This window comes from Micropterus salmoides, unplaced genomic scaffold (genome assembly GCF_014851395.1).
Source record: "Micropterus salmoides isolate LMB-PRFRI ecotype aquatic unplaced genomic scaffold, ASM1485139v1 Ms_hic_scaffold_22, whole genome shotgun sequence".
NCBI lineage: Eukaryota > Metazoa > Chordata > Actinopteri > Centrarchiformes > Centrarchidae > Micropterus > Micropterus salmoides.
This window is the reverse complement of record NW_024041373.1, coordinates 12,499,863-12,732,453: the sequence shown is the minus strand read 5'-3', so window position 1 is coordinate 12,732,453 and position 232,591 is coordinate 12,499,863. Positions and strand designations below refer to the sequence as shown.

The 232,591-nt window shown below is 40.3% G+C and overlaps 7 protein-coding genes across 15 annotated transcripts; 5 read left to right on the top strand and 2 right to left on the bottom strand.

The window, feature by feature from the left end:
* Positions 1–7,437: 7,437 nt before the first annotated feature.
* On the top strand, positions 7,438–106,559 carry LOC119917672 (collagen alpha-1(XIX) chain). The gene is made up of 54 exons (XM_038738094.1): positions 7,438–7,523; positions 10,238–10,359; positions 11,060–11,134; positions 11,224–11,323; positions 17,393–17,516; positions 17,646–17,921; positions 18,444–18,524; positions 19,088–19,207; positions 20,182–20,235; positions 25,731–25,775; positions 28,475–28,519; positions 37,600–37,653; positions 39,456–39,491; positions 42,493–42,522; positions 42,634–42,660; positions 43,199–43,252; positions 59,432–59,476; positions 60,877–60,912; positions 64,571–64,633; positions 64,708–64,752; positions 66,654–66,686; positions 70,094–70,132; positions 70,258–70,302; positions 71,048–71,083; positions 74,054–74,098; positions 74,958–75,002; positions 75,485–75,547; positions 76,721–76,801; positions 78,416–78,457; positions 79,420–79,497; positions 79,877–79,912; positions 80,102–80,155; positions 80,388–80,441; positions 81,212–81,253; positions 82,948–83,052; positions 83,222–83,275; positions 83,703–83,756; positions 84,865–84,918; positions 85,073–85,126; positions 86,051–86,095; positions 87,976–88,026; positions 88,176–88,220; positions 89,223–89,249; positions 90,430–90,483; positions 91,304–91,348; positions 91,678–91,722; positions 91,820–91,882; positions 92,318–92,353; positions 93,929–93,973; positions 94,481–94,624; positions 95,588–95,654; positions 95,763–95,900; positions 99,267–99,344; positions 103,138–106,559. Exons 2-54 carry the CDS (start codon positions 10,272–10,274, stop codon positions 103,236–103,238), a joined length of 3,396 nt encoding a protein of 1,131 aa, XP_038594022.1. The 5' UTR covers positions 7,438–7,523; positions 10,238–10,271; the 3' UTR covers positions 103,239–106,559.
* Positions 106,560–107,327: 768 nt separating this feature from the next.
* Positions 107,328–126,347, bottom strand: col9a1b (collagen, type IX, alpha 1b). Of its 2 annotated transcripts, XM_038737518.1 has the most exons (39): positions 126,017–126,347; positions 124,127–124,156; positions 123,934–124,007; positions 123,094–123,180; positions 122,605–122,737; positions 121,879–122,275; positions 120,640–120,723; positions 119,994–120,014; positions 119,533–119,595; positions 119,400–119,435; positions 119,234–119,296; positions 118,148–118,201; positions 117,738–117,773; positions 117,580–117,603; positions 117,425–117,478; positions 116,527–116,580; positions 116,283–116,315; positions 116,141–116,197; positions 115,980–116,033; positions 114,453–114,506; positions 114,284–114,337; positions 114,065–114,118; positions 113,924–113,977; positions 113,763–113,816; positions 113,622–113,675; positions 113,445–113,498; positions 112,784–112,828; positions 112,626–112,679; positions 112,485–112,538; positions 112,329–112,382; positions 111,563–111,634; positions 111,317–111,352; positions 111,165–111,209; positions 111,013–111,045; positions 110,743–110,889; positions 109,664–109,718; positions 108,579–108,767; positions 108,408–108,485; positions 107,328–108,163 (listed from the first exon to the last, which is right to left on the bottom strand). In XM_038737518.1, exons 2-39 carry the CDS (start codon positions 124,141–124,143, stop codon positions 107,967–107,969), a joined length of 2,778 nt encoding a protein of 925 aa, XP_038593446.1. In that variant the 5' UTR covers positions 124,144–124,156; positions 126,017–126,347; the 3' UTR covers positions 107,328–107,966. The 2 variants fall into 2 exon arrangements, with proteins under 2 accessions (XP_038593446.1, XP_038593447.1); XM_038737519.1 differs by lacking the exons at positions 119,994–120,014; positions 120,640–120,723; positions 121,879–122,275; ... (3 more) ...; positions 124,127–124,156; positions 126,017–126,347 and adding an exon at positions 120,057–120,320 and having other exon boundaries at positions 107,967–108,163.
* On the top strand, positions 125,572–145,473 carry fam135a (family with sequence similarity 135 member A). Its single transcript, XM_038737517.1, has 21 exons — positions 125,572–125,851; positions 127,980–128,109; positions 129,047–129,126; positions 129,750–129,889; positions 130,570–130,640; positions 130,751–130,924; positions 131,268–131,394; positions 134,708–134,861; positions 135,370–135,447; positions 135,858–135,907; positions 137,000–137,158; positions 137,332–137,405; positions 137,556–137,710; positions 137,957–139,907; positions 140,029–140,189; positions 140,338–140,429; positions 143,059–143,156; positions 143,253–143,404; positions 143,565–143,675; positions 143,770–143,883; positions 144,338–145,473. The coding sequence occupies exons 2-21, from the start codon at positions 128,033–128,035 to the stop codon at positions 144,541–144,543; spliced, it is 4,224 nt and encodes a 1,407-aa protein (XP_038593445.1). The 5' UTR covers positions 125,572–125,851; positions 127,980–128,032; the 3' UTR covers positions 144,544–145,473.
* Positions 145,474–146,875: 1,402 nt separating this feature from the next.
* zgc:172136 (uncharacterized protein LOC566376 homolog) lies at positions 146,876–157,663 on the top strand. Of its 3 annotated transcripts, none has more exons than XM_038737520.1 (14): positions 146,876–147,033; positions 149,960–150,154; positions 150,325–150,415; positions 151,536–151,615; positions 151,814–151,890; positions 152,013–152,202; positions 152,338–152,493; positions 153,018–153,083; positions 153,558–153,626; positions 153,723–153,897; positions 155,271–155,555; positions 155,836–155,967; positions 156,115–156,185; positions 156,290–157,663. In XM_038737520.1, exons 2-14 carry the CDS (start codon positions 150,077–150,079, stop codon positions 156,578–156,580), a joined length of 1,761 nt encoding a protein of 586 aa, XP_038593448.1. In that variant the 5' UTR covers positions 146,876–147,033; positions 149,960–150,076; the 3' UTR covers positions 156,581–157,663. The 3 variants fall into 3 exon arrangements, with proteins under 3 accessions (XP_038593448.1, XP_038593451.1, XP_038593449.1); XM_038737521.1 differs by lacking the exon at positions 146,876–147,033 and adding an exon at positions 147,523–147,714; XM_038737523.1 differs by lacking the exon at positions 156,115–156,185 and having other exon boundaries at positions 156,290–156,442.
* A 132-nt stretch (positions 157,664–157,795) lies between these two features.
* tarbp1 (TAR (HIV-1) RNA binding protein 1) lies at positions 157,796–170,860 on the top strand. 3 transcript variants are annotated; one of them, XM_038737515.1, is made up of 29 exons: positions 157,796–158,837; positions 158,928–159,022; positions 159,103–159,193; positions 159,587–159,741; positions 159,828–159,880; positions 159,988–160,085; positions 160,183–160,318; positions 160,407–160,503; positions 161,524–161,613; positions 161,731–161,878; positions 161,962–162,228; positions 162,704–162,801; positions 162,915–163,073; positions 163,173–163,402; positions 163,510–163,744; positions 163,925–164,113; positions 164,210–164,409; positions 164,489–164,560; positions 164,681–164,801; positions 165,408–165,518; positions 165,604–165,753; positions 165,837–165,923; positions 166,014–166,219; positions 166,312–166,393; positions 166,493–166,664; positions 166,742–166,927; positions 167,551–167,675; positions 168,208–168,344; positions 170,148–170,860. In XM_038737515.1, exons 1-29 carry the CDS (start codon positions 157,913–157,915, stop codon positions 170,326–170,328), a joined length of 4,896 nt encoding a protein of 1,631 aa, XP_038593443.1. In that variant the 5' UTR covers positions 157,796–157,912; the 3' UTR covers positions 170,329–170,860. The 3 variants fall into 3 exon arrangements, with proteins under 3 accessions (XP_038593443.1, XP_038593444.1, XP_038593442.1); XM_038737516.1 differs by having other exon boundaries at positions 158,925–159,022; positions 159,103–159,172; XM_038737514.1 differs by having other exon boundaries at positions 158,925–159,022.
* A 15-nt stretch (positions 170,861–170,875) lies between these two features.
* Positions 170,876–174,541, top strand: LOC119917281 (5-hydroxytryptamine receptor 1A-alpha). Its single transcript, XM_038737524.1, has 3 exons — positions 170,876–171,257; positions 172,395–172,555; positions 172,714–174,541. Exons 1-3 carry the CDS (start codon positions 171,107–171,109, stop codon positions 173,986–173,988), a joined length of 1,587 nt encoding a protein of 528 aa, XP_038593452.1. The 5' UTR covers positions 170,876–171,106; the 3' UTR covers positions 173,989–174,541.
* On the bottom strand, positions 174,458–227,091 carry slc35f3b (solute carrier family 35 member F3b). 4 transcript variants are annotated; one of them, XM_038737525.1, is made up of 8 exons: positions 226,851–227,089; positions 224,102–224,316; positions 187,148–187,490; positions 181,549–181,768; positions 178,019–178,144; positions 177,328–177,520; positions 177,134–177,223; positions 174,458–176,812 (listed from the first exon to the last, which is right to left on the bottom strand). In XM_038737525.1, exons 1-8 carry the CDS (start codon positions 226,907–226,909, stop codon positions 176,583–176,585), a joined length of 1,476 nt encoding a protein of 491 aa, XP_038593453.1. In that variant the 5' UTR covers positions 226,910–227,089; the 3' UTR covers positions 174,458–176,582. The 4 variants fall into 4 exon arrangements, with proteins under 4 accessions (XP_038593453.1, XP_038593455.1, XP_038593454.1 ...); XM_038737527.1 differs by lacking the exon at positions 226,851–227,089 and adding an exon at positions 225,236–225,518; XM_038737526.1 differs by lacking the exon at positions 224,102–224,316 and having other exon boundaries at positions 226,851–227,091.
* Positions 227,092–232,591: the final 5,500 nt, after the last annotated feature.

The window sequence follows — 232,591 nt, the reverse complement described above, 5'->3', positions numbered from 1 at the left end:
AGAAGAATAAATTTCATAAAATGGAAATAGTTGTACAAACAGTACAAGTTTCTGAAATCTGTACTTCAGCACAGTACCTTACATTCCACCACTGGTGATGTGTGACGTGGTGATGTGGGGTCAGTTTCTGAATATATATATATATATATATATATATATATATATATATATATATATATATATATATATATATATATATAATTTAGAATTTAGCATGACTAAAGCTGCACTGTAACCTCAACTAAATCATATTAGTAATGCTCAGTGGCATCAGCTTACTTTAACCTTGGTAAGAACATCAACTTTGGGTGTGTATCATTTGCATGTTAGGAAGTTGGCCATCTTAGGAAAATTTATGTAAAATATCATGTAAACATCACTTGAGAACAGGTTGCAGAAGAACACCCACAATGCAATGTACTGAAAAGCAAAGGCAGGGTTTTTTTGTACAGACAACAGATTAAAATGCACAAATTCATGAACAAATTCACTGCAGAATATTGTTTATACAAATGCTGTGGGTGAAATTAACTGTATAATGATAACAGAAAACAACAATGTCTTCCAAGGCCAAATATTGTACTTTTGATTGAAGTTCTGTATAGAGCTGCAATGACTTGTCAATTAATTGATAGAAAATGAATCAAAAACTGTCATGATAATCAATTAATTGTGCAAGTCAGTGTTCAAGCATGAAATGTGAGAATTTGCTGCCTTTTCTCATCTTACATTAATAGTTAATTGAATGTCTTTGGGGTTTGGACTGTTGGTCAGATTAAACAAGAAACTTGATGACATCCCTTTGGGCCGTGAATTGTGATGGACATTTTTCACAATGTATTCATTAAGGTTATCTTATGTTAGAACAATTAATCAATCACTCGAGAAAATAATCGCCAACTTAAATGATGTCCTGAGTCCACTGCTGTAATAAGGATGTCAGAAAAGTAAAAAAAATCTAATTAACGGAAGGTCGTAATAGAGATGTAGTGTTTCCATTATAGACTATAGATATGATTTCTGAAGTATATTATAAGACATATGAAGTGCATTAAGTTGTTTTTTCTTTTACCTTAATTTGACTTGGTAATTTTTTGATTTAAAACTTTAATTGAAATTATCATGCCCACTGCCTGCACTTGTGCCTTATGTTCTAAATTAGTTCCAAACCACTGAATGAGCAAGCTGATATCAAAGAGAACCACTTTCACACAGCTATCCCAATGAGGTTGCAACTGACTGATTTTCTTTCATTAGCTTTCAATAGATGGGTCAATTATATGATCATATTTCAAGAATACCCCACAGAACTGTAGCTGCAGGCCAAACTGACATGTTACAGTATCTTTTGAATTCTTTTTCTCTCTTTTTTTTTTGGTCTACATACTGGAAGCTTTCATGCCCAGGTGAGCTCTCAGAAATGATGAATGAGACTCCTTAATGGCTTTTGTGATTTTTATGAGCACATGAAAGGTACACATCAATGGTTATGTCTGCATACAGATTAGCAACACACAGTATGCTGCCTTTGTCTAGTGCTTTGCCATATGTCAATTTAGTAAATGATCCTGTAAAATGGGCAGGTGTTTTGCCTCTAAGCCCCTTCAACGGTGGTGACTTGAATGATGAAGAATCAGAATACACCTATTAGCCTGTTTGTATTCAGGGGAAATACAAACAAGCAAAACAATTGTGTTTGCTGAGGTTACTTACCAGTACAAATACAATACTACACACATGCAGAAACTGGATGTGTGCTGGATTTGTTATATATGATCATTGTGAGATACAGGGCACTTATACTGCATTAAGAAGAACAAAGTTATTCAACAGTAAATTGTTGTTTTGTGTTGTTTAGTTTAAAGAACATATTTCCTCTCATTATGTATGTGAGTGGGAGCACTTGACATGATTATTGGTGTTTATCATTGTTTATTAATTGCTCCGCACATTTTAAATTCACGATTCAAATGAATAATAAAACACCATAAGCACCACAATGAAAGATAAATTCACATCCTGGAGGCATTCAACAGCAAATAAGATATTTAGTTTGTCACAATATGGTTTTAGATCCGTTTGCAATTTAACGATCAAATGCTAATGTTGTGATCAACAGATTCATCAAAGTGCAGGAAAGTGATATTGGTCACAGTGCACTGAAACCTTATGCTTTGTTTGCAGCTTCTGCTTGGCACGTTATCTTGAACACTTATCAGTGTTGTAAGTGAATTGATCGCATTATTTGTTTGTACAAATTCTGAAAACTAATCATAAACAGATTACACAAGACACACTGATACTCGGGGAGTTGAAAGTGTACTTTATCCTACAGCTACTGTATCAACGAGAAGTATATATATATATTTTTTTATCCTATGTTCAGGTCATGAATACTATCACTGAGAGCAGTTCCAGGCAGATCAATATACTGTAAATGTGTCCCATATATCAAATCATTACCATCACAAGATCTTAAAAGCAGCTCAGAATAACACCACAATGCAGCCCAGCAGCATTCTGTTAAGCTTCTGTCTGCTCACAGTGGTAAGCATATAAAAGAAAAATACAATATAAAAAGACACTTTATCCATGGCAAGAGGCTATTAAACATATAGTGAGAGGATGCAGATAAAACAAGACAGATGGGCAAATGTAAAGGACCACATAGTGTGTACTGGATTATCTCACCTACATACAGTATAGCATGCTGTATTTATTTTCCACACAAGAATCTGACTAAGAATATCTACTGCATTGACTTTATTGTTGGAAAAACAGAGTCAAAGAGGCACCCAAAACAAAAAATCATGCAGAAAGGAGGTTATTTACTAATTCTGGTTCAGTATTGGCTATTTATGTATGTTATTCATGCTAACAGCCACTAGGGGTTAGACAAGCTAAGCATGAATAAGTGAGTGAATTTGTGAGTGGATCAATTTCAATGAAGAGATTTGGGCCCCCAAAAAATAGATTTTTGTCCTGGAGATAGGATTTATACCATAAATCGAGGGAATGCGAAAGTAGGGTTCATAGGTAAGCATAATTTTTTGCTGACGGCCTTAATTTGCTTGCTGAATATGCTTCCCTGTATGAAGGGTGAAGGCTATTTGATGGAAAACTCTGTTTTTGGAAAAATGATTGCTCCTAAATCCTCTGCAATTGTTTGACCTCACGTAACTATTGATGTTGTATTTTTTTATGGGAGATGAATTTTATAAAAATATTTAGCTAGCTATATTGTAACATTAAATTGAGTGGCATAAAGTCAGGAGAAAATGTTTGAAAATGGCATCACAATTCCCTTTAGTTAAGGTTACAGTCAGAGTTATCAGTTAACTAGTGTACACTAAGTCATAGCATGTTGCTAACTTAGCTAGTAGTCAAGGCCAGACCCATGTAACGTTAGAGCACCTCTTAACATGGCTCTGGTCAAGGCTATCAGAGTGAGTCACATGAATGTTTAGACAAAAGCATTCACTGGAGGAATGCAACAGGTTTTCTGTTTAGAGATGATAGTACAGAACTTGTTTTTAAACTTTCGCAACAGACACAATTCTCCTCATTCCCGTTGGATAGGGGAATCCTCAAATGTCTTCAAAACATTGGTGTCAGAGGGTAAATGGGGTAAAACAATAACTGACTCAAATGGTATGACCAATGCAAAACTCTCAAATATAGAACAATAAAGGCACAAACTGCAGTTAACCCTAGGTTTATAAAACATGTAATGCTTTAAGTGCAAAGACTTTAAATGACAGGGGTAAAAAATTCCATAAAGGGCAATTTCTGGCATTATGTCTTGGAATATTTTTCACGTCGGGAAGACGCCAAACATGTAAATTTAATGTCTTGGGGTCAGAATCAGCATGACCTTCTGTTGCCTGCCACATCCCTTGTCTCCCTTGTTATCTGACTTTTCACTGAAGTGTGAACTGTCTATTAAAGCTGAAATGTCATGAAAATAGTATTTGAAAGGGCAATTCCACAGAAACGGTAGAAGAGTCCGGAGGCATACATCTTTCCTGAGAGAAGATTTCAGGAAATCTGCAATTAAAAGGTGAATTAATTAATTTCCTCAAACATCTGGTTTAGTTTATATTTCTGTGTTCCAGCATCTAAGAAACAGGAACCTCATATCCTTACATGTAAATGTTGGATATGTTGCTTGCATTATTTGCAAACATGTATTTCTTTAGGGTTAGGATTATGATTAATCAAACGTTTGTGTTGTAAAATGTAAAAGAACAATGACAGATGAGTGTCCAGTATTAGAGGTCAAAGAGATGACCTACATTTCTTACTTATTCCAACAAGTATTTTTTTTCAGGTGAATAAAATTTAAATTGAGTTCACAGCATGAAAAAAAAATCTTCAGCAATGTGTCTTTTCAAAACAATGTCCCGGTTACTACTCTGGATGATCCACACGCCTCACTGAACAATTTTCTCACTAAAACTGCCAAAGAAATACTCTGAAAATATTTGACAGCTTGTGATTTATTGAGGATTTTAAGATTAATACAAAGGGAGCACCAACCCTAAATTCAAGCTAACAAATGAAAGAACTTCACTCTTTTTCAAACAGGTTTGGCTCACAACACCCACGCACTGTCTTTACCCAGAGAGCAGCAACCAAGCAACAGCATGGCTTTTTACAAAACTGTGAGTAGAGCACTATGTTCCAAACGAAAATAATGAAGCAAGTTGTGACTGGTGGTTTGTAATGTCTAGTCATGCCAATAATTGGTAGGCTAAACATTTACATCAAAGTATGTGACGGACCACCGTCACTACGGTTGAGTATGCGCTGTGACTGCCATACCAATAAGCCTGGCTCTTTGGCGTTGCGGTCAAGTTGCATGTTTGGTACCCTGTAGACCTGGGTTCTAATCTAATCTGTGAAATTGTCAGAGGCGTACCCAGTGTGTGATGCGTACAAGGGACCCCCAGTGTGTGTGTGAGGGACCCCAGAGATGGGTGAAGCACTAGTGGGTGGGGGCACCCTGAGATGGGAGAAGTACAATTGGCGGGAGTTGTGACGGACGCCTGTATGCGTGAAGTGCAATGGGGCAACTACAGTTGAGTATGCGCTGTGACTGCCCTACCAACAAGCTGGGCTCTTTGGTGTTGTATATAGACCCGGGTTCTAATCCAGGTGGGGTTACTGCTCTTGCCTTTCACATCAGTACAATTTAATTTCCCGATTGTTTTTGTATGAATGACTTGTATAACTAGTTTCAACAAATATTTCTCAAAGTACAATATCCAGGGTATTTTGGAGCTTCCGGTCTACTATTGGGACTTTGGAGTTAGATGTGCTTCGAACATTTACCTTGATGCAGCAACTGGTGGGTTGCTTTTCACGTGTTTTGCGCTGACACACTATGTGTTTAGTGACAGCAAAGAGACATAAGTTTATGTGATGTATTAACTGTAATAGTAGAAGTAGAAGTTATAGTTACTGTAGAAATCAAGTTTGACCACTTGATTAAAACTCAATTGTGAACTTTTTAAAAGGCATATGTGAAGTTGCTGTTAAATGCACGAAGCAGCATGCTGGGCCATCAAGGCACCATACCATTTTCATAAGTTTAACCACTCTTGCCCTAACCCTAAAGGTCAGTTATCCCAAATCACACAAAAACAACACATTTTTTGAGCCATTCAGGATAGTTTCTTTTTAATTTCCCAGGGTCTGGCATTATCCACCGCTTTTTTGTATGTTTGTTTCCCAAATTTTTTGTATAGAAGAAATTGTTCCACTGTTGTGTTGTGTTTTAGATTAGATTAGATTCCCTCCCTGCATGTCAGGTTAAAGAAATACTTTATTCAATGTAAAATAACCTGATTGCAGATGGAGAGGGTCCTTTTTGTTTTATGGTGATCCATTGTTCGTCATATAAGGCACTCCTGAACTGCTAGTAAAATGAGAACCAATACTGAGGACATGAATCCACCAGACCTAGAACACTGGGGCTGATACATGTTATGAGATGAGTTATGAGTTATAGATGCATCAGCTAGTGAGAATTAATGTCACAATGGTAACATTGCAGCTGAAAAGACAGTTAATTTGCCTAAAACTGATGTTTATATTCAATTAAAATACTTCCATAACAACCACTTTCAGGGAAAGTGTATTTTTAATGAAAATTATGGAATTCCAGTAACAGTAAAATCCAGTAATGATGGCAATTTTCTTATGTTAACAGTGAGAAAGCCATGCAATTAATCAGCTGCCAACAATTAAAGCAATTCTGTCCGCACTTAGAACAAAAACAAAGACTTACAACAAGACTGATAAATAATGCAACCTCTCAAAAGTAAAAATGCTTATGCTTGTACAATGTTCAACAAAGAAATATAGCCATCTGCTTCATTTAAAATTTCAGTTGTTCTTTAAACCATTTTCTCTTTGTTTCTTTCATCAAACTACTGAAAAGTATGTCTGTGTGTGTGTCCCTGTGGTGTAGGAGGGTGCCTTGAAATCATCTGTCTAAACAGTTTTGTGTGTGGAGCCTCGACACCTGTTTCTGTGGACCGGGTGTGTTGAACTGTTGGTGTGCTGTTTCAACCAAAAAACTTTGGTTGAAACAGCACACCAAAAAACCAAAAACACCTTCAATTCTAAAAGTAATTCTACAATATGGATTTGACATATCCATATATAGAAACTGACTATAGCTCATGTCCAGTTTGCCTATAGAAACATGAGCAGACTCCTCAGTGGATTTTGAATCATGGAGGAAGTAACGGGCTATATAGTAGACCACTAAGACTCAGCACAATGCTTACAAAGAGTATAGTAATTGTTAAAATTGTTGCCCTCCATATAGCAGTATTGCCACATGGCATGTTCATCTTCTAAAATAGTATGGAGTATGTTGCTGTAACACTAGGCCTGCCTTTATAGCTGTCATTTTATTATGTCAGGTCATCAATAGCCTGTTCTGCTGCTTAACCATAGGTATTGATGTGATGAATAGACAGGTAAGCTTGTATTTTTGTCTGACTTGTATTAAGATGAATTATGTGTGTGTGTACAGTAAAACGTTTTGGATTGTTCCGATATTTACTTTAAGCCTGACTTAGTTCTTACTGCCAACAACAGACACACACACACATAAACCACCTTGAAGGCAAGCAAATATTAGGCCTTCTATTCAGAAAATGTGATACCATGATAATTCATCAAACAGTGTTTAATTCCCGCACCTGGGTCAGTTAAATAGGCGAGTTTGTTTGTAGCCCCGTTGGGCATTTATTTCCCCTGATTTGAAAGCTTTCAGTGGGTTCCTCTTGTTTGGCGAAGTCTCTGTCAGTGCATTTCAGTAATAATGACAGAGTGGGAGGGCCACTCGTTGCAACTAATAAGGACCGCGATCTAGCAGGCGATCCCACTGTGACTTTTATTTCCAAGTCCTGGAATCCGGAATCAGACTGATCGTAATCACACATGGATTATGCTTGTTTCGCTGTTTTTTATTTGTTTTTGCCTTAGAGGAAACTTTCTCAACAACTGTAAGTACTTATAGCCCAAATTAATTTCACAGTAAATTAAAAAAAAATCGGCTTAATGTAAATATCAGCGTGTAAACATTTTTAAAATCCCCCGATAACGGACACCTTTTACATCTGTTATCGCTCGGTATTTAATTGTTTTATTTTTCCTGTCTGTTGGTTCGGGACACATGCCTTATGAACAGGTTATTCCTGATTTATGAACGCTCTGCAGCCGTAAACATGTACCGTATTGCATCACTTGATAACAGCAAAGTGCGAAATGTGCCGGACTCTGGAAGAATATCAGCCTCTTCATCCCGTAATTATTAAAAAATAAAAACCACTCAGCCAATCAGCGGTCGCGCAGAGAAACACGCTTCTTTGAATATTGCAAAGTGCTACAGTGAAGTTATTGCCGTTGCCCGAAAGTGGATTACTGAATGATGGAGAGACAAGATAGAGTAACTTCACTGTGCAAGGTTTATCGTTGTGCTTTCTCTCTCAAACTGCGAGATATGTATGATAATAGCCTGCAAAAATTAACTCACTGTGTCCACTTAGGATTGAAATCCATGCAGGTTTACAGCAGATGGTGCAGCAGCGTTGCTGTACACCAAACTACAACGTGTGGTCTTAAAGTAGTGCTGAACTCCTACAGATTCGTCAGTAGACTAATAAGAATCAGCCACGAAAAGGTGTAGAATAATTGTGAATGCACGGTTCGGCATTAGAGCTGCAGTGTATTGTATGCATGTGCAGAAATGACTGGAATAACATTACGCCTTCACACCGACAAGGAATGTGATATCTCTGTAGTGCTACTTGTCTACGGCCCATGCGTGGTTGTAGTTGTAAGTGGCACGGTCACTTTATCTCCAAGCGCCATGATAGCCTACTGTAGGCCCGCATGCAAAACTTTATGATCCAGTGGGAGAAGGCACAAGTGCTTGTAGCACGGGTGGGAATTAATCAGTGGGGCAAAATTCATTTGGATAAAACAGCGCTGGTTAAAGAAGTGGAGTATCATGAAAAATACAATTGGTCACACTTTGTGTGAGTGTGCATATAAATTAACTTAATGTGTTGCGGCTGTATTACGGTCTGTGGAGGTCAAGTTCATTACTCAGCGCTGTCTTCCGTCGTTTCTCCCAAGTGGAATTCGATAAATGTGGACCAGGAAGGAAGGATTATAGTCTTTGTATGGGATTACATCTGTGTTGTTACAAAACTATAGGCCTATTACAGGTAAAGGCATGTTAGTCAATATGAGTTATGATTTGCCACTTCACTTTCTGTGGAGATTTAACCTGTTGTTTTCAGAGAATAATCACTTATGGATTTTACATTAATTTATTCAGTGTCACACCTGGATAATGTGAACATGTCTTTTGAAAATCCTTTGGGGGGGGGGGGGGGTGAAATGATCATCACTATTCTAGCAGTGCACCTATTCTGTAGGGAGAGTAATCCAGAACTTACCAATGGTGTTTTGTTTGAGTAGGACTACTGCGCTCAAACAAATCGTACTTTGCTGACTTTTATTTTGGAACATTGGCCTACTCTTACCATGCTGCTCTAAAAAATGATTGCCTTCTTTGCAATGTCATGATAGTAATGCAGACAATTTGGTTTGGCAGCATGGTCAAATGGCTGAAGAGACCTACAGTACTTGTAACTGGAGGTTTCCAGGTTTGATCCTTACACAATATGTCCTTGACCAAGACGCTGCTGACAGTTTACAGATCAAAACACAACAGAGTGTTAATAGAGTACCACAGAAACAAAGATCAAGGCTTTGGCATTATGACTAAAACCAGACAAAACAATTCATGAGGTGCCAACAACCTTCTCATACAATTACTCTCCCCATGTGACACATACTGTAAACTTAATTTGGAATATAAATAAAGAGAGTAGACTAACACCCAGCGATAGGATATTAAAAGGACATTATGCATGAAGTTGCAGATAAGGTAAAATAATGATAAAAACATCATCAAACATAGTATCTCCCCATGTTGTGTTCCAAACGAATGAAGTGCATTGGCACAATTCCACTGCTAATTTGTGTTGATGACATATAGACCTAATGTATTACAAACTGTCTATGTAGAACAAGAGGCAGCTTGACTCGCTAGTTAGTAACCAAAACTTTAATATAAACATATCTTAGAGTATGGTGATTTAGCTGCAGTATAGACATCTCCATTAATCAGTGTGTGGCAGGTGTTCATGAAAACTCATGAATAAAGGACTCAGACGTGCATTCCAGGTTGAGTGACTTTACATAAATACACAGTCTTTAGGGACACGCGAATGGGCGTATGAGTGGGGCTGTAAAATAGGAGAATCAGATGTGATTCACAGTTAGAATTTTATTTTACAATACTACAACTTGAACACTGAAATATGATTTCAGCTAGAGATGAAGGAGGGAAAGCTTGTAAGTTTCCTTAGCAATCTCATGGACACCAGATTGTTTCCATGCTAGATGAATAAATACAACTAAGTCAAAGTTGGTGTTGCACCCAGCTGAATAATAAAAATCAGTTGAGCCACATTGTTTGCTTGTGTCTGCTGTTAAGTTCTGTCTATTAGTTCTGCCTTGCATGAGGAAAAATATTTAATTAGGATTAGAGTAAGGCATGTGTTTCATTCATTATTTCATTTTTGCCAAAAACAAAGATTGAAGTGAACTGAATTGTAAATTTAACCATTCTGTTTGCATCAAGGTCTTCAAGTGGGCTGCTTTCTAGTATCATAGCCATGATTTGCCTGTTAAGATGGACTGCTTTCCTTTGGACTGTAAATACCATTCCTTGCACTTTTGGAATGGCAGTGAGTGAACGAACAGGTATGTGTGTTTGTTGTCCAGTGACATATGTCTTCAAACAGCTGAGTGTCATTATAAAAAACAAGAGCTTGTGGTTATGGTCTTTCTGTTGTCAAGTTTATCTATAAAATGAAGGATCTCTCATTAATGTTGAGGTAAAGAACAGACAAACAGACTGGTGATGATTCTTTTATGATTAAAAGGCTCTTATCTTTAGATAATAATGTATTAAAACTTTAAATTACATCCCAAATCAATAAGTAGAGGATAATATATACAGGTGTTAAGCTAAGCAGAACTAAATCACCCTTTTCTAATGCCATTATTTGGGGAATCCACTTTATATGTTTGAAAAAGACTGCGTGTGTGACAGTTTTGAACCAAAACTGTAGACTTGTAAAAATATCACAGGCACTATCAGTATTCATAAAGTCTGTCTTCATTTCATTTCCAGTAAAGTAGATATGGGCTTGCCACTAAATTACATCTACCTTAAACTAAAGTTTTAAAGATTAATGGAAAAACTGTGAATTGATTTTGTGCTCTGATGTTGATTTCTCCCAAAGAAGTTTTGTTTTTAAAACAAAGGAAATGTACTCTGGAAATTAATTCATGATTCAATCTATCATTTGCTCTTTTGTAGTACTAGTCAAAACTGGTCCACTGGTGATCATCCGTAGCATCCCCAGCACAACCAACTTTTTTTGTGGCTTTCTTCCAGATGGCTCATGTCCCCCTCTGAGCGTGGAGGAATACAGGTTTTCTGATATTTTAGAACGTCCCCTGGAAATCACAGGTATGTGCTTGCTGTGAATATAACTGCTTTGTGAATAAGTCAGCATTGGCTTGTTTCAATCTAGTGACACATTGTAATTCCGTTCACAGGATTTGATCTTACGGAAAGGTTTCTTCTCCGGAAGGGAACAGTCACAGAAGACCTGCCGTCATTTCGTTTAGGAAGCAGTCCACTCATTAAACCAACAAAGTGAGTAGCATGCTCATGTGTGTTAGCATGCATCATTTGAGTTTGGTGTACTCTGGTGACATTTGAGGATAACTCAGACAGACAGCGTGCATGTTAGTCATGACCCAGGAAAAAATCTCAGCATATGCTGCTTCATTTCTACCACTCTCGTGCTCTTGCTGTGGAACTGTAGCACAATGTAAGCATGCTATGAGATGCAGTCACTCATGTGTGGCCAAGGCTATGACCAATATGAAACTGCAGTTTTCATTTGGATTAACACCTATGCTATTACTATTTGGCTCCCTCATGTACAGGTTCTGTTTATTTCTTATAACTCAAATACTTCAAGACCACACTACTGTAAAAATAGCTCAAATGTTGCTGCTATTATAGATCTCTGTTGTGCAAATCATGATGGAATTTAAGCGTCTTCTCCTTCAGATACGTTGATATTCTAAGGGAAAAAAAGAACATTGTAGCCATAACCGGATTTCATGAAAGGGTTGACTTGAGGCAACCCAGATATACCCTGCTCAGAGCAATAGTTTCATTTGCCTTGGCTAATAAGGGCACGCTGTGAGGTGAGCTGTTAGACAGGGAATAATTTGAACAGAATTAATATATATGGCATTTATTCTAGAAATCTCCTAAGGGCAAAAAGTAGGACATAAAGGAATGAAAAAAACAGTCTGAGCATGTATAATAAGACAGGAATATTAAAATAACTACATAAATGACACACTAAGGTTCCATTTACTGAAGACCTTTATTCCCCTGGTCAACTGGTGGGACCGCTCTGTGACTTCACCTTGATGCTGATATGATGATATAGTAGGGATTTGAAATTGATTTAATATTTATAAAGGCCTACTGCACTTTTACATGTAGCACCATCAGCTGTATCAAGAAAGACCAGCAGCACACATGAACCTGTGGTGGTTGCCAAATGTGGCTTTACAGTGATGTTTTGAATTTTGAAAAATGTATTTTGAGATGTTTATTGTTTTGTGTCCTCAAGTTGTAACAGTAAAAGAGAACACTTTGTCATTCCATCGCGAGGGGGTGGATATTTTTAGCATTTTTACATGACGTGCAACTGTAAACATTTACTGCCACTCACCCTCTGGCTAGGTGAAAGAATCTTTGAGCCAGGTGATTTGTGATCTCCTTCCCTGTTCAGTCTGCCAGCTGAAAATACATTTACTTCAGCCCTTCCCTCAGTCTGGGCCCATGGTGCAAGAAGATGCTGGTTCTCAATGACACTGCTGACAGTGTCATTGGTTATAGTGGCCAGACTGCGATCCCTCTCATATCCAATTATCTAAGTACTTTGACAGGTGATACTGCATGTCAGCTGAGAAAGGAAAGCTAGGGCAATTGCACGAAGCAGGAGGCCCCTCTGCCCCTGCCACAGCCACTAAAACGTTGCTCACTTTACCAGCAGGATATTCAGCAATAGATGCTCGACTCTTGAGATCTGGCTAATGTTAAGACTACCAGCTCCTTGGCACAGCACACATTATGGTGCATATATTGGAGCTAACATACTCAAGGAACATTTGTGTGAGGTGACAAATTGCCCTACAAAGTTCAACACATATTCATAACATGCTTCTATAATGTATTAAAGCACCATGTTGCTGTCTGTCTGTAGAAACATGGACTTGCCCTCTTTACATCTTATATGAACTGTCTCATATTCACATCTGAGTCATATAATATGTTGTTTATATAATGTGCTATATTTATATTTATAATTAAAATTTGTCGTCCCAATACATATTACACATTTCCTCATATATTTAGGCAAAAAACGTACAGGCTTTGTGGTGTTTGCAATACAATACAGTTCTGCATTTTTTTGTTGTATGTTTAACGGGAGCAGCTTTTGTCCCCTATTTGCAGGCTGAGGGTGTTTGATCTCAACAGAGACCTACTGTTGTCTTTTCTTCACTTTAGTATTGTGCAGAGTGTGGGTGAAGCTGTCTTGGGAGCATTTCCCTGGTTGCCAGAGGGTTTCCAGTTTCTGGATGCCTTTTGGGTTTGTTGAAACCGGTGCATAACCGTACCCACTACTAGCATCTGTTTGAGGACTAAGGTTGAGACTAGTTGGGTAGTAAGCAGAATTAGTTAGATAGGGCTGGGGATCATGCACATCTTTCAATACACGTTTGAGCATTTGTTTCTTAGGGCTATAACCTTCTAATGTGGCTGAAATTGTAAAAATCTCTCCTTTTGTCTAGTCTTGATAATGTGTAGAACTTGTTTTGGTAAGTGAGGTACTAGAATGTTAGTAGTGAGGAAGTTTTTACCGTAATTGTGTCTGCAAATTGGCAGCTTGGTGTAGCAGCTTTGGTATTGCTGTAGCTCATGCCTTGTTTAGATTTTGTTTGAGTGAGCATTGTTTTGTCTTTGAATCTGCACCGTGGGACGAGTTTGTTGGTTAGTGAGTATTTGTTTTAGAGGAACCTTCGAGTATGCTACTTTGGTTATCTCTAATATGGTAATTCCAGTTTTGTGTTTATTTGGTTGCTGGGATTTTGTCAAGGCACAGCATTGTGACTTTGTCTAGCTGCAGAGTTAGACACTTAAGATGAGCTTTGGCATCCATTCTGCGCTTAACTTTTTGGTGTGTACTTTGGGTCAGGGGTTGAAACTCATTCCTGCTGATTATACTCCTCACTGTTCTATACCCCTTGCTGTCCTATATTCCTGCAAAAACCAGATCTAAGGTTGCTTGGTGGGCCAAGTAGGGTGTGAAACCCCTCCCACTGTCTTGAAGGCCGTGTTGATATTGCTGATTTCTAGTATCTATTTGTTAAATCTCTTGCATGGCCTCGCTCTTTGTCACATAATCTTATTTGCAATAAGGCAGCAAGCAGCCTTATTTGACTATAGTTTTATGTTGACTGACATTCCAATCCTTATTTTGCAAAACAAAACCTACCCAAGTATGAAGACAGAATGCACACAAGTCTACAGATTCAGAATTTGTTGTGCTTTTTGTTATTGTAATTATTATTAATGTAAATTTTCTGTAACGTTCACTTTCATTAAAGCAACTAGAAACAAGTAAAATGGGATACACAAAGCAATGCTGATGTTATGTGTAGATGCTTAAGATACAGTGTATTTGGAATGTAGACATAAAGGAGCCATTGAGACTCAAATGAGCAGGGTTTGTATTTGTTTATCAATCCATGGCTTCAGTGGTTTGTGACTGTCGTGTCAGCTAATTAATCATCTGTGCTCACTGCAATCAATACTTTATAGCTGACTCACTCTTTCTTAAGTCATAAGCATCTAAACTATTTCTGGAAAATGCAGTTTATAAATGCTTGGCTATAGATATATACATATTTTCTGTTTAGAAATACATTTTGTAAAGATATATGTTGACGTCAGTGGCCTTTTAGCTTATGGCCTCACACATGCAGACAGTGTGAAATGCTTTAACTTACCTGTACTTACTTACTTACAAATACGCATCCATAGAGTGTGACTTGTGTCATGGGGCTTGTATGAAGCAGTAAGGAAAATTAACCAAATGCACAACACACATTACCAGTCAGACAGGAACAGTTCAGTCATTTTAATGGTAAGTGATTTGACAGTGATTTCCTACCATTGAACAATTTCACACTCTGTTTAAAGAATTTTTGTTGATTGAAATTGAAAATCTGTTGCTAGTGCCCTTTTGCTGTTGCAGTGTTATCTTGAATTAGGTACGGGTGCCAAGGAACCCTTATATGTTACTGGAATGATGATAACATGGCAATCGTACACATCCCAGCTACACACATGTACACTTGGTTGTATAAGCTCTTCTTGATCAGTGGCAGTCTTCTATCATGCTGGCAAGCACACCCCTTCCACATTTAAACAGGAAAGGGGACTCAAGCTGAGAGGAAGTTACAGTCTTTGCTAGCATGAATGATGCATTTAGCGTATAAACCAACATGGCTGAGCCCACTTTGAGCTGCTGGAGGACTGGGTGTCAGTGAAAGGGATGTGAGCCAACTAGGCCAACATCGGAGGTTTGATTGTTTCAGCTAGAGCAATCTGATTCCTCTGACTAATTTAAAAGAATCCTCCTGGATAAGATTTCTTACAAGCAAGGACACTAAAGCCGCTTCCGGGAGATTCTCTACCAGACCGGTAGTGTTGCTGTGACATTCTGTCAAACCATTGTCTCTGATTATACAAGGAGCAGTGTCAGCCAAGCAATATGCATGGTCAAAGAGATTTTCCAAGAGTGGTGATAGTTTCCAGAAAACACATGGCCGTTCCTTGTAAAAATGGAATTAGTTTTGATTATAACTCTTGTGGCAGCCAGGGTGTTGCTCTGTGAACCTTTGTGCTTCTCCTGATAATGGATGTAGTCATTGAATGTAATCCATTAGGCAGTTACATTTTTTCCAAAACATATTTGCCAATGCAATGTAGTTATATATATAAATGGAACTTGCACAACACAGGGTTGGCAGAATCACATTCAGTATACTGTAAAAGTTGTTTTGGCATTGAAGCATGGGAGCAGGGGAAATGAATGCAGATCCTTTTCATTCTCTCATTATCACTTACATGCAGAGGAGCGTTTTTCCAAAGAAGCACGCCAACCAACACTGAGCTCCGAGTTTAGCCATTTAGCTACAGATGGCAGTCAACACAAGGTCAAGAACTTTAACCCTCTGGGCCCTCAGAGATCAAGTGTGCCGCACTGTAGGCAGACTGTGTTTTGAAATAAGAGCAGACGTAGTTGGAGACTTTGCGAAGATGGGTGTGAACTCCAGGGCAGAACACAGAAAACAGCCCTGCAGTGAATTGTGCAGAATATCTTAAACCTGCTTAAATGTCTAGTGTAGTACATTCTCTTTTGTTGCACACATTATTCCCTGGCTCTTATTACAATGTGTAATACATGTGGGACAAGGAGTTACTGTATGCACAGCATGGCAAGATTCTGTGTTGAATTAATTTTTTAAAACCTCATTTTTATAAATTGCCCTGCCACTTTTCATATTGATTTGCAACTGAAAAAGTCCTTTAGCCCTTGGGCAACAAATAACCTCCCCAGTCCTTGCCCTCTCAAAGAAGCATTTGATTTTTCAGGAGCTTTAGCTTGGTGTATTTATCATGTTAGTCATGTACCATTTACACAGAAATCTCAAAGAATTTAAGGGACACAATAGAAGAGGGTATGAAGCTCTGAGAGAATAGGAGATGATATATTGGACTGAAAACTAATTTCCAACCTGTCTGAAGAAACTCTCTCTCTCCCTCCCCCAGGCTGTGCTCTGCCTTTTCAATGACCTTATCATTGCATTATTATTATTTTTGCTGATCTTGATTTATTATGTTTATGCTCCTCCACTTTTGAGCGTTAATCTGAATCTGGAGTTAGGGCTAGGGTTAGAGTAGTTTGAAGGGTACAATGTTTGGTTGTTCTTTTTACGCAATGTATAAAATTAAGAAGGGAGTGGGGGTGTGGGCTGAGAGATGAGTTACTGAATAAGCTATATTTCATATGAGAGTGGGTGTGATTTGAAATATGATATTCTTTTCCCTATATATATTCTCTATTTCTCTGCATATTTTGCTTCTGCTGGAGCACATTTTCGGCTGTGAACACGGAATTGTTATTATGATTTTACAGAGCAGCTGAGGTCGTACGCATAAACCTATAGATGCATGGCACTAGGCATCTACAACCCTATAACTTTAGCACATGGTATCTCGGTGAGGTAAAAGATTGGCTTCTGTGACTTTGGATCAATTTCTGTATGTTTTCATTATCTGAATGTCAGGGAAGCCAGTATAAAATCCATCAAGCTAAATGGAATCAAGTTGGTCAGGTTTATTTATGTCTCTGCAGCGGGATATTGAAATGTTTTATTGATCATTGAAGTTGATTGGCTGGTTCATTGTTCAGCCAGTGAAAGATTTTAAAGGGTTTACATTCACTGTTGAGACACACTTGACATTGTTATCTTTCATTTTTGATGTTTTAATTTAGATAAAGATTAGTTTCGATTTGATGTTTATATTCTCTGTGAATCTGACTGTGTCATACGATGTTTTCTTTAGATTGGTATTTCCAAATGGTCTTTCGAGTGAATACTCCCTTGTCACCATCTTCCGGGTAAGAAGAACAACAAAAAGAGACCGCTGGTATCTTTGGCAGATATTTGACCAGTCGGGAGGCAGTCAGGTGGGCCTCACTGTATGTTTTAACGTCACATATCAATTTCAGTACATACAAATATGGTAGAATATGACGGGATAGATGTTTTTCCTTTGTGACAAGAACCCCATTTTTAAACACTTCTTTGCTCCTCAGGTATCTGTTGTGGTTGATGGTGGCAAGAAGGTGGTGGAGTTTTCTTTCCAGGGCCTGCTGAAGAACACTCTCCGCTACACGTTTAAGAGCCGTGACCTACATGCCCTCTTCGATCGCCAGTGGCACAAGCTGAGCATTTCTGTACAGAGCAACATAGCCTCCATTTACCTCGACTGCAAGCTAATAGAAAAGAGGCTGACCGATGAGAAGGACAACTTTGACCCAAGTGGACGCACTCTCATCACGACGAGAGTAGAGGATGGGCGGCCTGTAGATGTATGTCCCAAGCAAAATTTGTAGCTAAATCTAAACTGTGTCATTTAAGGATTTACCAATTTTGGAGTGGTAGTTTTGTTATTTGTCACCAGTTTTGATTAATAGCGTACTATCTTCAAATCATTTTGTGTAAATCCTCTATTGGGTCATATGTGTCAGAGATTGCCCAAAGTGCTAAAAAAACATTAGGCCAGCCATGCCAGTTGGTCAATCAATGTTTCTGAGTAGGACTTGGCTTAAGTAGCATTAACAGCTGACTCTTTAGTCAAAGTCATTTGGAAAGATATAAGTCAGTAAATATGAAAAAATGCTAGGGTTTTGCCCCATAGCAGCTGCAATTTATTTAGAAGTTGAAGCTTAGGTTTAGATTAATTTTAGGTTTAGAAGTGATGTTTTTGAACTGTTCAAGCTTCAACTTCAAGCTAGAACAGCTGACAGTTGAACAGATTTTACTGTCAAGTGCAGAGCAAATAAAACTGTATGATGCTGGAATGATCTCATAATAAAAGCTCTTTTCCGCAGATTGAACTGAAACAAATTCTAATCTACTGTGACCCTTATATGGCTGAAATGGAAAATTGCTGTGAGCTACTGGAGCCAAAGGTAAAGTGTTATGTTTCATCAACTAACACCCACTGTTTATTTTACATAAAATGACAACGTGCAATGAGAATTTATGATATTTCCGTCCTTTATCATATATAGTTCATTTCACAACTAAAGATATAATATTCAAATTTCAGAGATAGAAAACTGTACTAATGTACATTCATTTTAACCTATGCAGTGTGATCAGAAACCGAAAGAAACTTAATAACAGAGATCTTCTATCACCATAGAATCATTAAGAGCTTATGTTACATTGATTCCAAATGGAGAGATGACTTTTGACCCCTTAACATTACATGTCTACATAATGCATGCTGTCATGTCAGGGTACAGTTACTCTTAGGGAATTGTCACAACCTTATGGACTAATCACTGTTTGTCTGCTTTGTACTAATAGTTAAACTGCGCACTATGCATTTTATAGTTCCTATTTGTAGCATGACGTAAATATATGCCACCTAAAACTCAGGTTAGCTTGGGTTAAGTGTGCAGTGGATTTTTGATGTAGTGAACCTGACAAAGTAAGTCTAAATGGTGAAATTTCTGTATCGATCCAGTGTGAAGCCAAGAAGACATTTAATGGGACTTCCCCTCCCCTGGTTACAGCCCAGCTCCCCCAGATGCTGTCTCAGCCGCCCTTACAGTCAACTGACAGATGTCACTGTCCCACTGAAAAGGTACAATCAATTCCACCCAACAAGGGCCTCTAAATGAGTAAGTGTAATGCCTATTGTAACTGAACCAGCTCTGATTTACACTACATGTCCTCAATCCTTTATAGGCACTAAACAGCCACTTAAACGACATTTATACCAAAAGGTATTTTCTTTGGATGCCAACCACGGGCAGTACAGCCATAATCTATTAGTAAACACAGGTATAATTCTCACAAACTGTTTAAACATGGTACATCTGCACACTGCTATAAATTTGTGAAAATGCAAAAGGATTCTTTCAACTGCAAATATTAGATTTGATGTCAGATTAAAATGCAAATTGAGACCTGAAAGCTTCAGTGGAGCAGATGGTACAGCTGCAAGGTGATGTCCAATTCCACACCCTGCCTTTTATGATTTTTTAATTTTGTCAAACAGTCAAATCAACATTTTAGGGTGCTAGATTGAAACACAATGACATTGCAATTTTTAAAAAATCAATATCATTAACTGATACCAAAAAAACTTTTAGTATATTAGTATATGCAGCATCCATAGAGTAACAGCTTATACTCTGTAACAATGTGTACCATTGGCATATCAGTATGGTAACAGTAACTAATAGATGAGTTTTCTTTAAAAATGCCCTCAGACTTCACAAAATGACATTTCCTTCCAATTAGTTAGTGGGTGTAGAGTTTTATTTTCTTTATTTTAAAACCTTTATTAGCACCTGCATCTATCTATCTCTCTTTTGGCAATACGAGGGCACAGTCTTTTAATTAAACAAACACAGACCAAGACAGTGGCTCACACACACCTGCTTCTTTGTAGAGACTTAAGAATCAAAAGTCAGGATCACAATCAAGTGTCATATGTTCAGGATTTATGTTGATGGCATACGTGATTGATAAAGCATGATTCAGTAGCAATAGTAACATTTTCTTTTATTACAAGAAGTCTTTCAGTCCTACTAATGTATACTTTGTGCACAGGGAGATGCTGGTCTGCCAGGTATAGATGGACAAAAAGGGGATAAAGGAGCCAAGGTATGGACTATATTTTTATGATGTTGATATATGCACTTTTGTGCAAGGGTTAAGTAAATGGTAGAGATGCAATATTTTCACTGCAGTCTAGACATAACTAGGTTGGAAGCATCACTGACAAGTCACGGTAAGTCATACATAATGCAGAAAGATTTAATCATAGAGAGTGTTATCACAGGGCCACCGTGCTTTGTCCCTTGTTGTTAAATAACCATACTTTTGTTCTGAAATGATATTCTCAACTGCTGCCTTGGGCTTTCTCTGTGGCAAGTACAACTGGTTTTCCAGGGAAGTTGCAAGGTCTAAATGTCAAGACAGAGAGCAAGTCCCTATAAGACAAATGTATTCTTGTGTCATACACTGATTGTCGGAGGAAGAGGAGTACATCTCTCTCTTAGCAAGCAAATGTCTATGCTGTCTGACAAAGTTTCATGTTCAGCAGTCAAGGTCCTTCACAGAGACGATACCATACAATTACCTTCGCGTGGTAAATTTTCTCCCAAATCTCCCAAGGTGTATGAATTGGGAAATCATACTTCTTCTCCAATCACTCGAGAAAAAAAAATGTTGTTCAGAAAGGGAAGAATACTTTCTCCATGACAGCTCAATGGACAGGTGAAACTGTAAATTGTAAATGCCCTGTCACTGAAAATTGTGACTGTGGTGTTGTTTGGAGGAAAACAGAAAAATATAAACGAACTACCAAATACCCAGACAAAAAACAGTGTTATTCCCCCCTAGACAAATCACATTGTTTGGAGTGTAAAATCCCCTTTTAGATGTTGTGCAAGGTTAAAAAAAAGGACCAAAGGAGAATGTGTCCAGCAATGAATGGAATGCATCGGGATGAACAGGTGGTGGTACTCTATGCCTGATAAGACCAGATGGCTTTTGGGGTCAGTGTCCTAATTACCATGATGTGGCTGTGGGATTAAGATATGCAGGATGACTGTTAGACTTTTCTTCCTGGAAAACCACTAATTCCTGGAAAGCGACACACATGGGTGTAAAATCATTAAACCTGTAGAGCCCAGTGCTGAAATTTGGAAGTGGGGTATTTTTTGTCCTGTCTACACAGTGAATTGTTCTTACTGTGACATTGTTTATTCTATAAACAGCACCAGCTGCTGGTGCTGTTTATAGAATAAAGCTTAACACTGACATAACATTTTAGGCCGTTTTTCTGTCTTCAAGGTGTAAAATAAATCATAAATGATAGAGATTTCAAAATTGTTAAAGAAGGAATTCATGTTTTGCGTTGTGCTGCCATTATTCCAGGCAATTATTTACAATGTCAAAATATACACAGTACATACATTTGTAGCTTTAAAGCTCTATAGTTTTAATTTCTAGTGTTTGTCTAGTTGTTGTTATTTTTATGATTCTATATGGTGTGACAACTATGCACTCTTTAAAACAGTCATAGATGTTTGTAGATGTGCTATGTGGGAATCCATTTTCTTCAATATTATATTCCAAACAATGTGTGTATAGCAACATATTGTACTAATCAGGTTTGTAAATGTTTAGTAATTGGCCTCTAATGACTCTTAATTGACATAGCAGAGTTGAGCTCTCAAGCTGTATGTGCACTTTGAGTGTGTTGGTGGTGCTGCTGATTAATTACTTGTTGCTAATTGATATGACTACAGTGGGTAAGAATGCATCAGGCAATTTTACATATAAAAAAAAAATTGCTTGTATAGCAGGCACCTTGACATGTTCTTTGGAAATGTATTCCCTAAATTAGTTTTTAACTGACGCCTGAGAGCAAATCCAAATATGTATCTTTTATCTGCAAAGATCACCTGTGTACAGCAAAAGCATGTTAAGAGTGTACTGAGTAAAAGCTTACTGAGCTGTTATGTCACAATACTCAACAACAATTTACACATGATTTTCAGCAGCACAGGCCATTATTTCTGCTGGCCATGTCTTGTGCCATGAGTCAGTGGCTCATACTGTTAACACCCGAAATCTAATTTCAGGTCTTCAACGAATCAATACTTGGCACCATTTGTTTACTTACTGAACAACAGAATTTATAACAAATCCTATTATAGGCTTGAAGACTAAATCAATAAAGTTAAGGAAAAACTTGATCAGGGACTACACATGCAATACTAAGCCCTCTAGTCTCATGGTGGTAAACTGGCAAAATATAGCTGAAAACACCAAGACATTCTTCTAACCCGTTTTTACTGAGAAACAAAACATAACCTTTATTATTGTGTTTGTCTGATGACATTCCACTGTGGATTAATAGTATGTTACCTCAGTGGTAAAGTGAAACTTAACTGAAGTATAGTAACTCAAGTATAATGCCATGTTTATATTAATGTTTAATTCTGATGAAGGCTCATGATAGTAGTAGCTTATATCCAAGGTTCAAGGTTCAACTTTATTATCATGTGGATAAGAATACAATGAAATGCTTGAGCTCTTGCTTACCCTGCCTTAATTATGCACCATATACATACACAATAACATTAAATACTTACAGTGTGAAGTGCACAATATGCAATAAAATACACAACAACAACAATATGGCAACCCACACAGCTTTATTTTTAATTAGCCTCAATGTTTATGTCTATTAGCACCAATTTTACTGATATCACCAAATTAATCTACACTACTACTGGCAAACATTTGATGCAATGCAATATAAATATTTTGCTCTTTGATTTTTGAATCATTTAGTATATAGCATATTTAAGTTAAGCTATTTCAAACATTTTTTTTGTCTGAATCACACGCCCCCTAGTGTATTTATAGCACCACAATTATGAATTCTATTCTTGACATCTATTTTACTGTAAAGACAATGTGATCATGGTGTTCATTTCTGACCTACTTCCCCCCATTTGTTCCTCCCACCTCTGGTCTTGGGAGGTTCATCTTCTTCATTTCAACCTCCTTTTCGTCCTAATCCCCTTGTTCATCTATTCATCTTCTTATACGTGCATAGTGTAATGAATTGTTGCACTATGAGAGGAGAAGACATTCTGAGTGTGGAAAAACACCACATGTAATCTAAGGTTAAATCGTGGCTTAACAAATCTTGGGCAGGGAGGCATTTGTTTAAATGGTGAATGAAATCAATACTTTTTACAGGCACAGCAGCTCCAGTGCCACTCCAGCAATTAGTACACTGACAGTGGTGCTTTGAGATAATTTAATTGACCTGATTTAGAGTTATAGAGTTGTAGAATTAGTCCACACAAGCCATAGTTGTTGTGTTTGACAGACTCAGTTGCAAAGGTTTTCTGACACACTTTACTTTGCCAAAAAATAACTTGAAACAAATCCTCTTGGTTTTACAGGTTAAGAAGTTATGGTATTGTATATTTGATTCAGTAGTGCAGGCATAGTTGCATATGAAGTCAACGCAGTATACAGTATGCCATTCACTGACATTAGTTAAAATATCAGTCAAGTAAGCAACTAGAATATAATCATCATTCTGAGCAAGAGCAGCAGATACTTGAAAACAACATAATGTCACTGATCGTCAAGTGAAAATGTTTCTCCCGTTTTGTGGGCAAATGTTCATGTACCACCACCACTGTGAGAAAAAAACCCGTAAAAGTAGTTTATTTTGAGCCATCTGTGCTGTAGATCAGAAACGTCATGCTTGGACACAGTCGCGTGCAGTTATTGCTTTTCTCTTATTCGCTCTGACTTTGTTGGACATGAATCTGTCTGGTAAATTATGGTATCAGTGCATGTCTGTTAAAGCATATTTAATACATATTGATCGCTACATTTCAAAGGGAGTTCTAGTGACCATTAAACAGGGATACACTCTTTTAGATTTACATTATAATACATTAAAAGGGGGTTAACAACTTCATAGCAAATACTGTTAATAAGGTAAGCTCATGAGCCTTTCAATTACCAACATGAGAATCTCAAGCTGTAAAAGATCGGAGAGTATACTTATTAACAATTTAGCTTGACTTTGTAGAGATTAATCAAAGACATCTGGGCAATTTAGAGCATTTAAAACACCCATAATAAGAACTGCAGGCCAATCATTGTGACCTACACAGAGGGTTCCTTGGGAAAGTGTGTGTGGATTACTTTAGCTGTGTTACTCCAACAGAAAGTACTATCCCGCATTACAGTCAGAGTTTGATGGAGGATTCTAATGCACTGCAAAGGGATTAAACTGCTATGATTAATCCAGAATCCCACAGGAAATTAAACAGATAAGGATTGGGTTATAAGAATGCAGCTTACTTGAAAGGAAATCCATTTTCTATGGCCTTGCATATAAACCCTGGTATTACTAGATTTACTGCTCATGCATGTACATGCAAAAGAAAAAAACACAGGCATAATGGTGAAATTAAAACTTCTTCCCCTTTTACAATATCCTTAATTTGTTTTGCCCCATTTACAACTCTCCTGCCCTTATGGCTTGTGTTTTCAATTAGTACCCACTAATTCAATTTATACCCATTGTACCGCCAAAGTGAATAATTCCAGGAATCTTATTCAAGACAGTTTATTATTGCACTGACACTGAATTTTGATATACTGTCAAAACCTTGCACTGTTCCTATTATATTCATCACACTTAAAATGCTATTAGCGTTTCTAAAAAGAGTTTTGTGTCAGCAATTGGACAGAAAATGTAAATGAATGAATGTGGGAATATGTACATTCCCACAGGCATTTTTAAGCAGGTTTATCTGTCCTTAACGAAAGACATCAGCAGTTGTGAATTTCTATTGTCTCACGCAAATGGAATCATCGTCTAATTGCTGAGTCCATGGAAAGTATCACACCTAGCTTAATATCTAGTCAGTTTACTTCACTGAAGAACTGTATTTCTTAGGATCAAATGAAAGGTAGAGTGAGCATGCTGTCTAGAATAATGGGCAGAATAATGAGTTCATAACCCATGCTATAGAGATAGCGTCTTAGTTATTAAGTTTGACCACAATTTCATGTTCCTCCTAAACAAGCTTATTGAGTTCTAACAAACAGGGCTTGAAATGAAGATGTGACCGTGAATGGACATCGTGTTTAATTAGATTCTTAGCTTGCAGCAAGTTCTGTGTTTGCTTAATTTGTTTAATACCTATCTACTTCCATCTTCTCTGTCTTAGCAATATTGGGGACAATTAGTTCCCTTTCCTTTCCTTTTCTTTCCCATTGTGTCTTGTCCTATACTGTCCTGTAATGTTATATCCCTAAAACAATTAAGCTTTTCTTCCTTTGTTACGCCGCTCTGTCCTCTTTCTTAAAATGATACAATTATTAAAATAACACAATGAACCTTAACAAGGTTCAGATTTGTGCTTTCCAGTTGTTTGGAAATATTATCCTGGTCTGCAGCTGCTGAGCCACTGTGTCAGCAAGAACTTGTAGAACAGCTGTAGGAGCAAGATCGCTGACGAAATGACAAGCCTTCATAAAGCTATTCACTAATCTGTGAACGAGAGACCTTTCACTAACTGTTCTGTGTGTTGGTTTTGTCACAGGGCGACACAGGGGAGGCCGGGCTTCCAGGAAACCCAGGACATAATGTAAGCCATTCACCACTGAAACAACTTAGAAATATAACCATCAAGTTGCTTTGCACTTAAAGCTGTGATTGACATGAACTCAAACTTCCTCAAACTTTTTACCACGTGGATTTCTAATCCATTGAAAAGCAGGTGGCATGTTTTGTTTAGTGATTTATGGAATCTGTCACTGCCCCTCTCTGAGATGATTTTCTAACATCATTGGATTGAATCACTGGCTTGCTTTGTGTTGACCCCATCACAGCAACACAGAAAACAAAGCAATCTCAAAATCAAATTAAACCAGCAAGTGGGTGCCTGGTTGGCGCAGAGTGAATGGTGCTGCTACAGAGATGCATGTTCAGTCCCAAGCAGTGGCGTGACTGGTTCAGTCAGGCGTCCCATTGGACACAGTTAGCAGTATTCATTGGTGGTAAGCCAGTAAGGGGTCGTGTCCTTGTCTCTGTACCTGCAACCTCTATTCGATGGTCGGGCTGTCTGTGCAGAGAGGGATGGGATCTGACTGTGAACCTCAGCGTCTCAGTTATGCCTTCTCAGTGAAGCTCCTCACTGTTGGGTGTTAAAAACAAATAGCTTGCATAACTTTATGTGTATTTGAGGTAACAGTCTACACCCTCCCCAGGCCAATAGTGGAGGTCAGGAGTGACAGGCATTGCTGTGGAGAACAGAAAGTTTAAGACTGGCGAAGTGCATGTTCTGTAATTCACTGTTGCTCCTGAAGAGCTAAGAAAACTGCCAGTTTTTGCATGCTCTCATTAAAATTATATTTTACTGGGATCCCTATTTTGATGCTTTTTTATTGCATTATATGATTTTGTCATCAGAAAACTTTTTGACCCTCATATGCCTGTGTTAATCTCATTCAGTGAGGAAGGGTGTGTCAAGCCAGGAGCCACCACTTACTGTAATGCTTCTACGTTGGGTGTTGTTTCCATGTCTTGCAGTGAGATGTCCTTTAGTATTTTAATATGTTAGAAAGAAAAGGTGTGCGATCGTGATTTTATTCTCAGATAAAATACATAGCCACTAGATATTTCATTGCATTCTAGTGATCAATTGTACTGTATGTCGTTGTGGAAGCAGTTTATGCATCAGCAGTAAATAGGATCATTCCTGGATGTGATAGACGGCTTAATCCTGGACCTATATCCATTGGAGATGTTAAGCTCACTGTGGGGTGACATATTTGCCAATGAATCTTGATACATGGAATATGGATTAACGCTTAATGGCACAGCTCTCTCCACTTGTACTTTCTGAGATGAGGTACAGGAGACAGCTAAAGCTGTTTTGTTACACAACAGTGCACAGGAAAACATCAAGACTAGTACCACTAGTATTGTTATTGATACTAATGCACAATACCATGCACAGTATTTTAGACCTAAGCTCAATTCCTCGTCAATGAAGTTTTTTTTTTACTGTTCCAGAAAATGTTTTATGAAATCTGACACAATTTAGTTTGTTTATAAATGTGTGTTTGTTATAGTATTACACTTGTTTTTTTTTGTTTTTGTTTTTGTTTTGTTTTTACAGATGTACTGTATGGGCACGTGTTCTGTACAGATGGTACAAGGCACTTTTGGCTTAAATCGTGCCCTTGGACAAAACCTAATACACACATTTTCAGGCTCCTTTGGTAGCATTATTACGAAAGCAACAATTTCACGCAGCTGTCGATATCATGAGAGTAATGATATGGTTGCCCTTGGACACTATAACATGGCAGTTTGCTTGAGCTTTACGGGCCAGCTGAGGTCATGAAACTGTATAGGTTACACTCTAATAACAGAACCAACAAGTTCCAAGACATCTCACACATTTCTGGCGGCTGGAGTGGAAAGTCGGGGTTGGGTAGCATGAGCAGAATCACTGATCGGGAAGGTATTTGTGGAAATAAGCCACTAAGATGTTACATTTGTGGAAATAAGCATATTCCCCAACAACATATGTATAATCTTACACATGATATAGACTTTGCTGGAGCTGAAATGATGCAGTGAGCTCACCAAGCAAACACTATTGCTGGGAATTTGGTGTCTTGGACCCAAATGTGTTTTTGGTTTTTGTATCGGTGTCACTGTGATGCAAGTGTGTAGTTCCTCGCTAAGTTCATTTTGAAGGAGCTGTGAGTGAATTTGAGTTTGGGATTTAACGTTATTGCACCAGTAAAGATAGAAAAAAAATAGGTTCTGGAAACTCTAACCCCCTTAAGAACACTGTTACTTACATAGATAACTATATTTAGAAATTATTTGTTTTTTGTGCCCCATCACCCTGGCACATGTGTGGTATAATGTCGCCCTGGTGTTATGCGATTGTTTGTCTTGTGCACAAGTGTAGACATATTCTTCTAACCACAATAACTCAAGAAAAATGCATGATATCTATATCATACCAACACCACACAGTCCAACTTTACAGTGGTGTGATAAGATTGTGTAGTCCCTTGGTGCTTAAATTTGCATGCTGATGAGGATAAATGGTTTTCTTAAAACTACTCCAAATGCCTGGATGAATGTATTCTTTAGCTTATGTCATTAATATCTGATCATCTATGAAACACTAAAAACAAGTGTTGGTGGTATTAAGAACTGTACCAAATTGTTTAGACCTACTGGGTGTAAAAGTGGGGGGAAAAGTATGAACTTTTCGAGGGTCTTTTCTTCGCCTTTTAACTTTCAATCTTGTCATTGCAGGGGGAACTTGGATCAGAAGGGCAAAAGGGAATCGATGGAGAGAAGGTAAGTACTACTATCTCCAGCAGACATATATTCCATACATAGCACATCAGCCAGATCTAGTTTCGTCAGGGAATCAATTCTTATAGGCTTTTCATTTTCTGTGTGGTGCCCTGGGGGTAGAGGCGAAGCACATTTTTCCGTGTGGCTGTTTTCAGGTGCCTGTCATATCTGAAGTAGATCTAAGTGTGTTCTAGGCCGCAATGTCCTTCTGCAGTGAAATTAATTGATATGTATGCTACTATGGGCTTGGAATACTAATGGACTAAACTAATTTTTCAAATTACTGTAAGCCCCTTCTGTGTCAGTTCAGGTTAAACTTTATTGCATGCTCTTAAATCTGGCTGCAGTGATGAAACTAATGTATGTAATGTAAACCACAACATGAGGTGCTAGCAAATGGTTTCTTTCTTTAGCTTAATACAAATGCATTACAAATGAATGAATCTATTATTCTTGGATATTACTGAAGTTGTTTTAGGCACAATCTTATTGGTGCACATTCCTTTAAAGTGTTAGTTAAATAAAAATATGTTTTATGTTGTTGTATGTTACAGCATTTGTTTGCCCACAATGGTACAATCTCAGTAGATGGTAGCTGCTGCAGATGGTCAGTTTAAAGTGGCTTAATAAAGGGAATTCTTTTCATCACCATCACCCCCTAGAGTAGACAAACAGCTGCCGCAGAAATCAGCCTCCCTGCAGGCTGAGGACTTTCACTCTGCCCTAACAGAGAAACCAGGAAAGAAAACTAGGGGTAAAAAGTACCGCAAAACCGAAAGAGTATTGAGCCTACAATAGAAGCAGAAGTACCTGGTACTCAAAAATGAGTAGGAACTAAAAATGTACTAAAAGTAGTTTGTTAACACAAAAAAATCTAAAATCTTTCAGTAGTTTGAAAAGTTGTCAGGATACAGTAAAACAAATTAGTATCTCCTTTGTTGAGCATTATCTCATTGATAAAAGGAACTAAACCTTTAAATTATAATGTTCATACTGCTGTTTTCTGCAAAGCTCAAATCACTTACTTGATGCTTTCAACTGGGATTATATCTATGCAATTTTCAGCTGCTTTACAGTGACAAAAGGTCAGGAAAATACTTACCATGGCTGAATTTAAAAAGAGATAAAACACAATATTTGCAGAATTTGAAGTAGTGATACTATCTATGTATGCATGTTGCAACAAAAAGAATCCTTTTTTAAAAGATCCTTATGTTGTGTTAATGGTGCAGCTGCTAGTGATATTAGGAGAAAAGGCAGCCTACTGTTATTGTAGAAGAGCAAAAGGAGGCTGGTCAACTAGGAAGGATCAGCTCAGAGAGGATTGATTCTGTACTTACATGCCGTCACTCTGTCCTCAACCCCCCTCAGTATTTCCCTTTATTACCCTAAGAAGGTTAGCGTGGAGAACTTAATTTTGCTGTAATCCAAGTAAAATACAGGTCGAAGTAAAAAAGATTTAAAAAAAAACAGAATTTGCAAGTTATAAACTCAAGCATTAGTCTTCCCACAACCAGCATGGTTAACTTTGTTCCGAGGTAAGCCACTCTTGGCAGCTAGAAAAGCCAGTTGACGTCACATGCACATTTGCATATGAATCACGTGGTCAAGTTTATTTACACAAAAATTTGATGGAGAACAAGACCACCTGCTGTACAAATCAAAATTAGCCACATGTTTGTATAAATAGAGAAAATATATTTGTCAGCATATATATTTAGGGCGGTCAGCATAACATTGTGTTCCTGGTCATGAGAAGTTTCCAGGTTTATCGCTTTTGGAATATAGCAGGGTGTCTGAAAGGTGTAGTGAGTTGCTAAATTGGCAGCAGTGGACCAAAAGTCTGCTGAGAGGCCATCCTGCGCCCCTCTGCTCTCTCTCTGTGTGGGAGGCATCGTTAGTGGCGCTCAGTCAGAAACCAGAAACGACTTTCTCATTCTTTTGTCAGTATTCAGCTAGCGATTAGAAATATGGAAACATTTTCACCATTATCCTGCAACCGATCGAAGATATTCTTTCATCCATACATTAATTGATTTATGTGCAGTTAATGGAACCCTCCAACAATTTTAAGAATTACACTTTTAAACCCACAGTCAGACCAATATCAATTTCACATATATGTTTTCATGGAAGACTAGCAGGATCTGTGTGCATCCCATACGGGTGGTTGGGCTTTCTTTGGTCACACACACATGGCTCACCATGCGTACCCTCCAGGGATTTATTATACTGTGCCCTACTTCCTTGAGTGATTTGAAACAAAAAAAAGTTGAGAAATGGGGACTACATTTTTGAAGCATTGCTTCTAGCTGGCTTGTTTGCCCAGCATTGCATTCACCCATTATGGATAATAATGGGTGGCTCTGAGACGTGTTTAGCATAGATTAGCATAAAAACAGCCTAAGTGTAGCTAAATCAAAAGTGAAAGATATTCTTCAAACCGGCTCTATCATGTTTGCTAACATTACAAGGGTGAGGGGAGGGGAACTACAAAGTAGGGTGATATTCTCCTTTCATTTACAAGTAGTCATGTGATCCACTCTTAATATAAAAATATTTACTGGAGCTGCCTTAAAGTGAAGAGATTAAACCGAATGTGTAATTTCTACCCGTAGTGGCTAGAACATTCATTTATCACATTGATACACTACATTACATCTTCCTTGTATGCACCCTTCTGGAAATTCTGTGAAAACCAAGAAAATCTTAAGATCTAACACAGTCTCTCTACCCATGTCATTACGGCATAAATCAAGCTGTGATGGGATGTTCATCATTAATCTTGTCCACAGTTGTGTTTTTTTCTGTGATTTATTTGATCTCTTGACTGAACCCCTTGTGTTTGATTTAGATTTATATGAAGGCAGGACACTGGAAAAAAAGATATGATGTAACATGGCCCCATGTCTCATCAGTGAGCCTCAAGCAGTATAAATCAATGGGTTAAAACCAGTGTCCCCAGTGCCTCCTTAAGTGAGTGGATAAAGTTGAGCCTCTTTCACTAACCTCACCTCATCTACAGTTATTCTAAGAGACCTCAACTGCAGATGTGTTAAGTCTGTAATGTAGATATCACAAAGACCTTTTGGCTATTGCATGGTCTGAAAATCTGTGAGAGCTGCACATAGCCTACTGTGTATGTGTGTGTGTGTGTGTGTGTGTGTGTGTGTATGCTGATTTTGCTTTAATATTGAGGAAAAATCTCAGCGAGTGAATTAATTATCACGCATCAAAACATATACTTCAACTTTACTTCCCTAATAAATTGTGGTTGTACTGCTCCAGCATAGAAGAAGTTACTATCTTTGATTGTAAACAAATTAAAAAACTTTTACATTGCACGAATAAACTTCATTAGTGATTTCAGTTAACCTATCTTCTGTGACTACAGCTCTATTACCTGACCTGTCCCTTTACTGCAATTAGCTCATATTCCATTTTTAAAACTAGTTTGTTATTTAAGGCCTGAGTAGACACCTGAGAAGCTAGAATTCCATGTATGAGCATGTGATCTAGGATCATTTTGCAGATACACGTCCTATGGAACCGAAGGAGTGACCACCGTGTTATCCAAGTTACATTTGTGGATACATGGTGTTCAGTTAAAGACTGAAGTGTCAGAAAAAGGTGTCAAGCAACACTGATGGAAAGTGATCTCCCCTGCAGTAGAAGATCTCTGTCAGTGTACTCTGATGTCCTCACACGATAGCCCTTTGTTTAGTTTGCCTCAGTTAACTATATTTATTCATAGAGTGTAATAGACATATGAATAAGCTATCTTTTCTGACAGTGATTGTAATTAGTCTTATACCTCACCGTATGTGGTGGCGTATCGCTGAGCAAATGGAAAGTCACAAAAGGCATTTCCTGCTGTAACCTCCCTGGCATTTGTAGGCCGGCACTCAAGATATCTATGTTACTTAGAGATCCTGTTCCACAGAACTTTAAAGGCCTGTCATTCAGTATTACAACATTTCCCCACCAGAATGTTCTGAATACTTAATACATCTACAATTTTAATTTAGCCTCTCCTCAATAGGCCAAACCCAGTTTGTGACTGTGCACAGTAACTAAAACTTGCAATCAGTCTACCTCTTGTCAGACAAGGGCACTGACCTGCAGCTGCTCTGGTTGGTAAAAGGTATAAGTAAACTTAATTAGATTGCCTCCGTTCATCCCTGCTTCTCTGGCTCTGTTTATTTGCTTGCTTTAGTTGTCTTGCGCTGGGGAGTTGCCAGATTGTCTTATGGCCCCACCGCTACAGGAGTGACGAGACACAGTGGTGTGTGTAATTAGCAGGCAAGTGTACACAGCTCCCCACAGTGTTCTGACCTCGTGCTGCAGGAACGACAACCACACAGTCAGCACCAGCCTATTCCCAGCCCCTTCTCCCTCCTTCATCCTTCCCTGTAAGTGCAACAAAGCCCTCAGCTTGCAACAAAAGCTAACAATATATCCAGCCCCTCTAGTCTACATCTCCCTCCATGTCACTGGGCACCTGAATTGGGCCTGTGGGCTCACGACTGAGTCCATTAGGCCGAAGGGCAGCATCTTAACAAGGCTATGGTGTGGAAAGTAGAATAATAAAAAAAGAAAAAAGTTCACTTTTGCCCTTAAGGGGTCACTATATGTTTTCTACTGAGCGATGGGATCTTTTTGACAATTATCAATATACATCATAATTTAATATTTACTTGTTGGTCAGTTAAGACTATTTAAAACCCTGTAGTTTAGATAAACATCTCAGTTATTGCTTTGCTAAAATCTACATGTAGCCATGTAGGTTTCAATGAATCCTTTCTTTTTATCCAAGATTATTTTATCCTTTGGCATATAAAAAGTATTGCCTAGTGTATTTCTTTTTGTTTTTTGACAGAACAGAAATGGGTTCCCAGGAATTCTTTGCAACTATTGCATGTGCGGATACATGGATGCTAGTCTCAATGCATTGTATGTAGTCTTTCATAGGTAAGTAGTATGACATTGTTTTCAGCGGCATAGTGGCATTTCACACTATTATGCTTTTCCCTTTCTACTCTTATTTCTACTGCAACTGACATTTAGTTTTGCAATGTTTTTAACTGATATTATAACACTAACACTTAATTTCACTTGAACAACATTAGAATGAATGTTGTAAAAGTCTCTGTGGGTGGAGGCTTGGAAAAGGGAGTGAAACAGGCTGAGAGAGTGTTCTGGCACAACTTTACACAGTGACAAGTGTATAAAATCGGCAGGTAACAGCTGACTGCACAATTCAGTTGTTTGTTTTTTTTTCTGCAGCAGTGACAACAAGTAAGTTTTAACAAAAAGAAACTAGATTTTTGCCCACAGCTTTGGGACAAACCTTGCCATAGATCAGTTTGATTAAATACAGCATTTGTTTATTATCTTACATTTCTGCTCATCTGAAAGGGAAAGTTGAATAAACTGAAACTCTTTTCAGTTATTTGAGGACAAATAATTGCAAGTTGATTAAAACAGCATAGTAGTAAAACAGTAATTGTTTCCCCATATACATAAATATAAAGAACATATTCAAACACCAACTCTAAATTAATTCAGAAAGCTTTGTGTACAGTAATGGCTGTAGGAAAATGAGACAATTAAAGCTAAAACTGGTTAATTGTATATTTTCATTTTGTGTGGGCCTGACATGCCTTAATTCAAAATTTGCAAGACTGCCAAGAACCTCAGCCAAAACCAGTAAGGGCTCAGTTTTTGCACTGGTTGTTATTATGTACATTACTACAGACAAGTCCAGATGCAGTTCCACAGTTCCTGTCACTTAATACTGCAGTCCTGAATTATCTGAATAGTCGCCACAGCCAAGTTTTTTTTTTTTTTTATCAAAAAAACCTTTTTGGAATACTTTTTCTCAGCCAAAGTATTTTTTGTCACTACTACTTACTAAATTAACAACCACAAGCACACATGGGAAAGTGAGTCAGTTGAGAGAGTGCAAACTTGATAAATTCCAAATCTTTTATCTAAAACTGCTTTGTTGACAGCTGTAATTAAAATATTTACCAGCAGAAAAATTTTTTAGCCACAACAGTTGCAAAGCTTAGCTGGAGTGTAAAACAAGGTGCAAAATGCACAATATATGGTGAGAGAGTGACTTTTTGATTGACTGAGCTTCTGACTGACCTGAATTTGGTTTCTGATATGAACATGCGCCATGGGAAAAATAACTCCCCACCTTGCACAATTCCAGTTGCATTATTCAGTTTGAATAATAGCAGTTCCCTGTCAACTCTTCTGTAAACATATTGTCTTGTGTCTGTAGTCTGCAGGAGAGGATGCTGGGGTATGGTTCATTTTGCAAAGTGATGTAAAACATTACCTTAAATATTTATGACTTATAACAAAACCCTATATAGTAATAGTAATATTTAGTAATTCTCATTTATATATGACAGTCCTAGACAGAACATGTTGTTTTAGGATTTAAAACCAGTGTTTAGCTTTTTGCAGCACACTTAAGTTCAGGTAATTTATTAAAATCATAACCTCCTGTGTCTCTAGCCCCATTTTAGATAAATTACAAACATATGAATTCAAATAACACAAGGTACAAGCTATAAGGTTGTTTCGTTGTCATGATACAGCACACCTTTGTAGTCCCTTCAAGGTAACAGATAATTAAATCTTTATTAAAATATGGTAACTAAATTAATTAAAATAAAACAATAGTCTATATACTGTTAATGGGTGGTATTATGTGGTGGTGACGGTGCAATGGGTGAGACTATGCCTTTGGTGTGAGAGATCTAGGTTCAGTCCCCCACTGTGACCCATCCACCATTGTGTCCCTGAGCAAGACACTTAACCCCTAGTTGCTCCAGAGGCGTGCGACCTCTGACATGTATAGCAATTGTAAGTTGCTTTAGATTAAAGTGTTAGCTAAATAAATAAATGTAATGTTATTTATATACAAAGGCTATATACAGACACGTGGACACACAGAACCTTCTGCAGTGCATTTTTTGAATTTGCGTCTGGGGTGTATGTAAACAGCAGCAACAAGATGATAATATGGTTTCATCTTCACACCGAAGTCTGACATTTAGGAAACAGATTCCATCGTCACTGTGTTGGAGCACCAAGCATCATCATGTAAGTTACACATTTTGGCTGAGTTTTGTGCTGACAGCTCGGAACACGGTCCGCCCGCCCGCCGAGTGCTTGATCCAGGGTTGTTGATGGGGCAGATCTCTGTAAAGATGTGGGCACGAGTCATGATAGTCTCTGATCTCCGTTGATTGGCCAACCTGTGTCCCATTTTGTCCAGACTGGACCTTTAGTAGCTGCTTAAAGTCAAAGCTGGACCAACATGGCACCTATCCCGGCTCTCGTTCTTCTCCTCTGAGCAATCACCACACCCGCCGTGGTGCCTGGTTCGCTTGATCTGGCTGGTGGATCGTGGTCCAGTCCTCTTTAATCCAAAAACCCTGTCTTCCTTTTCAGCAGCCTGTCATAAGTAATATGTGTTTCGGCAATAAAGCCGGAAAAAAACAGATGAAAAACAAAGTGTAGTGTAGCGAAGTTTGAAGGAGCTACCGGCTGCTGCATCTACATGTGCTGCCTGTTGCCACAGCAACAACACAATATTAATGGAGTGAAACAAATTAGAAAGCATGTCATAAAATATGCAACTATATATATTATATTTAAATATACTGTGTTTTCATATAAGGTTCTCATGACTTTGTATTAGAGGGCTGCAAAGTGATGTGTGATTAAATTCAGAGTTAAACGATTTTTTCAGTGTGACATTAGTGTGCTGTAATGTGGGTTTAGAAATTTGTTTAAATTTGCCCTTAACTCACAAACACAAAGCTGTGAATGGAAGCAAATGTCAGCATAGTGGTCTAAAAAAACACATAATGACTGTGAAGGATCCCAACAAGAAGACCTGTTTATATTACAATGAGACAAAATGTCCTCATTACGTAAATGGTGCCAAATTTCTTACAAGATTAATCAAATACACTTCCGTAATCGACAGAACCTGAAGTTGTTTACGTCCTCGAGGAGCCTTGTACTCTGATGCTCCCTCGTTTCTGCCACAGCTGTGGTAATAGCTGCTTCTGGATCCCCTTGTGTCACATTGCCCCAGTAAAGTGGTTAGGCTGTCGATTTAAATAAAGAATTGGGCCCTCACGTAGAGCTATGAGACAGTGTGCGTGGGCTGAGGGGCCACATAAAGTGATATAATCTGATAAAATCATGTCACTGTAAGTGCAACTTATAGACAAGCTACATTAGCTGGCGTTACCATAGGGGAAATTATTTACCACCAGTATATACTCTGTTTTCTGAATGGTAGTGTTAAGTATGAGGCTTGCAGGGAATATGCAATGAATTAGTCACGTCTCTGGTGGAGCCAGACTTAATGTGATAAAGGTAGGTAATCATCTTCTGCAGATATATAATTCACTATTAATAGCCTTTCTAACTCTAAATTTAACCATGACAAATTATTGTATTTCTGAGTCATTTTACAGACCGTTCACACTCCCCATCTTTCCTGTTCCCCCTCCCTAACCTATTTCAAAGAGTTGCTGCTACTGGCCCAAATGTGTCACACCTAACAAGGCTTGCTGCAAATTTAGCCTGTCAATATGTGTCAAGCCTCATTCATCAGCTATCACTCTTTATCTCGGCTGTCCTTCTTCTTTCACATTTCACCACTGTGCTCGACTTTGCCCCGAGCTTACGTAGTTCAATCCCACCCCTAGGTCTTCGGCTTCAAGGTGTAAAAGCAATGACAGTCAGTCCTTGCTAAATCTAAGTGCACCGAGGGAAAACAGAGAAGGGGTTTGGGGGTAGACACTGTGTATCCAGCTGATTGTAAATCTCTCAGCCACATTTTGGTACGTGCTGTGTCTAATGATTGACATTATCTGCACTTTCTCTCATTGACTGGTTGTGACAGGCATGAGAAGCTCACACCTGCATGAGATACTTGTCGACTGAGTGTCAACATACTGACATACAGTAACACATGTTTTAATCTGTCTTTATCACTGAAAAGAAATATACTGCAATATATCGTATATTTCTGTTCTCAGGGTCTGAAAGGAGACCCAGGGCCAGTTGGTCCAGTTGGTCCCAAAGGAAACAAAGTGAGTGAGTCTGCCATACATACTGGCCTGGACAAAATTATCATTGCAATTGTTTTCTTTTTTTTTCTATTTTAAATGAAAATAGATACTTCAGGGAATCTGCTTGACTTTCATGAGCTGTAATCCCAGTCTCAATAATGTGTTTGCCCATCTGTTTGAAGTGCTGTTGTGATTGCTACTCCAAACATGGCCAGCTAAAGAATACTGTTATTGCTATCATAACTTAGAAAGACCTTATTGATGGTCATATAGAGTAGCTTTTATCCTGGCTGAGAGAAAATGTTCCACTCTTGATATTTGCAGAATATTTGTATATTCATAGGGATAGCTGTTTGTAATGGACATACCCAACAAAATCCTCTTATCATGCCCTCTCTAAACAGTTTTTTTTATGGGACTAAAGCCTACAGTGAAAATGTGCATTGCATACTATTGCCTTCTCGTTTGGGGACTCTTGACTTAGAATGTATTTGACATTTCATTTGGTCTCAAATATTAGCAATCCAGCAGTTATGCAGTTATGTCTTGTACACTAGGCTCTGACTGATTTCATAAGCCTAGGATTTAAGTGCTGCAGAGGAGTTTGGTGCAAAACCTTGTTCTTATCTGCATCCCCTTTTATAGTCTGTTCACTGACATCACTGACATGAATTAGATTAACTCTTGTTGCAATGCAGAAAATATTGGTCTTTTTAAAGTTTTCTTTTCTTTTCATCCCACAGTGGGATTATTTTCCATGTATGAGATGAAATGTTTTTCCTGTAATTAGTTGCCATATCTCCCGCTCTTTTATTTTTCCTCCCGTATAGGGGCTTTTTTTTGTTGTTGTTGTCTTTTGGAAGAACTCACCACATAATTGTAGGTGCAATGCTCTGTCTGCCAGCCTTGAAGTTATAATGAGGTCTGTGTGTTTCCGTGAAGACAACAGAGAATCACAGTGTATTTTATCCTATTTTCCGGATGGGAGGGTGGGGGTGGAGAAAACGTTTGTTTGTATTGAAACTGACAGAGGGAGGCAGATTTGGAAGCATAAAGTAATGAGTCCCCTGAATATCCCATAGCAGGCATATTTTAGCTGTGACATTCATTTAGACAACAAAATGGATATGAACTACATGCACCTTTTTTCCCTCTTTCATCCACATCTGATAAAAGGGTTTTCCAGTTGTAAAGTCCACTGATTCTCAACTGTAAAGTACTGTTGAGATTGGGGGAGGGAAGGGCTAGAGACCTGCAGAAATATTGGACAGTGAGACATGAGTTTTATCTGAAAAGACAAAAAACAAGAGAGGACGTAAAAAGCATGTGAGATCATTGCTTACATTGGGTTAGGCTGGCGTCAAAAGACATCTACTTCTTTCCTTATATGACTTTTCATGACTGCCTGTATGTCACAGTCACCAAACAATGTTATCATACCTGTCCATTGTTAATACTGCAAAGCTTTTACATGATATAGTACGGCTGTGTTTATTTTAAGGCCTGTCATAGCACCAGCCCACCTGCCAGTTGTCTGACAGTGTGAAAGTCATCAGACAGGCTTAATTTAAAGACATACTGTAAATACTATTTAACAGCATTCTATAGTGCATATGTTAAAATATTACTTCTATGCATAATAAATCTTTTTTTTTTACCTGACCTTCAGTTTTTATCACAAACATGATGTCTGGCCTTTAGACTAGATGTTTAAAAGTCAAAAATACTGTATACTGTATTGATTTAGCCTTGGCCATTTCCAGTTAGAGATGTTATTGACTGTAGTTTTAGAAGTTTTCACTAATTATTATCTTCCTTCACAGGGCAATGTGGGACTGCCTGGAGCTGCAGGGCTGCCTGTAAGTTAATTTACATCATCACTATGCTAGCTGGATATGTAAGGACATTTAAAAGAGCCAGAAATGTGCTCACACTTGTGTGAACTGAAATGGCTGGTCTGAGCATTATAAATATCACAGCCTTTTGGCTGACCAGGCGCTGCACACAGTGTTGAAGCATCTAACCCAAAGAGATGGAAAGTGAGGCACTCAGGTGAGCAGTCTCTGTGTCACATTACCATCGTCTGGGAATGGGTCAAACAAGGAGCAGATTGACGGGGCTCAGTGGGCATCCTCACATGGGCCAAAAAGGACAGGGATGAGCAGCCAGGCAGAGAAGAATGGAGCTCCAAGTCTCGCGGTGGGGATGGATGTTGACAGGTAGTCGCTGGCTGTATCCTACATGGGTGAGCCAAGCACTTATCGGTTTGGTGGCTGTCCCTAAAGACTTTTTATTTACTGACACCCGGGAAGAACTACACCACGCTTTATTTATTTTGATCTTATAATTGGACTGCTGGTACTAGTGGGGGTTTTTTCCGGGGTCCTGGAAAATCCAGAGGACAGACAACATAACCCAGGAATGTACTGGTTCCAGTGCACACATGCAAACTGAAGGTACATTATGTTAGCAGACAGCAGATATATGTACTTGCAGATTCTTGCATAGTCACCTATCAACACATAGAGTCAATGTGTGAGCACAGATGCAAACACGCATAATCTCAACGCATTGTAGCCGGAGAGTTGACGGCTACTGGATATTAAAGGCATACTGCGGGTGGTTAGCTAATTATGTACACATCATGAGGGGATCAGCCTGCCAGTTTTAATCAGCACTGGAGTGATACAAAAACTGTGTCCCGCTGCTTCTGGCTTGTCCCTTTTATGTCACCAAAGTGCCTACGATACCCACGGAACACTGCCGCCTTCCATTAGCTATTCTCTGATGTTAATTTTACATTTATAAAGACAAGCAAAATAACAATCTTTCCCTGACTAGCAAACCCGGTTTTACCAAACTACTTCACATCATGCCAGTAAATTGGTTGGCAGAAGATGTTGGGAGGAAGTTATTAAAGTAGTGTCGACTTGTCGGGAGTGGATTTGCATTGTATTGTTTTGTACTCAAGGTCAAAACTCTGTGCTCACACGCCAACGAAACATGTGCAGTTGTACATGAATTATTTATTTATTAGCAAAATCACTGCAGGGAGACTGAGGCATGTTTTATTTAGGGTGTCACAGGTCAGAGCTGTCAGTCTTCTTTATAGATATAGCTGCAGATATATTACGGTTGTCAGCCTCCTTGTTAAATAGTTTTTTTTTCTTTTGTTGTTTGTTCTTCGCATCAGGCTTCTTATTACAGTTTTTCTCAGTTGCTTTAGTACATTTCTCAGATCTGAAGTTCTCAAAACTGCGTGTTCATCCCCCACATCATCTCGTCACTTGTGCACATCATAAAAGCAATTTCTCATTGTTTTGAACAAATTGCAAATGCTTTGACACATTGATGCAAATGATTATGTACAATTGTCTGCTGTTTCCTACATTATCGATTGGTTATGTCATGCTGATCACAATGCATTATACCAGTTCTCTGTTGAACAGTCTTAACCCCCAAAACATCTAGGCAATAGTTCGTTGCTTATGTCACTACATGCAAAATGGCTGAACAAGTTGTCAAAATCAAAGTTAAATAAAGTCACACTTTATTGTCATTCTTCGCATTCAAGTATACAGCTGAACAAAATGTTCTTTGGTACAGACTATGGTGCATAGACAAAATAAGAGTAGACAACAACAAATCACAACATACAATAACAGTTGCAACACAGCCCTCAGACCATTCACCCGATACACAGAATACCATACGCTGTGAACAGTAACAATACACAGTGAGCAGTTAATAGTGCAGTCTATATAATATACAACAGTAGATGTAATTTATATACTTATATGTGTTTGTGCGATTATATAGAGAGAGAGAGGGAGAGAGAGAGACAGAGAGAGATTGTCTATATCTGTCAATCATATTTTTGATACATGTCTATAATTGATGAAGATATCCACATCAACCTAAGGAGTGTTTCACATGTTTACATTTATAATTTTATCATTTCTTCAGTTGTGCAATGCCGTGCTGTAAAACAGTCCTTCCTTTTTCTTTTCTGTATCACAATGACATGGTCCGTCAACAAATTATAGTACGGACAGTAAAAATTTAACTGTGAATCCTGTCCAGTCTCTTGCAATGTATAACATATAATAAAGTGAGATGACATATTGACATATTGTCATCAAAACCTTAGCCATAGTTTACATTAGAAAACTCTTACAGAGTACACTGTTATATTGATAACATGGCTAAACATTTTGACTATCTTGTTCGTAAACAATGACACAAGGACTTGTCATTTTGATGGCACTGACATTTTCAATGACATGTACTTTTGAGAGATTTTGCTTTTGAGAGACCGATGATTTTGAGCAAGTTATGGGCTTTTGCAGGTAATCTGCTGTGTTGCGCTGTTTGTTCGATATTTTTGGAGAAATGCATTTACTGTTTTGCAAATGTTAGGGATGATTTGAGAAATGTACCAAAGTGAGTGAGAAAAACTGTAATGTGGAAGACATATGTCGTGAGTGAATGTCCATTTCTGCAGCTGTTCCAAGAAAAGTCAACAGTGTTTGACTTTTGGATGCCAATTGAAAGAGGACACCAATTATTTGGCTTGTATTTGAAAACTGAGATGATGTATGTGGCCTTGTGTCCATTCTGTGGCCTGGTGGTTAGACGCCTGCATATATACGTCTGCCCTTTCCTGACAGTGGCCAGCAGGGTTACTGGGGAGTTGTAATACTCATGCCCTAACTCTTCTCTTCGGGTCAGGATAACTACCTCATTGCCAATTGTGTCGCTTGCCCATAACTGGCAAACATGTATCGTTATGTCATATATGAATCATGTGATTTGTGTTTTCATATTGACAGACTGTTTTTGTTTTTGTTTATTTCCTAGGCTGACAAAGAATGTCTCAAAGGAGATCAGGTACTTGTATTAATTTAATATTGTTTTCTCTGAAAATATCTCAGCATTCTGTATTCTTTAGTTTGTGCTTTTGTTTTCTTGTAAACATAAATCTTTATTTGCCACATTCAGGGCCCTCGCGGTGACAAAGGAGACAAGGTAACAAATAAATCATCACATTTAAGTAGAGTTTTTCTTGTTGGATAAAGTGCACATATATACTCAGGCAATCAAGCACAACTACTAGGATCAACAAGCGATTATTGAAGACCCATAAGCATATCCTTGCACAAGAACTTCAAAACAAAATCATGACACAGCATATTACTTGATTAACTTGCTAATAGTTCCTTACGGAGATTCTGTGTAGAATAAAGGGATGAATCTCTGATCAACCGAGGCTGCAAATTGCCTATTAGGGGGTTGTGGAGGCGTCACCTAGAAACTGTTCATGATTAAGAATGGAAACTATAGCTGAACGTGCTCACTTCTATCTATTCAAGCAATTTTAACCAAGCTAATGCTGTCTTTGCTATCACTGCAAATAAGCCCGCTAGTTATCCACTGGTTCCATGAGAACATGTGGCACAAACATCTGTCTGCATCAGTCTTTACAAGAAGCAAGCCATAATCTCTCCCTGCAATGCCAAACGAATGTAGCACCCAATTCACTATATGATACATGTCCTTTCCCCAGGGAATGGCTGGGGTGCCAGGTCAGCCAGGGGAACCAGGCAAAGAGGGCAAAAGGGTGAGTAAACAGAAGCAGTACACCAGTTGTGTGGCCTGGCTAGTGGGTGTATTGACTGAGAGGACCTGGTCTGGGGAAAGGCCAAACAGCAGCTGAGTGGCTGTTGTTGTTTTTTTGGGGTAGGCGAAGACGATCTGTTGCAAAGGGACTGCGCCGGGCCTGCAAAGAGAGAAGGGGAGGCGTGGGCTTGTTGTATGACAATTAATGAATGGGCTTCATGGTCAAGGGGTCACACACACTCACAGTATGACTGGCAGCACACATGGTTAAGTCTCACTGGGTGAATGTGGTGGACTGTATTCAGTTTCCTAAGAGGCCAGCTTGATTTAGGATTTAGACAATGTCCATGACTGGATCAAGTGAAACATTACACCACATTTATTTATTTGCCACCTCTGATTGTAATAACTGTGGTTAGGAATACATGTGTCAGTAATGTAATGTCTAAATCAGAAGTATGCGTTTATAGTACTGCAACATTGTTAATTCAGGACAACTGCTTTTCAAAGCTTTGTAAAATAAAAACTCACCGTTTTTGTGGGAACAAATGCCATTATTCAGAGGTTAAGTACTTTCAATCCATGTGTGGTGTTCTGGCATTAGCTGAAGATTGCCACACAGCAAGAATGTTATTGTTCCTTGACATCACAGCTGAACGGCAGTCTTCAAGGACAGGTGGAGAGAGTGTCCTTTTTAATTGTCTTGGTGTGAATACCTTTGCCTGTGACACCGTGATCAAAAATAGGCTGTTCTGACGACTTGAGTATGCCTGTTTGTCAGACAGAGAATGGTCATAAAACAGCAGGAAAACATTTGGCTCCTCTGCAGCAAAATATAAAATATATAGCAGGTTGAGCTGTAGAGCACCCATAAGTAGGTCAGGCAAATGTTCTTTTCAGATTAAGCAAGAGCCAAGATGATGCACAATACTCCTGACATCTGGACACAAGTATCTCAAGAATTCCACCGTTCTGTGTGTGAATACATTCAAACTCAAAACTTGTTCCAATAACATTAACAATTTATGACCTATCATCGGTTGTATTTCTCAATGGATCATTTCCCACAATGCATGAAGTAACCGACTCTATTTTCAGCTAAAGTATTCGCGGTCAACAAAAGTGAGCTCAGAGGCTGGTGCAGATGCTTTTTTGATGCTGTTGTCTCTCTACCTCATTAGTTAGGTGTTATTTTATACCTAACCCGACTTAAAGAGGGACGGCGTGTCAGAGAAATCAATTATGCTGTGCACCTTTCTTCTGGAATACAGTTTGATGATGGATCTTTCAATCATAATTGGTTTTGAGGAAATAGAAAGTCACTCTGCGTTTGATGTTGTGGGTTCTTGGTTTCCTATATACCCGTAATATTTCTTGCAGTTGTCATTTCTTTGAAGATTTTGTAGGTAAAACCGCCATAGGGCTTTGAACTGGTCATTTCAGACTGTCTGCTGTTGTTGTTGCTGAAGACACAGTTCTGATCTATTAATACTCTGTCTTTGATGACTGGCTGACTGTTAATGTGCTAAGGTTTCTGCTTATTCTTAGCTCGAGGAGTCACATGTTTCCTCGAGGCTGTTGACCAACCTGTGTTTCTGCAGTTTGACAGCCTATTTTAAGAAGGTGGACATGTATCATTATCAGGGGCTCGCTAGTGGCCAGCTGATACAGCTAGAGACTCTCACCCAATTAGCAACTCTTGTCCATGCTTGCAACTTACTGGTTTCACTAAAAGCCATGGCTGCTTTACAAATGATGTAGAACATCTTGACATAGACTGACCACTCTACAACCTTCATACGATAGCCGGAAGTGGAAAGCTTTCATAAGGCCTTAGATTCAAGCCAGGCCATCCTTCACACTGTCTACTTCAATTTATTCTTGAGGAAAAGATGACCACTCTAAGCTATTTAGATTTACTTCAAGGAGATGTGAAGGGCATTGTAGTGGGGAGAGGAATGATGCCATTTGCTCTGATCCTTCTCTGAAGCTTAAAGCAACATATGCAAGAGATGATATCAAGGGCAGTCACCAACCTCTCCTGTGACCCCATGTCTAACATTCACAGAATCTTGATTTTATGTTATTAACTTGATGGATGGCTAGTTCTAGTTTGTCAGGGTAGAGGTAAGGGGGCTAGGAATTTATGACAATGTATTGCCCCCACATTACACATTGCCATTAATAGTAATGTGAATGGCTTGGTTTTATCTATTATGGATGGCATTGACACAGAATGGCAGGCAAAGAGTAGGACTTTGGGATTCAGTGGCATGGTACAGCACATTAAAAAAAAAAGATTGGGAGCACCAGTAAAAAGGATGTGTCCCTCTCGCTGTGGTGTGCTAAAATTTTCATCAGGCGCTGCAATAATGCGCTAAGCCTTGAGTTGTCATTGTAGACCGGCCCTGTCCCACACAGGTCGAGGAGGCAAAAGACATGCAGGCTGAAGGGAACAACCTTGGAATTGTTGTAGTCATTTGTAAGCCAGGAGTTAGGTGTGCTCATACAGCATGCAGTGTCTGCCTGACACCCATCTACAAGTATGAGGGACTATATAATAAAGTTGTGTGCATACAAACGTGATGTGGAATTTGGAGGCAGAAAGCGTCGCAAAAGTACCAAATGACATCATTTTGCATGCTTCAAATAATACTGAAAACCTACACACTGCTTACTTAATGCCAAAATATACAGAAACACAGCGGCAAGCTTGGTTTATTAATGTCATGCCGAGTCTTCCCAGCATTCTCTGTTTTGGTAGGTGGCTAAGGGCTGTGAGTGGGTTCAGTGCAGACATAGGTTCATCTCTTCTATAGTAGTAGGCTTCTGTGGATTAATAAATAATCACCTTAAGAAATCCCCCATTACAAGGTGGGTCTTGGAGTTTTAATCCACCACATTAAGCTTTATTAGCTGTATAAATGTACCTGTATAGAAAAATAAGTCCTTGCTAAATATAAGTCACTGACAAATGTCATGTTGATTACCTTACTTTTCTATGGAAGCTGTGTGATGTTGTCATACATAATGGACTGGCATTTGTTCCAATTAAATGCATTTGGGCCATTTTAAAATCATTATAAATAGATAGATTTTCTCTACACATAGATTGATAAATGATGCACTATTTTCTTTGATACATTTTGCAGAATGCAAATAATGCAAATGCAAAGCATTTGAAATCCCCTTTAATCAGTTGAGGACCTCTACTGTGTCAGGGACTCCTTGAGTCCCGCTTGGGAAAATGTACATCTGACAGATGTGCTGCACAGTGTTTGTTCTTATTACATGTAGCTGTACTAGTGCAGAGATGATGAAATTCCAGCAAGCCCTAGAGGAAGCAGAACAGTGCAACTGCTCTGTCTACGGATGTGTTCTCTTCAAATGAATTATGCAGTGTAGATCCTCTTACTGATTTATTCTTTTATTTATTTAAATCTAGTTAGTTGGTTGTTTTATTTAGTTATTTTGCTTAGAAAAGCAAGTAGTTGGCACAGTTGGCAAGTTATATGGATTGGTAGCTGGTCAGATGCATCTGCAGAAGTAAGCATGCAGGTGTCTTTTATTGTGCATGAGGTGAAGAGAGCTTTGTAATCTTTGATGCTACAAAGAATTTACCATCAGGTAAGATGTGACATTCTCAATTGACTCCCTTCAGGTTGTCTCTAGTGTCTCTCTCAGCTGGGGATGTGGGTGGATGACATGATGCCACATGAGATGCCTGCCTCATATGTCATGGAGATAAGAGAGGACAAAAGTTGCAATGAAGGTGAAAAGGCCTGGAGACCGTTGATAGCCAGGTCACACAAGATGACCTAGTGGATGGAAAAAGACATTAAACGAGAGACTTTTAATCTTGTAGGAATCATTTTCTCAACATAAAACCACAGATAAAAGAATCCACCCAGACTATTGATGGCTATTGGAGAAACATTACAGACTGGAGCTCTAAGATATGGCAGGACTTTGATTTTATTAATAGGTTATTCCTTCTACACTGAATCAGCTTCCCCTCTCAGCCTAATACAGTAGACCCATTGTGTTCACTATTTACAGTGTCTGACAAATCAAGAATTATCTATCTATTTATCTTAGACAAGCAGCAGCATGAAGCCTTATATATGTGTACTTTTCATACAATTATATATGAGTAAAGTTATGAGACTTCTCAGACATATGATCCTTATGCCGGAAGTTGAAGGAAAACAAGGAACAACATTGGTGTAAATGTGTTATGTTCTCTTGTTGGTTGTGGATGGGAAGACAGTTTCTCAGTAAATTCCCCTCCAGTTACATGGGAGAGATTTTATTTAAGTTGTGATTGCGTATCTCAAAACTTCAACTACTGTCACACTCGTCAGCTGTCAGCACTTCGGATCATGTGATTGCACAGTCCCGGATCAATGCATGTCAGTAATTGTACCACAGACACACTTTCAGTTTTCACTTGTGTCAAAACTTTTAAACAATGTAACTAACGTCTACAACAGCTGCCTGGGCACTTTAAAGTGGCATGGATATAATCTGTCAAAACAGTAGAAAAGATCATCTGTCTTGTCTGTGTTTGGCAACTGGACTGGTCCACATTTCCAAAGAAGAGGGAGGTAATTGCTGTCTTTTGGGAGTGATAGTGGTGTTTACATTTTCCATTCAAGCCCTGTGCTGAATGACTGAGACAGCTGTCTATAAGTCCCGACAAAAGGAACAGACATATTTTCTCCATATTTCCCTTCTTCACCCTCATGCTAACATATGCCTCAAAGGTTGTCTTTCCACCGAATGCTAAACTAGAGGTCAAATGTTTTCTCCCAGACCAGGGAACAACTATACAATCTTGCACTTATGTTATTTTCTCTTTTACCAAAGTGTTGGTCGTTTTCTCCCAGCACAAGACACATGATGCTTGTGCTTGACTGGACCATGTGTAAATATGAAAGTATGTGTGTGTGCAATTTTTCCATGGAGCAAGGAATCGTTTTAACAGGGCACCAATATCTTACTGCGACTCTCTATTGGATGGCATAAGGCAGGTACAACGAGGTCAAAACATTAGTGTCAGATTAGATACAATAACATTCATCTACTTTAAAACTAAATCTATGTATCCTCGTCGCATACTTAATAGCTTTTGTCATTTAACCTAATTTGGTTTGAAAAAGTAATGCCGCTCTCTGAAAGCCCAATGCATGCTGTAACTGGAATTTAGATGCCTCTCCTCTACAGGGCCGAGCAAATGTTGTTTTGAGATAATTGGGCCACCACAGTATATATAATATTCATATTATATCTGATGGACTTGGCTCAGGTTCATTTGGATCAGTCTGTGTGTCTGCAGAGACCAAAGCAGGCAGTGACAGTGATAGGGAAGGAGTTATGGTTCGGTTTGTGGTGACTGGAACATTTGGCAGCGGTTTCCTGCTCCATAGGTGGAGGCAGACATGAACAGCGATGCAACTGTAACAGACTGTTGACCTCTACCAGAGCACCTGCAGGGCGAGATTATTAAGTAACGAGTCCCTGGTGAGAATACCAGCCTTCCTGCCAGAAGTTCTCCATGGGAGGCTGCCGCTGATTTGGGTGATAGAGTAAATGCATGAAATTACAGCAGCTATTTGATTGAAGCCATGCCTTTTGTTGTCCAGTTCTGTACAAAGCTATAGTAAAGATTCACATTTTTTGTTGGCTTTGTGTGATGTTTTGCTGTTTTTTGAACGGCCTTGAGTCGGTTTTGATCTGGTATGCCACTGATCTGTTTAATATGCTTTGATATCTTACTGTAATATATTCACATTTACAGTGAAGATAAAGAAATTATAAATCATGGCTAAAGGCAAATGTTCTGTTAATTTAACTGAGACTACTTTTTCCAACAGGAATGGATCATCTTGACACATTTTGCACATCTTCAGTCATTTTGTGGTACATTTAAAAAAAATATTTAAGAATAATTACAAACTGGAGTAAAATCCAGCATATCTCATATGTAGACTTTCATATTTATGCCTGTTAAACTTATTTATCATATGCTACTACATATCCACACATAGCACATACAAAAGAGCTGCAATAGTATATTTAACCATTGCGACACAGTTGGTGATCATATTTATGGTCTGTGTTTAAATACAGTAGTGTGATGTACATATGTAGTTACAGTTTTGGCCCGACCTGTCGAAGCTCAATGGCAGAGTAACATGGAGAGAAGAATTTACAGGTCAGCAGGGCTCGCAGCTGAAATTTTATGGCAAGATTTACACCCAGTGCGATTTTACAAGCAAGGGGAGGATTCGTTAACCCTTTGTTGAACAAAATGGAACACGTCATTCCTCTCTCTCGCTGTCCAAATTCATACTGAGGAAATCCAGAGAGCCACTCTTTGACACCTGTATTACACCAGGAGGTAGCCCGTTTGCCCAGTGCACCAGGCAATTAATCTTGTCAATGTCAAGTGCATTGGGAGGGAGGATGAAACAAAGATTTGACCTGATTGGCTGTGAAAAGGTCTCACATTAGGGCCCAGTTGGGAAAGAGGAAGGGGACAAGGGAAGCATTTGGCACATGCAAGGACAGATGCACAGAGCTTTGATTTATCTGTCTGACTCGCGTCTTTCCCAGAGAGCCTCAGTATGGCTACATCCATGGGTGTCCAGAATAAACACACATTAATTGGCCAATTAATTACAGGGACGAATACAGGGGGCAAGACTTTGAGAGGGCCGCTTTGATTGCACATTGTTCACTGGCTTTTATATTTTGAGTGTGTATGTATACGTGTAAAAAGCCGATGTTCAACAAGGGGTAATGTAGGTCAACACATCCTCTGAGCATTAGATAGGTTTGCTATAGTTGGCCAGAGCATGGCCTTCATTCACACATCTACAACCTCGCGACTTTCTGAGGAGACAGAGCTCTACCACACAGCAGGGACACTGCAAGCATTAGACGTGTCCCTGCTGCACCGGTGTCAGAATTCATCAGGGCCCGGCATCCCCGTGGCCTGTGTCCAATACCTCTCCAACATTTTTAAATGTTGTTTCAATGTCTGCCAGGTCATAGCAACCGTAATGGAGTGTCAGGTGTCAGATAGGGTCAGCTGAACTGCATTCACTCGACTCATTGAGTTATATCAGTGCACAGGAGGTGACTGGCCCCGGTGACTGTTCCAGGTATCGTGGTCCATGTCATGGGCTTCAGTCATCCAAACAACAGGATTTGTCTGGCTCCAAACAGTCTAGTAATATACAAAGACAGTCTCCTGGCATTTTAGGTCTCTTAAAGGAAGAGACAGAGAGTTTGAGAAATCCTGAGAATGTAAATGCTGGATGCTTGGATTGAAGCATGCACAGAGTAAGGTCTATCTGTGTCTGGAGTTACCTCGGCCAAGGGGAGGGAGGAAGACACAGAGTGCAGGAGGAGGGAGACTGGACGGGGAGGAGATGTATCCCTGAACACTGCAGAACACAAAAGCATGGTAGTGGGAGGCTGCATCACTTACAGCACACCGTTACAGCCTGCCAACCATATTCTGATTCTTCACACTCTCATCCTGCCCGCAACCAATTTAGATACATTCATCTGTGTCCACTTTAATGGCATGCCAGGGAGCAGCGCATTTACAGTGGTCTGATATTATACAGATGGTAGTGTGTGGGACCTTAGTGTAATCTGTTATGTGTGGTGAGTGATATGAAGCATAAGACTCACCGAGGGCTGCAGTACCCGGAGTGAGCGCCCTGTGGATCTTTGCACAGTGGATTCTCTCTGACCTCAAATATTTGATTTGTAAAATGAACCAGGGGTTTATTCAAAGTAGATTTTCAGCCTCTCCTATTCACTTGTTGGATAATGCATTAATGAAACACTCTGTATCTGTAAACATAGGACGGGAGCAATCTGCTCCGGATGAAAAATATGGCCAAAAGTCCAGATGAGACTATGAAATTTCTAAGAGCCAAGACTAATAACAGCATGCATTAGGAGATGAGAACATTCAAGAGGCAATACCGGCCCAGTGAGGAGCCAATGCAGTAGGCACCGAGCTTGCAAGGAAACACTGCACAGACATTCAGCTGATAGGTGGGAATTGAGCTCGGAGTTTTATATAGATTTATCATCTTCACCACATAAAAATGCAAATTCAGATAATATCATCAGCCCTCTCTCTTCTCCTTAAGAGTTGTTAAAGTCAATGAGCTCTTAAAGCTCATCGCTGAAGACGTGGTAGAGACGTGGCTGTTGTAAAAAAGCTGTTCTGAGGCTCCCTTGAGACTGCCTTAGCTTAGTTTCCATAGACATCCACTGTCTGCATTTCCTGTGTTTGCCTTTGGCTCTAGTGTTTGCATGCTGTGGGAGCAGCATGCAAAGTGAGATTTCAAAGTTTGCTGAAATAGCCCTGTAATGGTGATTTTAAGAAATGATATGTTCTATGACTAGGTACCCTTGTAATGCCACCTGTGTCCCTTTGTATTGTGTGGCAGTTGAAAAGAGGCATACTGCTGTATGAAAATTATTGTCACTCTCTCTCACTCTCGTACAGCTTCTTGCTCTCATCTATTTCCTTCTTCTCTCATCGTTGCAAGCCCTCTACAGAAAAATCTCCTTTACGGTATTCAGTGCCTAATTGCCAGACTGCCTAATTAGGGATGTTACCCAACACACATCATACATTCATGCATTGAGGACATCTATCCTGTCTCATAGAGAGCTTACAGTCGCCTCATTGCTCTGGCCCCTGCCATGTACAAAATTTGTGATGAAGCTAGTTTGCCATCTAGTGGCACATGTACAAATCAACATTTAGTCACATGGGATCTATGATTGAGACTCTGTGAGGAAAGCCTTCATGGAAAGCTTTAGCCACAAGACTATAGGTGCAATCTTGGCCAGCTGAGCTGTGTCTTAAGTCGGCTGCAGTGTCAGCCATCTCTTTATACGTCCCTGAATATTTAGATGGCTGGGAGTTAAAGAGAGCATTGTGTGCCAGTCAGAATGGTGAAAAATGCTAAGCTGCATTTGAGCCCCTGCCAGGCAGCTGTCGGCTTTGCCGTTCTCTTCCTGCCCCGGCCGCTCCTCTTAACCCTCAGTAAACAACTGGAACAAATCCTATTTTATTGAGGCTTTTACCAAGTGCAAGGGATCTCTGCAAGCACCAGTGCCCAGGCATTTTCTGAGCTTGTGCAGTGTCCTAAGATGGCATCCAGCGAGGGCAGTCAGAAGTAGGGAATTTGCACTGTCTGTCTCTAATTGGATCCTTAATCAGTAGCAGGTGAGGCCGCATCTCTGCAGTGTGTTTTGTGGCATTTCAAGCAAGCAGTATAATTGATGTTTACCTCAGAAGCGTTGATAGCTAATTTGACACAGTGAAAATTGGTTTGGTGAGAATTCTGTCAACTGCAGCACGAGGAGCTGCATAGTTGTTTTGAATTCACTGAATATTTGTCCCCTTCTCCCACTGATACTCAGCTGATATTGTGAAGCTAACGCCCAGAAGCAGCTGGGCTGATATAAGAAAATAATATTAATCTAGATGAAGCTGAGAATGTGCCAATTGGCTAGTTCTTCTTCTTATAAAGTAGAGAATCACAATGAACAAGTATCCTATAGATTTTTCTGGACTTTTCTGCTCTCTATTTGGAAAAAACAACATTGGAGTGTATGTAATGTTCAATTAATTCTCGACGTATTACATAATAATTGAGACACATACTGTAGGAGCTAAACATGGTATTTTAGAGACCTTTTGTGTATGCTTTATGTAGTTTTTTTCCTAGTATTGCTGATATCATGGTTGGTATGGTTTTTAAGGGACAAACTAGAAAATATTTGCAAGGGAAAAGGATGACATTTCAGAATTAATTACAGAATTAATTAGATTTTGCTGGCGGTGTGAGTAATTGTGTGTATCTGAATCTGGATGTAACTCTCAGTTTGACCGAAGAAATGAGAGGGTTCGGTGCATCTGGTTGTCTCAGTCCTTTTTTCCATGTTTGCCAGGCCAGGAGCAGACAAGCATCTTCACCTGGGAATAAATATTGTGACATTGGTCTTTTACTTCGGCCTGTGTGTGTGCATGCAGCCAGTGCACATTTGTTGGTCTGTGTTTGTGTCTTTTTTGGGGGGTGTGAATACAGAAATTCACACTCCCGGATGTCCATGTGTATGTGTATTTTATGCCAGTCCATTTCCAGATCGTCCTTTCAATGCTGGCGTGGAAAGATGGCTTTTTTGTCTTTGGCCCCTTACTGTACTGCTATAGTATACCTTACACACAGACAACAATCACAGAAACTCCATACTACTTACTCTTTGTTCTATGTGAATTGTTAAACAACATGAGGATATTGTGATGGTTTATCATCATTTTGTACACATTTGTTTACCAAGCAAATGCAGCTGCTGCTCATAGGCCACATAGTCAGTTCCAGTTAAATGGAGTACAGCAGTTAGACAAAAGGCTCAGGTGGCCTGAGTACATGTCCCCAGAGGGGACAGCTCAGGCAGAAAGAGTGGGAGTGGCATGTGAGTTTTTCAATCAAGAAAAGGTCATCACTTCCATGAGCTACATAACACTGTCGCAGACCAACTTGGATTGGTATAATGTCAGATAGTTTTCCCTTCAAGACATTAAACTTCTGTGTCACACATGAGACAGGAAGAGGAAGGAAAAGAAGCATAGTAAAGATTTCTGGTGATTAGTCGGTTATAAGCCTGCTAAAGTTGGTATCAGGGGCCTAACCAGGTTACAGTTGGCTAAAAGTGAAGGTTTGGATGAAAAAGTGATTATGTATGTAATTGTTACTTAGTGGATAAAAGAAGGTGTCAAGGCCAAACCCTCACTAAAATGGGCATATTGCGGTTCCGGCAAATACATAACAGTTCAAATTTGGATGTCAAAGTGAAAACAGAATGGATTTATAATGTAGTAGAGAATGAATGTCATTAGAAAAAAAAGGAAGGTCACTTCAGTGCTCCAGTGGCCTTGATCGTTTTTACATAGAGAGGCAAATGAGCAAAAATCAAAGATGCAATATTGTGTTTGAAATACAAGAACACTTCACATTGTTAAAATGAGTTTAAATTGATTTACCTGCCAATAGCTATCCATGCATATAAAAAGGATAAAACTGCTGGTCATTTTGTCCCTCTGTGTTGTCAGGTTTGAGTTGGGTCCTGTGGTGTTCATTTCAGAAGGTTCCTCCAGCTTATCTACTGACCCCTCTTGACAGGGGCATTTTTCAGGTGGATTATGTAGCTTTCTGATGGTATATCTGCTTTATTGCTCAAAATGCATCACGTTCTGGTCTCTCCATTTTATGCCGCAGTGTTATCCCAGCATGGGTAGTCGGACATGGAATGTCTCAGAGAACATGTTGACATTTGGGATAAGGATTATGGAGTCATCATAAAGAGTGCCTCTGCTGTGTGTCACTGTCGCTGTTGACTTTGCTCTCAGATCGGGGGCTTGTGTGGCAGGACTGAGCCAGGCCCTGTGTCTGTGCTTTACTTTTACACTTTACAACTCATGGCAGAGTTGACGCCAGTCGAGGCTGGGATCTATGTGGATTAAGTCAGAAGTTCAAAATACGCTGAGTCTACTGAGGACTCCTCCTTACCCCAGCTCAAACATGCACTCACTCTATCTTTACCACTGCCATTATTAAATTAGTTGTTAATGGAATGCTTTTCACACATCTGTTACATGGTTTGCAGGTTTTTTAGAGTTAAACAGATAAATAGTACATGTGAATATGTGTTTGGTCTTGCCAGCCCATCTTTCATTTACTCGAGAAGCTAGTTCATCTTTCACTCCGACTCTCTCCTTTCCTCCGCTCCACAATCCCTTCATCTTTCTCCACTTCCTTCCCTCCGTCTCGTCCCTCAATTCCTTCATTGCCTTCCTCTATCTCTCCCTCCCTCTAATCTACTGCAATGACCTGAAGGAAGGCTTCACACTGCAGCGCTCAAATAATAATCAAGCACTAGGATGTTGTCAAATTTATAGGATAGTGAGCGTTGCATAGCAACAGAGATTGCCGGGGTGATCCAACAGGCGCTGGAAGTTGGGTAAGGGAGAAACAGGGCGAGTGACAGGAGAAGGAAGGAGGGATGGCAAGAAAAACAGGAGACAGGAGAGGGATGAGATGAGTTATTATTCAAGTTATAATTATCATCATGTTGACATATTTCACTATGGCATTTTGGCATACATATGTGGTGGTGTCAGGTTTAAAAGTGACTTGAACATAGCAGAGCAAAATAGCCATGTAACTGATGTTTCAAGTCCAGTTGCAGGCTGCTCGTTGCTCTTGCTAAAATCTTCATACATCAAGGAAAACATTTGTTTTGTTTTGTCGTCCCTCATTTCTCTGATGTTTCACATTATCTCACATTTCTTTTCTTTCTTTCTTTGGTTTTGAAATCCTTAGCTTCGGTTTCCTGTTCATCCTTGTTGCCTAGAGACTGCTTTGGACTGCATGTCACCTCTGACACTTATCTTTCTTCTGGTGTTGTGTCTACCTCCTTCACCAGAAAAGCAAAAAAAAAAGCTTTGTATTAAGTCTAGAATTCTTGGAATTTGCTTGGAATCTGGGATATGAACAGCAACATAATTCTTAAACTAGAAAACAATCATCATCATCATCATTTGTACACCTGTACTGTTGATAGTAACAACATACTGATGTTTTTTAGCATCACCTGTTTCTTCACTGCTCTCTGAGGTGAAATTAAAAATGATTTTTTTTTAGCATTTTCAGTTAATACAATGTTTTGTGTTGGTGTGGTGTCAGAGACTGACTTCTTACCTGAAGGACATTTATTATTTCAGTAATGTAAATGTGCTTATTATTGCTTATTATTAATGACTGCAGTTGTTTCGCTTAAATACTCTATATTCATCAGGAAAGGCTGATGCAACATGAACACAAATCATAATTAACTAATGTAAAAGCTGAATACATCAAATTATGTTTTTTGTCTTTGCAGAAAAAAAGTAGATATTGTCTTTGTGAACACTCTCCACATACAAATGGAAATACATCAATTGGTATCAAAGTTAGTCTTTTAGCTTGTTGCCAAAAGCATTTATTGTTCTCTGCAATGACAACACACCAACAAACAGTTTTTAAAGTAACTGAAGAAAAACTGCTCTAACATGCCTGAACATGAATTAATTGACCTCATTTCAAGTATCACTTTTGCAAAAGTCTAGCAGGTCCACACATTTAGAATTGATCAAATCATTGACATGCCATTAACACAGAATTCAACTAAGAACCCTGAATTTAATCATCTGAAACACTTCACATGCTTGAGCTAACTGTTGCTGTCGTATTTGGGTGCTCATGGGCACTACGGTGGTTGCTGGCATCTTGATTATCTCAGTATTCCACAGCCAGTGTGTCCCTTCAGAGGCAGTTACCTTGTTGTGTCACCAGCAGGTGTTTCAGTTTGGAGAGTCAACTGAGTGCAAATGGCAGCTGTGCCATCGTAGCTGGGCAGCTAATTATTTCTTGTCACTGTGCACAGATTTGTTGGGGATGGCGTGTTAAGTGTCAGTCTAACCCTAAGGTCAACTGGTATAGTCTTTTTAATGGATTGCTTTATTGTGGAAATGATTGTCTAGGCTGTTGGTGTTTCTAAATATATTGAATGAATATGTTATCAAAGAAGAGAAACTCAACATAGACAACCCCAACTCCCAAAAAGTTTATCTACACTCACCTTACTCAGCTACACATAGTTAATACTGAGTGGTGTCTTTACCCGGCTTATGTCAATGAGGGTGGACAAAATATTACACACCTCTCAGTATATGTAATATTGTTTTGCAGCACCACAAACTACAGCCTCAAAATGACCATAAAGTTCATTCAATACTTCTCTACATCAGATTCCAATAAAACTGAACATTGTATTTATCATAAATGTAGGATTTATAGCAGGGCCATTGTGTTACAATTCATTAGTTCTAGGTAGGTTTACCTGATAAACTGGAAAGTCAGTATTAACCCAGTGTGACTACTGTATAAGCAATAAAGGCAGTAATCCACAATATGTTAGTATTTTGTTGTGAGCAGAATGCAATACAGAAGTATATTTTTTGAAATGTAGGAAATGTTTCCAAAAAAGGAGTCCTAAGCAAAATCAGACCATCACCTACCACAACTTGTAGGGTACTGTGCCAGTGAGCTTTAATAATAAGGAGTTAACCCCAGATGCTTATTTGGTTGTTCTGACTTAATTTGTTTAAAACTCAGATCTAGAGAGCCACTACTTATTTTGATGATAATATGCAAATACATGGACATAAAATTAGTATCCACTTTGGTGTTAAAAGAGTTTTAAGGGCAGATGTGCGGAAATAACATTGACAACTGCATAATTCACTACCTGCTTGGAATAATAGCATATGAAATATTCATTAGCTAAATTACTTATCTATGTAATCTGCTTTTGTTGTCGAGTTCAGGGGAGAAAGGGCAGCAGCTGGGGCTAGGACTAGAACAAACAGCCTGATCTTTTTGCAAGCGTAGCAATGATTCAGTGTCAGCCTATTCATTATCAGTGAAAGAGGAAAAATAACACCATTCACAGTCACCAAAACGCTGTTTGTGAGAAATAGACCTTTTACACAAAAGCGATGTGTTTTGAATCTAAATATAGCACCCTGGATCCTGGCACGAGCACTCGCTGAATACTTTGGCTGCCACTCTGACTGCTCTTCTTTTCTTTTTTTTTACAAAGGTAACCAAAAACAATTATATTTCAAAGAGGTTAATCCAATGCAGTATAATGTCACACATCAACACAAGTCAACATCTTCCGGATCTTCTCGACGTAGCACTCATTCATGCGCACAGTAAAGCATGTTGCCTCGGAGCTACATTAGCACATAATCAAAAGACGCTGGCCAGGGCTTTGTTGGTACATCAAACAGCATGAACAGAGGAAAGCGCGCAATTCCCAACGCTTGACACGCACTTGTTGCACTGTATCATTGTTAAGGTTAATATTTACTGTGCTACACCTTGGCTTCTCCTGTTTTCATAATCCTGTAATCTGTGGACGACAAACAGAGAAACACAAGCAGCATATGAGCATGAGCGCACATGCAAACAGATGATTAAAAGCAATAGCTCTTGGTGAAGTTCCTTCCTTTGTCTTTGTTGCAGGCAAACGTACATGTCAAAATTGACCCAGTTAATCAAAGTCTGCGTACATGGAGTCGGGGGCGTTGCTTTGTGATCCTCTACTTTTCTTTCAGCAGCCAGAGATCCTTCCCTCTCCTCAGATCCACACCACTGCTAACTCGGTGAAGTGTTTTTGTGTCACCCAAACTGACACATACAGTAGGAGGGAAATACAGTGTTGTGATGTCGCAATTGTGTCAGATGATGAAACCCTATTAGAAAGAGGTAATCATATTTAGCCATTATACAGATATCTGCTTTGTCTAATACTAATGCTGAAAATTACACTGTTGTACAGTGAATTCGTAGTGGCCAGAGCATTACCATCTCCTAATGGAGTTGATTTTACATCTGTCTTGTGTGTGTGAAAGCCAGCTAATTGCAGGCACTCCTTACAACACAGAGCCAGTGATGCTCTGCCAGTTTATAGGACGGCTGTATGGATATCCACAGAGCTTTATCCTCTTTTCGCACGAGGACATAAACCCCCTTGATGTAAATTATACCAACTTTGGTTTGGTTCAGATAGCATTACATCTCATTAAGATGTCAGCTTTTCAAGACTCGCAAGACTTGCAAGCGCTAAGGCATTTTGCAATTGCAACACAAAAAAAAAACTCAGCCTTGAAACAAGCACAATGTTTCAAAATGATCGCTTCCTTCTGACCTCGTTTTGCAGTGCTGGACAGCACTGGCTGGATTGGCCTGTTTGCTGCTGTATCTGCTCCTTGGGTTGATTGATGCACCGAGGGACTCACACAGCTGCAAAGGAGACAGTAAACCATAGGAGGGAACAAAGACTAGTGGGCCACACGGGGTGCAGCAATTAAGCTGTTTTCTTGTTGTTAATTAAAAGCAAATTAGAGACTGCGACAGGAGTTGCTGTCTAGCCTTAATTGCTGGCAGCATGTATGCCCAGTCACACCTGTTGTTGCATCTTCACTCACACATCTTAATGTTTTGGGTTTTTTTGGTTCCTGCTTTAGGGACGGAGAGGAAAGGCAGGGGAGCCTGGACCCAGAGGCCTGCCTGTAAGTGACAGAGACACACACAAACACACGCATATTTGTATTTTTATTTTTGATTCAAGGCAAAGAGATGGAATGCTTCAAAATCTGCAGTACAACTATATAAAAACAACTTTGTGCATCTATCTCACCATAATGAATAATAACTTAATGTACATGTCTGCACTGACTTTATTTGAGCTCCCCTGAGACTATGAATGTCTTTTTTATTTGACACCTGGCTAAAATTGGACAAAAGAAAAAAAAATGGACCCTGTATTGATCTCTTAAGATCGTCTCCCATTCTCCCAAACTGCTGCAAGCAGGCTATATTATTAGCACAAAACCACAAGGGGTATATTAAGGTAGCACTTAAGAATGCTTGTATTGATGAGTACGACAAGTCTGCCTGTAAGGCCCGTTGACTCCTTGAATTATGGTCTTTTCCTCAGGCGTCCAAACCCAATCCCAGACACTGTTTGTGTGTTTGTGTAGTGACCCACACACTAAAGGGCACAAACACCATGATGCGTTAAAGGAGACAGCTTGTCAGACTCTTAACTGCTCTGATGTCAGGACAAACAGGAGTGTTTAGGCATCATGTAGCTCCAGTGCTTTGGGTGTCCAATTATTTTCATGCACTGTTGCCCTGATTACACCCTTGATCAGTACATAGGGTTTGTCTTATTTTATTTCATCCAGATATCCAGAAAGATTCCGTCGTACTTCTGTCACCGTTATGCTCAATAGGTTCAATTATCTTTAGTATAATTGAGCTACTCACTGTTAAACCTCTCCCACGTGATTTTAAGAATCCCCTGCCTCCTTAATAACTCCTAAAGTTGTAGGACACAAAATTGTAAGGACAAAAGAAAGACAGGATGGAAGGTATGACATTTGTAAATGGCAGTGTCCTGATGATACCCTTCACATGTGCCAGCTTTGCCTCCATCCCCTGGTATTGGCATTTATGAGTCACCTGTTTTGCTGAGATGGATCTCAGGGGCAAAATCATCTATTCAAAACACACCAGGGCATCACTCTCTTGTCCACTGGCAGCAGGACAGGGCTCGCAGTTGAGGTGGCAGCGGTTATTTTTCAAAGTCAAATTAGCATTGTGCGACAACAGGGGGAGTGAAAGGCACACAACAAAGACACACTCAAAGATAATCTATAGACTGCTGGGGGCCAGCCACGTCTTTATGAGAACTTGCATTAGTGCAAAGGTTAGGAAATATAATACAACAGGTCTTTGCCGTAAATATAAATATTTTTCAAGTAAACCTACTGGTTTAAAAAAGGATTAGGAAAGGCTTAAAAAGTGATGCTGAAAAATAAATAACACACAAACAGGAGTGTTTATACAGTTGCCTTTTTGTCCCCCTCTCTGTGTGAAAAGACTATCTCATTGCTTGTAATTGCAGGGTCCCCCAGGAACCTCCCAAGGAGCAAGTGTCAAGGTATCACTCAAAACATTATTCATCACAAAACAAAGTACTGACATATGGCATTTAAAGTAGATTTGAGCTGTCTCCCTGTTTGATAAACCGAACCTGCACTTCCAACAAGGGTGAATTGTCGAGATGACTGAGCAGTGTTCATTGTAGCAGTCATCCAAATAGGTGAGGAGTTTAATCATCTGCACTGTGTTGTCTGTATGAAGATGTACCTTGAGTAACTATTTGTCCACAAGAGGCCAGCTTAGACAAGACACGTGTGTGACCAGACCAATGTCTGTGACTGACATTTTTGCGTTTCTAGTCAGGAGCAGATCTCCCTCATCGGTAAAAATGGCATCTTTCAGTCAATAGAAGCCTATCTACTGTGCAAGTTAAATAGCTGTTCCTGCCCTGCACCTCCTGCAGCGCAGCACAGCGTGACGCAGTGCTCACACTCCAGACAGACAGATGGCCATTATGTACAGTGCTTTTGCAAAAAGGGTCTGCAATCATTTTCATGAAGCCCAGGGGTGCTGTAGCTCACCAGAGGCACATGAGATATGCGGTGTAAAAAACTCTCCAACATGGACCTCTACCAGGCCCCCCCACTGTCTCTGTTGCTACCTGCTTCCTTCACAAACCCAACATCCCACCCTCGGCCCCCACCAACCACCCACCAAGCCTCCAGCGGCCCACTTGTGATCCTGCCGAGAGTGAAAGCTATTGTGTAGTGGACAACCTCTTGACCGCAGCTGTTCATTTGATGTATAGGTGCATCGTTTGCTCGGGTGTCAGCTCAGGCCCCAGAATTCCTCCTGCTCCCTCTGCCCAGAGGAAGGAGAAGTGTCATCTGACCAACCTTGAAAAAGAAAGTTGTCTGTATGAGGACACACTTATCATACCTCAAAACAGATGGAATTGCAGTAGGTATACCTTAGGTGGAGGCACAATGGATGGTGGTTTTATTTGGATGAAAAGTGTAGCATTATCATGTCCTAGTAAGGCAAGCTTAAGAACAAAATGACACACAAACAGAGGTTACCTTGATCACGTTTTCATGAGTTTTCTGTAATTGGCTGCAGAGTTGCAGCTTTATGATCTCACTTGAATTGGTCTCAAATCATAAAATGAAGCTGTAAAACTCAAACCATCACTTGGCAAAAAGATAAAATAGCTCTGAGATTGTTGGTTCAGCATAATTTCTGCAATTGCTGCATCACTTTCAGGTCTTTTGTTAAGTAAATGGCCAAAGGGTTTGAACAGTGTGAAGAAAAAGACACATAAAGGTAATAGTTATTGTATAACACTGTGTGTTGAAGTTTACAAGTATTTGAAAAAGTAAACCTTTAGGCTCCCTGTAACTTACGACATTAAAGTGGATTCAAAATGATGAAAGGTAGAGTAACACCTCCAGGTGACAAAGCCTGCAGGAGACCAAAGCCAGCCACTTAAGATTAGATTAAACGTTGCATTTGATTAAAGAACATGATTAAAGAAACATTGTTTCAGTGCTCTAATGCTTACATTAAATGTGCATGCCAGCCATGCCCTTGCCATAAATCAGTCATGCCCTTGCATTACAGATACATCTTTGCTTTGCCTTTTATAAATTCATGCTTACTGTGGATGACAAGAAAACTCTCTTGTCCCAGAGAATCAGTTCACTTTTGAGTCTGCAAAATGACACGAGCATTGTCACACATTTAATGTCATTTACACAATCCGACATGATGATGAAAAGTGAGAGAAGCTAAACCGTCACACCTCAGAGAGGAACGGAAAGGAACAATTTCCATGAGCAGAAATAATTGAGCAGCATCAGGGATTTTCCCTACTTCTCAGTGGCCGTCCTTGTGCATTTTTTAGCTTGGACAAAACAGACGCAAGTTAGACTAAACTGCAGCTTGTGGAACATCTGTGTGAGAGGAGCCCCCTCTCACTCACTCAGCAGAGTGTGAATGTTTAAAAGTGAAAAAAAAAGGTCTGCGCAGTGCATAATGTGCCGGGAAGACGGCGTTCTCATGAATCACATCTCCATAACTGTATCTCCCACTGACAGTCTCAAACAGGCTCTGACAGAACACTGCAGATATTGATGGTGAGACGGAGAGGGATGGAGACAGGCTTAATTGCAGTTTGATGACTCGAGGCGCCTCAAAGTCAACATCCCCCACAGACTATCACAGGTGGACCAGTTCCCTGTCCTACACGCTCTGGGCTTTCTCGTTGTGTAAATACAGTGATAATCTGGATAAATACTGTCCGTGCAGCAGTTAATCTCATTTGAAAGGTTTATTAACTTGTTACACACCCCTCTGCCAATAAATTGACTTTGAATGATCTCCCATAGAGATCTAACAATGATAAAGACAGAAATATTTTGCCATTAGTCAATGCCAGAATACAGTGCGTGACATCTTGGGCTAACACTAACTTTCCATCAAACGTGATTTACATTACATGTCAGTCATAACTCAAACTGCAAACTGCCTCAACAATGGGTGACTATTTTCTGTGTACAGTATAGGATTTGGTTCACAGTTACTGTGAGGCAAATACAGTTCAGATACTGTATCGTAAGTGGGCTTTGGCTGATGATGAAGCACGAAAACAACAATGTAGCTGGTGTAGATTAAAGTAGATTAAAGCTGTACAGAATTGAATTAGTACTCAAAGTCAATTTTGCCACTAGTCCGTCCTCTCTGCCTAAAATATTAATAGGACAATGCAACCGTTCATACATGGCATCAGTTGACTGACTTAATGACAGCTCATAATTTGGATGAGGAAACAGTGACTGTATCTCATTAAAAGATCGGTATCACAGAGGCTGCCGTTAGCGAGTTGATGGGACGGGGGAGGGGCCCAAAACTGAATGATAATTATTGTCTGTTAGAGTCCAGGCACCGCTGAGAAGTGTGAAAATAAGCTGCAACCTTTCTCTGATGTCTCTCTGTCTTCTCAGATTGCTAAACAGATGCTCCATAATGTCTCAGCACAGATTACCTGAAGCCTTATGTACAAAACAACAAAAATCTTTGATGAACAACCCATTTTTGTGTGGGTGTGTGTCTCTGTGTGTTACTGTTTGGAAAAGAAAAAAATATATCACAACAGGGAGCTTTATTAAGCATGTCAGGAGATGTGACATGGTTTTCTCCTATTCCAGATGCATTTGGTTAATTATTTACCACATTTCTACTATGTAGCTAAAATCTTAGCTGGTAAAAAGAAAGTGGGAAATGACTCCCCGGCGTATATATATATCATAAATCCTTTTAACTATCCATTCACTGTGTGTCTTGACCACAGTGCAAGTACATTTGTTTTACAGTCATGTTTACTTCTTTACCTCTCCATAGAACTGACAGGAAGAAATCCTATTAAAAATACTCTGACGATCACCAGTAGTCATAAAGTGCCATCTATTGGCAGACAGGGGAATGATTGGAAACATGCTGCAATGCAACACGAGCATGACTTTTTCAGTATCCTGTTAGACTTAAAACACCATGCTTGTATGTAATTATACAAATAAAAATTCTGATGAGAGACAGTATTGTGTGTTTTTTTCTGATTACATATTCACAACAACTAACTTTCACCTTCTGAGCTTTCTGTTATTTTGCCCTGTCTTTGCTGTCAGTCACTGTCGATGATCTACTCTGTTCACATGCAGGGGGAGATGGTTGAGTCTGGAGTCCCAGTGGAAAAAGGGGAGAAAGGAGAAAGAGGAGACCCCGTATGTATTTTCCTGCAGTGACATTTACAATGCTATTGTGTTACAGAGTCATTAACCAAGGCCTCCTCCCACAGGGTCAGCCAGGTTCAGAGGGGACCAGCGGGATGAAAGGACAAAAAGTAAGTCACATCAATGTCAAGTGTCATTCATGATGATTCCCTCTGTGCTCCGTGAGCCTGTGTGTGTGTGTGTGTGTGTGTGTGTGTGTGTGTGTGTGTGTGGGGGGGGGGGGGGGGTGTGTGTGTGGGTGGGTGGATATGAGCTGTGGAAAGCAGAGAGAAAGAGAGGTGGTGGAGGTAAGATAGTTCAAGCAATATAATCGGTATGATTTCCCAGAATTCAAAGGCTAAACCTTTTGAGTCAGTTATCTTCTTCAAGTGTGTTTACCCTCCAAGGGTCTTTGAAATCATATTACATCAAATAATGAATCTGCAGGTGATTATTTCTTGGTTTTTACAGTTGCTACTGTTTGTATCCTTTGCTCCTCTAAGCATGCTTTTAATCATTGTCTTGCTGATGACAGTTTCTGGCTGCGTGAGAGTGTGTTTTCACCTTTTTGTGGCTGTAGACAAATTACAAGTACATATAATTTTATAATTTCTGTGAATTTTATTCATTTGCCACCATATTTGGTTCACAACAAATAGGTAAATGCTGTCTGAATTCTTGTAGGCATTGCCTATTTGGCATAAATTGGCAACATTCTTGTATGCACGCTGCAGTTTCAACCAAATTCAGATGAAAGGTGCATATATCATCTCCGAGCAACCCTTATGAAATTTAATGGGATTTCACAGCAAGGTAATACATTCAAATGGCCTCAACATATAATTATGCATTATTCACAAATCATCCAAAGATAGAAAAAGTCTCTTAAAAGCTAGTGAGACTGCATTTGGGCACAGTTGTGCTTCGAGCTGAATGGTTATGTCTGGGATCATTCATATGTTTAACATGGTAAACATTATACCAGATGATGATGAAAAGCAATCGCATCGTCAAAGTGTTTACTATTCATCCTGAGGGACAAATGAACGTATGACCCAAATTACATGGCAATCCATCCAGTAGTTGTTGGGACATTTCACTAAAATGTCAACCACGTGGTGCCGCTAGAGGAAAAGTCAGGTGATCACCAATTCAGTAGGATTCATTCTCTGGGAACCATGACTGTATAAAATCCCATGGCAATGCTTTAAACTATTTTCATCTAAACCAAACTGAGGGACTGACCGACATTGCCATCACTAGAGCATGGCTAAAAACCTTTACCTGATGATGGCAAGTTAGCCAAACATGTTTAAATAAATAAGACAAGGATATTGGAGATGAATTGTGCGACTTGTTTAATTAAGCCCATATGTTCCCAGGATTTAGGTATTCTCTAAAAATCAGCACGATTGTTTTCCATCATGTGTGTTTTGATCCAGATCCAACTGGGGATGAAAAACGCCCTAAACCTTTTCTGTTATTAAAATGACAAATTTAGAGAATTGTGTATGCTTGGCAAGGTACCCCATGAGTGCTCCGAGGGCTTTTTAGTTTTTTTTTGTTGTTGTTTATAGGGCTGTATAAAGATGTTGTGCTGGGTTTCCTTGTTTTATTAAAATCAAGTTATAGCTTGTAAATTACACACATTAAAAAGCGGTATACAAGGTGTATATATATATGTAAGCCATAAGTATGGCAACATTCTATGTGATGCACTTGAAATGCACACCACTGCAGAATGTTTTTAACAAGAATGCTTTAATGTTTTCTTTGCACTCCTCTCATGGCTCTTCTCACATTACTTGAGTTAGACTGAATTTTCTCTGGTTATGTTATTGCCTCCTTTATTGTTGCTCGAAAACCTATTGATGTAGCTGTTTGAGGTCACCTTGCTTTCAGAAATAGTTTCTCTTGTGCATTTTTATCCTTTGTCTTTGTTTCTTTTTTTCTAGTTTTCCCTTTTTTTGTCGCTGTACATTCTGTCTATCAGTCTGTACTGATTGGTATTTTGTTTCTGTTGTATTTTCAGGGTGACGTCGGCCCTCCTGGTCCCCCTGGTCCTGTAAGTACAATACAGTGATGAAAGCCCACCTTACACAATATCATTCATTGCCAATTATTATGAGATTTGATCAGTATTTTATCTAAAGGGACCACACCATGTTGGATGAGTAACAACAAATGATTATAATATCGGTGCTTTGTTCACTGCGGCCAACCTGAAAAAAAGAAAATGTCAGTGTTTTGTGCATCAGTATGCTGTTCACATCCTACTATGAAAAAATTTGGAACCATGGAGAAACAGGCAAAAGCAGTGTTTCCTTTTGCTGTCACACCACCAACATGGTGGCATGTCATCTTGTAACCAGTATCCATTCTTTGACAACCTTGCAGATGTGTTCATATAGTTTCATTACAAAGTCGATCAGAGTTGATAAAGGGCATGAAACATAGGCAGTTGAAATGCGTTGTGTTGGATTTATCCGAGAAAGAGCTTCCTCGTTTTTTCCAGGAAATGAACTGTATTTGGCAGCAAGCTCCCAATGAGTCATTTTTGAGTATTGTACACAGAAGAGAATTATGCTCAAAATAGCTTGCACTGGCATTGGAAGCTGTGAACTGTGTATCTAGTATCAAATTAACACATTTGCCATCACCCACTGGCGCCGTAATTGTTTGATTGGAACAAAAAACAACTTGCAAATTAATAGAGGCCATGCACCACATGACGTGTTTATAATGTTCATAATTGTAAATTAAGGAAACATTTTGTCGGAAGACACTAGTGCTGCCTTCAGTGGAGAAGCAGATTAAAAAAACGAGAAACCCTGATGTCATGGTGGTTGTCTGATGTACGCTGAAGGTGACACGGAGTAGGTGGCGCTGGGATGATAGAATGTATTGCTTAGAGTCAAAAACACACTGTGACAAATCAGTTAAAGATCTGCGAGGGGGCAGTACTGACTACAAAGACATGCAGCATCTATGAGATCCCTATTTGAAAAAAAAAGAGAAATTAAACTATATAAAGTGTGAAAGGAAAACATGTTGGAGCCCACTTGTCACAGTGTGAAGGGGGGTTGACATTTAGATGACTCCTAATGGGTTTTGTTCTAAAGATCTGTTGCCTATTGAGCCTCTGAAGGCTTCACACATGAACTTGGTGACAAACTTTGATGGCTTTCATTCTCATTCTCATTCACATTGCTTGTTAGCAGGTGATTCATATGGAAATTAGACAACTTAATTATATAGCGAACAAATATCACTCCCTTTCCACTGGTTTCACTGGTTTGTGTCTAACCAACAAAAAGCCAACTCCCTTAATAAGAATAGATATCAGCGTAGGCGGTTTTAATGGCTGTTCAAAACACTGAAGTCTTGCATTGCAATTCTTTTTGAATAGGTGTCTCCTTTGTCTATATTTCATTTCAACTTCGGGCAGAAGATAAAGAAATGTTCTGTCAAAACTGAAATACTCAGTTGTGTTCATTGTTGTGTAGTGAGGTGTGGGCCACCCAGAATATAGGATATGTATACTATAGCACACAGCATAGGGGAAAGCATTAGTCATTTGATAAATGAGGCTGTTTGAATATTTAGTACCAGTCTCTGTCCGTGCTCTCTGCTTTCCCATGGCAGATAATTTTGGCAGTTAAGCATTGATTTCCCTTACACAGCAGAAGCAAGGGTTCAGATCATTACCCTCCCTTCATAAACCTTCTTGTGCCTCTGTTTATTAGTGACAGGGGGGAGCAGTGGGCTTACAGGCATGCACGGCCATCACTTCCCCCACTGCCCTTAAAGTGGCAAAACAGTCTGAGACGGTCCTGCTTTTATTGCTGCCAGTACTGCTTTAACTTTACAATCTATTAAACTGAATATGTTATTCCAAGGTATGTTGTGGGAGAAGGTTCTATGCAGTAATTCTCTCCTCTAGAGAAAAATTCATTCAGAAATTTCTGATCCGGTCACAGACTGACTGCTTCTGTGGCAGCTGCTCTGGTGAGTGACTGCAGGTTGAAGGTTGACTGATTATGCAGGCACTGCACTGGGACAGTAGGGAATTCAGTACCTTACCGAAGGTTACTTTGACTATTGTTACTGAAGGAGGGGAGAGCAATTAATGTCAAGTTTATTTTGTACTGTATAGCCCTTAATCACAGTAACATGCTCAAAGGGCGCACAGGCACACATTAGTCAGGAAACAAGGACACCTATACAGGCGGACAAAGAAAAACAAACACACTTAAATGGGGGGAAAAAACAAGGGAAGAAACCAGTGGCACTGATCTCAATACAAGCCACTTTCCTGCCAAATAATCCATTCCTTCTAATATACCCAAATCGTCCCCCACCTGGAGATGGCTTTCAGATCCAAGATTGCTTCTATGGTCTTTTGCTTCTTTCATTGTTATGTAAACCACCCAAGAATGATCTGGTTATAACTGCATACAGCGGTGAAACATGTGGTTAACACAGTACAAAGGGCCTGAGGACATTCAGATGTAATGAGAATCTGATGATTATAGATAGATAATTAGCATTGCTCCCTAGATTGCTTTACTCAGTTCTTAATCCACTGGGCCTTTAAAATTGGCCTCACTTTTACTGTAAATCTTTTGTGCCGTTTACATCAACATTTTATTGTGCGTCTCATGTCCAGATTGTATCTCAATGTGCGAACCTGCTATATGTCTCAAGTGTCGGCCATGAAATGTTCCACCCCTCTCTTTATTTTTGAAGTGGTGAAAAAAGCCATTAGGCAACTGGAATGCTGAACACAAGTTTCTGTAAATTTGTGGATTAAAAAAGCATTTGCATTTACACTTGTGCGCAGTGTGGTCACTTGTGTCAATAGTATAGCCATTGAATAATTCCATGTGCCCTGGGTGTATTTCCCCCTGTGTTTTTTTTTTTGGTCAAGATTGTATTCTGATCCGCAATCATGTATATTAATTCCAGGTCTAAATCAAGTCTTTGATTTTATGTGTAACATACACAGGGAATGATATGAGGATCAAGTAGCTTTGTAGAAACACTGCAAAGAATAATCTGATGATGCTTTAATTTAATGGGATTTAATTTGGAAATTTCTTCTCTTCAGTTGTAGTAGTTCCGGGAATCAGTCCACCTTAACTGGTTGGTCTTGACCTTTCCACTTACATTTCTTTTCATTTAGTTGTAGAAGGCTCTGCCCAGCCGCTCTGTCACCTCACTTCTAAGCTTTACTTAAGAAATATAGAAACATTAAATCTAGATAGTGATTTATTTTTTCCACTTATACTGAGGATCAGATTGCTATCAAGAGATTCATGTTGGGCACACATTTGTGGATCAAGAAGTTGTTACTTCTATATTCCCGTTCTAAACAATCAGCTCAGGAGAATTTTTTAAGATTCTTACTTGCAGTAATTGCAAGATCAGTAGAGAGTTCAGAGAACACTGTGTCTTTTTCATTACTTCTAGGTGATGACAGCTCACGGATTAAGACAGCTCTCTGGAACTGTAAGCAACTGTTTATATCATAAAATCTGAAATGTTTAGTTATGATATGTTATTTTCTGTGGTTCCGCTTCAAATTGTACACTTCAGTCTGATTTTATAGTAGTCTGTTTTCTCTTGTGTTTGAGGATGAAATGAAGGAGAGGACCCTAAAGGCAGAAAAGGGAGATCAGGTAACTATTTCCCTCGTTATGATTTCTCAGTAAAGACAATTTAACCATAGGAAACTCAGTATTTGTTTTCAAACATCGCAGCCAACACTTGACACCACAGCGTGAAAAATGTTTCCATTTCTTATGTAACATCAACAAAAACCGAGTTGACATTTGGTTCGCAAAGAACAATTGAACATCACCTGCTGTTCAGAGCTGGAAGTTGTCTGCAGAGGTGGCGCACAGAATAAATTGTTGTACAATTATTGTTTGGACCTCAAAACAGCAGCTGCATCTACTTGAGGCAAGCAGATTACAAAGGCCACTGATGCAGCTAAATCAAGAATCAAAAGCAGCTAAATGAAAAAGAGAAACACATTATATACGTAGAGATATAAGAATCTACTGAGGATGAACTACTGAATAATGGCAATCGTCAAAGTCAAACACTCGGCATAAAATTATGACACGTGTAAGTGGTATGAAGGCATGAGCAAAAATGTTATATATGGTATCTCAGGTGTAGACTTTATTTGAAAAAGTTGCTTCTTTGATTATGTTCACATTTTGAGAACAAAGGAGTAAACTTGGTGAAGGAAATACTCCATATTCTTAACCTTCACACAGTGTGAAAGCTAACTTCATGAGGGTCCTTGAGGACATTTTTAAAAAAAACCTTACTGCTGTCAGCAAGAGGAATGACTTACTTGACTATTCTTTATGCACGTTTTGAGAAATGGTTGTCTATCTCCTTTACTCTCTACAGGGGGAGAGAGGAGCTCAAGGACCGCAAGGCTTCAAGGTAACTTGTTGAAGACCTAGCACTGGCACTAAAACTTGAGCATTGCTGCCAACAAAATAAAACTCCAAAGTCCCTTATGTCCACTGAGTCCCACTCTGTAAAGCTCTCCACTGTGACTCTCAAATGACCGGTCACAACGGGTCGTGCTGTATAGAGTATACATATTGTGGATCAAAGCCATTTTTATTGTAGCAAAAGTTCTTTCTTTGACATGCAGTAAGTCCTGACAGTGGCCCTACAACATGCCATATCCATTTTGGTGTTCCTGAGCTGACACACCAGAGTAATTTCTCTTCCAGTTACGACTGAAGTTGACCTTCACTCCTTTCTGGTGTCAACTTTAATGCCTCTCCTACGAACCGTCTTTGAGACATTAATGTGTGCAGCAGTTCTACTGTATCTCGAATTCAAAAAGAAAGCGATCACAGTTACAGCGATCAATCGCTTATGTGGATCACAAAGCTTGGGGCAGAATCATTCATATACAAATGCTGTTTAAATAATTTGCTTACAGTGTTTGCAAGTTGTAATATGCATAGGCTTTCTTTTAACTTATTTATATGAGGTTTTGGGACTGCTACAGTGTTTAACGACCGTCCCTGCCTACTCTCCTAGCATAAGTTCACTGTTTGTGAGTGTGTGGGTGCTTGGTGTGCAAACTCGCACACCCATGTGATATTTTTCTCTACTATACTCACATCACCGTGGCTCAGTGAGTTGTGTTGCCCTCCCATTCCTGCTCTGCTGGCGTTTTGGGACTTTTACAGTGCTTAATTATCATCCCCGCTCTCTCTTGCAGCAGGTATGTTACTAGAGTGGAGTGTAATGCTTTCAACCAGACCATTCAGACAGGCCTTGGAGCATGAGAGGGCAATGCTTAAATTTGTATATATAACAAAGCTGTCTGCTTCATTGCTTTATATTCATGTATGAAAATGTCAATTAGACAGTAATCTGCGTGAGAAATAAAGAGAAGAAAAAAATAACACAATTTTTGATACGGGGTACTAAGTGTTATTTCCTAAATACTTATTCCTCAAAAGTATGGAAAATGCCTATTATTCCCCACAAATATTGCATTTTTGACCAGTACAGTGATATTTTGAATTTAAAACTGAGAAATGTGTGAATTTGTGTCTTCATTCACATAAAATCTGAAAAAATAACCTATGAATTCAAATGAGCATGTATTTATTCTAAAGTAATACCAAAATGACTACAAAAGATTTAGAAATGTGTAGTTTTTCAAGATTAATGATTGTACAGTAAATCACACTAAGCTCACTAGCAGGGACGTCACAAGGATTGAAAGACAGTGGGGGCTTAGCCACCAGGGTATGTGTAAGTTGCGCTTGCAAAACCTTTTGCTACTGTATTTGAACTACACTTATGTCAACAACCAGTCATGAAGCCAAGATGTTAAGAAGTAAAAAGCAACAGACATATTCTCTTCTTCCATTTCCTCTCTATTGAACAAAAGTTACTGTAATGTTAACTTTTAAGTCACATCAAAGCTGCGTGGGGGGAATTTACTGTGCTTCTGCTGAGGTCTTCTGTAGGCTGTGACTTAAATGCTATCCATCTGCTCATGCACATGTGTGATAAAGTAATAGCATATCTAAGTCCTTTCTTTATTAGTTGCAGGTTTAAAGAATGCTATTTAATAACACTAATTACTGTTACTGCACTGTAGATTGATTCAATCAGTGTGATTTTGCTCAATAGTTTAGCTTGCATACAAGCATACAATAAATACTTTCTCATGTACGCTCTTGATAAGGATCCCATTTCAATTGGCTACTGTCTGAATTTAATAAGGCAGAAGTATTTATGATTGCTTTTATTTTATTATATTATGTATATCTGTGGGTACACACTTATGTAAAGCCTAGCCTACATTTAGGCAACATTGACATATTTATTTAATTTATTAAGTTGGTCAGAATCAAATATAATATATATATATATATAAGCAAATATAATAAATATCATAAAATAATTTAGTTTAATTGCCTAGATCTGCCAACTAAAGCCTATTGTTAGAAGAAAAAAAACACCACACATTTCTTTAGACCTGTAGACCACTACTGACCTCAGAATCAACTGCCCTGCCAATCTCCTGCTTCTCTCTCCCTCTCCTAAAATATCTTAAGATATCCATCTGGTCAATGAACTGAAGGATAAACCGGTACAATTGCATTAACAGGGACACTATGACACACTGTTTTCACTGAAAACAACATTCTGTGGGGACTGATATTGTTTAGAAATCCTATCATAGAGATATTAGAGGCGTTCACACTAGCTAGACTAGAGTTTTCCATAGCCAACAAAAATATCTAAATTTAAGCAAGTAACAATCATTAACAACAACTTACAATTCACTCACTACATTGAATCAATCTTCCTTCACCATTCATCTGTGTGTGTCAGTGAGAGTGTGTAGTCAGGGTTATGTTGCTTGGCAGAGCAGCGATTAACTGCAGCCTCACTCAAGGTCCTATTGCCCACACAGTAGGGATTAAAGTTGTGAAGCAGAGGAAACAACCAGAATGATTATTTTAAATACAAAATATATTTGTATTATTCTATCATTTATCAGTATTCTTGCTTGTCATTTTTGTACTGTAAAAAAAAAGTATTAAAAGTAGTTTTTAGTATAAATACATGTTAATTTGGATTCATATGTTGTGTTTTTCTTACTTTACATGAACGAAAAGACAAAAATTTGTCAATTATTTCATTGGAAATAGGTTCATTTCAAAACAACAGGAACAAAAAATAAATAAATACACGGTGTAATAACCACTTATAGTGATCAATTTGACCCTGACAGACATACTATAACCGGTTTCCACTGTATAGGCTTTCTCTCATGTGACATAAACAAGTTAAAAGTCTGATGTTTTTCTCTTCCATGTTCCTGCCTCCCCTATACATCTTACTCACCCTTTTTGGTGCTTGTACCAGGGAAACATAGGGCCTCCTGGACTAAAGGGAGATCAAGGACCAGAGGTGAGTCTTTACTGTACTCATCTCATGTCTGCTGTGCCCCTCAGAGCAGGTGAAACGAGAGGCATACAAACCAGCTGAATATAAACAACAGTGAGACGACGGCCACTCAAGTTCCCTGAAATTTTTATCTTTTAGGAGTTGGATCTCATTAACAGTACCTTAGATGGATTGATGTTACTTGTAGAACTTGATCATAACAGCTGGTTCAGGCCCATATTAACTAACATACTGAAAGGTGAACATCTCATTTATCGTTTCTTCAGCTGGTTTTGGTGAGAGCTCTGTTTTTAATGGTAGTGATTATGATATTACCAGGAGAGCAGATTATTTGTTAGTGGAATATGGATAAAATTGCATATTAACATTAATGCTTAGGTTATATATGTTTTGTAAATGTAATCACTGTTTACACACTCATTTAAATGCTGAATTCCAATCATGAAACGTGATAGTTGCCAGGAGACTGATGCATGTACACTCTTTCTCAATTGTCATTCAACATAAGCTCAGTTTCGATGGTAATATGTGAAGCGCTCACATCATCAGTGTATACCAAGATCATAAACAACATAACCAATGAGTACGTTTTTATTTGAGATAACATGTGCGTGCAAAGCTACAGCTCAGTCATGACGATATCCTCAGCGTACAGTGCAGTAATTGTCATGAGACTAACCATGGTTTATTAAAAAGGCAGCAGGGGCAGCACTTCAACAACACAGCTATTTGAAATACTCTCGAAAGTCGATGTCTCGAGTGTAACTGGCTGGGCTATAACATTTGAAAGCCCAGACAATTTTGTCACCAGACAAAGGGAGAAAATAGCCCAAAGTAATGGTTTTCCTTTGTGTTTTGCCAGGGGAAGCCAGGCCTGCCTGGACTCCCAGGACTCCCGGGCGAGCCAGTAAGTATATTGGCACAAGACATAGCACTTCATGTCAAGCCTCCTTTCTCTCATTGCCTTCTCTATCACCTTGCCATTTCCTCTACTCTCTAACTCAGTCTGCCAAAATGAAAGAGAGAGATAAGAGAACTGATAAACGTCACCAGGCCGAGGTGGAGAGGAAGTTGGGAGAAAAGTCCAGAATTTTTACACAGACGATCAGTAATCAAATTTAAGAATTAATTAGTGGAAAGAGGCAAATCTGAGCGCGTTATGCCAGGAACGGAGGCAGAGGCCCAATCTGTTCTCCACACCTGCTTCAGTAATGAGCATCTGTCTTTACTCAAAAGCAGGGAGGGAAAAGAGGCATTTCATAAATCCTGGCTAAGGGAAATTATGTTGGAACACGGCAGCCCGCTGAAGCAGTGAGGAGGAGGAGATAAATGTGTGTGAGAAGATGAAGGCCTGGTGATAGATGTGTCTCTTTTCACCACTATTTACAGTGCTCGCCAGGGGAGCCAGGGGAGCAAGGGGTGCCTGGGAGAGATGGCCTGAAAGGGGAAAAGGTAGGTAAACTTCAAATTAAGTTATCACCTCAAAGAAAAATATGAAGCTATGATGTTTTATCACGGATTGAACATGCTAGACAACTTGTGAAGACACCTTTCAGATTATTTGCCCTGCATGCCATCCTCAATCATGTTGTAACTTTGTGTTCTCGCCTTTGATGCCTCTGACTACTCTGTTATTTGTACACAGTTTTTTTTTCTTGCAGTAGGACTTGTTCCAAATACTGTGCTGAAAGTGGAAAAGCGCACAGTTGACATGCATATTTGATGCGGTCTGTCACTTGTCAAAATAAACGAAGCAGTTCCCCACCCACTGGAGTCACTCTGTTTCACTCCGGGGCAAGAGAAATAAACCTAAAGTGCTGAAGATTCCTACATCCATTCACATTTATAATCCTCTTTTGTCATCTTTGCTATACTGATGCAAGTTCTGGTTGTATAATCATGTGGTAGTGTATGAATAAATACATGGAATAAACAAAGCTCACTAAGACAGCTAAGATGCTCACAGTGTCAGATGATATTTACCATGTGCAACATCTTAGTTTAGCTTGATAGCATGCAAACATTTGCTAATTCTTTCTAAAGACAAAGTACAGCTGAGGCTGATGGAAACTAAAGTTTAAAAGTACTAAAGTGTTAATCAAATTGAAATTATGACCTTATGATGCAGCAAGAGGAAAAGTGAGGGGATCATCCAGGTCTGTAGGAATCATCCTCAAAGGACCATACATCTTTGTACAAAATTTGTGGCAATACACCTTATAGATTTTGATATTTGTGGTGCACCAACCAACACTGCAAAAAGACAACAGCCCTAAGGCCGTAAAATTGCACCGCAGAAGTTGATTTTATCCATGACTGGATAAAAATATATTTGAGGCAGTGAAAAGAAAGTGGACACTGCTGTTTCTGCCCTGTGGACAGTGATGTCCAACCTTAAAACCCGATGGTTTTGTGAGGGCCCATGCAGGGCCAAAAGCTGTCCCCTCTAACAAACAATGTTAATGTTTATACCCATTGATGTACCTGCTTTACCCTCCAGCCTTGTCCTTGTTCACCTCCCTGTGTGTAATACAGCATATCCTTTGCATTGCTGAGATAACACAGCCACTCTGACATTTTGTCTATGGAGAAACTTCTGAAAGCTGTTTGTCTTTCTGTCTGAAGGGGGACTCTGGTGGAGTGATGGGGCCACAGGGACCTCCAGGTCCCAAGGGTGAGCCTGGAGAGCCTGGAGGTGGATATATGGTGGGTACCATATTGAGTTTCAGCAGTCACTTTCAACTGACCTTGATGGCTTCAGACCTCGAGTCACAGGACACAGAAGATGGCAGTGTAGAAAACAAGAACATTCAACAGAAGTTCAGAAAGCAGAAATTCTGCAAATAGCTGGAACAGCAACAGATGAGTTAAAGGAAACTAGCTCCTCCAGCTGTGTAGCTGCCATGACATTATGGAGATGCAATGCCATTAGGTAATCCACCATTGGATAACCCCAGCTTGGGTAATCACCTATCCTCCCATTTTGGAGCTTATAGCTGTTGAAGCACTCTCTTTAATGGACGTGGCTTTGCATATAGAAATGTTCATTATAGCTTCACCAAAAAGGGGTTGCATGTGCAGCCAAGGCCTCAGTCCTGGTTGACAGAACTTGGGCTCCTCAGTCACCAGCAAGTGCTCTATAAGGCTTTAAACAATCATGTTTGTGTGTGTGAACTGAACATTAAGCCCAACAGCAGACCTACTCATCAAGCAAGGGGTGCTGTGTTCGGTTGAGCAGAGTAATAAGGGAAAGATTGCATTCAGGCAGAAGTATTTAAACCTATTTAATGTTCTCTAGCACTGTGAAAATTGGAGCAGGATTGGAAAAGAGGGCTATATAAGTGTGTGTGCGTGTAAATGTCAAGGGGAGCTGTTTACAGCAGGCCAATGACCTCTTATTGTTGTTACATAGTTCAAAAGTCAAACAAAGAGAGCTCTATCTATCGTAGAGGACATCCTTCTGCATCGATCCTGATAGTCTTTTACGAACGTCATTTCCATCTGCAGCTGTTGGAGGAAAATTCATTCTCAACATTTTATGGTCTTTATTAGGTAAGACAAAGAAAAGGGAAAAAAGCCATAAACAGAATTGTAAATGGTCTCTGCATCTTTAATGAGTCAGCCTGCTCAAGTCTTGAATGTCACTTTATTGATTTTACCTTTAAATGAATAATGAGCAATTTACTGTTTGTTTCTTTTGGCTTTTATTATTTGCATATATTAGCCATCTCTCTCTAAAGTACTGAAATAAAGGTTTTGTTTCAATAGAGTGCTAACGCATAATGTTTAATGGAACTTTCTGAAAATGCTGTCTTGGGATAATATTATTTGTCCCCAAAAAGTTCTGTGCTTCCCAGACCTTTTCTCTGTTTTATGTTTGAGTGAATTGGTACATTTCTCCCTAAAACTGTAGAATTGCTGTGTAAGTTCAAATCCAACTACCGCACAGCTAATTTACATTGTGCAATGTAGGACTTGTAACACTAATACATGCTGACCACAGAAATCAATGTCTCATCTGAACTGTACAGTAAATAATGCTCACAGTAGCCTCGATTCCAATCAAGATTTTTCTCTGTGGTATGGCATTATCAGTTTGCCTCTATACATGGAAACTATTAAAAGTGTTGTAAACAGTATTGAACATGAGCTCATAATGCAGCTCTGTGTTCAGACTGCTGTTTGTACTGTGGAGTGTAGCTCGCACACATCCAGTAGTTAAATTCTGGCACTAGAACAACTTTTTTGGGCTGCACCTCAGTGAACTGCTGATGAATGTGCGGTGAATCCTTATCCTGATGTCTTCTTCTTGTTTTGTAGGGCGATGGTTTGTCTCTAACCAGAGGGTCTCGTGGGCCCAAGGTAGGAAGCACTGCTGTGGTGGAGCATCTATACTGCTCACTATGTGAACTTCTGCAGATAGATCAGGAATGTTCATGGTAACTGTGCATGTTTTACCATAATAATTTCATGTTCAAGTTCAGTATAGGTTAGTGGTTCCCAGTTTTTTTTTGGCCAACTGTCAGACCGAACTCAAGCACTCCTTCATCAACACCAGTCACCTGTCATGCTCCAAATGTGTTCCTTTGAAATGATTTTAAACTAATAAAAGTGTGTATTGTTAGACTACAATAATACTTTCATACAATAGACTGTCTGACTGTCTTTTGTGGTTGAAGCTAAATGTTTCAAACATTTATCCATTACTTTAGCTATCTTCTTGATCTACAAATTCATTCCTTTAAGCATCTATTCCAACCATTTGTCTGTTACTTTTAGACCTATCTGCTGACTTGCTGGCTACTTTTCACACACCCTTAATAGCAACACACACTGCAGTGTTTAGGTTGGCAGCTGACTCAGTATAAGGACTTTTGTTTTAACCTGTTGTTTTTGCCTGTTTGTAGTGAATGTTTTAACTAATTACTATTTCAAATTAGTTGAGCTTTAATTAAATTCTCTGCAATCTTTAAACATACCCCCTTGCAACTGCAGAGGAACCGATGGTTGAGAATCACTCGAGTAGGCGATACCATTCATATAGGTAAAATATGCTCACATACTGTATTTACTTCATTTTAAACTGAGATTTCAAGGTTTTGGAGTTTGGCAGCAGGTTTAGACAATAATGCACTAAAGATGCCCCAGTTATCAAAGGAACATAATGTTTTTTTTTAGCCTTGAAACTACTGAAGGCAAAATACAAAACGGAAAATGAGTTCCGGCAGAGTCTGAATACTTAATGATCATGCAGTGCAGCGGCTCTCCATGACGTCTGGATTCACTATCACTGAAACCCCACTGCTCTCTTTGATTTTTGTCAGGGTGAGCGAGGTGTCCCAGGATTGCCAGGAGATCATGGTGAAAAAGGAGAACCTGGCGAGAGTGTCATCGGCCCGGTTGTGAGTGCGATGTTGTATTGATTTGTCTCTGTCTCCCACATTAATATTTTAGTTCAAACTATGATACCTTCAGATTCCTGTCTGTAGGCATTGAAATATCCTCTTTGAATATCAAGATCAGCATTCATTAAATACACTGTCCGATGAAAATGCTAGTCATAACTGTGAGGTGCTGGCGTATTGCGCTCTGCCTTCGTCATATATGCTCTGCACCAAACCTCACAGATTAGATTGTGAGTGAGTCTGCTTTCATTTTTGAAATACAGGATTGTTGGAGACAGAGAATCAATAGAGCGAATGCTGTCTAACACAATTCCTTTATGGGATAGTGGGTGCTAGAGGGCTGACGGTGTTAACACGATGTGTGATGTGTTCTTAGGGCCCCATGGGACCCCCAGGAAAGCCGGGAATTGAGGTCGGTGGAAAATGTACTAAATCCACAACACACAAACAGCATGTTCACCTTTACTTTCTAATTTTCAGCTCAACGCTGCTATGGCCCAGCACTCTTTTGTGCAATACAAATAATACTTGTCGGTGTTTGTTAGTTGTTAGCTGGTTGTTTAAAGCAAGAATCTTCAAATCATGTGTCTGGGCGTTTCAGGGCCCTCGTGGACCCTCAGGTTTATCTGGCCCTCCTGGAGCTCCAGGAAGGGAGGTGAGTGAGATCAGTCTGCCCTTCGACTCTTATACACTCCCTCACAGATCTGCAGATAAAAGATGACTAATAAGAAGCATAAAAGAATGTCAGCTACTGTAGATGAACAAGTATCACAGCTCCTGGACACTAATCCCCACCAACTGAGATAAGGGTGAAAGCAGAGTCTTGCATGTCTGTTTAATATCATAGCCAGGAGGATTGTTAACTGCTTTCTTTGTCTCAATTAAAGGGCTCCCCTGGTAGACCAGGCCCCCCGGGCCCTGCTGGACCCCCAGGTGAACCAGTAAGTAAGGAAATCTGTTGTCTGTCTGTGATTTCTGCAGTTCAGCAACATTGCTGCATCACTGCTTGAACTACTGAGCTCACCTTAAATTCAAAGTCACTATTAAAAGAGTAAAGCTCCAATTTTGGGATCATTAGCAGCTAGCCCTGCTGTTCACTAAACAACATCACTTTCAGGAAAATGTTATAGTTTATGACAAATTGGCAGCACCCTGTTGTCAAAACATGCTTTCACATCTTTCTTGTCTATTCATGTGTTTCAAGTAAGCAATATTTACTGTTGTTCTGAAAGCTGTAGTGTGGTAGGAGTGCTGCTGTTGCATCAAAGCCTTGTACATTTGTAACTTATTTATATTCATGTGTTGTAAAGACACAGGAAGCACATTTATTGTCTATTTGATGTTTTAAAAAATATACATAGGCTGCAATTCAACATGTTTTCCTCAACTCGACAGAACAACAATATTTTGAAGATGTGAGGACTCTGTCTTTCAGCAACAAAGTTATTAAACTGTTTCCTCAAGCATTGCAGATAAAAACTAGAAATGAAACACTGAAAAAGAAGTTTGTTAAAACGTTTGGGGTGAAATCACATTCCTTAAAGACTTATAAGATGGTCTCATAAATTGATGTTTCGAGCAATTTACAAGATACAGTTGCACCAACTAAAAGAACAGTAGAATATTTCCACAACATGAAAGATTTGTTCACTCTGAAATGAAGACTGTGGCAATGTGTCATGGATTTCTTTCTTGTTTTGTTTTTTGTCAGACTGCTCTGCCAATTGTTGGAGACATGGGCGCTTTACTTAAGGTATTGTATCTTCATAGTTAACGATTGAGCTTTTCACAAACAGTAATATGCAAAGTGGCACGTTAGTATTTAAAAATGATCGATATTTGTTAATTTAAGTGCCCTTCTGCTAATTTTTGGATGCTATCAGTTTACAGCGATAGTAAAAGCCTGGGAGAAAGATCTGTAGAAAAGACAAATCATCTCACATGAGGCTCCAGGCGTACACAGTCACCGCAGGTGCATAGTCAAACTGTATGACAACATGTTTAATTAGTGAAGATAATAGCATATAGAGATGTCACACCAGTGCAATGTAAATATTCAGTGTAAAAAAACAATTACACACATAAAAAATAAACATTGAATTCCTCTGCAGATATGTAAACATACTGTAGATAGTTTTGAAAATATCATTGCAATGTGGCAGTTTTCTTCCCACAGCACGAAGACTCACATTAGTTTATTTCACAGCTAAAGCCTTTTAACAAAAAGCTTTGACAACAGGTCTCACTTCTCTTGCTTCTGAAATGATTGAAATATTTTATAAATCTGTTCCCTAAAACCACCAGCCATGCAGCGTGGTCTTTATTTTCTTACTTTGAAACTGTGTTCCAACATGTTTGTCATACATAAAAGGTTATTGTCCCTATTCTATCCATCATTTGGCACAAACAGCATCCAAGGTACTTTTTAACTTTTCTGACCAAATGCCAAATTTGGACCCGGACTGTGAGGCCAAACGCAATGTGAAACACTATTCAGCCTGCAGCCTTTATTATCTGAGATTATAGAGTAAAAAGGGAGATCAAGTACTTCTTTTGTGGCTGTTACCTTTCATAATGGGCATTTTCCATCAAAATCCACACAAATAACAGATTCTTTTTTTCTTTTGATGGAAGCAGAGTAGTCACCTTCCTTAATTATAATACCTGCAGGGCAGCACTTAGCTAAATAATGTGTTTTAAGGTTTAATACTTAATGCACGTCAACTCTGACAATAAATAAAATACCTTCACCTCACCAATCATTAATAGATAAAGACAGTTGCCAGCAGTCTTATGATTTTCTTTCACCTTTTCCTTCAGTGTCAACTTATTGTATCCATTAAGTGCTCTGTTAGATTCTGCTACTGTTTGCAGCCTTCATCGGAGTTGTTTAGTAGCTACTTACTTACTTATATTTAACACCTGGGTGACACCTACAAAAAAGGTCTACACACAGTTTTGTTTCATTCATAAGCTCAATAATAACATGCTCTTATATTGTTTTATTGCTAACATTTCCCGGAAGATAATTAGATGACTAGGATGTCCAGGTTATTTTCCATATTGTATTTCAGACTCAGCTTCTGATTTAATGCCGCTTTTTAATGGTGCTCTATTCTCCCTCCAACTGTTCTTACCTATTTCCTGGAAGGTGCAGTGCCTATATCTAGACTGGATCAGGGACAATGATATTTAAGATTCTCACCTAAATGTCAAAGTCAATAAGTTTGACAAAGTTCACCACTCACCTAGTTGTGGGACACTCTTGGTGGGTTCGCATTATTTCTGCTCTGCAGACATTTAGAGAACACTTTGTGTCAGGTGGGGTCTTGTCCTCCACCCAGGGGATGTGACATAATAAAGGGTGAATATGCAGTGCTCCAGCTCAGCTTGATGAAATCTTGTCTGTGCCACCACTTTTGCTTCCTGCCTTGCCTGCGCTGGCAGAATGCCTGCAGTGTGTGCCAGACGAGAGTCCCAGGGCTTCCTGGGCAGAAGGGAGAGAAGGGGTCCCCTGGAACGCACGGAGTAGAAGGCATGGTGGGAGAAAAGGTACAAGTGACTCATCAACATGGCAGGCAATTTGGAACAGACATTGTAAACATGTGTATCTGACCATGATACTTTGCACTACATGAAACTTGTTAAATCTCCTCCAGTTGTTGCTTATTAAATGTGTGTGCTTACAACCATGTTAAGAGTGTACTTGTATCCTAAACAGGGGGATCCTGGTGTAAGAGGTCCTATGGGTAACCCTGGGAAAGAAGGCCCAAAGGTAGGCATGGGAATATTAGTTGTAAATATCCTCAGTACATAATAAAACACATCTTTAATGTAATGCGTGTGGATCTAAATAAACGATTCAGCTTCTATGATAGTGTTTATTGAAATGTATGTTTAATCTAGTATATAGAGATTAGCATTGACAAACACTTTTCATAAATTGTCTTTTGGATTATCTCTGGAAGCCTCACCAGCTGTTCTACACCTCACATTATTCTGTACACCCGTATGCGCTCACTGCAGAATATGTTGCTATGGATACAGTGTTGTACCACAGCGATACAGGCAAGGCATTTTCAAGGCATGTGCTGTAAGAGGGGAAGAGACATTTTGAAGTTTACACCCATCAGCCTTGAGTTTTAGGCCTTTGGTGAAAAGCATTCACTCTTCTTTCCCTCCTTGGTTTTGCCTCCCTGCAGGGTGTAAAAGGAGAGAGAGGGTTCCAAGGCCCTACAGGGGAAAAAGGTGATGAGGTGAGTGAAAAAAGTTCAATCTTAACAAATGAATCCAGCAGTTATCTTACCATCCAGAAGCCACTGTGACATTGAGAGGCAGGTTTTTCAAAGGAATGTAAATATATTGTAATGTCTGCCTCATTTTACAGCCTGTCTGCTCTGAAAGTCAGTTTTCAAAAGAAGCAATCAAAAGCTAGCACAGTGCTGCGTGTGCACTATGCCCTATCATTCACACTCAGAGGACCTACTTTATAGAACCTGTATGCCCTGCATGCGTGTGTGTGCTAATTAAAAAACAAGGCACTCTTTAGAGGAGCTGAGAAGCATTTCATAGGTCAACTTTCAGCATTGAAGTGCAATGGAAGGAGATTTTCACTAACAGGCACACTTGTTTCTAGACAGTCCAGGCTCAATTATAACATGGTTTTAGCCATGTTGAGTTTTTTTGTGATAAAACAAATCAATGAAAGAAACACATGCTTTGTGATCTGTAAAATATACAACAAAGAGTACAGAAAGACCTAACCACTTAATAAAGATGCCACATGTAGACATGCCCCACAGACATTTTTAAGGGTGTTACGAAGATAAGAAAATATCAACACAGTCACTGCAGTGAATAGAAGAGTTTTCTAATTCATCCTCTAGAGTAGTCGGAATTGGATTCCTGGAAAGCCATTACAGGAATCAAGAAAACAGGTTTGATCAGACATGGACAAATAAATTACACCTTACTCCTTGGGTTTAAAGTATTTGCTCAGGTGATGTGGGCATCTGGCCCTGTAGAATTACTGCCTGTTCACTACACTATATCCATCACTGCCATAGATGGACATATTGCATATAGAGTGACTGTAATTAAAGATGTTTTACTTTGCATACACGAGACGTCTGTAAAATTGCGAGCTGCTTGGTGTTCACATTGAAGTAGATCTTACCTTTCAAATACAACATCCACATCTAGATAATGATTGAGCTCTCCTACAGCTGTATTTTTTCTTATGTGTAATGTTTCTGAATGACTTAAAGGGGTATACTGTAAGTCCAGGGAAATATGGATGTAATTTTTTTTTTTTTTAAAGCAAGAAATTGTTCAACAAATGATGATCCACTATGTCTCCTCCAGGGGCCTCCAGGAGTATCAGGACTTCCTGGTGTTACTGGTCGTACAGGGGCCAAAGTAAGAAGCCTTTACCTCATGTGGTCTGCTATAATACAGAATCTCATTCATTATTTCATAACAAGGTCTTTTTAATCACGACTTGCGCAAGGCTTCTTTCGCAGGGTCAATGCTTAAACCAAATTTCATTGTAAGGATGCTGTTCTACTTGTAGGGGCCTATGGGTAGACCCGGGCCAATAGGCCAAGTGGGAGGAAAAGGAGAAAAGGTAACGTGTTTTACCATTTATTTATGTATGTGGTGTATGTGTCTTCATAGGTTTTATATACAGTATACAGTGTATGACTATGATATGTTTAGTAGAATACCATGGCTCAGAGCCTATGATAAATAAATGGTCTTGACTAAGAGTATATAAATAACCTTTCTGTAAATTCTTTCCCCATAAAAGCAGATTTATCATACATTTTGCTAGGTTATTACCAAGCATAGACACAGGAATAGAGGGTTTGGACCCAAATACGGAACACTTAGGCAGACTAGGTACCGTTCTAAGTGTTTCATTCAAGTGATCTTGGTTTGATCAGATGAGGCAGGCAGACCAAGATATTAACAAATCCAAAAAAAGATACAAACAGAAATCCAAGGAGCATGAAATCCATAAGTAAATCCAAAACATAACAGAATAATCCGGGAACAGACAAAGACACACGACAACATAAGGAAACGAATTGACAAGGAACAAAGAAAACACACAGACTAATACAGAGACAGAGAGGGCAGGGTGATTAGACACAGGTAGAAATGCTTGACAGACAGAAAGCAACGCTAGACAATGACATCAGCAGCAGATAATGTCAAAATAAAACAGGAAGCCTGGAACAAATGAATGACAAGACAAAACAAAATGTAATCAAGGTCAAAGAACAAGAAACACAAAGACAGTAAGTGATTAACAAACTAAGACAGGAAATACAAAAACCAAAAACCCCAAAACCGTGCCCCAAGAGACTCCAGCTCCTGTAATAAAGATTATAAAGTTAGAAGTGTAGCAAACCAGATCTTTTCAAGGAATCTTAAAGTGGCAAATGAGGTTCCATACCATTGGATTACATTAGCCTGTGGTTGATAAACATTTCCATTTGACTGACATCTGACATGTTTGAGAATTCCTCTGGTTTGTGTTTGGCAGGGGAATGAAGGAGCGCCAGGCAGACCAGGACTTCCGGGGCCTCCGGTAAGTTCCTCCCGCCTCAGCAAGAGCCAGATAGTGGTAACAAGTCTCAAAACCTCCGATAGGGTAATGGTTCACAGCGCACTATGTGCCAGATTTACTAAAGGTTTGCATGAGTGAAAACATGTGCAAACTTGATATCACCAGCGAATTAACACGTAAGCTGAAGGACGTCTTTCAAAAGTGCAAGATAGCACCTAGCACCAAGCCTAAACGCAATTTCATGTGAGTGCAACGGCATCTGTATTTAATACGTTTGAGAGGAAGGTGCAAACCGGAAAGTGTTGCGCAGAGATGGCTGCTGTTATTGTTGCCAGAAGGAGAAAGAAAACATAGAGAAATTAACAATATTAGATAATATTATTGTATATCCAATGTATTGAAATACAATTGTTTTATTTTATATATTCAATGAACTATATGAATTGAATAGTTTTTTTGTATTTTCCTTGAAGCTTTGGCAATGATGTATTAACACTGATGCCAATAAAGCTAATTTCGTTTCAACCTGACTTCTTTTCTCCGTGAGCTGGAAGAATTTAGAAAATTGCGTGGCGCTGCGGAGAAGCCCGAGCTGCAGTAGTGCATGGTTTATGTGTAAAATTCATCCAACCAGAGGGAACGATCACCAACTGTTCACAGCGAGTCGGTCGTAATAGCGACACAACCCATTGTAGTGTATCGGAGAGGGAATGGGGCATACAGGGCCAAGGACAGGAGATCGTGGAGCAACCGGGCGCGCTGCGGACTGTCGGTAATTGTTCCTTCTGGCTGGATGAAGCACGATCTGCTTAGTTGATCACCCATAACAGGTACTAAAATTGCATGTGCAATATTTTAGAATACACACGCAATTTAGTACTCTTTATTCGGGATGTTAGTAAATCGGGCCAAAGTATGCTTAAAAACATTTTATCATTTTGTTACACAAACCGACGTTCTTCATTCTGTTAATAAAATCTCAAGGTTACAGACTTATAGCTATCTATTCAACACACTTTTTTTCCTCTTGCTTTTATCAGCAAAGAATTTATTTTCCCATGATGAAGTGAAGGTTAGAGCCAAACCTTTGCCTTGGCAGCACTTTCCCACAGAAATGACCATCAGTACACTTATATTCTGCCCAGTCTAATAGTATTTAGGGTAACAAGAAAAACGTAACTGACAAACATGTACAAATGTGATGAAATTGTGGCGACCTGCTCACTGACGTTGAATCATGTTCCCTCCCTTTAAAAGGCCAGTGAGTAAGCACTTCCAAAGGCAAATCTATAATTCATCAACCATCCCCTTGAACCTGCCGTGCCCCCCCCCCCCCCCCCCCCCCCCCCCCCCCCCCCCACACACACACCCTGGTCTCATAAACTGCAGTCTGGGAGGACAGGGGATGGCTCAGTGGCCTGAAAAGGGCACAGGCATCCGCTTGCTTCTAAATGAGAACCTTGACTCCTTCTACATTTACAATAGCTGCCCTCTACCAATCTATCATGGGAAAAACATTCTTTTATGATCTAATACTACCCAAGAAGTGTAGATTACCTAGTTCTCATACCCAAATCTCTTTTAATCAGTGTGCTCTTTTGTATTTCTTAGATACTCTCGTTTTTTGAATTAACGCTGGCTCAAGGATTATTAAGTCTACTGTTCTCTGTTTTTCCTGTTCTTTTCACTTCTCACTCTCTCGCACGCTCTTCTCCTCTCTTTGTGTAATCACCAAATGAGCTATTGATCTCTCTCATGTAGCTTTTAAGGGCTTAACAGTGTATAACTGCTCCAGACCTACTGTACAGTTTTCTGTAAAGACTCTTGGTGCCTGAAACTCACAGAACAGTGAGGATAGTCTCTGAGAGGAGATGTCTAAATTGCTGCTGATTGTGTTTTAGGGCGTGCCCAGTGCGGAGGGCAATGGGATGAGCAGTCTGTACAAGCTGCAGGTAAAGGACTTTAACTCAAATAATGTCAGTGTGATCCATTGAACGCATGGTATCTGACATATTGGCAGAAAAGTTTCTGTGCTTGTGGTTAAAATGTGTTTGACCCATATTGTAAAATATACTCATAATATGAAAAAATGTCTTTTCAGAGTGGTGGAGCTATTTTAGGACCCCCTGGAGCTCCTGGTGCCCCGGTAAGCATAATCACTGGTATGCCTGAAGCAAATCCTTTATTGTGTACTTTGAAGAAACACTAGCACACAAGCATGTTGATATTGTAAGAGCCGCAGAACCTGGGAGAGCTGAATAACAAAAAACCTGAGTAGCCTGAGTAGTGTTATCTCGGCGTCTGAGGAACTATCACAGTCAATCATGTTCACTGAGAGCTGGTGGTTGGTGACGGCCAAGAGGCTTCCTGACTCTCAAACAGGTGTCTCTGACCTGCCCCAGGACACACCACATCATTGATATGCAAAATGGACTTCACTTCAGTTGCTCTGCACAGTTCCAAGCCGAAGTGACCCGATTTTGCTTATCAGCTTCCCCCTGCTCCTCCTTATCAGACAGTTTGTAATCGTGCCCAGTCCTGGGAGACATTCACTCACAGCCCTTGCAGGGATCCATCCACCACAACCAAACGTTAAAGGTGGCGACATAAAATAGACACTCCAATATCCCCAGTGCACAATACACATGAACCACAGCTTAAATCTTGAGGATGCTTTTGCCTATACTGCATCCATCACAGCCCTACAGCTCCACTGGAGCAATCAATAAGAGAGCCTCTTCATCTGTGTTAAGGGGCCCTATTTATCAATTACTCCTTGTTTTATTAATGTGGAAAAATGCTGAAATGCTTGAAGTGAAACCTGCATGGTCAGTGTTATTAAAAGCATGTGTGATAACCAGACTGGATTATGTGATCCTGATCACTGATTAATCTTGCTTGAGAAAGACCACAGGTACATATAACACAATGGGAGCATGATTTACAGACAGAAATTGCAAGAAAAGAGAGGCAATAATGAATACTATTAATTTTAATGACAATAACATACAGTAGCCACATGTCATTTCAGACTATATTTATGATTTGTATGGTAGTAGTTGTCACATTTATGGGAGTAATCTGTCCTCTCTCTCTCTCTCTCTCTCTCTCTCTCTCTCTCTCTCTCTGTCTCTCTCTGTCTCTCAAGGGTCCCAAAGGAGATGAAGGACCTGCAGTGAGTTGAGGCTTTTCCTTCTGGAATGTATTTTAATGAAATATTTGTCTATTTTCTGTTGCTGTAGCCCCCAGAAATGGAGAAGTCAGAGTTGCCAGTTCCTTTCTATCATTGTCTCTGTGGTTCTCTACAACATAAGTCAATACACCCTCAAGCCTGATCACTTAACCACTCTCAGTAGAAGTCCAACATACAGCAAAAAAATGATCACGTCTCCTGCAGATATGAAACCTTTGCTCCATATTGTCTTGCCAGTGGGAAACTATGAACACTCTCTGCACTTAAAATCCCAACCACCACCACCATACTGACGACTGAACACAATCCACACAGACATGGAAACAATTCGGTGCTTCTGCCATCAACTTGAATTCTTTATTCTCACGGGGCCAATTGCATTTTTTATTGTTTTGTTGCACAGTGATTTTTCACCAGGATGTTAATTTGACATTTTAATAAATTGTGTGAGCGGCTCCGGTGCTGTGGTGGAATTGCCCCAATCCGTCTCACAGCTGATCTTCTGGCTGGCCCACCCTCCCCTTAGCCGCACTCGCTTATTCATGACAATCTACATGTGTGACAATTACCTGCACTATCCGTCTATGTCAGCACCGGTTGCCCCTCTATTCTGTGTAATGGCATTTCTCCGTGGCAGCTTGAAGAAGATGAGGTAGATAGAGGCCATCACTTGTTCGCCGCACTGGGAATGGGCCTCAATTTTTAGTGCAGAAAGCAAGTCTGATTGTGATTGTCAAATGGGGCTCTTTTCTATCCCATCTATAGACTACTAGGTGTGACAGCGTGTGTCATAGATCATATAATATACGCCGGCTGAAGTATTGTCCTCTTAGGATTATCTCCATATTGACACATGAACGGTTGTATTAATAATATCTGAGTGAGAATATCAAGAGAGAGATGGAAATGTGCAAAATCATGGCTCCTGCAGAATTTAATTTACTTGCCTTCATACAGCTTTGATCTATATTTGCTTGTTTATGCATACTGACAGCCTTATAATGATATCTTTTACCTTTCGGTAGCTCATCACCAAGCTCACCCTCCTACTGAGGGAGACAAAAATAGCATCATTCTTGGTTGCAAAAAGGGGGAACTAACAACCCTTAGTGTATATTAGTAGTGTCTTGACCTCAGCAGGTGGTGTGTTTTTCTGTCATAGGGGGAACCAGGGGCCATGGGATTACCCGGGAATGATGGGCTACCTGGTGCAAAGGTAAGCAACGGCATCAGCCTAACCTGATTAGGTTACAGTTAGGGAAAGTGCTTTCTCTGTAATTCATTCGTATTACAGAACATTTAGTCAGTTTATTTCTGAAATGGAATATTAGGCTAAAAAACTTTACTTTTTTTAAATGCTTGCCAGAGTGAAAGTGAAACACATAATTTGTTCCTGTTGAAGTTATGAGTCAACCTAAGGGAAAATAATAATGTTTAGGAGAATTCAGTCACTAGGGAGTTTTTTCTTTTCTTTTTTTTTTTTTTTGAAATCGACTGAAGGAATTTCAGGTTGAAATCTCTGAACTGGATGTACAGCAATACCACAGCAATTTAGAGCCAAAGCGTTTATGTAATAGTCATCCACCTGCATAATGAAATGCTACTATTGGATGCATTTTCCTTACTGGAATAAAACAAGCCCTGTGTGCAACTTTTCACAACTTCCTACATCTGAATTCGCATTGACAGTGTGTATGTGTGTGTGAGTGAGTATGTGTTGAGGGGTGGAACGTTTCAGTTTCTGTGACATCCAGAGTCATTTATCCTTTTAGGTATGACATATGCAAAGCGTTTGCTTATGAAATATGAAGAAGACTTAAGTTCATAAGAAGGCTGTTTATCATAACTCCCTATTCAGTAGAAACTTAGAGTGTTTTTAAGTGAATGTTGCATTTGTCCAAGAGCATTCATTATACCCAAGTTTAGGCAGTTTCTGACATCAGTATCTATGTGTCTACATGACATGGCAGTGATTTATGTGTGTTCTTTGCAATGTGTATGTCATCTATCTGACATGTCTACAACGTTTCCTTCAGGGTGATATTGGTTTGACTGGTCCACCTGGGATGACAGGTCCTGCAGTAAGTGAGATTCTTATTTTTTAATTAATTTACGCTGACATGTACTCCTCCTTGATCATTCATTTGTGTTGTTTAAGTCTTGGCAACAAGTTGATGATGTTTCAAAAAGTATGCAGAGTAGCACCTATCAAAACAGAAGTCCCATAACACAATACAGCTTTGATTAAGAACTTGGATATAAACCTACGGTCTGTTCAGTGGATTTTCTGTGCAGTTATAGTAGGCTGGTTGGTATAGCTAAATGGGAGGTTGCAGAGGTGCTGTAGATAAGACAACATTGAGGACCTGTCAAACACGGCCTGTTCTCTTCCTGTGTTTGTGATTGACAGGGGAAGCCCGGCACTCGTGGAGAGCCAGGGATCCCAGGAGAGCCGGTGAGCCGCAGCCTCTAACTCTCTTTGAGCTGTCAATCCGTGTGTCATACCTTTGTCACCGACGACTGACACATCGGCTGTCTCTGTTCTCTGACAGGGTGAGAGGGGGCCGCTCGGAGAGACAGGATTCCCAGGGCCCGAGGGACCCCATGGTGTTGCTGTAAGGATGCTACATGAATTCTGTTGCTCTTCCCTATAATCACTGCTAGGTGTTGCCAAAGAACTTTTCATTGATGCAAAAAGGAAATAGGGCTTTGAATCCCACACTGCTCCTTTACATCAGCAGGTTTATCCATGGTTGTTTTACCAAAAAAAAGAACATGATTCAAGTACAATATGGATCAAATATGTATGTTAGCGATCACTTGTCCTGTAGATGATTACATTCCTCTATGTAATTACCATCAGAGATGGTTTCTGTAATTTTCCCTGTAAGCACACAATGGAACAGTGTTCGCAGAGCAATCAGGATCATTATCCCTTGGTTGAGATATCTCATTAACTGTGGAGATTACTAGGAGTGCAACAGTGCTGATCCAATCGAAGGTGGGAGCTTATACAAAATGTCTTTGTTTGTGCTGCACTCCTTGAGCAGGGGAGACCTGGAAAAGATGGAACTCCTGGATACAAGGTGAGTTGTGCGAACACATTGCAAATCCCCTTATAGAAAGTGCTTTACATCAGCTGAGCCACAGAAAGATGGCACAGCAGATTTTTATCCCCCCCCCTCAAGCTACCGCATCCTGAGTGCATTAAACCTATTTGCATATTTGAGATTTTAACGATAAAAACTGAATGGAATCCTGCAGATTTAAGGCTTTGTTGACTTTTAGTCTTTTTACCCTAATTATACAGTTAATGCTTTCAGGCAATGATGAAGTGTTTGTAATAGAGGGCAGTAGACACTTAGATTAAATATGTATTTTCCTCCCTGATGAATCTGGCTAAAATTGAAACAAATACTGCAGCAATGTCTGCTTTTAGGTGGCTGATCAAATATATTATACACTATTTACTACATAATCACACTGAATGGGTTCTCAGCATGCAGAACATATCTGCTATTAATAGCCATTCCTAACACATCACACGGTCTAATACCAACCTGGTTTGACTATGTGTATGTATGTGTTAATGTTTGCTCTCTGATTTACAAGATTTGCGTCACCTAACACCTCAGTGACAGCCTCAACATTTTATTGTTTTCTTTTTCTTTTCTGATATTAGTTAATATTCCTCTACCAAAATCTCAGCATTGCATAGAGTCCTTCTACAGTTTTATCCTTGTGCTTTTCTGCCACGGTGCCTGACTTTTTGATGGGGCAACAGTGCCATCTAGCAGGTGCCTTTGCTCCTCTAGTCAGACTCTTTGCACACTGCTTTGAGGTTTAATGTAATGCTCAGGGAAGCACATTTCAGTGGGCAAGATGATAGATTTAAGCCTCCCATCAGGCATTGGGGAATACAGAGTACTGCAGATTAAAGCAGGCAGGGGAGAACAGCATCACAAAGAGATGCCCGTTTTAAAACCACATCATGCCAGATTGTCTTTTGCATGGCTCCTGTAATCCAGGAGGAAATTGATACAAAGATGCTCCCAGAGGTATTGCTGTGAGCATGGTAAAGGGAAGCAATGAGGAGTGACAGGGAGAGGGATTGGAAGACACAAGATGTTGTGACATGAAGCCAGAGACAGGTATTTTCTCTACCAGCTCCACAGTACAGTAGAGACAGCTGATGGGAAAGCAGGCATTTCTCATATGAAACAGGAGTGATGCAGAGAAGCCGTGACATTGCAGAAGGTGAAACACTATACAGGGATATATTATACAAGCAATGCACCTGAGCTGAGTAAGAAGCAATCAATGCACAGTCATCTGAAAAGTGAGAAAATTTCTCAAAGTCAAGTAATTCAGGATGCTCACAGCTTTTTTTTCTTCAGGCAACAGAACAGAAACATCTGCAAATATTAGAGTACATATGAGCAATATGTCAATATGGCGGCTTAAATAATAGAAATCTCTGCTTCACATGTACAGATTAAATAAGTATTGCTTGTGCCCCTCAATGTTGCTGAACATCATACTTTGTGTGTAGTGGGTGAAATACTCCAGGGTCAGTATAATTTCTTTTTCCAATTATTCAGATGTTTATTACGATGACAACAAAGCCTTAAAATATATTTCTCTGCTCCCCCCCCACCAAGGGAGCGACAGGTAGACCAGGGGACAGAGGATCCAAAGGAGAACGTGTAAGTAGCGTCATTCCTGTGTTCCTAAAAAGAAGCTGTTTTCATGGCTGAGACTATGATGCACAAAAAAAGGTTTTGATGAATAGTAATGAAAGTCTTCACTTCAGCACAAATATGACTAATCCCCACAAGCACATAAGCACTAGATAAAGGAATTTAACGCTCAGTGCAGTTTTCCTATTGTATTTGCAAGGCAAAATTAAAGAGCTCTGTCACAGTTCCGCTGTAATCTATTGCAAATAGAGGATGCAAAATGGGGCTTTTAGCTTTACAGTTGGCAACAGAACCTCAGGACAGGTGACTGACTGGACACATTAGGAGAAATAGGTCAGTGTGCATGGCATGTTAAGGGATACAGTCAGGCCTGGAAATAGTGATAGTGACTGTAGTGCAGCTTGTGCCAGCCAGGAAATGTAACTTATACTGTAGAACACAACCAGATACTGTTTGATACAGTTTGGTCTTCATCATATAGAGCTGAAATATGTTTGGGCTTCTTTACTGCAGGGTGATCCTGGGATTCCTGGAGAAAGAGGCGTTCAAGGCGAGAGGGGTCGCATAGGAGATCCTGGCCCTATTGGACCAATCGGACCAACGGGGCTAAGGGGCGATCCTGGCCCTCCAGGACAGTTGGGGAGTGCAAACTTCTTGGTAAGTTGTAAATTTTCAGAAACAAACAAAGACTGCTCTCCCAGATTATTAAAACCTTAATCAGCCTACCTCCTTCCTGAGCTTGTGTAACTAGTTCAGTTCCCTGTATAGAAAAATGGTGCAGCTACAGATTTCTGCATCAAACATCAAACAAGGCTGTGCAAGGGAGGTTGCTGTTCTCTTTTTTTCCGCTTCCCACTCCTCATCTAGGCGCAACAGAAGGTCAGAGAGGGAGAGAGATGGAGACAGAGAGAAAGACAGAGATATGTGGGTGTGCCTGAAGCTCTGCAGAGCAGTGAAAACACCTCCGTGTGTCACAGGCATTTTACACATACTGTACGCAGTCACAGCAGTTATGTAATATCCAATAGCAGAGATGAAAAACTGTTTTGAATGCAGTGATTCAAGGTCCAAGGATACTCTTGTTTGCCATTGTTACTGTTGCAGCTGCAACTGACATGAATTGTCTTCTTTTAGCCCATGTTATAGTCCTTTGAGTAGCAAAGAATATGTTGTGATATATTTGCTTTGATAACACTTACATACATTTAGACATAAACAGAGCTGCACAGAGAATCGGACATAAAGTAACATCAAGAAGTCTCTTTATAGAGTTATAATATCTAATTTAATATTCTCCGACTGAATCCATTTTATTTCTAGCTGGATTTTAGACACATATGTTATATTATGATGCAAGGTGGAATGTTACTGAATAGTTACCTAACAAACAAATGTGAATTGTAGCTGCAGTCCCTCCTCTAAGCCATTGTTGTCAGCACAGGTGTTTACACAAGCTGTGTCAGGCATCCTTTTTTTAATTCATGCTGTGATAACTACTGTATCTACTCTGCTAGCAGTTCACTTTGAGAGATGACTTACTGTCTCTTAATTGCATTTTATTTGTTATTGTTGATAAAAATGTTTCAGTGAAGTTTGTATTCTTTGCCATCGCACAAACAGGGGGATCCCAGCTTCATGGCTGAACTCAAAATGTTGGTCAGAAATGAAGTCTTGAGGGTCTTTGAAGGTACCAACTGCTCCATGTTTTTTTTTTTTTTTTTACATGTTTTGTCATTATCTTTATTCTGTTTTTCTTCATGCTGAATATGAATTTTTCATTTGTCTAACCTCGCAGAGAGACTGTTGAGCGCCGCCATGCCACAGAAGACGCCTGCAGGAATCTTAGCTTCACAATTCCAGGGGCCTCCAGGACCTCCTGGCAATGACGGTTTACCAGGCCCGCCAGGAGAGCCCGGACCTCCTGGTTCCCCAGGTAGGAGCTGCGGCTGCCAGACTGAACTGCTGGATGTTGACACCACCTCAGAAAAATAACCACTTCTGCCAAAACATTTATTAGAAATAACACTCTTAACCTTTTATTGCTCAACTATTAGTGAAACTCAATTAACCCTTTGCTGTCTGGTGTAATTGTAATCTATGTATGTAGCCTCACCAATATGTACTCCTCATTGTTGTTTAACACATACCAATTAGTCTAACTACCATATGCTGTCCACACATGTATATTTAAAAGAGGCAGCATTTACTACTGTATACACAAAACTGCAGGTTGGCATGGACAATGCAGAGAGAACGGCAACAGCCTGCAATTAAAGATGTCTTTCTGTATGGATGAAACACTAGAGACTGGGGTGGGGGCACCAATGCAGGTTGACACGTGTATTTTGTAGGGATTCATGGGTATTTCTCTCTTGCTTAGACCCATATATCAATGCAGACTGAGGGGCGGGAAGCAGAGGAAAGGCCAGGAGTGTGGTGCACAGCGGCTCTCTGGGAAATATGAAGACAAACAGAAGAATTGGCTGTGAATAAGAGAAAGTATTATCAATGTGGACAGGAAAGAGCCCCAGTATTGATACCTCACTCCCGAAAAGAAAGCCTCTAAAGTGCAAAAGGAGCATAGTCAGGAAAGAGGGTGGACGTTCTTTATCAAACTGATATAACTTCCTGACTGCTCATATAACACTAATGGTTTGCTGGTCAGGCTTTATACCTCAAGCTTAGATTTGTATTGTGTCCGCGGCAAAACTATGGTAACTTTTGAAGAGGATGAGTGTGTCACAGTGTCGGTGCAGATCAAAGCACCGCTGCATTGGCCTTTCCCTTTGAGCTTTGTATCTACCTCACATTATTCAAGACCATTTACACTTTAACCCACCGCTATAATATAAAATGCTGCTTTCATTTATGAATAATGTAGTTCAAGTAGGCAACTACTCGACTATAAATATTTGTACTGTGCTAATGCCATTTGCATTACACATGTCTTGGATTGTTTTTAGCTTGTTTTATTTTTCTATGCTTCAAACGAGTGTTTTATAGGTGATTCTTAATGCAGCTTTGCAATAAATATTTATTGAAAATAAAGAGGAAAGTTATTTCCCTTGATAAATCAACAATTCAACAACTTCTTAATGTTTTCTTTGTTGACTTGTGCCTCCACTCAGCTGGGGAGAGAGTTTGGGGTAATATTTCCTCATTATTTCTCGTCATCCTCTGCTGGAGACTGTGCTCCTCTGGAATATCCAATTTGACTTCTTCTACAATATGCCAAAATGAATTGTTTATGGAGAAAAATAACCCCTCTGTTGAATTCACAGTCTTTTTTCCCCTCATGGTTTGATTTGACATGGGTGAAAGCTGTTAGTGAATACCCACAAGGACATATGCTGAAAAGCATAATTTCTTTTCTTTTTATTTCCCCCCCTCTTTTGTTGTAATTGAGTGCTCATTTATCATTCTATTCATCTTTAACTTTTGAGATCGTAATGAAAATACTCACTGATGTAAGTCTTTATGTTTAAGTGTATATTTCATCAACTCTACATTTTGTTGTCATAACATTTATTTTTGATTTTGTATTTCAGTGCATTCTGTATATTTATTAATAGTGACAGAAACAAAGTGTGTTTTATTATTTCAGGCTGTAAACTCTGTTTCAGAGCTGCTCTGCTTTGTGCTGTACAATATGGAAATATCAGTAAATATCCCACAGTAATTGGTCTTTGATTGAGCAGCTGCTCAAAGAAAGGTGGTTCTTTTTATTTTCTTTTGTAAGGCATAGCACAAATAAATAGATGTTCATGTTGATATTGTTTACAACAGGTGCAGGGCTGCAATCCTATCAATCAAACATGAAAAAGCACTCTGTGGCAATATTATTTTCTATTAACGTATCTGGTCCATTAGTGGCCTTAGAAACAATTTGTTTTCAGCCAAGTACAGATGCATTATGGCATCTTCGATTTATTGCACCAATCCAGCGTGCCACCCAAGCTTATTGCCCTGTGTGCTATTCAGTATTTTTTTTGCTTAAGGTACAGTGCTCTTTTCTCCATGGAACGTCTCCTCCCTGAATGAATGCCCCAGGCTCTGTGAGTGTTGAAAGAAGTCTCATTATTGCGGCAATGTGTGGATAGCCCCTCTCTCTTTGAGACTCCGTTTTGGAGCATTCATAAGCCTTTTTTCTAAGATTTTCTCTGACATGTAAGCGTTGGAGCGTTTCCCCTTTGGGCAAGGCGGTGCAATGCTTGATTCTCCTGTCAATGTTTCTGATGCACTCCATGCAACCACTGGTCCTGAGACTCCATTACTTTAAGTGCCTCGTGGGGAAGAAATGTTCGCAGCCCCTCAAATTCTTACTTGGTATGCTGCTGTTTTGAACTGTAAAGACTTAGCGGCTTTGCATGGGGTGAGAAGGCATTTGAATAATATGTTTGTGTGCATATTGTTGGAAGCAACACGTTTCTTGGCCTGACTTGAAGATTAATGCAAATGCTTTGATTCTGTTTTACTCATCAGCCTTCTTTTTGACAGACTAAGCATGTCCTTGTGTTCATCCCTGCTTGTTTTTTTCCATCTTAGAGGAAATCATGCAGCAGCCAATCACCATCATAGAAAAGGTCCATGTAAAAACGTAATATTAACATAAAATAATGTAGTTTTTGTTCCTGTGGCTAAAAAGAGTTTTTATACACTAACTGTTATGATCATGTTTATGTTCACCAAATGAAGTGAGTCTAGTTGTTATGAATAGAAATGGTTTTCTGCATCTGCTGCACCTGTTTGTTTCCCATTGAATGAGTCCACCTTTGATTAGGCATATCTTTTCACCCTCTGGGTGCCTTTAGTGACCCACATATCTGACCTCTGATTGTAAAAAGCCTCTTTCCTCTCTTTTGAAATCTTCAAAGACATGCGCTTGTGCCCCTGTTGTTGACAGAAAGCTGTACAAGCACACAATGCCTTCTTCTTCGAACACTAACACACAGATGGCTTGTTTGAGTTCTATTTTGATGAGATGTCAGTATGTCTTTCATTATTCAGTGGCTTGGGATTGAAACTGGAAATCCAAAGTAGACTGTTTCTACATCAACTACCAAAGCTGCTTAAAGACATGACTTGATGCCTGACATTGCTGTTGTGTCGGTGACATTTATATCATCGAGAACCTGATCTTTATGAGTCTCTGGACAGATATAATGGTTGCAAAAAGTGTACACTCGTGTTATGGCATTTGTACTAATCTCACTAACTGTACAACACACTCCATGAATACACAGTTCTACTTCATTTTTGCTGTATTTGTAGTCAGCCAAAGCGTTGTGTCTGTCCTCAGGATACAGGGGTCAGAAAGGAGAACGAGGCCAGCTTGGTCTGGGGTTACCAGGAGATCCAGGAGTTATGGGGCCACCAGGTGAGTCATAGTTTGGACACACTATGTGATGAATCTATGTGTATTGAAGGATGTGGTCAAACGGACGCTTGAGCTAATGGTTGAGCAAACAAAGGAAAGGAAAGAGTGAGACTGTGGAAGTCAGAAACATTTCTTTAACTTCACACTTGAAGCTGCACTTTCAATATTTTTATATTATAACAATGGATCAAATGACTTAAGCAGACACTATTTTGATACTGATCCTGTAACAAAAAAATGGTAATTCGTTGTGATGAACCCACAGAGACTTATCAGTACCCTCAGTTCCCCTCAGCTCTATGGAGCATTTTACGCTCATTGTTTTGTTTTTATGGGCTGCAGCGTTACTGTTTTGGTTTACTCTCAACACTTTTATCAACATTGTTTACAGTCACAGCAGATGGCCATTTTGCTAGCGTAAAAGATTGTGATTAACCCATTATAAGCTACCTGCCCAGCACCAAACTGCAGACAGATTTACCAACTAGCAGGTGCACATGGTGGAGCCTTATACTGCTAAAAAGACAGATATTTCCCTCAGGAGTTGGTGGAGACCAAAACAGAGCTAAACAGAGAGTGAATATTGGACATACATTCATCTGGTGGAAACAGAACTCCAAATGAATGCCAGTGTTGCTTCATTTCTGTTATAATATGTCAATGTTGTGTTTATAGCTTCTTGCACTCTCCCCGCACCCCCACGGTGACAAAAACAAAGAAATGACTGCTGTTTTTAATCTTACTTCTACCACTCAATAACCACCAGCCATAGACCAGTAAAACTTTGGGAGGTACAGTATTTGTGCCTATATATAAGAGCACTTCTGGCGGTTGAGCCATTCATGCTTCAATTATACCACATTTGTCATGGAATGACCAGGCACTGCATTGACAGCCCTGCTTCCTCCACATCCACCGCTATTTGTCAGCTTTTCTTACCTGTCCACTGAAAGGAATTCTATTTCAGCCTTCATTTAATATCCTAGCATGTTGGAGATAAATACAGCTCCCAGATGGCATTGTGTTTTTTTAAAACTCATGTGCCACTGTGACATGAGTGGGACCCCAATAGAAGACAAAATGCAGCAGTGACGTCCGTTCTGTCAAATACGGACACAGCTTGACCTGAACTAAAGTTGAGCACAACCCAAGATGTCAGCTTGTCCCCTGCTCCTGTGAACTATTAAATGACTCCCTATACTCTGATGGAGCAATGAGAAGTGGGATTACCTCACTGACGTAAAGGCTGTGACAGTAGGAGTCTATCACTGAACCTAAAGTCACTCATCCTTTCTATGTATGTGCATAATGCATGTCTTGGGCAAAGGGAACTTGGCTGTAGCTCCTCTTGAGAGGACAAATCGCGGCTGTTGAAAGACATCATCTCTAGAGGGGCCACAGTGATAGGAAGCACAGCTGCTGGGGTTTGACCTCAGATGTATTCACATATTGGAAAAAGTTGGAAAGTACTTGAACAAACTGCTACAGTATGAATGTGCTGAGCCACTGGGCTGGTTTTCCCTGAGCACTTACTGTAGATTTAGAAGTCTCTGCACAACGGAACATATCTGTCACTAGGCCATCGTAATGAGGGACAACTTGTATCGCTTGAATTCCACAAAGATCAGATTCCCCCCTGGATCACCCACAGGTTCATGGAGACTGGGACATACAAGACACATACAGGAGGTTCACATAACTCAGTCTTATCAGCTTTGCAATCAGGGAGCAAAAGCCACAACGTCAGTGTTGTTGATTCTCAGGGGGTAATACAACTTTGGAGAAAAGACTGGGAACATCTCAGTGATGAAAACTACTAATAGTTTTAAGTAACTTATGACGAGAGTGACCACAATGTCCATTTGACATCTTCACACTCAAGTCTTTGATACACCTGATGTTGGTGTCGCTAAGTCATGCCAGCCTGCAGTGCATTAGTTCTGTACTGGAGCTTCTTAACAGGGTTGAGCTAACAACTGGAAGTAGCCACCAAAACTTGCAGCCTGAACACACAGATTTAACAAATTGGGAGTGCACTTTTGACGACGAGTGTTATTTGGTGCACCTTTGCTCTGGTATTGACAGCACAAAGCACCAAAGCACTGTGGACAGTTTGTGTGTGAGCAGTTAAGCAGGAGATGGATGTGGCAATGATGAAAAGGGCAAGTTGTGTTTTCAGAGGGAGGAAAAGGACAAGGCAGTACCTGTGATTCCTTTTGTGTGAAGTATAGAGCAGGCAGAGCTCACTGGAGCTGACTGATGTAATGAGCACTCCTGTCGCTGGACTGCAGTGGAGGGTTCTTTTCATAGACTTACAATGATACATTAGAATGAAGTGTTACCACTGGTTCTTGTGTTTGTTTGTTGTATGGACAGCACATCAGATAAAGGGAGGCAATGTTCACTGCTTTGCCACTTCAGCAAGCTGTTGCTAAGTAACATGAGATACTAATATCTCATCTGCTATGATGACCTCACCATATTAGAGAAGGGAGCTATGTACTAAATATGGAGTGGATATAGGTACTATGGAAATGACAAATGTATGCAAAATCACATAATCATTGGTTATTCGTTCACTGCAATAAATGTGTTCCAGTGTTATGTTATACATTCTTCTTTATGATATTTTGTTGTAATTGCGGTTCTCTTTCAAATTATTAATCTAAAGATTAACATACAACATTTTGTAAAGTGATCAAACTAAATAAGGGTGAAAAGTAACCATTATTTTCATTATTGATTAATCGGATGGTTTTGTTTTTATTGCTATAATTTATGAAATGTCAAAAAAAAGTGAAAAAAAGCACATTAAAGTCCTCAGTGCCCAGGGTGACATCTGACCAACAGTCCAAGACTGGACTTACCGGGCTTTCAAGACTCAAAGATTTAATCAATTTAAATAAAGTCAATATAAAACACAGAAAAGGAGTAAATCTTCATATTTGAAGATTTAGTCGTTCAGATTAGTCGAAATAGTTAAACTCTAAACTGTACATTCTTATCATCACAGATGATACAATTCCACCTGAAAGTTTATGAACAATGACACTGAATTATTGCCCAACCATATAGGAGAATTCAGTCACTTGTGCTTTTTGAAATACTGACAATTCATGTCCTATAGAAATTATATCCTCACCGATACTGGATGTTTGAGGCTGATAGTGGGATATATGGGAATTTATGAAAGCCGATAAAGATGTATTGGGTAGGTTTTTTTTTAAACCTAAATGCATAACATAAATACGCTTCTTTATACGGATCCTTTAATTTACATTTTGATTGGAGCATTTTATGGCGCAAAAATGAACTTATCATAGCTGAAAAACTATGTTATAGTGACAGCTTTTTAAATTACCTCACATCTGATTTGGCATTTCTGTACTGCAGTTATTTTGTTACTTATCGGTCGAGATAAACACTGATATCTGCAATGAGCTAATATAGGCTGATATAGCAACCTGATTTATCAGTCTAGCTCTAGTAGAAATAGCTGTGGTGGATATAAAGTAAACTGTAACTGTAACCCGTATAATCCCACACAGTCACATTTTTTTCCGTTACCATCATTTCCAAGAAAATAGTCCTGCATGCAGCTTTTCACAAACTCCTTTTCTAACTCTGTACAGCCGGTCTGTATGGACAGTGTATGACTGAGTGTGTTTATGTGAGGGAATGTGTGGCTCTGCCAAACCACAGCTTTGAGTTTTATCACTAATGAAAAGCTCTACTGAACAATGATAAAGTACAGCCCGGTGCAGGAAATAATAATGTCCAATTCTGTGTCAAGGCCCTCCTGGGATCACTTCTCCGGGCCCTCCTGGCTCTCCGGGGCCCCGTGGACCTCCTGGGACATGTGACCCCAGTGACTGCCTCCTTCCATCCCTATGAGCCCAGCAGAGCAGCTCAGGCTGGTTCGAGGAGGACAGGCGTCCGGCTCAGTGCTGCATCCACAGAGCAGGAGAAGAACGGCCTCTCTGTGTCTGACAGCTCCCTCAGCTCTGGTTAATCGGACAGACTCACAACTGACCTCTTTTGTTCACTTTACAATAACGTTTAGATGCAGTCAGGATTTTGTTTTTTGTTTTTGTTTTTTTCCCGTCGGCTTTCTTTTGTTTGTTTTCACATCCCCTACTGTGATGTAATGCATTCCTTGTCAACTCTCATTACGTCTTTCAAGACCATGAAATGACTTGTTTAAATGCAGTCCTGTCTGAAAACATGATCTTAATTATTTGTTTGCCTCCTTAATGGGCATGGCTATTCACTCTTCTGTTCTTATTCAGATAAGCCAATGTGCTGGCAGAAGGTACATCTCCTGTGAGTGTGTGTGTGTGTGTGTGTGTGTGTGAGAGAGAGAGAGAGAGAGAGAGAGAGAGAGAGAAAGAGATTAGCTGAATGAATATACTTGTTTTATATGTAGGTGTGAAACAAGACAAAAGAAACTCCTTATGCAACCAAAGTGCAGCAGATGTGTTTGATATATGGAAATTATTTATTTTTAAGCGTGTTCTTCAAGAATATATTTAAAAGATGGTACTAAATAATAATTATAGTAAATGTAGCACGGATTTTCTGTAATATTATTGCGATGTTGGATTAATTTCTGGATTACTGAGAGATTTGTTATGAATTTATCGCTCATGACATATTGCATTGTGCATGATAATAATTTTGTTAAAAGGAATCTGCGGTATAATCATTGACAAAGATGCCTTCCCATTTTCTGTAGGTTTTGTGTCTGTACTGAGCTTTGCCATATCTTTTTTGATTTTTTTGTCTAAAACACATCCATCAAGAGCAGATTTTTTTTTTTCCACATGACAAGAATGTACTTTGAATGTTGTTTATGTTTAACGAGTGTGACTCACATTCACCTACTTACTGTTGGTTTATTCTGTAAATAAGTTGGACGAGTGGGCTTGTAATGGGACCTGACAATATAATTACATAAGCAAGTTGCCATTGCAATGACACATCAAGGTTCTCACTTTTGTTATCAATCATACATCGCTGCAAATATTTAAGATCTTTGTGTGTGTATGTGTCTGAGAAGATGATTATTAACATTTAATTGTTTACAAAGTGTTGTGTATGATGATTCCTCTGGTTTGTTGTATGTATATTTTTGATTTCGAGCCACACAAAGGAAATCGGACTACTACACTACAACGTCAGATGTTTTATATTGGTAAAACATGTACTCATACATGTACTTGAACTTCTTGTTGTTTGTTTTAATAGCATCATGGTCTACATCCTGTTTTTCTTTCATTGCTGACCAGCGCTGTGTGTTGCTATGTATCGTTGCGTTTTGGGGTGTCTCATGACTGGAGTTTTGATTTTTTTAAATTTGTTATGACGGGTTTCAGAGTCATTGTTATGTTTTAATCTCAGAAGGTTTTGAGTCAGCTTTATTTAAACAAGCTGTCTGATATTATCATATCATATTATCATATGTGAAAGGATGAAAATCTTACGTACCATCACCCTTTGCAGACAAAAGTTCCCAGCATTGAAACTTTGGATTGAAATGAATGCCCTGTTTGAAGATTTTTAAAAGGAAATGTAAAAATTGTTCATCCAAAAATGTACCTAAACTTTATAATCACTCTAAACAAGTACCTTTTTATATAGCAGAAAAACACAATTGGCGTGTAGTTTATATCACTTCCCTCCTCCTCATCATCATTTTGAGCGCTGTTTAATGAGAGTTTGACTCAAAGGCTTTAATTTTACTTTCAAGTGTCCTGCTGTGATTAATGTTTGAAAAGTTCTGTGGGCGTATCTGAAATTCTGTGACATTAGGAACCCGGCCCTATCTGTATTTCATTCTTTAAGATCTGTTTGACACTTTTTTAAAAGCTCATGCTTCTCATACACATGTGAATTATAACTCACATCTCACTTTGAAGCTGCAGAACTTTTTTACAGATATTTTTTCTCAGTGTGCAGGCTTGGTTTTATCTCTGTTAAGTTTTTATCAGTGTGAGTGGGTCTAATTTTAGATGGGTAATGGATCAGATGTGTGCAACTGACTTCATTTGTGAGTTTAAAGAGCCCCCTGCTGGACATGGATTTATTTTCTCATTGCTTGTAATGTGAATGGAAAACAATCTTTCTTTGGGTTATAGGCTACATAAAACCCCCTCCTTCTATTGGCTTCTGTCCTTTCATCACACTAATTTTCATATTCGGTTTAATGGGTTCCCCTTGGAGACAGTAATGCCAACCTTGACCAAATTAAAATGAGACGGCATCTGCAAACTAATATGATCCAAACTTTTTGTTGCACTGATGGGGGCAACTCTCTGCGCATATTGAATTTAGCTTAAATTGATATCAATGTGCACCGGTTTGTGACTTCAATTTAGCTAAACAGTATGATAACTAGGGAGGACACAAAATGGCTGCTGATGTCACAGCCCACTTCACTAGCAATTTGGTGCTGGCCATGTTACATGGCTCCAAGTTAAAATCCATTTATTCTAAGTGAAATTGTCAGATGAAAGCAAGCTGAAAGGATGGAGGTGTTATAGGTTGACACATCCTTCAAAATGAAATGCTGTTATACATCTAAAACAATAACATCAATTTTATACATTCACATATTTCATTATTGTTTGCTATTTTTTTCTTTTTACAGTAAAGTAAGTTGATCCTGTTGCCACATATAATCTAATCTTGTAAATAAGCTTGTAATAAGAGGGAATATGGATCAGCCCCTCAGCATGGTCCCTCGGATTAAAAATGTCTGCCTGCTGCTCTCACTGTAACTCCTCTCTGCTCCTTTATAAGCTCATGTTGTGCTGAGTGACTTTAATGTGTGTGTTTTTAAAGTCTTTGATTCATTGAATATCTACCTCAGTCTTGGTTTACCACACATCTACATGATTAGCTATTTTGGAAAGAAAAATATCACAACACTAACTGGTGCCTTAAAAAAAAAATGCTTAAAGAAAATAAGCAATTGAGACCTCATGTGTAAAAGAAAACCGATATTACAGTCCTGGAGGTTGACATCAGTATTAGTCAGTTTCCCGGACTCTCGATAAAGAACATGATGTCCCTGTTGTGGAGGTTGATCCAGTGTGAATGTGGTTACCAGGTATCAGAGGTTAAACTTTACTCTTTTCTTTGCACCATCTTTGATTCACACTGATTGTTGGCATCTGCCTTACACGTGTGCAATAAATGTTATTCAGTGCTTTATTTCTTGTGTTCTTGTGTTGTATTTTTGAGCACTAACACAGCCTGGATTAAACTTTATTGTACTTAAATTATTGTTCCACATGAGATTATGTTTTGAAAATTAAGTTTGTGTCCTGTAAGACATTGTATTACATGTTTCTTTGTCTAACCAAATATATATAAAATATATATGACTTATCCTTAACCTATATATTTTATTTGAGTTTCGAAGTTTATTCCTGACCTTGGAGACTGCTTTTGACAAAACAATCTCACCTCAAGGTCCATTCAGTAGCTGTCTTGGATCTTTCAATCACATCACATGATCTTCATCAGTTTGCTCAGCTGTCATGAAAATGTCGATCAGATAGAAAAGTATGTTTAGAAAAGATGAATATTTGACATTTCTATAATGAGTGAGGAAACTCCATACTAAATGGACCTTTAGGTTAGACTGTTTTGTTAACTGTGATATAATTGATTTTACACAGTATTTGGAAAAACAATTGAGGACTTGTCATTTTGCATTTGTTACAAAATATTATATAATCACAGAATGATACCAGTGTACAGAATAAATTAAATAAAACACTGCATGTGTTGTTTTCTTTTTGTAACATCAATGAGGGTCTCCCTCATCCCTAAAATATATTTTCATATATGCACGACTGCACTCTGTTGTCATTCTGTACAATGAGAAAAGAAATGTCACATCACGTTGTTTTGTAGGAAATATAATTAACCACAATTCAAACATTTTTTTTTACAGATTTACAACATAAACTGAAGTCAGTGTGACTTGATGACAATTTCATCCTCTCTCCTTTTTATTTTGAACTGCGGGGCTCAAAAGTCGGTCGGACATAAAGAAATGTATATAAAAAGCGTCGGTTTCAGCAGGTTTATCTTTGGTACATTAGCATATACAGAAATAACTGAAAAGGGCACTTACACTAAACAAAGTCCTGATCCCAGTTTGCTTAAGGGGGATTATTTGATCTGTTATGTGAGAATGTGGAGGAGCTTTTATTCAAGAAAACTGTGTAAATCAAGAAAAGAAAGAGGAAAATGCAGGCAGAGGTACAAGGAGAGTGGGATAAACAAACATTACTGCTCATTTCATAACGTCTCAGAAATGTGAGCACGCTTATCTGAAAATATCAAAATATCTCTCAGGTAGAAAAACACACCAGAACCAGACAGATTTTTGCAGGACATAAAAATTTGTGTGTGCTGGTTTTTTCTTTTTACAGCTTGAAGAGGCTGGCTCCTTCTGATGGACTTGGCACAAAACATGTTCACAAGACTAGAGGTTAATGGATCGAAGGCGCCACATCAACCACAGCCCCCTCTGGAAGACAGTGTGAAAAATGTTGTGTGCTCAGAGGAGCTAATCCAACAGTCATTCTGTCTCTGCCAGAGTGGCTCTTAGTTCCCTGCGGGTCCCTTCACATCCAGAGACTGGTGGGCGGCCCCTGCCTGGAGGTTGCAGGCTGACGGGTCACAGTAACCATTAGGACCAGCTGCTCCGGGAGGTCCAGGTACACCGGGCTGTCCAGGAACGCCAGGTGGTCCCCTCTGTCCATCCCGACCATCCTGACCGTAGCCAGGTTTGCCTGGCTCACCTGTGATCACAAAATTAATTTTAGGATTCTTGTTGCTAAATTTAAATGATCACATGTTTTCGTGTCTATCTTAATACAACAGGCACATGCCTTTATATAGACTGGAAGTGTTTTTGATTGTAATGATTACAGCGACAGAAAACTGTTTGAATGTACATATGAGAATGTAGATATTGTTTTGAGACCGACTTCTACCTACCATTTAAGACAGAAGAGCAGATTTAAAAATTTTAAATTGACTCACCAGGAAGTCCGGGAGCTCCTGGCTGACCTTTAGGTCCTCGCACAGTGGGCCCTCTGGAACCTCTGTCTCCCATTTCACCTGTAACACAAAGACAAACATATTATTGTTTTATTTCAGAATTGATTCTCTCACATCACTCTAAAGGGCCACACTTGTCACTACTTTCATTACCTTTGGGTCCTTTCACTCCTAACATTCCTGGTGGCCCTTTGAGTCCTGGAAGGCCTCTTGGTCCAGCCTGCCCAGGGAAGCCATTGTCTCCTGGACTCCCAGGAGGCCCTGGAGGTCCAGGTTTTCCAGGCAAGCCAGCTACACCAGACTCTGGCCTCCTTAAACTAGCAGCTAACTGGGCCAGCTGTTCTGTTGGGGCACAAAAGGAAGACAATAATGAACCTGATGCAAACTGGCACCACGATGAGATAACATGTTTCAGTTGAAGCTGGCAATTATCAAGGGAACTTCAAGACATAACACTTTTTGATAAATCATGAGGTAGCACAAGAAGGCTAATTTCTGAAAGCCCAAAGCAGCACTGACAGAGGAGATGGTACAACAGCTCTTGTACTTGAGTTCAGAGTGAAGAAGAGTGAGGTGAAACTGTGGTCAAGATATCCCTCGAGCTTCTCCTGTTTTCCAACCTTTTTCCATAGAACCTCAGTAAATTGAGCAGAAAGGAGATAATACTCTTTATATCTAGCAATCAGCGACAGAAAATGTATGTACATCGTGCAAACGGAACTAATATTAATCTCCTGTGGCTCCTTGCTGCATGGTATTTTGCACTTAAAATTCCAGTTTCCTGGCTCCTGATGAAAATTCATGCAGCCGTTGCTTGACTGCTCTTTTTTATTTTTTGAGATTTCCTTTCCAGGCAGACTCTTTGCTTGGAGCAGTGGAGTGCAGGTCTGCTGGAGGTGAAATTAATTTTTCAGCACATCGGGTATAAAAAAATCATGAGTGTAGGAGATGAGTTGTGGAGACATAAGAGAAACAGAATGAAGAGAACAGAGGTTGCGACGCTCAGAGAAGAAATATTTCATCCATCAAATAAACAAAGACTGAAGCTTATTTCATGTTTTGGTTATGAGCCCTTCCCTTTCTGAACTTCAGAGGACTCAGAAACCGCCTAGATCAATGAGACAACGGTGGGGCAGCTCCATGTGTGGTTGTGTAATGAGGCAGCCTGCGAAAGATTAAAGTCATAAAATGAGGCACAAGGGAATGATAAATGGGGTCAAAGGCCCACCAGTTCTTACCTTGCATGACTCGCATGCAAACTTGCTTGATGTGCTGATCACTTGGCTCTTTACCCTGGAAGGAAAAATGGTGACTTAATAGATTTCATGACAGCGTCAACACCACACTACTGTTATCAAGTGAAAACAGCACTTCTCCTGTTCTACTGACTTGCTTTCACAACAACTGAAAGATTCCTTTATCCTCTTTTGGGTGTTCTTGGGTTTCTAAAACCTGTTTAAAAAACTCAAAGTGCATTGTGGTGAAGCTAAAAATGAGCCTTCCTTTCTCCTCTCCTGGAAAGTTGACATTTTGGAGGTGCAAGGGTTTCCCCCTTCAACAACAAGGGCACTGAAGTTCAATTGGGATTTTACCAATCTCAATAAGGAAAATGTTGTTTTTGCTCCCCTCCTCTGCAGGGATGTCAATTCCTGATTCACTGAAGACTGAGGTGGGTGCTAACATTTTAAATTCTCATTGAAACAACATTTTCAGAGCATCTTGCTGCTGGGGTGAAAAGTATAATACTGGGTGTTAAAATTATAACAAGGACATCAGAATAACAAAGATAAAAGTTTGGAGGGAGAATCATTCTGCCCAGAGGGACTCATTAATGACTACCTAAGTTTTAAATAAAACTAGTAAAAATATGTTCTGTAGACTTTAAGGAAGGAATGCTTCCAAAAGCCCTCTGTATGTTGTTGAGAGTTGACCCTAACTAGTAGGAAGCATGGTGAAAGTAAGTATTAGATGACAGTGTGGTTGATTAGGAGTGGACCTGCACAGGACACAGACGAGGTTTTATTAAAAATATTAAACAAATGAGATGAGAGGAAAAGAAAGGATTTGACTGGCGTGACAGAGGAGATTTTAAACACTTCCATGGCTTTTTTGTTTCTGCCAACGTTGTGTAAATTGTCTACTGTACGTAAGGGAAATTTGCTCACAAGGAGAAATAGTAGTTTTCCATTTTTGTGACTTTAAACATCTTTCGCCTACTACTACAGACGGTAGTCAGTTCCACTGTGCAGCTATCGCAGGTATCGTCATACACTTTCTCTTAAGTCTTAGTCTTGAAAGAATTGTATCTTGCACCTACCGCAGGACCCTGGGACCCTCTGACTCCAGGTAGACCCCTGTTCCCCTGCATGCCCCGAGGTCCAGGTGTGCCAGGCGGCCCCTCGATGCCAGGCTGGCCTCTGCTTCCCTCTGGACCTCGTCTGCCAGGCTCGCCGGGGTTACCAACCTTAACAGAAAATAAGGTACCAGACCAGAGAAATGTTACAAAGCTGCAGCCCTTACACTACAGTGGTTTGACACCACAGGAAAACACAGAGGTACCAGTTTACAATAATCTTTTTGAACTCACCTCTCCTTTAGGTCCAGATTCTCCTGCCTCACCCTATGACAGCAGTTACAAAACACAGAGGATGGAAACAGGGACAATTGTACTCTGGTGAGATTGTATTGTGAATAGAGATATTATATTGTTAATTTAATAGTGTTGGTATGACAACTTACAACATCCCCTTTGTCTCCTGGGTTTCCCTCATCACCTTGTTCTCCCTGTGAAAATACACTCTGTAAATGATTTATGCCAAGCAGCCCACTTGTTATTTCAATGCAAAATTACTATGAAGAGAGAATTCATATTTAGTATCAGGATTTCATACCTGCTCTCCTTTGGGTCCTGCTTCTCCACGTTCTCCCTGTAATAAAAGGGGTGGGGTGCGTTAACTAACTTAATGACGACTGCAGTGTGTTGTGGCTTGCAGAAACGCAGGTGTTCAGAATATTTGTCTACACTAGAGGGAGCTGATCAGCTGTTTGTTGTCCAGCATTAATCCCTCTCTTACTGCTTAAGACAATAGTCCTAAATCTGAAAAGGGTCTCTGAAGGGGACTGTGGTGTTTTCTTACCCTCTCTCCTTTCACCCCGGGCAGGCCAGGAGGACCAGGGAGACCAGGAAGGCCAGGGTCACCTTTGGGTCCCTATAACAAATGAACATGCACATCTGTTGAGTCATCTAAGCAGGGTTATAGAAAGTACTTTGAGATCAGCAGCAGCCTTTAAAAGATCAGCAGCAGCCTTTAAAAGATAATGCACTTTGCTCTTTTTTCATACAGTATAACACCTGCTAACATGGCAGAAATTGCTCAAATATCAGCAGTGATACAGTAAGTTATAGTAGATAACACCTAACTTAGCATTGCTGCTTATTCTCTCAGGCATGTTTGTGTGTGCCATTCCCCCTTTAATCACTGCTGTCTGAGGAATGCCAGGAGAACAGAGAGCTCATTCAGCCTGCTGCTTACAGGTCTCCCCTTACTGTGAAAATAGACCTCATGTGAGATCCAGCCTTGGTCTATTCTCTGAGACATTCCAGTGAAACAACAGCCAAGACTATACACTCTGAGGCATCCCTCCTTTTCAGCTTCTCTCATTCAGAGTATCAAAAAATGCAAGAGGTAAGTATTGTTTGGTGCCTCTCCTTGCCTTATCCCGTATGTCTTCTATTATTACTAATGATTGTTGGGTGTTCACTGGCTGCTGCCAAGGTTTTTAGAAGGACTTTGCTTTCAAAATAAATGCATGGATACAAACTAAACATATTTTAACACCATATATCACAATATAATCAAGTTGATCTAATTGTGCTCTACAACTCGTGTGTTTATAACTTACCCTGGCACCTGGCTTGCCGACTGGACCCAAAGGGCCTTGCTCTCCTAGATCTCCCTGTAGGGAAGAAGAAGAGAAAATGAGGAGAAAGTATAAGGGTTGAGTTTTAAATTAACATACGAACAAAAGACAAACATCCAAGCAGGCAAAATCACTCACAGGTTCACCGATAGGTCCAATTGGTCCCAGCTCCCCTTGTTCTCCGCGCTCACCCTGTGGTTCAACAGTAAAACAACACAATGAGACAACAGAGGTGACAAAAATCACGACAGCGTTTCAACACGTGCTGCCCACACTTACTGTTTTGCCAGCAGGTCCCATTGTCCCAGAAAGGCCAGGTTGACCAGCGTCTCCCTGTGGGAAACAACCAGAGTTGCTTTAAGATTTTGACAATTCAAACAAGAATAATGAATGGAAGAAACAATCGATAATATTTAATGATTGATCAAGCAAACAACCTTGGGGCCACTCAAGCCTTTTGGTCCAGGTGAACCAGGCAAACCCTAAAAACAGAGAACAACAATAACAGGGAGAAATATTTGTTACAACAAAGGAGAAATATTTCTAGCAGGTGTGTCATTCCTAAAGAAAACGCACCTCATAGGGCATTGCACACTGGTGCATAAAGATAAAATAGTAGATAAAAAATACATTCATTTGAAGGTGATAAAAGTGCTGTGGATATTTAAATCAGGGGATGACTTTTACGCCGACAAAATGTATCTCAGTACTGCCACAGTCACTCATGCCAAGTGATTCTCATTAGTGCTATTTATTAGAATAATAACAGGTTAAAGAGCTGTGAAGACTTTTTCTTCTGCCTGAGGAAGACAGCCGTCTCACACTTTAGCCTGCTGTATGTGCAAAAACACCACAGAGCAATGGAAATCAATAGCACTTGCTTGAAATGTCAACTTACAGAAAATAAGTCAACTTTATTCTAAAAACACGAGATGCAAACATTCACACCACTGTTTGTTACTCCAACACAGATGTGGAGATGAGTATTGTACTGCAGCATGCACAAGCTTTAGTGCTTTAAACTCCCCCTGGTGAGTTTACTCAGGTGCATCCAGTCAGAGTCAGTCTTGACAGTTTGAGGTCAAAGGTCACACTCACAGGAAGCCCCTGAAGTCCGACCTCTCCAGGAACGCCTGCCTTCCCAATGTCTCCCTGCAGGGAAACAGACAGTGAAAAACAGAATCTAATACTGCTCCACACAGCCAAATAGCCAACACATTTTAATGTGATAAACGTACTAGTTTTATAAATAAAGTAGCAGGAATGATGCTCTACCTTTGCTCCGGGCATCCCAGGAATACCTTCGCGACCATCTGGACCCGGTAAGCCCTGGTAATAAAAAGCATAAACTAGAATGAGTTCACACTGTATCTGAACATTAAAGCTTTTATTCATCATCATTGATCAGACACTCACAGCCTCTCCCTTGGGACCTGGAACACCTGTGATTCCTCGCTTCCCTTGAATACCCTGAACAACAACACAACAGTACATTTAATCCATTTGTGAAATACTGTACAAACCAGAGAATCAGCATTTATTTTCTAATTCTGAAAATGTTTGATGTGCCTACTAACCGTTTCACCTTGGGGCCCAGGCTCACCCATCACGCCTCTCTGGCCTTGATCCCCCTGCAATAATGCATTTAATCATGTGCTACTCATACATACCAAGTTTGCTGCAAAAATTAAAGCATTTGCATCGTGGGACAAACTTACAGTTGCCCCTGCAACACCCTGGGGACCTGGATCTCCATCAAGACCTCGAGCTCCCTGCCAGAGAACAATAATAGTGTTGGCATTGAAATCCGTTTAAAGAATAAACATTTGAGAAGACTACGAGTAATGGTATTCACCCGGAATTCCCGAGTAATTCAGGAAGAATCGGACGTACATGATGAAAGGTACCATTGGCTTAAAAATCATAGAAGCACTTACTATCTCTCCCTTGGGGCCCATCATTCCAGTGGCTCCACGAATTCCTTGAGGACCCTGAAACAACAAACAGATCCAACAGGTGCCTCAGAGAAAAAGGGAAGCTGACACAGTAAATGACAAACTGGAACTTGAAAGACTCTAATATCATCTAATGAATACAGTGTCTAACCGTTGGTCCTTGAGATCCAACCTCCCCTTGACTCCCCTGGTCTCCCTCCTCACCCTAAGTGAATGAAAGAGAAACAACACAAGCAGATAAACAGCATGAAGTTAATCAGATGAAACACACGGCAAATTAACTACATTACAGTGAAACCACATCCTAACGTATGATGCAATCCCATGGCGCCCCATCTCTCTGCCTCTCTTGTGCAGAAGAATTCAAACGGAGGCTGCTTCTAAATGTTAATTAGAAAATGAGGCAGCCATTCAGAAATGTGTTCAATACCCACTTTTTAGGATTGCAAGGGCGCAAAAGCAGACGATTTAACTCCAAATTAGCGTTCCCCTGCTTTGCAAATTACAAATAATTTATACACTGGCTCTGTGGTTGACCTGAGGAGGCATATCCATTAAGATAAATAGTGGTTCTGGTCTAAGGCTGAACACATTTTCCGTCATTAAAAAGGCAATTTCATCTTTTAAGTATGTGTATTAGAATTGGATATTAAGGAATGTAAACAATACATAGCTGCTAATGAAATATTACACAACAAACAGAAATGAACGCGTTTAAATGGGTCGGCATTTGTTTACCTCGGAGAGCAAGAGAGAAACGGGAACATATTCTTAATTTTTGGATTGAAAAAAAATCTGATTTCATATTCTTCTAATGGAGTTAATGCTTTTGTTTTCCAGAAAAGAGGAAGATGAAAGCTTCAGTAAGGCAGACTGTTGAATCATTAAATTAAATGTCTTCATTTTCTAGTGGTTTGATTAAGAACAAAGGCTAAAAAAATCTCTCTGTCTTTGTCTAGATTTTTATATCATTATTTGAGATATGTGATTACTGGAATTCATTTCAAATACAAAGTGAAGCACTGAGTGTTTTGTGTGTAACTGGGTCACACAATTTTTTTAATAATCAATCATGCTTATTTTAAATTTCAATATTCTAAAATATCATGAAACTATTCCCTTTCAACCCCAGCACAACATCTGGTTATACTATTGTTAACTTTAGTTCAAATTCATATTTGAGTGGAAAAGAGGCAAAAGGCCCCTCAAATGAAACTTCCAGTGAAGGAGAAAATCATTCACGGGGACGGAGCGCAGACTGACAGTAAATCATAACCTGGCACGGGGTGATAAAGGGAGATAGGCCCAGACTCATTTCCATTTATATAGTGCACAGACACATAACAGGGAGAGAGTAGTTGTGCTTGAACATCATTTCAAATAAATCCTCCTCTGTGCATTACAAGGAGTCAGAGGCATTACACACAGGCATGTATCGCATCCTCTTGAAATAGAGCAGCACAAATAATACTTCCCTTTTTCCACTTTTAAGTCATACATCGTGTTTTTCCCAATGTGGAGCATTGTGGCATGTGTTACAGTTGTGGAGGGAAATTCATGTTTTTAAGTGACTATTTATGCAGTTTTATGTGAGAATACATTCCCTTCGTTGATGCTGTTGATGTTTAGAACATTAAATGACTCGAAATACTTGGTTCCTGAATTGAACAAATTTTACCTTGTGCCCTTGTTTCCCAGGTTCTCCTGCTTCACCTTTTACACCCTTATGGCCCTTGAAACATACAGAAAATAAAAAGGTGCCTCTGTCAAACACAATGTATTTTGAACACTATCATGTTTTTCTAGTGTGACACAAACCTTCTCAACTCAGCTTCTCACCTTCATGCCAGGAAGGCCAGGATGTCCAGAGGTCCCAGGTGGACAAGAGTTTGGACACTAAATAACAACATAAAAGTCAGATATTATATTCCTGACAAAAACAAAAAACCTCATTCATAATCTCCAAAAAAGAAAGCTTTACCAGGTCGGCACTGCCTAGCATTCCAGCTGCACCCTGAAATTTGGAGAAAATACAAGTGAACAGTTTCTTATTGTAATTTATCAACACCACAAGGAGCTTGTAAATCACTGGAAGAAGGACAGCAGTGTACAACAGTGGCATCACTAACAAGGCCTAATTAATTTCATGGTCATATCATGCTCCTTCCCTTGTGAAATATGAAGTCAAATGTAATCATTTGCAAATCTTGTGATGCGTCACTTACTCTAGGCCCTGTTGGTCCACGAGGTCCCTGTGGCCCTCTCACACCCATTGACCCCTGTGGAAAGACATGACATGTATCAAAAAAATACACAAAGGGGATGAATGCAATGGGCTCTCCATTACTGCTGAATACTGGATTTCCTATTTTTACCTTTGAAGTCCATATTTCCATGTATAGTACATTGAGAGTTAAACCCAGATTGCAACTCTAACTGTATATCTAAAATCATTGCTTAGTAATCAAATGTAAGCAGATGCTGACAACTATAACCAAAGGACAAAATTCAAATTTAAACAAATCAACCTATAATGTAACAAAGACCCAGAGGCAATTTAGATAAAAGGCTGAATATTTGATATTTTGTACTGACTTTCTTGCCACAAATCTGGTTCTAAAATATCTTCGAATGTGTGAAATAAAATGCTGAATCCATCTGTCTTCAATTTGACATTTTGTTTTAATGTAAAGTACTTTTTCAGTATGTATGTCTGTTCTTATGAGTGTGTTTGCACAAATGTGTTTTGTCACAGATTTGTGAGGGTTGAGGGGTTGCACCCATTGGCCAAGGACAGAGCAGGAAACAAAAGTGAAAGTCTGTCTAAGCTAAGTATAAAATACTTCATACAGGTGAAGCCATTTTCACTGGATCATTTGCATCATTAAACCTCGTCTACAGATGATTTTAAATATATCCCATCATTACAAAGCCACTGATCCATATAAAACAATGTATCTGTACTGTACAGCCCTATATACTGTAGTGTAATACATGTAATATAATAAACTGGAGAAAGGGTATCATGCCACCACCTCAGTGCTCATGCTTGTAGTATTTGATGGTACAGGGTACTTTCTATCCTGTTGTTCTAATTTAGTCTTTTGCTCTGTTTCTACTCACGAGTAGTCCAGCTTTTCCCACTTCACCCGGAAGTCCTCCAGGCCCGGGTGGTCCCTGTTTAAAGTCACAGGTTTAAGGTATTTAATATTTAAAAAGTTAGTATAGTTTTAATATGAAGTGAGGCATTGATTGGGTAGCATGAACAAATTACTTACGGGGGGTCCATCTGGTCCAACACCCTAACGAGAAACACATACAGGTTGACTCAGTGTGATTTATATAATTTGGTGTACACAAGACAAGAAAGACTTCTAGATTATGTCATTTCCAGATGGTAGGGGTTGATCTGATCCTTGGAAGAAATGCTACTCACAGCTGCTCCACGAGGTCCAGGTTTTCCAGGTTCACCCTAAAGGACGACGATAAATAAATACATTAGATACGTCGACAGGTGTTGATACAAATACTGAAACAGTGTGGAACACAGGTCAAATTGAGCTGTGTGAGCCTGCAGACGGTGCGAGTTAACATTCCTCCAGCTTATCACATGACTGCGCTGGGCACACTTGACCCAGCAATGTTTAGCCTAATGAGGACCGATGTTGGGGCTTCACTCCCCACGGAGATTACATAGAAGACTTGCAGGATTAAGTCTCATTTGTCATGAGAAATTGGTTTATGCACTGCAGCTCTTGCTGCCATGCCAAAAGACTAGACAGCAGCTTGGCACCATTTCACTGACAGACTCTGAAGCAGGAAAGCAAAGGCTCATTAGTCACTCACTTTCTGTCCAGGGAGACCATCAGGCCCAGGATCTCCAATAGGGCCAGTCAAACCCTGCAAGGTAGAGACATCATTCTTAACTTACAACACATATATATACTTTCACCTTATATTTACAAATGTAAAAAAATGAAGTTAAATGTACCTACTACCTCAGGAGCCAATACTATTCCCCCTTCTCTGCCAATATTCCTAACTTCAGCATCAGATCCCCACACTTTACATCATCATAACACAAGCGTACTCCAGTGGGAGGAGTCCTATGTATTCATAAGTGGGATTAACTTGAGTACAACCCCCTCCCCTCAAGTGCTTCCATATATACTGCACTGCTGCTTCAAGTTTGTCAGTCACACTAAGATTAAACCTCCATTCTTCAGCACTTGATGACTTCCATGAAAGCGTGTTCAACTTAACAGGCACACAGAAAAAGTCAGCACCAGGGCAGAGGGCAAAACTCTCAGACTGCAAACCAAGCAGAGAGCTACATTCCTCTGGCTCATTTCAAACAAGCGCACCGACAGAAATCATTCCACACTGTTTTGAGGATTCTCAACAGGAGATACCAACAGCGGCCAGCCAACAAAGCTGCTATTGTTTTCAGAATCCTGGTAGATGTATCGAGGTATAATGAATCCTAATGCATAAAACATGTACACATCTACAGTAGTTTATAACAATACATTCTGAATGCTTGTTGAAATAAACCTTTGAGATAAGCTAATTTCACCCACAGCCCCTCTTTGTCAGTCTATCATCAGCCCCAATGTTATGTTTGGATGTTTTGCTTAAACTCTTAGGGGAGCTAAGTTAATTACACTCAGTCCCCAGTTTACCTTGCTAAAAAGGAAATTTGGATTTGTTCATCCTATTTAATAAATTCCTCACAATTTGCACACATTTTCCCCAGATCTCCTGCTAATCTGAAATTCCATTGGTCAAGTCTCTTCAAGACTAATAAGTGCTAACATAACCTATTTAGTGGGAGGATCACACTTTGTAGTTCCACCCCCTTGTGGTGACCTTGTTGTGGCCAACAATGTGGCAAATGCTATATGTATAAAACACAAAACATAGAGTACTCACATCATTTCCAGGAATTCCAGGTAATCCTGAAGAGCCGGGTTTACCTGCATCTCCATCGGGTCCCTAAAAACAAAGGTACCACATATGCACATGACTCGGTGAAAAGCCCTACAATGAAAAGCAATGCAATGCATCATTTTCAGTTATTATTAAATGTTATAGTTACAGGAAGACCGTCCTCGCCATCTGCTCCCCTTTCCCCCTGGAAAACAAGAGATTCAATTCTTTAAGATGAGCAAATAATCAACTATTCAAAAAGTAGTCTGCACATTATATGATACAGAACTGAGAGCACTTACAGCAACGCCATCAATTCCTGGGACACCTGCAGGTCCAGGAGGGCCAGCAGCTCCTTGGCTCCTCTAAATAAAATAATGAGAATAATATAATAAGAAAATGTCTACCAATTTTGCTATTTCTTATATTAACATACTGCTACACAGACTATATGAAAAAATGAGAACAGGTGCACCAATGTATTGTATGTTGCTAGAAGACATTGATACAGACAAACTGTGAAACAGCTTACAGTCTAGAGCTGATTTCTGATTGCAGAATCCATCAGCAGAATTAATCAGCATTTTGCAAAAGCAAAAGTTTAAAAAGAAGACTCCAGACAAACGTCACATCTCTGACTTTGGTCCTTGACAGATGTCCAATAAATTACTAGAAGAAACAATCTGAGCATCTCGCAACAATTACAGATAAATGGATCTTTGTTATTTAGCATGAATCCGAATAGCACCAGGTGAACACTCACCTGCACCTCTGTCACATCAGTCTATAGAGAGAAAAAAATAGAGAGACCAGAGAGAAGTCTTACTTGAGCGTAGCAGGTAAGGAGAAGTTGCAGAAGCAGAATCACAAGTGGCCCTCTAACGCTGGGGTCCCGAGCCATGATCTCCCCGTGGGCAGGATAGGTAAGAGTGATCCTTTCTCTGGGATTTGTTGGGTTGAGGGAGCCCCGACAAAACAACCTAACTGAATCCGCTTCAGCTATCTAGACCGTCCGAGGTCCCATAGCCATCAGGGGCTCATGTATATTCATACAATGTCTGGCTACAGGAAAGGATTGGAGGATTTGCAGGGGTGGGGCAGGGGGCACCGCGGGGAGGGGCCATGGCGCACACACCACCAATAAGAAAGGTCAGCGGGTTATTTAACCTCTGCTATGACCCCAAAATGATTTTATTCAAACTTGATTTTAGGTGTGACAAATTTAAGTGTGTGACAAATCTTTGGGAGAAAATAGAGACATAAAGATGCAGTAGCCTACTGGTCAACACATGCGTACAGTTTGGGTGCTGCTTGATTTTATTTTCCTCTCCATTAACAGCCATTTAGGCTCATCCAGCTTAGCCACTACTTAAAGACAGCATAGATGTATTTTTTTTAATTCTTCTTACCGATGTCCTGGCTGGGAGGTCATAACAAGCTTCTGTCCGGGCTCGCGTCACATCGCAGTGAATCAGCATTGACTGGAGCTCAAACTTGATAAATAAATGAAGGACAAAAATAGATTAGCAGGATTTTACTTTAACAGTTGTACAGTGTCGCGACTTAATCCTGGAACAAGTTCTCAACAAGTCCCGTTATCGTCACTATTAGCTTCCCAAGGCTGTTACATTACCAATTTAGCCTCAAGTCTGTATTTTCTGCAGCACACGATACAAAGACGAAAGCAGGCTATGTTTGCACAACAAATTAGTTACAGTCTGGGACTCATTATCACATCATGACTGTGGGCTTTAAACGCTTACATAGAGGTGATAGTGTGGTTAAAGCAGGTAAATATTAATTCTCATTAGGATATGCGTTCGTGCGTAATCGTGCACAATGGAGGCGCCTGAATCTGGTGCGGCACTGCAGGATGGTATAACCTGTGCACAGCTCGTATTCTTCACCACAACCTGCAACAAATTCCACATATTTCTCAGTGAAGCCTGAATGGAGAGACATCAGACTTAAACTACTGGACATTGTTACAGACAAACCAAACACGTGGGTGAGAAAACACAAGGATTCCCCAACTGTTGCATGTCGTGGACGCCTGAAGGAACAAGTCTACTGGAAGCAGAACCTAATCAAGCAAGGCTCTATAGAATTATACTATTATACAAAAGTAGCTAAGAGAATCTCACAATTGATGGTCTTTCCTTTCACAGTGTTAACATTACTGCAGCAATAACATGTAGGCTAAGTATTTTAATGTTCTAATGTCACAACTCCTGATGCTCATTAACAAAATACCCTTCAAAGAAAAATAAACCGTAATATGAAGGGACACACAAAGTCATGATATGTTAGTCAGAAAATGTCACAAAAAAGCATTACCAATTCATCATATTTTATGAGATTTAAGTGAATAGAATGGACATCAAATACTAAGTCAAGAAGAAAGTAGTCTCATTTTGTTTCTCTTCAAAAAAAAGAATAGGCCTAAACATATCAAGTGTCACAAAATGGACATTGACAGCTAAAGATGTCTGCGAGTGTCTGTGCTTTAACATAGAGAAACTTGATTACTTTCCACCAGTGCCCAATCTCTCTCTCCTAGGATGAACTGCTGGGGATCCAGTGGACTGTGGTAGAATGTGCTTCTCTAAAATTTCAGAAACGTAGTGGCAGTGCTATAATAGACGTACCGGAATTGCCATCACTGGGTTGTCCTTGAGCTTTCCTATCAACGTGAAGCCATCCAAACTAACTTTTTGCCGTGGTGGTATACTCTGAGAACCGATCGCGACACAGTCCACGGATAGGGTAACAGAGCGCATGCTGACGTCCAGTAGGACTTTGTGCCACTGATCATTGAAAAGAAATGCCAGGGGGCTAAATACAAGAGTCTGCCTCCCGTTGTCCTGCGCTGTGAAGGTAAACTCCAGAGACTTAGACTCTCCATTGAGTCTGACGGCCAGCTGCTCGTTCCCATTCACATCCTGCATTTGCCAGATATTCCACTTTTTATTGATGGTGCTTTCACTCATGCGCAGCATCGCCACAAACGCAAACTCCTCCGGCAGTCCCAGGGGATAAGCTGATCTGAAACACAGAGGATGTACTATTATTAAATCCGCAGGTTACATCTTCCAGTAAAAAAATCAATATTCCAGTAAGGTTTATGAAGTGTGTGATACTAGGCCTACGTACTGAAGGTAAATTGTATCATCTCTACTGTAATCACATAGTCCCCGTTTCATCATATAAAATGTCATATGGTATAGTATCTTTAGTATCAGAAGGAATATTATGGTGCAGACAACAGTCTGTTGTTCAGGACCATGGACAGGGTAGGGTCAATGGCGTTATACCAGCTCAACCACTAGGTGTCAGTGTTCACTCATACTCCATTTCAACGTCCTGCAGCTCACCTCGTGTTGATTCTGAAGTTGAACGCTGGGCCTATTTGATAAGCAACCTGCTGAGGAGATGATCCAGTAACCTTTTTAACAGTGCCCCTTCTTGCCAGCTCAGCAATGTGGAACTGGGACATAATATAAAATCCTAAAGGTACAGGGACAAAAGAGCGGTTAAATGCAAAATCATCTCAGAAGTCATGTAAGACCTTGAGTAGATCCTACTCCATGGTGCAAAAACCTATATCTTGTATATTTTATTATGGTGTTTAAGTACTGCTATAGTGATTATTTAAGTGTTTGTAGTCAAGTGTCAAACAATAAACCACAGGCCTCTATATCTTCCAAGCTATAGTCTCACACAATGACCTTTAACAAACATACAGCATCTCATTTGTACATTTTACTGTAGGACTAATATTATGTAGTTTTTTTCAATGTATGGGCGGGGCAATAATAAAGCAAAATAAAAAAGCAAGCTGTGCTTTGTTTTTGTGAATCCACCTGGGAAATGATCCTCCCCATTGCTGATCTGAGGGCACATGGTCTGCTGCTCCTCATGAATACCAACTTGCGATGAAAATCTCACAGCTGCAAGACGAAAACAGAAAGCAGCCCGTTAGAAGTCAGAGTGTGTGTGTGTGTGTGTGTGTGTGTGTGTGTGTGTGTTGTGGGGAGGGTATAAAAGCTCAGTGTTTGGAAAGCTGCACAACTGCCTTGAATAAATATTAGGCTATCTCTGGCTGTTTGTGGTTTCCTCTTTAACACGTAAGCTCTACATTTGCCTGTTTTTCCACATCTGGACAGGAAGTTGAAGGTCTTTATCAAGTTTGAATAAATCGTTCACATACAACAGATTCTTCCTTTCTCCATTTCCCAAGTAGGGGGGCAGCATTGTATTAAACACCTGACATTGCTCAAATGTATGACTCAGGGTATGACTGTAATATTGTATTTATATTATACTAGTGCACAGTTGAGTCTATACACAGGCACACAGCAGGACTGCCTAACTGAGCAATGTTAGTGCTGCAATACACACACACCCACACAGGATGCATGTGGTTCTATAAGTGCCTTATGTTAATGAATATCAAGTAGCAGGGTTTGTCTCTTCAAAAAAGAGGAACAGCAGTCTCAAGTGCAAACTAACCAGCTGAAATATGATTTACAGATACAGTATGTGGTGGGTTGACACACACTGATGATTGGCATACAAGTGACCGTGACTCACCTTTGTAGCAATGCACTGCTTTTAAAAGAAACGAAATGTTCACAATATTTTGTCTCTCTTTGTCATTGACATCTCACCAATTACACCTTGCAGTGTAGACGACTACTTACGCTGAGAATGAAGTCTTGTGCAAAGATATTGTGGGACCACACAGCAGCAGCACAATGAGTACAGAAGGATATGTCTGGAATGCAATCAGAAAGAAAAAAAACTCAACCATAACATCCATTGCATTATGACTGTGTGCTGGCATCAATTACATGTCACATTACTCACAAGGCCACTATTAAGTAAAATATTTACCTCTTTACTCCACCCATTTCATAGCTTGATCTGGAAATAAAAAAAATATCTGCTGCCAGATGTTTCTACAAATAGGCTTCCAGGAGAGAACAAAACCCCAGAGAGTTGCTCCCTCAGCAGGAGTGAAGAACCTCAAGTCACAGTGAGGGATCTCTTATAGGCTTGACTGTTGTCATTTATTTGGGGGAGTGAGTCAACAGTCTCCACAGTGTCCACTTTACATTCCACTTGAGTTCTCCTGTTCCCACCTGGGATTATTGTTAATGTTTTTTCAGGCACACGATTACAGTATTGAATCCCATTTGTAGTTCTATTTTCGTGATTGTGTATACCATAAGTAATACCAAGTAAATTAGCTGTGAAAAAGATAATGTTAACCGGTGTTGGCTTTATTTGCCCAGCACTCCTGGGATCTACATTGTCTGTCATCACTATGGTTGCAATGTATTTAGACAGCATTGTGTCCACTGCAGTCCAAACTGAAAATCAAGAGACGCTGGCTAAGAAGCAATTCAAGCTGTTTGCTCTGTCAGCTCAAGAGGCAGGAAAAAAAATCACATCCTTTTTTAAGGAGTCAATTCTTGAAATAAGGTGTAGGACTTGTATTTTTCATAACATCCAGAATCCATTGAAATTTATTGTGTTTATTACCAGGAAACACAGCTTTGGTGTTTTCCTTTACATGGAATTTGTTTTAAGAATTTGGAAATGTTAGCTCAGGGAAATAATAAATGAAACTGCTGACTGCACATTAAAGTCCCTCCCGCATGTTTCCTCCCCATATCCTGCTATTTTTATTAAATTGATTGCTCTCTATAAGCACTGATACTTGAAATTTGACTTACCCACAAAGAACACACTGCACATACTGTAGAGAACAGCACTTACATCCTTTTTTGTTGGCAGGTCGCTTTAAGCCAAATCACAGTTGGTCTGCCAATTCAGGCATACACACAGGGAAGAAAAAAACAAAACACAAGACACAGAAAAGCACGTACAGTTACAGCCACCTACACAGCCTTGCTAGGCCTACCCAATGGGCCTATACAAACCTTAAATAGGAGTAGACATTCATGAGAACTTTTTTTATCCTACTCATAATAAATGATATGCATAGTGTCACAAGATGTGTAAAATATCAATAACTATTAAGAATAAGGCCAACTATTTTGAAAAACCTCCACCAGAAATGCCAATGGCCAACCTTTAGATGTTTGACAGCATACTAGGGATATAATAATAACAATAATGATAATAGTAATAGTACATTCCATTATTATTATTAGTAGTAGTAGTAGTAGTATATAATATAATAAATAGTAGCGTTGTTATTGTATAAGTATTATTGCAAATTATTACATATAACTCTTTAGTTGTATTTACAGGTAGCAATTTAGCATGTGGCGTCAACTGCGCCTCTGGTATGTGCAGTAACGCGCAGTTAAATGTTCGTCAGCGTACAGCTGGAGCTGCGCCTGTCGGCTCCTCAGATTGAGTACAGTTAGCTCGATGCCTAGCAAACAGCACTGTTTAGAGAGATACATGGCCAGTCTACTCTGTGTTTCATTTTAAGGGCGTTTCTCCTACACCGTTCACCACACAAGGAAGGTAAAAAGTCGGCACAGCAGTGTTATATGTCAGCATCTCACAGTGAAAGGACGACGAGAGGACTGAAATTGGAGCTAACGTTGGTTAGCTAGCTAATGTTAGCTTGCCAGCGCAATGGTAGGTAGCGTTTGCTTGCCTATGCGGCTAACGTTAGACCCCAGTGTTTGGCGGGTGGCTAACGTTACGCTAACTGTTACTGTTAGCTAACTGGCTATCAAGTGAGACTTTGTCGTCGGTCTGTTCAAGTGCGTTATGGTGTGTCTTTAATGGATCGTTCCTGACCTTTTGTGGGCCCCAGAATGTTGCTTTGGCAGTAGCTTCCCACCTGTAACCCGAAGGATACCCTTGCAGAGATTCTGCCGATCAGCTAGAGACCTTTACCTCACTCACTGACTGTAGATATAACATCCACACCATGCAACGTTAGCTAAGTAATATCTTAAATAGTTGTTTTCTAGCTGGTCTGTATCAGTTTTGGGGTTTAGCTGTTGACAGGTCCCCCTTTTATAAAAGACGCTCCCGTCATGCGATGTTTGTTAAGGCCTTCTTAATGTACCTTTGTATATGTAACTTATAAAACTAGTTATGTATGTTTTACTTTTACCTTCTCCGAGGCGGGCAGTTGCATTGAATTATCTTAAGTGCCAGTTAGATTTTCTAATTCCTTATGAGCGATTGTCGGAGTTTGTTTATGGAAATGTGACATTTTGCATTGGTGTGTTTTTTCCAAATGACAGTTTTGCATTTATTCTAATGACGTTCTCAGAAATGTTTCAGCGGACATACATAATAGCTCAACTTGACAGGTTAACGTTAACTTAGTTGGTTTATTGGCCGCAAGATTTCAGCATTCCCAACAGTCAACGCCTTACTTTACATTTAATATTATTCGTATTACTAGCCTTTACATAAGTGTAATGTTTCGTCTTGAGACAGTGCTGTTAAAGCAGTTGCTCCGACGACAACTGAACTCAAAATCAGACCCTCAGAGGATCACACGTAATTTTAACTTGCTTTTAAAGATCACTTCTTCCACGAAGCCAGGCATGTTTGGATATTAACATACCTGGTACTATTTTCTCTGCACCAGGTATCTGTCAAATTCATGTTGTCTCATATTAGTTTTTACTGGCATGAACAAAATGACACGTTGTCTATAAAGTGATGATTTATTAATTTCTTACATCACTAATTTAGGGAGCATCTGTGTGATTGCCAGTTTCATTCTGCCCCTACTACAGCCAAAAACAACCAAATGGCCTTTTCCTTAATTAGATGGGTTAAAAATGTTTGCATTAAATGACAAGGATGTCTGTTTATTTCTAACACTACCAATAGGTGGTATTATATCTCAGGCCTATTTTTGCAGTGTTATTCATAGTATTTTCCCTTACCCTTTCATACTAGTGCTATACTTGTCTGTGCTGTTAACCAATTAGGCCAAGAGGAGAGAATGTCCCCTATGCCAAATGTGGACCTCGTGCCCTAGTAATAATTCCCCTAAAAGGTTGACCATTACTGAAGTCATATATATTCTTAAATAGTGGTCAACTGATATGGGTTTGCAATGGCCAATGGCAATATTTTGAGAGCGGGGCGGCAAATGGCCAATATATAATGTTGATATCAAAACAAAGAAAAGTCATTTATAATTCCATTATTCCATGCAGAATACAATCTAATATACATGGTTAACTAAGCCAATAACGTGTTGTTTTATTTATAATTATTGAAATAGAAAAATCCATTGGGTTATGCTGTAGATTTGAGAACGTGACTGGTGTTTATTAAGGGAGAGTGAGGTACAGTCTGTCCGAAGTGACTTCATTCAGCTGCATTTCTCTCTACAGTATAACACTATATATAACGCAAGCCAGTAATGGTTTTAGATTAGTTTAGATTAGCTGCCATTTATGATGTGAGAAACGTGTTCACATTTAGAACACAGCAGATGTGTCTGCAGACATTTTACATTTTACTTATTGGCCCGGTTAATTGTTCTATCACTATTCTTAAACTTGATCTTGTGACTGTATGAAAACCGCTCATGTTCTTCTTTTAATGGTAATAGGGATTGGCCTACTTGTGTCTCTAGTGGAAATTCTGTATTTAAACTTTTTAATATAAGTGAAAAGAACATTTTGACAAAAACCTGTTTGCTTTCTGTTTTCTTTAAAAAAAAAAAAAAAAAAAAAAAAAATTGTCCTGGAGGTGAAGTGACTAATTTGATTACTTTTACCTGTAGGCCTACAGGTGTATCCCAGATGATGTAAGGCAGCTCTGCCTGTAAAGACCAAGATGGCTGAAGTCCAAGCCACAGTGGAGTTCTCTGTGGAGCTCCACAAGTTCTACAATGTGGACCTATTCCAACGAGGGTGAGTATTGTCTCTACATATCTGATATCCTGTTTCTTTTTGGTATTTGTGTTTCCAGCAAGTGGCAATTCATTAATGCTTTATATATCTGAGCTAAAGGTCTGGGGTCTAAATGTTCACAGTAACTGGCCGACGTTTCTAAAAGTTAATTTAAATTTGTTATTAATTGCCATAGTCCTGTAGGTGATAGTAAAATGGTAAATCTGAAACATGAAATGTGTGTCTTAGGAAGGCCAATATTTGACTTAACAAACAGACATTTTTTGTTTCATGGCACTGAGTTCCCATTTCAGTGTATCATAGCATATTACACTAAATAAATCATGCAGCAGTCACTTAGTGGTCACTTTGTGTCACCATAGGAAACAAGCTACAGCCCAGATTTCCCATACAAGTTAAATTGTAATTTCCTGCTACCTGATACAATTATGGTTGTGGCACTGTATTGTATGGTGTCCTGTCCGTCCTTGTCACACTGCCAAGTAGGAATAATGCATCCATCAAATATATGTGATTCCCATTGTTTACTTTTTTAGCAAACATCCAGCAACTGTGTCCAACAGACACAGAATTACCATGTTTTGTAGAAAAGTGATTCTTGTTGTTTAAACTGCCCAGCTCTAACAGTTGTCATCTTTAACATCTGGAAATACGGTAGCAGAGTAATAATACTTCGCTTTGCTGAGATAAAACTCCTACTCTATGCTCTTGGCTCAGTGCTTTAAAGACTCGGGTTTACCACATGAGTGACTGCCAAAGAAGTGCTCATTATTCATTTATGAAAGGTGTAGTGTCATGTTACAAGTAGAGATACTTGGAGCTAACCTGTGCAGTTTGTCCCCCTTTTACTGAGCCTCCAATGATGATCTGGACCAAGCTAATGGTGCTCGTTTTTTATACCAGTATTCATTTAAAAAAAATGTGTCTGCATTTTCAGGTTCTACCAGATTCGTGCCAATCTGAAGGTGCCTCCCCGGGTCCCACACAAAGTTGAGACCAGTCTGCTTCACCCAGGAGGTAAATGCATTTGTGAAGATGTGTACAGTCTAAACAGTTTTTTTTTTTTTTCTTACTGCATTTAATCTTTTTGCATTGCACACAAGGCATCTACACACACAACACTACACGTTTCTGCAGAATGCAAAAAGTAATGCTCTGCTGCTCTTATCAGGGGGCTGTTTGTTTCCCTGTAAAAGTAGGCGACACTAATTAAATCATACTAATACTTCAGGCACACTTTCATTTTTACTTAAATTTAATTTCAGCTCTCAGATATTAGGGCTTTTTCAGTGAAAACAGTTATTGTTGCAGATTTGGTTTACTTTTTGTTGTGTTAGCAGGGAGCTGGCAGGGCACTTGCTTATGTCACATGCCCTTCCTTATTCTCAGTGTGTCTCTAAGGCATATGCCTCACCCCTTGCTTGGAGACCTGCACTGCTCCTTTCACATAAAGCAATCAGTTCTTTGTTTCATGAGTTGTAATTCTAACACTTAAATGCTCTGTTCCTTCTTTTTCTTTGCTCAACAACTGCACATTCATCTTCAACCCAAACCTAATAAGATATACCTATTCAGATAACTTTAATCACTTAATTGTTAATTTCACAATCACACAGTTAATCTTAGGGGTTTTTTTCTAGGCTCAGATCTGGCATTTCCTGCTTTGGTCCAAGATGATGTCATCTGCAGCAAAACTTTCCAAATCCTGTACAAGAATGAAGAGGTTGTGGTCAATGATGTCCTCCTCTTTAAAGTGATGATGCTGCTGGATGAGAAGAAGGTGAGTAATTAGTTTTTTGCCCCCAATCCAAAATATTTATTTATCCCAATCTCTTGTTTTTCTGTGTGATGCCACTGCTCTCTGCCCAGTTGGCCTAAGTAGACATTAAAGTACATTAAAAGCCAATCCAATTTAGATGAGTATGTTTATAGCTGTGTCCTTCTGTAGTTTTTGTTTAAAGTCATTAGAGAAAGGAGTTGGTTTGGAACATTTTGTGGCATGAACTTGCAAGCACATTTTGGGAGTTCAGATGCTTCTTCTACTAAAATCAGCCCATTAGAAGCGTGATGCACCTGCAAAATGTCACTGGAATGAAGACAAAGTGATTTATTTATTATCCCAAGGCAAAGTAGCTGTCAGATTGAATATCTTCATCAAAATTGCTTCCGCTTATTTGTTTGTGCCGTTCTGCAGTTTACTTTAAAAGCCCTGTGTTTGGAACAGGGAGGTTCAACTGTTCTGTCAGGGCAAATTGTAGTGTTTTTGACAGTTGATGTGTCCTCACAGCAGTGGATCACAACAACTAAATGCTTGAAAATACATCATTCTTATTAGATCTGATACCATCAAATATAAAAAATAACCTTGATTGCCACAATACAGATCTGGCACATCAACCTGGAACATCTCTTGGTTTTACACAAAGGCTCTAAATTTGAATGTCTACTTTTTTTCATCAGGTGGAGGAGTCCCTCAATGACATGGATTTCCAGCTCTTCTTGGATTTGTATTTCACAGATGGTGATTACACGTAGGTGTTGCAACATTTTAACGTCTACTTGTGTGATTTGATGTTTGCACCTCTTTAACAAATGAGGCACTTATAGGTTCCTCTGTATCTTTCTTATTTAATTTCCATAGGCCAGATGATCCAGGCACTCTGCAGAATATCAGTGGACGCACACTTCGTTTGCACTTTAGCCTTCAGCGAGGCATCCACCAACACATCAATGTCATGTTTGACTACTTCCACCTGTCTGTCATCTCTGTAGCCATTCATGCCTCCCTAGTGGCACTACATCAGCCCCTTATCAGGTCAGTCTACTGCCTAACCCAAGAAATCATGTGGACACAGAAGAGGGCCATTTCTTGCACTGAATGTAGTTGTACATTCATGCACAGGTGTTGGAGCTCGCTCATGAATCTCTATCATGTTATTTACTATTATTGTTCATTGTAAAATCCAACACAAACCTTTTTGCTTATTCCACACAACAAATTTAACGTTGCAGCTCAAGTAAACAACATAGCTGTTGAATTTTAACTTGACATTCATGTACAGCAGTTAATGAGAAACAGATGAAACCTGATTAGAAGTGCCCCATAAAATGCTTGTGTTGATTAGCTGAGTTTGATTTCACTCCATTTGTTTACCTAGTTTGCCACGACCAGTGAAACCCACATGGCTTAATCGCAACGCTCCAGCACAGAGCAAAGACTCAGTCATTCCACCTCTGGAGAATGTGGTGTTCGGCAGCAGTTACGTCAAGCAAGTATCACCAGATGTAAGTGAACGCCCTTTATAGCAAGGACAATGTCTTTGGAAATCTCTTATAATTTGTAGATGCTAATAAACCTTTTGAGCTGTTTAAAAAAAGTCTAGAAGATGCCAACATCATATAATGTTACATTTTCTTTCTAAATTACACTGTATTTGCACTTTATAAACAGTAAATAACTGTCACAAACCTAATTATAACTCAAGATATGCCGTGGAAGGCTTTTATGAGGGTGAAATAAAGCTGGATGGATAAAAAGAGCCTGGACTGTGATTTGACAGTCTAGTTTTGAAGCACAGGGAGATGTGTTGGGCTGTTGACAGATAGGGCAGCAAAAGAGGAAACTATCCGACCATTGTCACGTTTGGGCAGGAGTAATTGGCCTCTCCTGACAGAAAGGTGGCCAGCTAAAACTGTGCCTGAAATGCAGTAATGTGAATGTACCAGAGCCACTCAGGCAGAACGCAGGCAATGCCCCACATCACTCCTTGATGCATCATTAATGGGCAGCTTGGAACAACTATTCATTTCACCACAGGGATCTGTGCAGAAGCTTCTATAAAGCATTGTCACGTAGATATTTCACACAATATAAATGTCTAGTTATAACTGGCAGGTTAATCTGCTGTAATGAATGGGGCTGTAGTGACTGTGCCGTGACATACATTTTTATGAACCACTTTTCTTTTCTTCTCTGTGTGATAATTCTGTGTACATTGAATTCAATAAGAATCTTTTTAACAGTCTGTTATTTACATTTACATTACATTTACTCATGGCTCATTGGCAGACGCTTTTATCCAAAGCGACTTACATTTGAGGAACAACATACAAGCATCAACAGAGCATCAAATACAGATCTACAACTGACAATACATACTAGTAAGAGCAGCAATAAGTACTAGTAAGAGCTCACAGTACATATCACATCAATGGGGTAAATACCTAGGGAAGGAAGTAAGAGTTAACAAAAAGTGCAATCAATACAAGATCATTGTAGGGGATAGAAGAAGAGGAGCACAGGAAGTGCATGTTAGAGGTTAGGAGTTAGCGGTGTTATAAGAGGAAGTGTTGTCGGAAGAGATGAGTTTTCAAGAGCTTCTTGAAGTTAGAGAGGGACGCCCCTGCTCTGATGGCGTGTGGTAGCTCGTTCCACCATCGTGGTGTCACAGATGAGAATAGCCGGGACTGGGATTGCTTTGTGTGAAGGGATGGCAGAGCCAGGCGGTTCGTTAGAGGAGCGTAGTGGCTGAGAAGGAACGTAAGTTTGTATTATGGAGTTTAGGTAGATGGGTGCAGACCCAATAGTCACTCTGTATGCAAGCATTAGTGACTTGAATTTGATTCTGGAGGCCACGGGGAGCCAGTGGAGGTCACTGAGTAATGGAGTGACATGAGTCCTATTTACCGGATGTCCGTACACTACAAGAATAGTTTTCAACCACTTTTTGTAACCACTGACTCATACGCGTAGGAGCCATTATACAGGTGCTGATATTCTAATTATATGACCAGCACCTGTACATGAGGGGGACATGTCCCCCCCACATTTCAAAATCTGTGTTTTGTCCCCCTCACTTTTTTCCGGCGATTTTGGAGTTGGAGTCATAGCCAGGCGTTTGAGTGAATCATTCAATTACACACTCCGCATCAGACATGATTAAGCGGTTGAAACGTGGACAAAAATGAAGGCCTATAGAAAACATGCGACAGAAGGCTGAAAAGTTAAAGGAGAAAAAACCAGCTCGCTCAAGGCAGGTGTGCAGCAAAGTGCCTCAATATTACGTTTGTTTTGTGCTGTTCTTTTTTTACCTGAAGACAGCAGTGGAGAGGCCTGCTGCAGGGTGGGTAGTGACTTGTTACAAGTAACGTAATTTTGCTAAATAAATAAAATAAAAAAAAGTAATTAGCACCTTTTCACGTTCCTTTTTTAAAACTGTAGCCTACTTTTACTCTTTTCTCCAGTATTTTCTGTGGGCCAGTAATATACTTTTAATTTCGCTACATTTTCCATTCATAATTTCACCAGTCTGTAATCTGCAATAGGCTTTGTTAACCGAATGAGCTGTCAGCCAGGCCGTGTGCGCACAGTTACGCAGAAGAGCACCAGGGTCTCCTTTGTGGTACAGAGAGACGGCGCTTATCACAGATGAATGAGCTGGACAGATGCAAACATGTAGAAATTCAGGCAAATACCTTTTCAGTTTAACCCCTTATTGTTTTCTGAAACAACTGAAATCCAGCCTGCGTTGCTCTTTAACAAGCCGGCTGGCACCTACTTTCACTTTCCATTAACGGTGCATTAAAAGTGTCTTTAGTCTCTGCAGAGAAAACATAAACTTCACACTCTAACAACTAAGTCAGATGATCACTAGATTGATTCTGATATATTAACAGTATCCTGTTGTTGAAAAGAGCATTGCTGTCTTTTGATGGATATTCGCCTGTTTGTTTTTTTTTACTTTGGTTACTGTTCAATAGCGATGTGAGTCGATAAACAGAATGTCGCTGGTGAAACTAATCTTTCACTCAGCAGCTACCAGCTGTTATTTATTCAGGAAACAATAATTTTTGAGATACACAGAGAGGGAAAATATGGTGGATAAAACAGTCCTGTTTTGCTTTACGCATGACGCACAGCTTCCTCTGTATGAAGGCTTACCCTGCTTCAACAAGGAGCTGCTCCATGTTACTGCCACAATGATTCTTTGTGTTGTAAAAATTATTTAGATGCTTTAGGAATAATCAGGTTGTTTTGGCTGCCTGTGCTACTACAAAGCAAGTGACTAAACTAACTAAATACATTAGTACTGTGGCTAGTTACATTAACTAGCAGCTGTTCCATGTTTTGTTCTAGTTATATTATACTCCCCCTCTCTCTCCCTCTTCGAATTTTCATGATCTCCCCTCTCCAGTCTATTCTCCATCTTCTGTCACCCTCTTTCAGCCGCACTAATAAGTACATTATGTTTTCAAAAGGCAAAGAAATAAGCATTTAAGTGCTTTATTTAAAAAAAAAACAAACAAAAAAAAAACAGGGGGGCATGCCCCCGAACACCCCTAGCATTTCAGTGCCCCCCCCCTGCCCAGGTTCAAAGTTGCTCCTACACCCCTGCACTGACTTCAGATATAATGCTGAATTTAAATTGGCGGAAACATTAGGATGAATGATGTTGCTGTGTCGGATAGTTTGTCATTTTCTCGTGGCTGTGGCTACGAACCAGTTGTTTAACTGCTTAGCATGTTCAGAACAGCAGTAATATTGTTTGCAGAATTAGATAATCTATAGCCTCTGCTCTGTGTCCCTCGTGATCCTCAGGGCAGGACATTCGTGGTATCTGACCACTGTCTGCAGCATGCCTTCAGTCTGCACCATAGTCTTTGCTCCAATCTCCTACTAGCCTACCAGAGCCTCTTTGGCTACTTCACCTCTATTACCAAGGACCTGCCTTCCTCCCATCGTATGGAATTAGGTAAACTGCTTTGTGGCTTCACATCAACTCTTACAACAATTTTTTTTTATGAACTCACAAGCACTGAGAAGTATACTCAGGGTTACACATTACAGTACCTTCTGATTAATTTTTTGCTTTGGATGGATTTTCATTGTTTTGTCTTTTCAGCATTGGTGTTTGTTGCATACTGCAAATTTGTTGTGTGCTCATGTCATTTCACCGGATCCCTACACATTAACACATTCTACCCTTTAAATAGGCTACACAACCAGCAACCCACAAAGCTAATTTAGGGATCTAACCGAACTAATCTTAGTTCATTATACTTACAATTTCATACTTCCATTCAGCAGATACATCTGTTAACCAGTAGGCTAAAGGCAAATTGTAACAGCTCCCAAACGCAACTCATCATTTGTAACTATGGCTCACCAAACCTAGTCTACACAAGTGGATAGATATTAACCCATCCCAGAGGACCAAATAATAAAAAGGTTAAATATGCCTATATGTGCAATCTTACTAGCCAAGCCCAGCATGCAAGTCCTATATGAGAGAGTACTCAGAAGACCATATCCCCGAAGTCAAAGGCACGTCTACATAGGTATGTTCTGACCCTCAGTACCTCAAATCAACCTGCCTTCCTCTCCCTTTTTCTCTTCACTCCAGTTTCCTTCTTGTAGAAAACACCATGTCCTCTACACATGTCCCACTTTCCAGAGACAATATACTTAAACTGCTGTCATTCCATCTTTTCACTACTGTATATATATATACTTAGTCTTTCTTTTCATCTTAACAACTAGGCCTTGGTCACCGTCTTGTACGTGGTTCTGTAGAATTTGTAGTCTCTCTGGTCATGTCATATAAATAGTACTTTCTGACACCAGTGCTGTCTCACACCACCTCCTTATTCAGTCTGTATAACGGGTTCTTCTAAAAACCTTCTGTATAATTAAATGAATTACTAATAAATATGAAACGTATAGTAATACTGTTCCTCTGCCTCCTCAGAGCAACTCGACTTAGAGGCCCGGCTAGCTGAGTTATGTGAACAAGTCAAGGTAAGTCCCATTGAATGCTGCTATTTTCTGTCTGATAAATGTCCTTCAATAGGCAATGATGCGAAACATTTATAGGAAGCAAGCAACAGGCCTGGCACATGATCAAATTGCTGCTTAGTTTATGGGGCAGGAGGGGTTAACTGGAAATATGGCAGAGGGCCATATAGAAGTTGGAAAAGTGAAACATCTTTCATTGGATGAATGTGTCTCTGAAGTCCTGATTTATTGGGAGTGTGCAATCATGTTGCTTAAGGTGTGTCAGCTAATTATGGAGACAAGATGCTGCTGATTTTTCTGTGCCACTAGATAATCTGTGAGCAGACTGCCAAGTATTCACATGTTGCTTCACAGTCAGTAGAATGGCATTTAAAGCTAGACTCTGAAAGTATTTCATAATTTTGTATGCAAGATAAGAAGTGTTTAGTGGTTGGGTCTTCATGTCCTGATATGTTGGCCGTCTTTAGTATAGGACTGATAGAGGCAGTTTTGCAGAGCTGTGGAATGATAGGAATTCCTGTGGATGATGGTGGTACATTATGCAGGTCAAGCGCCTCTTGTATGTTTCCGTGTGTTGCATTTTGTTTCCAAATATAGTATTTCATATTAGATATCCAAAGACGATGGATTAGACAGATACGGGAAATGAAAAGAAAAAACTTGCATTTATTTTTGAGACTTCATATGGAATTCAGGCAGCTTTTTATGATTACAGCAAGCAGGTTTTTAAAATTGAAAATGTAAATTTCCTTGTTAGCAGTGCAGATAAGTGACTTAAAAACCATTATGACTTGATTGCTGAGCCCTTAAAGCAGTGAATTCTGCTTTTAAAAAAAACTTTGTGGAAATGACAGATAACAGTTCCTTTGTGTCTTTGGGGCATTTTGTGCTACCTTCAATGGGAAAATGATAAATGATCAAACACATACCAAAATTGCCTGTGATAAATGAATCGGATGACAATCAAGAAATGTCTATTTGAATCTATTTGACTTGTAAATCAAAGTCTTCTTGCATAGAACTACATGCAATTGTTCTCTATGTTCATGTTCACATGAGCCCCCTGGTGGATGACTTGTGTCGTTATACTTTTAGCAAAAAGCAGAGTCTCCTGACGAGCTGGCCGAACTGGTAAATATGAACCTGGCTCAGCTCTGCTCTCTGCTCATGGCACTCTGGGGACAGTTCCTAGAGGTAGTGTCCCTGCAAGAGCATGTTGCTGCCATACTAGCTATGGAGCACCATACACTGAGAGTGAGTCCAAAATACTTTTTTATTCATCTACATATTTGGATGTGTAACTAGTTATCTTTTAATGACGATAAGCCTTTTTTGTTCTGAAAAAAATCCAAAACTGTGTCCAACCCTCTGAGCAATACTACTGACTCAATCGTGACTGTATACTCTATAATGTGGTGTTATTGCAGGTAAGGCGCTTTGCAGAGGCTTTCTTTTGTCTTGAACATCCCAGACAATCTGCACTGGCGTATCAGGAACTACAGTAAGTTGCAGTGGCATGTGCGTCTTGATTGTGAAATATTGTGTTGCTATTATCAAGCCTGTGCCAGTGCATGCTTGTCTAAAATACTATAGCCCAAGTATGGAAAACCCTGACTTTTTTATTTATCTGACTCCCTCCCCCTTCCATCAGTGCTCACAGTCACCAGCAGATGACTAATGCTATCAAAAGCTCCAGCTACTTCCTGTCTTTGCCTCCACTTCCAGTGGAATGTGCGGACCTGGATGGTGATGTTAGCTCCCTGCCAATCATCTTTGAGGATCGATACCTGGATTCTATCACTGAAGGTCAGTAACATAGTTTTGCCACTCAACTAGATGTACAGGCAGCAGCTCATTGACCAGTTTTTAAAAAAGTGTGTGTATGTATATATGTATATATATATATATATATATATATATATATATATATATATATATATATATATATATATATATATATATATATATATATATATATATATATATATATATTTATTTATTTATTTTTTGGTTTTATGACTTTTTTTTGTCCAACCTGGTTTGATTCTGAAGATCGTGATGGACCCTGGCTGGGCATGCACAACACTAGGACTGGCTTAGTGTCTAGCAAAATGGACAAGCCCAACTCCAAGGACTGCAGTGCAGCAGCCAGCCCCATACCTGAGTCTCGGTGTGCAGCTATGGATAACACCTGGCCAGACAGCTATGATCCACCCCCTAAGTCCAAAGGCAAGTCAGTGAAACTGAAGAAAAATTCAAAGACTGAGAACTCCAAGAAGCTGATTAGACAAGGCTCCAAGGACTCTGTTGTTCTGGTGGGCTATAAGAACCTCAAAGCTCCTTATAGTGACACCAGCACAAAATACAAGGAAGGGGAAGCTCCTCCAAACCGAGTAGAGGAACGTGATACTTCGCAGGGGGATGCAAGTAGTTATTTAAGGACTACTGCCAACTCTGTTTTTGACTCTGGTGCCACATCAGCACATTCTGGAAACAGTGCTGTTGATTCTGGTGCAGATGACCATATAACTACTGCTGCTTGTCATAAAGGTTTTTCCAAACATCCTAAAAACGCACAGATTAATCCTCAGGCAGGTACTGGGGCTATTGCTGCATGCAACCAACCACTTCACAAAGATGAGGGAGTTGACCACGGTGGCCAACAGCTGCAACAGTGGTCTGCTGGGCTGAAGCAAATTGAGGTGAAACCAATACACAAAGACCCATACCAAGGGGACAAAGTAACGGTTCTTCTACCATGTCGGACTGATGGGACTCTAAGCAGTAATATTCCCGAGATCACCCAGACAGATGTCTGTGACTCAAAACAGTCTGTGGAGGACTCTGTGTTTGAAAGGCCTGGTAAAGGGGCAGCACAGCATGTCCAGTCCTGTCTGGTCTCAGTACAGATAAAGGGTGATTGTATCAGGCTGCCAGATGGAGGAGTCCCCAGTGCCTCGTCTCGCCTCTCAGACTCTGGCATTGAGAGTGAGCCGAGCTCTTTTGCCACTCAGCATGTTCTAGGACAGCAGACTTGTGCAGGGTTGGGCGTCGCTGAATCAGGTGTTGCTGGCCCACAGCCTGAGAGGCCCCTCCCGAGTCCTGCGCCACGGCCTGTTCAGCAAAGCTCAGTGCAAAAGCCCAGTGGGGCAGCAGAAATTCTTTACACAGAAAATATAAGTGCTGTCAGTGGAGTCCAGTCCTCTCTCACTTCCATCAACTCCTTGCCTTCAGATGATGAGGGCGAAGGTTCCTCCAGGGCTTCCAGTGGAGCTGAAGTGCAATGCCGGAAGTCCAGTATCGTGGTGCAGGAGCAGAGTGTAGTCTTCTCTGGGGATTTCACTAACAAACCTGCCATCAGTATGGCCTACACCCCTGACACTGCTGCAGGTGATTCCCAACTTATAAAACCTGCTTTTAACTTGGAAACAGACCCCAAATTAATATGTATTTCTGAAGTTGGACTAGAGGGAGCAGCTGGTTCTGGGGCCGTTAAAGAATCCCGCAGTGAACCCCATACTGCCTGTCCATCCAGTAACTCTGCCACCAGTAGCACCGACCTGGTAAAACGTGGGATGGTAGAGAATTACTTTGGCTCATGCTCTAGCACCGACGTGTCTGAGATCAGCCCTTTAGAAACATCTGCCATCACGCTGGGGATCCAGACAGGACCGCAGGTTGAGGAGGATGAGGACGAGATGGAGCACGAGATGATCGAGAATGGTTACTACGAGGAAGGTGATGGCTATGCTTTTGTGAACGGTGTTGCTGAAGAGGAGCAAAGTGGGGTTGGAGATGCAGCTGCTCAAGAGACAAGTCTTCTGTTTGAACAGCTTAGCATCGGCTACCTCCACGAAACAAAGGATTTATCAAACGCTCCCATCTGCTCCAACCTAGCCTCCAGCAGTATTGGGCATAGCTTGGGAAGGTCTCCCTGTCCCACCGCCTCCTTTTCTTCTAGCCTGCAGTGGTATGACTGTGCACCCACACCACAGATGAAAGCGTGAGTCATCTTGCATAAATTTTCTTATATCCCAATTGATGTTATAGTTTTATGCAGATATTTGTCCTGTCCCAGACCTTATACATTAATATTCATCAACTATATAATTGTAATTCTGCAGGTTCATTAAGGCAAAGGATGAAATGAAACAACTAAGGCTGCCTGGCTTCTTATATAGTGAGGTACCTGAGCTGGCATCCACTGTGCCCTACTTCAGCTTGGAGGAAGATGAAAGCTGTGAAGAAGGCATCCACCTCATAGTCTGTGTCCACGGTCTGGATGGTAGGAAACCTTATCTTCCAAAGTAAATTAGTTCCTTTTGGAGTCTTGTGTTTTGTTTGTTTGGGTTTTTTTTTGTTCTTTGTTTGTTTTTGTTTTTTTATTTAAAAAAAAGTTATTGATGTCTTTCATGCTCCCTTTATTGCTGTAGGTAACAGTGCAGACCTGAGACTGGTAAAGACTTACCTGGAGCTTGGACTGCCCGGTGCTCGTATAGACTTCCTAATGTCTGAGAGGAACCAGGTGAGTGGATGAGCCCACACTGTCATCTGATATCAGCAACAATGAGCTGTAACTAGGGCTGGGCGATATGGCCAAAGATGTAATCATGATAAAAAAAATCATATCATTTGATATTGATGTTTATCATGATAAATCTCGTATCATAATTTTTTTTCAAGCTTAAAGGTTCAGTGTGTAAGTTCTAGTGACATCTAGTGGTGAGGGTTGCGAATTGCACCCCCTCTCCCCTACCCAAGCGAGCAGTGTAGCTACAGTACCTGAGACAGGACAAAGATGTCATCTATGAGATAAGAGATTGCCATTCACAAAATTAGGTTTCTTTAGATAGATGTGTTGAGAAATTATATAAATTAAATTATGTAAAACCAAATGTTTTTTTGAATATTGTTACTTTTTCATAAATAAAAGCCACATGAAGAAATGAAGTGTTACATGATGTCTCATACTCCTGTAATACGTTATTTTACATCTTGGGAGGGTTGGCTCATCTGGACTAATATACCAAAGTAAATGAAGAAATTCTCAAACACTATCACATCTAGAGCATCAAGTATGACCACTGGCAGATACCAGGACAATGCAAGCCTCACTGTTTCTGCACCACAGTCCATTATAAACTACATCATACATTAAGTTTACAAAGGCATTGGCTGGTGAGAATCAAGGCTCCTCTCGCTTTGCTTAATTAGATAAGCAATATGCAAATATTACCAAAATGTCTTTTGAATTTTTTGAAATACAACAGAAACACAAAGTAGTACTGACAACCTTAATTTCAGCTTGTGGTAAAACAGTGCAACGTTTTAATGGGCATTTAGCATGTGAAAGTAAAAATTACACATTTGTATGCACAGTGGCGAAGCAATATCCAATAACATTTTTTAATGTAAATTCGGAAAGTATTATTGGTCACTTGATAGGCGCAGGTCTTGTTATATACATCACAATTAGCAGTAAAAAGAAATACATGTTTTCCACCAGGGCAGTAAAATGTGAAGTTTAGCTGCTGATCTGAGCTTCCCTGCTGTTACTGTTTCATTACCAATAATATTCATCAGCGGTTTGTCTCAGAAAGGTAAGGGCACATTTCTGTCCACGTAACAAAGCCATAACAGAGCACTGGAGAAGAACTACATGAAATTACAATCCAACTACATATTTTTTCAAAGTTTAGCTGGCTGATCTGAGCTTCGATACTGGAAGCTGCTGTTTTCTTGCCAATTAGCGATCAGCTGATTCTCACGAACATAACATACAAAGCCAAAAACTGAGCGCTGGGGTGAGAGAGAGTAACTACATGATATTAATCCAACTAACACCACCACAAGCCAAAGCACAGCGCTGGAGAATAAACCAATCCAACTAATAATAAATGTCTTTCTATCAGTCAGTAAAGGTTTAGCTGGCTGATGCTTCCATGCTCTAAGCCAACAATGGTTTTATTGCCAATTAACGTTACTGATCGGCTCATTGTCTTGCTGAGTAACCAGCAAAGCCAAACCACAGGCTGGAGAAGCGCCATGAAATTAATCCATATTTCACACCACTGACAGGGGAAACATGTCACGGCTCTCTGAGATTAAGGCCAGCTTCTAGCGCAGTTTTTATTTAAAGTCTGACAAACAAAGTTAATTACCTGTCCAGCAGAAAACAAGACAACTTCAGCACCGCTTTGAAAACATCTGTCCCACACAATCCGTGATTTCTGCCGTCAGCTGTCTGTCCCGACTCCGTCTGGCTGTCGGCTCTCGTGCTAAATAACACTTGTGTGCTCCTTCAGCTGTCCAAATGTCACTTCTTCTTACTTCTAATAAACCAGAAGACTACTCGGAGACTGTATATTACCATTATTATTAGTCCCTCTTCTTCTTTGTACGTATTCATTGTAGTGATGGGCATCTACACTACCGGAATTACACAAGCACAAGTAGAACGCTGTGGTGACAAAACACGCTCTGTAGCGCTGTTTGTTCGTTGACGGCTACGGTAGAAACATGAAAAAATACAGTGACCTCCATAGAAGGGGGTGCCCGCGTTTATTTAGATATAAATGTCTCATTCTAAGGTAATAAAAACATAATGGTTTATTATGTAAGGTCTTTATACACCACTGAAAACATAGTTATGGATCTTATATTGCATTTCTGTCTATAGAGCCTCAGAAATATTACACACTGAACCTTTAAAGGCAGATTTTTGCACCTGAGTGTAGGTTGAAAAAATATTGTGGTTAATTGTGGTTTTAAACTATTATTTATGGCCTGAACAAACACTTGATTCCAAACAGTGGATCACTTAACAAATCTGAGGTAGAACCTTAAAAACAGTTATTAACAAATATTTATTTCAACAAATATGCATGAGTAAAATTTAAGTCTTTTTTTCAGTCCCTTTTCCTCAATAAAATAAAAATTTTTCTATTAAAGATAAAGTCTTAATTTGCTCGTGATTCAAACGAATTAAATCAAAAATTTATTGAATGTTTGTTATATTGTTATTGAGGACAGTTATTTCGTGATAATTATCATTATTGTTTTATTGCCCAGCCCTAGCTGTAACACCTCCTTAGTGAATCAAACACACCCCAAAACATTCTTTTGTTTTCATTTAATACTCTTTTCATCCACAGAATGACACTTTTGCCGACTTTGAGTCAATGACAGACCGACTGCTGGATGAAATAGTCCAGTACATTCAGATATACAACCTCACAGTGTCAAAGATAAGGTAAAATGTTCTTTTCTACCCAAATGTAATATCAGAACATTTTTCTTCATCAAGTATCTGCATCATCTTTATGGTGTATTCTTCATCCATTTGCAGCTTTGTGGGTCATTCCTTGGGGAATCTCATAGTTCGCTCAGTGCTAACTAGGCCTCGGTTTAAATGTTACCTGAGCAAGCTGCACACCTTCCTGTCTCTGTCTGGACCTCACCTGGGCACACTGTACAACAGCTCTGCCCTGGTCAACACAGGTAAGTTTCAGAACATTTAGCTGATGGTGGAAGATGGCACATTTTTATCATTTCAGATATTTCAGTCAGCTAGTAGCTGTGGTTGTTTTTGTTCTCTCTCTCTCTCTGTCTTTGTCATCTCGGTGAAGCTTGTCAAATAACTATTACTGTATGTTCCTAGGCCTTTGGTTCATGCAGAAGTGGAAAAAGTCAGGCTCACTCCTGCAGCTGACGTGCCGTGATCACTCTGATCCTCGCCAAACTTTCCTCTACAAGCTCAGCAAGAAATCTGGTTAGCTTTGCTATTTTTCACCAAAGACATTTAAGGCTGTATATGTGGTATGTGAGATTGTAGAGATAATTTTTGTATTGATCTGCTTTTGAAGGTCTGCAGTTTTTCAAGAATGTAGTGCTGGTGGGGTCACTGCAGGATCGCTATGTTCCCTACCATTCTGCTCGAATAGAAATGTGCAAAACTGCATTAAAGGACAAACAAACAGGTGAGTTGAAGGAAGCTTATGTAACAGTTTGCCACAAGATGTCTTTGGTAAATGCCAGTGTGCGCAAATTCTGAATTGGAGAAAAGCTAGCAAGCATAACAAGCCTAGCCTTAAGGGCTCTGACTCACCAAGCTGCAGTCAGCCGTTGGCCTGTATTTCACCCATTTAGTGCAGTTTCTCATTATTTGCAATCTCCAGTGCAGGTTGTATGCTTGTGGACAGTGACGAAACTATTTTTAGCACTACTTTAAGTGTTCTTCCTTCTGCCCTTCCTTTTTTGATTTCTTTACATTCCCCTCTCGTCAGTTCTTTTGTTCTTTAGTTCCTTCCTTTTCTTCTTTAACTGATCTGTAAAAAGGTACACAAAACAACGTAGACTAAATTGGGATTGGCTAATTTTATCTACAGACCAAAGCATGCCCAGTTCAGCCTGTTTCACGTTTGTCTATGCCAGGTCCTGTGTATGCTGAGATGATTGAGAACCTGCTGCTGCCAGTACTTCAGAACAAAGACTGTAATCTAGTGCGATATGATGTCATTCATGCCCTGCCCAACACAGCCAACTCCCTTATTGGCCGGGCTGCCCACATTGCCGTCCTTGATTCTGAGATCTTCCTGGAGAAGTTCTTCCTTGTTGCAGGCCTCAAGTTCTTTCAGTAGAACTGTGGCAGAATCAAACACATGAGTGGAGGAGAGGAATGTGGAGCCAATACCTCACTGCATCTTAACCTTATTCTGAGTATGGTATTTGGATCATCTCTTGTTTTTAATGCATATACTCACTTTTCAGTGAGACCCCAAACTCACTCAACACATGGGCAAATCACACCCTTTCATTTTACTTTGTTTATATTGGAATCACGGTGGATATGGAGTTTGCCATTTTTATTTTTCTACTGCCATTTTTTTAAAGTGTTTGTGTTTGGGAAATGATTTCCCTCATCATATGCTATATTTTCAGTGTTATTTATGTGTTTTACTTTTAATTAATTGTCTCCAAGTTACTCAATTCATTTTAGATGCTGAACTGGAAATGTAGCTGCTACAATAATGGCTGTTTCGGTGAGCTGACCCAAGTCAAGTCTGCACATACTGTCCTCACCATTGCAAATGTTTTCCCACCACTTTTAAGAAACACTGCATTGGTTTGCACCACAACTACATTTTACAAGCTTTTGTACGAAAATGGTCATTTGTACAAGTTACTTTTCTATCAACAATTTTCCATCATTTTTAAAGGCAAAATTTGCATTTGAAATAGGATTGTTGCTCAGACATTGCAGCCTTGGCTTTGGTCTTAATACTTTATGCTGTTCCAGCATTCTGCACAACATTTATCCAACCTGGTGTTGGGAGAATAAAGCTTTGCCTGCAACATAACATTACAGGGGTTTTAAGCAATGATCATGATTCAGCAAAAGCACATGTTGGTGATATGAACTTGTTTTATTGAAAGTATTTGGTTGGTATCAATTATTGATTATTTATGTGTTTTAAACTGGAAAGTATTGCTTGGAATTAAAAATGTTTCTAGGAAAATTGTTTATATATCATCATACTCTACCATTAAATATGCATATTATGAAGTTGGTGATATGACTTTTCTTTCTTGAGTTCATGTCAAGGAAAATAGTTCTCATGTAATTTTATATCACCTACTAATGCAATCTTGCTACTAATGAAACCTACTAAAGTAGCAATTTAGAAAGAAAATGTCCCATTTTACCATCATACCATTTTAATGAGCACACAATGAACACATTTTAGCCTCAGTTGTTAACAATGAATTTCAAGATTTTATGTTTATGAAGCCTAGTTTTGATTTACATTAATGCACAGCTCTTCACTTGGTTGGTTGTTGGATTGGGCTCATCATTATTGAGAACATATAGCAGTCATGATAATTATATAGTTTACTCAGTTCTTTATTCGACCGTTTCGTTTAATGATTATTCTGGCATATTTCTTTTTCATTTATATGCTTAGATTTCTTTTTTGCAGTGAACCTAATGGCCCTGTAGATGGCAGTGTCATTACAGTAGGTAAATGTGGGAATTTGTGTGGAGTGTTATGCTTAGAACATAGTAATGTGTATACCTGTTATAGGTCATACCGTTTCAGTTAAAGTGCCAGTTTAAGTAAATTATAACAGTGCTTATTACAATACTGAAAGTATTAATATATCACTTGATGTATTATTCTACATACTAGGAATGTGCGTGATATCAGAAATGTTTAAAGAAGGTTTGAATGTGTCATTCTTTCTGAATTACTGCGTACTACCCTTCTCATAAATGGAGTTTGAAAGCCATTTTGAAACCTAGTGATTGGAGACTGTGTTCTCCTCTTTGGAAAGGATGATCATTTCACTGACTTACAACTGAAAAAGATAGATGACAGACAGGATAGTGTAAGATGAACCACTTAAATATTAAGCCCACGGTGTAAAAAAAACAAAAACAAAAAAAAAACAGACAAATAAAATAAGCAGTATTTGTACAGGTGAAACACATTAACAAGTGCCTTCCTTATTGGTCATATATTGTGACTGATACTGGAATTGCTGAGAAAAAGTGTTCAGGGCCGACCTTTTTGTTAAAATAAAATACAGCATATATATACTAATTAAAGTTTTATTAGTTTCCAGGGAAAACTTGAGAGTGGCCCCTCTCCCCACCGGGCCAAAACATTTTGTGTTGGGATCTCTAATTAGCACGAGATCGCTATAGCAACGCAAACATAGGGAGGGGGATTGTCTGTTTAGTACTTTATTTAAATATTATGATGTTTATACTCCCATATGGATAAAGAAATGTGTTTATTTTTAGTTCATACAAATGCGATAAAAACGTGAAATATTTATTGAATCGAAAGAGAAAATGGTACAAACATTTCCAACAAGAATTCAATCGCAGCAGAGTACCCCCCACAACTATCCAACATGGTACGGCTCAATCGTTGGGCTTAACGGTGGCTGAAGAAGTTACAACACGCAATGGGGAGGGGGATGAGGTGGTGTCCTCCGTCCTCCCTGCTTCTGTCATGTTTGTATTTGGGAAGAGAAAAAAAAAAAAATAGATTGAGCGTCTGAACAAGTTTTGTGAAAAACCCGTGACTGAAACGTGAACTCCGTCGCCTCGTATAATGATGGTAAGTATTTTACTGTTATCATGGCCAGCGAAATGAGTAATTTAGCCACAGTTGCGATCGTCAATTTAAATTAGTAACGTTAACGTTACTGTAACTTACCTTTACAGCAATTGGGAGTTTTAAAAAAACACTAACGTTATTGTTTTCAGACTGAAGTTATAGCCTCTCCTCCTTTGTTTGTGACGATAACGTTATAGCAATAGGCAAAAATGGAAGTTTATGCCAGTATGCATGGATTATCTTTCTTACTTTTGTCTGTTACAAAGTTTTTATTCGCTAAATGAATCACTGAACTCTTATACCTGTCAGTCAAATTTAAATAATCCACTGCTCCCTCTAAACTGAAAAGCTCGATTGCCCTATTTTTTTCAAGCGGAGTAAGTTAAGTGTAACTTAAATTGTGTTCCCCGTGTTTATTCAGCTACCCCCTCTTATCTTATCCCTTGATGGTTTTAGCGGTCAGTGAGGATCCCTGACACTTCAGAGCGCTTGCACAGTGCAGAGAGGATGTTGTTTCTTCATCATCAGCCAGCAGTGTGTTCAGACGTAGGGATTATGACAGTCTTGGAGGAGAATTAAGACATGCAGATGGCTGCTCTCATGTGATGCCAGATTTCACCGGGGTCAGCAACAAGGGGGATTGTCAACACTGTTTGGGCTGATAGTAGACTTGTTTTTGAGGTAGGATGCAGTGAAGACTAGTGTTGTTTTATTGTACTTTTGATTTGCGATGAAGTAAGGTTGGTTTCATCTCATTCAATAGCACTTTTTATGATTCACAACATTTGATTTCAGGCATATCTCCATGTATTATGACAGGATGGATAACTAGCTACTTTTTAATAAGTATAGCTATGTTTGCTCTGTAAATGCATTCCATTTGACAGGGTAGGCCGATCACAGAAAAAGTGACTGCTGAGCTGAGCTCTTAAGTAAATTTATGTTGCATATAAGTCAATAATGGATAAAGTCTCAAACATAGACAGATCAGATGCTACAAATGGGTGAGGGACATGATTGCAAAACATTGCATTTCAAGTGTAGTTCAGATGTCTAACAATGCTTCTTAAACAATATTATTTTAGTTATTGAAATGTACAGTATAAAACAGTTTTCAGAGTCACAGCAGAAATAAAAAATACCCCCCAAAAAAACCTTCCAAATTCCTCTACAAATCTGTCCATATTTATCAGTCTCATTGCTTCACACATAAATTGCTCACATATGTCTGCAACGTCTTCTGCCAAATATCTCAGTAATTGAAAAAAATATGGTGTATTATTATTATTTGGTTCATCATCACGAATTATGTTTTGTTGCATCGGAGTGTAATTTTGGTGTTATTGAATTTTAAAAAATCATATTTTGTCATTGAAGAGTCTATTATGCAGTAGTATTGTAATATTTTAGCAGTTAAGTTCACATTACAGTAGATTGGCCAAACAAAGTATAGCGCTTCAGCCCTCTCATTTTGGGCATAGATTATATTGAAGAAGCACTTCAAAAAGGACTCAAAAATGTTGATATGATTTGATTATGATAAAAAAACAAAAACAAATTATACCCTCACAATGTGAAAATATACTTTCTACCATTTGCCTCACTGTACATGTACCATGTAGTTTGACTCTGTCATAAACAAGTCAATGTTCAAGCAACTGGAATTTCAGGTTTTCTGTTTGCAATGACACACAGATGTGAGCGAGGATGTGTTTAAACATGTCTATAAATGAGGCCTATTTGGTTAACACAAATGTTTTGCCCTCTGAGCCAAGAACATTCACTTTCGTAATTCCTACAACTGCATTTGTACGCTGGTGGCACCTTTTGATAAGATTTTTGTTTTCATATGATTTATCTCTTTTGACGTGTTGCATCTGGTGCTTTTAAACATGTGTAAATATCTTTTCCCCCAATGTGAATGCTAAACTTCTGAAGAGTTAGGTGTAAAAGCACAAAAGTATGATGCAAAGAAACGGCAGTTTGTTTGCCCGAAGGACCCCTTACAATGCTGCTTGTTTGTGTTTCTCAGTTAAAAGTAAAAGAAATGTTGCACATGGAGGAGATTGGCACAAGAGCTGGCTGCTTCAGTTACGGATCAGTTCTTTTTTTTTTTTTTTAACTGGTTATTGTCCAGAGCAGGGTTTAAGAGGATCAGAGTCGGTGTGCGGCAGTAATTAACCTGATTAATTGATTCTTAGACATTAATCGGATGAGCCTCGTACCAGTTAGGGCTTTGGGGTCAACATAATGCGGCAAGCTTCAGGTGAGCTATGGCTTCAGCTAGACAGTCTACCATGGCCATCTGTTTTTGTATGCTAAGCAGAGTCTGCAGTAATACATTTCCTTTTTAAGGTTGTGTAAAATATTCACAAGAAGTATGTCACTGATTGTTTCCAGTTAATGAATATTATTAAGATTACAGAATGATAAGCTCACTGAGTTTGCCCAACCATTTACCTGCTTCTCAATTTGGGTCAAGATGCCTTTTAAGTTAGACCAACTTTTACAGTTAAATTTGAGTTATGTATTTGATATTTGGGAAAATCCCTCTGGTTGATAATTGGGATGGTAAAGCAATTTTCCTCTGACCCCTCAGAAGGGACAAACCATATTGAGTTAATTTTGGCTGTGCTATAATGCGAGACCTCATCATACTGAATGTGTCTGCAGAAGGGATTGTTTATGCTTTGACTAACTGACAGTATGATAATGCACTGTCAATGCAAAAGGTTACACATTACAGCAGAATAGTTAGTTATGGTGATCTTATTTGTTGAATTTCTTTCAGTTTGGTATCAGACCTTACACATGATCTGTTTTCAAATTCCATTCTGCTTCTGTATTCATCATTCACATTGAACTGTTAGGTCATTTTTTTTTTATTTCTTTGCTAATCTCAGTCTGATGTCATCTCTCTTTTTAGATGCAATATGGACAGACTGCCCTGGAACAGATAAAAAGTGAAGGATAGAGGAAGCAAGAGAAGACTGAACTATTTTAACAGAAAGAAAGTACTTATCACAGACAAACACAAGACATCATGTCCACTTCGATAAAGCAGGAGAGAAACATTTGTGTTCTCCTCCCCAACAAAGATCAGCTGGACATCGGTGTCGGGGTGAGTATTTAACATGTCTCTAGCTGTCCTCTTGACAATCACCAAGAGGTCTTAACATATGGTCAAATTTCTGTTTATCACTATGTTTTGGCTGCACCACATTTTTTTGTTTTTTGAACAATGTGAATGAATATTGAATACGGACGACTTTGTCTTTTCACCTGCTCCAGCCGAAGTCCACAGGGCAGGATGTTTTTAACCGTGTAGCAGAGCTTCTTGGAATCAAAGAGCTGCATTTCTTTGGCCTCACAGTGGTGAAGGGTAAGTTCACTCCTCATTGACCCCTCAGCCTCTGAACCTGAATGGACTATTAACACTGCAGTATTGTCAGAGACTGAAAAATATGATCTTAGGGTAGAAAGTTTTTTTGATCAGTGCAAGCACATACAGCACCACAGTTGAGCAGTCAATCCATCAGATTGTAAACAAGAGCATCATTTTTGGATTATGATGATTTACCACAAGGCTTTGTTGCACCAGTCTTGGTGGCGTTTGTTTACGTAATAATGTGGAAAATGTTTTCTGCCAAAAGGCTATATATATATTTCAGCCCTCCCTGTCTGTATAATTGAACGTCATAATCCACTTTAGCCACTGAACAAAGTCCTGAACTTTCTGTTTCCTTGCATTCCTGTTCTTTCTTTGAACAAATACGTTGAAATGCCTCGGTAATCTTGTGTGGTGCACCACTTCAACAAGCGGCCTTTTGTTTTTGTGGTGTTGGTTCAGCGATCACTTAGGCCTGGATTCCTGCAATATTAACTTCATTAAGCCTGGAATGCGCCCTTGCATTCCTCCTCTTCACTGAGGGGAGGGATGGCTTGATGATGGGAAGAGGGGAGTGGGAGTGGAGGGGAAAGAGGTAGCACCACTCATCATGACACAAGCCGCCTTACTCAACATTTACTCAAAGGCCTCAATGAGGGATGATAGGTGAAGGAGTTGGAATGAGACAGGCTGAAAGGAGAGACTGGTGGATAAAGGAACGAGTTGTGAAACGGCTCAGCAAGCATGATTCGGCTACACAAAGTTGAACAAAAGAGATAAGGTCGATCAAATAGAAGATGCCCATGTCATGACTCACAGGACCAGGCTGAGAATGATACAACATCCTCATTCTCAGCACAGGTTGCAAACAGCCTTATAGCCCCTCCACTAAAATAGAATTCAAATTAGTTTTTGATGAATTAGAAAATGTATCCATTAACATTAGCATTGTTGTCATTAGCTTCCTAGTAGCCTCATTCACAAATGTAAGAACAAGGGCTTTTTCTTTTCCCCAACAAATCCCATTGTTGGGCAAATTTCACGCTTGGTTGCATTATTGTTTGTTCGCTTGCTAACTGTCTGCTTGTTTCCTGATTGTCTTTCTCTATCACAGACAATGAGCACATATTTTTAGACATGGAGGAGAAACTGATTAACTACTTTCCTAAGGAATGGAAGCAAGATTCGGTAAAGGTAAGGCAGCCTTTTGGCAGGGGAAGCAAATGTTGACAGCAATTTGCTGTGACCTACTCCGAACTAATATAAGTGTCAGTTAATTGGGAGGCATAGTTCAGTGGCCTACATGCCACAAGTTTTCATTTAGCATGACAAAAAGATGCTACCACACACAGGCCTTTTCGAACATTTGAACATGTCTCTCTCTTCATACAGGGATTACGGAGGAGACCGTTGCCTCTAGTACTCTGCCTCAAAGTGCAGTACTACATAGAAAACGGCAGACTCATTTGGTATGTCCTTCCTCACACTGGACTTTTTTTATAGCTAGTGTACTTCTGTTTTTTTTTTTTTTTCATCCATCTTTGCTCCCTTGTTGACATCAGTCTTTTTTTCTTTTGATGTGTGGTACCAGTGAACGAAAGGCACGGTATCTATACTATTCTGACTTAAGGGAGCGGGTGCTTCGCTCTGAATGTCGTCAGCAGGAGGAAGTGTACTTCCAGTTGGCAGGTTACGCCTTGCAGGCTGACCTCGGTGACCACCCGCCTCCCATGGAGGAGACCACTCCTTACTTTGAACCCAAGGAGTATTTTCCCCCTTGGGTAGGTGTTAAAAAAAACCTTTGAATCTAACTTGATGTTCAGTGTAAAATTTTAATACAACTGTCCTACATTCCATTGCTTTGTATTTTGAGGTGATATAGCACTCTACATGTCTGTTCCTTCTTCCTTCTGCAGATTGTAGCTAAGCGTGGAGTAAACTATCTCCTCTGCCATGGGCCCAAGGTGCATCAGGAGCAGTGGGGCATGTCTCCTCGTGATGCCATCCTGCTCTTCATCAGGGAGTCATGTCGACTGGAGGATGTACCTGTCACGTTTTACAGACTGCAAAAGGTCATAAGTCAATTTAGTATTTGATTGTCATCATTTGGAACAAGTTGCCTGTGTTGAGTTTAAATGCACACACCACACTGCTGGATGTGTTTATTTGCATAATTGATTTATATCATTAAAATAAGACATTATGATTATTTATGCTGGTAGTAATGGGATTTGTTTTCAGCTCATTTGTAATCTACAGCCATTCAAGGCGTAGTTCTTCCCTCTGACTCAAACTGTCTTTTCCAACACAAATTCAATTAGTCTGGCTCCATTTGGGCTGTGCTGGACAAATGACTGGGGCAGTTACGTAACCATCCATCTACTCCAGTTTATTGTCCTCCCCATTTCAAAATCATCTACTGAGTGATATTTTGAAGGCTGGCCCATCCATTGCGTAATGTGCTCCCACTTTTAATTTGTTATTAGCAGCAGCCCAGTGTTTCCCAGTGAATTAGGAGAGGGGCTCAACTGTGGAATAGCTATCTTATCTGAACCGCTCAGATTCCTCTTTGACATCTCATCATTCATTTGTCCAGGACAAAAAGGCAGAGAGAGGAACGGCATTGCTCGGTCTGACCCTGCGAGGAATGCAGGTTTATCAGGTAGGGTGTGTGTGTGTGTGTTATTAATGCATAGTATATACGTCAGCACATAGGTACTCGAGCGAATCTGCTTTTGCTCAAAGATTCAGTCTTTGTATCTGTAGGGCTATAAAACCTAGACTAGATAAAGACTAGACGTGTGAGGAATGTGTGGTGTGTGCTACCAACTGCAGTGCATGAGGAGATAGGAGCCGTCTGCCATGCACGTCAGTTGTTTGATCTGTCCATCAGGGGCCATCTGGGGGGATTAGGGCTCCTGGCCTGGTTGATTAAAGAGCCAACAGACCGTGAGATACCTCGAGAAACCTTTGGCCTCGTTGCCAAGCCCAGATGGCTCTTGTGAACAAAAAGACAATTGATTATTGATCATTCATTTGAAGATATATCCAAGTAGATTACACATATAGAAATCTTTTTTTAAACACAAAAGCTATTTCTTGTGTGTGTGTGTGTGTGTGTGTTTTGTATTCATAGGAGGTGAACAACATGAGACAGCTGCTGTACGACTTCCCCTGGTCAAATGTGGGACGTCTCACCTTCCTGGTATGCACACTCTTCATTTCATTGTATTGGGGATCATTGTAATTATTTAATGCCCATTGGCTTTGTACACTATGTATAATATGTTGTCCTATTCAGGGTAAGAAATTCGAGATCCAGCCAGATGGCTTGCCATCAGCCAGGAAGCTGGTTTACTACACCGGGTCATCATTCCGCTCTCGCCACCTCCTCCTGCACCTGAGCAGCAGCCATCGCATTTACCTCAGCCTCCAGCCTGCCCTCAAACACCTACGCCAGCTGGAGGAGAGCGAAGGTAGGGGAGAGAGAAGTGACTACTAGGACAGGACTAGTATCAGTGATGATTAGTTTGGCTGGGGGCCATGTTTATTCAGCAAAACACGTCAGTAGCCACTGGAAGTTAGAAGCATAAATGAAGAAAAGTCACTTTTTCCAGCACAAAAAATCAAAGAGGTTCCTGTTTAATAATCACATTTGTAGCACAGTCTGTAATATTTGACATTTTGCACTTCTGTGGTACATTTGGGAAAAACACACACTGAATTGAACAACTGAAAATATATTTTTGGGTGTTTTTAGAGGCCTAAATATAGTAGTCTAAATGAATAAGCTGTGAGAATTAGGGATGCACCCATTCCAGTACTGATTTTTGATATTGGCCCAACACTGACTTAGATAGCTCAATCGTGTATCGGTGACAAGGGGTCTATTCAATCAATTATGCATGTACTACGGGACGCATCTGCAGTGTGCCGGTAGACCTGAACATTCTGCAAGGAGAGCTAACAGCATTTTGTTTTACAAAGTTAGGAAGCAATGTTTAAGTTAAGCCTGATGTGGCCTTACACATAAACGAATGATTCCCAGTCTCTTCCTCACAGTGAGGAATACAGCTAGTGCTGGACAATGAAACAATAACAATAATTATCGCAATAGACTTTTTCAATAAACAATTATTCAATAAATGTTTGATTTTATTCACTTGAATTATACACAAATTAGGACTTAATTTTTTTATTAGTGTGTTTTTTGTTGAGGAAAAAGACTGAAAAAAGCTTTTACTTAATTTTACTCATGCATATTTGTTAACAAAGATTTTATCATAATTGCTTTGAATGTTCTACTTCAGATTTGTGAAGTGCTCCACTGTTTGGCTGTGTTCGTCATTAATCATCAGGTTACTTCAACTTTCACTCAGGAGCAAAAGTCAGCCTTTAAACTCGAAAGAAATAACGATTTGATACATATTGTGATAATTATCGATATCAAAACGATATTATCATGATAACATTTTTGGCCATATCGTCCAGCCCTAAATACAACTTATTCATTTTACACTGGGATTGGATCGGTACTCTGCACCAGCCGATACCCAAAGCTTAGGTATTAGTATCAGTAACAGAACTTAAAGTCAGATCGGTGCATCACTAGTAAGAATCAAGACATTTTCATTGATCACCACACTTTTAAAGAGTTGCCAATATATTTCCCAACATTTTAAGAGGTAGCACTCACAACAGCTCTATAAAATGACCACCAGGACAGATGGTCTCCTCGGGACATCTTCAGCACTTTCTTCTTAAGAAACACAGCTGACCTCAGTTTCTTTAGATGGTTTATGCTTGAATTAAAAAAAAAACAAAAAAACATGTCTTGTCTAAATTGTAGAGAAAAAGCGTTACAGAGAGTCTTACATCAGTGATGACCTGGACTTGGACCCCCCCGGCAGCGAGAGCAGCCCTGGTCTGTCCCGACACTCCACCAGCAGCTCTGGAATTGAAGCTGACGCACGGCAGCATAGCATCTCCACAGAGATGGCCTCCATGGAGGAGGAAGGTCAACGGCAAGCAGAGAAGTACTTCAGCTCAGCAGCCAGCGGTGGCAGCTCCTGTACCTCGGGGTTTGATGCAGGCAGTAAGGCTCGAATAGAAGATGAGGGGTGGCAAGAGGAAGGTGAGGGGACTTTTTTTTATACTCCAGCATTTGTACAGGAAATTTTAAAATATTAAATTAAATTAAAAATAGATAATGGGAAGTCATTATTACACATTTTTATGCCTCATCTTCCTGTGTGTTCATGTAGTAGCCAGCACCTTGAACTCTAGTACATGCTGTATGCAAAGTTATTTAGTTTTTTGTCCATTCTGCTCCTAAATGCATGTATGGCTGCAGCAGATGAGATCGATTTCTTTTCAGACTTTTAAAAATCAGATTTCTCAAAAAACAAATCCAGAGATCTTGACCAGTGTTGGAAGTCCAAAGGAAGTTCTTGTGGATGATCCTGATGAGATGTTCCAGCTGGCTGATCTTCTTGAGGGAGTGTCAGTGGATTGTGCAGAACTCTCCTCAGAAACTCACACACCAGGTAGGAATCATATGATCGTGACATACAAGACATCCCAACAGTAAAAGCATTTTTTATTTTTTTTGTATTCTCAAACTTTACTTTATTCTTTGTAAAAACAAACAAACAAACAAACAAAAGACCAATGAAAACTTTTGGGCTTTTCAGAAAATAAAGTGTGTTCCCCAAGCAGTGATGAAGATCTCTGGAAATTGCATAACAACGATATGTTAAAACAGGTTGGTCATCTGTCTTCTTTCCCTTCTCTTCTTTTTCTTTGCCTTTTTGGATTTCTCTGTTGTATTTTCTTACCTATTATCTTTACCTTCTGTCTCTATTCTAGATGCTGAAATCTAGGGCACAAGTTTGCGTGGATCGGCACAGCCACAGTCTAGATGATGTACGTCTGTTCCCACCTCCGGCACCCCTGGGAACGACGCTGCCACCTGATTCCTCCCACAGCTATACCTTCGGGCTCCCAGATGCCTCAGCAAACACAAAGACCCCTGCTGATCACAGCCACTACCCACTTTTGCATTGCCAAGCCAAACCTTACTTCTATGGCCGCAGGTCTACCAACTGCCTCTCCCTGGACATGTTAGGTGATGAACAATTCCTCGAATTCATACTTTGAACGTGTCAAGTGCTGTTGTCCACAAATACACCCGTTCCCTTCCTTCATTAACAGTGCATCTCAACTCGCAGGTTGCCAACACATGAATGTCTCAGTGTTTTCTATGTGACGATGACAAGGAGGGATGTATGTGCTTCAAATTGCAGAGACATTATTGGGGAAGAAAAAGCGTGATCCCTGATTGCTCTTAGAAAAGCAGCGGATTAGATAAAAGATCAAATTCAGTAACATTAAATCAGTTAGGAGCATATTTATTAATGTTGTATATTGTGTACATACTGCTTGCACTATTTTATTACATCGCAACTTCTCTGAGCAAAAACATTTCTAATTTTATTGCCTTTTGTAAAGTCCACGCTGTGAAACATTTTCTGAAATGTCTAAATAGGTTAATGCCAAAGGCATAACATTTGACCCTAACAGATATTTTGATCATCATGCATAAGATGGGACTTCCTTCACTTTGGCCTGTTTAATTATTTAAACACTTAAATGTCCTTGTTTTATTCCGGAGAATCTCCAGAAGCATCTGCATGTTTGTGCTCCTGTATTCCTTTGCTTTTTTAAAAATCATATTTTATAATATACTCTATTTTTATATAGTGGGCTCTGTCATGCTTTTCCTATTAGTCTGCCTCAGCAAGTAGCTGCCGATGTGGAAAATTTAACCTCTTTACAGCCGGTAATGCATTCATCCAAAGCTTCCCGATTTTATAGTCTCCTCCCACTTCTGTAATTACAACAGAAAAGTATTATTTGTAAAGCACTATTTCTGTAACCAGTTAAGTGTATAATGAGTCTGCAGTACTTTTGTATTACGTAACCCCCAAACAAAGAACCTTTCTGTCTGGCATTATTTTCAATGTTTTGTAAATGATAATTGGTATGCAGAAGAACTGATGTCTTTAGTCAAAATGAACTCACTTGGAAAGAGTCATTAAACGTTTAAATGTTTACTCAATGCCAATAATGTATGAACAACTGAGTGTTAATTCACAATACTGAACATTTCCTTTTTATCTAAAGTATCTAATGTTTTTTTTTATGATAGTGAAAATAAATTCTCAATGTTACTAAATGAAAGCACGTGTTTTCACTTTGTTGCACCAGCATAATGTTAATCTTATGTTAACATATAGAATTAGATTATATTTCAATGTGCTCAAAGCATGAGTACTAGTCCTGACAGTCTCCTCTCGCGAGAGTTTGAGATTACGTTTGCGGAAGTTTACATTCGGGTTGGAAAACGTGTCGTCCATGGAAGCAGTGAAATAAGCCGGTTGCGGGGCATGTTTAGCTCGCTTGTACTTGGCAGTGCAGCAGCTCTCAACAATGAACTCGGTTTTAATTAACGCGGTCTTGTCCAGCTCGCCTGACTACGGCCTGCTGTTTGAGTCTCTGTCCTGGCCGAGTGACTCATGGCCGGGGACGGAGCGGGTGGAGGCGCTGACCGCTTTCATTGAAGGACTCGGACCACTTTTGGCCGACTCGGACGCGGGTCCGTTTTCGGCCACGAAAAGTAGATATATTAAAGATAAAATCGACACTGTGATTTGGACCCAGTGTCTACCTCTTCTCTCCAAAATATCAGCGGAAGCCGGTGAAGGCGTGCGGTGGAGGGAGAGCACCGCTGCCGCCTGCAGACTTGTGAGTGTCTGTGTCCCGCTGTGTGACGAGGCGGTACCGGGGCGGGTGGCTCTGTCTGTCCTGCCGTCGCTCCAGCCGCCGGAGGAGGAGGAGGTGCCCGGTCCTGGGCGAGTCAGTGTGGAGGTTGCCAGTGAAGTCATGGCTGCTCTCATACCTTCTCTTGTAGGGGACGAACAGCTTACACTCACTGTCCTGTCATCTGCCTTGTCCTGCATCAAAACGCTCCCCGATGCATTGGTGTCCAAAATCACAGTCAGGCTGGTCTTAACTCTGCTGAACTGCTGCAGCGGCGCGAGGTTAAGAGGCATCCTCACGCTGATCCTGGATCATGTGTGCAGCTGGCACTCCGTTGACCGCACACCTGTAGTTACAGAGCGGGCACTGCTGTGTTTGACCGCTCTGTCAGACCATCTATTGAAACCTCACAGCCTACCCTCCTCCTCTTGTGAGCCTGACCCTCGTCTGTCCCTCCAATTCTGGAGGATGCTTCAGGATGGACTGACGCACAGAGACGGCGTGTCACGTAAGAGGGCGCTTTACCTGCTGAAAAAGTGCGTGGCCCTGTCAGAGGAGGAGGGGGTGAACTGTCCTCTCTCTCCATCAGGGGAAGGTAAGATGCTCAGATTTGCTGACGCTGTACTAACTTAAGTTCTCAGGTGTATGGTCTGTTTTCTTACTGTTCTTGAAATTGTTGCAGAAGAGCTCTTGTTCAAATGGGCTCACAACAGGAGCAAGTTGCTTCGAGAGTTCTGGGAGGATTACGCGCTGGTGATGGAGACCTTGGAGGAAAACCAGGTAAAGAAATCCCACATGACTGTTGGAAGGCCAGAGGTTGGCATCATGATACAACTTTGTAATGTTACTCCCCCCCGCAGGTTCACGTGGTCAGGCCAGTTCTCAACAGAATAGACACGTTGATCCAAACAACAGTGAATGACAGTCAAGGTAACACAAGAATTGGGCAAAGTAAGGAGTTACTTTTGTATCTTTAAATAAATGTTTGGAAAGATGGGTTTTGAATTCATTGATACCTCTTTTCAGCAAATTAGTTTTTGGCTTTGTTTTGGTGTAGGTCAGATGTAGTGATGTGGCTGTTGTTGAAACTTTATGAAAGTTGGATGACAAGTCTGTCCTGTTGGTTCTTCATGACTCAAAAGGGCTGCCGTATTGCAACCACTTTTAAAGACAGTTTTCAATTAAATAAAAAAAAGAATTAAGGAAATTCAAGAAAATTGAAGGGCAAAAAGTGCACAAGTTAAATAGACATCCAAACTGATGTAAAAGTAACTAAATAGGTAAAAGAAAGTTTTGTGAAGTGCCAGCCTTTTTATACCTGTTCTCTCTCTCTCTCTGTTGCAGCTTCAGGTCAATCCCTCTTCCACCCCTCCTGGCTGCTGTGTGTCTACCAGCGGATGTTCCACAGTGAGAATAAATCCTTAATGAGAGAGGGAGTTTGCCATCTGCTCGAGCTGCAGGTCCTCCAGCAGCCAGCCTTTGCTTTGGCCTTTTCTCAGGTACGTGCTCAGGCGCAATCTGATTTAGGCATAATTGTGCATCGTTTGTGCATTAAAGTTTCCTCTTCTGTTGCTTTGCTCCTCAGTTCATTGTTGGCCCTTTTATGGGTGTTCTGTCTGAAACATCGCTCTTCCACAGGTGAGGGTTTAAAATCAGTACAAGCAAATAAATAAAGTACTGCAGGAATTACTTTGTTATTAAGTGTGGGTTTTTTTTGTTTTGTTTTTTTTTCTGTCCACATGTAGGTCAGTTGGGCAGAGTGTAGGAGATTGCCCTGAGCTCGGGGCTAAACTCCAAGTCTTCATGGCCACCTTCTTCAGTAGCCTGCCATCAGAGCATAGAGGTACAGAAGCCACAGAGAATACATGTTTACAAAGCTCTGACTCAATTCTCAGGGCTGAAATGCCTGTCCATCTCTGACTATTGTGTTTGCTCTGTAGGCCGTATGTTGCTGCAGATGATTCAGCAGCTGTGCTCTAAGCACTGGTGTGCGGTACCCCTCCTCTTCCTCTCCCAGGCTCTATCCAAACTCCCCTCAGGCCCACTGCTGGGGATCGACGGGCTCACTGCTCTTAGGTACCTCATCATGTTTACGGTTAGACAGACTGCTTCGTAGTCGCTTATGTTTGATATGGAAGCTCATTTTGTCTGTGGTGTCTCACAGGGAGGTGCTGCGCTGCACCATGATCACTCATCAAGTCCTGCTGAGAGGCGCTGCCCAGTGCTTCCTGCTGAATTGCGCCCTCCGTCTCACAATAGTGGTAAGACAAAAATAGTGTACATAATGCTAAAATACCTGACCACCTTACACCAACACCTTACAATATAATATGATAGCATTTTGATCAAAGCTCAAAATCTCTTCTTGACTGTTGACAAGTACCCAGTGTATTATTGTTTTAAGTGAATATGCTATTACATTTCTTTCGGTCAGTGGTGGGGAGGGTGAAGCTGTGACCACACAAATTACAGTATAAATTATTGCTTAGACAATTGATTTATTAGTTGATTAACAGAAAATCAGTTAACAACAATTCAGGTTATCAATGAATCATTGAAGTCATTTATCAAGTCAAAATTAAAAAAAATGTTTTCTGGTTTCACCTTATGAAATATAAGGATTTGCTGCTTTTCTCCGTTTAGTTTTAAATGTTCAAATCTTTTGGTTGGAAAAATACAAATGGTAGAATGACGAAGAATGGACATTCTTAGCAGTATCTAGTGCAAATACAGAAAAAAAATGTGGCAAAGGGGAACTGCGTGGGTTTACTCTAGGTGCTCCAGTTTCGGTTTAGGTTAATACTACTCTTGGTGCCATTGACCAAGGCACTGGCTTAGAATTAGAGTTGGTCCCCGGGAGCTGTACAGTGGCTTTCCACCCCTCCTAATACTTAGGATGGTTTAAATGCAGAGAATGAATATTACTAGACATTGTACTGTATGTGATTATGTATGTGATAATGAAACTGATTTGATTGATTTGATCACCAAAATAATGAAAACATATGCCAAACAAAGGAAAATAGGATAAATGGTTGTACATTAACATCCACTAGAAATAGCTAAAGGACACCCATGGGATATTTGCTCAATAAACCACAAACAGCATCAAAAATAGATATCAAGGTAAATGAATACCTCAGACATTCTCAACAAAACAAAACACTGCACTCCCTGTTGTACCACATTGTAATGTGCTTCTGTTATTTTATCCAACCCTTGTGCTTTCATGCACAGCTTTAAAGTTGGTGAGTTGTATAATTTGAAATATCTTGTTTCAGACCGCAGTGACCCTAGATGATGTTTTTAGTTTCCTGATGGATTTTCGCGCAGATGAGTCACTGTGTAGAGGGACGCAGATCTGGAATCAGGTATGTTGCATTAGAGCCATTTGAAGGGATAGTCCCACTAACGTGTTAAAATGACACATTAGGGAAGCTGTGTGATTGACTAACTGCTAACCTGCATATTTGTGACATTTGCTGCAGACGTGTGCCTGGCTATTGGACAATGAAAGCAGTTTCAAGCCCAGGGTTATGGATGGAGATTGTGCTGGCACTGCAGCAAAGAAAGAAACTGTAAGAGGGTATGTTCAAAGCGAGATACATACCTATCTCTGTGTCCCAGCTAGCACAGGTAAGTCTGAAGTGAGATGGTCATAGATAAAGTGAGTGAATCGATCTGTTGACATGGGGTAAGTAAGTTTCCCTGCTCTTCAGGTCACACTGAGAGGTTACCAGACCCTAGAGAGGCAGATAAGTTGGCCAGGGCCATTCTGCTGTGTGTGGACATGGAAAGGAATCAACTTGGGGCAGAGATCAGTAACACTCTGGAGTCATTACTGTCTCCGCTGCTGGACACCCTGAGCAGAGTCAGCACCAATATCTACTTGCCTCTGCGTAAGAGTGACAAGAGCCTGCAGCTCATGCTCCGACTGTTCCAGCTTGGAGAAACTCCAAGCTGTCAGCATTTTGGAGAGGAGCAAGGTTTGTAATAACAATGATTCATTGTTATAGCTGTCAAGTGCAGCCTCATGCATTTGCAGTAGGAACAGAAGATGGATAGGTGCCCTCTAACAGTAATCCTTCCTTCCATATTCATAGAGTTTAATAAATCATGCACTGGATTTAGCCGCTACTTCTTTCTGTCTACAACACAACAGCAGGATATTTAACAGAAGACTTCATTTAGTCTAGGTTTTGTTCAAACACCCAGCTAGCTTCCAGAAATTCTGTTCATCAAATTATTCCAATATTATTTTATCATTAGAACACATCTCAGCCCTCGGAAATCTGACTTCTGCCATTAATTCTGCAACATTCTCAGGGAACTTTCAGTCACGTTCTTACTATAACTTTGTCTTTTTGTAGTACTGTGCCTATATTATTCTCTGTCATAGTTCATATATTAAGTAGCTCAGGAGTGTGTGACATTCAACTCTTCTCACTCTGCTTTTCACAGTGGATGTCGCAATGGTGGCCATGAAGAAGCTAATTTTTAAACTTGTCGATCCAGTCCAGGAGTTTATCTTGAGGCGGCTGTCTGGGGAGCTGCAGGAGGTAAACAGCAATCAAGCAAATCACATCACTCCAATTTAGCATAGACGCCCCTTGTGGCTAGCTCTGACTTGTACTTGTGCTGGGGTTTTTTTTGTTGTTGTTCTTTGATACAGTTGTGTGATGTGGAGCGGGCAGAGCTGTATCTGTGTGTCCTGAGGCAGCTGGTGGTCATGTACAATTCTACACCACAGCACCATAGTAAAATTCAGCAGACCTATTTCCCTAAACTCATCAAGTACAGCATCAAGGTCCTGCAAGACCCGAGCCAGGAGGTACAAAGCAAAATATTCACGCGTCAGTCATCAGTCAGGAATGTCATAAATCGGTTTGGATGCTTGATTATTCAGCGCTGATTGTTGTTCTATCACCAGTTCAACTCTGTGGCAAACCAGGTGGCTAGAGCGGTTGCTATGGCATCCCTGGCTACCGTATGTGGTCTTGCAGAGCAGGAAATGATTGGCATGCGATCAAAGACCATTTCTGTCCTGAAATCACTGAATGACTACTTCTACAATCCACTGTCGTCTTCCTCCCAAAGTCTGTTTTCTCTGGGAAACTTCAATAAACGCCTGCAAAAACCACAGAAAGGAGATGCTTCAAGGTCAGTGAAAGTCTGTGTAGTAAGCCTTATATATAAATATATATATTCAGAATAAAAGTATACACTCTATTTGCACCAGCCTGGAAAGGTATAATTGTTTTTTTTAGTGATATAGGATTGCAGGGTCCTCTGCTGCAGGACTGGGGACGCATCGCAGCCCATTTTATGCGGGACCAGTGGATTTGTCTGAGTTTCCTCATTAAGGCTGTTGGGGTTCCCGAGTCTTCGAGAGCATCAGACGCTCTCAAGGCTGCTCTTAGCTGCAGTGTGGAGGCCCTGGCTCTGCTACCCAGTGACCTGGTGCTGCCTGTGCTCACATTTATGGAGACAGTGCTGCCACAAGTGAGTCTCAGTCAAATTTAGATAAAAATCAAGCAACTGAAATATGGTATAAATACGTTTTTTAGGTAAAACAAGGAGTTCTTTGTAGTTATAATATTGAGTTTTTCTTACAAAAACTATGGTATGTTTGATGAAGGGTGTTTCTGATGAAGTGTCTGATTTGGTTGGTTTTGATCCCAGTTACTACTTTATGAGGAGGCCCTCTGTGTGGAGGCTGTGACTCTGAGCTGGCAGCTGGTGCAGGGGTTGAGCAACAACGCCCATGACTTCTGGCCAGCCCTGAAAGGCTTCGTCTCCATGGCCTTCCACCATAAACTGCTCGAGCTGACAGATACTCAGGCTCCTACACTTGTGGCCACCTTGAAAAAGGTGATTAAAACCTACTTGGAAATTAAGGAGTGTGGTGATTTGCACTTTGAACATACATTCTCTATAATATATAATGTATTTATGTTGTCATTTTAGATTGCCACCGAGCTGATGGAGCTGTCTCAGTCAAAGAGCGGCGTGTTCGGCGTGCTGCTTCAACACTGCTGTCAGACATGGCTGCCCACAGACCGAAGCAGCGGTGACACAGCTGACGTTGTGTTTTCTAGTGTTTTCAGCCACATGAACATACTCACAGAGGCGTGCGTCTATGGACCAGTGTTCAGAAGAGATCAACGGTAACTCTCAATGCATTTCTCAGATTTGTTCAATAGTTTCTCGGGGCTATTTAAACTGTTTCATCTTGTTCTTCCGAAGGCTCATTCAGGATGTCCAAACATACGTGGAGCAACTCAGTGAAGAGAGTGCTGCCAATGTTGCAGTTACAAGGTGAGCTGCAGTTCAGTCAATATGTGGGAACTCTCTGTTTTATGGTTGTGATTTAAAATAGTGCCATTAGAGGTCTCTCTTGCTATGCAGATGTTTTCAGCTGCTGCTTTTCTTTTCCAGTGATACCAGGGACGATCAGTTCCCCCGCACATGTATACTGGCTTTCCTCAGCCGCCTGGATCCCTCTAATCTGCAGCATGAAAGACTGATAGAGGAACTAGTAATGGATTTGGTGAAAAAGGTAGACTATAAATTAGTTTGGGCTGTGTGATATAGTTAAAATTAGTGTCACAAAATTGTATGTATGTAAAATCACACATGGAATAATCTAATGCATGTACAATTCACACTTCAAACTAAACAACTAAAAGTGTAAACTGTAATTATTTTAAATTATGTTCAGTTTGCTTGAAATCATTATTTGAACCCATTTTTGTAAACAAAAAACAAACAAAAAGAAATAGGCATAATTCCACTAAAAGCTGGTTATTGCCCAAGCACAGGTCAGTTTTAAGTATTTGTGTCCCAATGTATCTTGACTTTTGTTTTCATCTGAGAATAGTTTACAGATATGTTCTTCATGACATTTCATATTGCAACCTAAAATAATATCTTAACCCCTCATCTAATGTTCCGATCTTGGCTTAAAAGAGCTGAGCTAAAGATAAGCCAGGCTCTGATTATCAGAAAATATGTCAATTTTGGTTTATACTTGTTTTACTATGTAATTTTTTGATTTGCACTTTATCATGTAGGTAGATCATTTTTCATTACGATAATAAGTTACAGCTAATTTAACAACACTTAACACTATTTACCATTATCTTCTTTCACCCCATCTCTCCAGGATAATGATATATCAAAGTCAAAAGTGCGTTACTATAGCAACTCCCTGCAACATCGTGTCAAAAACAGAGTATGGCAAACACTGCTACTGTTGCTGCCCAAACTCAGAGAGGTAAGATAATTACACTCACACTAATTATCATACAAGAAATAACCACTCAGAAGGTCACAGTGTCTGTCTGTCTGCCTGTGCATAGGAGTTTGTCACCACTTTGCTGCACAGCGTGTGTGAAGCTGGATTCTGCAGTAACCAGGCCTCGGTCAAGTACCTGATCGAGTGGATGATGATTCTGATCCTCGTCCACTATCCGGAACACATTCACAAATTTTGGGCCTGCTTCAACATGGTGAGCTCCCACTCTGGACATCTGTCTATTCTGTATTATGAGTGAAATACTTTCTAATTCCAATTTCTATGTTTTCTGGACAGGATCATGAAAAGACCAAGACAAGCAGCTGCACCTTCCTGTCAGTCCTGGTACATTTCAATGTCATCATTCCTAATCTTAAGGATAAGGTAAAGCCTTTTATGTTTGTTTTTTTTCCTCCACCATTCTTTTGCACCGCATCTCAGTGTCTAATCGATCTCTCTTCCTGTGTGTTTGAGGCTGTGCAATTGCATAAAGCACTGGACATCATCCTGCAGTGGTGTTTCAACCATAACTTCAGCGTGCGCCTGTATGCCTTACTGGCCCTGAAGAGGGTGTGGAGCTTGACTGAAGCCCGGGCAGAGGCAGGGGCCGATGGTTTGGGAGCGCTGTCCACTGTGATCAAAGCCTGTCTGAACCAGGCTGAGGCCATGCAGAGCACCGGGTGAGAGCAGAACAGTTACAACAATTGCAAAACGTTTGTTGTAGTATGCTAATGTATTTATTGGAGTATGTATTTACTGTCTCACTAATTAGAAATGCCAACAAGAACTGGATGAGGATTCAGGAGCATTTCTTCTTTGGTGCCTTTGATCCTCTCAGGGATTACAGTGTTGAGGTGTGCCAGTATGTTTGTGCTGAACAGATGAAGCCTGCTAAAATACAGTAACTCTGTGTGATAACATGCTCGTTTTCTTTCTTTGTTTTGCTTTCCTAGACCATATTCTATACTTTTCCCAGCCTGTCAGAGTTGGCTGATGATGAGTGGATTCCACCCTGGAAGTTTGAGAAACTGTTGTGTTTCTCAGAAAGTCCATCTTTTCCTTTGAGAAATCCAGCTCCTGACCTGAGCCAGCTCCAGCCTGGAGACTGGGTCCAGCAAGACAAAAGTACAGTAGCACCTCTCGCAACATACCACAATGTTACCTCTTCTCTGATTGAGAGGTCATGGTGTCATGTTTCCCAGGTGAGCAGAATAAGGAGGACCGCTGGGCCGAGGTGCAGAAGAAGATCACTCCCTGGAGATTGGGGATCCAGGAGCAGGAGCCTGAACTTCAGCTGGTTCCCCAACAACGGGCTGCTCGACTGGGCAAACTGCACGGCGCCCTGCTGGTGGTCGCCTCACTTATTGACAAGCCCACCAATTTAGGAGGTCAGGAGTAGCATGGCAAATTACATTACTTCACATTTTTATCATGCTTCTCAGTCATGAAAGAATATTAAATGTCAGTGAATTTCTCCATGATTAGTGTAATAGTGCGAAGAACTAACATGACAGGCTTTTTGTTTGGTTTCACAATGATGATCTGGGCAAAGAGGTCAAACACAGCTGCCACTAAAACCAATCACTTGTGCTCTGTTATCAGGCAATGTCTAGCTTTCATCATAGACACTCCTGTTTTGTCTCAGATGATAAGGGGCTGTATCAGTGAGAATTTTGTTTATAGAGGAAAAGACCCATTTTGAAAACCAATATTGATACTGGATGGTGCAAGCAAGAACATTAGCTTGGCCGGTCTGTAAACGTACTTGAAATCGCTCTCTTGCCATTACAGGTGTCGCTTTATATCAGTCTGCGCCCATGAAGATAGACTGGTAGCCAGTTTATGTCATCACTGCCACAGATTGTGTAAATAAAGGAAAGGAAAAGTGCCCTTTAGATGTCATGGAGGATTTTTTTAATCACAGACTGATATCAGGACAATTCAGAATTCATATTTAGATAGATGCCACTTTGTCCTCATTTGATTCTTTTTATTTTTATTTTTGTTCTAGGTCTGTGCAGGACCTGTGAGATCTTTGGTGCCAGCGCTCTGGTTCTGGATAGCCTCCGCCACGTCAATGACAAACACTTTCAGTCCCTGAGCGTCTCGTCTGAACTGTGGCTTCCTCTGATAGAGGTTAAAGTGCATAAAACAATCTCTCATTTCACTCCAGTGATCATGATGTGTACTCAATCTTTAAGTCTATGGACCTGAGAAATGTGTGATTGCCTAACTAAAAACTCAATTCTACTTGAGCTTTATACAGGCTCCTTCTTTTTTTTTCCTGTTTTGCCATTTCGGAATCTAGTATAATAACTGAAGTAAACCAAAACCCAAGGTTAAAAATTTAATCTAAAGATTCAATTTAAATTCTAGGGAAACAACTGAACGTCTTACATTTGAAACCTGCTGATACCCTGGTGTCTTTTCATCCACCATGTGGTGTAGAAAAAGTGTCATTAAATCTGCATTTGATGATGTTACAATGTGGCAGCATGAAGCAGATTTCCATGCTGGAAGTATTTTGGCCTACTATAAAGACTCTGCAGATGTGTTGAATTTACTGTCCACCCTTTGAAATGTATATTGACATTTTTGTCTCCCCTCGATTGCTGCAATTATTGTTGGAAATGAAAAGTTCAGATTATAAACTGCATCTGTCCATCAGGTGAAGCCAATGGAGCTCACTGACTTCCTGCAGGCGAAAAAGAGCGAAGGATACTGCATTGTTGGGGTGGAGCAGACAGCCAACAGTCAGAGCCTCCAGGACTACCAGTTCCCTGAGAAGACCCTGCTCCTTCTGGGGTATGGCAGCATTCAGTTCTCCATCTTACAGTCAAGTTAAAGTGAAAAAGTCCTTTTCCCCCCCCATCAATGTGTTAACTTAGACACAACCAGTTTCCCAGACCCCTGTGACTCTCACATAGATAAAGGTGTGAGCTGACGAGGCTATTTAATGTTATCTCACCGGTTTGGTGTTTTTTCCCTGCGGGGCCTGCACATCTCCTCTCCATGGTCTACCTGCCGGGGCATGCTGGGCTGTAATTGGCTCTCCCTGAGGAGGAGAGCACAGGAAATATATCACACAAACCAATCCAAGCAGTGAGATGACAGAGGCAAAACCTTAACATTTATCTAGTTTAGTTTGAGCCATCATGCTGCCCTGCGGCTTTCATCAGTTGGGTCAACTTGATGCAAAATATTTTTATTAAACAATATGTAGCTAGATAACTGTAATTATGAGCTTGTGACAGTATTTGTATGGTTCACTCTCCTCACTAACTGTGTACTGCAGTTATGCAGCCGGCCTGGCAGAGAAGGAGATGTTAATATTTATGACGTCTGTGTAGGTGTCCTGTTTTGTTTTACCCTGTTCACTCAGAGGTGTGAGCAGTGCTGTTAGCCTAAACACACCCCGTGTGTGAGCTGAATCTTGAGTGCTTTCACAGCTGTGCTCTCCGCAGCACAGCACGGCCCCGCTCTAATCTCTCATCAGGTCGCTATCATCTCACCCAGTTGCACTAACGATAAGTGTAGCTCATCAAATGATGCTTTCTAACTGTGTGGCACCCTCTGTAGACTCATTGAATGCCAAACTCATTACCTCTTTGTTTGCTTTGCATGTGCCATATTGCTGGATCTCCGTATATACTCAGTTGATTACAGTTTGGATTGCTCTTGGACTTGAGCTCATGAGTCATCTGTGTAAAAAGCTTATTCGACATAATTGTAAGGACTTGAGAAAATCAAGAATTAACTTGGCCGCTCATGGTAAGAGTTCTTAAATTAAATCGACTGGATAGCATCATTACGCCAAATGATAGCTGAAATTAAAAACCGTTACAAAACATGTTTATTGATCAGGGTTAGACTGAAAAAACAGATGGTCTGATGTTATATATCAGACAAGTATATATTATAATATTATATATCAAGAAGTCAGTGTCGCCTTATTGCTGACATGATTTAAATCCTGCAGTGTATTTGAAGTTCTTGACATTATTAATACTTTCAGTAATATTTTCTGTAAATGAAATTATAAAAATGTTAAATTTAATAATAGTTCAATATACAGGAATAATTTAATATGGAGTCATTTCATAAAGATGAAAATACACTTGATACCAAGATTGATACCAATGTCTGCACGATAAACATAGCTAAAGCCAGCAGCGGGTTAGTTTAGCTTAGCACAAAGACTGGAAATGGGGGAACAACTTTAGCTTTGTCCAAAGAGAGCAAAATACTCCAAACAGCAATTGTCTAATGAACATGGTATATATTCTTTGTTAAATCGATAAACACCGAAGGGTAAAAACAAATGCGGTTTTACCGCTAAGATGAGCTAAGCTTTACCGGCTGCTGGCTGTAGCTCTATAACATTATTTATTGTGCAGACATGAGAGTGGTATCCATCTTCTCAACTAAATCTTGTCAAGAAAGCAAATAAGCATATTTTTAAAAAGTAGTGAATATCTAAATATCATAAACCAATCACTCCACTGTCTGTAGTTTCATTCAAAAACACTGGCAGACATTTAATGCTAAATATTCCTGTTACTTGGTCCCACTCTACAGTATATTGTATTTCTCTTTCCCTTCTTATAGCAACGAACGAGAAGGTATTCCTGCCAATTTACTCCAAATGTTTGACGTATGCGTGGAGATCCCTCAACAAGGAGTCATCCGTTCACTCAACGTGCATGTGAGCGCTGCCCTTCTGATTTGGGAATATACACGGCAACATCTCACCTTTGGCTCAACCGAAGTCAACTCGAAACACAGCTGAGGAAGTAACCAGCAGTGCAGCCCTATGGCGTGACATCTGGCCTCCAGATGTTGACCTCACTTGCTCCTCTCTGGCAGCAGGTGTGAAAAGCATCTTGAGGGACAGCTACTGTACATGAAGATGCCCCATACAGTTAATGTCAGGACCTTAAAGTTTTTCATGTTCTGTTTGTATAGGACTATCCTTTACTGGTCTTGTGCCCTTAATGAGACTCATGAATAGAGTCATGAGATTGGTTGTGGTTATTACATCTAAATATTCCTCTGGGCATGCTGTTATATTAAGGGAGGTAATCTCTATGTCGGCAGTGCAGAATCATAAATGGAATTTTTCCCCTTTGAGGAGGAAGTGTCTTGTTTATGTGAGCAATTAGTTTTTGCCTCAGAGCACCAGGACTGAACTATTATACATGCTATTTAAATGCTGCTTTTGTTGATCGGCATAATATTATGCATTGCCAATGTTTTTATTACAGCTCCTGATTGTATTTTAAGTTTTTTGATATGGTTGAATAAATAAAAAAATTTACATGTGTGTTGTTATTTATTTTGGGTAGAGAGTGCATCAGCAAAGGGAGCTCTGAAGGGGTTAAATAAGGTCGGCTACAGTATGTGCTCGAGCATCCTCCTCCCTCCCCTTAAAAGAGAAAAGGAGTTTGTTTCACCTGGAGACCGTCCTGCCAGAGGGGGAGCAGATGGAGTACATTTGATCACACTTCTTTCTTTTCAACGCCTGTACGTGGTTCACCATGTGATGATAGCAGTTATCTGAGTGGGACATGGATGACCAGGATGGCTCCTGGTGGTCTCTGCGGGCGGCGGCAGCGGTCAACTCCAGCAGTGGGGAGGCCGCAGAGCACAGTTTGTCCGAGCGGACCCAGCTGGTCTTGGAGATCCTCATGGTGCTTATGTGTTTGGGCGCTGTGACAGGTACAGAATACCTGTTGACCTTTTTTAAGCATAAATAAAACTTCTAACTTATTGTAATTGCAACTCCTGTTATTTTCTATTAATTGCCCGTCTAAAATGTTTTGCTATGAAGCTTATAGGCCTGTCCATATACTGTACAGCCACAGCACTTAAATTCTACATTTCCTTGTTCCAGCACTTCGGTGATATCGCACATGATTATCACATTGACATAGTGGAACATTCTTCATTTGTTATTTGGTTTGTACCTAACTGCTGTATTATTGGTTAATAAATCATTTACTGGTGCTGTATCAATTTAAAGAACCATTTTCGGGTTGCCGGGTTGTGAAATATCCCTCTGGCAAGTGTTATCCTCTTCCAGCATGACATTTGCAGTATCTTTTGTCGCTCTTTGGTTAATCAGAAAGATCGCTCCTATGCACCACGTGACTTCTGACCTTCTAGAAAAGAGCTGCATGCAGAGCATCTGGACCAAAATGTATTGTTTAACAACCTGTTTTAAAACCTTTAACAGCAAACTTTATGAAATGTAAAAATATGTTTACCAAAGGCTTATTTGACATTTAAAATGACATGGTTTGAAAGTTAGACCGATTTCACTTTATTAATGACTTGCTAACATTTATGACTGCAGACTTGATGAGTAGCCTAATTGGAAAGTCAGAAAATCATGACCTTGTATAATTGCCTTTGTTAACATCTGTGCTGGCTTGTTAAAAAGTTAGACCCATGAATCTTAATTGATTATTAGAAAAAACAACCAGCAACAAGATTAGAAGTTTCTGGAAAGACTGGACTTTTTAAATGTAATTTTTCATTGCTTTGAGTACCACCAACAAAAGCATCTTGTTAGATTTTCTTTAACAAAAGGTACTTACATCACTGCTCAGTTAATTACCATAATGGTCTCTGCATTGCTGTTTAGTATAATATAATAATATATAAGGCTTGTTTCATTGCTATTAAGAACTCTGCCGATCAAAGTCAGGCTGTCCAGAGTTCAGATATTAAATCACAGGTTTACTGCTGTGTGGATTCTTGTCTCTATTGCTGGGCTACAGATAGAAAAGGTGGTTGTGTGGTCCAGCATCCAACCAGTCTGACCTCTGTGTTATTGTGTGTATTTCTGTGTAGGCAATATTCTTGTCATTGTTATTGTGGCTGCAACCAAGACTTTCCACTCGGTGACGTCAGTGCTGATCATGAACTTGGCCATCAGTGACCTCCTGGTGGGCGTCGGAGTGATGCCTTTTGTTGCTTTGTCCATCATGAACCGTGGATGGGTGGATTATGCTGTACGTCACCTCTGTCCAGTACTATAAAATGCTTTACAGTCATGTAACATCACAGTATTAGTTTCTGACGTGGCCTAAATCTGACTTCTTATGTCTAATTTTCCTTTGCTTTAAAAAGTGTGCATGTGATGAGATTCTGTCTCTCTCCTGTCTGGCAGGACCTCTGTTTGTACGTGGGTTACACCTCCTCTGTGTACTGTACAGCTTCTGTACTGACGTTAGCTGCTATTGCCCTTGACCGCTACTACTCCATCATAGACTGCCTGCGCTACAGCTCCCGCTGCACCCTGTGCAGGACATGTGGCGTGGTCCTGTGGATCTGGCTGCAGGCTCTGACAACCAGTTGCCCTCCCCTGTTGGGCTGGAGCTCTGTCAGCTATGTGGGTCCCATGTACAGTTGTGCGGTCAACTGGGCCAGCAGTCCCAGCTACTCTGCTTTCATGGCTGCCCTCTCCTACCTCATACCAGCAGTGGTCATCCTGTTCTGCTACGTGAACATCGTCAAGGTGGCCCGCAGCCATGCCAGGAGGATTCATACATTGGAGGACTCCGTCCAGCGCAGCAGAAATCCACACTCCGCCTTCCCTCCTTGTGATTCATCTCGCCAGCACTGTGAGAGCCTCCACAGCCCCTCAACACTGATCTACCATGTAAGTGGACAGTTTGTGTCTGAGGTCAGTAGAGAAGAGGGGGATTATATTAGTCCTGCTCTCCCTGGTTCTGCTACGGAGCAGAATAATCCTTCATCCAGACGTATGTTCTCCTTTCTGGCTCAAAGCGCCTCCCAGCCACCCCTGCAGAACTCTCAGCAGCAGAATAACCACCAGGGACTGGTGCGTCTCTTCCTGGTCATCTCAGCCTTCTTCCTCTGCTGGACACCTTACATAGGTGTGGCCCTGATTCAGGCCACGGAGACTGCAATTTCAGGCCAGTCCAACCTTGTCCCACCTTCTGCTGTTACTTTTTCGTACTGGCTGGTGTTGCTGAACTCTGACATCAATCCACTACTGTACGCTCTGCTTAGCAAGCGTTTCCAGGGCGCTCTTCAGGGACTGAGGCAAAAAATAAGAGCACGCCTGGGGAGTGTGGTGGGCAGGGGAGAGGAAGATGACGGCAGGAGCAGCGACCCTTGCACTCTGACCACCACCCATCCTGGTCTGCCTTTCAGCTCTGAGACTCCTCACTCCTCCTCCATTTTTACTGTTAGCGCTGATTTCAAACGTCATTCTGAGGATCTATGCAAAGTGTGTCGCCATGAAAACACCTCCCCATCCTGCTCCATGTGGCAAGATGCTGCTGGTGACGACTGCCTGCAGGTCCCCACTCGGCCACAAGACAGCAGCAGACTACCTTTCTCTGCTCTGACCAGTGAGCATCATGCCACTTTCTTCTATGGCCAGATAACAGTGAGAGTAGAGCATGATGTGTGTTAATCTGATTTCTGCAGATGCTGTTGCAAAAAATTCTTACCTGTGGCATTCAGACTTGGACTGCAACTAACAGTGATTTACATTATCAATTAATCTATCGGTAATTTTCTCAATTCATTGATAAATCATTTGGTCCATAAAATGTCCATCACAATTTCCCAAAGCCCATGACATATTCATTGTTTGCTAGCTTGTTTTGTCATTGCAGCTGTAAAAAATAATAATAACATGGCATATTCAAATGTCTTGTGTTGTCCGACCAACAGTCCAGGATATTCAGTTTACAGTTTCTCACAAGTGAGAAGCTGAAACAAGGAAATGTTTACATTTTTCCTTGAAATGTGATGATTAACGGATTATCAAAATAGCTGCAGATTTAATTAAATTAATTGCCTGTGGCCCTTTCCAGTGATCAGTAATTGCAAACCACGGCACTGCAACACTGAGGAGAAAACAAATGTGGACAAATGTATTGAGAAAAGTCTTTTATATAGTACATGTGATTACACTTCAAGATACCCAACAGTAGATCTAATAAACCCATCATTTATTCACACTCTAAATATTTCTTCCTCAAATGTGCTAATCATATGTTGCATCTCAGTGTAAAAATCATCATTCCTTACAAAGGTTTACATTTATTTCTAGCAATAATTCCAGAGGAATACAATATTATTATTTATTGTCATAGAGAATGACAATGGGAAACAGTGCTATTGTACTCTATTGCAAAACAAAGAAAAGGCAGTGAAGTGGACTTGCCAGCTGTATCTGCTCATACAGGACGTGCATGCTCGCCCTGCAGGTATCACTCACCCCCTCCCCCCCCCCCCCGAGGTTAGTAAGCAACCAAATGCAAAAAATATAAAAAGTCCTGTACGATACGTCAAAAGTTTGTTCCAAAAAAAACAACTCGGTCAGATGAGTACAACAAAGGATAAGTATTAAAGAGTCTCTCTGCAGCAGTCTGTGGTGGCACTGTGAAAAACAGACAGCAGGTAGCGAGCATGTGTGGTCGAGTGATGTTCATACATTCACAACAAGGCAGAGTTTCTACCGGGCGCTTCACACGGCACGTGCCTCATTTGCCCTCAGATCCATCTCAGTTGTTGACTTGCCTCAGAAATGTGATTAATGAAAACACATACAGTAAGACTTTTTTTTGACAAACAGCAGAAGTGGACCAATGCGAGCCATTCTCATGTGTCAATAGCCCTCTCCCCGAGCAGTGAGACATTTTTCAACTACTGTTATTTTCTTCAGGGGGAAAGAATGTATTTAGCCGCAGATTAGTTTGCGTGCATAGCGGGTCTAGACACTTAAATGTGATACGAAATTCCAAGGGAGCTCAGTAATAGCTATGGTTGATATTCAAAGTTATTAAAGGGGTTCATGAAGCTTGTCTGTCTTATTATGTAAGCTGTTAGTGCTTTAAGTCCATCCAAAGATTGGGATATATTGGGAAGCATTAATTGTCAGTGAGCTACATAATAGTTTGAACAGCAAAAAAAAATCACATTTTAAATAATCTGAATGGCAATACATGTATTATCAGTAATGTTTGGTTGATAGAATGTTAATACTGTTTGCTGCCAGTGTCTCAGCAACTGAAAATGTGAGGCAAGTGCTTCATGGATGGACTGAAAGCACTCACACTTCTTGACAAACAAATTTCAACCATCTCGCGCATTGAAAACCTTGCAATAAAGATACTGGTTTTAGATCTTTCTTGAATAAAGTCTGGGCCTGAGCAATTGGGTGTCAGCATTGACAGAGCAGGAGATTGGCCCCAAGAAAGCACATAACCACAGGGGGCCAATCAATGTGGTCTAAAAAGACCTAACCTCTCTCTCTCAGGATGAACAGAGTGAGGCGTTGTGAAAGCTTCTCCAGCTCAGATTGATCCTCAGATGTCCAGACAGGTCCCTTCACACCCGATGAGCCCATTGGGTCCACAGCTCCAGGACACCCAAGGTGTGAAACACAGCTATGTACAGTGCATGAAAGGCAGGTACTTGTCATTAAGTTTACACCTGAGGGACGCCACTGTGGGCCTCCCCTTAGTTTTCAGGCATTCAGCATTTCAGGCATTCGTCTTTGGATCTTAAAGGTGTGTAAATGTGTACATGATAAAGAAAGTAAGTCCACAAGGTGTTAGGCCTGCCTCAAAAAGTGTCTTTTTTTCCTTAGAGCTGAAAAATATCAGGCAAATTGGCAAGTCTTCCCAGGCGCAAGGATGTAGTGAATGGAATGATTAAGAGGTGCAGCAAAATTAATACATGACTCAATCAGTTATACCTGATAATCTTTTGGGGTAAAAAGGATTACAATTGATAGTCCGTGCGCCAACTTGGATTACTTCCGAGTGGAATGGATGGGAAATGAATGATACAGAGTCTGTGCCTTCTGCATCTCCCCTCTTGGCTGTAATGTTGACTGATTGGAGAACAGTCTGAAATACTTTTCTTTTTTTTTTTTCACTCAGGGAGCTGCGTGAAAGAGAGGGCAGGTCAATTGTCCCAACATCAACACTTAGAGGTGTTAATGTGTCTCCCTCCTTGTGTATGTGTGTGTTTGCATGTTAATATTTCATGGAGTTAATGTGCAAATGTTGACATGGAGGTCCTGCTTCTCCCCCTCCAGTTGAGCCCTGCCTCTGCGCTGCCCTCTGCTGGCTCGTCACGTTTGCGCAGCTTTGTGCTGAGCTGGATGATGCACTGGTCCCAGTCCTCCGGTAACAGCAGCATGAGGAAACCCAGGCAGATGATGAACACAGCAATGAGGCGCACTGTGTTGAAATGAATTTCACATGTATAGAGGTCCACCACTGTAAAATTATGAGGATGCGTTAGTATATGAAGGAATATGTAAATAACAATAATATCTTGTAAATAACAAACAAGAATTTATAGGATTAACGTACACAATTAACATGCAACGTGGAATATAAATCACCACTAATAATACATGTAAATGTTTGTCTCATAATATCAGAAAGTATACAATCAAAACTAAACCGATTTGAAAATTTTATTAAATTCTTCATCAAATTTAGATGGTAACTTTTGGGGGTATTTCAATGCCATCAAATATTTCATGGTGACCAGGTCTAAAACGTTAGGTCTGGGAGGAAAGCCAAGAGACTTACTGGCATTTACAGGAACACTTAAGACGATGCCAAGGGAAATTAAAGTTGGGTATGTTATCGCAATGCCAAAGTTCACCAGGATGTTGAAAGCTGTGGGAAGAAGCAAAATCAGAGCGGCTGCAGACTACACAATGAGGGTGTCAAACCATAAGGTTTATGCACAGGTATGTGCTTCATATGTCATCTTTCCATACCCAAAAGTAGGCCTGCAACCCCGCAGAGGTAGGCCCAGGGGATGTCTCCAAGTGAACCGATGTACTCCACATGTGTAAAATACAGGATGACCGGCACAAAGCTGATGAAAATAAAGTTGGCGCTCCCGACAATGCTCAAAAAGAGTGCAGCCTCTCCAAATTTGGCACTGCCCAGGACCATCTTGAAGAGCACCTGCGGATAAACAGGTAGGGAGAGTAATGAAAGCACAAAATCTGCCCCCTTAAGGAGCAGAGGGATATTGCAGAGGGCGAACCTGCCAAGTACCTGACATGTCTCTGGCACAGGGCCACTGCTGTATATTTATCACATTATGTGGCAGAGACAGCAGGGCAGACGAGACCAGAGCCCCCTCAAAATTTAGCTATCTGCTCTGTAACCTCCTTGATCAGGACATCACAGTCTGAGGCCAGCAACCAAACGCTCACATATCACACGCTTCTGAGTCTAACATTTCATAATCTCCTCCTGTCTTCTGCCACCTGGTTACATAAGTAGGGGGGAACGAGTCCAGGATTTCTTATGTAAGACAACATACATACATATGTTTAGCTATTTTAGTTTAGCATTTTTTTGTTCAACTGCAAGCGAAGGTGTCACTACAAGGGCAGTTTGTGGAAGGACACAAATGTAGTAATAATGTTCTTCAATAGATTACAGGCAAACCAATACCTTGTAGAGCGCTGACATCGAAGCAGAGGCCACTACAAAAGTGATGCCGATGACTGAGTGGCTGTGGAATCCATCAGCATAGGTCATCATTACAATGCCTGCTATGGCCAAGATAGCAGCGACGATCTGTAGAGAGAGAGAGAGTAGGAGGAACATCAGAGAATGACGGATGGACGTCATGCTGCTCACAGTGTGGTGATAAAGACGCACGAGCCTTTACTGCTGTGCAGGGACACAGCGGGCCCACATGGCCTACACTTTGTTATTCACTGCAGAAATCACAAGCCTCCCAGGACAAGGCGTGTAATGGTATAATTAATACGCGGGCTTTAATTTGGTATTTTCAGACAAGTATACACACTCCAAATGAAGTCTGTTCTTGGATTCACAGTGCAAGTGCTTCTAACACAGGACAGGCAGCTTCTACAGTGCTGGCTTGATTGTCTGACATTGATTTTCGTTACCCTGCCATCATGTTTGCAAACCAAACCCCCCTCCCAGTGATCCACCAACCCCCACCTCTCACACCCCACTCCCACTCCGCTGCCTCTGAGATTATCACAGCTTCAAAACGCCACCAAACCATCTGTTTCATCCCGCTCTCAACTTAGCCTTAAAGAATCAGAACCAAAGGTGTTCAGCTTTGCTTTATCGTGTTTGGAGCATTTGTCTTTGCTATTTGTGTGCCTGGGGTCATAACCAGAGCATGCAAGCGCGTTCGGCTGAAGAATAGCGATGGGGACGGGGCGCAGTCCAGCTGAGTGGATCAGCTCTGCATTAAGGCGGTGTCAGGAAGATAAATGAGCCATGTGTTTTTGCTTGGCCAAAGCCCTTGGGCACCTTTGGCAAAATGGCTCTTTCTGCACTGCAGGCTGCCTGTCAGTCACAGATACACCTTTCACTTCTTGTGACAGACTGTTTGCTTACAAGGTCGGTGACCCTGCATGTGTTGATGCTTTAGTTTCTTGAGATGTTTCAGCACAATGTGAAGGTCAGAGGAAGCAAAGGAACTGGACACCCGCACATTAAGTAGCTCTTTACGGGATTACAGTGTTGTTACTGCAGCATGTGAATGTGGATTAAGCTGCATCTAACTCCCTTTATAACTTTGATGACCTTCTAACCTGTGTGGCACCCTCCGACTCTGCTGATGCCACCACAACTGAGGCAATAAAACAAAGCCATCGTTATACGTACACAATATCGCCCAAACAAACCACCTCCCTGTTTAACAAGGATGATTTAGCATCGAGCATCTTCCTCTCTTCCCCTCTTCACCATCATGACAAACTCGTCCAAGATCCCCTGCATTGCTGCAGACATCCAAACACTGCAATCCCCACCACCAAGTAAGAGAGAGAGACTAGGGTTGTAAGAGAGAGAGAGAAGCAGAATTATTACAGTATTTGTCTCTTACTGAGGCCTTTCATCGCATATAATGGGGTTGGGACTAGGGGCACACACGAGGGAGAGGTGGGGTGGTTGTGCCGGAGTGTGTGAAAGAGAAAAAGAAGGAAATCCATTCCGCAGAGTGTAGGATGGCTGCAGATATGAAAGCATGTGAGGAGGTGCTGTGGGAGGAGAGCAGGAGATCCCTCAATTCACAAAGAAGCTAACACCCCTTACTCCCTTGCTTGTCTCTCCTCATGCAGACAAATTCAGAGACAAACATGCAAGCACACACGCAGATACACCAGGAGGCACACGTGAATGACACTGCGTTCATTGGTAAGAAATCACACTGACCGTGCTGTGTGTGTAGCTCACACAAGTGCAGTCGAAGTAACCCAACACACATTACGTGCATTCCTTTGGGAGATATATGCGCATCATGAGGGAACTCCTGCACAATAGAGGTGATACATACACACTCCAGTACACTATATACTACAGAAAATAGTGGACTTATTTTTACTCATCAAAGCAAAGAGAGATACAATATGAAACCTAAGGACAAGTGAAGGTTATCGTATGTCCAGTTATCTAACACACAGCAAACCTTTGCAGCAGAAGTGAACTGAGCTTTTATGTAACACCACTTGTGTTTGTTGTAGCTCACAACTTCTCATCAATTCTAAGTGGGGAATGGGGACTGTTTTGTGGGAACTGTTCCCATATAAGTCTGCTATTGAACAAGACTGCGTGGGCACTAAATTTGAAAGCGCACGCCCCTAAGTTGTTCTCCCTCTTTTGCTAGTCAGAATGAGATTGGTGGCAGAGACAGGAGCATGGAGAGGCAGTAGCCTAAGACAAGAGACAGAGAAACAGACAAATAAAAGAAGAGGTGAGGGAGTCGCGCTGGTGGAAGCTTGTAGCCTATGCTGCACACCCTGAAACATTCACAGTCGTTTGAAGCACAGCTTTCATGCTAACGCCATCACTGAAACAGAAAAAGATCTCTTGCAGCTACCTACCTGTTCTACATGCATTTAAATTTCATTAATGGTACTGATTCCTCAAAAGCTACTGAAAACTACTCAAAACAAGATACCATCCTAATCTAATATAGGAAACAATGAGTCATTAGTTCAAATTGTTAGTTAAACTGTTCTTTGGTGATCACAGAGATGTGTGAATATTTGATCTGTTAAGTGGATGTATATGTCAAATTGACTGCATGACTCATTAGGCAGAGAAAAGCTGTTGCTCTCAAACATTGGATAGATGAAATAGCCCGATAGATAGAAAGTTTGCGAAGTGATTTCATCATACCTTGGCATAGTTTTTTTCAAATGCAATTATACAGTAGTTTATTTTGATACACTTAAAAATAGGGTTTTTGGTATCTTATTTTAAAAGACATTTTGATGTATCTTTGCCTATCCTTGTTGGTGAGTCAATATTATCAGACGATACTGGCTTATCACAGATATAATGCAAATAGAAATAGAAGCACAGACACATAACAAAGACAAAAAAATATTTAGCACAACGAACACCCGAAGGACAGGAAAGAAGAAAGGATATACTTCTGCTACACAAAGTTATATATTTTTTAAGACCTTTCTCTCATCTTGGCTTGGTTCTCGTGAAAAATTGGATACATTTGCTTCTTTAGGGCTCTGAACATGATCAAACTGAATCAATCTGGGAAGGGAAAAAAATCCCTTTTTGGTGGAACTACTCATAAATGAGATAAAATAATTATAATAATAATCTGAGGCTGTAGTATCCACGATAAATGAGTATATCAAACATTCAATTAAAAGATTAAATCTTCATGCTGTAGTTTCAGAGAACATGATGATATGTAACCTTATAGGAGCACATGTTAGAGCACATACATATATACATATACATTATGCAAATGTTGCTGTGTTTGTTATTATGTTGTATACAGATGAACAGTGCCATAGGTGTGTAGCCTGGAGGATAAATCGTTATTTTACTATCCACTTTGCTGTATGGGGCCTGTGCTTGACTTAGACTCTTATCTAAAGATGCAGCGGCAACATTTTCTCTCAGGAAGTGAAAAAATGTAGACAACAAAAGTCACACAGACACAGACACACACAGGCAGATGTCCTCACCCTGACCCCCATGAAGCGGTCTCTGAGTACAATCCAAGACAGCAGGAAGACAAAGGCCTTGTTACAACAGAAGAGCGCTGACACGTCTGTTGTGTTGATCTTCCTGAGGGCCTGCAGGTACAGGTAGTTGGTGAGGATCCACAGCAGGCCAAAGGGAGCTACCTTAGTGAAAAAGACCTTCGGTGTCAGCCCATCGTCCCCGAAAAACCTACAGCACTCTCTGTGCAGGGACACAACGCAGAGCACAGTGTTAGCATATTGAAAATTGTGGTATAACTAATTAAAGAGTTGATAAATATTATTATGATCTGGGACTTTAATCAATATTTATGATCATAAACAGCTTTGTCTGAACAAATAATACCAGAGAGACCAGAGACTCTAATCAGCAGTGAGTGTGGAAAGTAAATCACATTTTAATACTTGTATCCAAATGAACACTTTCATCGCAGTGCATGTGGGACCAACTCTGCTTGAGAAATAAGTAAATATTTACGAATAAAATCTGATCTGCAAGGCACTGAAGTAAAATGTTTCTGAGCTAAACTTCAGCTGTCTCCATTAATGAAACTAAAATATTAATTTCCTCTTATATGATGTGTTTTTGCCAATTCCTGGTTACACTTTAGAGTTTAAATAATTATCTAAAAGTACACAGAGTAAAAAAAGCAGAGAGGCATGACAAATATTAGTGAATCTAAGACTGAAATATTTTCGTCTTCCTCACTTCTCAGCGTTTCTTAACAAGACTCTCGGATTTCAGTTTCTAGATGTGAAGTTCCAAATGCGTGTAATGCTAGGCTTCGACATGTCAATATGTTATAAATACTAAACACAAATAACAGTATGGTATGTGAAATGTGCCATACTTACATACTTAGGAAGCAAAACTGAAACATTTTGACATTTTGTTATCTTGAAGAACTGATATAAACTTTAAGGGCTTTCTTCCTGGCCATGTATGAAGCTAAGACATATGCTATGGATGTTTTTCAGTGGATATCTTCATCACATTATGGCTTAAGTCTGGACTTGAAATGCCCCTGATACATAATGTCTCAGTATCAAAATACTTGGTAGTGATCCTGTCAGCTCTGTTACTGTTTTTAACTCAACAAGATGTGACGTTGCATCACTCTGCTGTAATGCCAAGAAATATTTATTCTACTCCCAAACTACGACTCCCCCAATAATATAACTTGACTTTGTTTTTGAGACACTGGCATTTCTACTGTTTATAGTGTTCTTGATGTACACAGTTTACCCTAAAAGCATCTGGCCCTGTGAAAGTGATGAAGAAGCAATAAATGAGGAGTGGCAGGTACCACATTCGAGTCCTGCCAGATACTGAGGAGCAGCAGTGCTCTGAATCATCTCCAAGAGAGCTGAGTCTGCACTAAAATACACTGCCAACACCCCACTTTTTAGACAACAACACTAATTCAGAGGCAACCACATTAAAGTCTATCATCATTTCATCACAGGCACTCGATACACCAGCGTCAAATCGGTTTGTTTCTTCTTTCCTGTTGCACTTGTGAGACTTCAGAAAGAATTCCAGCTCTACAGCTGTGCTGAGGAAGGTGCTGATGATGGATTACATGTATATAGCGTTTTATCTTACACACTCAAAGTGTGAAGGGGGTGGGGGTTGAGGAACTGCTCTCAATCACCACCAATGTGTAGCACCCATCTGGGTGATGCACAGCAGCCATTTCCAGCAGATGCTCACCACTCATCAGCTTGAGGTGGAGAGGGAGGGAAACATAGAGCCATTTACACTGAGGGATGATTAGATGGCCAGATGGAGAAAGCCAGGTTGGGAATTTTGCCGGGGGAACTCCCTACTCTTTTCGATAAATTCCCTGGGAGCTTTAATGACCACAGTGAGCCAGGACATCTCATCTGAAGTATGGCATCTCCTACAGCATGTAATTTTAGGATTTTATTAGAAGGCCCAGAGGGAAGACTGCCCCCTAAAGACTACCCCCTAGTGGCCCACCATCAACTCTTCCAGCAATAACTTAGTTTTCCCTGGAGGTCTCATCATTCAGGAGAAACAGTGTACATGTTAGAATGGCTGCTGGCAAATATGGAAGATGTTTTTAAACCATCTAGTAGCTCATGAAGTCAACAGTTACACTTTAATCAAAGTGTTTCAGATGAGAAAAGCAGTCTCTGGTGCTTGACATATTAAAGAGTGTGGGCATCGTTTATGTTTGGCTTCTATTGAGCAAAATCAGCAATAGAAGTGATGACATGGAATCTATTTACAAAAAGGATCAGATAATGTAAGACAATGTAATGCAAGGTTTACTTGTAGGAGCCAAATGTGGTGTTTTGTGCATTCAGATTGGGTGTCGCTCTGCTATTATCTGGGGTCAAGTACATAAAGGCAGCATTCAAACTTTTGTAGGCAGGTGTTTTTGTCCCGGAAGGGCAAAGGGTTTTTGAAACCTTTGTTTGACAATCTACTGCATGGAGTATATGGTTTTATAGCTACCCCTGTTTCCATCCAGGGAGTCAGTGTGGACATTGTGGAGGATTACAAATACCTGTGTGGACATTGTGGAGGATTACAAATACCTGGGAGTGCACACTGACAATAAAGTGGACTAGGCCAAGAACTCTCAAGCCCTCTACAGGAAGGGTCAAAGCCGTCTCTATTTTCTGAAGAGGCCGAGGTCCTTCAACATCTGCAGGACGATGCTGAGGATGTTTTATGAGTCTGTGCTGGCCAGTGCTATCCTGTTTGCTGTCGCATGCTGGGGCAGCAAGTTGAGGGTAGCGGACGCTAACAGACTCAGCAAACTGATCCACAAGGCCAGTGACGTTGTGGGGGTGGAGTTGGACTGTCGGTGGTGTCAGGGAGGAGGATGCTGTCCAAACTACATGTCATCTTGTACAATGTCTCCCACCCACTCCATGACATGCTGCTCAAAACAGGAGCACTTTCAGTGCAAGACTTATTCCCCCCAAATGCACCACAGAGCGCCACAGGAAGTCATTCCTGACAGTGGACAACTTTATAACTCCTCCCTCTAAGTGTCTGACACATGGATACTTAGTTAGTTTTAAACTGGACATTGTTATCTGTTTTATGCAATAGCACCTGCTTAATTACTTAATGTGCAGTACTCTCTGCTGCAATTCTGCTGCTACTATTTATTCATTATTACTGTTCACCATAACAATTCCTTTAATTATGTAAATATTGTACATATCCATATTTTATTTTATTTTATATTTTTACTCTGATATTTATATTTCTTCATATACCACTATCTTTATGTATATTCCTTTTGTCTTTTGTGTAATGTGTGCAACTGTGACACAGAATTTCCCCTCGGGGATCAATAAAGTATTTCTGATTCTGATTCTGATTAGTTGAAACTGGACAAATTGACATGTCACGCTGCATGGTAAAACAAATAAACTTATTATTCAGTAACACAACAAAGCCTGGAGTTTATTAACAAAGATACAGTAAGGTAACAGAATAAAAGAAATACAGCATGTCAGCCAGTGCACTCCTGGGCTAAACCACCTCAGTAGTCAACAGTATTAGACTGAGCTACTACACTACTTATGAGCTTGTGGTCTTCCTCAGCAGATGGAGTTTGCAATATCCAAGTCTGCTACATTAAAAGCTAAGAAAAACAGCCAGTAAGTCAAAGTTGAGTTAATTTTCTTTTGGACAAAACACTGTTTTTCTAAGGTCAAGAATGAAATTTGATGCTCAACCCATGAAGGTATTTTCCAAAACAACTGCATTTGGAATTAATTCAAGGGACTTTTAAAAGGGTTTCATAACAGCCAAGAAAAGTCAAAACTTTCTCAAACTACAATTAAGAGAAGCATGGACTCCTACTATTGAAGTAAACACATGAAAATGCAGAACATGCACATTTCATTTTATGAGGTGAATTATATTTCTGTCTCTTGCAGCTACAATCTGTCAGGAAAATCTTCTCCAGCCATACTGTAGCTATAAGACAATAAGCTAGCTATTACAAATGTCTAGTCTTTGCCACTTTGTCTACCGTTTAATATATGAGACAGGACAGCGTTTACAAATGTAAACTCTCTGTCTCTATTTTCCTGAATTGTCTGAGATTCACCAGCAGGTACAATTTGAATAAACCCAAAGGAGTGCTTGATATTCAGAGCACATCAGCTCCGGCCGAGGAGCAGCAGCCCCAGATCCTTGTGTAAGCCCTCAAAAAAAAAAAAGAATTACATCACAGAGATGCAGTAGAAAATAAAGCGCTGATCCCCCGACTCACCTGCCCACCACACTTTCCACCCCACCACCCTCTTTGTCTCTTTGTACTAAAGTAGCACGGCAGGTAGCAGAGATAAGACTTTTGTCTAAAGACCATGATTAATGGACTGTTTCAAATGTGAGAGCACTTCTAACACATTTTGGATTACATTCTTTCTGTTTGCTGCAGCAGCATTACTAAATATGGCATGGGAACCTGATATTCCAAATTAAGTAAGCAAACTTGGGAGGTAAACAACTCTGGCTCATTTGGTGAGAGGCCTAAATTAAGATAATGCTGCTATCCTTCTTCTAAGCAGTTGGCCAAACAGGTTAAACGTGAGGTGTGTTTCCTCAGACAGAAAGGGTGTGTTGTAAAAATCTACTTTTTGTTATTTGAGTGAAGATTCCCCCATGGACACAATGGTACACTGCTTGATATTGTATATTTTGATGTTTAATATTTTGAGATTAAATTGACTTCTCTATTGTACCTGACTTTAATGGATTTATTCTGCTGGCTAATTTGCTCATCCTACCTCATTTACTTGTGACCTCTGGTAACCAGCTGCACACTGATTATGGCCAAATGTGATTTTCTTTGTATATTATTTTAAAGCATTAAAAGGTCAAATTATCCAATAATTTAGAGGGGAAAAAAACATTTTTTGAAGAAGTGTTTTTCCCGTCCTGTTTAAAATCTCACGTTCGTTTTTGGGGATCTTGAACCCCAGGTTGGGTACCACTACATTCATATATTTCCCACAAGGCTTATCCACATTTCCCATAACGTGCCTGAGCATTTCAGCTGTAGGTGTCATCTGTATAAAAAGCAATAACGAGCCTATTTATTTTCATTGGTTGAGAAAAAAAAAATTTCCACCAAATGAATGCGTTGCATTGTGATCCACTGAGGCTGCTGCTGATGGGAAAATTGATTTTGTTGTAGTTGTATCTGGATAAGAAACATATTGACTTTACATAATGGTGTGTGTATTGGCTTGCTAACCATGACAGTAAGAATAAATAATACAAAAACAAACTTTTAGAAATTAAAATACACCAATTTTATTAAATTAATGAAAGCGACATCACTGTCAGTTTCTTTTTAATAGTGTTGAAGTGTTTTAGGGGGGATAGGGTGGTTTTGCTCCTCGACTCTGGAACAGTCTCTTTGGCTTACGTTGTAGTTACACACTTATTTCTCCTTGTTTTATAAATTGTCTTCTCCCTCCTACCTTTACTTCTTCTTCCTGTAAAGCACTTTCTAGCTTTGATTTTAAAAAGTGCTATATAGACAATGTTACCTTGCTTGCATGCAGTGAGTCTTCTCACCTGAACCTCTGTCTGGGTGTCTGCCTCTCTGGACTCTTGCACAGGTGGCCAATGTAATAGAGGGGGAAGAAGAGGCAGTTCCAGGAGGTGGCGAACCAGGTGAGGGTGAAGGGAGCGTCAAACTGCTTAAAGGTCAGCTTGGCCAGCTGGGTGGAGCCTGCCCAAGACGTGCACACGCATATCACCATGGCGACCCCCCACAGGGCCTTCCGCACCTGTAAGGTCGTTACTCTGATGCAGCAGTGGAGCTTCCGTCTGCTGGTGCCGGACTCTGCTCCTGCCACACCACAAGCCGTCTGTGCGTCTGTGGTGCCCACCACATTCTCCCTGGCGCGGTCTTCTCCTATTGATGGACACATACAGGTTACATGCAATGATGCATCAATGATTGCAAATTTGTTCTATGATCAGGATTTTTTTTAATTTTCCCAAATTATCCTTGTTGAAATGGGATTTAAGCACATTTTTAACTAAAGACAACATCATTTATATATTTAAGAAGAAGATATACTTCATTTATTTATTGTATTTCTGCAAGTTCTAATGTTGTTTAGCATTATACATGTCCATATACAAATAATTTAATTATCTGTTGCAGTAAATCTGAACTAAGAGCTCTTTAGAGCTCGAATGAGACTCTTTTATCTGTGCGAGTGTCTTCGGGTCATCCGTGTCTTGCCATCTTTTTCTGGATAAAAATAGCTGCTTTCACTGTTTAATTGAACTTGAAGGTAATCAATCAGACATCTGAGTTAAAAATGTGGTGATCAAGTGTGACAGGCTGCAGCCAAACAGAGGACAAAAGAGGACAGATCTGATATCCAATCCAAGACGACCTCATGACTTACAATGACGTGTGGGTGTGTGGGTGTGTTTTTGTGTGTTTGCCCAAGCGCACACAGAGCAACACTTAACTTTTGTCTTGCTCCTGTCAAAGCCTGATAGCCTCCATACGTCTTCAGTAATGAGTGAATTGAAGCATATTGTTGACGTGATGTTTTCAGTCCCACTCACACCCACTCTGTTCTTCTAAACGGATTCACTTACCAAGGTCATTTCGTTCCCTTGAGTCATTAAACTTACTTATGGATACACTGTCTACTGTCTCCTCGAAACATTTCACATAAAGCTGTATAATCATGTGTAAAAGTTTAAAAGTTCAGACACTCAAACGCAACATTTGAGATGACCTTCCAATTGCTCAGGTCCTCTGCTTGGACATTTATTCTCCAGATAATGCTAGATGCATTATTGATACAGCAGATCTTCATTCAGACAGGTTATCTGCCTCTCAGTGATATTGTGCACTAATGTAACATTAAGATAGCGTGGTTAAGACTAACAGCAAAAAAGGACACAATCATTAGTAAAGCCCTAATAAATCAGACCGTCTCTGAGCCAGACCAGAACCTATAGCTATACTTTCACCACAGAACACAAAACTGCAAAGCCACAAAAAACAACAATCCCATATCAGCTCTGTTCCATAAGGGTTGCATAATATGTACCATGAGTTGTCACTAGCTTCCTGCCTTCCAACAAGTTAAAAAAGAGGGATCTCCCTAATGGTGATTCCAGAGGTAATGATATGCCGCAGGGAGCCTTTTTCAGATTCATCTGCATCGTGCAATGCTGACTTGAATACAGAACGCACTTCAAAAGACCTCAGTGAGACAAGAATAAATCTAACTTAAGTTGGTCGTTACACTGTGGGAAAAAATTATTATACAGCATCAACAAGACACTGATCTCTCTCATATTATTTTAGTTGTCCTGTGTCATTTTATTGCCATACACCTAAAGACACCTTCTATATTCATGTTAATGTGATGTATGTCATCAACTCACACACGGCAACTCATTCTTCCTGGGAGAGCTGCCTATGACCTTGCCAGGTGGTCCCCGGGCTCTCTGCTGAATGCACAGGAGATTCTAATTTCTGTTTATCTACTAGAGGGGGTGAAAATGTGATGCAATTAGGATGAAATTGTGCAACATTATTTGGACATCCCGAACAATGCTCTCTGCTGCTGCACAAGGGCTAAACAGCACTGACAGTACTGACAACCCTGAGGTGAATTTGGCAGCAATGAAAGATGATTCAAGATCATTGTCTGTTATTGCAACGAAAAGATGAATCAGCAAATACCAAAAAAAAAAGAAGAGAGAGAGAGACAGATACAGGTGGATGTCTGTCAAAGTCTTGGCCACAAGGGTGAGAATTATGTTTCTCTATTCTGAGCTCCAAGCCTCTTTGTCTCGTTCTGAAGGTCATCTCTTGTTTACGCTGCTCGTTTTTTGTCCTTCCTGGGCCCCCGTCCCACATCGCATGGCTATGGCCACTGCTTCATACTGCAGCACAGTTTAATCTTCAAAATGCAGTGATGGGCCACACCAATCAGCCCCGAGAGAGGCACTGGCGCCCAGCTAAGCATTTTCAGCTCTGGCACATGTGAACGCATGACAACATTATGGGTAGTGATATTCCTGTCACCCAGCCCACACCCCTCAATGAAGCTGTTACCATAATACTCTGAATATGATATATTATCTCTTTTATTAAATGAAACCCAGTTGTGTAAATTATTAATTAAAGCTTCTATGATGAAATGCTTTTTCCTCTGAAGCCCTGACTTAATGGTTTAAAAGTGACGCACTTTTTTACACTTAGCCTGACGGGGACTAATGATACTGAATCAACATTGTCTGCCAGTGATGAACAATATGAAACACGGCTGAACTCATCTGCGTGAGAGAGCTGGGTCAGTGAAGTGGCTGAGCGAGGTATAAAGGCTCCTACGCTAATGACTTTTGAAGCCATAATTACCATGACTGAAACACCAAGAAAGAGTCTCCTTCTGTAACTTCTAAATGATTAACTGAAAGCTCTGAGCCTTAACAGTTTGTAATCAGATGTCAACCGTCAAGGTATCCGATGTCAACCGTCAAGGTCAGCCCGTGACCCAAAGAAAAGCTTGCAACGCAACCTTTGGCTTGATTTAGTGATTTTTTTTTTTTAAATACTCCAGCCTTTTTCATACCAAAACAGATTAGGGCAGATTAGGGCTAGTAGCGGCTGACTTTTGGCAAAGATGGTTAATTTAACACTAGATGAAAATATCTCCACTCATTCAACAACACATTCTCTGTCCAAATGTGCTTAAATGAACCTAACAGACATCTGTGAAATCACTGGAAGCAGGAAGAAAGAGTTTGGCATCCTTGTAGGACCAGCTTTGGATCAACTCTGACAGCCGTATATGGCTTCTCCTTGCTGCCTCTTCAAATGTATTCATCCCAACCACTCACAATCAAGGGCTTACGAACACCGTGGAATTCAATATTTACAGGTAAAGGTGGTTCTCAAGAGTACAGAAAGGGTCAAAAGCATTTATCAACAGCCCTCCCGGGTCTTTACATAGAACCATACAATACTTTTCTCCTTAATTAACATTTTAGGAGAAACTTCTACATGTTCTGGGTGGTACTTCTCCACCTGTGTAAAAATCAGTAGCAGAATCAGCCTCTTAACCACTAAAGGCACAGTAAATACATTTTTTTTTCTCATATGTTCATTTGTCAGCCTTTAGTGTTTTAGTATGCGGAGCACCTCATAGGCGGAGTATCGAATATATGTCCTAATCCCAGTAGGGTCGAAGCACTGCGATTGGTGTTGAGACTTATCTGGCCATTAAGTAGCCAGTTTTCCAGTTTTTCCTCCATCTCAGTCCATGCTTCCCTGCTTCCCGACCAGCCTCATTCTCACTACCACTCTCCTCCCTCCCCCTCCAAGACTCTGCAGTGCAGGTCTCTCCTGCTGATAGCTGCAAATCCCAAACGTGCCAGCAGAGCCCTGCCTGACTGCCTATTCTCACACTTCACAGAACCTGGCCATGACAAGCCCGAGAAAGACACCGCTAGCTCCCTGAACGGGCCACCACCCTCACCATCCACCACTCTCTCTGCCCTGCTACTCCCAGGGCAGGAACAAAGATCCCAGCAGGCAGCAGGGACGATAGCATCAGGCTTAGGTTGGTTTGTCAGGGTGGCCATACAACTGTCGGGAGGGCTTCGCTGGGATCTCAACTAAGTTGGAGACACTGAAGTAAGGGGGGTTTGTCTGTTTGGCTACACCTCTGTGGTAGTAAGAGTGCTCTGCAGCGCTCTGCCCCAGTGATTCAAGAGGGTAAACAGATCAATCACCAATACACACTTCAGAGGAACTCTTCTCCTTGTCTTACTTTCTGCTGGGTCACTGCTCGGTGATGAATATGAATTGACTGGTGCAACTTATTCATTCCGTCATGCTCATAATCAAGCATTACAGTGCTTGTTTGACTAAGCGTTGTTTACACAGTTCATATTAAACAGCTTTAATACCATAAGTTTACCTTTGGTTATAATGATATAGATTTTTTTTAAAATTTCTTTGTACAAATGTAAGATAGAAATGCAAAATGTGTGTTCATCTTTAAACTCATCTGTGGCTGTCACACAACATCAATCATTGCATCAGTGCTCCTAATAAAAATAAATCCTTCAATCCCATGTTGACTTATTTGGTTTGTCATTTCTGACATGTAAGTCAAAGTCTGAGTCTCTAATGGTTTAAAAAGTAAGACAATTTATAGGAATTTGTTATGAACTATAACCTACAAATATGACATTAGACATTGGACAGAGAGAGATGGTAGTTTTTTTCCTGGCAGACAGGCGGTCACACAGACAGACAGCAGTCACTGTCTTTGTAATCTCCACATCTGACAGACAGTGGGTGTCTGTGATACCTGGCTGTGGCAGTATGGCCTGACCAAGCTGTCAGTTAGAGAGGCCGTTCAACACACCAGAGCAAGCTCATCTAACAAGCCTGTCCCACTCAATAACACAACAGAGAGACAGGCGGAAAACACACCCTGCTGCGTCAACCAGCTGATGGGTGGGACCACATGGGCTGAGGGTACAAAGGCCCAGGAGGGCAGACAAGGGCGGGACGACTGTTACTGATCCTGCTCTCCTTAATTCCCAACTGGTTTCTCCTTCAACCTCAAAGGACAACGGAGCGAACTTCCTCTGTGAGTAGCAAACTTGTTGTTTATCACTGCTCTGACCCAGCTGGTCCAACAGATGCTCATGATACAGGTCACTGCTGTGGCCCAATGATGCCTCATTGGTTAGTGACACGACAAAACACTGGTGCAGGCAGGCCAGAGTGTGTTTGTGTGTTACAGCAGAGGAATAGCAATTACTCATATTTGTCACAGGGTACACTGCCCAACAGTAGATCTCCCAGTTTTGAAGCATCCCTCCCTCTCTCTTGCAGTCCCTTACAGCAGTGAATATAGTGTGATGGACCTGGAGTTTAACAGACTGGCAAGAGTCCCAGCACTTTCTGTTACAAATCAATACTTAAAAGATTAGCCACAGCGTCCCTGTTGAAGTAATGAATAGGCAACCACCGTAGGTGTACACTGAGTGTCTGCCCAAACAGCGGTTTTTCTCTCTCCCTGCAACCCACAGCCATTGGCAGGGACTCTGTCAGACTCACATAAGCCTCACTTACATCTTAACCTTCCCGTTACGTCACTGGTGTAAAATGACCCTTACAGTTTGATGACTGAATGGTTTTTAATGACATCAAAAGATAAAGGAAGTTTATCAAACAAGATTTAGATTCTGAATGAGCTGCCAACTAAGTCTTTTTCACAGATGAACAGCACTGAAGCACACAGCACACGTTTTTGCTGACACTATCCTCTCTCTGGTTGCTATTGCTACAACTGCTGTAAGGATGGTGGAAATATTTTGCTATTTCAGCTTTGTAATAATTAGCCCTTTAGGCAAACCACAACTGTACCGTCTGGTGTACTGGCTGCATTAGACATTTGGAGAGGACAGGCAGCCTTACTGCACCCTGAAGAAAGCTTTCGGATCAACTCCCTCAATTTCGGATTAGAGTTCAGAGCTTCCTCTTTACACATTTTTGCAGAGGATTTTGCTCAACGATGAAACACTACTACAGTGTTACAGAGGGCATTTTCCTATGAAATACACACACACAATGAATGAATTTAACACTTTACATCTCTCCAATGACATGTTATTAATTATAACTGAAAGCTTTCTCTGCACACGCACTCTGCATTTGATAAACCTGAGCAAAAGCTTGGCCTCTTAATAAAATAAAAGCCCTGTCGAGTATTCATAGCACACTTATCAAGCAAGAAAGGCCAATTTCACTTGCTTTTAAAATGAATGTAGACTGAAGGAGAAGCCTCACTTTTACTCCTCTGACGGCCTCCAAAGCTCCAGTTACATTCAAAGGATGAAAGTAAGACATAACATTTTAATGGAGCTTGGAAAGTAAACACTGACATTAAGGTCAACGCTGCTTCCGGTGATTTTTTAACACTGATGCAGGTCAAACACACAGATGTGCATGTTTCACCTTTGTTTTGGCAGATGTAGCCTCATTTCCGTACTGAGGTTTTTGCGGCTTGTGTAAATGACAGTCCACAAGAAAATCTCCCTGATAATGCTGCTCTCTAGAAAACACTGAAAATCCAACACTATGATAAATTAGTTCATTATTCTGTACATTGTGATCTAAACCTCTTCTTATGTGTGTGCACAGTTATAATTTGCTATCATTCTAATGATATACAGTAACCTGTGGTCAATGCGTATTGAGCCCCAGGGAAAGGCTCAGTGTGCCCATAACAGCAGTGAAATATGACCAGCATCCTGGGGGGACGCATACGATTAATCGCTTTTAAAAGATGCCTGTTCTGTTTCAAAGCGTGTAATGAAATTACAGAGATTAAAGGGACTTTTATGAACTTCTTACCCCATTGACACAGGGACAACACAGACATCATCACTGGAAACACATTAAGAGAAATCAATAATTATCATCCATGGGATGCTGCTTGGGTGCGTTTGTCAGGAGAACACATAAAAGGAAGAGGTAAATACTCCAGATGAAGACAGTGAATTAAACTTGTGGCTGTAGGAGACAGCAGTAGACTCCCACTTTTGTTACAAAACAAAATCAAGCAGCATTAAAGGAACATATGATTCTGGCTGTGTGTTACTAGTCTCGAGGTGAGGATTGTACCACTAAGTCTGATGTCAAAATTGATTGGTCCCGCCTTTACCTCAAAGCACAAAGTCTGACTGCATCTGACTTGATAGTTCCTGAAGAAAATGTTGGTGATCTAGTGACGCCACCAAATGAAGGAAGCCGAGCAAATTAGACTCCTTCATTTTGTTTTGCAACGAATATGTCACAACATCTCCACAGTCTGGCACTGTGGATGATAACTGGACACAAAAAAGGAGAAAAAAAGACCACTGAAGATCCTAGACTAAAAAAAAAAAATGTTTTTGACAGTCGGCGCAGGTTGTTGAAGTGAAGAGAGCAGAGGTTTTAGAGCGGGTGTTACATAAACAGCAGAGTCTCAGAAAAGCTGTGTGTTGATCTGCTGTGGCCCCCTGTGATTCCCTCTTCCTTCAAAGCAGCTGCTGAAACAGGGAGCCGAACGCTCACATCATAAACTCTACAGCTACGACTCCCTTCAACAATTTACAATACTGTGTCACCCTCAACACAAACAAACACACATACATACTTACACATTTTACAATCCTTTCTCCATTCGTGGCCTCGTCTCACAGCAAAGCTTTTGTTAATTCTGTATACAGAAGCTTGTCAAATAACAGCCCACCATCTGAGTTATTCTGATAATAAAATATTCTGAGCTGACATTCACACTAATAAGCTTAAAATCGTTGGTTACCCAGCAGCAGTGATTATTCGTAGGTTATCCAGGATGCCTTACAGTGACTGAATATATGCAACACAGTTTAAACAGCTCCAGCATCTTAGTTAGTTAGTTCATTTTCTGCTGTGTACATATAAAAACACATGCATATTTATTTCATATTCAAGCAGCTTGTCTAGTCATAAATTATGAATAATGAAGAATTTTTCATATATTTCCCCCATTAATACCCCAGACTGCAGACTGTGAAATCCCAAACAATAGGAGCATAGAGAGTTAAGCTTCACTGACAAGTTTTAGTCAGCAAGCTCTGCAGCGGAAGTTCTGACTCCCAAAACTTCTGTAACAGACAATAAGAAGTAAACTGTGTCACAAGTAGTTATATTATTGTCTTCAGAATTAACTTTTGTATTAATTATAACTTGAAAACCGCTTTTTCTTTAGTTACACTGACATTTTGGCAAAATAACTCCGCTTGCTGTGGTGTCACAAGTATATCGGTCGCCATCAGTGTTCATTTAAGCACTACCTCACTGCACTGCACAAAGTACAGCTACCAGCGACCATCTCCTAACATAACATTAAGCTGATCAAACAGAAATTTTCCCTGTAAGTCATCATAACCACAATTTTCATATACTATGACATGTGTACGTGTGTTTTACTTGTGCCAAAAAAAATTAAATAATGAGGTTGTAGGGATAAATGTACACTAAGAATGCAGGAGAGATGCAAATATACAAGGGATTACTTCAGATGCACAGCGCTAAACTGGTGTGAAATCAGCAGCCAATTCAGTGTTCTGCCAAACACAATGATATTCAGCAGTGCTCTGTGCTGAGGGGTAGATTAAGAAATGCATAACATCGCTCCTTTGCACAAGCATGAGGCTGAGGAGAACATCAGAGGAGGCGTACTGTACAGTCACGAAGAGAGCTATGCTTGGTCAAGAAATCAGGACAGGTGTGCTGGGAGTGATGCAGCAACACGCACGCATACACAGGAGCCGGAGAGGAGTTATCCCTTCATTTACTCAGCAGGAAATGTCAATTTTCCTAATTGTGCTCCTGCAGATCAGAGGATCTCTCAGACAAGGCAGGGAGACCCTGATCCACCATGAAGCCACTACAGGCAGACTGAAGAGCACTCTGACAGAGCATTTAACGGATCATTAACATGTTTACTGCTGGGTTCATGTCCCAGCTGCTCTGACTGTGATTCCCTGGTATTTTAGCTGTGACTCTTGTGATGGGTGGAGGGTAGAGAGAGTGAGAGGGGAATCCCTGCTGCAATAACAACTTGAGATCCTCCCTATGGACCTGTGCATTTAGCATGGCGTTCATGAGGACAGCATGAGTCGTGCTTAAAAAAAAATCAATGCGCAAATAACAAATTTGGAGAATACTTGTCTATTTCGGTGAAAGAAAATAATAAATAGATAATGCGATTACATTCTGAGTGCATTAGGCGGCATTTATATGCAGCCCACTGAGTAGGATGCTGTAAGGTGTCAAATTGTTTGTATTGGCATCAGAGATTTAACGATAAGTTACGCGCTTGATTGATTTCCGTGTTGTATGATCTTGCTCGCGGTAAGATTTTCTAAAGTTGATCCACGTCTGTAGAGGGATATTTCAGCTGAAGTCCTCTCTCCATCAGCTCAACAGAAGGATGCTTCTATAGTATTCTGTGAAAAATCAGCACGCTGCCCAACAGACAGACCCAGTTTACGGGATTGCAGGCGGTCGAAATGTATATGAACTCCCCCCTACCTTCCACTTTGGTGAGGGTGAGCACCGGACTGTTGCAGGCGGACAGCGGGGCAACCCTTGCGGAGTGTTTCTTCATGATGATGAGCTCGGATGGGCTGAGCTCTAAACCGCTTCGACTACATCCCTGAAGCTGATTTGGTGCAGACACCAGACCTCTTGATGGGACCCTGGATGTTTCTAGAGCCGGTCTACTGCTCTCTGTCCCCTCGCGTCCATCCAACTCCCTGTTGATGATTTTTTCCCGACCTCTGTCGCGTCCCCCCACCCCCTTCTTCCACTTTCCTTCCCTCCTCAAATCTGCTGTATCCAGTGCGTCCTGGCTGGTCTCTCCTCACGCCTCACGCACAGTTTGGCAATTGCTGCAATTCGCCAACGTCACACATCCATCAGTCCCCCTTACAGCATCACAATCACCACCCACTACCCACACCCCCGCCCCTGATCCCGATGCAGGCGTGCCCGGCTGTCCTCCCCTACCCCCCGTGGCCGTGGTCTCTCCGGGGCAAAGGAAGCTCTGCGTGAAACTGGCTGAACGGTGGCATTGACCTGCAGCGCGCAGGCAAACTCCAGTCTATAAACGGACTGTGTGACAGATACGATGGGACCAATGCAGTTAAGTTGAGAGTGCGGCGTGGGGGTGTATTACCTATAAACACTCTAACTGGAGTGGTTTCTTGTGAATTAAATTATAATGAAACGAACTAATTGTAAATGTGGTCCTCTTTAAATCTCCGCAATTAAGGCTCACTGAAGGTCCCCAGACCCCACTTTGCAATAGGCTACAACCTATTCATTGTAACCTGTGTTTCCTGATTATCCTCTTATTGCTATAATGATATGAATCGCCTTTAAGATTAGCAAATAGATTTTAAAGAATTTAATCAAGGTGCTGGTTATGGAATTAAAGACAAGATGTTTCCTGAAAATGTACCTCAAGGCGATACAGTGCGCATGTATCATTTGGCATAGCGGTGTTTGTAATGTGTTAAGGTGTGGGTGTGATTTAAAGTTAACTTTATGCTCTCAGTGAAGAAATTGTATCATCCACAATTATTTTTGAAAAGTCAGTTTATAGCAAGAAGACACTTTTTTAAGGTGTGGTTTTGATGACACATTGAAATATTCAGCATTACTCATTGTTTTCTTTTCTTATTTTTTCTTTTCTTTTGAAGTGGGTTTGATAAAGAGGATATGGTTACAGTTATTTGTAATCCCCAAGAATAATGAATAATAATAATAAAGAATAATTTTTCTGATAATATTCTCATGTCATTAGCATAATAAAATGTAGACAATAGAGACTGATTTATTCTACTGCATGATTGGTGTGTGTGTGTTGTCTAATTGTCAGGGTTTGCAGTGTTGTACAAATTGTCTTTAATTGACACAGAAAGATTAGGGGGCACCCATCCAGCGTTTTCTGTACTGGTACCTCAACTCGGGCTCTCTGACAATGCAGAGTAGTATACTGATCCAATACCAGTGCATTATTTCCCCAAATTAATTAATTAATAAAACCTTAAAAGCCCTTAATGGTCGGGCTCCATCTTATTTGAAAGAACTCCTTACACCATACTGCCCCACTAGAACACTGCGCTCCCAAAATGCAGGGCTACTTGTAGTGCCTAGGGTTTCTAGACGTAGAGCCTTTAGCCATCAGGCACCTTGGCTGTGGAATCAGACCCCTGCTTGGGTTCAGGAATCCATTTGATTTTTTACACTTTAAATAAATTTGACTTGACTTGCACTGTGTAGAATTCATTGGACGCATTTCTATATTGTTTACACATAACTGAATGAAAGAAAATGATAGCAGAAACACAGAGTTTTATAATGACTTTAACAAAAAATAAACTATGTTTAATGTGGATCATGTCATGGCCAATTCCTGGTCTACAGGCTGGTATCTGGACTGATACCGATCTGCTGTATTGGATCAGAAAATATTGCAAAATCTTGATGACTTTAGGCAACTTCAATTAGTGTTGTGCACCAATTAACTATAAGAGAAATGTCCTAAATTAATTGCCATGAGCAGTCTTTATCTTTGCTGCTCAGATTCAGCTATTGTTAGTAAGTATTTAAGTAAATTCCAGCTGATTGACTGACCTGAGTTACAGTCCTGATAGCTTTCAGCTTCCCATCACCCCTTACATGTCCTCTCTTTGACTTTGCCAAAGCCATCACATTTCAAATTGTTCTGGTAGAAGTGGTGAAGTGGAGGTAACATTTTCAGGTTCATCCTTGAGGTGAGTGAGAGGTGCCCAGGTGCATTGCTGAGCAGTGACTTGTCTGTTACGCTTTTCTACCAATTGCAGAAACTGGTTTTGAAACCTGAAGTGACAATTCAGAGCTTCCCATCGAGTTTCATTACACTTTGAGCTGTCCAACTCACTCTGTGGTAGCAGCTGGTCAACTGAAATTGCGCCTGACACTCTTTCTGTATATATCTGTATCATGTCCTTCTACATGGCCCTTGTGTTTCCCTCCTGAGAAGCCATTATACACCAACAGATAATACATGAGAGGGGAGCAGATCACTGTCAGTGGTACAAGTTGAAGTGCTCAGTATTGATCCAAGAATGCCTCCGCTGTCCCTCTGACCCTCATTAATGATTTCAAAGACATACATGTGTGTAGTGTGTCTGTAGTGGCTCTGCATGTGTGTGTGTAAAAGTAGCAGAGGGTGAGCATGCCCAAAGGAAGCTGCACTAAATTATTCACTGCTTATACTCTACCTCACACTCAAACAAGAATCCCCTGCCCTGCCTAACTAGGACAGGGAGCTCTAAAAACACTCTGCCCAGACCCAGTCTGAAGTCCCTCAGCAACCAAATCCACTGGAACCTTTACTATTTTCCATCACTTCCCACTCCTGTGTTTGGGTTAGAAAATGGAAAATGTCAGAAACAGTGGATGGGGGCTAACTGATGAAGTGCAAGAACTCACAGTGAACTAACTAAAAGAGCAGCACAGGATGCTTGATGGATAAACATTCTAAACATGTCAACTGTGAGTTATATTGGTGTGTGTCACAGTGAAAGACACAATTTGTGTGTGTGTGTGTGTGTGAGCCCCATTTGGGCTCTGCAGCTGCCAGCTTTCTTTGGGAATTAATCATGTCAGTTTTCAGTAGTTTATATGGTGAGAACAAGAAGATTCAGTCACAGTGCACATGCTATTATTGATAGAAAAGACAGGGAGGTGGAAATAGGTGGAGCGGGTGAGATCATTAAAAGATCCCAGTCAGTGACTCATAGACTTTTATCTGCAAATACGGAGGAGGATCAAACCAGTCCATGCTCTGAGACACCACATGACAACTCTCTCTCTCTGTAACACAGATGCACATAATGTATGTGAATAGGGATACATGTGCATGAGCAATAAGAAGTGTAAAAAGGTTCGGCAATGTTTATTCATGCTGAATATTGATGGAAGCTGCAGTAGCCATTTTCAAGTCAAACATCTTTAACTGCACCAATCAGTGCGGCTATGATGTTCCTACGGATGGTCAAATCAACCAAACATGGAAATGCTTCATATGAAGCTTTTCTGGGACAAAATAAATGCAACTATTGAAGACATCAAGGTATATGGCATTCCAAGCAATGGTGCTGTCAGGTACTTGAAACAACTGAGGTGGCTATTCAAGAAAGAGAGAGATACCTGATAAAATGTGTCCCGGTAGCCAGCAAAAAACACTATGATAAGAAATGAGTGCAAAGCTTATCCTCCAGGGACTATGCACTACAATTCATTCATACAAAAGGAGGTAACACTAATTTTATCAGGAGACCAATGCTGGATATCTATTTGTATTTACTTGATACATCATGTATTCACCTCTTTCACAATTACAAATCAGCTGTTCAATGTAATCCTATGGAGTGGGGTGGGATGGAGAAAAACATTTTATTGATTATGTAAAAAGGTGCCTCAGCTGCAAATCAGACCACATGGATCACTTGATAGTGAAAGATGACTGACTTGGAGTGCTAAAAGGTGTGTGCAAGAGTAAATGATTTCCTGCTGTCTGATCTCAATTAACAAACAGCCCCAATGTGAGTAAACATGTCGGCTTAATTTGTGTACAGCAGCTTGTGTCTGAGCTGTTGTAGTTGCCTTTTTGCCAAAACATTAACAGATATGTTATTGGCGTTTCCTGTTCAATTACACAGCCAATCCTGACTTAAGCTAAATCATTTCCTTTTCTAACCCCAATAACAACCACTTAAAGTAAGCCTTACTCAGCTGAAAATAAGAAAGCTTAGAGGCTCTTGCAGTCCATGACCATAAGCAGGTCCATGCAGGTGGATAATTTATACTGTAATTTATCTGTGAGTTATCAAAAGTCAGATTTATCTACTTAAAATGTGCATTCAAAACATGTGGAAATAAAAATGAATCACAACAGCAGTGGTTAAAATGAGAACAGTTACTCTTTAGATGATCTGTTCAGGAGGGCCACAAAAGCATTATATGTTTATGTTACATGAATGAAAATAAGCATAATCAGTGAGATATGTGTCAAATGTCCATTCAAGAAAATGTTAAAATGCTGCTATGCTATTAGCCATGCTAGCAGTTTGGCTTCAGGGACACCAATGTCAGTCAGCGACATTGGAACCCTTTGACTTTTCCTCTTGTGCCAGCACAACGTTCACATTTTCAGTTTTAAGTCAAATGTCTCGACAATTATTGGATGGTTTGTATTTTATTTTATTTTTTCACAAATATCCATGGTCTCCAGAGGATAATGACTTTCCTCTAATGTTTCCTTTAGTGCTTGCTGGATTCAAACTTATTCTTATCCAGTGATATATCTCAAAATCTACCATCGAACTGCTCATTCAATTGGTGATTTCCAGCTGTATCCAGTGACAAGTGATCCCTGACTTTTCCTCTAGCGCAAACACGAGGATGATTTGTGGTTTTGAGTGAGATGTCTTGACAACTACTGGATGGATTGCCAGGAATTATTGTGCATGATTTGTATAAATTGCTAAACTTTTCATTTAGCGCCATAATCAGTGCAAAGTTCTAATTTGTCATTTATGTCCAAATAGGTCCACTTTCATGTTTTGCGCTAATTAGCAAATGTTTGAATACTAACTTATATGGTGAAATGGGTAAACAAATATCAGCATGTTATCGTCATTGTCAGAATGTTAGCAAGCTAAAGTTAGTTTTCAACTCAAAGCAGCACTCACAAAGGAGCTATAGCTGTGGACTCTTCTTTCTTAGGTTACTTTTTGCAAACTTTTCCCAGCTTTTTCAGTACAAGTAAAGCAGATGAGACTATGTACACTAACATTAAAACTGGTCATTTAATTTTAATACTACAATGAATATTAATGGTGCAGTTAATATTAATATCAACTATTGGCAGTGTTGTCTTTCAAGTAAACTAACTAATTTCAGTGCTTGCTTCCCTCTGGAAAAAAGTAAGTGCATTTTTTATCCTCTCCGAACCAACCCTCCTTCCACTGTTCCAGTCCAGGTCAGTGCTGGCCCCTGATCAGCATGAAAAACAGGTAGCAGAGCTGTAAACATGAGTGCTGAGGGTTCATTACAAAACTGAAAAGGAGTCTACCTCGCTGCCCCACACACTTAATAACAACTCCCAGGTGTGAGAAAGGAAGAGTGGCAGGTTGTGGCATGACGTCCTAAATAACAGCTTGTTTCAAGTACCAGAAAGGTCAAGTCATATTAACTTTTCCTCTGCCTTTGCCCTATACATCTTCAGAGCAGACATAGCTCATCTGTGGAAGCAAGAAGCGTCTGTCAAGGTACTGCAACCAACAGCAGGGTAGATTAATTGCCTCAGCGGGTTCCCCTGGGGTGGAGCAGGGAGAAAGATCAATACACATGTGAAATCTTACACTTAAAAATGCTGTGATAACTGCAACAATACTGATTACATTAACATACACTGTAGGTTGATGTTTTTGTAAGAGAGATTCCACATCAAATATACTCATCAAAATGATTGCAAATCAACCTCATGTTGTTTGGAGATAAATTAATACCTCTGTGCATTATCTTAATATATATTCTCTCCAGGAAAGTAGCATGAAATTACATGTGGTGTGATGATATAAACAGCGATTGTTCACTCCATGGGATTTGCTGGAGTTTCTGATGATGTTGCTGTTCACAATGATTGGCAGTATATAGGCAACCCCCTGAAAATAAACAAACCAACACTGCATTAAAGAAAGAGGGAATTTAAACTTTTACTTCTCTCACAAACTCACCTTTTTATGTCTTTGTTTGCAGTTAAGATATGCTAAGAGATGCAAGATCAGCCTCCAGTAGGCCTATTCAATTAATGAAAAGTTGACTAATTCAAGCAAAAGTCAGCAAAGTATTCACATTTGAGAAATTGGAACCAATAAAAGTTTTCTGATAAAATGGCTTTTGACAATTAAGCGATTATTAAAATTGCTACAATTAATTTATTGCTGGTTGATTAATCAACTAATGCATTCGCCTCTAGATTACATTCAGTACCTTTCTACATCTGCTGGCTAAGGAAATCACAAATAAATAGTCTGACTGGGAACTTGAGAAGAGTACATAAGTCTGAGAGCTTATAACCTCCCACTCAAAACAGAGAGCTGTCTAGAAGGGAGACAGAAAGTGCTAGACTGGCTGCCACTTTCAAATAAAGTAATGTGGGAGTTCCTCTTAATTACAACCACAGCTAATAAAGTCCAGCAGCATCTATTAAATGCCGTCAAGTTGTAATACCTAGTGATAGCCCTTATAATCACGCTCTACCCTGGTGGGCCATGCTTAATCAGGAAGAGTGAGTCTCCATTAAATTTGCATCCCACTGGAGGAATCAGCCCCAGACAGCACGTTTCTCCTCTTCAATGAAGGCTGTTTCAGAGCCACAAAATGTGAAGTGTTGAAGTTTTCTCAGTGGTGCAGATGTGCAGGCAGGCCCAGAGGCTGTGGTCCAGTACAGGGCCCTGCACACTGTAGGACATGTGAGCAAGGATGCTTTAACTGATGATTTTGACCAGTACCTGACACAGTAATGCCAAACAAGAGGGGTACAAAATTGGACCTGACACGCAGGCAAATTGGAGACAGCTGGTGAATCTTATCTTTAGGAAATGTCCTTGGAGCCCATCTTAAAAGGAAACATATCACCTCCTGTCTTATTTGTATATTATAGATCACAATGCTTTTTTTTACCTGTAAAATAAATCTAATAAACTATAGACACTAATGAAGAAAAATTAACATGTACTCATTTTGTGCTTTTATTATTTCCTTAGTGATTTTCCTTTGTGTGTCTCCTTTTATGGCAGCTAAGCCACACAGATTTTGTCTGAGCTGAGATCAAGGAAAGGTTGGAGGAGACACAGCACCACAACAGTGGTCTCAACATAATGCATCTTCCACAAGGAAGCTACTTAACTCCTACTCACTGCAGGAACAAAGAAACTGACCCTTCCACCCTAACTGCTGCTTAAAGAGAGAAGTTTCTGCAGAAGACAATGGATGCCCACAGAACAAGCTCTATTCTCTCCAATAAATGGCGCTGGCTCCCTCTGTTGCCAAGCTACAGTATGACTATTTCATCTTTTTTGTTTTTTTTTTTACTGGGGAAGCAATATTGCCTGATTAACTTTAAGTTTAGGATATATGTTACTAGCAAGTAAATTTGATTTTCATGTGGCACCTGCCCAGTGTTTAACTACATTTTATGCATTTTTAACATTCAGAGCGGTCCGTGGATCTCAAATAGAAAAGGCCCCCAGTTGTTTTTGCTGAAGCAGCTCCTCTTTAAACTGCACTTATCTCGCTGTGCTAAACATTATTCAAAATGTTCTAAATTGCTGTAATTAGGGGGCAGCATTTCGAAAAGCTTCTCTATCTCTCGCATTTGCATTTATATCAGGCTATTTCATGAGCTGTGTGGGCATAACGTTCAAACATATTTTGTTTTTATGTAGTCTTTTCCATTGTACTATAAAACATTATTTATGAAAAGATCTTGGATGATGCATTTTGTTGCAGTTACAACAAGCACTTATGTCAGAACACCAAGTAATTTGTACATAGAGCCCCACAACATGTAACGAGTGGCACATTTTATATAATATGTTGCTGAATGATCTAGAAGAAAATGGTACATATGAGGTGCATTCATGCTGACTTCAACATACTGACACCTGTAGGGACAATATCCGGACACTGCAGAGCTACATTGTGCCGGTAGGGGGCACTCTGACCACATGTAAAAATTTCACACAAAGACACCTGCTCAGGGTTTGGATGAAAAATTGACCAAGAAATCATACTGAAGCCCAGCAGTGGAGCAAAAGTGGGACAGCAGCAATAAAAGGTGATGATGTGACCCACTACCCACCTGTACAGATGACTTAAATAAAACCAGACATACACATTTTAAAGCACATAACCATTTTGAAAAGATTTCAGATATACACACCACTAAAGTACACACAGGTGAAAATACTAACAAACAGCATGGCAGCTGTTTGTAATCTCTTCTCACCTTCTCCTCTCTCTCTTGTCCATTTTTAGAGCTATGTCACACTGTGAGGCACTCACTCCCTCACTCCAATTTTTGATTTGAGATTTTTTTCCCCCAAAGCCTCATCCTTCGTAATGAGGTGACAAAAGGCTACAGTGAGTCCACAGTGACCTGAATGCACTGACAACGGCCTGTTTTTGGTCTTTTCCTGGGTTAGAGTCTAAATCCAGCCTTATCCTTTCATTTGCAGAATTTTTTTTTTTTTATGACTTAACTGCTAACCCTAAGCAAGGTTAATTAACATTAATAGAAGCAATGTTAATCAGCAACGTGAATTTCAACAACGCTCCGGAGAATGTATTTTCTTCCCTGAATTTTTTATATACTTTTATTGATCCCTCAAGCAGGAAACTTATTTCCCCCTCTCTTTCAAGTTGGGATGTGGAACGGAAAAGCCAATGAGTGATTAAAAGGTTTACAGAAGGAGTGAGGAGTTATTTATGTTGCTGAAGGATGCGCCAACACGTATGTCAGCACAAAGGGATTGAACCTCTGACATTCAGTTTGGAGGTGCCCTCGCTAACTGCTAGGCCAATCCTGCAGCTCTTCATTAAATCACCTAAACTAATAATGAAAAGAACATTATTTGAGCCTAAGCAGTGACCAGGCCCAAAATCGTGATGCAAATGTTGGAAATGGGGGACCTGTTGCCACCTTTCATACACTTTTCACTGTAACAGCCTGTCTCCCTGCCAGTGACATGGGACCTTAAATGAGGGCTTCATCTAATCCCCACCTTTGTTACAGCTGATGCCATGGAGACTGCTGACAGAACTATGACCATCCTGTGCATAAATGAGAGTGGCGCATAACAGTAAAATAAGGCACCTGAGACTCTACACCTCAATTAGGCAGAGAATTGGTGACATGAATCTATTTGCTTGGACATAACTGAGGCTGGCAGACTGACAGAAATTGGGCATAGGACTCTGCCTTTTGTGGTAAATAATTCAAAGCTAGGGAATAAGTTCAAACACCAGGAAAGAAACTTAAACACAGTTGGCAGCTGGAGCAGTAACAGTATGAGAGTATGAGAGGCAGAGGAAAGGTGTTTATTGACTGCCAAGAGGAAAGAAGAGGTTCATTCTGTCCTGTATAATCACACAATCATTAGCTTCAGATCTGTGTCTGTCTTTGAAGTGTTCAACCAGGTCGCTTTCAACACTAATCAAACTGGTTTCTGATCACTAGCAAACATATCTTTCCATCCGCTAGAGCAGCAGGTGTTTGGAGGCCCTTCAAAAGACCAGGGGCAGGTGTGTGTGTTGTCACTAGTGTAAAATGCACACTCTTTCTCCCCATTCATCTCCACTTCTTAGTCCAACCTCAAACAGTGAGAGCACCCGGGCAAATAGTGAACAGTGAGTTTCTGAATCCCTGACAAAAATAGAACTTGATGCCCTTGCGTTTCCAAAGATGTAAGTGCACAGCTCTGTGCACATGGTACAGTGTTCATAGGAGAGCTGTTTTCTTTATCAGCCGGTGATGGGATCACCAGAAATGAAGCAATTTATCATTCCAATGAGGACGGTTCTCATTATAGGGAAGTCTCCTCATTATAAGTGCAGTATAAGCAACATGGGTGACAAATGTCACCTGAAATTATGCTCCGCTCTCCACAGTAATTACCCTGAATTCACAATGACAAAGAGGAGAAAAGTGCTGTACATCTGAAGGTTGTATTGTCTGTGTTTCAGTCCATTTGCAGCATCTGGACAGGATATAAAATTAGCCTTTATAATCTCTGTGCATGAAGAAACTTAAAACTCTTATTTACAGTAGACAGTGTAATGAGAGCCCTATGCTCTTCACTAATTAATTGTACTAATATTTATTAGTATTTATAATTGTCATTTATTCTTGCTCAAAAGACATTAAAAGCACATTCCAAACTGGATATGTCCAGCCACTGGAGATAAAACACAGTAATCAAAGCTTTCAAAAGCTCAATACGATTTACGTCATAAACAGTTTTGTAAGAGTATTGTCTTTAAAGGGTAGATGCATGGTAAGTACTTGGTCAAATGGAGGCCTGTGCATTGGACTGATTTGAATAAGAATTGTGATTAAGTTGTTCTGTACGTGTAGTGGGCTGAGGGATGTGAACCAGTCAGCTCCCTGAGGGGGAGAGGAGGTTCCATTCTTCCTGGCTCCTTCTGCACTCCCCCATTGGCTGTCGGCTCTCATCCATGTCCACAGCTCCCTTAATTGCCTGATTTCCTGACCCCACGTTGAATACTTTGTACGCTGAGGGCTGGGGGTTATAATAATGACTTACAGTGACATGCATTGAGAAGACTCATTTCCTTGGCTATCAGTGCCCTCACGAACTGACTTAAGCCCCATCACAGACCTCTTGATTTAATACTTAAATTAAATCCTCATGTTAGATTTTATTAGGCACAAAAGTGTTTCTGACCAAATTTTCTGACTCTGTGTTTTTCAGATGAAATCACTATAAAATGAAAGGAGACTTTGTTACTCACTCCTCTGTTCAGATGTATGAGGAAACACAGCTGGAAAACAAAACTTTGCATAAAACCAAACCTGTCAGAAAAGTTATGTTCTTTTTAAGGAGAACAGAGAGGTAAGGATGAAACCATTATCACAACAATGAATAATATTTTAAGTGCTGAGATGTCATTTTTCAAACAAAACACCACCATTTTCCTAGTTCTACCTTCTTATATGTGAATATTTGTGAGATGCATGGTCCCCAGAGGATGCATCCTAATTTGATTTGATTTGATTTTCGTACTCACTGTTTGGAATGGATGGGACTATTAGGACAAAACAAGTAGTTTGTGGATGTCAGCTTGGTGAGATTTCTATTTTTACTGCACATATTAATTACTCAGCTGAGCTGTGGTTGACAATATCATCAGATCATGTTGTGATTATACTGTAAGATGTTTAAACATTTTTACTGCCCAGCTCTATTTTATAGCTGAATCTACAAAACCATAAAAACCTAGAATGCACTTTATAGTGTTGAGGTTCTGCAATGGCAAAGTAACCGACATTTTGCTCAAACATTTATTTATGACAGTTTCTGAGCTCTGAAAGAGTACACAAGAGCGGGGACATGAAATATCTTTTAAGTCATGTCCTGTTCATCATCTTGAACAGTTTGTAATATATTGCATCGAGCACTTTAGATCTATTACAGTCAGGCAACATGAAAACTCATCATCAGGGGAGTTCTCCTATCTACTATTTATGAAGTCCATAAATCCATGCAGTGAGGATCCAGAGAGATGGTCGGATGCGCTTGCTCGTGGCTTTTGAAATCATAAGCAAATCAACTGCTTACGCTCTCACAGTCATTAGTGATCCTCCTGCGAGCACACCAAGAATCTATGAGATGGAATGAGAGATTGAGAGACTCGGCTAGACAACAGTGTACTACTTACAGGTGTGATCTTGATGTGAAACTGCAAATAAACAAGTAAAATTTCAATACATCTGTATAATCTTATCTATTTCAATTTACCACTTATGATTTGAACTAGTGACACCTATAAGCTGATTGTAGTCCATATTTCTATTTCCGCTAATTAAATCTCTTAGAAAAAAAAGATAACGTTCCAAAAAGAGCGCACGCAGTCTTCGGTGAGGATTACTTCCCTTCAGTTTTCAAACATTTACTTATGATAATTTTTCTCATGCAGCAATTAGCTGGCCCATCACAGCCTATACACACTACAGAGGCAGCGTGGGATGCTCCATCATCTACAAATAGATTCATCCAGTTGGTCTTCTTTGTTGTTGTTCTTCTGAGCCTCTTCCTCTTTCTCTGACAGATCTGTTCAGACTTTGTGTGGCTTTTATGACCTCCCTCAGGAAGCAACTCACTCTGACACATTTACAGTGGCTTGTGTTTACACCATCAGTGTCCTATCAGGAAACACATCACCTGCTTAAAGGAATAGTTTGAATTTTGGAAAATATGCGTTTTGGTTTATTTGCTTTCTTGCTGAGATTTAGATGAGAAAATCGATGCCACTTTCATGTCTGTGTGGTAAATAAAAAGCTACTGCCGGCAGCTGGTTAGCTTAGCTTAGCATGAAGACTGGAAACAGAGGAAGACAGCTAGCCTGTTTAAAGGGAACAGAATCCAGCACCCGTGAAGCTCACTAATACCACATTTTATGTTTGGTTTTTTTTAAATCTGTACAAAGGCTGAACAACGGCTAGTTGGTTTCATGGGGAGTTATGTGCCAGACTATTTCTCGGGCTTAGTGTCTAGGCAACCAGTTAAGAAATCATCTGACGTATTAACCCAGTGAAATCAAACTTGTGTCCTTTACACTTTGATTTTTGTACTGATTAGACAAGCGTGGTGTACTGTGTTAATAAGTGGGCTTTAAAGGTGCTGGCAAGATTTTGTTACAGAATCAGTTTAGCTGATCTTCCCCCCTTTTCTAGTCTTTTTATCTAAGCTAACAGGCTGCTGGCTGTAGTGACACGATTGTCTCATCTAAATATTGCAAAGAACGTGAATAAGCATATTTCACAAGGCTTTAGTCAGAGGCAAAGAGTGAATATGCCTTGCCTTGAAGAGTTATGCGCAATGTCAACATTAACGCACGGCGAGAGAATATGTCTCATCCTCTGATGGTAACACCAAGCACAGTATCCTGGGGGGCTGTACCAACGCAACCCCCACCTTTCCTCCACCACAAACTCTTTGCCATCTCTAAACCTAGACACGTGAAAACTGCTTCTATATGACTGCCAGGACCATCTAAGGGAGATCAATTCTTGAAAAATATACTTTCCCCAAGTGTAGTGAATCAAAATACGTAAAAACTATGTTATATACAATAAGCTTAAAATAAGCTCAGGGTTGCAATACCTTCCAAATTTACATCATTACTTACGTACTGACTAGTAAGCAAACACATAACCAAATGATGACTATTATTCACACACCATGGATGGCTGCTCCTGTTTGTTTCTCCCTTGCCCTAGACAACAGAAACCTTCTCCAAATTAATCTCAGGCGTCAAATGCTGAGCTCACTTTGATTTTTGCTGCAGGGGTAGAAGAAATGTTTCTCTTCTCCAAGTCCCTACCTGCATTTACTTTGAAGAGAAAAGTAACTAAGACCAAGAGTCGGGGTAAACAAAGACAGAGAAGATGGGACTGGAATACATGTAAGGAGCAGATGGGTTGATGGATGGGATTGCAGCTCTCACACTGTTGTAAACGTTCATACATTAAAAGAAGAAAGGCCTGTCAGACAAATGAAAACAGACAAACAGTGCACAACATAGGAAGGTGGCGTGAGCAGATGTTGCATGACTATACAGGGAAGAAATGAGGATAATAATAGTGCATCATCAAAAGGGATCTTATGAGAGAGTCACTACTACTACACTTTACTATTTTTTGTTTTCATCTACATTTTCCTTTACACAACAGATTACACAACTCAACAATTTTGCATCTTTGCTACCAGCAAAGTCTTGTATTTGGACCGTATGTAATTCAGGCATGCACGCTCATACAGTAAAGTGATGCTGTGTGGTGCATCACAGCAGTCAATGTCAGTGGGTCAATGGTTGCATTGTTTGTTAGTTTTAAGTACTTTGTATTTTACAGTTACAGTATAAAAAAACACTGCAATCTATGTATGACAGCCAAACATGTATACAGCTTGCAGTTTTATGCAATCATGAAATCTGTCTGGGCAATCAAATGTGTAGCTAATATCCAACAAAATTATATATTTCATATATGCTTTAAAGAGAAATCATTTTTTTGCATTCTTGCAATTTGCTGCATATAGTCTGGATCGCTATAAATCTTACTTTGACAAAAAGAACTACTTTTGAATAGGGATTTGCCTTTTTCACACTGAAGCAAGTACATATCCTAATCATCGACTAAGTTGTAATCATCTATCAAGAATCACTGAACAATGGACAAATCTGCAGCAACCATAGGCAGCAACGCTCAGTTTACTGGCAATACAATAACTGTATTGTTATTGTACTAACATACTTTAAATGTTAGCATCAAAATAATTATAACATAATATAATAATATAATAATATAATAATATATAACATAATCGGCCTGACTTCATGTTACCGGAACATTTTGTGAATTTGTTCCTCAACATAAATGTATCCTTGGGGACAAAGTATCTGGTTTAAAACAACATGACTAAACACTTGGAGAATTCGTCATCATCTCTTTGTTGTCAGCCTCTGGACATTGTGAGTGACTAATGCTCATGAGAAGAGCATTGACCCCAGAGAAAGACAGACACAATATATTTACTCAATGTTTACAATATGTTTACTGGCCCATGGTCTGATTTGCTGGTAGAAAAGTGACAAATTCTGGTCACTAGTGAGTGCTAATTGTCTTGAAGTTGCAATTTTTTTCTGATTTTCTGACTGTATGATAATTAATGCATTGTACAATGATACAAATGTCATACACATACTCCTACATGGTTGTTGTTCTGTTAAAAGTGCACCAGTATATTAATCATTTAAGTGCATTGTAATATAAGTTAATTTATTCATGATTCTTATAATTAATTAATCTAATATAATTAACTTATCTACTGCCTATAGGCCTTTACATGTATTTGTGTGGTTTGAGAACATCAACAGTCAGTGTCCATAAAACTCTTCAAAAGTGTGCAAGAATCTAGCAGTGCGGAAACAATATATTTGATCCCATTCTCAGAAACAAAATGAAAATAGCATTCAATAATTCAATAAATATAACACACAGCCGTGTACAATTGCTCATTTAGCCAGTCAAAGGGGAAAATGTGATCAGTTCCATCTAATAAATCTTGATACAGCATTAAATTACTCTTTTTGGCCAATCAGGGGCAGAAGAACAAGCTGTTAACAGAACACTGAAATGTTATGTCACCTTAGTCTTTATGGTGAACCTGTTAACATTTTCCTATTTGCAGATCTAGCAATCACTATATAACATTATAATTAATTTGGAGTGCTTTATGTTTAACTCTCCACCAACTCCTGAATGAAATATCTGTGTCCAACTTATGTGTCAATCTACTGTCTTGAAGTTTTCTTGCTACAGCTTTACATCTCTTAATCAGAACGCCTCTTAATCAGCTGACAAGGAAGCATAGTGACTAACGCCTGTGTGTGTTGGATTCTGTTGCATCTCAGGCCTCAAAGCTGTGAGAAGGTCAGCTGTCGGTCATGCACCAGGTATGACACCAAAAATGTATATTGCTCTGGGAGTATAGAGGCAATACAGGCGTTAATGTGGTAGGGATGTGCGAAGCTGGCAGAAAAGGTAAATGAAGCTTATATTTTTCTGAGAGTTTAATATTACTTAAATGGAGAGGAGTAAGAATGCGCTCGTAGATATAGGAGAAGAGGCACAGGGGTATGACAGCAGTGCCCAACTTTTTATAACTGGGTCACTTGATACTTTTCTCCCAAACCAATGCTTAAACTACAGGACTGAGACATAGATAGAGCTGACTTTCATTTTTTCCTTTATTCAACCATTTTCTTCTTTTATATTCAGGGACGTCACCAGGATTAAAAGACTGGGGAGGGGGCTGACCTCAATATCAGCTGCCCTGCCAATCTCTTGCTTCTCTCTCTCTCCTAAAATATCTTCCAATATCCATCTTGTCAATGAATTAAAGGATATACTGGTACAATAGCTTTAACAGGGACACCATGACATATAGTTTTTACTGACAACAACATTCTATGGGGACTGATATTGTTTAGAAATAGGCTACTAGAGATAGGTAATATTAATGCCGTTCACATTATCAACACTAGGGTTTTCCATAGCCAATATCCTCTTTCCTTTACCTCAAGTAAACATAGCTTAAGTTCAGCAAGTAACAGTCACTAACAGCAACTTACAGTTTCACTCTGTATCACTCACTGTGCTGAATCAATCTTCCTTCACCATGTCTGTATGGCTGTGTGTGTATCTCTCTCTCTCTGTAGTATCATTGCTTGGCAGCTCAAAGGTAGCCTGCCTCTGGGTCCTAGTGCCCAAACAAAATCTAATAATTATTTTTATTATTATTATTTGGGGGGGATAAGATCATGTTAGGGTGCCCCCCCCCCCAGAAAAAAAATAAAAATAGATCCATGGTTATATTGATGACGTCTGCACTCACTGTTTTAACTGCTATGATTCTCATCCTTCCCCATCAAGATGCCCAAATAGGTCTCCTAATTACTTACACAACCCCATTTACACTTTGCTCTCTCTGCTCCCGAGCACTGGTCTTCTGTGGCCAACACAGACGATGATGACCCCAGATTAATTACGCAGAGGTAGGAGTCATCACTTCACAATTTCTAATTAACAGCAGAAAGGAGTGAGGAGGAGAAAGGGATGACAGCAGGACAGGATTCGGCATTAAACAGGGAGGATATCCACTCCAAGAAGAGCGAGCACTAAGAACGAAGCATTATGGCTGTATTTTAGTTAGTCCTATTGTCTTTAGGATTTATTCTGTGGAACAACAATACCAAGCTGAGGCCACCAGATATTACATAAGGTTCATGCATGCAAAATGTGTATGCTTTCCATCAAGCAAAGTGTCCTTGTGCAAGAAATACTAAAGAAATACCCAGTTCTGAACTTAAATGGATTATTTTCACAATACTCTTTAAAAACTGAATTGGAGGTCCTCATATGCACCTCTGCACCCACCCCTCTGTCCCTGTTAATCTCCACCACTTTGGTTGACACTGGTGAGCAAAGATGAGCAGCTGACAGAAACAAGACCGAAGGATTTCTTCTTCAAAGCAGTATGGCTCATTTGCAGCTCCTGCAGTCCACTGGGCACAAGGGAGACTTCAGGAGCAGGTGTGTGATGATCTATGCATCCCTCTAAATTATAGATGAGATGTTACGCAACAGAAGCTGCTTCTACTGTTCCGGAGTAAAAAAAAGCCTAAAATACACTTGTTCAGATCAGCCTCACTTGCACCACTTGGACAGAACAGGAAACTATAAATGTTCAGCTCAAACAGTGTCTTTTAAAAACTGGGAAATTATTTAAGGACTTATTGAACTCAGAAATTCCAGTGATTTGGGTGCCACTACACTTGTAACCTTTCTTCCTGCAAGACATGGCAACACTCCAACCTTGCTCTCCAAAACATAAATTATTTTTATTTATCTTTAAACATGTTGAACCAAATAAAAAATTTTTCCTGTTAAATTCCTACTGGGCCAGTATGCTCAGTACATCACTGAATATTGTTACTTTTGTGCCCAAAAGAAATGTCTCCTGTTAGCTTGTTCCTTTCGTTGCTGGCTTACCAGTACCTCTGGTTGCCTGAGACTGAGAGCTGAGGGAAGATAATTTGCTGTTCAGTACTCATACTCCTACAGAGACGATGCCTCAGTGCCTCTGGTTATAAGTAAGACTCCACAGTTATTGATACATAAATACCCACAAGTGGAAAAGGACTGTATGTCTAAATAATCCCATTTGAATTTGATATTTACCCAAAATATAACCTTTTTACATTAAATTTTAAAATATATAATGATGACCAAGTCCTCTGAGTATATGATTTTGTTTTGTATGTTATGCACATCACATGTAGCATTCTTAACATGTATGCATAAAGAAAGAAGGACATTATAGAGATGAATCTCTGTGGGGAAATTAATAGTTTACCTAAATACTGTACTGCTGTTGCCTCAATTTCTTTTATTGCTTTTTGCTCTGTCTCTTTGTGGATGACTCCATGAGAGTTCATGTGCACAGTGACTCCGTGTACATACGTAAGATGATTTTGCCCCTTGGCTGGACATCAACCTACATGACAAGACGTGTGTCTGTTCTGTGGGTGCAGTCGCTTGGCTCGAATATGGGCTGCAGATGTGGAGGAAGTTGATCAAGGTTGGAGGGGTTTCCTTTCTAGTCTAATACACACCGTGAAACTTCCACTTCACACAGAGAAATAAATTTTTTATACCCAATGAATCAATTTATTTGTCTGTTTGGCTGTGACAAATGAACTGAAGTGCCAGTAATAATAATATAATAATAATCTTTATTTGTAGAGCACTTTTCAAAAACAAGTTACAAAGTGCTTTAACAGTGTAAAGACAATAATACCCAAAAGACAATAATACAAAAACAATACAAGATAAAAGCAAGAAAACATTGAAAAGACTAAAATACACGTTTAAGATAAATATAAAACAAGTAAAATAGAATAAAATAAAAGGGATAAAATCAAGTCAAATAAGATCGGGAAAGGTTTTAAGAAGGGACTTAAAAGAGTTCACTGACTCAGCCGACTTGATTTCCTCGGGCAGGCTGTTCCAGAGCCTCGGGGCCCTGACAGCAAACGCTCTGTCCCCTTTAGTTTTCAGTCGAGACTCTGGAACAGACAACAGACCTCTGCCCGAGGATCTCAAGGAATGTGCTGGTGCATATGGGACTAAAAGGTCAGAAATATAACAAGGCGAGAGGCCATGAAGAGCTTTAAAAGTGATCAATAAAATTTAAAGTCAATTCTAAAACATACTGGGAGCCAGTGTAATGAAGCTAAAATAGGGATGAAGTGGTCATATTTGTTTGTTCTGGTTAAAATCCTGGCAGCTGAGTTCTCGACAGTCTGGAGTCGATCAGTAGATTTTTGGGTTAAACAAGTTAAAAGGCTGTTGGACATGGGCGGGGTTGTCGCTGACTCTGGGGTGCTGCCGGTGCTAGAGGGGCTCTTGCTATAAGCCCTGGGCTGGAGGGACCTGGTGTCCTCCTGCTTAGGGGGGTGGGGGACGGGACTGAATAAATGATGGGGCCAGTCAGGAATCTGGTCTTCTAGCCTCCCTATGACCTCCTTCACCTTTCCCCCTTTGGTCATGTCTCATAACATACACCCTTAGGACCCTGGGGGGCGGGCAGCCTGCAGGGCGTTTGGGGGGTGGGGCTGCTTTATTGCGGCCTCGCACTTCTTCCTCCCTCACTGCCTGCCCCTCAATTTTAATTACACATTAGACACAGAGGGCTTGGGGGGTGGGAGGGGCACGATGGGAGGCTCCACTACCTGACAGTTGTGGGGTGCCTGTGTCACAACTACCCTCCAATTTTAGTTGCACCTTAGTTACCACACACCTTATCTTTACTCCACCATACAACACTTCACAATCCATGACATGCATCCAACACAAAACAATACATTTACAGAGGCAGGCAGAGGGGTTGAAGGAGTGGGGGAGATTCTCATTGGCCTCATGTCCTACCCCTGAGGGCCCGCCCTTGGCCTAGGGTTCTGCGGACTCGGGCTTGTGGCCTTTGCTCATTTCTGGGCGGGTGGTGTGTCCCTGGGCCTGGGGGCCCGTTGTCTCCTCTCCTCGCCTGGGCCCTCTTTGGCAGAGTTGAGGCTCCCGCTGCTTCCCCCTGCCAGCTCTCTCACGGTGGAGGCATTCGGGAGTCTCTGGGGCGCATGACCGGTGTTGTTGGGGTAGGTTTTGGTGCTCCTCCTTGGGGGTGCTTGACTGGGGGGGGATGCAGTGGGATTGTGGGGCGATTGTCGATGCATCTTGATGCATTATACTTTTTCCCTGGGCAGGGTCTCTGGATGGCTGCTGGGCGTTTAGTTTGTGCATTGGAGTACGGGGGAGGCATCTCCTCGTTGGCTTGGAGGGACCTGTTTGCGTCCCTGTTTTGCTTCGTTGGCCTCGGATCCATGCTTGCCCATTTCTCTGTCGGCCAGTTGTTGGACCCCTCTGGATACTGAGGTATATAGTTAGTTTTCGGGATGTGCAGTGTGGGTGCGGGGCAGGGCTGTGCTCCGGTTTGTTCTGGGTTTGTGCCTGGAGTTCTCGGCCCTTGACGGGTGGGTGGGTTGTTGGTGGCATGCAGCTGAGCTAGTTGATTTTGCCTCGTTGCTGGTTTGGCTGGTGTTGCATGGCAGCCGGGGGGCGCGCTGGGCATGGGGGATGTCGGCTGGCGCCGGCGGCCTTAGTTTTTTCCGGCGGTTGGGGGGACGGTGGACTTTTATTGGCGGGTGCACGGTGACCTGTGCGGCGCGTTTGCTGCCGGGCTGGGACTTGCTGCCGGGCTGGGACTTGCTGCTGGTGTTTCTCTCCGCTGGCTTTCGCTGTCGTGCCCAGCAGCTGGGCATGGGTGTTGCCGTGCTTGCGCAGTGTGCGCGTTGGGCTCGTCACTTGTGCATTGGTGTTGATGATTGCGTGGCATTTGGGCATTTTGGTTGTTTGCTGCGCGGCGGTGGGGTGCTGGATGGGGGGGAGCCACTGGACTATGTTGTGTGCGCGCCGCGGTCGGTCCAGGCGCTGCTCTTCCGCGGGTTACGCTTTTTGCGTTCCGTCGGCATTACGTTGTCAACTGGCATTTGGGTCGGGGTCTTCTGCGTTTGCATCGCGGTGCATCTAGGAGTCTTTGTTGTTTTTTTTTTTGATTTATTCTTTTTCTTTCTCCCACCCCTATTGGCTACTGGGGTTCTTGCCTGCCTATTACAGTCGTGGCGCCCCACTCTCACTAACAACTACATTCTTTTACAGGCTTATGCGCACACACATGTACACACACACACATACAGACACATTCACCCACACGCACACAGACACACACAGACACAAACAAACTTAGGTTGTCCCTGGTAGAACTATTCCTGATGCCTTTCTTTCAGTTACTTATTTAAATTAATTATTATTCCAGCTCTCGTGGCTGTTTTGTGTTGCTTATTTAGTGTGTGTGACTGTTTCTTGTTTTCATTGTTCTCTTAGTTGTCTTAATATGTCAGCTGTTTATTGCTGCTGTTCGGCTGGTTGTCTTTTACTATTATTATTATTTTTATTGTTTTTTTTGTTTGTTTGTTGTTGTTGTTTTTCTCCTCCCCAAGCCCCCCTCTCTGTTCTATTGCAGGTTTCGTTGCTTTCTGCAATTGGTGTTTCCCACAGCTTTCCCTGTTGTCCCCACCCTCCATCCCCCTTTCCCCCTTCTCTTACAGGTGTTGTCCTTTCTCTGTGCTGTCTGTTTGTGCCCCCCCATCCCCGTGTCTGCCCCCCTGTCCGGCCCGGTGACAAATCAATACATAATTAAATAAATAATAAAGAAAAAAAAAAAAAAAAAAAAAGGCTGTTGCAATAATTCAGGCGTGATGAGATGAAGGCGTGTAAAATGGTCTCGGTGTCCTTAAAAGTTAACATAGATCGAATTTTTGCTATATTTCTAAGTTGATAAAAACATGATTGAACAAGCTTTGTGGTGTGCTGCTTGAAATTTAAATTACTATCAAACCAGACACCAAGGTTCTTTGCCACAGGCTTAATGTGATTTACTAGGGAACCAGCAGATGGCAGTATTTGTTTTGCCATCTGCTGGGACCCGATGACCAGGATTTCTGTTTTGGCTGAGTTCAGCTGGAGGAAATTATTTGACATCCATTTTTTAATTTCACAAAGGCAGTTGTTAAGTGAACTCAGCATTCCAGGATCTGTGCATCTGAAGGGCAAGTACATTTGTGTGTCATCAGCATAAATATGAAAAAAAAATGCCATGTTTATGGATAATATGTCCAAGGGGAAGCAGATACAAGGAAAACAACATGGGTCCTAAGACCGACCCCTGAGGCACACCATATTTAACTGGACAGAACGAAGAAACATAGTTGTTTACAGACACGCAAAACTTCCTATTTGACAGGTAGGATGAAAACCATTCTAAGGCAGTACCAGAGATCCCCACCCAGTGCCTCAGTCTGTCTAACGATGTTGTGATCAATGGTGTCAAAAGCAGCGCTAAGGTCCAGGAGTACCAGAACTGAGCACATGCCATCATCAGCAGACATTAAAGGTCATTGGGGACTTTAAGCAGGGCAGTCTCAGTGCTGTGGTACTTCCTGAAACCAGACTGAAACTTTTCAAATATTTTGTTATTTTCCAGTACAGTGAGCAGCTGTTTGGACACAATTCTTTCTAGAATCTTTGCAATAAAAGGCAGTTTTGAAATTGGTCTAAAATTATGTGGGAGGGAGGGAGGGATCTAAACCAGTTTTTTTTTAAAGTGGGTTCACGCAAGCCGTTTTAAAATAATCGGGGACACAACCAGTAGATAGGGAGCTGTTAAAAACAGAGATCAAATGGGGCCCAACAGAATCCATTACTTTCAGTAAAAACTTTGTAGGTATTACATCAAGTGGGCTAGAGGACGCTCTGATTTGTGATACTGTTAAAAACTAAATACTGTAAAAGCTCAGACAAGTCGGTGGGATAAAACTGGTTAAAACTCTCTTGTTGCTGGTGAGGGACCTCTGAGTAAGAGGCCGTGGGGGTAATAGAGGCTCTGACTAACACCACCTTATTGGTAAAATAAGATAAAAACAATTCACAGTCATCATTACTTCCAGCTGAGGCACAAGGAGGGGTTGGGTTTACCAGCGGATCCACAGTTTTAAACAGAAACCTGGGATTGTGTTTATGTGTAGCAATGTTAATCTTATTATGCACCATTTACAGACCATCGTGTAAATAACATTGTTACCGATCATCAGCCTGGGACTTATTTCATGGAAACTTTCTTCAAGCTCCCTCATTTACGTCTATTTGAACAAGAGCTTGACTACATTTCCCAGAGTGCATTTCCCAGGCTTCAGACAGCATATTCAAGCTTGTCACACTCAGGTGTGGATTATATCTAAAAGTGTGAACAACAGCTGTTATGCTGTTAGCTGTCTATGTGAGGAAAAAGTGTGAGGTGCACTCTTCACACACACATTTTGTAACTCCATTGCATTCTGGTCTATTGATGTCTGGTATGTTTCACTCATTAACTGCTGAACACCAGTGTCAAATAAAGATTCTAGGAAAGAGCTCCAGTTGTTTGAACAATTTTGCAACTGTGCCTGTATGCAAGCTGGGTTTGTCCATGTATACGTCTTATCCGTCCTTTCCGTATAACTATTACCTTCTTTCTATACAGCTCCAGCTGAGTTCAAAGGACTCGTCATCAATCACAGCCAGCCCTTACCTTGCCCAACCCTTCCAGCTGTCCTTTTACTGCCAGCTGTGAATGTGTACATGGGTACAATAGGCTCTCTACAACCTGCTCCACTATTGCGTCTTACCATGCCCAAACCCTGAGCCCAAAATAGTATCCAACCTCATTTCATGCCTCGTGAAGCTCTAAATTTGCACCAGAGGGGACGTTACATTTGTTATAGATAGCACAAGTAAATTATGAAAAGAACAAAGTCTGTTTGTCTGACAAATATTTCACTTCTCAGTGGAACTTGACAAACCTAAAGGGACAATTTCACAGGCAAAGGACAGCACTAATCTTAGAGAACGCCATTTCTTGAATATCCAAAGTAAAACTAACTTTTCAGCCTGACCAGCCTGAGCAAAATAACCTACTTATATTTTCATGAATATTTGTCCTTATTTTGGTCTTTGCATATCATATGTAAATACAGTATATATTTTATTAAATGTCCAAAAACATTCAATTCAAGATGATTTTAAGTGGTATCATTTAAGCAAAAGGGTTTTTTTTCTGTCTTGTGCCCTGAGGACTCCACAGGCAAAGGGAAAACTGATGACACCAATTTAAAAAGGTTTTCACTTTTTCTCCTTTTTTTTGGAAAAGAGTTCCCTCGAGTTAACCTGCACCCACGATATCAAATTCAATTTCTTCTCGGGCAAAATTCTAATCAGTCTGCAAAGAGGACATTCATTTATGTTTTATTAATCATGACATGGGTGCGTTTTATAAGATGATATTTTGTTTGAATTCAGCAGTAGTAATCCTCCATGGCAGATGGACATAAATGGGATAATACGTCAGAATTTCCACAGCACTGGTAGTACCATTGCTCTTCCACTTTAAGTCAAGTTGACTAATGAATGTCTACAGTTTCCGATTCCCTATGTGAAAAGAGAAGAATGGAAGAATACTAAATTAGTGAAAAGTGTTTTTATTTTATTTTAGCTCAGTATATTCTTTCCAGTAACCTTTGTCTAGGGTGGTGATATGTGATGATTTGTGGATTTTCACTGAGAAGAGAATTGATTACTGGTATTTTAGGTGTTGCTCAATGTATTGCAGTGGATGGGAGAGAGAGGAGAGAGATGCCACACAAGTCTGAGACAGGAATCAAAGAGAAGACACTGTGGGTGCATGGTATGCAGCCAGCGGAGCACACACAGCTAGGTCCAAACATTTTAAACACAGCCTGAATGTAGCTCTGTGGCATCCTGTAATGAAAGGGACAGATTTGCAGTGTAATTCACTTACATCAAAAGCAATACACTTGCTTACTTCTGCTCTGAGTTTGAATGTATGCCACACAAAGGAAAGTGACTCACAGGCAGGTTTGATAAATTAAGGTTTTCATGTTGTTTTTGAGGGCCATTACTGCACCCCACGTGTTTGTGATCCCTGCAGTCTCATATACAGAATATTTAGACGATCCATTAAGTCACGCAACATCTGAGTTACACAGCCACCTTTCATCCTCAGCCTGAGTCATGGCTTACTACTAGCTCCACTTTCCCTCTCACTCTGCTTACTCCTGTGTGAAAGAGCATGTGTGCCAGTTTGGAGAGGTTGGTGGTAAATGAAACAAACAGGCATCTCTTTGCACTCTACTGAGAAATACTCAGCCTCCCACCTCTCTTGAAATTGGCTGCCTTCAGCATCAGCCCTCCACTTTTTAGCCATTAACCACAGCTTTCTAGCTGCCATAGGTTCCTGAATAGTCAGGTTGTGCATGTGCTGGAGGGGGGCTGAGTCTGTTCAACACATGGCAAGCAATTGTGTGCTAAGTGTGACGAGTGGGACTTCTGTCCCCATGAAGCTGCAACTACAGTAGGTCGTCCAGAACAGAGAACTATATGGATTTGGAACATGGTGTACTTTCAATTTGACTTTAGGCTGGGTTAGTTAGGAACAGACGCAAACTGAATCATTAAAACATGAAATATTGTATATGCTCATGTCTTCCACCAAGTGCTATTTTAGGGAACATGCTACACTATATAACTCAAGTAGTGTCTGCTTTTTATCTCTTTTCGCAACATGGACATTGTGTTTTGAAATTAAACCCACCATTTATTTAATTTAATGTGAAGTGCGTGTGTGTGTGTGTGTGTGCTTTTGAGAAAATGGACCCTTAACTCTCATTAAAAACACAACAACTTGCCGACATGTCTATTCCACAACAGCTATTATAATTAGGCAATTGGAAATAATGAGTTCCTTGAATCAGTTGGAAACTGTTCTTGAGGAAGTGTATAAATTACCTACCTGCACATGAAAATAATGATTTCAGACTGACGTTTAGGTAATCTGGGCAAATCAATAACTCCAGATGGCAACTTAATTTATTACTGTTTACATCAATAAATATTATATATATTATATTATAATATAGCAATATTTGTTAATCCATTTTAGCAGCAGTATTAGTGACCATCAACTAACCAGAAGTCCCTTTCAGGCCAACTTAAATTCCATGAATAAAAATATGAAGTACTTATGTCTATCAGAGAATATAATAGTGTAAGTATGTTCATTTGGCCCTGTAGATGACAAAATAAAGTATTGTGTATTTTTCACCAAATTTAAATATGCATCACAAAATAGTAAATATTTTTTTCTTGGGTCATGGTCACCACAGCCACCCCTATTTAATAAGGCTACAGTGTAATGGTCCACCTTATTTCACTATCCTTTCCCTTGTCACAGCACCAGTACTGAAAGAACAACTGAAGACAAATTCAGATCTGAACAGGAGCTCCTGAGAAGTCTGCAGTGTTAGGTATATGCCTTTGAATTTTGAAGCAGTCTTGCAGCTGTTTAATATTGCAGTCTCTCATATGTAATTTACAATCTTTTCCACCAGCTACAAGTTTAATGTCATCAGCCAGCAAAACCCTACTGAATGTATTCACATCAGAGCAGCAATAACAAACAAATGAACAAAAGACTGGCAACACTGTGGTTTGTCCTGACATCACTACAGCAAGCTAGCTCCTGGATAAAGCCACAGAGCTAGTGAAGCAAGACATCCAGCCAGGATCAACAGCAGTTGCAGCTCAAGCATTTAATGCTACCCACAAAAAAGGATGAAAATGTACTGCAGTGTGATGGAGAGAAAGGAAATGGGAGAGGAAAATAAAAGCTGCGTTGACAACTTTTTTCTTCAAAGAATCAACTGCTCAGAGCAACATTCCCACTGTCTGGCTCCAAGCTCAACGAGCTCCAGAGGAGAAAACACTAGCTCCACTGTCTGCTGCAACCAACAGAAACACTGATGCCTTAACAATTAGTGCCAATTTAGATTAATTGACAATAATGATGAAGTTAAGCAGCATCACAGTGGCAAATACCATGTGTATCTGTCATTATGTTCTTATTCAGATTAACTCTCTTCTTGAACTGTGCAGCACACACACCAGTCCTTGCACTTTGCTTTAACACCAGTTGCAGGTAATGCAAAGGATGAGGATGAAAGGATGTATAAAAAGAAGTTGAGTGCTGGGGATTCAAGGTAGAGGGCTCACATGGTGGAAAGTGCCTCTGATACAATGCATTTCCATCATCCTTTCTGTGACCACGTGAAGCCTGCAAATGCATGGCCATTGGTCAGAAGAGATTATTACTCACACATGCAGCTATTGAACCTGTGTTCCCAGTCCTCCAGCTCCAACCACCCAAACATCTAACCATTAAACCACGCCATCAAGCTGCACCTGCAAGTGATGCTTAACAGCACATTTTACTAAAGCACTACTCTGTGATCAGCACTTTAATGTAATCTGAATGAGTGAACAGCACCATGCGTGTGAACTGACTCACTTTTGTAGCTTGCACTCCAAGGCTGATATCCATAATAGCCGGTGATTCGCAATATTCGCTCCTCTATGGATGCGCTGTTGATGTCCTCAACTGAGCGGGAGGACTTGAGGTCCTCTTTGATGGCCTCGTCCACCACCAGGTACTTGAGCTGCCTGAGTTGAGGGCTGATATCCGAAAGCCTTCTGGGGCTCACGTCGGGCGACTTGCGCATCCCGCTGGGAAGAGAGAGCAAGGGTTTGGCGGCGTTACAAGACAAAGTGAGGTCGCTTGGCAAAGGGAAAGGCAGCCTGTAAACCTTGTATATGACTGGATATGATACGATTCCTCCTTGGCTAAACCAGGAAAGTCAGTGCTGTATGTTCCACAGAGACAGGCGTTACGGGCCCCTGCAGCGCCTCTCTTGTACAGTACAGAAATCATCATCCTTCAGTGGCCCTGCATCCGCACAACAACAGTGCGAAAGACACTAAGCGAAAGTGACTGGTCCTGCAACTGCTGTATACTATGCACTTTGCAACTCCTATTACAGGCTTAGGGCTTATAGGATTTTGAAACAAATGAATCGATCATGTGTGATTTGTAGAGACTGAGAGGGAACACTTGTGACAGCTCCGGGAGCTACAGGCGCTGAGCACAACACTGCGGCCAGCCTACAGCCTATATAGCCATCTAATATCAATTCATGATGTATACTGGATAAGTAGCCTACTTGTTACTCTGTGTCCAGCTGGTGAGAAAAAACGACAAAGATATTGTTGACTATTGCACCAATAAAGCCAATGTAGCCTACCAACCAAAAATAGTTTGGCACAGGGGGCACTGTCATCAAGCAAAACTTGACTTAACCTCCAAAATCGGTGTGTAAAATGTCTCCCTGTGCTGCCGTATCCTAATCATAGCCCGTTTCATTTTTAAATTGTAATCTGACTGCAAACAATCATTTAGGTAGCCTAATGGCACTTAGTTAAATTGCATGACATTTAGGCTCTACAGCTGTACTTGATATTTTAAACACTTCTACCCAATAAAGTCATTTTACTTTAATAATGCATCTTTGAAATCACGTGCGCAACAGGTGTTGCCAGCCTCCCGTCCCTCGGCTGCAGTGTATTTGTAGAAGTTTAAACGTCTTACATCGGCATCAAAGTAGTAGGAGGTCCAAGGTAGCACATACAGTCCCGGTGGGGCGGTCCGACCCGGTCCCACACTGTGCCCTCCCCATCACCGTACATCCTCAAAGCCACTAAGCTGGGCAACTACTCGAAATCTAAATCCTCATCAAGCCTGCCGGAGACAAGTACCACCGTCCTGCTCCTTCTCACCCCCACAAACATATGCCTGCCTGGCCGCTACAGCGCACACTGTTTCAACATAAAAGGGTGCGCTCTGCACTGGATGCTGCCTGGTCCTGGAGGCACTGCCACAGCGCCACCTACTGGGATGACTGGAATTATCATTGTCTGCAAAACACAGAGAATACAATGTACCAGCTGTGATCTTTTTAACCTGGGGGATCTGAACCACCACTTCAGTAACGTGACGTTAATCAGGTATGATGTTATAGATCATATAAATATGAGTCTTTTAGTTATTCTCACTTCTTTGGGACAATGTAAAATAAAACTGTATTTGCTGTCCTTCTCGGACCACGTAAGGACCCCTGGTGGCCCCTGAATCTCAGTCACCACATATCTGCACCTCCCTTGTTGCCAATCTAATGTATTTTTCTGTGGCTTTGTGGCTGAAAAATTCAATTAATCAATAGCCTGTAAAGCCAAATCATCCGCAGTCATACTGTACAAATGGGCTCTTTGTGGTCCTTTTGCCTCAGACTGTCATGTTCAGACAAGCACAGCAAGTCTGCCTGGCTCAAGATGAACATATTTTAAAAAACACACATAACCTACTTTGAAGTCTGAATGTGTTTTATTTTTAATCTGAAAATGCCAATTACATGTGGCTCAGAACAGTATTGGTTGGTGGCATTCGAAAGACTATCAAACTTAAATAGGGGATGGGTATGTGAGGCAGATGCATCAGTTATAATACTTAAGGGAAAGGCAGAAAAGTTGTTTAGCTGAGTTGAATGAATCCTTAATCATGCAGATTATCACAGAAATACTGACTGCACAAGTGCATGCTGTTCAAGGTGTGCAACGTACCAGCGCTGCTACCAGACAATTTTTTCCAGCAACCATCACTATAGATTTTTCAACAACTCATGGGCCACTATTATTGAAAGTTTACTTTAGGAGTCCGCCACCGCTTCAAAACAATGGCAGGGTCTGCATTTCAAATCTCTGGGTGAACAGAGGCAGAAATTAAACAATAGAAATGCTGCTTCAGTTCAGTGCCAAAGAATCAAAGACAATTACAGGGATTTGATTAAATTCAATCAGTTATGCTTCAAGGACTGGGCTAATTATGTTCACTGTTGGTGATTATATTGACTTGGAAATTTAAATTAAGTAACCGTCTTTGTCTGTTGTGTTCAGGATTGTGAAATGTGCAACAATAACAGTACACATGGTTTTTCACCCTCTCTCATGTCCTGACTGCCAACAAAATATTCAAATGTTTGTGAATGAAGTGAATTGTGTTGCATGGGGACATTCCCCAGCGAAAAACCAACATTTCATGTTCATTTTGTATTGAGTTTGGCAAAGTTCAGCTGAAATGTTGTCTTCTGTCTCTAGATAAACCTAAGCAGTACATGCAGTTCCAACAGTGAGGCAAAGTGAAGCTCTACCTTGTATGAATGGGGTTGTGTTGCCCATAGGTCCCAGGTCCATGGTCCACTCGCTGCATTGCGTCGGCATTCTGTGAGCTCCTGTCTGTGGAGAGTAGCTGAAGCACACGGACTGTTTTTTGAGGACAGGTTTTGCATCAATCAATGACCAGCCACAACTCACACATCCACACGGTTCAGGGGGTCTGTGCTTACTCGAGCAAAAAAGTGGAGTCTAGTCATCAATAAGCGGGTCAACGCCTCCCATCGACAGTCTAAGGGAGGTGAGGATCAGGTTCATCTTGCACAATGCACCTCTCAACTTCACTGCTCAGCCAAAGTCAAATCAATTCTCACCGTTCGACCTTCTGCTTTGCCAAAACCAAATAATGCGGACACCCGTCCTGTGAGACACAGCCCATAAATATTAAAACAGTTTGTTTAAAAGGAGTGCTGATGTCTTAGTATAAGTCATTCACTGTGATCCAGTACACCATCTTCCACTTCAGCAGTTTTCTAATAGCAATTTAATTGTTGCCCCAATCTACAGGGCACTGCACTCTTTTCTAAATAAGGATCAGAGATGAAACGGGAACCTAAGCTCAAGGCCAAGAAGCATAAAATGAACACAGCGAGAATGCTTCACACACACAAGACACAGAAACTGATGAAAATAAATAACCAATGTATTAAAGTTACTGAAGTTTTCTGATGATAAATTAATTTCCACAAAACCAGGTCAACTGGACTTTTTCACAGGAGACATTTGAACTCATGGAAAAGCAAAGGTGTGACTAATACTGTTAACAATGACTCAGCTCCACGGTGCACCGGTCATTCCAGTGAGTCAGCATGCACCGTACTTGGGTCCTTGAACTGACTCACCTAAATAGAATCCACCCATTATTAATTTCATTAGTTACACCTGTGCTTTTACTGTCAAAATTGCTTTTGTGAAAAAGTTCTATATCCTTTAATCACAGCAGATATGTTGACTGTCAAACACACAGATGTAATCAGTAATGTTCGGGCTCTGGTCCATGCTGGCTCACTGCCATAGGTAACTGGGACATTTAAATGGGAATGGAGCCATCAATATTGTTGTCAGCTAAGCTTGTCAGTTTATCGAATTTTATCATTGTGTTATTTAAAAGCACTACCTTACTCCCCATTTTTATATTTGCGTATTTTCTTTATAGTAATTTTTTACAAGAATTTCACTATGTATAAAAAGCTTTTGGATATTCATTGTACATGGGTAATGATAATGATTATATTACATAAAACACACATTTATTTTATTTGATCAGTTATAAGATTATCTATCTAAAAGAAAATTCATTGTTTGTTATTATATGGAGTAATTGTATAATTTTATAATAAGTCATTTCTTTCAGAAAAATGTACACACCATGATCCTCCATGATAACATTGTCAGCCTGTGATCCTGGTGAAGGGCATAAAAATACTCTTTGAAACTGCACTGAGGTTTTTGAAGTGACTTGTCAGTAGACCTTTTTCACAGCAGACAATTAAACCTGTCATAGTGAGCAAGAGCACTAATTATAACATTAACAATGGCTCTGTTCTGTTAGTGTCCCAGTAAGTCATGACAGTGTGACAGTGAGCCTGCATGAACAACACCAGGACCCTGAAACTGAAGCAGCTAAATGGAATTCAGCCATTGTCAGTTTTATTATTTACACCTGTGCTTTTTATACTGACATGACAAAATGTCTTCCGTGAGGCACATTTCTCAAGGGAGCTTGACTTCAAATACTGTGAAATCGAAACAAATCAAACCCAAATTTCTGAATTTTTCCCCCCTGAACACAGAAGGATTTCAAAGTGCAAGGGCTCCAGGTGACTTGTGGTATGCGTAGTCATGGCGAAAACAGCGAAAGACTGGGTTCAAGATTTCACAATCCTTCGTCATAACCTCCCCTTCAGCTCTTTTCTTTTCTTCCTCAAAAACGTGTACACATCAGTGATTAGTCAGAAACAAAAGTCAGCAGGTTATAAACCTTGATCTGCTTTTTGTCATTTCCATTATTTCTCTCATCCTCCTGTGTCCAGTTTCATACTATTTAAAAAAGTATGATGTAAATCCTCCCTCTTCTTCACTATCAATATTTAATGCCGCTCTCAGCCTGGAAACAGTGTGACAGGTCACTGCTGATTGGCCAGTGCAGGAAGAGAAGTTAAACTCTGAGCCAGTAAAAAAGGTCACACTCATCAGTGTGTATTTAAGTACTTAGAGGTTTTTGTAAACTTATTATTTCTTATTACTCAGCGTTTTATTAGTGACCTTTGCATTTGCATACGCCGATGTGAGAAGCAATTTATTAATAATCCAAAGAGACGGATCTTTTCTATATCTGTGGCAATGAAACATAACCTTCATGGCATCCGCACCCTTTAGTCCCAAGTGCCTGTGTGATTTCTTTAGGGTGTATTTGTCATTTAGCTGCCATGATTGGTAAGGTTGACAGACAGCTGGAGTGTAGCCAGAATCTCTGTGAATGAGAGGACCTACTGATGCTATTATCTGTTAACATCATGAACCAGTTAGCTGCTGAGGCAAACAGCTCCAGTTGGAGGAAAGGATTGGCGTCTTCTGTCTTCTTGTCTGGCCAGCTGTAACTGCCCTGATTTCCAGTCTTATAATAATCCCTTTTTAGCTTGGCTGACAAATGAAAACAAGACAAAAATATATGATCAAAGTTCTGGAAGTATGCATGCACAGTCCCCTCTCTGCTGTGCTGCTATTAATATTAAAACACACCTCTGAAATACCAGGAAAATGGCACTTCAGAGCTGCTTTTCAGCTGGCAGCTTTATGATAGTTCACACAGAATGTCATGGAAAATGTTTTTCATTAGCACATAGATGATTCACTCTGGTCTGCTTATGTAATCAGTGACTGAACCGGGGTCCCCTCCAATTGAAACACACCACCGTTGACCATTAGACATTCACATATTGTTATTACAAATAGAACGTGTTTTAATGCATTGAACAAATGCACTGGTTGTCATTATTATTGTACAGCTCCTTACTGCTTTTCCATATACATATTTATTTACCTGCCATATTAAATCATTAATCCTTTACATCTGTCCACAGTTCTTCTCATGTAAATCCTTCTGCTTTTTGGGTCTTAGACAACATCCACCTCTCCTGTCTGCTTTGGATCGTTGTTGCCCAATTTGCCAAAAGGGATTTGGAGTAATTGGTCACGGCATGTTGGTGAGGGGAAAAAAACCCAAGTCCTGAAGGTTGTCAGACAGTCGCCACTCGAAACAAGTGACGGCTTCTTTTGAATATTTATAATATTATATATTTTTGTGGAGTTGCACAACGTGTGGGCCATTCTGAGGTTATTGTAAAGGCACTCTGATAGTGTTATATGCATAACTGACATGGCGATTAAATTAGTCAGTATTGTTCCTTCATGTGCTTATGATTTCATACAAAGGCACATGGCCATTTGCCGTTTGTCATCCAATTAGTGGCCACAGCATTTTCTCAGCATTTTCCAAAGCTTGCTCAGCTGGTTATCAGATCTTATTAAGCCAGATGTCAGCTTTAGTGGGATGTCAGTGGAAAAGACTTCAGAATGAAGTGGACTTCAGAATGAATGATGATGATGTTTCAACCTGTGATGGCTTTCATCAAAAGTCTGAGCTCTTGGGGGAAAACACCAGCCTCTTTTTTGTGTTTTCATGTTTGTCATCCAGTACCTGATAAATGTACAATGTGTCTGTGTTGTAGAGAACATGAGGGGAGCTAACTGTGAGCTGTGATGTTTTCAAAACACTACAGACTACAGGGATGGAGGTTTCACTGCAGATTGGATGCAAGAGAGATAATTCCCACAGCTGCAGCATCTATTCGCCCCCTCCTGTCTTTTCTTCTCTCCTCACTTCTTCTGGTCCTGTCAGTTTGTCTCATCTCTTATACATTCATGACATAGTTAACTGGGGCAGTGTGTATGTCCTGCTAAGTGTTTGCTGTGTGTGTGTCTGTACATGTATAGGATTGCCATGCACGACCAGCACCTCAAATGCACAATTCCATATTTCAATTTAGTTATTTCTTCGGAACATTAATAAAAGTAAATATATCATTCACTCACACGTCATTTAGAAAATACAATCAGCACTCCCTTCACTCCAGCAAAAATGAAAGCATTGTGTTTGCAGGAGCAAATGAGAGCTGTTACAGAGTTGGCAGTGGGGAATGTTTGTGCTCCAGGCTTCCTGCATTCCCATAGTCCCAGTGTGTGTGTGTGTGTGTGTGCGTGTGTGTCAGGATATAAATAGAGTTGCTCCACCACCAGAAAGCGGTGCTATAGGGTAGGCGCCTCAGTTCAGCCCAACCCACCCACTGTCCTGGATGACCCCTGAGTCCCTGGACCACTAGCATATGAGGATCCAAAGTTGCAACAGTGGACATGTTGTAAAACCAGACTGATGACAAGTCAAGCATTACACAGTATGTTCCCGGGCAATCCTGCATTGTGTCTTTCTCTTGGGCTTTGCTGGAGTGAATGTGTAGTATTATTTGGACACTAATGCAACTTAAAGGATAGCATTAGGTTTGATGTAATGAAGCACTTGCTCGCTTATAGCATGGAAATAAAAATCATACCGGTTGCATGATTTAAAAATAAAGATGATTTTTTAATGCTCTCAGCTCAGGCACAGGTAGTTTCCTGCATGCATATTAATGATGCAAAAAGATCAAATAGCAATATTAATGACAAGAAGCGGCAGGTACATTTCAGTCCAGTTTGTAGAGATGAGCAGTGTAGGGGATAGTCCTGTTCTGCTCTGATATACTCCTGACTGACAGCCCGGTTGCATCCACTGACAATTAAACCGAATGTACGTGGTTGTGTATGGGTACAAATTAAGAGCAAATGAAGGAGAGAAAAGGTGGGGCATGGGAAGATGTGATGTCCTTAGGTGTAGGTGTGTTTTAGCTGGCCATGTTCCAAACTTAAACAGCAAATTAAATCTCATTTTGCTGTAAGCACACACCTTGCTTGTGGATGCAGAATGTTTCATTTCTAGCAAAGGGGATGCTATCCTCTCTTTTTATTCAACATAGTGTTTTACTAACAGGCATGTAACTCACCCAAAGGAAAGTAAGAGCAGAGTGTAGGTAGTGAAACGTGTAGTCCTATTCTACATTGTAGGATAACAGACACTGCACATTTCTGTGACTGAGAATTACTTTTTGGAAAACAAAATACTGACAATTGCTATTTGTGTCAAAGGTTGCACACCACTGGAGCAACTAGGGGTGAAGTGTCCTGCTCAGGGACACATTGGTGGACGTGTCACAGTGACACACCACACATAAGGCACATAAGGGGATAAGATGCACATAAGGCATGCGTCTTATCCCCCTGTGCCATCACCACTCCTTACCACATCTCTTCACCAATATTGGGTTTTAGTTTCAAAATTGATTTTGTAATCATTATTGTCATTTTTACACGTACATTAGAGTGTGACCTCTAACAATAAAAATAAAAAAGTAAAGCCAATCATGAAAAGTGCTCAGAGGAATAGTAATTGGAACAGTGGGTATTTAACATACAGTTGTGTCTAATTGATGTTTTTAAAAATTTTCACAACCATGGAGCTCTATGGCAAAAAAGTTATATACTTCTTAGTAGGATCAATTCATTATTGGGTTTTGGTCTTTTAATGGGATTTGTTGACAATAAGAAAGATAAAGAGTAACCCCGG

Coding starts and splice junctions, on each gene's coding strand:
- LOC119917672 (XM_038738094.1), top strand. CDS start 10,272: ATGATTTGCCTGTTAAGATGGACTGCTTTCCTTTGGACTGTAAATACC. Junction 11,324..17,392: donor CCACTCATTAAACCAACAAA/GTGAGTAGCATG, acceptor TGTTTTCTTTAG/ATTGGTATTTCCAAATGGTC. Junction 93,974..94,480: donor GAGGATCCAAAGGAGAACGT/GTAAGTAGCGTC, acceptor TCTTTACTGCAG/GGTGATCCTGGGATTCCTGG.
- zgc:172136 (XM_038737520.1), top strand. CDS start 150,077: ATGTCCACTTCGATAAAGCAGGAGAGAAACATTTGTGTTCTCCTCCCC. Junction 151,616..151,813: donor GGAAGCAAGATTCGGTAAAG/GTAAGGCAGCCT, acceptor CTCTTCATACAG/GGATTACGGAGGAGACCGTT. Junction 152,494..153,017: donor CGTTTTACAGACTGCAAAAG/GTCATAAGTCAA, acceptor TCATTTGTCCAG/GACAAAAAGGCAGAGAGAGG.
- LOC119917281 (XM_038737524.1), top strand. CDS start 171,107: ATGGATGACCAGGATGGCTCCTGGTGGTCTCTGCGGGCGGCGGCAGCG. Junction 171,258..172,394: donor GTGTTTGGGCGCTGTGACAG/GTACAGAATACC, acceptor ATTTCTGTGTAG/GCAATATTCTTGTCATTGTT. Junction 172,556..172,713: donor GTGGATGGGTGGATTATGCT/GTACGTCACCTC, acceptor CCTGTCTGGCAG/GACCTCTGTTTGTACGTGGG.
- tarbp1 (XM_038737514.1), top strand. CDS start 157,913: ATGAACTCGGTTTTAATTAACGCGGTCTTGTCCAGCTCGCCTGACTAC. Junction 159,881..159,987: donor GAAACATCGCTCTTCCACAG/GTGAGGGTTTAA, acceptor GTCCACATGTAG/GTCAGTTGGGCAGAGTGTAG. Junction 160,504..161,523: donor CCCTCCGTCTCACAATAGTG/GTAAGACAAAAA, acceptor ATCTTGTTTCAG/ACCGCAGTGACCCTAGATGA.
- slc35f3b (XM_038737527.1), bottom strand. CDS start 225,333: ATGTACGGTGATGGGGAGGGCACAGTGTGGGACCGGGTCGGACCGCCC. Junction 224,317..225,235: donor CCTACTACTTTGATGCCGAT/GTAAGACGTTTA, acceptor CTCTCTTCCCAG/CGGGATGCGCAAGTCGCCCG. Junction 177,521..178,018: donor CGATGTCAGCGCTCTACAAG/GTATTGGTTTGC, acceptor GTTTATCCGCAG/GTGCTCTTCAAGATGGTCCT.
- fam135a (XM_038737517.1), top strand. CDS start 128,033: ATGGCTGAAGTCCAAGCCACAGTGGAGTTCTCTGTGGAGCTCCACAAG. Junction 137,159..137,331: donor TGGAGCACCATACACTGAGA/GTGAGTCCAAAA, acceptor GTGTTATTGCAG/GTAAGGCGCTTTGCAGAGGC. Junction 140,190..140,337: donor CTGTGTCCACGGTCTGGATG/GTAGGAAACCTT, acceptor TTATTGCTGTAG/GTAACAGTGCAGACCTGAGA.
- col9a1b (XM_038737518.1), bottom strand. Junction 112,829..113,444: donor TCGGACTTCAGGGGCTTCCT/GTGAGTGTGACC, acceptor CTCTGTTTTTAG/GGTTTGCCTGGTTCACCTGG. Junction 111,635..112,328: donor TCGGCAAGCCAGGTGCCAGG/GTAAGTTATAAA, acceptor CATTTGTTATAG/GGACCCAAAGGTGACCCTGG.